At 36.5% G+C, this 288,358-nt stretch overlaps 4 protein-coding genes across 6 annotated transcripts in view; 3 read left to right on the top strand and 1 right to left on the bottom strand.

Annotated features, from left to right (window-relative positions):
• The window catches only part of SERPINI1 (serpin family I member 1), a 63,626-nt gene extending 18,071 nt beyond the window's left edge, over positions 1-45,555 (bottom strand). The window contains exons 1-4 of the mRNA XM_063077457.1: positions 45,472-45,555; positions 4,032-4,299; positions 2,730-2,960; positions 826-1,020 (exon numbers count right to left, since the gene is read on the bottom strand). Of these exons, the coding sequence (XP_062933527.1) occupies positions 826-1,020; positions 2,730-2,960; positions 4,032-4,281 (676 nt within the window). The 5' untranslated portion in view covers positions 4,282-4,299; positions 45,472-45,555. The remainder of the gene's footprint in view (positions 1-825; positions 1,021-2,729; positions 2,961-4,031; positions 4,300-45,471) is intronic.
• An 816-nt stretch (positions 45,556-46,371) lies between these two features.
• On the top strand, positions 46,372-94,166 carry PDCD10 (programmed cell death 10). 3 transcript variants are annotated; one of them, XM_063108112.1, is made up of 9 exons: positions 46,372-46,476; positions 57,860-57,936; positions 70,219-70,430; positions 78,533-78,586; positions 83,017-83,134; positions 84,517-84,643; positions 90,859-90,937; positions 91,246-91,328; positions 93,721-94,166. In XM_063108112.1, exons 3-9 carry the CDS (start codon positions 70,335-70,337, stop codon positions 93,800-93,802), a joined length of 639 nt encoding a protein of 212 aa, XP_062964182.1. In that variant the 5' UTR covers positions 46,372-46,476; positions 57,860-57,936; positions 70,219-70,334; the 3' UTR covers positions 93,803-94,166. The 3 variants fall into 3 exon arrangements, with proteins under 3 accessions (XP_062964182.1, XP_062964174.1, XP_062964164.1); XM_063108104.1 differs by having other exon boundaries at positions 57,860-58,046; XM_063108094.1 differs by lacking the exon at positions 57,860-57,936.
• Positions 94,167-116,711: 22,545 nt separating this feature from the next.
• On the top strand, positions 116,712-239,886 carry WDR49 (WD repeat domain 49). Its single transcript, XM_063103562.1, is given in 21 exon segments — positions 116,712-116,876; positions 141,091-141,531; positions 145,279-145,455; positions 146,345-146,522; positions 170,069-170,152; positions 170,345-170,425; positions 172,069-172,220; positions 185,473-185,578; positions 185,581-185,705; positions 204,698-204,862; positions 208,917-209,032; positions 218,110-218,240; positions 220,293-220,340; positions 220,343-220,387; positions 222,023-222,187; positions 224,165-224,352; positions 224,890-225,087; positions 228,887-229,068; positions 236,480-236,589; positions 238,919-239,060; positions 239,847-239,886. Coding segments are annotated over 21 exon segments (3,039 nt in total).
• Positions 239,887-263,257: 23,371 nt separating this feature from the next.
• SERPINI2 (serpin family I member 2) lies at positions 263,258-288,117 on the top strand. Its single transcript, XM_063097359.1, has 8 exons — positions 263,258-263,501; positions 268,165-268,395; positions 269,805-269,999; positions 270,075-270,267; positions 277,713-277,810; positions 281,422-281,508; positions 284,045-284,134; positions 288,041-288,117. Exons 1-8 carry the CDS (start codon positions 263,258-263,260, stop codon positions 288,115-288,117), a joined length of 1,215 nt encoding a protein of 404 aa, XP_062953429.1.
• The last annotated feature ends 241 nt before the right edge of the window (positions 288,118-288,358 follow it).

Genomic DNA, 288,358 nt, shown 5'->3' with positions numbered 1-288,358 from the left:
AAAATAAGTTTAATGTTTTTGTTATGAATATTTTTCTATAACTAATCTAGGTCCTTTAGACATCACACTAAACATTTTGGTTTTTATATGCATGAGTATTTTCTTTTTTTATTTTTGACTGTTAACCTCGTTAGCTGTGATTATAGCCTTTTACTACAACATACTTTTAAGTATAATAAACTATTAGTTCTAAAATACACTTGTCTTAAAATTACATTGCTGCTTACAATTTAACAAATTATTACAATACAATATAGTGCATAGGAAGGAATAATACCCTAAACTTCTGAAGAGACCAATGAAACATCTTTGAAAATAATGCCAAGGAGTTGTATTACAAATTACAGGCTCTCAATGAATGAACTATGAATGAACCATTATATTTGGCCATACATACGTAAGTCTGAAATCAAAATTTTAAAGTAAGGTGAAAAAAAAGTATTTGCATGAGAAGAAGTCTTGTAATTCAAAAAGTGGTGAGGAGCCCAAATCCAGTGGTTGGTGGAACATATGGTTCACTGAAAACCATCCCAAAGCCAGTGACTTTGGGGGGTAAACCAGAATGTTCTTGCACAATGCCAGGTATTTTCAGATGAATAAAAACATTCTTTAGGTGTGATCAGTTTTATAAATTAAAGAAACATGTTGGAAAACTATCAATGTACATAATATTCACTTGGTATCTTAATAGAGGCCATTGAAAACAAAAATTTAGGAAATTTAATTAGATTGACAAAGCATTTGAGTAACGAATATTTTTTGTTCTTTCTTAGCAGTTTGTTGATATATTACAAGAAGAGAGAAATAAAAGCCAAACTGTCTTACCATAATAAAATTCTCCTTGTTGATACATCATTGGAATTTGGACTTCACTTTCATCATCTTTAGTAAAAGAAAAGGTTCTAGTATTTTCAGGTCTAAACTGTGACTTCCAGTTCCCCTTGAAATAGACAGCATTGATGAGGGCCAGATGAGTGACAGTGTCAAAGTCCCTTGGGGATACCAAATCTTTCAACAGATCTATTTAGGAAAAAATGAACAGATGAAAATTCATATTAAATTGGAAGGTGAAGGGGGACCAAAAGATTATCAAACCACCTTCTGATAGAGTGATCCAAAAGAACTGTATACCAAATTTATAATAAAAATAAAAGAATCTTATTTTCAAAGAAAAAACACTACACACACACACGCCACATTTACATAATTAGCAACTAAGGGCATCTAAAACACCTACACTATTTAAAATAATCCTGGTAACATCTTGACACAAATTAGGGACCCACACACAATGGAATCTCAAACTTCACCACTTTCTAGTTGCAATGATGCACATAAAACTCAGCGCTGAGTAAGCACTCAATAAACGTTTCAAAGTCTATTCTTGAATAATGTACATGATTAAGTATCATCTAATTCAAATTTTCCCCCATGTGTATTGGACATATTTCTACTAATATAAGTGCTTTTGAGTAGTAGGTGGAAACAAATGAGTCAAAGCCAATTTAACTTATGATGGATTATTTTCTATCATTTGAAATGCTCCTTTTCAAATCTATTTTGACAGATATCAAGTCTTTGCTGTTTGTTAAAAGTGTCTAAATGAGTTTGAAAACAGATTTTAACAATTCAATCTATTTCAGGTGTATTATTATTCTTGATTTATTCTTTGAATGTTAAAAAACTAAATAGAAGTATCTTTTATCCTACATTTTAATTCCATAGTTGAAAAAACATAGGACCAAAATTTGCTCTGTAGTCTCTCATTTTATTAATCATAGCACTTCTTAAGGTAGAAGGTGCCTCAGCATTTGGGGAATTATTGGATATAGGGTGTCTGATCAGGTTTTTTGTTCCAACATAAAATTTTAGATTAACATTATTTTGGGAGTTTTGACAAAATGACTTTATTTAATGAACAGCTATAGGAATCTTCTTTGACTATGTTCTCATTTTTTAGAATCTAACATCAATTATTTTGCTGGCAGAATTGGAAAATAAAATGGTAAAATACGAAACACTTGGAAAACTGAAATACATTTAAAAATATGAATTAGAAATAAAATTTAAAATAAATGCATCTTGTTCTAATTCCTTCCCATTTATTTTGGGCTTAAATGGGATGGTCTTTTTAAATGAATCTCATACAAATTTTTTGATTACCAATTAAGTTTTGTGATTCAAAAGCTAACAAAGACACTAATTTTTAACTCTCTCATTCTATTTTAATTATACTGTTAAGAGAGCTACCAACTACCATTCTATCCAAAAACTAATTTATTAAATAGTTGCCTCAAGAGAAATTCCACTCAGTAGTTAAGATTACTATACAGAGGAAACCCATCAATCAGAGAGCACAGATTTCAGATTATCAGTGCTGAAATTCTATACATCCCCTAAATTTCACTTCTTTCTCAAATGTGCATTCATATGTCTTTTTCGTGACTGGCACTCAGCCAGTGAGTGCACCGGCCATTCCTATATAGGATCCAAACCCGCGGCGGTAGCGTTGCTGTGCTCCCAGCGCCGCACTCTCCCGAGTGCGCCACGGGCCGGCCCCATAAACAATTTTTTAATATAGACCATTATCTATACAAAATAATTATTAAATACCCAACTAAATGTTACCTAACATTCAAAATGGAAAAGGAGTAAAGGAACAAATATTTTCAGAAATAAAGATAGTTAAAACTAAGCTAGTAGAAAAAGAGAGGAACCAAATGACATACTATTTGTGTTATTCTCCACCCACTTATTGATGTGGTTGGCCACAGCTATATTTTGGCTGAAGTCCACATAATTTACTTCTGCATTAAAGTATTTTTTCATCATTTGCAAAAACTCATCATTGATATGAAATCCATTTTGCACAAAAAGGGAATTAGCAATTTTCATTACATATTGGCTCTCTTCAGCAGTTACCATGTTAGAAAAATCCTTCAAGAAAGAAAATTCTTCACCTGCAAGATAAAAATGGACAAGTTTATTAGTGGAACAGACATGGTAAAAGATTAAGAAGAGTGGAAAAACATTAAAACACAGCAAGGGAAATTAACAGAACAGGGGCCGAACAGAAAAACACCAGCCTTAATCCCACACTGACATGGTAAGGAGGCTCCAATACTCATGCTATCTCTAGATGTTCGAATTAACTTTTGCAGCTGAATATTATCAACTGATATTATTTTTCATTTCATTATTATCTTGCTGGAATCTACAAAGCAGAGATTTTTTTTTTAGTTGTGTTCTTTCAAAGTACTCAGATTATTTTCATTAAATTAGTCTTATATTTTATAATTATCAGGAAGAATTAAGTTTAATTATCTGAAATTCAAGGTATTTCTTTAAGTTCCACTCTTATTAGACTTTCAAAAGTCTTATAACTGGAAAATCCACTGGAAACTGTTTTAGTTGTTAGCTTTTTAATGAATTAATTCTCATGTACATTAGAAGCACTAAAATAGAAATAATACATCATGTCAAAGGGATTACAAAGTACCTCTTGGCTAAAACTTTCCCCCAATACATCTAATTTTTATGATAACAGAACATTTAATATAATAATAATATTTATTAATATAACATTTAACATTTCTAACAAATTCGTGGATACTATTTAAACAATGAGGATAAAGTTTATTTCAAGCAAAAATTTCTGATATTCTTAGAGAACCATGTTGCTTTTTTTATAGCACTCATCACAGTTGTAATTTTTCATTTATTTGTTTGATAATTGATAAATATATGCTTCTCCCTCTTCTGTTTATCATAATGGATAAACAAAAAATGGAGTTTATTTAAACAATAATAATTTTTTTTAAAAGATGTAATTTCCTTAGATTCACTTAGCCAGGGATGGTGGCAGAAATTAACACCTTTCTCAGGTTTCCTAATCATTGTCCTTGTCATCTCATCTTGATGAACTCGTTTCTTACTCTGTGTAAGTATTGCTGCCTCTAGCATAAGACAACATGACTGAGTTCAAAGTTATGGTTAAAGAGTCTTGAGAAATCAACCTTAAGCACACTTACCATTTTTCAGGCTGTCATATCCCATTGAATGGCGGATTTCTTTCAGGGTAGACCCTTGGGCCCCAAGTTCCATCATTCCCACTGCAAGGGCAATGCTCAATGGAGAAAAGAGAATATTTTCATCTTCCCCAGTGGCTCGAAGATGATTATACATATTCACTGACAACTTAGCAATGGCTTCATCAGGGAAAGAGGCCCCTAAAGCCATACTTTGCAGAACTAGCAAAGAGAAGAGTCCAATGAAAGCCATATTGGGATAGTTTCAAGCCTAGAAAACAATAATTTACATATTAATTATTAATTATCTCAGAGAAATAAAGTTAAACTTAAAAATAATTATTTCTTGGCAAAAGTTGTAAAGCAAATGAAAGGTTTTTAAACACATAGTCAATATGTGTTTAATATCTCTAGAACAAAAGCCCCATTAAAAATATGTTGGAAGGTACTACTTTTAAAAAATCAATTAACAGTCAAAATAACACTGATAAGTTGTGAAGATTCTCTCAGGAACAAGGTAAGAGATGGTCCTCACCTTCATGGGGTTAAGAATATGTATAGTTACATATATAACAAATAATTATGGTGGTTTGGTAAAGATAATTTATCAACTTTTCATAGCCTTGACACATACATTTTGTTCATAATTTTGAACCAACTTACTCTAGCTTCCACTAAACCACATAGGTCCAGGACAACTATAATGAAAACCGGAAGATATTTACAGGGCTTAGGAAGAACTAATAAAGTTAGGCTTTTGAAAACGCTGCTTTATCCATGGCTAAGGGTTAAATGTTTCCCCCCATTGTAACAGTGTTAAGAGGGTGGGAAATCCAATTATGGAATTTGAAAGGTGGGGCCTTTAAGAGGTGACTAGATTGTGAGGACTGTGCCCTTGTGAATGGACTGATCCATTCATGGAATAATGGTCATAGCTCTGATGGCTTTAAAAGGAGAGCAAGTGAGGAGGTTAGTTCTATCTTGCTCAGCCCATTCTTGCCATGTGATACCCTGAGTTGCTGTAAAAGAAGGCCCTTAACAGATGTGTTCCCTGGACCTTGAACTTCTTGGCCTCCAAACTGTAAGAAATAAGTTTCATTTCTTTATAAATTACCCAGTTTCAGGTATTCTGTTATAAGCAACAGTAACAGACTAATACATCCATTTCATACAATTTATAAAATTAATGCACCTTGCAGCTGGGTTACCAACTGGTGGGAAGAGATCTGACACACACCTGCTACAAGTCCCAGTTAATTCAGCCCGGGCAACAGAGCCCACAGGAAGTGGAAACCCAAAGAAGGAGCAGACGGAGAACCTTCTTGTGTGGTTGTTCCTTACACATTGGTTCCCTGTGTGACTGCTGCTCCCAGTGATAATCTCTGGGCAGGGAGGGGACCCCTTCCAAGGTTGAGAATGAAGCTGAATTCTTGCCACCACATTATCATTTCATACTCAGGTTTATGTTACCATCTCAGCTTATACCAATGAAGTGGTGATTCTATTTAAATGAATATTTCTAAATTTCAGGCTTACCTGGTTCTGAAACTAAATCGAAGGGCACCGAGGCTACATTTTCTCTTAGGAGGAGAAAGCAACATCAGTGATGGGATATTTGTGAATAATATTTCTGCCTCTCAGCATGGGAGTATTCCAGAAGCCATATCTCTCCACAAAGAACCTGACTTGAACACACTGGGGACAGGAGTCTCTCTTTTCTTTGTATTCTCCCACTTTGTTATTGTAAGCACTGCATGTTTATTCAAACAATTAAGTAATTTACTTGTTCTTGATTTTTTTTTAATACATCATTAAAAAAAACATGTAACGTGATATTGAGCTAATATATTTGGAAAATTGTATTTTAATTAGGGTCCAGCATTAATAGTCTTCATTACTCAATGAACAGAGTGCAGATACATAACTGAAGAGCAGTGTGTTTCCAACAGACTTTTGAGTCAGAAGATCCTGATCAGTCCTGTAATATTTGTCATTCCAGTTTCAGAGAACTGCCTGGTCACTTTGTAAGTCCTTCACATTTTAGGGTTAGAAATATCTTTTTTTGTGGGGGTGGGCAAAAAATTCCAATGTCCTCTCCCAGTCTCTCCCAAGCCTCTGCTTTTGTGTTAAGGTTCAAATAATTCTCCCCTGTTAAGGAAGGTATGACTCAGTCTGTATGTAAATGTGAACTCTCACAACCTGCTAATGGGAAATGAAGTACACTGGTGCAAGGAAGTCTCTGTTGCTCAGGCCACTTTGGGACAGAAACCAGGTGCCAAGAGCACAGCTGCTCTGCCAGTCTGCAACACATACCCCAGGACTTCCCTCTCCTGCTGTTGGCTTGTGTAGTTCCCTTCTGGGAACTACCCGCTACCAGTTCCATATGTTCAAATCCTAACCACTCCTCAAGGTTCTGTTCCTCTTTCATCTCCTTCATGAATACCCTCCTGGTTCTTCAGTTAAAACAGCAACCTCCCCCTCCTCTGAAATATTGGTGCATTTTTGTCTCTCCCTCTCCAGTAGTATATGCCACTGCTTTCTTCTATTACAGATAATTTCATACATGTATCATCTCCTTTCCTAGGCTTTATGAAGGCACAAATGAAGGGTATTCATCTTTGTATATCTTACGATATACTTAATGAGTACCTAATGTATACACATGGTAGGTGTCAAGTAAATATGTGCTGATTAATACAGCATTAGATGTAAAGTTCCACGATGCTGCATCAAAGAAACAGGAAGAGTAGCCGCCACTTCTAAGTTCTTGAGACTAATTTAATCTGAGCCCAGAGGTAGTAGATCATTTCTATTTTTTGTTCCCTTTGATAAAGTATTTCTTCATTGAGTCTGAGACCATCTTTTCAGCTAAACAAAGTGGCAGTGTCACCAATGCTGGCACAATGCAATGGCTGGACATGTGATGCATTAACAACAACTACATCACCTTGAACAATCACAAAAGGCGGTACCCAAATGTTACTGTATTAACATTAGTCTACAAAATGCCAGGACCCCACTATTAATCATAATAATCAACACATTCTCAACTGAGTTACTCTCGCATGGAGCATTACTTTGGAGATTTATTATTTTCAAGCTACTGAATAAAATGCCTTTAGATAAAAACAAGGGCTTGCAGTACCAGATAGTGCTGTGCTGGTAAAAAAATTACAAATAGTTGAGCAATAATTAAACTACCATTAATTCTTGCATCGCTCTTCCTTGTTGCCAGTGATATGGTAGTTTGTGTGCATATATTTATGTATATACTACTTTAGACAACACCTCGTTAAAACAGGTCAGGAAACCAAATCTTCTTGTGATCGAGGTATGAGAAATCACAAAACTAAAAGCCAGGTGTTATAAAAAAAAGATGCATTTTTATTTTTAACTTCTCTGGTAGTTAATTTTATTTATAAGTAAATTGATTATTCATAAATGCATCTTGTCACTTTTTGATAACTCAATTATATGAAATTTTAAAAACTGGTTTCATAACTGTAAGTTAAGAAAAAAAGGGAGGTGCTCTTTAGTAGCTGAGAAAAATGGCTGAAGGAGGTCCTTTCTTCCAGCAAAAAAAAAAAAAAAAAAAAAAAAAGCCATAGGAAATAACTGAGGAGAAATGCCTAATGCAAAGAACAATGTTTAGAAATCCTGTAGCCAGTTAATTCTCAGACTTTTGGATATAAAGGACTAGCAATTCTTTTAACTGAGGAAACAAACAGGTTGCTAAATTTTTATTTTACCAAGTAAATACATCAGGGTAGGGGCAAAACAATGAAGACAATGCCTCTTAAAACTGAAAAAAAGAATGAACACATCAATCACATAAAAGAATGGACACTTCAACATGAAAATACGACTGTCCTTTCAAGTGGATATATTTAAACTTATAAAATTTCATTACTTTTTTCCATTTGCTATAGATTGGTGAAAACTTTATCATGGGTGTTTGGAAACCACTGCTAACTTTGATTAGTACTAGTTTACTTGGTGAAATTTGGAACAAGTGAAAATCTCTAGGCCTTAGTTTTCTGATTTACTAACAGAAAGGCTTAAGTTAGATCAGCAACAATGATGCTGGAAAATCTGTCAATTTTGTCCAAAAAAAAAAAAAAAAAAAGTCACTACCTTGTGAAACAATTAATATTTTAACAATCTGTAATTTAGCAAATTTCCTCAATTGTAACATGCATGGTCTTTGTCTCCCCCAATTTTAACTTTTCTGAAATTTAAATAAGTCTTATAATCAATGTCCAAAGAAAGGGACTAGTCCTCAGGCAGAGAGGCAAGTTACGACATTGTCATCATTTCCTGTGTAAGTGTCATAGCCTGGGCAAGTGTGAACTTTATTCCATTTGTTGATCCTTGTTCCCTTACGTGACTATTTCTATTGGTGCTGCCTCTCTCAGTTGAGTTTCTCCTTCATCTTGGATCAAAAGAACAGATACTATGTATGCAGAAAAGAAGAGAAAGGGTCCCGAACAATGTAAATTTACTGTAAATAATGCAGGTATTCATCACTTGAGAAATGAGCCAATTGATTTTCTTGTCAAACAACAATCAAATGTTTTACAAAGCACCCAAGAATAGAAGATACATGCAAGTAGATAAATGTGTGCAAACAGAAAATTTTTGTCTTTGGGATATATGAAAAAATAAAAATAAAAATAAAAATAAACAAAATCCCTGTCTGTTGGATGTGTAAGCAGCACACGTAAAGGCAGAATTTGCCAAATCCCAGAATAAATCAGTGTTTTCAAAGCTAGGAAATGTGAATGACCCATATACAGGTATGCTATGCTAAGGACTATTGCTCAGGTGCTAAGCTTTCAAAAGCTTCCTGATAACTTTTAAAATTAGCTGTATAACCTCAGGTATGTAATTAAATTGGAGAGTGTGTGGAGGGTAGAGGTGTGGGGGTGAACTACTCAAATTATCAAATGGAAATGTAGATAATATCCCAGTGTTCTGTGAAATGCCTTAAGATTACACTTGCAATCACAAAGGCACTTGGAAGATTTCAGTCAGAAAATGCACTATGAAAGCATCTTGTCATACATATGATAAATGATGGCCAAAAGCAACTCAAAAGAATCTTAATGCTTAGATTTACACTTTTGCTTACTGAAAGGATAATATGCCATGATATGAATAAATATACGCATTGTTTTGTTTTTAAAAAGTGTATATTTTTTTCCTTTTTAAATTTTCTTTCAAAAAAGCTGTTATTAAAATTGAGTTGTCTCTTAAAACCAATGGAGTCAGAACCCAGGAAATACCAGATTACAAAGAAGTTTAATTCTGTAATCGCAACATCAATGACATTATGATATAAATGATGCAATCCTTCTTTTTCTCTTTCTTTTGCTTCTCCCTCCAGCTACCAGCCCACTGTGACCCTTTCCATACACTCACAACTTGCAGCTTTCCACAGGATATATATATGTATATATATATATATATATATACACACACACACATATATATATATATATATATATACACACACATATATATATATGTATGTATATTTATTCATATGTTCATTTTTCTGTGCTACTGAATCAAGCAAAAAGGAAAGTTCCTCAGGTACCTCTTATGGTGAACTTGAGGAAATGGTCAAGTAAAGCAAAAGGGCAGAACCATGGAGAAAGTAACCTATGAAGATTTAATTTATTAGAAAAAATTAGGAAAGACTTGGAAATGGGCCAAGATGATTACTGGGTGTCTTCAATGGAAAAGTATGCATTATCCAAAACACATACTTCTAGGTTAAGACTCTATGAGTTTGGGGCTTTTCTTTGAACAATTTTACAACTCTGTAAGTTGTAGAAAACTGATAGTGATGCACATGGTTCTTGTTCATAAAAAGGCACAGCACACATGTATAGTGGAATGACACTGATTATTGCCCTGTGGATACTGACCAGTTTTACATCTATTAAGCCCATCTATTTCAGCATTTCTGATAGGCTAATATATTTGTCTGCTTTTGGATTCTCTTTTGAATTGGCTGTAACATTTACTGATTCTCTCATTGATTAATGAGCTAAACAAAACTTTCAAATGTGTTCATTTTATATTTATGACAGTCATGATTATAACCTTTTTAAAAACAACTGTTCTTTAATGAATTTTTTAAATCTTAAAGACTTTTATTTAAAATAAAAAGCTAAAAAGCTAGAAATTTAAAAATTTCTTAAAGCTAGAATTTTTTCTTTCAAAAAATATTTGTTTTCATGGGATAATCCAATGATCAGAGTAGGGAGAAACTAGAATATTGGCCTTTTTAAAATCATTGAATATTAATTATTGGTTGAATTAATACTGTAGCAGTGATATTCCAAAAAGACTTTGTAGAATTCTGTAGCTTGAAAATACTGATCACATAGCAACTAACACTGACCTGCCTGTGCTACAGGTCTAAAGTTTTTGTGTATTTCGCATGCATCTGAGGAGAGTTGGGCCCAGTGGCCTGCTCATTTAGGAACTAATAAGTCCTGTTCTGCAAATGTTGGGAAACAACCAAGGGGATGTGAAACTCCCAAGAATCTCTAAAGTTCTCTGGTATATGTTCAATAGATTAAGTCTGATTAATATATTAATATGTTATATTTCTTAGCATCAAGGAATTAACTAGTATACTATTAATTAATATGAGGGTACTTCAAAAAGTCTTTGAAAAATTGAATTAAAAGATAAAACAAATCTTCCCATACACTTTTGAAGTACAGTCATTCTTCAGCATCAAGAGAAGGCTAATTTGAATGAAGATGTACTGTGACTTAGAAGATGCTTTCTCTGGCAGTCCCTGAGGCTTCCAAGAAGCTTTAGAGTTTTCCCACGAGCCTTCCTGGTTACAGCATCACCTGTCTAGAGGGAGACAGGAGCTCTAAATGTCCAAGAAAGAAGATTTCACAACTACAATAACCTCTTGGGAAATTGTTTTGACTCAATAAATAGATTTTGAAAAAATTAATCTCTGGTCAATTCTCTCCCCAATTTAGGTCATAAGAAATTTATAAAATTAAAAGCTAAAATACTTGATTATTTTAAATCCTTTAAATAGTTAGAATAATGCTGTTACAGAAAAAATTATTCATGACACTTGTTAAAGATGGTAAGGAATACTTTATTCTAGAGGGACTAATGCAATGGGGGTTTTGCAGTAGTGGAAAGAAATCAGGCATCACCTCCAGTACAGGGAAAAGTGGGGATTCATAGACAAGGAGCTGGGTAGGGTTAAGCAGATGGCCAAGTGCTAAGAAGAAACATCAGGAGTAGGGAGTTACTGCTGAACTGATTGGACAGGCTTCTTGGTGAAGGCAGGCCAGGTTGATACGATGCTCAAAGATGGATGAGGAATTTGATCAAATATCAAAGGTGGGGGATTCTTGCTAAACTAATGACAGAGGCCAAGGTCAGGGCCTACCTGAGATGAGGCTGAGAGGAGCCTGATTTACGTTTGGTCAAGTAGAGGGTCTTTGTCAATGCTGTCCAATAGAACTTTCTGCAATGATAGAAATATTACATAGTGTGCTTGTCCAACGAAGTGCCATTAGTCACTTGTGGCTATTGGTTACTCGCCATGTGGCTAGTGCAACTGAGAAACTGAATCATTTATTTTATTGAATTTTAATAATTTAAATAGCCACATGTGGCTAATGGCAACTGCATTAGACAGTGCAGAGCTAGAAGTAGGCTAAACAGATAAGCTTTTCATAACATTGGTTTTTGACCAGTAGCCTGTAATACAAGTGTTTAAAACAAAAGCAGAGAAAAATTAGTAGCATGAACCCCACAAAACATGTTTCCTTACCTAAGATGTTTTTATGTAAAAAACAAACTCCCATTCTTCAAGAGATCTCAAATAATAAAGAGGCTCCATTTGGAATTCCAAAGGTGTTTAGTTAAAGCAGATGATTACCGGGGAAAATAAAATCAATGCCAATAAAACCCAGTGAACTGGCAGGTCCCCAGCTATCCTAGAAATGTAATTTGGACCTTCCATAAGATGGTAATGAATAATTCTGAATAGTTCTCTTTGGCACAATTGGGGAGAATTTGTACTTGCCAATAAATGACTTCCTTTGGATTCATGTCAAGAGAGCTAAACAAGTGACACACAAGCCCTAAGACAAAATTCTGTGAGTAGTTTCAAAGAGGTGAGTAAAAAAGTCACCATCAATCAAGGCCACATGTGGCCCAGGGCCATTTCAGAACTAAGCCAGGCATGAATGGTCTTAACTTACCCATTAATACTTTAAGACATCCCTACTGTTTGCTCTCTTCCCTGGACAGTGCCAAGTTGGCTTTTTATAAGACTGCAATGTTCATGCTGAAAACACCTTGTTCAGCCCCTCATTTTGTAGGTGGGAAAACTAGGTCATTTTTGCCGAACAACTTCTTATAAATAAAAGAAATTTATTGAGCTAAAAAAAAAAAAAAAATGCTCAAATGTGAATGCAATACCTACAATTTCATTTACCTCATTCATTGATTTAATAAAATCTTATTCTTGCCAACTACACGACAGGCTTCGCACTAGATGTGAGAAATCCAGAAGAAAACGGGATGACACCAACAACCGCCTTTGTGGAATTTTCGTTCATGGGTTAGGTCTACATCGTTCAAAGAGGTATTCAACTTTTCGTTCAGAGTTTTAAAAATATAGAATTTTTCTAATTTTTCATTATTAACATGTTGTTTCTGGAATAAAGTTTTAAAAAGTTGATTGTGTTCCTAATAATCTAAAAATACCCAGATGGAAGGTAACTTCTTTATTATTTTGCTAATGGAGGGAGTTGTAGCCTGACTCATCCTTCAATCACTGACTGTCAAGGTGACACTTGAGAGTATCCTGAAAAACTGGGGACTGCGGTTAAATTTTCAGAGAAGTTATTTAGCATACAAACTTAAAGATAAAAAATTCTCATGGAAAGACTTTTAGACTACCCAAAGTAGTCAGTTTTAAACTTGTCTTAATAATGCACAGTTAGAACTGCAAATACACTGTTGTAACAGAATGAGATCCCAATAGACGACAGCAGTATGTAGGTCTGTCTCATACATACCAAAGTATCCCTTAACAAATTGTATGTGAGTTATATTTATAGAGTGCTTCTTTTTTTTTTTTTTCTTTTTCTTTTTTGGATTCTCTGTTTCTCTCACTACAATGTCAGCATCACAGACGTTACTTTCCTCCTTTAGCTTTTATCTCTTGCCTTATTTTATAAGATCATGTGTGAAGGATTGAGGACATCTCTAAACTCTCCTGAGGTGAAATGCATAAATTCACTTTGCCCCAGTGTCTATCAAGGCCATGCAAAGCTACTTCCTTTTCTTGGCTAGTAACGATAATGTTCCCAAGATCTGAGGGCTCTTTTCGTAAAATGGTTTAGGCTAATGGGATTCTGATACCAATGTAAATAAAAAGAATATTAATATTAGCTTGAATCTTGTGAAATTGCCATTTTTGTAAGTGAAAGTGGTCAAATAAGCTTCAGCCTACTGCTTACGGAGCATTTGCTGTGTGTCAAGCTGAAGATTAGGACTTTCATATGCTGTTTTGCTGCTTTATATTTCATACAGTTGTTTTGATGTTTTAAAAAATTCTTTATTATGATTTCCTCTAAGAACTCTTTTCTCTTCACCTTGTGCTAGAAATTCTAGAAATTGACAGAACTCTGATACAGAACACCAACCTAAATTGTCTCTTTCTTAATCACAAAAATACTTATGGCTCACACTTATTTTACCCTGGGGAAATTGGGTTATGTACATTACTTTTTAAATGGTCTTTTTCATAGCTACAGACTGTGGGGAAAGTGAAAGTAAGAGAGAAAGTGTAAAAAAATAATTTTACTACTTTGTTTTTTAAAGCTCCCATAAACTTAAAAATAAAAAAATTTCCCGACATTGACTGTTTTATTACTGCCACCTGAAAGTATACACCTCTTAACTCTATTATAAACCTGCCACACTCATTGTAATAGGAGGATTTCTAAAAGAAACTCTGTTTCCTCTTCCTGCTCATCACTGTGAATGACTGAAAAGGCAACTTGTAATTTTTATTGCAGAGTGTGGGCAAACAAGTAAAACGTTAGGAGAGATTAAAAGGTTCTATGAAAGTGTTCTGGTTACATTTTCCTGTAATTTTCAGAACAACATTTACAATATAGTAATAGCTTTAGGAAGTGTGTAGAAAGATGTGTCAAGGAAGTCAGCCCATGTTAATGCTGAGTAGGCAAAAAAAAAAAAAAAAAAAAAAGTTGGGGAGGTATTGGTATTGTACTTTCCACAAGGCACTTCAAATAGTATGCGACTACTCTTACCTTCAGAGAGCTGGAGAGAAATGCATTTAATTATTTTCTTCTGAATCGAATCCAAGTTTAACAGTCCTCACTGATGGGAAACTGTCACTTATCAAGCTCCTTCTACAGCAGTTTAAAGCTTTCACTGGACAGGTAGGATGGGAGGGATATTTTACGGATCTTCTATAGTGAGAACCTGCATTCACTGCCCCGGCAGACTGTTAAGATGAATCACTTTCCTTCTTAGTTAACTACTGTAGGATCTCAGAGGAGTCATGGTGAAGTGCAGGCAAGGATGTTGGCTTGTTTTTGTTGTTGTTTTTTTTTTAACTTTGGGGTTGTTTCTTACATGTCTTAAGCATTATCAAAAGTTAAAGCTAGTTGTGTCAGAGATATTTCACAGAACATTTTAATGATTCCAAGATATGTGTGAGAGCTTATCATGCAGATGAAACTTGCCTACAATATATTAGAATAAAATGAAAGTTCTTAACCTAACTTTTTAAAATATACAAGTATTCGTCCCTGCAGAGAATGACTGAGTGATGGGCATCAGGTTGCCATGAACATCATAGATTCTTACACTGTAACACATCTATAGATCTATAAATATACAGATTTTATAGTCCCAATAAGAAAAACAATGAACATCAAAGCTCAACTCAAGGTAAGTGCAAGGCAGGTGACCCAAGTAGGATGGAATATACTGCCATTATTTTCTCCAGTATTGCTTGTAGAGTCTGCATGTGAGTGGCTGGGAGCTAGAAGATCTAAGGAATTGTTAATGAAATTCAGGGATATAATAGGAATGTCTAAATTGCAAAATGAAGAGAAGTTCTTCCCATAAAATATATCCTTTGACCTCAATTTTCTCCCCAGGGACCAATTAATTCATGGAATACTGGTGTTGAAATAATAATATAATGGACCAGGCATCTAGATACAATACAAATTATTGCTAATCCTTATAACAAGCCTGTAGGTAGATGAAGGTAACCCCTTTTGTAGATTAAGAAACTGAAACCTAGTAACCTTAAGATATGTTATCATGTTCACTCAGGTTACTAAGGAGTGGAGAAGGAATCTAAACTTTCATCTGAAGGCTTCAAATGCCATGCTACTTTCCTATACTGTGCTGCTCCATTGGGTGGGACTTACAGGTCATCTGGTCTACTTCTGCTCATTTACTGCAGGATTTCTCTGTGCACAGCTAGATCTGCTAAATTCAAGTTGTGTGTGCATGGACACATTAACAATGAGTTTATCCATCTCAGTTTTATTTATCATTTTTGGTGGCTGAACAGTGTGGGGATCCAAACCCTTGACCTTGGTGTTACAAGGCTGTGCCTAACCAGCTGAGCTAACCAGCCAGCCCCAGCTCTTGCTGACAAGGTATCCCTTAATGTTCGAATGAAATCTCACTTCCTTTAACATATTGATCCTACTTATACCAAACACTGCTACAACGGGCTTTAAACATAAAATAATTAATTGAGATCTTAACCTGCCATTTAATTCATTACAGTACTTAAATTTTTTTACTAAAAAAAGTTAAATAGGTAAAACTTTCACAGAATATAACATTTAAAAGGTTTATAAAGGTTATAGTAAAGATTCTCTTTTCCACACTCTCTTGTCCCTTAGTCAGCCAGCTTCCCTCAGTGGAACCAACCAACGTCATCTTTCAGAGATATCTTAGTATATACAGTATATGTATTACTCCTTTTCTTACAGAAATTATAACATAATATACATTCTATACACATTGGTTTGCACCCTCATTTTTTTCATTTAACAACATATGTTGGGGACTATTTCCTATCATTACATATAGAACTTACTCATTTTCTTTATCAGCTTCACAGCATTTCACTGTACTGATGTGCCATAATTAATTAGTTTCCTACCAACAGAATTTAAATTATTGCAGTCTTTTGCTATTACAAATAATGCTGCAATGAGTAATTTCAGAAATACATCATTTCACAGGTATGCAATTATCTCTGCAGGATGTATTTCTGGAAGTTAAATTATTAGGTCAAAAGACACAAGTACTTGTAATTTGGATAAATATTGCCAAATTGCCTTCCACAGAGGTTATAGCATTAAAAACTCTAGGAATACACTCAGAAAGAAATAAGGAATATCTATACAGAAGGAAAGTTAAAATGCTGCTGAGGAATCAACAAATTGCAATGCACGGACTTTATTTAGAGCCTGGTTGAAACAAACCATAAAAGTTACTTATAGTAATTATGAGACAATTAAGGAACCAGGATAAGTGGAAATTGATACATTATTCTTAGAAATATTCAATCTCAGTAAAGATCTCAGTTGTCCCTAAATTATGCTGTACATTTAATGCAATTTTAATAAAAATAGCAACTTGTAAAAAATTAGACAAATAATTCTAAAGTTCATGAAGGAAAAAAATTAAGAAGCAAGAATGGCAAAAAAAATTCTGAGGAAAAAAGAACAATAATGAGATAATAAAATGCATCAAAAAGCTACACTAATTAAAGTGGGTGGTTTAAGATATAATTTTGTGTATGATAAAATTTGGCATTTCAGATCAGTGGGTTAAGAGAGATTATTCAGTAAGTGATAACTGGTGTTGGGAGAACAGGATATCTCTATATTTTAAAAATGAAGAAGATGCATACTCATACTCCAAATCAAAATAAATTACAGATGGGTCAGACTTTAAAAGTAAAAAATGCAACTTTAAAATTCCAAGGAGAAATCATGAACATTTTTTAACATATACATTTAAAACATATATTCACATGTAAATATAAACATATACATACTTACACATATTTTTCACATACATATATTCACATGACATGCATACATCTGTGTGCATATGTAATTTATGTATATTTTATATGTGTATATATACATACACACATATATATATGTAGTGTTGAATTGGAGAAGGCCTTAGTATGACAAAGACCCAGGAGCCACTAAGGAAAAGATTAATAAATATGACTATGCTAAAATAAAAATAAATATGCACAGCAAAAGTCATATGTCGAAAGACAAGTGACAAGCTGAAACATCTTAAATTACAGACAAATGAATGATTTCCCCACTCTACAAAGAACCTCTATAAATCAATAAAACCAACAAAAGTCCTATAGAAAAATAAGCAAAGGACATGAATAGACATGTCACCAAAAAGATATTACAAATGGCTCTTAAACACATAAAAATATGATCACAATTTCTGATAGTTATTAATTAAAACTACACCAAAGTACCATTTGTCACTTACAGATTAATAAAAATATTAAGGCTTAAACTCTTAGTATTAGAGAATGACCTTAAGGCCATTTGACTTGTGGAAAAAAATGGATGGGGACAAAAAAGCAGTCACCTCTTATAAGTTATAGAACATGCCTATAATCTTTAGGGTTGAAGTGTTATGATTCTCTCTCAATTATACAAAGTCACAGTTCAGATGATTTCTCTTATCCAGAATGCAACTGAAGAACTAGAATAAGCAAAAACTTTAAGATCTTTAAATGGGTAAAAATAAAAATCCATAAAGATACACATTTTGTATTAAAGTTTGAATGGTTAATCTAGAGAGGTAGAGTCCAAGGCCCAAATGTTTACTTTTATTTTATGTACAATCTTAATATACATGCTTGTTTTGTCCTTGTTTCCTATCTTTAGTAATTAAAAATTAAAAAAAAAAAAAAATAGAAGAAGGGGCTCCTGGAGACAGGCACACTGACTTTAGGAAGAAGTCATAAAAAGATGCTGGTCTGCAGCAAATGAAAAACTATGCAGACCTGACATAGAGCCTTAAAGTCTAGAACCATTACCATAAGCATATTTCCTATGAGGATCATGATATTAGTGTAGCACCCAGTGCTGGGTAGTTATGATGATACTCTTGAACCATCTCAAAAATACTAACTTACTCTACTCAGTAGGTTCTGGAGGGATGTTCATAATATATGTTATATTAACTCCATAAGCCATCTAAAACAAAATATTGAAATGTTTAATGGATAAATTTCAGTTGCCTAGAAAACTCAAATATATAGAGAAACAAATTTCTTTCTGGATGCAGCTAGCTATATTATCATGGTTTAAAAGACAAATGACACATCATCATTGATGTATTTTTGTTTTTAACCTACAAGTCAGATTTTCCAGTTTTCAATAATTCTGTATTGAGTAATATCTAACTTACTTGATGACCTGATGACTACTTACTAAGGAGTACTTTTGTGGATTAACGACCTTATTGCAGAACACGGCCACATGCCATGTTTCAAAATTGTTTGATTTAGTGTGATTAGGTTAAAAGAGTGAAATTATATACATATTTGCATCTGCATGGCTTAAAATCACAGCAGTCAGCACCATCTGTGGGTTACTGTCTTCAGTGTCTGTGGTAGGAAGGCTCTCTGTGGTCAATTTTGTTTTTGGTTGTAGCTCTCTTTGCTGTTCCTTAGTTTCTAGACACTAAAATTGATGTCATTTTTAAATTCTTCAAGTGTTTTTTGCAATCAAACTATCAGGCAACAAAAGGTGTCCTCAGGAGGGTGAGTTATTTTAAGATTTAAAACCTAGTGTGATTAGAGAGTGAGTGTGTGGTCTCTAAGGATCATTAATATCATTAATGTGAAGCAAAAGTCCTAGATTAAATGGCTTCTGGGAGAGCATAATTTATTCATAATGACATGACTTTAAAATATTTTTATAACCTATTGTTAAAAAGGAAGACAATAAAACCATTTCTCTAAATCAGCACTTCTCAGTGAGTGTGGTGACTTCAACATCAGAATTTCCTAGAAGGGGGTTGCAGTTTGGGGGCCACATCACCAAGCTCTTGAATCAAAAATTCCAGACACTGGCCTCAGTTGCCTGTGTTTTTAAGGGATATTTCAAGTGATTGTTAGACACACTCAAGTGCAAAAAGCAAGTTGGTAGGATACCAACCAGAATATGCCTGTCAGTAAAACCGTGGTTGAAATAAACCAGTGGTGGCGTGAGAGGAATGAGGAAGGAGAAAAGATCTGAGCCTAATAATAAGAAAGGCCCTTTATTCATTTATTCCTTTACAATCTAGTGACTGTGATTTTTACATTTTTTTTCTAGGATTATTGTTTAATATTCATTCCCTCCCTAGACTGCAAGCTCCATGAGAACAGGAACCACATCTGCCTCACTCCAGACCACCTGGGCTTAGCCCACTGCTTGGCCCAAGTCTGCACTTAATATATGCTGAGTAGTTGATTTAGGTATATTATACCTACTTACACTTGAGCCAACTGGGGCTTGGAGCGTTTGGGTGGGTTACCTAAGACCACACAGCTTATAAACAGTGAGCAGAGTCAATCAGGTCTGGCTCCTAAGCCCAGCCCCCTTTCCCCAAACATCCCTTCCTTGTCATGGGGCATTCCATTATTTTTGCAAAGGAGACTTCTAATCTACTTTGCCTGTTAAACATTCAAACCTTCAAAAACTCCTGAAATGGGGCTTATTTAGAAAATGTTATATACTTATAAAAGAATGTGATAACTATCCTGGTGGAGGGGGGAATCTCAGTGAAAGGGGGTAAGAGAGTGAGGGGGTGAGAAATACTGCAATTTTGAATAAAGAGATTAGGAAGTCTTTCCTGAATAGGTAATTTTTGAACAAAGGCTTCAAGGAGGAAGGTGAAGAAGCCAGCTCTGAATATCTGGGGTCAGAGGCTAGGGGTCAGCAAGGACAAATGCTGGGGAAGGAGCGTGTCTGATTAGTCCAAAGACGAGCAATAAGCCAGCACGGATGGAGTGGAGAGGGTGAGCAGGAGAGGGGATGAAAGTATAATTAGAGGGAGCTAAGGAGGTATGAGGGAGAGATTCACAAACGGAACAAACATAACTCTTTTGAAGAACAGAGAAAGAGGGTAATAACTGGATGGGGAAGGCGGTGTTCAAAGGGTTTTCTTTGTTTGCTTATTGTTTAAGATAGGAGAGAAAAAAGCACGTCTGCTTCCTTACTACTAGGACTCAGGAGAGGGGACAATTGATTATTTAGGAGAGAGGGGCATTGGAGGAGGGGTATCTTGAGGAGAGGAGAGGGGATGAGGTCTAGAAAACAGCTAGAGGGCACAGACAGTGCCTCTATAGAAATAGGAGAAAAGGCAAAGCACATGGGTAGAGATGCTTTTAGGTGGAAACGTGTTAGTCGGAGACTGGAAGTTTTCTGATGTGTTCTCTTTTCTCCATGAAAAAGGATGTAAGGTCCTTATCTGAAACCAAGGCTGGGAGGAGGTGCTGGAGAACCTGCCTTAACATTTTTCACTGCATTCTACTTGTACATAAGTACTGTACTAGGTATTTCTGCTTAAACATAAGGAAACATGTGAAGCATAGACTCTTGCCAAGACAGTGTTACTCATCTTTGGTTAGAATTAGCTTGGAAAGTAAATTGTACAAGTAATGCATTTTGAAAAATAAATTAATACAGATTGAAAACCTTCTCCTCTGTTCCCACTTGTATTGCAAATTTATTCCCTCAAAATTACTTCATGTTCTGAATGTCACTGAGAAATTTAGTAGATCGCTGAGCTGCATCCCAGAAGTGGGTTTCCAAAGGTAATTTAATTGGAAGGGTTGTAACTAGGTTTCACCATATGGTGCTGCCAGATGTAACCAAAGCAATATGTTTGAAGAAGAAAGACATTATTAAGTGTGTTGAAGCACATTTTATAAGAAATGAAAGCTGTCATTTACGCAACAGAAATCACTCTAATGTCTTATGAAATTAGGACATCAGTTGAATATACAAGTGTTAGAGGGTTAATGTAGAATGAGCAATTATGGTTAAAAGATAACATACTATATAAAGACATACATAAGTCAGATAATAAAGGTATTACTCACCAGTCCTCCACCCCATCACATCAATTAAATCTGTAAGGCTAACATGGCTTGAAATTTTTACACTAACACATTTGATGATACAATTGGAAACTGATACAATTGAGAATTTAGTTTTATTAACAGAGAATCTGGGCAAAGGCATTAGCCATAAAATAAAGGCCTACAAAGCTTTTAACCTGGGGACAATGAATGGTTTAACAAGCTGAAATTGCCATCGCTGAACTTTTAGCTTGTTATTTGGACCCTTCAAGAATCAAGGCTGTTGCAACCCAGTAGCTAGTATTGCAATGGATAAATGCCTAACAAAACCTATGATCCCAAATTGTCTATTGTCTATTATATTGTGTACTGTCTATTATTCTAATTTCTGAAGGCAGGCTCAGAGCAAAAGACCACACCTGAGTAAACCATCTAAGAGGCATTGATTTCTCTCCCTCCAGGTTATGTTGAAGAGGGTTCTTGTGCAAGTACAAGCAGAGAGTTCATCTGTCCTAACTGTGCATCAAGAACAGCTGTTGTACTAGTGTTAAATCATGTTCAAATACAGATGTATATATTCCATATGCCACCAAAGCAATAGCACTCTAAAACTAAAGATCCCAAACTACCCACCCTACAGAGAATAGGTCTGGTTCTACTCTCCCTGAACTTGGCTACACTGTTATTTGCAGAATTGTGATGAATGGATCTTAAATGCTGATGCCTTAAATCCCCATCATGTTGAACTCATCCCCTTTGCAGACTAATCTGAAGACATATGTTAACACCAGTGAAGGAAAGGAAATTCAGATCATTTGAACTGTGTAATCTCTGGCCAGATTAGATAGAGTCAGGAGAGATGTTCCACTTAAACAATCCATAACATTTACACAGATTAAGCGTTGTAAATGCAGTTAAGACACAAACATACATACACACTGAAGCCAGGCTCCCAGAATTGAGGAAACTCCTATCACCAGCTCACAAATCTGAACTGAAGCAGCCCATTCAACCCAGAGATATAGTATCAGGAACTGGAGGTTACACTTATTCTCTGCTCAGTTGCTTTGCACTGCCCTGGTTCCAGAACAGTGTGCGATGTTCAGAGTTTCAAAGCCAGGCAGGCACATTTTCTCTTGACAGTTTTCCAGCTGGCAGCAGGCCCTTCTCCTACCAGAATCATTGCAGCTTTGGTAAGAGCCAATTGATGGCACCACATGGAATAATTGATGAGACCAGCCAGCTGGACCACAGAGATCTATGGGCAGCAAGACTAATTTAAGCTTTTCAATGAAGCAGATTTTAAGTGGATTCTAAAACAATCCCTAAAGCAAAGTTTATTTGAAGAAAATAAAGTTTACTTTTAATCAGCAGTCTGTAAGTGGCCCTTCACTCGTGGAAGGGCACTAAATGTTTATAAAAAATTAATAAAAGAGACCATGAGGATGCTGGGCTTCAAGGCCAATTCTGATGCATACTTGCTGCCTTCTTTGGAGGCTAAGTTTGCAACTTTTATCCCTGCTTAGAATGATATTCCTTGCCCCTCACCAGGACAACTTCTTCTTTTCCTTCAAAACTCATCTCATTGAAGATGACTGCCAACAAATCACAGCCATTTTTGTACACATAGTGCTCAGTGCGGTGTCTTGACCAGCAGATTCTAAACAATTATTTGTCAAATGAAAGAGAGAAATAACTACATTTTTGGAATATGAATAAAAAGAAAACAGGATTAAGAATGACAAGACTTGAACTTGAATTCTAACTCACCACTCACTAATCTAAGTTACCTGTGGCAAATCTTTTACTCTTCCTAGAACTCACTTTCCAACTCCATAAAATGGGAATAATAATACTTTCCCCATCTTCTTTGTAAAGTAGTTATGAGAAAGAAATAGGAAAGCCCAGCAGTTTCTGCAGTGAGGAAATGGGATCTAACAAAACACCTGGCTCCCTAATGGAGCTTTGGGAGTCACTGGAGTGGTTGGCATCTATTTCCTATGTCAAGTGTGGATCATAAAGACTTCCTTACATCTTAAGATTCTTTTTATTTATTGAAAAACATTTTTAATTTTAATTTTTAAATTGTTTTAGACTTACAAAGCAGCTGATAAAATACAGTTCTCATGTACCCTTCACTTAGTTTCTACAAATGTTTACATCTTGCAATCAATGCACAGTTATCAAAACCAGAAAATTAGCATTGATAAAATACTATTAGCTAATCCATATAACTTGTTCAAACTTTTCCAATTATTTCATTAATGTCCTTTTATGGTCCTGGATTCTATCTAGGATTCCACATTGCATTTAGTTGTCATGTGTCCTTAATCTCCTCTAATCTGTGAAAAAGTATCTTGTGGGTGGATACTTTAAGATTATGCAAATATCCTGTTCCTTACCACACTTTTGGCCACTAATTTTAATATCTGTCGATGATTCTTATCTGCAACATTAACATGTTTTTTGCTTAATTGTGATTTTTCTACTTCCATCATTCTTCCTACAGTCATCAATTTGAATTCTACTGTAAAAAAAAACAGCTGTCCCTTCTCTCTTATTTATGTATTCAAATTATTTATTTGTACCAATATGGATTCATGGGTATTGTATTCTACAGGCTATAATACATTGCTATCATTATTTATTTTTCAAATTATCCCTTATTCGTTATGGCCTTTTTAGATGGCTCAGCTCACATAGATCAATGCCTTGCTAAAAATCAATCCATCCAAAGAAAAATCTGTCTGGAGATATGGCATAAAAGAAAAAAATTAAAATTTATGCTCAGAGAAGAAAAAATAAATGGGGTATCAGGGGACACAGGGCACTGGATCCAGACACTAGCAGGTCCAAGAATGAAGATAAGAGACTTATAACGAAATGAAAGCTCAGGAAGCTGAATACCTCTGACACATACACTCTGGCTGGAGATTTGGCCATCTGGCAACTGGTAAGAAGGGCAATTAAGGACATTTATATCCCTGGTTCATCTGAATATACAGAGGTCAGCAAGAAGTATGATTACAATTTCAAGGACTATATCTCATAATGTGTGTTCACGTGAGAGAGGTACCACCAATTCAAGCTACTTAAAAAAATGAGAGAACTTTTTGAAAACAGGATATTTGAGTATGATTTGTGTTAACACAAACCCCTATGCAACAGGTCATTATCACTTCCTTTACTCATGTTTGTACATAAAATCATCTGTTAACTCATCACACAGATACATATTTTAAATGTCTAATATGTTCCAAGTACTGTGCAAACACCACAGATATGAGTGACAATTGAACACTGTCTTCAGTGACCTTGCAGTTTAGAGGAACTGAGATCCTTGCAAAAAGCTGGTCTTAGAAAAAGCTCTGGTTTCCTCCATCAAATAAGAGGGTTGGCCTTAAATCTTTCAGATTCTTTCCAGCACTAAAATCATGTGATACTGTGATTAACTAACTCGATTATTTAAAGGTTGCTGTTCAATGTGCCTTTCTCTCAAAACATCCTAATCAGTAATACACACACTTCTCTTTAATAAATCCTTTGTAGCTGTTTAAATACTCACTGAATCTCACAGAACTGATTCCTTATGGATGGAAAACCTCATTTACCAACTCTTTTCACACTGGTGCCTTAGACTTGTGACATAATGAAGATTCAGTTGAGACTCAGAATACATTATTTTAAAAATCAGAGGCAGAAAGTTGGTTGCATATAGTAGGTACTCTGTTTTTCTTTTTCTTTTTGGTCTTGTTTTAATTAATGGAAATCAAATAGCTAATCTAAATGTAGCAGTGAATGAGAAATTGATTTCATGGCTATGATTGCCATATTAATTACAAGGAGCATATGCTTATTTACATCTTCTGAAATAAGAAAGATGCCTTATCTCATGATCGATGGTCAGACATATTTATTTGAAGGTTTAATTAAGAAATGAGTGTTAGGAAATTAGCAACACCTACTTGTTTTAGTAACTAATAATACAGGCTTTAGGTTTATTAACCTAAACCTAAACTATTACAGTAGTACTAGAATCTCAGAGATTGAAAAGAAGAAAATGAAAAACAAAAATTAAGATATTTAAAAAGGACTTTTTAATGACATAATATCACATTCACATTTTACAATTACTGCAATTCCAGGTATTCCAATATCATCAGCCAGTGATACTGGTCTGCACTGGACAAGGTTCCAGTACGAAACTCAGGCTTTTTATGGTTCCCTCTCTCTCAACCTTTTAACCTACAGATCTTTTCACCAATTATAGCTACATCACAATGAGCTCTTTTGAAGTAATCCATCATTTCACTTTTCTTTTTAAACAAGAAATGATTTTCACTTGTAAATTGGTTTGAAAATATTGAATCTACCAGTATCCTTGGTCACTTGCCTACTCTGAATAGGGGGTGGAGTGTTGCTAATAAAAACAATCTGAAATTACTCTAAAAGGAGGTGAAGTTAGAGTGAGCATCACAATGCCATGTGCTTTCTTTCAGTGTTTTAATTAGAAAGCACTTCCAAACCATCATACTAAAATATGGATTTTTAATCATGGATAAAAATGCACCATTTTTCATACAGATAAACTTATAAAAAATGTACATGTGGAATTATGAGTTAATGCTTAAATAGAAAGATATGACCTAGTAACCTGCTAGGACTGTTGAAAGACTACAATAAAAGTCAAAAAGAAATTGGATTTGTTGAATGAATATGTTTTGGAAATGTCAAATCAGACAACAGCGTAGCTCACTGGGCTGCCTGAGGCTGTAGGAAGGATTTATCAAAGACATGAGTGAACAATAGGAAAGGAAGAAAAGAAGTAACTTGGAAGGGCAACAAGGTGGTTGGTTAATAAGGAAAGAAAAAGTGCTGGTGGGAACCCAGGAAACAAGCAGCTACTCAGAGTTGGGGAGGATACTGACAAGGACAGATTAACCCTGAACCCCGCGGTAGGCACACAGACCAGCAAAGACTGAGAAATCCTGAAGTGGAAGGAAACTAAAGGATTTAACTGGTCAAATCTGGCAGCCCTATAGAATAGCAGCCTGAAAATGAGTTATGCTGTATCTAAACAAACAGTGAGGGTATGTTCAATTAATGTCTCTTCTTGAGTATAGTTCTGCCAGAAGTAGTTTTTCTTTTAATGGATTTATCTGATTAGTGACACTCCCGGTATGTCCCAGGGATGTGTAAATTCAATTTTGCACGGTGGATTTCTTCAGAGCCCAGTCATAAACCTTAATGTTATTCTACGCTGACATTTAAAATATTCAAATTTGAACAGCCTCCATATACTATAGAAAGCACAGTTTTATGAAAGAACTTATGATAATATATGCCCCATAGAAATAAGTAGGGCACTTACAATTGCTTAAATATTTCACTTGCATAAACAATCAAAATGCTTGTAAACATTTTACAATTATAAACCAGTAGAGGGCTTTAAGGGGCACTTTCATCTATTCCAATTGCTGAAGTCGCATCTGTGCAGTCCGGGGTCTGGCTGTAATGTGTGGTTCAATTGCTTAATGGATTCTCCCTTTCCCTATTGTTGGGATTTGTGACATCCTGTGTTCATTCTAACCCTCATTCCTTTCTCCCTCCTGGATATCGTGCCTAATTAACTGATATAAAAATGATTGTGGAGCTCACAAATTCTTAAACTGGATAAAACAAAGGTAAATGTGGCATAACTGAGTCTCTTCCAACCACAGTGATTGGGAATATAAATATTTCCCTTGGAAAAGGAGCTTGAAGTAAGGTTAATACATAATTTTAGGGAGTAAGAAATCTATTCTCTTCCTCTCTCTCTTTTTTTTAAATTATGGGCTAGCAACTGTCTAGAATTAAATCCAAAGTAATATACCTAGAGGAATACTCTATCAAGCACACATTCTGATATTTTTTACTAGAACGAAGACAATAACATCACTATATAATCATTCCACAGTTTTTTTTTATATATACACTTTAGCCTAACAACATTGAGAGACTTCTGATATACAGTCCTGACTTATTAGCTATTATTCCGGTGACAGTGGTTCTAGGCAAGATTTAGACATGTTTCTCACCCTTTGTCTTAGCACCTGAAAAATATGATATAATCCTCACCAAAAATAGCCAGTCTGTAGTAGGTAGTGGAGATGAGGTGCAAGTTTAAATAGTTTGAAAAGGTCACAAAGGTTACTCTAATGTACCACCTCACTGCCTTCCAACCCCCAATCTTCATTGGGGCCCAGGGCTTTTGGGAATCACTGCTGTTGTAACAAATGTGAGAATTATGTTTTGAAAAAGGCATTAGGGTTTTCTATAGTTTCTTCTGTTTATCACCTAACAGTGTCGTGAGAAAGGAGCTTTGCAAAAGAGAAAACAGAAGCTCACTTACTCAACAAATACTTATTAAGCATGTGCTTCTTTTTTTTTTTTTTTGTATTTTTCGTGACCGGCGCTCGCACCGGCCATTCCTATATGGGATCCGAACTCGCCGCGGGAGTGTCGCCGCGCTCCCAGCGCTGCACTCTCCCTAGTGCGCCATGGGCTCGGCCCTGAGCATGTGCTTCTTACCAAGCACTTTTCTAGGTGCTGGGGATACAGCAGTGAACAAACAGACGAAGTACCTACTTTCAAAAAGCTTATAATCTCGGGCCTCTGAAAAGTTAAGTCACCCCAAACAAAGATGGGATTTGAAACCAACTTCATGTTCCATGCACCAGGCCACACTTCCAAAGGCCCCTCATCATTACATCATGCTCTAGACAATCTGGCTTTCCTCAAGTACCAGCATCCAATATAGACAATGTTTTTCATTTTTAATTTTAAGTACATAGCATCTACTATGTGCTGGGCACTGGACACAATGCTGAACACGGCAGATTTAAGGGCCCTGCCCTTACAGAGCTTACAGTCAACAAAGGAAAATACATCTGAGTATCGAACTGCAAACTGTGTTAAGTGCAGTGAAGAAAAATTACTGTGCTATATGAAAGAAAAATTGGGACCTACTTTAGATTGGGGAGGGGAGTAGGGAAGGCCTCTCTGAGTCAGTGTCATTTAAGCTGAGAGTTGAAGGATAAATAAGAGTTAAGAAAGGAAGCAGTATTCCAGACAGAGGGAATAATATGAGGTCCCGAGGGCAGGAAAGAACTCTGTGACTGTGAGGAACTAAAAGAATTCAGTGAAGAAAAGGGAAGGAGGAGGCTGGCTTAAGTCGGCAGGGGCCAGGTCATATACACCCTTGGGATGCTGCATTTTCTCCTAAGTGCAGTACAGTTGAAGAACCTACTGTTTATAGGATGGAGTATAAGGAATCTAGAGCAGAAGCTTAAAGACAAATTGGGTGGTTTTTGCAACAATCAAGGTGAGAGGAGATGGTAGGCAGAGATGGTTGTAATGGAGATAGAAAAGGAGTAGCTAGATTCTGGATATACTTATTTCAGAGACAGACTGGACAGAATATAGGTAACAGAAAGGGTGAGTCAGGATGACTCCCAGATTTCTCCTGGACCAAATGGATGGTGGAAGTGCCCTTCACCGAGATGAAGAAGGCTGGACCAAGAACAGAGAGAGATGGAGAGGGAATCAAGAATTTTGTTTTGGATAGGTAAATCTGAGATGCCTCTGATACATTCACTTGGAGAGTTAAGTAAACAGTTAGATAAACAAAGTTAGAGTTCTGAGTACAGGTCTAGGGTAGATATACATTTGGGAGCTGTTTGTACGCTGAAGATTATCTGGACAGATAAGATTTTCTGGGAAGTGTGGAATTCCAACATATGCAAGACTTATGAGAATGAAAAAAGGATCTTCCACGTGAGCTCAGAACCTGCTGTCAGGATGCAAACGTGTTTATTACTAACCTAGAAATGAACCTGTATTTCAGTTTCTATTGAAAAACACTTTTCTAGTTTGGAATAATACTATCTAGGTTGGAATAGCTGCGAATTGCTTTTTTGGTAGAGCATAAATAGTCAAATACTAGCAATTTCATACAGTTCAACATCACAGACCACAATTTGGAACAAAATCCATTTACATCATGGGACAGTATCAGTTCAAAAATGTTGCCCTGTCACACACGAAGGGCAATCTTTTGCTAATATCAGAGGCTTCTTTATTACCTTACATACTGGAAAAGATATTAGAACAAATTATGCATGATAATGTTTCATACCACCAATTAGTTTATCCTGACAATCAGGCTGACAGCCTGAAAATGCCATTGACAACTCATCACCATGTTTTGACTGTTGATAACCTCAATATTATTCCCTGATAAATCTACATATTCAGCAGAGTAAGCACTTGCAATTTTAGACATCTCAAATTTTTCATCCAGCTTAAGAAAAATCTTTGATTTCCTACTCCTTTCTACAGGGAGAAAACATTTAAAGGAAATTAACAGAGATGGTTGACTGCTCTCTAATTTAATTTGAGCTTGTAGAGACTAAGCTTTGAAAAACTATTCTGACATAGCTTGAGATACTTTGTATAATTACAGGTCAATCATGTCTTACCAAACAGACATATTCCAAAACTTATGTTAACAATTCACTAGCATATTTTAAATTTACCAAAGGGCTCATGATTTAAAGTTCTGACAAACTCAAAAGTCTGCAGTGTCTTAGCAGATAAAATGAATATATAAATTGGGCCAGTGTAATAGAGAGTAGAAGGGTCTGTGGCAACCGAAAAGGGTATGCCTCACTTAAAGAAAGTATTCTTTTTTCCTAAAATATATCTGAAAAACACAATTCAGTTAAGAAAAGGTGAGGTAGCATGATTTCAGTCTGCCACCATGCCGTCAGTTTCAGACACATGATTTAATGTAATCTTGCAGTGGATTTTTTATTTTATCACAGGACATTCTCTAGTTTTGTCTGAAGTTAGAATTTTTATATATTGTTTTTATTATTGTTTAAGGGAGTCAGGCCTGTAATTGTAACTGTCCTAATATTTTAACTTTAAGAATGCACGAGAATTCATAGTTACAGAATGCAAGGTGCAATACACAAACACTGTGTAGTACCTACAAACCATTCTCGAGAAAAGGATTTTGGTAAATTCTGAAATAATGATTACATTTTAAAACCATGTTTAGTACAGAAACAAATGCAAACTTGGTAATACATGGTAATACATGGGGTAATCTATAGAATTTTCTATGTTTCACTTTCCTCATCTATAAAATGGGGATTAAAATAGTACTTGTCTTATAGGACTGTCATAAAAATTAAGGGAGATGTATGTATGTAAAACACAGTGTGTATATATATCTTGCATGTGTTATACATATATAGTGTGTAGTATAGAGTATGTACAGCACAGTGCTTAGGTCATAGTAAAAGTCCATTCTCAAAAAATAAAGTATCCTCAACTTCCTTCTATACAACACCCACTGCCTCCTTAAAACCTTTCATCTTCCTTACACATACTAATAATAGTCTTCATATGATATGCAAATGAGTATCAGGAATACATGACTGTAAAGCCAGTGCTCAATGTTGCCTTTTCTATTTCATTAATTTCTATGTGCAGTCATCTTGTTCTGATTTTCCCCTGCTAAACTGCATGGCTGAACTAATACTTCTTGTAGCGCTTCCTAAATTCAACCTGGAAAGGAGAAAGCTTACATAATGTATGATGAATCATTTCATATGCACATCACTAAAACAAAAATATCAACATTAACTGTTATTTTATATATTTGGGTAAAATACACCTGTAATTAATTGCACATAGAAAAAGCAAAGTTTTGGTTTTCTTAATTTCTCTGAAAATAAGTTATCCTGGCTGGGTGTTTTACCAATATCTGTGAATCTACTTCTTGAGCACCTAAAATTCTTTTTATTTTAACTATTTGCAAAAAACTTTAAAAAAATGTGGATCCGTTCTTTTTTCCCAGAAAACTGGAAATGTAACAATTTATCCTGTTGTCACGTCTGAAGGTCATCTTTCTGAACTTACTGGCTCCATCCTTCACTCCAGCTAATACCTACAAAGCACCACCCACTACTGTCCCATGGCTCCTGTTTCTCAGACTTATCAAAGGTATCAAGACATGCACCCTTTGGACAACTATGCTTTTTTAGTTTCATCGTTTTTTCCCCCTCTCATCTTTGGTTTATAGTGTTGAATCACTGCTAATTTGTCTAGACATACAAATTAAATAGCATTTAACAGTTTATCAAAAGTAAACAGACTCTGAATAAGGGCTTAAGGGGCTAACAGATAAATAAAGTGAATTTTACATCAAGGGATTTAGCTGGATTTGGAAGCTTACTTCCTGAGTTCTAAGGTACGTTTTGATGGGAATTCCAGATCCGCTTAATAAATGAAATCTTCCCGTTGAAGGTTTTTATTTACAAGTCATCCTAAAGGGGAGGAAAGAAGAAAAGATTACTTAAAATACCGACTGGTGCACTATATATTTAAAGTGCCTCTTCCTTATCTCATCCTGGGGTAGCAAACTCAAATGCCTGCAGAGGCTAGGGAGGCAAGGTAAATGACCAGAACTCAGTATGAGAAAACAGAGAATGGTGGTGATGGTGGAGAACTGGCATTAAAATACAGCAGACGGTACACACACTTACCTGCTGGCTGACTTCTGATCTGTTTTGTAATCCCCAGGCTGTAGCTAATTCAAATGGGACAAAGCTTGTTGACTCTGTATTTCAAATTTCCCTTGAATCTGCATCATCATTGCTACCACCTCTGGGCCACTGTCATCCCTGCTTTTTCCCAAGTCCATTTTTAGCTTTTGCTTATTCTTAACTTTGGGTGTTTATTTACTTCCCCCCCTGGAATCCAGATCTGACATTAATAACCATGTTTATACTTCTTTTTCAGATTGTTTTATGTATTTGAATTCTACATGACTAGTACAAATAGGCTCAGGGCTATTCAATCTTCACTGTGAATTACACCTTTACCAATATAAATTACCCTGTTTTACCAGATTAAATCTTTCTGCCTTAAATTCTGTCTTATATTATACAAATTTGACCACCTTCTATTTATTTTTGCCTATTATTTCTTTGCCATCTTTTTACTTTAAGCTGGCATTTTGCTTAACTTTGTCTCTCTTTTTTTTTTTTTTCTTAAAGATGACCAGTAAGGGGATCTTAACCCTTGACTTGGTGTTGTCAGCACCACACTCTCCAAAGTGAGTGAACCGGCCATCCCTATATGGGATCCGAACCCATGGCCTTGGTGTTATCAGCACCTCACTCTCCCGAGTGAGCCATGAGCCGGCCCAACTTTGTCTCTTAAACACTGAATAGTTTTCACCCAGTTTGACAGTTCTTATTTTTCGACAGGGGTTAAAGCTATGGATAACATAATATATTTGTTTAGCATTTTGTCATTCTATTTTAAAATTTCTTGTTTTTCTTTTTCTTTTTGATTCTATCACATTTCCTTTGCTATTAAATATTATATTTTCTATGAATGTGAAGAATAAAACATCTACTGAATCTACCATTCGTAAAATATCAAATTGGATATGCTTTTTAAAGTTTTTTTCAAATTTATTTCTTTAAATTGGCATATAAAATTGCATGCACTTATTGTGTACAACATAATGTTTTAAAGTATATATACACTGTGGCATGGCTAAATCTTGATAAAAGAATTATCTCACAGTTACTGTTTTGTGGTGAGAACTTTATACCCACTCAGTTAGCGTGTTTTTTTTTTTTTTTTTTAAACCGGTAAGGGGATCGCAACCCTCGGCATGGTGTGGTCTGCACCACGCTCATCCAATGAATGCACCGGCCATCCCTATGTAGGATCCGAACCCGCGGCCTCAGCGCTACCAGCGCTGCACTCTCCCAAGTGAGCCATGGGGCCGGCCCCACTCTGTTAGCATTTTTAAAGAATACAATATATTATTAACTATAGTAACCATGCTGTACAACAGATCTCTTGAACTTATTCCTCCTATCTAACTATAATTATGTATCCTTTGACCAGCATCTTCAATTTTCCTCCCCCCTAACCACCAAAGTCTTAAATAACCATCATTTTATTCTCTACTTCTATGAGATCAACTTTTTTTAGATCCCACTAGGAGAGAGATCATGTGGTATTTGATTCAGAACATTATTATAATTTTTTCTACAATGGGCATCTCATAAGATTTATTTTTACCATATGAATTGTTTTAAAACAAAATAGCAGTAACTATCTAAATCTTATCTATTAGCATTCCAATCTTGAATTCTTGATTCTGGTTAATTTGGTCAGCAAAGTGTGCATTTCTTGTTATTTGTTGTTGGTGGTGATGGTGGCGTATGTGTGTTTGCCCTTGTATGACTGAGAAGATTGTTCTTTAGTTCTTATGTATGCTGAATCATAGCTTGGCTGCATAAGAAGTTTTGAATCATAAACTTACTCCATTGCAGTTCTGTAAACATTTTTCCATTGCCTTCTATCATTAAGTGCTGCAGAAGAGAAGTCTTATGACAAGCTGATATTTCCACTCTCTTTATTCTTATTTGCTTGGAGTTGTTTAGGTTTTATTTTTTCCTTCATTTTAAAGTTTAAAAAAACAAAAAAAAAACTTTAACAAAGTGTGGCAGTGTGGCTCTTAGTCTCCCTTCATTAATTTTGCTAAATGATGTAAAATAAAAAATATTTTCTTCTACATTTCTTCTTTCTGCTAGTCTGGGTTACTTATAATTCAACTTTCCATAACTTTTCCCTATGTTTTCTTTTAAGTTTTTTTATATTATATTGACTTAAAAAATAACAGCTTTATTGGGATATAATTCACAGACCATAAAATTTACCCTTTTCAAGTATACAATTCAGTGGTTTTTAATATGTTCCTAAAGCTGTGCAACAACTACTACTATCTAATTTTAGAACATTTCATCACCCCAGAAAGAAATCTAATAATCATTATCAATCACTTTCTATTCCCCTCTGTTCCTTAGTTGTTATCTACTTTATTTTTTTGTGGATTTGCCTATTATAAATATTTCACATACAATGTGGCCTGTTGTGTCTGACATTTTTGCTAGTACGATATTTTCAAGTGTCATCCATTTTGTATCATCAGTACTGCATTCCTTTTAGTGGTGAAATGATATTCCACTGAACAGATCTACGATGACATTTTATCATCAGTGGATGGACATTGAGTTATTTCCACTTTTTGGCTACTACAAATAATGCTGCTAATAAATATGCATGTGTAAGTTTTTCTGTGGACATATTTTTTTGAAATTCTCTTGGGCATATTCCTACAGTGGAATTGGTGAGTCATATGTGAACTCTGTAGTTAACATTTTGAGGAATAATCAAACTGTTTTCTAAAGTGGCTGTGCCACTTTACAATCCCGTTAAGAATTTATGAGGGTTTCAATTTCTGCACATCCTCGCCAATACTTATTTTCTGTCTTGGGCATCCTAGTGAGTGTGAAATAGTGTCATTGTGAAGTTGATTTGCATTTCCATAGTGATTAATGATGCTGTGTATCTTTCCCTTACTTATCAGTCATTTGTATACCTTGTTTGGAGAAAGAAATACCTACTCAAATCCTTCGCCGATTTTTAATTGGTTTATTTGTCTTTTTATTGTTGAGTTGTAAGAGTTAGTGATGTGCTTTGAATACAAGTTCTTTTTTAGATATTTGATTTGCAAATATCTTCTCCCATTCTGTGGCTTGTCTTTTCACTTCTTGATTGTGTCCTTGGAAACACAAAAGTTTTAAATTTGATGAAGTAAAATTTATTTATATTTTGTCACTTGTGCTTTTGATGTAAATCTAAAAAACCATTACCTAATCCAAGGTGATGACAATGTATTCCTATGCTTTCCTCTAAGAGTTTTATAGTTTTAGCTCTTACATTTAGGCCTGTGGTCCATTTTGAGTTATATATTTGTATGTGGCGTGAGGTAGAGTCCAATTTCATTCTTTTGCATGTGGATATCCAGTTGTGGATATTATTTGTTGATGACTATACTTTCCCTATTACATTGTCTTGGCATCCTTGTCAAAAGTTAATTGACTAGAAATATAAGGGTTATTGACTCTCAATTCTATTCCACTGATATATTATGATGGGAGTCCTTGCATTTCCACATAAGTTTTAATATTAACTTGTCAATTTCTGCAAAAGAAGACTGCTAATATTTTGATGCACTTAAGCTATAATTTGGGAAATATTGCCATCTTAACAACGTTAAGTCTTCCAGTCTATGAACATGAGTATCTTTCAATTTATGTAGGTCTTTCTTAATTTATTTCAGTGATGTTTCATGTATCACTTGGTGTTTTTGGTGCAAAAGTCTTTCACTTTTTTTGCTAAATTTATTCCCACATATTTTATTCTTTTTGATGCTGTTGCAAGTGGACTTTTAAAAATTTCATTTCTGAATATTCACTGCAAGTATATAAAAATACAATTCATTTCTTTATATTGATCTTTTATTCTGTAACCTTGCTGAACTTGTTTATTAGTTCCGGTAGATTTTTTTTTCGTGTGTGTGGATTCCTTAGGATTTTCTATATACAAGATCATTTTATCTGTAAATATATATTTACTTCTTCCATTCCAATCTGGATACTATTTATTTACTTTTCTTGCCTAATTGGCTTGGCTACAGCATCCAATGCAATGTTGAATAGAAATGTAAGAGCAGACATACTTGTCCTATTCCTGATATTAAGGGGAAATATTTAGCCTTTCACCATTAAATATCATGATACCTGTGGGTTTCTGTAGATGTTCTTTAACATGTTGAGGATGTTTCTTTATATTCCTAGTTTGTTAAATGTTTTTATCATAAAAGTGTGTTGGACTTTGTCAAACATTTTTCTTCATCTACTAAGATGCTCATGTGTCCTTTATTCTACTGAAATGGTATATCACACTGATTGAGTTTCATGTTAAACCAACCTTGCATTCTTGGAATAAATCCAACTTGATCATGGTAGGTAATTCTTTTTATTGGTTGCCGGATTTGGGTTGTTAGTATTTTGTTTAGCATTTAAGAGCCTATATTCAGATTTTTTATTTCTTATACTGGTTTCAGTAGTTTGTCTTTCTAGCAATTTGTCCATTTCATCTAGGTTATCTAATTTGTTGCCATATAATTGTTCATAGTATTCCCTATTAATCCTTTTTATTTCTGTAAGGTTGATGGTGATGTCCCCTCCATATCACATTCAACTTTAAATATCATTTTCCTCTAAGTTCTAAGAAAGTATCTTAACTTTTTTTTTTTAATTGACTAGGATGGCTTCCTTCAATATTCAATATGCTGTTCAGTCTTAATTAACTGTATTTTAAAGTGTAGTTTCACCTTTCTATACACTTAGGTTGATTGTCTCTTATATGATCTCATTGTCCTTACACAAAATACTTTGTGCAGTTCTTGAAACTTTGCTACCATTAGATGATTTTACCCTTCCTAGTTTCCTGAACATTTACTTTATGGGTAGGATGAGTTAAATTTTGAGCTTCAAATCCCCATTGGAATCAAATGTTATAGTTCATTTAAAATAATAAATTATAATAAAAAAATCTAACATTTAATAAAATGACATTTAATGAGCATTTACTATATGCCAGGTATTATGCAACGTACTGTACATGAAATCTCATTATATCAACAGGAATAGCCTTTGAGTCCATTACATACCACAAGACCAAGGCTTAGAGAGATTAAGGAATATATCCAATGTCACATAGTAATTATGGAACAAAAACTTGAGCCCAGTTTTATCTGACTGCAGAGCCAACACTCTTAACCAGTGGTAGACAAACTTTTTAAAAGGGCCAGATAGGAAATATTTTAGTCTTGTGAGCCATATTGTCTTCATCACAATGCCTCAACACTGCTGTTGTAGTGAGAAAGCAGCCTTAGTGATATGTAAATGAATGGGCATAGTTGTGTTCTAATAAAACTTCATTTACAAAACAGGTAGTGAGCCTGCAAGCTGTACTTTGCCATTCCATTCAGTAAATCCAACACACCATCCTACTTTTATTCTTCCTGAAAGCCTTCCCTCATTACCACATAGATCAATGTCTTTTGCTTCTGGGCTTCTACCATAGTAACTGCTGTAACATCATAGCCTTAAGTTACATATACTTGCTTTTATATAAATGCATTTTCAATGTATTCTTTTAACTATATTGACAAAATATTATGCCAAACAGTAAGTGATTTGAATATCTTGTTATCACTCTCTACAGTATGCAACCCCATGCTACAGATTGACTGTAGAGGAGTTTAGATGTTTACATGTGACTATATCTGGAGTTTTGTCCCAGTAATGCCACTTACCGAAGGTAAAGTGATAGAAATGCAAAAACTTCACAATAAAGATTCTGATATGGAAATGCAAAGACAGCCGCAATATAGCCAAGTTCCCACAGTAAACATATTTGATTATGAGTTTTTTTTTTTATGCAGGGGAAAATAAAATCAATGTTCTTGTTTCTATTTTCTGTTTCAATTTTCTCTTCAGGCTTTCCTATCTCAAGGAATCATAATTTATCAAAAGTGTTAAGTCCAAGATGTGTTATTGTGAGTCATAACCTGCATAATAATCACTTTATAGATGCCAATAGTATTTTTCACATTTTAGAAATAGGTAATAACACCATTTTCCAGGATAACAAATTTTTAGAGTGAGTTCCCCTCTAGTGAACAACAGCTTATTTTGCTTTGCAAGTCAGTTAAGCAATTCTTCTTAAAAGGAATCCTAATATTCAATGGTTCTTTCATTTATATTATTCCCATACTCTTGAATGCAGTCTATATAAAAGAGATTCTTGAATCCTTTTAAAATAGTATCAAAGTTTTATGAAAAATGTTTGTAATGAAAAGTACAGGAAAAGTATTAGATACAGTCAGTACTGGCCAGATGGTCTTTTAACCAGAGATACCATCATCGCTGAGGAATGTCTTTGCCTAAAGACTTGAAATTTCATAATTATAAAAGTAAGAACTTCATGAGGGAAGGTTAGAGTTTGCTAATTTACCAAAAAAAAAAAAAAAAAAAAAAAAAAAGGGGGCACCAAGTTGACTAAAATGAGAAGAAATAAAATTATACAATTTAAAGTTAACATGGTTTTAATCATCAGATTATGGCTGAAACTATTGACAATTACCTGAAAGTCATTCTCAAACCTTTATTACCTTGCTCCAGCCAACACAGAGGCTGGGAGCTAAGGGCAGCCACATGACATGGGCCAGTAAGTGCACAGTGGATATTTGCTGGAGGATTTGGGGAAAGGTTTTATTTCCTGATTAAAAGAGAAAGATTCAACAGGCACAGCCCTTCCCCCTTCTTCCATCCTTGAAATGGAATGTGATATCTGGATCAGCAGAAGCATCTATATTATAGCAAGCAGGAGAGAAATTATGAGAACAAAACCCAGACAACACTAACACTCTAAACAACTGGGTATCTAAATTAAAAAAACCCAAAAACCAAAACTATTCTCCTCTAGACTTCTTGTTCTAGAAAAACAAATCACTATTATTTTATGTCACTGTGCATAAAATTTGGAGCTGAAAGCATTTCTAATTGATACACACTTTAAAACTACTTTTTTAATTGTTAATCACTTTTGGGTCACATAATGTGAGTAAAAATTTGCTTTTAAGATAATTCTGAGGGGCTGGCCGGTTAGCTCAGTTGGTTACAGTGTGGTGTTACAACACCAAGGTCAAGGATTCAGATCCTCATACCTGCCTGCTGACCAAAAAAAAAAAAGACAATCTTGGATAGTATCTCTTTCTACCACTTCCAAAATGTTTAACTTTATGTTATTATTAACTAATCTGTTGTTACATTTTTTTTAAAAAGAGCAATTATTAGGCCTTTATAATTTTAAGTTATGGCATTAAAAAAAATCAGAAACTTTGAAATACAGAAAAAATTACTTTTCTGACTTAGATTTAGTTAATGTACCTTGTGCTCAAGACCACATAATATAATTTTTAAAAACTTGCTTGACTTACCAAAACCAAAAATTATGACATTGGTATGTAGCTGTGAGAATAATAGCTTTGTACAAATTTCATCTGGTATTATATGCCAAAGGATTTATGATTTAAGATACTATTTAGATAAGGTACTATTTAAGATAGTATTTATAACCTACCTTAGACACAGAGTAAGTGATTTAATATCTGTAAAGAATTTTGGATACTGGGTAGAGTTCTCTTAACTGGAAGGTTGAATATATCTCAAAAACATTAATTACTTCAGTGATTAAACTGCTTTGTGAAGTATAGAACAACTAAATGCTTCAATAACTTAATTCAGGTGTAGCAAAAATTATACATCACAATACAATATTTATAGCATACTACTAAAAGTTGGAAAAACAATAAAATCAACTAACTTTTCAAGTTAAATAGTGCTAAAAGACCTCAAAAAAATAACAAAATTTATGTTATCAAAAAAAAAAAAATAATAGAAGCAATCCAGTGAAGGTAAAATTATCAGCAGTATTCCAGTGAGTTCTTTTCATTCCATTCAAAAAAAGCCAAGATACTGGAGGGAAATGGACTACAATTTGATAGGTATTCACTGAATTGCCAAGCTCTGCTACAGAAATCACTTTGTGACATCTGAGCTATTGTTACTGGGAACTGTGGCATGAGACGTATCTGGGAAAAACAATACTTAGGAAAATGAGGTTATTAAATCAAAGTAAATTCCATTTGCCTTCTGTTTTAGTGCGTTTTGTGTTGCTATAACAGAACTACCCGAGACTGGGTAATTTATAAAGAACAGAGGTTTATTTGGCTTATGATTCTGGGACAGTTGCATCTGGCATGGGCCTCAGGCTGCTTCTACTCATGGAGGAAAAGTAGCAGGGAGCTGGAGGCGGGTACAAGCAGATCACATGGTGAGAGAGGAAGCAAGAGAGAGAGAAAAGGTGCCAGGGTCTTTTTAAGCAACGAGCTCTCGTGGGAACTAATAAAGTCAGAACTCACTCATTAATCCCCCCTCCCCCAGGGAGAGCATTAATCCATTCATGAGGGATCTGCCCCCATGACTCAATCAGTTTCCAGCACTGCCACATTGGAGATCAAATTTCCATGTGAGTTTTGGAGGGGACAACACATCCAAACTCCATCACCTTCCTTCTCATACCAAGAGCTGTGAGGAGCTCAGAAGACTCCTTTTTTAGTAGAGACAGAAGGAGGCCTTGAAACAGTAGCTGGAGCTAAAGGTAGATACCATGCAAGCTTCAGCAACTAGGCTGTGCACTAGGCCAGCACTGAATGCTCTTAATGCCAAGTCTCAAAACTTAACCCTTTCCTATCATGGCTCAAAGATGACCAATACCTGTGTAATTCAGGTTGAATAAGCCTTAATAAGTTCTCCCAATGTAAACATTTCACTGAAAATTGAACTTTCAAGACCAGTTAAATTTTAGTTAAAATAAAGCCTCATATTACATTTATATGTTTTTCTCTCTATTTCTATGTGTTAAGAAAAAAAAAAAAGTCATAGAAAGTGTGTAAATTTGTGTGGGGGGTGGGGGGGATGCTACTTAAAAATATATCTTTAAATCAGCACTCTAGAAAAGTACCACATAAATTCCAAATGGCATCCATTGAGTAAATTCATATCTAAAGCACACACATACACAAGGTTGCAGTTAATGGTAATATTTGCTCTATTCATTCAGAAATCCACAAAAAGACAGCAATATTTATATAAGCAACTATGTGCGCAGAGGGCTAAATTTGGTGCTAAAACACTTGTCTAAGAAAATATCACTTTTCTAGTTGTACTCATTTATAAAATGATGCTTCAATATAGATTGCTAAGAACTATACTGTCACCATTTTCTGATTGTGGACTAGTTAGAAGGCTCTCAAGGTAAATATGCTGGTCAATTAAAGCTCAGTCTTACTTCTAAAGATACTAAGCATCTGGTGAGCAAGACAGTTACATTTAGTTTTAGCTTTCTTTTTTTCTTTTTTTTTTTTATGGCAGTTGGCCAGTGAGAAAATCTGAAATCTTGACCTTGGTGGTGTAACATGGCGCTCTAACCAACTGGGCTCATCAGCCAGCCCTCCAGAAAGACAGTTATAAATTCAGCTAACTCTACACAAGGCACAGTACTAAGCATTAAGAATAAGGCCAAAGGAACGTGAAGAAGGAAGATTAATCATCAGTTCTAAGCCAATTTATGTCCATCAGGATGCTGGTAAGAGTATGTTAAAATGCAAACAAAGGCAGTTAAATATCCGCTATTATTAATTTTGCTACTAAAGGACTATTTTCAATTAACTAGAATTGTTCAAATCTTATAATTATGAAACAAAAAACATTTCAAATTCTTAATTATAACACTAATCAGATTAATTTGTTTCTGGAAGGTCAAATGCAAAAACAATAAATGCCCAACGGCACAAGTGTTAAAATACATCAGTCTAACATCTTTGCTTCTTTCTTCTTTATGGGAGTGGGGAGTAAGGAGGGGGAGGGGACTAGAAATGATAAGACAAGTGGAAGAGCAAATTCAGTTTTTATGAAAGGAACTGTGGATTTTATAGATAAACTTCAACAAAGGTCTGTCTCCAGAGACTTGAGGTTAAATAGTGATGAGCCATGGGCTTCCCTGGCTATCAAATGTAGGCCTTGGGTACCACTGGTGGGAGAGTCCTTTCCCCTTGCCCTTATTGCCTGTCTCTGGGATGAATTTAGAAAAGCTGGCATCCGAATTTGTAGATGAGTCTTTGCAGCTCACACAGTTTGAATCAAATTGGGCTCAACTGACACTTTTACAAAGGTTAAGTAGCACAAAGACGTTCTCAGAAGGACTAATGTATTGTATGGTAATCATTCTGTGAATCTTTTCTATCAAAGTGAAAAATATCTCAAAGTGTACATTAAAAAAGCACCGGCCAATAGTTCTAATTCAGTAAATGGTTATAAGGCAACTTCTTTCTGCTGAGCATGACATACTGTGCTCAGGAACAGCAAGAGATAGAAAAGAAGCATATCTTCTCCAGGAGCTACTAATCTAGTCACTTAAAACACACTCTCCAAACTTTAAGGACTAAATTCTGAAAATATTATAGGTAAGATTGAAAAGACAAAAGAAAACAACACCTTTATGTATGGATAAGTTAATCCTGATCCACAAAGCAGGGTTTAACCTTAGGAATTTGCTAAAATAAACAAACAAACAAACAAACAAAAGGAACTCTTGCTCATCTTTATTGTTTGGTTCAAGTGCCTCTGTTATTAAAGAGGAAAACACCATTTTAGGTTTTTACTTCTTAATATTTTGTCCAAATAATGTTTCACTTAGAAGTGAACGTACACATGCAGGATCTTTTGTGCTTTAATAACCAATGATTATTCAAAATGTAATGAATTAATGCCAGTCTGACTGCATTTAAAACGACAATAAAGAAAAGTCAAGTCTCCCACTATGGATATAGGCCTCTAGAAATTAACGATTGGGGAAAAAAGGCCATGGAGTCACTTACAGGCATTTAATAAAAATTACCACTTTTTTTTTTTTCTCTCTTGCTAAGGGTATGTTTCTAAAGCAGCTTTCTTCATATCTGTCCCCGTTTCCCCTCCACACCAAAACCATTTGATGTTGAACCTTTAAGTCTTTCTCTTTTGTACTGCATGCATCAGTGAATCCTCCTGTTAGAGAGAAATCCATGCTATTCTATTATTTTCATTCAGTAGGCTCAGAATCCAAATTTTAAATTTAAAGAAAAGTCCAAAATATATTGTAACTTGAAATTAACCAAGTCTTTTAGCTAAAAACCAGTCATCCTCAGAGCAATTTCCATCCAAGACAGACACTATGCACTCTGTTGCTTTTCTTTCTCATCATATTATATATTCACTGATAGCCATACAGAAATAGTAAAAATCAAGAGCAGAATAAATATAATGCTTTTAACCTAGATAGTATTTTACATACAATTATAAACTGCCATATAATAAACCTTCTCAACAGCAATCAGGAAGTTTTCAGATGATCTGAGACTGAATATGAACATCTATTAAAATGAATAGAGTCCAAGGTAACATGAATGCCCAAGTACCATATATTGCCAATGATTTTCTCCCATATGAAAATGTGGTCTTCTTACTCTCAAACGATACAGCATCCTGGTCTCTTTCACTGACACACTAAAAAGGATCCCAATCTGGGAAATAGGTGAAAAATTCAGTACTTTAATACTACAATCTCATTCATTCCTAATGGATTCGGGTCTTTGTGATACTTTTGAGCAGAAGACCTACAGATAGTTCAGATTCAAAGCACATTTGAATTTCAACTGTTATGATATTTATTTTCTATCCATTTGCCTGGTTATTAACAGATTTTCAACAAAACTCTTTCCAAAAGATTTTTTAATAAAAGCTCTGAAAGAACTTTATTGCCAGTACAATTAATTATTATTATGACACAGGGGAAATAACCCAGTGACAGCAAGTATTCAATTTCACAAAACGAATCAGTAGTGCAGCCTGGGAGAGAATCTAAAATCTAGGACTCTGATTCAGGACAATCCACTTAATCACAGATAATAAGGGAAAGACTCACTACACCCTACTACCAAGTTTTTTCCTCCAAATATCATTTTCACAGGATCTTATCAGCAGATTGGATTAAGAGATTCTCCACTGATGTAACAAAGATAACATCTGACACTTACCATGGCTGCTAAGTTTAGTGGCTACTGTTGCTTTTTCTTTCTTCTAAGCTCTTTCCTACTTCTAATATTTACCTGATCTACTTGGGGACAATGTAAAAGCAGCTGTTTTTCTAAGATTTGTCTGTCTATACATTTATTTGGTGTGTGAGAGTGTGGTAGAGGAGTATATACAATGATAAATCACTTAGGCTTGTCAGTAGCAGCACTCAGTAGGACTGAACTTCAGGCTACGGAGAGAATTCCTCTGAGCTATTTCTTTTCAAAAAAGAATTTTGTGTGCATTACAAAAATAAAATTCAAAATCCTAAGTAAATCAGGAAAGCATGAAAATAGAAGAAAATAGAAGGCAATTACTCTATTTTATTGACCTTGGTTCAAAAAAATCTAGATTAAATTATCCAGGCAGACACTGAAATACACAACTGCCACAGTAAAGGAATTTCAGAGCAAAATATGCTGCAATATGCTATTATGATTAAAAGCCATGTAAAGTGGGAACCTCTGTAACAAGAAGAAAATGAAAATGAACTAGGCAAATAGCTTCTTACCACTTTCCTAAAACGAAAAGGTTCTAATTTTGTCATAGTTACACAAAGGTAGGTGCGACTTTCATCTTTACCTAGCATTACAACGTATTTCCATTGGCATTATAGTTACATTCAAAGGAATACGCACATAGTTTAATACCGGGAAGAAAATACTATTTATGACCTACATGTGTTTTAAGTCTGAACGCATCATATCACATACTAAGGGTAATCATTTAGCACATACTTTCTAAACAGAAAAAGGATCCTCACACAGCTTTCCCTGTACTCGTTTCTCAAAATGTACAAATATTACCAGGCACAAATGAGAGAATAAGGAATAGCAAGGAAGTACAACATATGTACCCATTGTAGGCTGAATCCAGGTCTTTGTTTCAATATTCCAGAGCCACTGGAAGGAAAACTAAGTACCCATCCATTAAAACGCATTTTTACATTCTTGCTGGCAAAAGTTATACTTCTGATAGGTTCAGTAAGAACCCATCCTATCCTGACTATTCTTGCCTGCATTTGCTTCTTCAATAGAGAGAGAGCTCTTGCAATTCTAGGAAACTGCAATACAACCACCTCGGATAACAGGTCGGTAGCAGGACAATCTGATAAACCAACGTAAAGGGTAGACATTGAAGAAGAACGCAAAGTTATTTTTCCTAGTGAAATAGTTCTAAAGTATATCTATATTAATGACAAAATTTTTGCTTTTCACCAGCTACGCACCTCTCCAGATATCATCCACCTTTCCTCAATTAGCAGAGTTTTCCTCAATCTTGAGACCTCCCAGAACAATTTTAATGGTGCAACTCCAACCCCCAAACACTAACCACGCCCTTTATACCCAGAGTCAAGCTTCCTTTTCCCTTTTTCTCCTCGAAGTCCAAAAATATGCATCTTTCACCCGAACGGTTTTGCACTGGTTTCCTAACCGAGGGCACACTCTTCAAGCTGTCCTTTGATGTAATTCTTATTGGAAGACGCCTTCTCCCGGGCAGTGCGGACGCCAGAAGAGGCACCCACGCTTACCTCCCACACACCTGCAACCCCGGGCTGGATGCTGAAGCTGATGCTTGCAGGACTGCGCTCCACTCCGCTCCTGCTCCAGCTCTCCTCTCCCCCGGGAAACTACAGTCCAGGCTGCGCCTTCGGCTTCTAAGGGGACCTAAGCTCCGCCTCTCCCTCCTCTAGTTGGCGAATTTGGCAGCTGTTGCTCCTCCCCCCGCTGTTCCTGCTGCCGCCGGGGCTGGGGGCGGCGGGAAGCTGCTGCTCGGGTACCTTCCGCTCCCTGCACTTTAGCAACTACTCTGCCGCTTTCCCTCCCCTGGGAGCCCTCTCGCCTTACTCCGTGGCCTCACACCTGAAGCTGCCTCCGACCCCCTGCCGTGCGCCTCTAGGGGAAGCTCAGGCTCAGCCTTTCTCTCCCCATCCCCCGGGTCTTGTTGCCCGGTGTGCCCGGGGCTTGGCTGCACCGCCTGCCGGGGCGCGTTCTCACACCGCGCCCTCCCCCTTCCCCGGCGATTCCCCTGAGGCTTCCCGTCTGCCAGCGCGGCGTACCCAGCCCAGCTGCCCCGCGTTCCCCGCTTCGGGGTCCCCACCCCCTTTCTTCCTTTGCCTCGCTAGCCCGCCCCCTCAATGGGTGAGGCGCCTGCGGGGCCGAGCCTGCACCCTGATTGGCGCAGGTGAGAGCCGGCCCCGCCCTTCCTCTCCTTTCCGTGCACCCTCTCGGTTCATTTAACCTCCTCCCGAAAAGGCAGGGTACTCTCCTGCTATTGGCTAGGAGTGTCCCCACCCATCGCCTTAGGCTCCGCCGCAAGGCCTCTCGGGTAGTGTAGTCTTACAAGTGCAGGAATTGCGGACCACGCCAGCGAGTGGGACTACGAGTCCCCATAGGCCCCCGCGCGACTCCGGCTGGGCAGGATTCCGGACAACGCCTGGTTCCTCTCGGGTCCTTCCGGCGTTGCCGGAGTGAATTGATCTGGGAGTTGGAGAGGGCTCCAAAGGTGGGAAGTGAAGTCAGTGCCTCAGTTGCCGGTAAGGTGTGGTTCTTACGTCCCAGTCCCTGTAGCTTCGCTCAGAGCAGAAGAGGTCTGGGGGTCACACAGGGGCCGTGGTTGAGGCACTCGGTCTTGGTTCTGGCAGGAGGAGCGGACGGGGCTGGGAGCGGGGCCCTATGGGCGTAAGCGAGGTTGCCCTACGCGAGTGGCGTAAAGCGGGTTTGTAAATACCGCCTGCCCGGCTCGGGCCTGAACGCCTCCAGGAAGTCTCCTCTAGGTGGGGGCGGGAGGGGAAGGGTGAGGTTGGCCTCTAGTGCCCCGGAGAGGGAGAGGGCGGATGTGCCTGCGGTGGGGTCCTCTGAAGGTGTGGCTTTGGGCGGAGAGGTGAGGCTGCCGTTTTCCCTTTGCTTTATAAGTAAGATAGTGGAGGGAGGAGGGAGGTGCTTGGGAGTCTGCTCTTGGAGGTGACTAGGGTTATGCCCTATGAGGCAAGAGAAACACTGGAGAAGGAAGACTCAAATGTTGACAGATCTACGGATTCAGTTCCAGCTTTATGATGTGGTCCCTTTGAGGAGGTATTTTTGCACTAAGCAGGAAGGCTTGACCGTCTTAGGTGTAATACCTTAAGATATGTTTACTCCTTGACAGTTTTCAAAGCGCTCTCACGTAGGGGTACTGCTGACGGTACTGAGGGAATAAATGACGTGCCCAAGGTCACACACGTAGGGACAGATCTTCTGAATGAAGTCCAATTCGAGTCCAGCTTCTGTACCAGAGTTGCTGCCCGAAAAAGAAAGAGTAGGAAGGTTGGTTGTGTTTTTTGAGGAGGTGGAGGAAGTTGCAAAGTAATGGTATTTTATGTATTTCTAGGAAGTCATTTGTGGGGTAAAGAGTTTTTTTTTTTTTTTTTTTTTTTTGAACTGGGGTGAAATTCACTAATAAAGGAAGGACCTTCTCTAACCTTCTGGAGAAAGAAGAAGAAAGGATCAGTTTCAACTTACCTATTTTTTCCTTTTATTAGAAGTGTATTAAATGATTACCTCTGCTCCCACGGTCCATTTTTAAAGCTAGATAATGAGGTAGGACAACGTCGGTTAAACAATATATCTCATCCTTACAGTTAAAAGACTATTCCTTTCTCTTCCCTAGTACTATTTTTACTCTTATTTTGTAAAATTGAGAACAATGAGATTGGAATTCGTTCGCAAAACTTATTTTACACTTTTTTCCCAAATAGTGCAGCATCAAGGAGAGAGAGTTTAGTGTGCTCATTACTAGAAAAGAAGATACGTTGCATTTCTTCGAGGTAACATTATGTTCTTTGCTTGAGATTTTTCTTTACTTTTCCCCTCATTTTCTTGACTCCAGGATGAATGTGTGTGCGTGTGTGAGAGTAATAAAATCAAGCTCTTGCATATTTTATTTTTCTTATCATCATCTATGAATTTTAATCATTCTTATTTTACACTAAATAAAAAACAGGACACATTTTGTACTGAGCAGAAAGCAGTGCACTTGTTCCAGTGTTATCATACGTAATTGTTATTATGACCAGTTATAGCTCATTAATACTGTTATTAGATAATTTAGTAGAATTGTAGAACTATGTTCATTGATGTCAGGATTTCGTTGTGATAAGTTTATATCCGTAAAGGTATCTACTTATAGTCAGCAAATAATCAATCGTAATTTGCTGTTATATAAATCAACCATCACGATTTGCTGAATTTTGAATTTACCCTACAGCTATTAATATTATCAATAATGTGTTTAACTTTTGAATGTAATAACACTTTCTATGATCAGAGATATTATGTTCCCCATCACTGAAGTTAAGATGGTCTGGAAATTAATATGACTTAAAGTAAAAGGAGAGGTATGATATTACAGGATGAAGTAAAATCAGGAATCATGTAGCCCCATGAGTAATGAAGTACACAGGCAAGGAAGAATCAACTAAACAAATTGAAATTATGTGGGGATAACTGGCTTTGTGATAGATTAGAAGGGTCTGATAGTTTAAATAGACCATAAACTGAACATGAGTCAGTGATGGTAAAGCAAGAATGTTAATATATTTTCTGGATGGCAATGTAGGCATTTGTCTTTTCTTGGGCGAGTTGTGAAATTAAGTTCCTCTGACTTTTGGTATGCAGCTATGAGGTTATAGAAAGGTTTTAAACTAAGAGGAAAATTTAGAAATAAGTAAGATTAATATAACGCACTTGTTCGCTGTGTATTAGTTTTTGTTATTGGTTCAGTTCTACCACTAACTTCTCTTTATTTCTGAGGCCCATTATAGTTTTGATATTTCATCTGTATTGGAATAGCAGAGTAATACTTCTATTACATTTATCATCTTTCAGTGACATGCTGGAGTATGCATGGGATCTCTGCACACTGGATAAGAATTCACAGAGTGATGTGTACACTTGTATTTTTATAGTAGTTTGTAGCTCACCGATGTTCACTTTTGTTATCATTTGGGGCTTTTCAGTTTGTAGACATCGCCCCTTATAGGATTTAGGATGTCTTCCATATACATCTCTTTCTCTTAAGGATGAAAAATCTGTAGGAACAGGGGCTGTATGTTATTTATCGTTGTAGTCTCAGTAGATAAAGTAACTGAGTACTTGTTTAGAAAGAGAATGAAGAGGCTCAGTTTGGTTAAATGACTTGTCCAGGGTCATGCAACTAGTAGCTGGAGGGACTAATGCATAATCCAGGTCTTCTGACTGCTGATTTTTAATATTGTAGATTAAAGGTTTAGTTCCCTTAGATTATTTATTTCACATGAGAAAAAGACTTAATGTGACTTAAATATTCAAATACTATTACCACCTTACTCTGTTTAATGCTGACAGTTTATCTTCTGTCTCCTATACATCTCTCCATCCTTATCCCTGGTCTTTCTTATTTACTGTGCCCTTCAGTTACTGTATACATAAGCTCCTTCCTGATGAGGGGGCCTTTGTACATGTTGTTTATCTGCCTGTACTGTTTCCCTCCCTTCCCAAATCTGGTCAGTCCTAGTCAATTTTCTAGTCTCAGTTTTAAATGCCCTTCCTCGGGGGAGCTCTCTCTGACCTTCTCTGACTTCTTCCCAAAACCAGAGTTGGTTCCATTATATCTTCATCATACTCTGGAGTCTTTTGTGGCATCATCACAATTGGAACTTTTATTTCTGTATTTATTTGAAAAGGGCTCTCTCATTTTTCATGTGTCTTACCCACTAATTCATGTTACCTGGCCCAAAGTAAGAGTTTAATAAATATTTGCTGAGTGAATGAATGAGTACACTCATGCACAGTACCTCCTACCACTCTGCTAGGGACAGAAATACAGAAATGAGTAAAACAGATATGCTTCCCTCCCTCATGGAGGATTGAAGGATATATAAGCTTTCAAATGAATTAAAGCTTAGGAAATTTAGGTTAGATACACAGGAGTTTTTGACAGAAGTTTAATATAAATTGAAGAAAGATGTTTGTTCTTTCTTAGAAGTCTCTAAAATCAGGATAGGTAGTTTTCCATGTGGAAATGACAAAGGAGTCATTTTCATTTACAGCAAAATTTCTGTTTAATAGCATTTTGGAGACCTTGCCACTCTCCTGCTTTTTGCAAGCAGCATGCATTTTAACAAAATATAGACATGGAAGAAACTTTTAACGGACTGTATTCTTCCCTAATGTTATTCCATTTTGTCCTCAAAACAATTATTTTATTTAGGTAATGTTAATACTATTTTATTGCTGAGGACACCAAGGAAATAAGTAACTTTCCTGCTCTTTTTTTTTTTTCTTGGCAACTGGCTGATAGAGGGATCTGAACCTTTGACCTTGGTGTTATCAACATTGTGCTATAACCAAGTGACCAAACCAGCCAGCCTGACTTTACTTATTAAACTCAGAGAGGTTAAATTGCTGGAGTTTCCAGGGAGTAAATGCTAGAGTAGAGGTTTGAATCTAGATCTGTCTGCATACTGTTTCCTTTATTTTGTTGTTTGTTTGTGTTTTTAACCATATTGTCTTCCTGTCAGTTTTACCTTTAATGACACTTTAGACAAGGTGACTTTGTAAAATTGAGTAGTTCTTTTTTCAAAGGAGCTTATATTTCGGGCTTCTTGAAAATTTTCATATTTGGTTTGGATAACTATTTTTTTTAACCACACAAAAGTGATTTGAACCTTTTCAATCTCATTCTTCTACAGTTGTCCAGAATCAAGTGTTGCCTCTAGGTTAAAAAAAATAGAGGATTTTATTAGCAAACTTATGAATTATTGGAGCATATTAAATGATAGTCATTACCATTTACTCAGGCCAGTTCTTGGAAATTAGTTTACCAGAGTTAAGTCTAAATTGCATAATAATGATCCTTTAGTTTATTCACTAGTATGTGCTACATGTGAAATTGCCTTCAATCTACTTTGGGATGAGATGGAATCTAATATGATAGCCAGCATTTATTGAGCAGCAACTAAGTACTAGGCCTCGTGTTAAGCATTTTATGTGATCTCATATAATCCTAATGACAACAATAGGAGGTCGAAGCACTATTATCCCCAATTATAAATGAGGAAACTAAAGTACAGAGAGATTAAGGAACTTGCCCAAGGTAACAGGACGAATAATTTCTTGGAATTAGGATTTGAATCCAAGCTGGCTGATTCAGGAGACCATGTTTTAATCATTGCAGTAAAAATGATACTAGTGATTGAACTCCATCAAAGGGCAGTTAGCATTAGAGTTGCAATTACTGAGTTTTATCTTAGAAGTTTTATCTTAGAAGCTAAGGTCAGTGTGGTAGGAAGAAAGTACTTAACATTCAAACTCATTTTTGAAAAACCTCCTAGCAAATTAACACATTGGAGACTAACAATTTGAACACAGCCAATTTTTCTCTAGTCAATTCTTCACAATTTTTCCTTTGAGTGCTAGATGAAGTGTTTGATTTGTTATTCAGAAACCATGTTGAAAAAGAAATATGTACAGGAAGGAGGATAACCTCCTTATCTATGATTTTGCTTTCTATGGTTTCAGTTACCTGAGGTTGACTGCAATCTGAAAATATTAAATGGGAAGTTTCAGAAATAAACAATTAAAAGTCTTAAATTGCATACCATTTCTGAAATTTCGCACTGTTCTGCTTTGTCCCACACGGGATGCGAATCATTCCTTTTTCCAGCGTATCCGTGCTTTGTTCACTACTTGCCCATTAGTCTCTTAGTAGTTGTTTGGGTTATCAGATCGACAGATCACAAGAGGAAGGGTAAGTACAGTACAGTGAGTTATTTTGAAAGAGAGAGATGACATTCACATTATTATAGTATGTTGTTATAACTGTTCAATTTTATTATTAGTTATTGTTCTTAATCTCTTACTGTGCCTAATTTATTAAACTTTACATAGGTATGTATGTATAGGCAAAAACAGTATATATAGTGTTTGGTACTATCTGCAGTTTCAGGCATCCATTGCGGGTCTTGGGACGTATCTCCTGTGGATAAGGGGGAACTACTGTACATTAAAATACAAGAATCACCCTCAGTGTGGCAGGCAAGCCAAGTGTGGCATTGTGGCTCTAAGGTCAGCATGGGAGAGTAGCAGATCCATGTCTCTTACCTCCCTCATTCTGGGGCTTATGCACACAGAATGGAATTATGATCACCTACATATTTCAGCAGTTATTTTTCTTTTTTGATTTTTTTAAAAAATGTTAAGCATTGAACTTGTGTAGAGTAAGTATCTAACATGATGCAGGTATGCTCCCTGAAGTGTTATGCAAAGTGGCTGCTTGACATGTCACTGTATTTCTTTACTGCCTCTCTTCCCTGTAAGACTGCACACCCTCAAGGGCATGGACCATATCATCACCACATGGACTTTCATCACCACATCTCCAAGTAACACTGTTGCTGACTTTGACTATGCAGAGTACTGCACTAGGTACTAGGAAATAGAGAAATGTATTAGGGAGTTTATACTTTAGTAGATGGAAGGGGATGGAAAGACCATTGTATGGGCATTTAGCCTTTCTACTGTATTAAGTACTTCCACATGCATCAATTCATTTGATAATTTTGGGTCAGAGCTGATAGGAAGGAAGGGAAAATTATAGTTTCTGTAACTTGCCATCTGGTCCCTGACGCTGTAACCTGTCTTCCTGCCTTATTCAGCCATCTTGTCTTCTGGATGAACTAGAATCCAACTGAGGTTGGAGTTAAGGAATGACAAAACCCTAAAATGTTACACACCTGCTGCCCTCTCAGATTTACCAGGTTACTACAACAGAAGCCAGTTGGGAATGTTAAATGAGTCAGACCTCATCTCTAGGCGGCAACTACTCCCTATACCAGTTCAGATTGTTGCAAGGCTTTCTTAACTCAAAAGGATTTTGAATAATGCTGTGGTCTTTTATTCAGAAATGCATGTGCTTTGTGGATGCATTTATCCATATTAAAATTAGCATTTATACAATATTCTTAAAACTTGAGAGATTTCCGAGAGTCTACTTTAATTTTGGTGTGCTTCCTTAAAAAGTGAATTATGGGTTTTCAAAATGAAGATTATGGGAGGAGTTGTAAATATAATATAAGCAGATACCATTTATTACCCTCGTTTCTTCTTGTGACTAGTAGCATTTGTATTTGAGATCAGTTAGGAACTAAAGGTGAAGCTAAGTGGCATCATCAAGATAGAACCTTGGCCTCATTAACAGCTAGTGTTAAACAAATAAGCCAGGGGCAATTTCTTATCTGGGGCTAATAATTTTATCAACACTTCAGTGTCTTGTGGCGGTATTTTTGGTGCAAAGCAGTTTTGTAGAGGACCTCAGGCAATTAAGAGTTATTATATTAAATGGTAGGTATCTAAGATTGTAAGTGATACAGAGCAAGTAGACATGACTCAGGGTGGTACAGGTTTTTTAAATTGTACTTTTAAGCATAGAGAATTTAAGAACACTCTGAGATCTTAAGTTTAGTTGAATTTCTAAGGAATTTTAAAGGAAAGTTTTAACATTATATTGGAGAAATTAAAACGAGATCACAAATATTAATGACAAAGATAATAGACATGTCTCAATTAAACATTAAATGACTGTTCAGTTCAGCATTATTTGATTCATGAAGCACTAGATTGAGAGCTTTGTGTGCAAAAGATGAGGTTGGAAAAACATAGGAAAATGGTCAGGGCATCTCAGATGTTCAGAATCTTGCCAAGCATTTGATGTAAATAGGCACATGCATCCAGGTGTTCCTTGGTTATTGTCTAATGTAATTATCCATGTGCACTCAGGTGTCCTGGATTATGACTTAAGTATAAAGGATGAGTGGCTCTAATCCACAGTGCCCCTTTCCCCCGGGATGCCCCTGGGGGCCACAGTGAGGCCTCTTCTGTTGTTGGAGTCTGTTGATGCTGCTGCCAGTGCCCCCCAGGATGCCCTGAAAGGCTGTTGTTGCTGGTGAGGACTGAGCTTGTATCATCTGCCAACGGCTCCTGGGATCTTTCCCAATTACCTAGCATGAACCTGCGTGTGAGGGGTCTGGTGAACCAGTCTGTACAATGGTTTTGAAGGGTCTGAGCCCTAGCCCTGACAATATAAATGGAAACTTAGTATAACTAAAATGACAGAACATTTTGGCTTTAGTTATGATTTGCCTTACTCTACAACTGGTGTAGTTGTGTAGCTTTACCAATGAACATATTCAAGGGGACAAATTTGTTTCCTGCTTTTCAATAAGTGTTTTCATTTAAATTTTGTTCAGATCAGGGTTTAACAAAAATTTAGACATTGGAATGGGAAAAAAATGTGAAGATTGTCACAACTAAAAAACTTTGTAACTTTTCATCTGAACTACTTGCTTCAAAATATTTTAGAAGCCAGTTGTTATTTCAGTTATTGTTGTTCCCATTTCCCATCAGCTAATTTAGAGATAATGAGCTCTGATTTCACTGTTGACTTTTGATTACCCGTATAGACTATCTGTTCCCTTTCATGAATTTTCTTGTGAAGGTCTTTGATCACATTTTGATTTCACTTTCCTATGCACCCTGCTTCTGTGGCACAGCTTCCTTTAAGTTGACCTATATACATGTAAAGCTAGGGCTTACAGACCCCTTGAGTCTGTTGGACAGACTGGGTTACAAACCCTCCACACGCAGGTCTCTGAGTGAGGTAATAGGAAAAAAAAGGTTCTGGGAGCTGTGGGTATAGAAAAATGAATGGGTTTTAATCAGATCTAGGAGCAACTGTCCTACTGGCTTCTCTGAGAGTTCTGAGAAGCACTGTGGATCAGAGCTGTTAGTCTTTTATACTTAAGTCCACAACCCTGGACACCCATACACAACTTATATTAAGCAGTAACAAGGAACACCTGAGGATATTTACAGCAAATGCTCGGCAAGACTCTGAACATCCGAGGGGCCCTGACATTTTCCTATTTTTCCCAACAATCCACCCACTCGGGGTCCCTTCCTGTACAATCTACATGTTCAGAATCTTCCACGATGTTCCCTTAGCAAGGATAAGTGACCCTTACATTCATACAACCTATCATCCGTCCAATATGCCTTAAGGCTTGTCCTTAAGGTTTGTCCCGTAGTTTTGTTCTTTCAAATATTAGCTGCACATGTCTGGTTAGTAGTCATCACTGGTATGAAGTTCAGTGTATATTCAATAAGCCAACACATTGGTCACATGAACGTATGTCTGTATCCAGTTTACTCTGATGCCTGCAGCCAGAACACTGTGGGCAAAAAGACAGAAGGGTTATTGGTACCAATAGAAGGAATTCTCACCCCTCTGGTAAGATACATGCAAGTTTGCCATCCTGGGAAATGATGGTTGCAGGAATAGGTATCTTACCTGGTTTATGATACCATACAATGTCTGCTAGTACTGTTGGATCTGTAGGTTCTACATGTCACAGTGTAGAGGAACTCATAATTGGCCGTAATGATAATACAAATGTGCCCTTTGGAATAGAGCGCTTGTCTGTTCCAGGCCATGTTACCTTTACTCAAGGAGGCCAAGTACTTGTCACCCAAGGTGAAATTGCAAGTCTTTTTATAATTCTTTCCCCCAAGGCCCTATTAGGCCTACCCAGCATATATGGGGGGCTTCTATTTTCCAAGGCCATTCCCACTGTACTGTCTGTCCCTGTTGTAAACAGGTTCGGGCCAGTAAGAGAATATTTCCATTCTTGCCATATCCTGGCTTCAAAAGCTCATCTCTAGTGGTGACTTGCAGTTGTATAGGTACTGTAGCCCTATGCAGCAGAGCTTCCACTGGAGAGGGTCTGCCCTTGTGGGGTCTCATTTAGAATCCTGACTGTCATCCATAACTGCTGTGTCTACCCCTACAGGGATGGGGGTTGGGCAGATAGCCTTAGCCCCTTTTTTAAAAGACTATTGTATTGCCCAATCATCCCTGCTGCCTGGAGATGATATGGCATATGTAACTTCCACTGAATAGAAAATTGGGAAGCCCACTTCTGAACCTCATGTCCAGTAAGATGAGTTCCATTGTCACTCTCTATCACTATAGGCCGGCTATACATGGCTGTAAGGCTATTCAGTGCCTTCACAGTGTTTACCTCGTCTGGAGCCTTACAAGTCCGTACAAACAGAAGACCAGTAGCCGTATCAACAGCAATGAAGATGTATCTGAAATTCTCTGACCTTGGCAGTGGTCTGACAAAGTCTACTTGCCATCGAGTCAGGGGCACCCTTCCTCAAGTTGTTTTCCTGTCTATATGGGGTACCCGCCAGGGGTGTGGACTCTCTTGAGCACATACTGGACAAACATGACAGGCATTTACTACATCTTCCCAATATATAGGCAAGGCCCATCTTTGAGCTGCCATCCACATGGTTTTGCTGCCAGCATGCTGCATTTGTCGATGTAACCATTGGGCTACATCAGTAGCTGGGGCTCTCTCCAGCCATCTTACCTTAGCCAAGGCATCAGCTTCATCATTTCTGGGACTGGCTAGGGGGAAATGTCCTGCGACATGAAAAAGGGTTACTTCTTTCTCATGCCTCAATTCCCATAACTCTTGCCACATGGCTTGTCCCCACAGGGGTCAGTGGCCTACCATCCACTGTTGATATTTCCAAGTAGAAATCCAAACGGTTAAACCTTTGTACACAGCCCAGTTGTCAGTACAGACGGTTAATGGCCCAGGCTCATTTTTTATTACCATCCAAACAGCTCTCAATTCTGCCTATTGACTGCTTTGCCCTGTGCCATTTTCATACCACATAGTATCTGTTAAGGGCTGGACAGCAACAACTGTCCATGATGCTGAGGGTCCCATGCTAGAGCCATCTGTACACCAAGCTTGTTCTGTGATAGGTCCCTGTTCCTCATGGAAAGGTGTAGCCTTCATCTCCATGGGTAAGGGTTGTGTCAAAGTTTCCTCCACAACCTCTACTGGGCCTAGCACAGTTTGCAACTCTTTGGACAGAGGACTCGTTGACACAGTGCTTCTTTGTTTTTTATATGCTCCCCATTTAGACAGAGTAGGAGTCTGAGCTACACCTGTTTAAGGGTTGGTTGCCCACGTGTGCAGCCACCCTAGTATGGGATATTTTGTCCTTACTAGGACTTTGGCAGTTCCTGTGATAGCTTCAATGGCCATCAAGGAAGAATATACAGCTGCTAGCTGTTTTTCTATTAGAGAATAGCATACTTCAGCACCTTCCAGAGCTGAGACCAGAATCCTACAGGTGTTCAGAATCGGTCTTGTGTCCTACGGCCATACCACCCTGAACGCGCCCAATCTCGTCTGATCTCGGAAGAATCGGTCTTGTGTCTGCCACAAACCCCATCCTAACCCCTCTTGGGTGATATTTACATCTAATTCAAGAGGTTTAGTGGGATCAGCCACTTGTAAAGCCTGTACTTGCTGTATTGCCCTTTTTGTAGCCCAGTAAGACTGTTGTACTTCCTCAGTCCAATCCCAGGGGGCTCCTTTCTTTGTTAATGCATACAGTGGGCATGCCATTTGAGCCGTATGGGGTATAAAAGCTTTCCAATACCCCTGAAGTCCCAAATATGTCTGTAGCTGGGCTACAGTTGTGGGTCGAGGGTATGCCTGCATCTTGTCTACAGTAGCTTCTGGGATGACCCTCGTCTTACTGAGCAGACCACTTCTAAGAATTTGACTGACAGCCCAGGTCTTTGTACTTTGGCTGTGCCCACATTGTTCTAAATGGCTTAGCAGCGTTGGAGCTGCCTGGGTTAAATCTGTAAGAGAATCAGAGGTTAACAATACATCATCAATGTAGTGAAACATCATAATCGTCCTGGGCTTTGTCCATTTGGCTAGGTCCCCAGCCACTAAGCAATGACAGATGGTTGGGCTATGCGGATAACCTTGGGGCAATACTTGAAAGGTCCACTGTCTCCCTTCCCAGGTGAAGGCAAACTGATCTTGGCTATCGGCTGAGATTGGAATAGAGAAGAAAGCATTTGCAAGGTCCAATACATAATGGTAAGTTCCCAGCTGAGTCGTCAGCTGATCCATCAAGTTGTGAACTGAAGGCACGGCTGCTTGCAAAGGAGGCACTACTTTGCTCTTGATAGTCTACAGTCATTCTACAGGTACCATCAGGTTTTTTCACTGGCTGTACCCGAGCATTAAATGGGCTATGAACTGGACGAATAATGCCAACTTTTTCTAATTCCAATGTAGTGGCACCTAGCTCTGCATGTCCTCCCGGTAGGCGATACTGCTTTACAGTAACTACACGTCTTGGCTTGGGTAACACCTGTGGGTCATGCTTAGCATATCCTTCTAACACAGGCTTTACCATCTGTATCCGCAGCCAAAACTCTCCAACTGTTGTTTGCAGGTGCAAACCATAAGATACATCCATACCTAAGATGTATTCAGCTAAAGGGGATGTATATACAGTGTATACACGAGGGGGTAATCTTCCTATACCCAATGGCAATGACACAGCTTTGACCTCAACAGTATGTTCTCCATAGCCATCTATATGAACTGTGGCCCCTGGAAACTTATCTGGATTGCCATATATCAGACTGCATTCTGCACCTGTATCCACCAATGCCAAAACATGCTGCACATTTGTCCCCGACCAATGTATTGCCAATTCAGCTTGAGGCCTCTGGTCCTTGTCTGCCTCCAGAGGACGAGTACCTTGGACTGTTCCCTATTTGAAATTGAACAGTTCTCCCACCTCCTTGGGAGCAACCAAAAACTCCTTTAAATCCACTGAGCACACCTTTCTACTTGTTGGATGTTTAGTGAAGAAACGCTGTTCAGGGTGCAATTGCTGCCACAAGGCAAACAGGACTGCATTTGGCTGCCTGTCAGTTTTCTTTTTATCAACCCCTGCTACAAGCAAGTCAAGCCACTTCTGCTTAAGGTTAGTCTTGCTTGGTCCCTTTGGGATAAAATCCTGAGTATTTCTTGGGGGTTTGGTCTTAGCCACCTTTTGGACCCTTTTTGCTTGTCTGCTATCCTCTACTTCACCCAATCTGGCTATCATGGTTGTTACCTCATGTATAGGATGACCAGTGTATGGGGCCAGTATGGCCATCAGTGACCCAAAGGATGTTGATAGGGCATTTTGCAGCACTATGTCTCTCATGCTGCATGTAAGATTTTCATCGAGTGGGCCACGGGTGTTCACATTAAACATGGACTGCTGCATCCCTAGCTCCCAAATGATTTGGACCAGCTCAGCATGTTTGCCATTTACTAACAATCTTGGGCTATTCTCCAGCATTTGCCCACATGGTTCGGGCAGCTGCACTCACCCAATCCATTAAGGAATGATTACCTGGCCCTTGTGCATACCCACAGCTATTCTGTAGCCACTGCCTCAGAGATAGATGCATGGTCATGGAGGCCAATTTTTCCATCTCCTCACCAGAGCGTATCACACTATCGACCCCTTGGTCCCATAACCGCAACAGCCAAGCAGCCAGGGGCTCCCCCTGTTTCTGCCGAAACTGTCTCCCCAAGTCAACTAACTCCACTTGGGTATATGGGACATAGGTGGTAAATTGGGTCATCTGTGGATTGCCCATTGGTTGTCTGTCCGGTCCCATAGGCTGTTCACATTTCACTTTGTGGTGCCCGACAGGTCATGCCTGGGGACGCACAGTCTCCCCCAACTCACCACTGGGTTTGTTGTTCTTCCAGTGAGAGGCAGGGGTGCCCAGTCGCAGCACATCATCCTCCAGACAGATTACCCATGTTTCCAACAGTTCTTTAAACCTCAGTCAGTTTGTATCGTAGTGATCAGTAGCCAGGCTCTGGTCAGCAGAAAAGTGGCAACTGGGCACCATATGCTCAAGGATAGCCATATTTCTTCCCCCTTCCAAGGCTGCACTGTTTCATGGAGTGCCTGGTCTATGCTGACTTGTAGTATAGTAAGTAGCAACCAGATCCTGGTCAACAGGAAAGTGGCCAGAGGGCACAACATATTCAGGAGTAGCCACATTTCCTCCCTCTCCAAGGGGCTTTTGGCTTCTGTATCTGCTCAAATATCCTGCCGGCTAAGCCAGTTGTAGTGGTAGGGCTTACAGACCCCTCAAGTCTGTTGCACAGATCGGGTTACAAACCCTCCACACACAGGTTTGTGAGCTAGGTAATAGAAAAAAATAGTTCTGGGAGTGGTGGGTATAGAAAAATGAATGGGTTTTAATCAGATCTAGGAGCAACTGTCCTACTGGCTTCTCTGAGAGTTCTGAGAAGCACTGTGGATCAGAGCTGTTAGTCTTTTATACTTAAGTCCACAACCCTGGACACCTGGGTGCCCATACACAACTTATGTTAAGCAGTAACAAGGAATACCTGAGGATATTTACAGCAAATGCTCAGCAAGACTCTGAACATCTGAAGGGCCCTGACATTTTCCTATTTTTCCCAACAGTACATTAAAAGAATAAAGAATAATAAACATTGGCTTGGCAAATAGTTTTAAAATAAAGCTGATGACCAAATTCTTTCATGTTATTCCAAGACTAAGTATGTAATTTGCTTTGGATGATATATGTAACTTTCTTCTGGTGGCCCAAATAATTTACTTATGCCTCCATTTTGGCAATTGGAAGAGAAAATGTTTTGAAGATATGCTATGTAAGAGGTCTTTATGACACTGTGATATCAGTGTTAGACTATCATTTTGTCTGCTGTGGGGCAGGACTAGGATGAGGCAAGAGCAGCACCTAAGGTACAAAATGTAAAGAGGCACTAACTTGCTGTGTCATGCAAGTCAGCAAAATTTTGTGCAACCCTAGTTGCAGCCCTGATGTCATGTCAGGTTCATAGAATGTTGGATAAAATATCCAACAAATGAATTAAATGTTTATTGAGTATCAGCCTTTGTATTAAGTGTTTTACATGCAGTTAGTACTCTTAACAACCCTGTGAGGTGAGTACTTCAGTAAATATTTATATTTCCATTAATTTCTCACTGAGTTTAGAAACAGATTCAATAATTTAAATATTGCCCAGCTGAGCAAAAATTCAAACTCAGGCCTTTCTGTTTCAAATCAGGAGCCCTTATCTCCTGCTCTATATCATCCATCTGTGTGTAGAATTACTTCTTTTCCACTTTATAGATTTCTATATTAAGAAATAGTATTCCTCAAGATATGTAAGCTCTTGCCATGATGCAGTTGACTTTAAGGAAAGTCAGAGGTCTCAGCAGCACCAGACTGAAGATCCACAAACGTGTGTTGCTTAGTATCTAGAGCGACCATTGAATTAGAGGCATATTCCTGCTTCAGTCTCCAGACACTTCTGGAGTCTGGGAACCTTGGCTGTGTGTTGATTGAGCCATTGATGGCACAGAGAGCAGGACAGGTTAACCAGAAGTATTTTAGTTCTGCAGACTAACATGTCTAATACTACAGGCTATAGTAGCACAGTAGCATATTTAGTTAAAATATTTGTCACCATTCTGCTTTGTTTCTTGATGTGGATTTCTTTTTTTCTAAATTGTGGAATTTGGAGATTAGATAATGTATAATGGATGTTTTCATTTTAAAATTTTAGGGTTTTAACATTTAAGTTTTTAAAATGCATTATTAGCATGTGTGACGACAAGAGTAAGGTAAATTTACTGATGAGAGATTGGGATCTGGAACTGAGTTATGGAAAAATCTGGATCCAGATAACTTTGCCAGCCCTTAACCTTATCATTAGGGCCAGTCACCTTTGTTCTTCATGATGCTTTGTTCATAATGCTTGTGTAGTGAATATTTTAGGGCAGTGGTTTTCAAATTGTGGAGGGGGAGGTGTTCAAGAGCTCCTGTGAGAGGGAGAGGCTGGTAAATTTTAGTTGCTTTAATACATTTATTGAGTGAATCAATTTATTGTGTTTTCTCTCTCATGTATAGAATTTGATAAAAGATGTTATTTGGGAAAAAAGTTCTGCTGTCTTAAAGAGATTTAAAATCACGTATCTTCTTCCATTAATCTGGCTTTGAAGAGTGATTCCCCTGGCTGGATGGTTGTAGAGGAGGCCTGACTTCCAGAGAGACTTCATCTTGTCATCCTAGATTAGATTGCATATACATTTTTCTGTTCTTAGTTGTAATAGCTAATGTTGAATAATTATTATGTGCCATGCATATGATAATTAAATTTAAACAGTATCTGCAATAATACGTTTAATCTTCATAACTTTAAGAGATAGATATTATTCCCATTTCATAGATGAGAAAAGTCTACTCACCTCTTTATTAACAGTGCTTTTATATGCTGGGTATAGTTGAAACACTCCCCTTTCTATTTTCCTCTAAAGTAACATTGTGGATTTTGAAGTGTTGTTGTTAGAACCTTAACTCTACGTAGAAAAATAAATTGCAAGTTTGAAATGACTGATATGTAAGCATATGTTTAGAACCAAGTCTGCTTGCCAGCTAAGGAACACCTATCTGTAACAGACATACTGGTATTAAAAATGAAGGGTAAAGTGAATGGAGTTAGATTTAGAGCACATTTACATTTAGGCATTTTTCCATCATGGTTCATTGTGCTCTAATTTGCCAGTGTTACGTTTTTAAAGCCATTTTAACTCAACTTTCAGGTGACATTTTAGTTAGAACTACTGTTCCTTCTTAATAGTTCAGCAAACACTTGTTTTGTCAGTCATATTTACAGAGATATTAAAGATAATATTTTTTTGATGTTGTTTAAAAAGAATAGCTGGAGTCCTTAAGCAGTTAGTGGTATCAAATACCTGAAAAATGGGGTTTAGCAAAGGGGTGCTTTTCCAAATTTGATTGAGAAGGTTAGACTTTCTAATGAAGTGAGAATTCATTGTGGAGTATGTACTTTATTTGGATAGTCATTTAAAAGTGCAAAAATACAGTGCTTAGTGATTTAAAGTCATTTAATATTGAGGCTTTATGGTTTGGTTTAAAGATAACATTATCTTTAACTACATCTCTTTCAAATATATAGCTCAGTTGTCATCCATCTTAAGAAACTAAAGCATAGAGAGGTGAAGTTGCTCAGAAACCAGATAGTTTATAAATGACATGACCAGAATTTGAACCCATGTTTTCAGACCTTAATTCCTATGCTTTTACCCATATCTCTGCACAAATTGTTCATTTGATATTTTGAAAAAGCCTAGAAAAAAGAATATATATAAATAATGCAGTGGCAAAGTGCTATATATCAGACTTACCATTGACAAGAGATTGTTTCTAGATGTTCCTAAATGCAAAATTCTGTAAATACTAAACTGACAGTAGTGCATGTTCAGGAAATTTGAGTTCCACATAACCTTATTAAAAAAGAAAACTAGAGAAATGGAAGGCAAGCTATAGAAAATAAAATTTTCAGGGGATGGAGAGAAATGTATGTATATCCTGAATTCTTCAAGCTCATTTTGGTCTAAGTAGGATCATCTATTTAACCCTATTTTTCTGCCTCCCATTTTCCTAGCTTCCTCTAAATCTTTTGTCTCTTGTTTGGAAGTGGCTATAACATTTCGACATGAGAAAGTCCTAAGAGTAATTAGGGTGTGGTAGCAAATGCCAGCCTTTCCACCTGTAAGGTGGCCATACCGAATTGTATAGTCTTGGAAAGGATCCAGTTTCTCAAGGAGTCTGATGGCTATGATTCTTGATACTATATTATTGAGAAAGCAAGGGGTTGTCAGTTATTAGAAAACCTGAATAACAACTTTTGGGGAGGACCTCCGTACTAGAATTTGTAAATAGTTTCTATGTTCTGATGAGAGTTGTTTTTTTCTTGTAATTTCCCATGAAATTACTTTTGAGCCTATAGGAGATACCAGTGATAAAATCTTAGCACTGAATTTTAGAGTACCAAGACCTTTCAGATGGTAAAATTTCACCCTCTTTTTGTTTCTGATGGAGAAATAAGGCCAGTGATTAAGTGAACCTTCCACAAAGTCAAAACCATAAACCCTGTTTTCAGGTGTTCAGTTGAACTAAATTTTATCTGTATCCCTAAGACTGGCCCTAGCAGCTATTTTTTCTGACTCTCTAACCACTGTTCTTTTCATACCAGTGCTTCTCAGCCCATCTGTTCATGAGGATCATCTGGGTTATTTGCTAAAAGGAAAGATTACTGGATCTTTCCTTGGAGATTCTGATTGAGTAGTGTTGAGAATACATACTTTTAATAGGCACCAAAATAATAGTGTTGGCTTAGATCTTCCAGTATTTGGGCACTGATGCACTTGTGCACCCCTTCTTATAGAGAAAGTTTTACTTTCTACTTAAAGCTCGATAACTTTTTGAATCTTGCTTATATGTAAAGCAAGATTAACCTATACGGGGAGTTTCTGCAGTTACAGAATCTTGTTAGCTATTAAATTCACACGAGTTGTGTACCCTGGATCTGAAAGACATATGGGCAGTCCTAATAAAAATGAGGCATTAGAATTTATAATATCTGTTTTGTCTTTAGTTTTATTTGGTTTTCATATAATTTTTTGTTGGAATTCTGATTTTATTTGTAATCATAGGATGGTTATATTCTCTTAGCTTACTATAGAATATAGAAGAACTTGGGATAGCTAAAAAAGAAAGTGAAAACTGGTAAATGTGACTGGATTCAGACTTTCTTAATAAAATTAATTGTATTTTATGTTTGTTTGTTTTTGTTAGGCTTGATATTTGTAAGATGTATGACTGATTCAGCTTATAAATTGTCCATCTCTTATCTCATTAATTTGTTTGTTCGACAAACATTGTCTGCTATGTGCCTGCTGTTCTAATGTCTCTACTGAGAAAAAGAAATATGTCCACTTATAAATGGGAACATAAACACATGGATTCTGCTCACTTAGCCAAATGAGAGGACTAAGTAATAGATTTAGCAATAGAGAGAAGACAAAAAGACCTGCCTATAAATGTTTTAAGTGTAGAATTTATTTAGGAAGTTTGTTTTTCTTTCCAAGAACTGCGTACACCAGTACCAAGGACTTCTTTTGTTCACTTTTATTTGGGAGTAAATAGCTTTAGCTCTAGAATGAATCTCATGCCCCAGATGGAGAAAGTGAGGCTGTTTCAAGAAATGCTGATGCTGAGCCCTGAGATACACCCAAGTTAGCTCTTCAAATTAGCAGACTCAAGTTGGTTGGGCAAGACAGAAACCCCGTGGACTGAGAGTTTGGTAGTATAATGGCCAACAGCCTATTTTTTTGCCTCTTTACTCTAAAAAAGTGATAATTGTCCTAAGCCCAGGAAGATATTTAAAGCAGGTTCATTTTGTGTTAGAAATTAGCAGTGCTATTTTTAATATTCAAGGAAATAAGGAGGAAAGTATAAATGAGAAGTGTGCTTATACTCTATTTGTACTGGTATCTCCATATCACAAAGGGTGTTTATGAAGAAAATTTGTTTAAAAGTATGCTTTTGGTCTAAGATCTTAACATCTACAGTTCTAGTTCTTTTTTTTTTTTTATTCTGTGAAATGCTAACAGTTTAGACACAAAGCTTATTTTGAACTGAAAAATTTTCCCCCAAAACAACACATTTGAAATTAAAGACATAAAGTAATTCTTGCTATGTTGCCACCATACTGACATTGTTTTTATTACAGGTTGAGCATTCCTAATCCAAAAACGCAAAATCCAAAGTGTTCCAAAATCTGGAATTTTTTGAGTGGTGACATGATGCCATAAGTGGAAAATTCCACATCTGACTTCATGTGATGGGTCATATGTTTCATGCACAGAGTTATTAAAAATATTGTGTAAAATTACCTGTGTGTACTAAAGTGCTTCAGAAAGTTTGTGGAGAAATGGAATTATTTTTATTTTATAATTACGTATATGAAACATAAATGAATTTTGGGTTTAGACTTGGGTTCTGTTCCCAAAGATATCTCATTATACATATGCAAATATTCCAAAATCTGAAAAAATCCGAAACACATTTCTGGTCTCAAGCATTTTGGATAAGGAATGCTCAGCCTGTGTTTATTTTATTATTAGCTAGAAATTCTGACCATGGGCAAGTACTACACCCTTTTTGGACTTTGGTTTCTACTGTAGATAGAGGATGGATAAGATTACTTTTTGAGGCCTTTGCAGATTTGGGATTTGGACTCAGTGATCTTTAGTTGTCTGTACATGCATGATCAGCACTCACCCCACAAACCAGTGTCCCTTAGAGGGCTGAAACTTTGTAAATGTTCTGCACACCTGCCAGGACCTGGCTGCATCTATACTGAAAGGAAGGAACCTTGTCAAGGGGTTGGGCCTCAGACATCACCCAGCTCAGCTGACCCTTGCTCTTATGGTAGCAGGCTCCTTTGTTGCTTAAAACAATTGCAGGTTGCCATTGAATCATTCAAATGAGGAAGCATGTGGAAGGAATGACAGAACACATTTTAACTTGAAGTTGAATTAAAATTAGCATAATAATTTGATATTTAAAAAGCCTTATTGGAATTGTTGATTTTTAAATGCTCCTAAAACTGTGAGTGGCCCCAATTTGTGAATGTATGCTCTAAAAAGTTCAGTTGTAAATTGGTTCTTTGGAGCATTTTTCATAGAAATAATATTAAAAAGTCGTTATGTATGGTGTAGGCCAGTCGCCTGTTTAGCCCGTAATGTTGCTAAAATACTGCTCCTTTTGATGACAAATAAGTGCTGATTGTACTGTAAAGTTAGTTTTAGAGGAGAGACTATTAAACACAAGTTTAAAAAAAAATTCAATGTAAGTATTTACAGAAGATAAAATATTAAGTATTTAGGCAGGTTTATTGGGGTAGATAAGTAGAAATGTCAGTGGGAATTCTGAAAGTGACTTTAGCCACTTACTTGATCCCTTTACCTCTGCCAGCCTTTATAGCTATGGTTATATGCACATTTGTTCAAAAGAGTAAAACCCGAAAATAGTCCATTGAGCCTACTTTCCCTATTAGTATTTTTTCTTCTCCCTATTAGTATTAATATTGCTTTCTTTTTACCGAGATTCTTGAAAACTTAGACTTCCTCTCACCAGTTCACTCCCTCAGCACTTGCAGGGAGTTTCCACTCCCAAAATTTAATTATACTTCTCTTTGAAGGTCACCTCTTAACCTCATCAAGAAATCATGTAAATATTTTTAAAGTTATTGTCCATGCTTGATAACATTTAAAACTTTTGGCCACCTTCTCTTTGAAACTCCTCATTTTTGTGATGTTGTTTCTCTCATTCAGTTCTCCCAGGGCAGTATAGCAGCCTGACTTTTCCCTTGTGTGCTACTCACAAGAGTTCATTTTCTTTTTTTCCATAGTATAAGCTCTATGGGGTCAGACTGTCTTGTCTGTTCACTGCTCTATGTTTAGTACCATGCCTATAGGTAATTAATAAAATATTTATTAAATAAATGATTTTTTTCCATCACTGAATGAGATAGCTCTTCGAGTTCTGTTGTTGGTCCTATTTTGCTATTTCTTACTTGCTTTTCCATTGATACCGTGCCTTTTACTAGTCTCCACTCCGCGCTCATTCCATCCTTTTCATTTTGACTAGCATCACTGCATTTCAGCCCCCCTTCTTTGTTCCAAGTTGATTTATTATAAAAAAGTATTTTCAATTTTTTTCTAAATGGAAAAGTAGATTACCAAGTGGCATATTAAGTAGTTAAATAGGAACAGTAGGGCCATCATTGGTATTTACTACTTCTTGCTTATTTCTTACATAGATGTACTTGGTCTCTTAAGTTTTCCCTGCTTTCAGCTTTTGTTCCTCCATTCTCTCCTTCATGCTGTGACCAAAGCAATCTACTTAAATCAGTTGTCTGATCAGGTAATAGTTTTCTCTTGCCATATAGAATAAAATTTAGGAATTGGCCTTTTGTTGTTGTTCTGTGAAGTCAAGGAGGTTTCACCTTTGAAAAGGAAACATTTTTCAACTTTAGAGCAATTAGAAATGGTACTAAACAGGTGTTTCACTAGGTGTTGAGCTTCCCTTCACTGGTAGGGATATATTAGAATACTGAGCAGCTCTCAAATGGGACAGGTTATTGGAGCTTTTTGAAGCACACTCCAGGCCTTTGATTGTATCTTTCAGACAACATAGATCTTCCACAGTCTGGCATAGATAAATTTTTAATAATTAGGTTTGGTGACCAGAAGTGAAGTGAAGTGTTGAGAGTATAGATAAAAACAGTTTTGTTTTGTTTTTGCTATACAGTACACTTTTTCCTATTGCTCCTGCTAAGTCCAACTGAGAACCCTGGACATTATATATAAACAAACATAAGAAAATTCTAAAAGGTGGAGAGAAGGCAGACTAGCTAGGAACCTTGAAATCCAAGGAATGACTTAATGTTAAGTCCCGTGGGTTTCCTTTTTGCCTCATATGTTCCAGACTTGGAGCTGAAAATGCTGGCAATCTGGAAACACCCAAAGAAAGTCCCAAGCCTGTTCTTTGTAGTCAAAAGATCAGGAAAGGAACAGCCCAGTTAGGCAGAAAAAATTTATATAAAATCCCCTCTACTTCAGCCAAACAGCACAGAAAAACTGTGCCTCCAGCATTCATGTGGAAAAGGCTGAATTGGAACCTTGACTTCCATCCTCACCAGACTTTAAAAGGGCACACCCAACTCCTCTGCCAGTGTGGTATTGAAGAATGCGAAGTAGGGAGTCTTGAGTTCCATCCCTATGAACTGATTGTGATCCCCCAACCCAGGAGGCTGTGGAGACCACATAGGGAGTCTGAACTTCCACTGACATTAGCTATGTGCCCTTTTCCTTACCCACCAGGGTGATGTCAGAGGAGGTTTAGTAGAGAGTCAGGACTTTTATCAGTGCCCAGCAGTAATGTGGCACTACTATCTAAGGTGTTAGTGGAGGCCACACGGGGAGTGGTAATGAGGCACTCCTACCCCTCTCAGCCAGGAGGTATCTGTGGAGGTTTGGTGGGTTGGTAGGTCTCCTATCTAGCAATAATGAGAAGCTTCCACCCCCCATCCCAATTGGGTATCAAATTTGAGTAACAAATTTGGTTTTCTACCACTACTTGTCACTAACAATGCAGCATACCCCATTCCTCTGCTTTTTAAAGGTAATTTGTATTATTTACATTGTGTAATTATAATGTAAATAATTATATATTAAAATTTATAGAAATTGTATATATGGTGTAAAACTTTTTTTAATGATTAGGGACTGCATCTTGCATATAGGAGGTGTTAAACACAAATTTGTTCAGTGAATATTTAACTTCTGAGCACTTTTTTGAGTAGTTTGGGGTTCTTTATTTCCACTTTAAACTTGGTTTTGTGATGTGGGGATATTGCTTTTAGATTCAGAGTCCTGGGATCAGGTCGTGGGCATCTGCATGTGTGATCTTGGACATGTTATTTATCATCTCTGATCTTACTTTTACATCTATAAAATTGGAATGGCAGTTACTGTAAAGTAAGTTATTGTAAGGACTAAATGCATGTGGAAAATGTTTTATAATAGAAAATGCTTTACAAGTAGTCGAAGTTATTCAAAATTAATGGCTTTTGTTTAACATAATACAGGTGTGTCACTATTATTATTTCACTTTGTGATTAGGGTCATTTTTTAGCTTAGCAAAGAAAAGAAATAGTTACTTTCTCTTAAAAAGCAACACATTTCCTCAACTCTGGGTATCTCTTCTATATTAGTTTTTGTGTCAGATTTGGACAAAGATTCCCAGAGTTCTTCTAAATACCAAAAGTACCACTGGAGAATTAAGTAATATGTATTTTCTCAAATGAATCACATTTGGTAGAATTTTTTTGATTTTAAGATTTGTCTTAAATCTCTGGTGCTTGTTTTGTTTTTGTTGTTTTCAGATGACAAAATTAGTGAACAGGTAGCAAAAAGATTTTAATGAAAATATTAAAAACCTTAATTTTTTATTCTTAAGTTTTAAGTTTGATTCTGTACACATGCTTACACGTCCTACATTTCATGATTGTAATTTTATGTTACATGTAAATGCTGGTATTGTGTATCTTGCTGATACTTTTTCCTGGATTTTATTTAATGGAATTAAATACATCATTATTCCGTGGTACTTCTTGGCAAGCTCTATGAGTTCAAGTTAAGTGGGTTCTTAAATCACTGCTTTGTGAAGTAGTACCTAACCAGGTTATCTGTAAGAAAGGTCAGTTCTTGAGTCGGTGGAGGAAAAGATAGATGTCTCCCTGACCAGTAAAGGATATTAACAAATCAGCTTTTCATAAGATAGGAACTCTGTAATTTGGAATGGAAAATTATTGCTACTTGTTATTTCCCCTTAATGTAGTAAATCTCTGTTCCTTCTTCCCTTTCACTAGGTCAGTGTATGTTTTGTGCCCTATTTTATCACACACAAAAAAGAGAAGAAATACTGCAGTGAATGAAGAGTCCTCTGCATTTTAGCGCTGCTTTTTCTGCTGTAGTTGGCTTTTGAATGAGGATGACAATGGAAGAGATGAAGAATGAAGCTGAGACCACTTCCATGGTTTCTATGCCCCTCTATGCAGTCATGTATCCTGTGTTTAATGAGGTAAATGGGTAAACATTTCCTCATATGATTTCTGCAATTTCTTAATGCCTGTTTCATTTATTCATCTGTATATTCTTTCATATAACAAATACTTGCATAAAAATCCTATGTGTTAGGCATTGTGTCAGGGCATAAAATAGTGAAAACAAAACCAAACAGATATGCATGCCTCTCCCTTTTGGTGGTTATACTATAGAGGGAGAGATAGTCATTGAATAAAAGGGTACAAATAATTATATAAATGAAAAATTGGGATAAGTGCTGTGAAGTTAAAAAAAAGTTCATTGAGAAAGAAAATAGCAAGTGGAACTCATTTTAGGGGTCAGAACAGGCTTTACTGAAGAAGAGACATATATCCTAAGATCTGAAAGAGATAAATAGAGTTAGACAGTTGAAAATTTAGAGGTTAGTGCATTCCAGGAGGCCAGAGTAGCAGGCACAAAGATCCTGATAAGGTACTGTCAGTAGTGACAAAACATTTTTTTTACTGATATTTGGAAGATACTTTTTTCTATATGGAGGAGACATGGTTGCTCTATATGGAGGAGACATGGTTGCTTTTTTATTTGAGGAATTATTTTAGACTTAATGTCAATATATTTTTGGATTTTCTTTTAAATTAATGATCTTTTAATTCAGCTGTAGAATTCTCTACATTCTTCCGTATATACATATATTAAATAATGATGTTAATATTAATATTGAATATACCAAAGTATGTAGAGAATTCCAGAGCTGTATGTCCCTTAGAGATCATTTAATTAATCCCCCTCCTTCTAATGGTGAACTGAGGCCCTGATTTGTGAATTTTTTTTCTAAAATTACCTAGGATTAAAATCAAATTTAGGTCTCCCGACTCCGGATTCAGTGGCTACATCCTTTTTTTAAATTTAATAATTACTTTTTTGCTATTAATTTAATTAGCCTTCAACACCATTAACCTTATTGTTTCTAATGTAGCCTGGAAATCCTCATCATTTCCTTTTTATACCTTTTTGTAAAATATTCTTATCAGAGTAAGATTCTGGGTTTCAAAACCATTTTCCCCACTTATTGAGTTTAACTGCAGTTGATATATTTTATGATCCCAAGTCTTGGGGGCAGTAGAGAGTGATACATTTATAGTCTGACATGAAAACCACAGACATAGTTGCTAGTTCAGACATAAATTTTGAAATTTCAGACACTGTCTAGTAATGTTCGGTTCAGTGATCATAAAAGAAAATTCAGAACAGTAGCTTAAGTAGAAGTTTATTTCTCTGTTACAAGATTCTACAGGCAAGCAGTGCAGGGCTAGTATTTTTATGACTCAGTATCATCTGGAACTCAAGTTCTTCTCTCCTGTTCCACTGTCCTAGTGCTTGGCTTCATTATCAAGGTCACCTCAGTAAGCAAGATAGCTGCTGAAGTTTCATTCATCATGTCCTGATTTGTCTGTAAGGGGAAAAAGTGGGGCAGAGCGTGGGATCCAGCTTCCAGCTGAGTTTGCTTCTTTAAAGTAGCCCTTAAGACTTCCATTTACATCTCATTGGCAAGAACTTAGTCTTGTGACCAAACATTAGTTTCAAAGGAGGTTGGGAAATTTAGGAGTTTTGTTACTAAGGAGGAAGCATCTTTTGAAAGACCTGTTTCTGTTGTACTGGTAACACGGTAGTATTGGAGGCACCTGTTAGAGTTGGTTATGCCCACCCGTGGCAGATATAGCCAGTTCTACAGTAATTAATTCCACCATTTTTGTTCTAATACTTTACCTGTTTATTGCAAGTAGCTATTGTTAGAAACTGGTACTTCAGTTTTGTTCAGTAAATGTTGCCTGAATGCCAGCCATTTCTTTGCTATGTACTCTGCTAGGGTCTGGAGGTGTGAAGAAGAAAAAGGCAACATGCCTGTTTTCAACAATCTATTAGGAGACACAGATATTTAAGCAGATATATTAATTGTCCTTGCACCAGTAATGAGGTGAGGAGACAGTCACTGAAAACTGGGTAATCCATCTTAGAATTTCTCAGATATTCCAAGAACCATTATTATCACAGTTCCACCCAGATGTGCTCCCTGTTTTCACGTCCATATACCTAACTTAGTAGGCTGGTGGGCAAAGTTGTTTGGGAGAAATATGAATTTATCTGGTATTTTGAGACTTGACTTGAAGGGAGGACATTTTACTTTGCAGAGCTTCAGTTTGATCGTCTAGTTAATGAAGGGAAATGAGAAAAGCTTTTATTCACAGTGGTTTTCCCCTACATATGAAAAATGGCTATTTGAATCTTAACTTTGAAAAAGAGTCACATAGATGTAGGATTCTGGTAAAATGAACTGTTAGGGTTAATATTGATATACCTTTTCTAATTTTATTCATATGTGAGGGAAATTAACTTGCAATAAAAAGAAGTGGCTGTGAATGAACTAGTAAATATCTTCCATAAGTAAAAGCAGTGATTCTCTCCAGAGGAAATCTGAAAACATATGTAGGTTAATGGGCCCAGAATTAGAATATGTTGCCAAATGACTCACAGTTGGTCCAAGAACTAATTGTTAGAAGGAAAGTTTGGTAATGAAATGGCTGAATGTGGCATGCTGAGAGATACTACAGCAAATTGGCAGAGTCTAATTCTCAAGTTGAATTTACAGATCTAGCGTTATGCTCTCATGCTTTTTAAAGACTTATCTCTGTCATGTATTCGAAAACATGTTCAGATCTACAGGGTTTTAGGAATAGTGATGGTAGTTAGCAGGTTTCCTCTTTGATAGAGATGAAATCTAGGGCTTGATTTAGGATTGGAGTAAAATAATTATTGTGCCTTCAGATGTGAAGTGTTTGGTTAAAAAGAATAAAATACTAGCATTGTTCTCTGGCACTGCAGTATGTAAGCCTAACATCTAAATAAGATAACCTCATCAGTTAAACATTAATATTTAATTGTAGTTCAACCATGAATTTTTCTATAAATCTACTAATGGGAAAATTATACTTTAGTTTGGGTCTGTTTTTCTGTGCTGTGAAGATTTAAAGATGAAAATGGTTGTCAAATTAACCTGGAAAATAGTACCAGGTTGGATGAATGTTTTACTCTGAAAATAAATGATTCACTGAATCTTGTTCACAATGAATTGTAAGAGTTGAAAAGCTTATTCATTCTCACCTTAACATTAGATTCATAATAGCTACAATGGTAGTCTAGAAATCATCCTTTAAAAGATTTTTAGATAGTAGGACATCCTTACACCTGGGGAAATTTTAGTATGGTTACTCCAGCTTACAAGGCAAAGTTATTTATGTCATTCTGGGAGCTTGATGCTGGCTAGACATAATAAAGCTATGCCAAGACAGCTGAGAAGGAGTACGTTTCTTGTTTAATCAGCTGCTGTGGATTACTGTGGAGTTCAGAGTCCAAGTATATCGCATGTGTTGTAAATGTACTGTGAAATGGAATAATGGGTTTCTAGAAACCTCATTCCAAGTCTTAGATCAGTTCTCATGTGACTGTATTATTTCTTAATGATTCTTTTTACATGGAAGAGAAGAGAATTATGGTTCAGTTCTTCATTTCAGGAAGAAATAAGCCATGTGTCCTCTTTTTCTTATGACTTTTTAGAGACATTATTTTAAGATGAAATATTTCTGAAGAAATATGTGTGTATTTTGAGAAATAAACTATTTTGAGACTAAATGTGAATTTTAGATTATACAGGGTTTGTATGTTTGTTTATTAATAAATCACACAAAAATGTATTTGTAAATAAATAACTAGTATTCCATTCAGAGGCATCTGATTCAGTTATTTCTGCCAACTCTTGGCAGATATGCAACTCTTAATTTTTTCCTAGTAAGCAAAAGTGACTTGGGAATACTTCTCTAAGTTTACCGACCTACTTCTTATTTTTTTCCCTCTTGGGAAGAAAAATTAGACTTTAAACTTTGAGCATTATAAACATACTTCTCCACAATGAAGGTAAGGATTTTACCTGCAGTCCCACCATTCAGAGGTGAATATAGTTAACATCTTGTATTTGAATTACTGCTCTGCAACTTACTAAGCTGCATAAATATTGTCTCAGTTTCCTTATCTGTAAAATGGGGATAAAAAATAGTATCCTTAATTGTCACAGCTCTGAAATAAATGAGTTAATGTGTTGTAAAGTATTTAGAATAGTACAGGGCATGTAGTAAGTGTTAGCTACTGTTATTAAGGAGTGTTTCACATATACTTTCTGACAAAATGGTGATCATACCCTAGAGTTTTATATACTTGCAGGCAGTGCTTTAGTGGAATATTTTTATACTAGTTAGCTGGCTCTGCTTACCGTTTTTGCCAGACAACTTGGCAACCCCAGGAGCTGATTCTTTTAGAAACATTTATCGAACTTAATATGTAGGAAACACAACTGATTACATTTGCTTTCTCTGTGGCAGCTCAATAGTTAAAAGGAGACTTCTTTATTCCATCTACTTCTGTTCTTCTGGCATGCTTATTTTTTGACTGGACTCACCCTCACTTTGATTTCAATCACAAGAGATGTACCTGGAGTTTTTACTCTTGTCACTTGGCCCAGTTTAATTCCATTTAAGAAGTAGGATCAATAATCTTTGCAGAGGGTGGGTAAAGAGATGTTGTCAACATGGAAAAATCAAAACTTGCCTGATTTTGAGGAAGCAAGTAGATTTATAGACAATTTGGAACCTGTTAACTTAAATCATTTTAGCCTTTAGAAAAACAGCTTTCGTAAGAGTTTATGTAAGAAGACTAAAATTTGAGCAACCGGAGGGCTAAATGGAATTTTTTCTTTTAATTATGAGTTTAGTAAACTAGCTTGATGCTAGAAAAGTGTGGGAATGAACTGATGCTTTTAGATGGAGCAGTGTAATAAATGAGCTCTGTACAGAGTCAAAATTATGTGTAAGCTTTTAATGTATTTTTATAAATGAACCAAAGAGTGTAAATTTGATGTTTGCAGTTGACAGTAAGTGTTCTGAAAAGCAATCAGGAATAAGTTGTAGAAGGACCTCACAAAACTGAGAGTAGGTTGGGAGAATGTGGGGTCGAGGTGAGACCCAATGTTATGCCTACCCATCCTGTCTGTTCCTCCAAATGTGCTTCACCAGGCACTTTTTCTTCTCTTTTATGTGAGATGAGGTGTTATGTACCCTTTTCTCTCACTCTGATTCTCTTTTCCCTCGCTATTTTACTGGTGACATGGAAGTCCTGTATGGCTGAGGCCCAAGCAGTACCTTTCCCGGTCCTGGTATCTGTTAATGCAAAGTGTAGTTGTGTGTTCCTTCTCTGTTGGACCCAAAATATGGTGTATGTGCTATCAGTCACTACTAAGAAAATTACTGCGCTGGTCCTTTAAAGACTTCTTTGCACATGATAGAAACTCAAAAATGTGTTGGTTCTTAAAGAACCAGCAGCTGAAGAGATTCAATGATAGGGTAGGCTCCAGTTTGGAAAGAGTGACTACAGGGTAGCATTAATGGCTTGTGTGCAGGTTTTGGAGCCAGACAGTTCTGGTATGAATCCTGTCTCTGTACCTACTAGCTATGTAGCAGGGTAAATTTATACAAACTGAGTTTCTTCTTCTGTAAAATAGAGATGGTGATAGCTGATTACAGATTTATTGTGAGGATTAGAGATATTCTATATAAGATACTTTATATAAAGTCCACAATAGATGCTTAGTAAATGGTAGCTGTTATTGGTATATTATCAGAACCTGCTACTGTCATGAAAGGTACTGATTTAGCAAATCATATATCACAAGTGTAGGGACTAAAAGAGAAGAGAAGCACTTTTAAATAGGGGAGATAACATATCTCGCTACCTAGGTAGTGCAGACTCAATTATAAATTTAAGAACGACTTAGATAAATTTATGGATGAGAGATTGACTTCAGTTCAAACAGTAGGTGTGTGCCTATGTGTCTAGTACTGTCCTGGACAGTGTGGATGTCATATTTATAAGGAAGACTGTTGGGTTTATTGTAAAATGTGTGGGTTATAATATATCCCAAAATGACTCGAAGCAGAGTTCTGGTGAGGTGCTTCATAGCTCACAGGTTTTTGATTTAGTATGGTATATCTGACCTTCTGTGACTTCCCCCTTTTTTGGTAAGGTACATGCATGTAAACTTAATCTAGAAATCTAGGTATGTGGATGTCTGTCTTGAATAATTTTATTAGCTCTTCACTAACTTTTCTGAGCCTCTTTTACTTGTCTCGACTCTTTCACATACCAGTGAGGGCAGTGCAGAATGAGTTAATAATGTTGATATTTGAAAAGGCCCACATCTGACTCAGACTTTTGACTGTTAAAAGAGGTCAGAGAGGTGATATAAACCCAAGTAAGGAAATGGGTTCCTATCAGGATCGAAACATTCATCCTGTCCCTGCTTTTCTTACTCAACAAGAACTTGAGATCTAATGAGCCGTATTGTCATTTTAATCTTAGGTAGCATTCATTATAATTACATGAATTACATGAAAGTACAAAACCTTTTTCAATGTTAGAAGCATACCTTTGTTAATTTTATACACTAGTTATATATTACTTCTTTGCTATATTTACTAACTAGGCCCCTTGTGCCTTCACTTTTACCTACTGAGCAATATTAGGTTTCACAAGATATGTAGAAGCCAAGTTAAATACTAAGCTAAATCGTTCATTGTTTTTTGGGAAATAAATTACTATCTTGGCAGATTTTGTTGCTTTTGCTTTGTGATTCAGGTGAATAATTTGTAGGGCATTTCTAACTGTCTTGTTTAGAAAATCGGTGGATTTAAAGTTTTGAAGATCGCGGGTGGGGTGGTGTGTGTGTGTGTGTGTGTGTGTGTGTGTGTGTGTGTGTGTGTGTGTGTGTGTGTGTGTGTGTGTGTGTGTGTGTGTGTGTGTGTGTGTGTGTGTGTGTGTGTACGTGTGTGTGTGTGTGTGTGTGTGTACGTGTGTGTGTGTGTGTGTGTGTGTGTTTTAAAAATAGAATTAAAAAATAATACAAATCTTTTCCATGAGCTTTTTAAAGTACCCTTATATGTGTCATTTATAAAGCAAAACTTTTATTGCCTTAAGGGATTGAAAGCATTATTTATTATATAATATGATTATATTCATAAGGTATTCATAGAAATATTCTGCTTGGATAAAAATCTATAAGGGTTAATTGTTTTCCAACATGTAATACTGTCCCAAATAAAATATATATATACAGTTGAGGTTTATTGAGTTCACTAGGGACTGAAAAAAATTGAATTTAACTGATTTTAGTTATTTTAAGCATGACAGTTAACTCTTGAAATGGAGTTATTTTTATGAAATTCTCTGCCTTCTGTGGTTCACTGAAAAATGAATTATATATAGTGTATAATAAGGAAATATATCTTTTGAAATTCGATTTAAAAAATTAAAAGCATTTGGATTGAACTTTCAGTTTGGTAGTTTAGGTAACCATTTCTTAATCCTGATGAAATAGAGGACAGCTATAAGCATCTCTGAAATCCAAATAATTGACAATCTTCAATTTGAGTATCAAACAAACCTTTTATCAGCACTATTTGCTGATTAATAGAATAGATTAATCTCAGTTTGATTCCTGGCTGAGAGATTGGAAAGCAATTAAAAAGGAGTAAGGTGGTAAATAGAATCTAAATAATAAATGTTTCCTTGTGTTGTTCGTTTTATGTTCATCACACACACACACTCACACATGCTGTCTATTTGCCCAGCAAAACTATAGTTGTGGCGACAGCACATTGAGAGTTTAACCTTGAACCCTCCCTATTTTCAATAATTCAAGTAAATGTGTTTATTTTTTCTATAAGGACTTATATTATTTTGCATTCTGTACTTATCTGAAATCTAATTTTAAGGTAGTATGTATCTTATTTGTTAAAAAAAGGAATAAAGAATGAATATGTAATTTTTCATGGTTTCCATTGAAAATTTTACATAGCCTATTTGAAGAATTATGGTGATTTAGAATTATTAACAAGTGTTTTTGTTAATTAAATGATGGGTATATCAATACGATTACTACAGAATGGAATAACAGAAATAAACTTTTCCCCCCAAAAATGGTATTAATAATGTTATTATTTTAAATTTTTATTGCAGCTAGAACGAGTAAATTTGTCTGCAGCTCAGACACTGAGAGCCGCTTTCATTAAGGTGAGGTACAAATAATTTATTATAATGATTAAAGTATATGTTATATTTAAATCTAGATACCATGTGATGGTTGCCAGTTTATTTTCTTTTAGTGTAAACCTTTTTAGCCATCTATTCCTGTTCTATAATACTCTAAAGGTTAAATAAAACACTTTCACAAGGTGAACAGGAACAAATTCTGTTTCCTTTAGTATTTATCTTTTTTGTCACTTCCTGCTTTTGAAACTGACTTCTTCAGTGTGTTTGTATTTAGCTTTGAAGTATATTTTTGAATTCTTTTTTCCTTCTGTTTGTTTTTCCCTCCTACTTTTGACTTGTTAAAAACTTAATTTGTAGAATTACAACTTGAAAAAAGGTATTATTCATATTGTTTAATTATAGAACATAAGTATTAGAAAAATAATGTTTTTGAATGAGAAAATAATACTATATGTGATGGACAGGGCTTTGGAGTATACAGGTAAGTCATGCAAAACGATTTTTTTATTGTCTTTAGACCAAAGCTATTCAGTTATCACTAGCCACATATTGCTGTTGAGCACTTAACAATAAGACTAGTTCAAGTTGACATGTGTTTCAAGCATAAAATACGCACAGGTTTTGAAGATTTCGTGTAAGAAAAAGAATGTAAAATATCTCAGTAATAAGTATTTTATTTTGATTACATGTTGAAATGATATTTTGGATGTACTATTGAAATAATTTCACCTTTTGTTTGCTTTTTACTTCTTATAATGTGGTCACTGGAAAACTTAAAGTTACGTAGGTGGCTCATATTTGTTGTTTACATTATATTTCTATTGGGCAGCCCCACTCTAGAGACTTACTGTACATTTTGGGTGCATTCTTTAGTATATGTGCTGCCGAAGCGAGCACATTGGGTGCATTCTTTAATATAAAACTTTATCCATCCCCTCCACCTCAAATATATATTAAGGTGCCCAAAACTTTAAATTTTATTTATTTGTGGATTTCAGGTAGAGTATTTTAATGTTTAAGTGTGGAATAAATTCATAGTTAAGTTTAATTGGAGTTGAAACTATAAAGCCATTCAGCTTAATTCCTTTTTATGGCACATAAGATTAGTTTATTGATACCATTCTTGAGGTAATGTCACTAGACATCTCTCTTACATCACCACAAGAATTTACACTATGTATGTTAGAATAGAGCTATTTTGGTGTATTTAATACTCTGTGATGCAGTGCATGTGTACATGTATGTACTAGCTTCATTAAAATACATCCTCTCAAATCATAGGTTAATGAGGAGAATTAATGAAATGAAGCAAGACCATAGTCAGTTTTTTGTTATTTTTTTCCTTTGAATATCAGTGTGGTTTTGTCATGGCATATTTGGTCATTAGGGAGGCATAATGGTGACTATTTAAAGCATCTTTGTGGCCAAAAAAAGGAAAAGTGGTTCTTTTGTACAGTATAGTATCTATAAGGCAAAAGTTAATTTTTCAGCTTTTCTGTTACCAAGAAAAGAGAAATTTATCTTGTGAATCCTTATAAAGAGGATCCTATCTGAAAGAGTAGGTTGTATCTTCAGTGACATTCATAAAATAGATTTAAACAAATGAGTTTCATGAGGCTTTTTTTTCAGTAACATCCTCATATATAAGCTGATAATTTAATACTGAAATATAGTAATGTGACTATGATAGATCTGATTTGACCCACAGATAAATTTTATTATCTATAGCACTGATTCTTACTTGTAGATAGTGGAAATTATTTTGGAAGAAAACAAATTAGCCAATTTTGTATTGATTTATTTTTAATTACATTTAATTTGTTAAATTTCAAATGAAATTAAGGGAGGGCATGTGTTAAAAAGATGAAAATTTTTGTGTATTTTAAACTACAACTTTTTTGAAAAAGATGAGAAAAACTTCACACTGCTGAAAAATCATTTTATATCCATATTTCTAGTTCTTGGTCCACAACAACAGTGATTTTTATCAAACTTTACTATTTTTATTATTTGGAGAAAAAGAGGATTGAAATATTTTTTTCAAGATAAAATAATACTGTTGAATATTATCTTTTGAGAGATACTATTTAATTCCCTGTCACCCTTATTCCCTCTGAGAGGTTCTGACGGGTTGTCCTGTCTCCCAGGTTAAGAATCACTGATCCATAAAAGAGTATATTATTGCCCTTTGAAATATTTTTCTCTCACAGCTGGATTGGACACCCACAGAATTCAAGGTTGTATTCTGAGGGAAAACCTGGAGGTGTAGTTAGAGTCCCTGATTTAAGAGCAGATCTGTTTGTTTTGTCAATCAGAGGCATTGGGTAAATTTAAACTTTTAAAATAAGAAGTAAGTATATTTAACCAGGACTTTAAGCCAGAAGATACTAATACTAATATTCCTTAACTATGTGCTAAGGCACCATGGGGCACCACAGCAAACTGAGAGGGGTGCCATGAAATATTTTAAAATTTTGAAGATACACTGTGGTACTCGATATCTAATTGACACTTCACAAACTACTAGCTTGAAGTGGTTTGTAATTGCAACATATTGGACTACATTGTTTTCAGTGATGTTATATCTTTGTGAAGCTGGACTTTTGGACCCTACTTTGAAACAAAGCAAGTAGCACAAGAAAATCAGTGTACAGTAAGAATGTGTGTGTGTGTGTGTGTGTTTTCCTCTTTAAGGCTATTAAGTTTTTAACAAGACATAGTACTTACTAAGTTGTTTGGACCTAACTACTTAGTTAACAACACTGCTGGGTATTTCTTTTGGCACTTAAGGGCACTGTGAACTGAGAAAATTGTGACCTCTGTGAGAATTTTGTAATGCTCCAGCTCTGGCATTTTGGGGCCCTAGACCAACTTGGAATTAAAAACTTTGTTCTCAGACTTCTGGTGTTTAATTCTTTCAGCACCTTATTATAACTTAATTGGAGAGATGATTTTCTGCTGGTATTTCCTGCAAGCCCATCAAAATTGTTCCCCCTCCTCAAATAATTCATTATGTCTGTAAATTTAATGATACTTAAAGAAGATAAAATACTGGTATCAAATACTGCATTATGTGTAATTTTGTGGCTGTTCACCAAATTTAATACTATAACAACACATCCTAAACCATTTTGGACAACTGTTCTTTTAAAGGCAACTTTAAAAAAAAAATTCTATCTTAAATGTACCTGTGGAAGGAAAAGTCAAAATAGGCTGTAAAAGAAATGGAATTCAGACACACTTTATTGTTATTAATCATCTATCAAAATGATTTCCCTGGATAGCATTTGACAGCAGTTAAAATGATACCAGGATTGAGAAAAATGTGTATATTTTCTCTTCCCATTTCACTGCACAGCCTTTCAGTTTTTGGTACTTGAGATCTAATGAGAAACAAGATGTTATAATGGAAAAAGCAATAGGAACAGAAGAAAGCTGTGTCTGCAGTGATATCAGAGTAGAATTGAAGAGTCAGAGGTTAAGTGTGCTTGATACATAAGGAAGCAAAAAGATTGCCATCTGATTAACATCATAAATTGTGTTTTCATTTGCTGTTTAATATCAGAGCAAAAAAAAAAAAAAAAAAAGGAAATCATCACCAACCATAATGATTAAAATTGGCAGGTATCTTAAAGGAAACAAACTTCAAATATAATTACAAAATTTTTTAAAAAATGGGACAAAATTACTGGGGAAAACTGAAATTTGAAAAATTAACTTTGGTAAAGTCAGAACTCTTTATGCTCAGTCTTGAAATGGCTAGATATCAGTGCCCTAGGGATTCTAAGTAACATAGAACCAATGCAAACTCATTACTGAAACAAGCTTAGAAGGTAGTAAAAGGATGAATGATGTTCTGAAAGCTAGTGAAGGAAATATTCTTGCTATAAAAATAAAATAGGAAATGAAAATCATTGGGAAAGTAGTTAAGGGATTATATAGCTTCAATAAAACCTGTAAAAGAAGTCCTGTTTTTTGTTTTGTTTCTGTTTTTCCTGGCATTCTGTTAATTTAAGTGCAAAGGATCTGCAAAATACTGGTAAGGTGAATTATTGTTTGATCCTCAAGTTGAGATATTAGCTAATAAAAAAAGCTAAAAATCTTCAATATGTTAAACTAATGAAGAGAGTAACTGATAGATTACCAAAATATATCCAACCTTTATTTTTATTTTTGTTATTAGTTCAATTGCAAGAGAGAATAAAGGAGAAGCAGGAAATATTAAATATGGTCAAATGGAAAATGGACCCATGGTTATAGTAAAAAGTTACTGATGCGCGACCTCTAAGAAAACATGAGTGAATGCCATCATGACATCTACTTTACAAAGATTTCTGCTCTTATAAGTTATCAGTCTGAGAAGTTCCCAAAAGGTTCTAAATAATTAAGTTTTGGCTTTCAGATGCTGATTGCATTTCTATATTTCAAAACTAACTTTCTCTTTCTTATAGGCTGAAAAAGAAAATCCGGGTCTTACACAAGATATCATTATGAAAATTTTAGAGAAAAAAAGTGTAGAAGTTAACTTCACAGAATCCCTTCTTCGTATGGCAGCTGATGATGTAGAAGGTATCAGGGGGAAAAGCCTTGTTTAGTTTTACAATTGTTGAAAAGTATTTCCTCCAAGTCATTATTAGTTGCCAAAAAGTCTTCCTCCCCTATCCTTCTCTCCTCCCTTCACTCTTCTTCTTGTGACGATAGCAGAAGCAAATCTGTATAGAATGGAAAAGTAATTTTTCTTGCTTTTTATTTTATATTTGTGAGATTTAATTACTTATAGTAAAGCAGTTGCTGATGTTGCAGGCATTACTTTTTTCTCTCATAAGATGTTTGGCAAATTCTAGTTTTATTAAAATATAAGCTTTGTGGAATGGCTATTTTATTTTATGTTGACTTTAAGGAAACAACAGTTTGGAAGTAAAGAGTTTTTAGTTTGTTTGTTTTTAACTTTAGCTTTTTTCCCCCCAAGAACAGATTTGGGAGAACAATATAATAACCATCCTTTTTGATTCTTTTCTTTTCTTTTTTTTCTTTGATTTTTTTTTTTTCCCCCCTTTGGCCTTTTTAAAAAAAGTAACTAGAAATAAGTTTAACTTAAGTTTAGTAGCCATTTTCCCATTAACTTAGAAAATTGTAGAAGTATAATTTCCCAATTTCCCCTGTCGGTTAATGGAGAACAAAAAGTAGGTATTTTAACTGATTCCATGACTTATAAGAAAGCCCTCATCATTATTTAGACTTGAGTATTTGCAAACTGTTTGGCCGTAATATATTGATGGATTGGTAGATGCTTCCAAGCCTACAGTGAATCTGGTGGTAAACTTATTTTGCCTCTTTCAACTCTGATTGAACCTTCTTTCCAAAATTGCTGTTCTGTGATCCCAGCCCTTATATTGGATTTGTGGTGATGTTTGGTTTTGATTTTAAGTGAGATTTCAAGAATGTGCTGAAGATTTTATTAGATTACTTGGGGTTTTGATATAATGAACCACTGTATATTCACTGTAGTAGTTTTAAATTATTAAACTTATTTTTCCCATTGGCAGGTATATTTTGCCTTTGCATTTGTTAAGGATATTATTACTTAATTTAAGATTTCCATGTGAAATGTAGTTTCAAGAGGACTGATAAACTTGATTAAGCCTTCATTTTTAATTTGTTTACTTATTTAGTTTTTAAGACTTCATGGGATTTCCATTTACCTGAAATTGAAAATATTCTTTCATCTTTCATGAAAGATGTCTTTCATCTTCTGATATTTTACCTCAAGGGAGCCCTAATGTTATTACTGGACTAAGTTAAACTCTAATGAATTCTGCTTCGCAGTCTCATCTTTCCTAATCATCTGGCCTTTCTCCTCCCCTCACCCACCTTTGGCCAACATTGGGAATTCTTAGACTTGAATTTGGCAGAGGTGCATGATGTTTTTTATTATGTATTTATTTTATCAGAGTATATGATTGAACGACCAGAGCCAGAATTTCAGGACCTAAATGAAAAGGCACGAGCACTTAAACAAATTCTCAGTAAGATCCCAGATGAGATCAATGATAGAGTGAGGTTTCTGCAGACAATCAAGTAAGTGATTGATTGTTTTGGTTCTTTTTTTCTTAAAAGTACTTCAAGGGTACTGCTCATTCTAGGTGTTTTTATTTTTGATATGACATTAGTATTAGGTTGAAATATTAATTTGAAATAAAATTAGAAAGTTTTTAATGCTACATTTTTATTATTATCTTCTAAGCTATGGCATTTGGCTTCAGAGTGCAATAATGTTTTTTAGAATGTTTAATTTTAAAATAATGAATGAAATATGAATAAACTGGAATATAGTTTGAACTACATAAATAATGGGAAAATGTCAATGTCAGATTAGAATGAATAGATTAGATAAATCATAGAGGTTGGTAATGAGATATTTCAGAAATGGCACAAGTCATTAAGATAAGTAATGTACTCTTAGGCATGATAAGTAATGTACTCTTACATTTTTTAATACTGACCAAATCATGAACCTTCAAATCCTTGCCTTTGGGATAGAAATTTAATAAGACTGAAAATATGCGTGTGGCCAGGAGACTGGCTGGTGAGCAGCAGCAGCAGCAGCAAGAAGGGTCATCCTAGAGTGGTGGTTCTTAGTCGTGGGGCATCTTCTTTTGGGTGCAGTGAGGGGTTAGAGGGTGGCAGAATGAAAGGCAAACACAATTCTAGATAAATATCTTTAACCTAGAGAGTCTAATAATTTTCTTCAGCCTCAGTGGACAAAAAATAAAGAAAGCTGAGGTAATTACAGTGTTACTATCAATGCAACATTTTGGTGAAACCACAGGTAGAAATTGCTAGAAAGGAAAGATTTAGCACATTCTTTTTCGGGAGGAGGCTGCATCGTATGTGGTAACCGAGGAACCCAAGGGGGCTCACTTGGAATACAAACATTCATCTTTTGGAAGTAGTTTTCTTTGTAATTCACATGAGAATTGCTATTTTAGCCAGGTGCTCTGAAGTCTATTACAAGCTGAAAGATTTTATGGGAAAGTTTGGAAAAGGGGGGGGGGACTCCCCATACTGGAGTTGTCTCATTTTCATTGGTGGGTAAAATACAGAAGTTACAACCATTGGTTACAGATTATAGCACATAAGCAAAAAGAGGAAAAAAATCTACGTGTGGGAAAGTGTCTACATGTAAGCCGATGATTTGGCTAATCTTAAAGATAACTTGGAACTTACATGAATTGTTTGTTTAAGAACAGGATGCCACACCCAAGTCAGGAGGCCCCCCCTTCAAGGCAATTGGTATTTTTTAGAGAACCGCTTGTGTAGCTAAGTCAGCTGGGAGTCCTCAGGTACTTATTTTGAGTGGTAGGAACATGTTCCATTTTAGAAAATAATAGTTTATGATGGGTATCCAACCCATCTATCGGGGACTGATCCTCCTCTTGACAATAATTGAGGACCAGGAGTATGAAAAATCTATGTCACAAGGGACAAATGCTAAGGGTTTTTATATTTTACCTCTATACAAAAGCCCTAGATTCTTTCACATATTTTTAATATGTGAAGAGGGAAGACAGTCAACTGTTAATGGAATTTTATTTTCAATCTGTTATAGTTAAACATGTTTGGTCCGTAAAAGGATAAATTGTCAATGATTCCAAATGTGGATGTTCAGACAGTTTATTTCTAGAGTTTTCAAATAATTTAATGTTTTCATTTGCTTTGATAATCCTATTTATTGATGAACCATGCTACATTGCTATGAAGATTTGACATTTAAAGTATTTTTAGCAGATTTTGCTTCAAATTATTGAGGTATCAGTTTATAGTATCAATGTCTTCTTAATAATAGCAATCACTTATATAAAACTTATAAAGTGCCAAGCACTGTTTTAAGTGTTTACGTGTATTAACTTATTACAACAACCCTGTAACAGATGAGGAAATTGAGGTACAGGAAATTAGGTAACTTTACCCAAGGTCACAGAGTCTCCTTCCCAATCGTATATATTCATACTGTTGATCTAATCTGGTGATTGAATAAAAAGTTTCTGTTTTTTGAAAGAAGTGTGATAAAGGATGTCTTATATAGAATGCCGGTATGTATCCTTTCTTGGATAACAGTATTGTGATTACAGCTGGGGTAGAAATGGTTGGCCCAGAGCCCTCATCTTGTGACTTTGACACCCTCTTTCCCTGAGGCATTTCTGCTAAACCCTCTATGACTGTAGGGAGATACGGTTTGAAAACCAAGTTATTAACTGATACGTTTTAGTCTTAAGGAAGTTGAACTCAAGAGCTTAAGAGTCTTGCTCATAGACATTGACAGAGGCTTTTTTAGGACAAAGTCCTATAGAGGAATAATAATATTTCATTTGTATTTTCTGGAGTGTACTCGGTACAACTGAATTAAGAGTAATGGCAATGAAAACTTATTTCCTAACTATTTTAGGAGAGATCATTTGTCCTGTAAGTTTGCTGATATACATATTATTTCAGAGACTAAAATTCAACCATGTATGAAAAGCATAGATGGCTAAGGTATAATTATTTGTATAACTGTGATATATATTGGTACATTTTGATACACGTTGTTACCATTGTTAAGTGGCAAATTAGTGGATAAAATTGTACTAAAATAGAAAATGGCTTATCCCTTCAGCACAACATATTGTACAATTATTATTACTCTTTAAATTATTTAACTTTCTCGTATTTAAGGTAGTTATCCTCTGACCTTTTATCAACATTTTCCAGTAAGCGTATATCAAAGACCTATTCCACCAAGTACTGTAGGTGATGGTATAGGTTGTACTGAAGAAGTGAAAAGATTCCTGACAGCTAATAAATATTCAGGCAATATTGAATATATTAGTAGACCTATGTTTGAATCTCCATTCCAACATTTGTGTGTCCTTGGATATAAGCTGCTTAGCTTCTGTCATGCTAGTTTTTGTCTCTGAAAATGAAGATAATTGTGAGAATTGAAAGACATGTATGTACATGAAGTGTCTAGCACAGAACCCAGCATACACTCAAAGCATGTGGTAACATTATGAAAAGAGTTTTCCACCCTTTTTTTCTGTGGAGTTGATTAGGAAAAATGATCCAACAAACAAATATTTATTTATTTATTATTTCTTTTATTTTTTGACCGTTAAGGGGATCGGCATGGTGTTGTCCGCACCACGCTCAGCCAGTGAGCGCATCACACTGACCATCCCTATATAGGATCCGAATGTGCAGCCTCGGCCCTCCCAGCGCCGTACTCTCCCGAGTGAGCCACGGGGCCGGCCCCAACAAACAAATATTTAAAAAGTTCTTTGATTAATGAATGTTTCTGTTTGACCACATATGAGTTTATGCAAATTTTTTATAAAATTATTAAATTATAAAATTTATTTGTGTTTTTCTCTAAGTTTGATACATTCCAATTAATGGATTGCTAGGGGCAGACTCGTGATTTAATAGATCAAAAAGCTGTGGATACTGTTTACTCTTTATAATCTGTATTTGCATATTCCTAGGAGGCTAAAATTCACCAGACTTTATTTGTTTCAAGTCAGGAGTTTTAATGATATCTTTAGAATAGATTTGTCTGAGTTGTCCAGTCCAGACCAAACTAAACATGTAGCACAGGGACTGCCTTCCTTTAGAGTGTTTGCATAAACATGTATCATATAGATTTGGGTTGGCATGATTAGAAACTGTACTTTTCTATAAGTTGTATGTTTATATTTCATCTGATGCCTTTGTCTTTCAGTGTGTTTCCCAAAGTTGCCCTACTAAAGAGCTGCAAATTGCTAAATTCCTTTCCATTCTACTCGTACTATCTGTTCATTATTACAGAATTTATCAGTTCCAAACTGCATAATTTCAAGGTAGTTGTTTTACACTCAGGTTTTCCCAGAGTTCTTTTTCTGGTTAATTGACTGAAGTATTTTTTTGGTGTTTTCTTTTAGAAAACAAATTCTCAGGTAGTTACTAATATAATTTAGTTTCCTGAGTGCAAACCTTGGTGGCATAAGTGAAAATGCTTTTCTGTACATACGGATACAAATGTTTGATATAAATTGCTGCAAATTGATTTTAGAGAACATTTTTCAACAACTTGGTAGATAGGTCATTAACAGTCTTTTGCCTAATGTCCAAGCACAAGTCCTGGTTAGGGATAAACAGCCTTGATAGATAGAGTTCTAGAGTACTTTATAAAGCTTCTTGCCATTAAGGCATCAAATCTTAGCTCCAGGTTCCTAAACAGCAGTTGTTTCTAAACCTAGTTTATCAGTGGAATCACCGGGGTGGGGGAGTTGTGTGTCTCACCATCCCTATGCCACCCTTCATTCCCCACCACCATTGAAGTACAGACAGATTTCTTATATTTATTAGCAGGTCTGTGGTAGAGTCCAGCAAAACCCTCCCTTCTCCTCCCCTTGCCTTTTTTAATTTTTTTTTCCTGCGCCAGGTGAGTTAAGCAACCTGTTTCAGAGCGACTCTTTTGACCTGTTAAATCCAGCTGTTATCACTATATGTTCATCTTGTGATTAGCCCTGAATGTACATTTTTTATTCCCTTTTAGACAGAATATTAAAATTCTACAAAAATGAGACTGTATATAAACAGCTGACTGATTGCTGTATGATTTGCTGTGTTAGATTCCATTTTAAATAGCCCCATTGTAGCTTTGGAGAACCTTACATATTCAGAGATTGGACATTTTTTATTTGTTGAAATTGTAGTTTTTCTCAGATAATAGGATGGTCATGTGACACCATTTTATTAAACAGTGGTGAATTTATGTTCACCACAGCAATACAGGATTCAGCTTGCTTGAAACCATAAATGAAAGGAACAGTTTTATAACTTACGACTGCTGTTACTAAACTACAGGCAAAAAAAAAAAAAAAAAAATGGACAGATGGCATATTTATGTAAAATTCATTGTCCTGCTTGAATATGTAATGTTTTAATATTTCAGCCTAATACCACTGTTTGACATATGGGAGATAATAAGTAAGTATTTATGGAAATATTTAACAAAAATGTCATTACTACCACAGAAGAGGCTAAAATACCTTTTTTGTACCAAAATACTGTATGCCTGTAATTCTTAGATTTCCACATGCTTATTTACTGAAAAATATGCTGGGAAACACACACATGCACACAGAAACCTGGACACTGAGCTTTTTTTTTTTTCCCCCCCCAGCTTGAAATAGTAAATCTGAAATATTTTAGGTATGAAATAACTACAGTCTGACATTTGTGGTTAAAAAAGTCAATAATAAAAGCTTATGTTTGGATTGGTCTAGGTTTATGTCTTATTAATTCATACCTTCAGTCATTGCATTTGAAGAGCAAAAGTTTTTGTAGTGACTAACAGCTAAGAGAATGGATGTGAAAAAGAGAAGACTTCCTTTACAGAATGTTAGGTTATTTGATAATGCAAAATTAAGTTCAATTTGACAGAAAAAAAAATTGCTATGAAATCAGAATGTGGAAATTGAAAAGGGCATAGATATAAAAGACAAAGGTTTGGAAAAAATGGTGCATGGATAGAAAGAATAGTCAGCTCAAATGAGAGTTATTGATTTCTTCTCTTTCTTTCTTTAGAAATGGGAGAAAGGTGTTGATGCATGTAGTCAAAGAATGATTGCTGGAAAGGTTAAGGTAGAAGAATATTCTGCTGTTGTCTCTCGCAGTAATTTAAATATGTTTTCTGAAGGAAATAGTGACAGCAAAGGTTTGGAAGGGGAGAATATTCAGTTGCTAGATGGAAGATAAATGTGTCTAAGAGAGAAGAGGAGGAGGAAGTATTTTAAACATTAAAACTACTGGTTATATAACAGGAAATGTTAAATACAGAAATGAGTTACGTGTAATGCAAAATTTCATAAAATTGTTTATTAACAAACTGTAATTGTTCAAATAACAAAAGTAAAGAATATGATAGCTTGGATTCAGCTAGCCAGAGAAAAGAAAAATTGAAAACTGGAAAAGAGAGACAGGCATAGGTATATTTACCTTCTTACAAATCTGAATAATCAATGCTGAATGAAATGTTACTGATTTCGGGAAGTTGTCATTAGTTGGCAGTGTTTGATCAGCAGTGCAAGAGAATCAGGATCACAGAAGGGTACAGGCTGAAACCCCTACTTCAACTACTTAGCCAAACGTTTGCCCTTAAAGTATACGTATGGTAATTAAGTGTACTGTGATTAGTAATTCTTAAAATGTATATGTGCAAATTTCTTTCAAATGTAGCTGATTTTAAAGATTCTTTTCTCTTTTCCCAACAGGGATATAGCTAGTGCAATAAAAGAACTTCTTGATACAGTGAATAATGTCTTTAAGAAATATCAATACCAGAACCGCAGGGTAAGTTTAGTGAAAGCCTTGCTAGTTACCACTCTAGATGTTGGTTAACACCTAGTTTTATTAAGATAAATACTGAGAGGGTTTGATTATTGGAAATAGTTTTGTGTCTTTAACCATTGGGTTTGTCCTTGAATTTAAATGTGGTATTTTATGCGTTTAAGTAAATACTCCTAAAAATACTTATCTGTAATATAAAGTGCATCCCATATTTTGCGTAATTTTCCATCTTTGACTTTGGCTTTTGTGTTATTTGTCTTAATGTTTTTTTTTTTTTTTTTTTTTTCTTATTTTTCTTTTTATGTCTGTAGGCACTTGAACATCAAAAGAAAGAATTTGTAAAGTACTCCAAAAGTTTCAGTGATACCCTGAAAACATATTTTAAAGATGGCAAGTAAGTACTGTTGTTTATCCTTTTCTTTTAATTTATATTGTTTTATATAATACTAAAATTTTATAAGTTAAACCCTTTTACTATATTGTTAATACTCAAGGCAACTGCTCATGAAGTCAGACTGCTACAAATAGAAAATGAACAGTTGTCAGTTCCACCATAATATTGTAGAGCAGGACTTGTCAGATCTTTTCTGAAAAGGGCCAGATGGTAAATATTTTAGATTTGGTGAGCCTGTGCAAACTATCTACCTCACCTCTGCTGTTATAGTGCATAAGCAGCCATAGACAATGTGGAAATGAGTGGTTGTGGCTGTGTTCTAATAAAACTTTATTTATAGATACTAATTTGAATTTTGTAAATTTTCACGTGTCACATAATACCCTTTTGATTTTTTTTTTTTTTTTTTTTTTTTTAACTACTTAAAAATGTGAAAGCATTTTTAGCTTACTGGTCCTCTTTACTGACCCCTGAATCAATGGTTCTTAAACTTAGGTAGCATCAGAATCACTTGAATGGCTTGTTAAAACACAAATTGCAAATTGTTTGAGGGGCCACATCCCCGGAATTTCTTATTCTGGAGGTTTTGTGTAGGGCCCAAGAATTTGCATTTCTAAGAAATTTTCAGGTGATACTGAAGCTACAGATCTGTTGAGAACTACTGCACTAAGTTTAAAGCAATGGTCTCAATCCTGTCTGCACATTTGAATCAGTTGGGGTCAGTTTTAAAAATCCCCATTGCTTAGGCTCCATCTTGAGAGATTCTGATTCCATTGACCTGTAGTGGGGCCAGGACTTAGAAGTTTTATAAAAGTGACCCACGTGATTTTAAAGTGCTACAAGGGTTTTGATCCACTGTCTTGGAAGAAGGGAGTCTTAAATTGTCTTTCAGTGTCATCATTCTATAAAATAGGAAGTATACTAAAAGTACAAATTGGACATTATTTTTAAGTTTACATATAATTGATTGTAGAGCACTATAGAAAACCAAGATATTTTGTTTTTACATACATACACACACATATAATGTATAAACTGATGCAGAAGCCATGTCTTTTGCAGTATTGTATCATCTGCATAGTTCTTTGTACTTCATGTAGAATGCCAAGAATTTGGGGGACAGGACCATTTTCTAACAATGCTTGAAGTCAGAAAAATAATCTATATAGAGGCCTCAAACATCCTGTCCTACCACTGAATTAAAGATATTGAGCAAAATTTTATTAATGGTTTTGTGTTGTTGCATACTACTATTCAGGTTGCTTAGGGAAGATGCTCGTTGATGACTTAGTTTAATAAGCTAGCAGTTGTGTTTTGAGAATAAACTTGTCTCTATTTCCTTGGTCCTCTGTGCTAAGCCCATATAACCAAAAACACATTAAAAGAATAATTTACATGATGGGATCATTATTTCTGGTTCTAACTAATTAAGAACCATTGTGGAATGATCACAATGAAAGGTAGAAATTAATTTAGAGCCTAAGTTTTATTAATCTGAAATTATTAACTCTGTGTATGGATTATTCAGCCTTCCTGCTGCTACTTTTTCATTTGGCAGCTTTTTAAAATTTCACCACTTTGTGTGTGAATAATGTGCCATGAGTTGCATTATCTGTTTCCTCAAAACGGAAAATTATTAATAGTGCCTGATCTTTAAGTCATCTTTCAGTAGAGGGATGAATTTTCATTCATTCAACTGGTCCCTCTTTTTTTTTGAGAAATGTCTAGGATGAAGATAGAAGCTCTAGCTGTGATACTAAGAATCTGATAAGGCCACACATGGACTTGGGGCATAAGCTCTGTGTTCCAGTCACATGAAGATAGCCATTAGGAGAACGTGGTGGAGCACAGAGCAATTTTTAAGAACGTATTTCTCTATACTGTCAGCTCCCAGATCTCGAAACTGCATGATTATTTTGTTTTAAAAGTAGATTAATTCTAAAAGTAGTTTAGAATTCTCACTTTTTAAAAGTTTTTATCATTCCCATTGATATGCATATTTTGAGACTGAGTATGATACTTTACCAGATTGTATTTGTTAACTTCTGTGAAACCACTGCTGGAAAGCACATTCGAATCCTCCTCTTTGGCCAGTTATTTGTTCAACCTATGAATGAACTGTGGTTGTTAAGGTGCCACCTATCCTGAGCAGCCCTCCAACACCTCTTTGCCATCCTGAACCACCAGGGGGCAGTATTCGTAGATAGTTTCAAATGATGCAGGGCCATTAAATCCCGAACTGGAATAAAAGTTATAATACCAACTTTTTTTTTTTTTTTTTTTTATAAATTGATTTTACTGCTACTGTTAATAGATAACATTAAGTATGAATATCTTAAAAAGAGTGATATTTTTGGATGAAATTAATGCTTATTCTTTTCTTTTTAAACAGGGCAATAAATGTGTTCATAAGTGCCAACCGACTAATTCATCAAACCAACTTGATACTTCAGACCTTCAAAACTGTGGCCTGAAAGTTGTATATGTTAAAAGATGTACTTCTCAGTGGCAGTACTGAACTGCCTTTATCTGTAAATTTTAAAGTTTGACTGTATAAATTATCAGTCCCTCCTGAAGGGATCTAATCCAGGATGTTGAATGGGATTATTGCCATCTTACACCATATTTTTGTAAAATGTAGCTTAATCATAATCTCACACTGAAGATTTTGCATCACTTTTGCTATTATCATTCTTTTAAGAATTATAAGCCAAAAGAATTTACGCCTTAATGTGTCATTATATAACATTCCTTAAAAGAATTGTAAATATTGGTGTTTGTTTCTGACATTTTAACTTGAAAGCGATATGCTGCAAGATAATGTATTTAACAATATTTGGTGGCAAATATTCAATAAATAGTTTACATCTGTTAAACATTTCTTTACTTGAAAAAATGCATATATATATATATATATCTGTGTATATATATGATCAGAAGACCAAGACAACTTGGTCTTGGTGTAACGACTGAAGAATTTCTAACGGGAGCTTACTAGCAGTTTATCAAATAATAAAACAACAAAGAATTCCTATTTTTGGTTCTTAATCACTTTGGGCAAAACGTAGCCAATGAAAATATTTTTCCTAGTTATTACATATAGGGTACTGAATATTTTTCCATTATTTCCAACCTGTTTTAAGAGACTTGTGAGAAAGAGATGGCAATTTATTGTGTCTTCACACTATATTGCCACTTTTTGAACTCTGTGTTAATGTAGATTTGAGTCTGTGAAATTAAGTCTTTTTGGTATGCTGAGCCCTAATAAGCTTTGCACATTTTTTCCAAAAATAGCCAAAATTAATAATAATTTGAAGCTATATGAATAGTTAGTTTTAAATTGTCATGAGTGTTAATATTCTATACACTCCTTAAATATGTACAGTTTTGTTTCACCATAGAGAAGTTTTAAGGAATTATGCATCAAGTATTCATGTTAAGTGATTTCATTTTTCAATTATGATAAAATAAAGGAAAACTAGAATTTGTTTATTTTTTATAAAGATTTTAAATGTTGAACTAAATTTCTGGTTAGCAATATGATTTTTTTTTTTTTGCTGTAATACAATTTATTTTTTTCCTCCATTTTTAAAAATAGATTTTTAAGGAATTAAACAGTTGACAGCATGTAAGTGAATCATCCTGTTAAATGTAAACAGGAAAATAATGTAGAAAGAAACAAAAAAACAGCGGACAATTGGATGAAATCTCATAACTCATGGACATTTACCAGTAAAACAACTAGAATTAGTGATCTTTACTATTTATTTTTAACATAAACTGTCATTCACTCTTGGAAGTAGGTGGATGATCATTTGTGGAATAGACTTGTGGATATATTAAGAAAAAAGATACTGTGTTATTTGCAGTGGACTTTTGTAACATAAACCAAATATTACCATCATCCCTCCTCTTGTCTTTACTCTCCTTAACAGAACTCACCAGTTACCAGGCATGCCCCAAATCACCTGTTTTTATAAGCCTTTTCTGTCTTTCCTTTCGCCTATCCAATATCTCTGGCTTCTGTTTTTATGAAATATACTTCCAGAAAGGAGGCTTGTTGTCAGAATACTTCAGTTTATTATATAATTTTTCTAGCAGAGCAGAGATTAAGTCAATGTGGAAAAGGCCAATGTGGCCCCATCAGATAAATCTCCAGAGAACAGAAAATGGGCTCTGGAGGAAAGGAAGAGGAGACATTTGTTGAGCACTTCTGTGTCAAGCACTATTCTAGATACATTTATTTAATTTAAATCTTAACACTCCTGTGATTCAGCTATCTCTCTGGCTTGCAAGTAAGGAAACTGAGCGTGCTTAGGTCACACAGCTGGTAACTGCTGGGCCAGGGTTTGAATTCATTTGTCTCCAGACTCCATCTTTTCACTGAGATGTACTCCCTCCATTGCTGAAAGTACACTTTGTTTAGAATACTAGTCTCAAAAACTGATGTGACAAACCTCTTCCTGGTCCACAGGAAAAAGAAAAATTAGAACAATGTGATGTTGTGTTCATAAATCTAAATTTTATTTTAAAGGATCATTATTAGAGGTTATTTGAATGTTTAAAATACCCCTTCCATGTGCTGTTGTATTTTTAAGAAAATGCAATAATAGTAAGTGGTAGTTTTTTTAAAAGTTGCATTTTAATATTATTAGGCAAAACGAGGTTGGCAACCCAATATCAGTCCCTTTTAATTGTTTTCTTAACTTTTTATATGGAAATAATTTCAAACTTACAGAAAATTTGCAAAAATAATACTACAAAGAACATCCCTATACCTTTTTACCCAGATTCATTTACTATTAAAATTTCACCCTCTGTTTTATCATTTGCTTGTTCATTTGCCCTCCCTTAAGTCTCCTCTACTCTGGATTATTTCCATGGCTACCTTTGTTTTTGACGGCATTGACGTGTTTTGGAAGAATACAGTCCTCTTCCCCTCTGCCTCCTTTAATGGAATGTTCCTTGTTTTGGGTCCCCTCATGAGTAGATTCATGTTGTGCATTCTTGCCAGAATACTATACCGGTGGTACTGTGTCATCAGGATGATATCTGGGGTTACACAGTGTCCATCTTCAGATTGGTGATGTTAATTTTGGTCAACTGGCTAAGGTGATGTTCAGTTTCTGCTATGTATAGTTACTATTTTTTACCTTGCAATGAACTATTAAGCAATCTGAGAGACTTTTAAGTCCATGCTAACAGCATTTCTTCATTTCCCCCCAGGATTTAGTATTCATGGATGATTCTTGTTTATGTAGTCTTTGCTTTGGTATTTGCAAGATGGTGGTTTTCCAACTCCAGCATTCCTTCCATATGTACCAATTGGCGATCAGCATTTTTCTGCAAGCAGAAGCTCTCCTTTCTCCCCAGTCCGCTGATCCATCCATCCATTCATCCATCCATCTATCCACCTAAATGTTTGTGTGTTGTTGTTGTTGAGACTCACGGTTTTCTTGTCTCCCCCACCCCCCGTCCCCAGCCCCGTGGTTCGTAATTCATTACTTACTTTGGTGTTCTCCCCTCATTAGTTACTTTGGTGTTTTCCCCTCTGTGTTTCTTTTTTATGAAAGGAAATAATAAATGTATGTTTTCTTTTTTCCCCTTCTTACTCAAAATGTAGCATACAGGTAGGGCTACCAACCATCCCGGTATGCCTAGAACTGAGAGGCGGACAGTCAGGCAAACTGAGATGGTTAGTCACCCTACATAAATGCTCTCTTTTAAAAACAGCTTTATTGATGCATATATTACATACCATAAATTTTACATATGTGTCCTTTTTAAAAAAAAATTTATTGAGGTGTAATTTAATGCCACAGGATTTACCCATTTTAAGTGTACTGTTCAGTGATTTTTAATAAGTTTACAGAGTTGTACAACCTGACCACAATTCAGTTTTAGGACATTTAATAAAATCACTTATGCCAAGTTAGAATTAATATTTGTTCCCATTTCCAGCTATAGGCAGTTACTAGCTACTTTCTGTCTCTATAGATTTTCCTTTTCTGGACATTTTATATGAAAGAATCATACAATATGTCGTCTTTTCAGTCTGGCTTTTTTTGCTTGGTATAATGTATTTGAAGTTCATCCATGTTGTAGCATATATTAGCATTTTCTCTCAGCATTCCTAATGCTGAGTAGTATTCCATTATATGCCTTATTTTGTTCATTCATTAAGTAGTTGACAGACTTTTGGGTTGCTTTCAGTTTTTTGGCTATGATGCCTAATGCTGCTGTGGACATTTGCGTGCAAGTCTTTTTATGGACATGGATTTTTTTTTTAGGGTAGATAGCTAGGAATGAAATTGCTGGACTGTATTAAGAAACTGACGAACTTCTCAGTGGCTGTGCCATTTTACATCTCCACCAGCAATGTAAGAGGGTTCTCCATTTCCCTACCCCATCATTTCTTAATGACTTTTTTTTTTTATTATAGAAATTCTAGTAAGGGTGAAGTGGCATCTCGTTGTGATTTTGCTGTTCATTTTCCTAAAATGACAGTGATGTTGAGCATCTTTCCATTTGCTTATTCACTATTTCACATACATGCTCTTATACACATTGCATTTTTCACTTAACATCTCCAGAAATAATTCCATGTAAGTTATATCCCATGGTGTGTAGGTACCATAGTTTATCTGATCAATATTGCTGTACATGGGTGTTTGGGTAGTTTTCAATAGTTTGCAAAATGCAAATACTGCAATGCTATAATTAATGACTTTATATGTGTATTTTTGTTTTGTTTAGGGTATATCTTCAGAGTAGATTCCTAGAATTGGGATTACTAAGTCAAAGTAATGTGCATATGCTGTTTTGTTAGATATTTCCTTTCCATAAAGGTTGTGAAATTTCTCATACCACCAGCAATGTATGAGACTGTTTTCCTCACAGCTTCACTAACAATATATAATCAAGCTTTTGAATTTTTGCCAATCTAATGGGTGAGAAGTGGTATATCACTGTAGCTCTAATTTTCATTTCTCTTATAAGTGACGTTTAAACATCTTTCATGTTTAAGGACCGTTTTCTTATCTTTTTGTGATTTTGACTTTATGTTTTTTTCGCCATACAAAAAGTTTTTTTCCTGATGTAGACAAATTTATCAACTCCTGTGAAACCATCTGGGGTTGGTGCTTTTTTGCAGAGTAGTTTCTTGATAACTTTATTTCTTCTATGCAAATTGGTTTCTTTAAGCTTTATCTCTACAGGGCTTAGTTTGCTAAACTATGTTTGTTTTATTTTGTTAAAGAAATTTGTCCATTTCCTCTTGGTTTTCAAACGTATTTCCACTGAACTAATCTTTCATGTGTTTTTTTTTTTTTTTAATTCTCCATATCAATAATTGTTTCTCCCTTGTTATTTATTATTCTCTATATTTGCACATTTTCTCTTTTTTCTTTATTAAATTAGCAAGTAATTCGTTATGCTGTTTTGGTTTTTTCAGGACTTTACTCATTAATTTGATGTACTGATTTTCTATTTTCTGCCTCTTAATTTCTGCTCCTATATTTATTGTTTTTTTCCTTGGACTTTCTTCTTTCTTTGTTGTTGTTCTTGTTCTTTTAGTTGGGAATTTATTTATTTTTTAATAGATAGCTATGTAGTGCTATGAATCTTTCTCTTGATTATGGTTTAGAATATATCTCATGGATATATTTATCATTATTTTTGAGATATTCTGTAATTTTTGTTTGTATTTTCTATTTTGTCCAAGGGTTAAGTTTAATAGAATATCTTTAATTTCCAAGTGGAAGGGCCTATTTGGTTTCGTTTTTAATTTCTATATTTGTTGCATTGTGATCACCAGGTATTGTTTGAAGTAATTTTACTTTCTGGTACCTGCTGATGTTTTCTTTGTGCCTTAAAATATATTAACCTTTTTTGAATGTATGCGTGAATGTTTCATGTATATGGGAGAAGATTACATATTCTTTATTATTAGGATGTAATATTCAATATATATTCAAAAAGACTACCTTATTGATTGTGTTTAGTTCTTATAAACCTTACTTATTTTTTTGTTCACTTGACTTGTCTTGTACTGTGTGTTAAAATCTCCTTTTAGTAGTTGTTTCTCTCTGTCTTGTGGCATCTTTTGTAGTTTTTGTTTGATATAGGTAGTTGCTGTGTTATTTGTTGTATAGATATTTATTACATCCTGAATTTTAAATGTGGATTTTAGTATTATAGTATGACCTCCTTTGTCTTGTTAATGATTTTTGAAGTTTGTCTTTTGACGTTGATTGATGTTTATTGATAGGACTGTTATGTTTGGGCTTAATTCTGTTATATTATTTGTCACAATTTCTGTGTGTATTATGTTATAGTTACTGTGTATTTCTCTATTTGGTATGTCCTTTTTGCTTTTTAAAAATATAGCTTTTGATATTTAGAAAAGTTTGTATTTTTATCCTAGTGGTTGCTTTGTATTAATATTTTACAGTATTTTAATCTCCTTTTCTTCTCTGGTATGCCAGTGTTAAAGCATATTCTTTAACTCTCATGTGTTACCTAAATGACAGTCAGTGTTTTCATTTATTCTACTTTTCCTCTTTTCTTTCCCCCTCTCATTTTTAATTGCACTTTCTACTTTATCAGAACATGGAATATTTATATATTATTCTTCTACCCATGTTCTTATCAATATTCCAGTCTCAATTCTACAGTTAAAAATATGAAATGCTCACTGTTAGTTCTTTTGCCAGAGTTTTCTTAATTATGTATTAATTATCTATTGATTGGATGAAATTCATCCTCTAGTAGATTTCTTGGGAGTTCTTGCATGTTCATTATTGTCCTATAGTCTTAATACTTAAAGGGTATCTTGGTTATTTATAATATCCATGGTTCATATTTTTCACCCTTAAGTTTTTTGAAAATGTGGCTATACTATGCCCTGTTTTGTATAGTGTTTTTGAGAAGCCTGCTATCAGTCTAATTCTTTTGCCTTTAAATTATTTCATTCTTTTGCCTAGAAGCCCTGAAGTTTTTGTTTGTTTTTGGTTTTGTTTTTGCTTTAATTTCAGAGTTTAATAGTTTTAGTAGGATATGTATCAAAGTAGATTATCCCAGGTCAATTTTCCTTGTACCTGATGGATTCTTCTCTGTGTAGACTGAGGTCTTCTTTTATTTCTGGAAAGTTTTCTTAGATTATAGTTTTAAATAATTAGCTCTATTCTATTATTTTTGTCCTTCTGGGGCATCAATTAAATAAATATATGTTGGATGCTCTTTGCCTGTCTTCCGTTTCAAACACTTTCTCTCTGACCTTTTGTCCTTCTTGCTTTATTTCACTGTTACTCTCTTGGTGGTTTTCCTGCTTTTCTTCAATATCCTTTGTTAATTTTGTATCCAGATCTCTTCTTTGGGAACCTTGTAATTTAATCTCTATTTCTGGTATAATTTTTCTTTTCTGTTTCTTTACTACGTTCAATCAACTCTCATTTTATTCTCTCCTATTTTTGTACATTTCTGCTCCTAATGCTTATACTTCGGATTCAGTCTAGTTTTTCATATACAATAGGCTTGCTTGAAAATATCTAAATTTAGTTGGAATGTGCTGGTACAGCTTTCTTCAGCTCCTTTATTTTTTGCTTTTTGTTTTGGATGAAGGGAGATTTTCATCAGCAGAAGTGAATTGTGTTGCTGATAATGGGGTAAGAGGAGGGACAGCATTCCTTGTTGCTTTCTTATATTGCTAGGTACTTTTCCCTTCTTATTTTGTTCTTTCCTTTTTTTTTTTTTTTTTTTTTTTGCCTCATTTGCCTCTGGAAGCAGTGCAAACCAAAGCTGCCACTTAACAGTCCTGCCTCTTCTGTGTAAGTAGTGCCATGACTGTCAAAGCAGCAGGGGAGCGGTAGGAACTCCATTGGAATTTTTCTTCAGTTGATTTGAAAGCTACAGTGTTCTCCTCTCCCTAAAACATATTCACACAGAAAAACATTCAGAGTCCGGAAGAGGAAAAGCATCTTATCATCTGGCCAAGCATCCTGTGCAGTGCTTAGCACTTAGTAGGCACTTCATAAGTACCCAAGAAATGACCCTTCAGACCTCTTTTGCTGCAGTAATATGAAATGTGTATTTCATGTAGAAAATTTGTAGAGAGGATTAAGAGATGATTAAAGGTGTTAAATGAAGACAGTTTTTTCTTACAGAGCAACAGAGAAATGGATAATCAAGAAAGAAAATGCTAGAAAAAACTAATGAACCTACAGATATTTTAAAGGAGACCTAATAGATGGTCTTGCTTGCTAAAATTAATACTGAAGAAAGGAGGGAGGAAGCCCATGAAAAGAACACACAAGAACACGAAAATGAATTTGTATACCATGCTTTTCAGCTATAAGACTTTAAAAAAGAAGAAATTAGGGGAAGAAGGAAAATGTTTTGAATACGATTTTAAATAATGTTACCTTATAAATGTACTGAAATGAATTCAGCCTGAAATAATTACGCTATTTGTTACTGTTTCATAAAGATGTTAAGAGAGCAAACAGTACTTCAGAAAAGATGTCTTTTCATCTGGGCACGTTGCCTAAAAAGCCAGGAATTATCAACAGGACATTATTCTAAATGGCATTTGAAAAAGAAGAAATATTACATAGATTAAATTCCAAATGAGATTAAGATTACTGTGGGGAGAAAAAATGGCTGAGTACTGGTCTATTTCACCTGCGCTCTTGATTGGCATTTGTATTTGACCTCTTTATCATGTGTATGCATTCCTCTTTCCTACTAAGCCTTTTCCAAAATTTGTTTTAGAGAGTTTTTGTGATTTTGACAGTTTGGCATTTATATTCCAAGCAAAAATGCTAAGCTTTTTCAAGTGTGTGTTGCTAATGTCTTAGAGGAAATAAACCTAGTCATTTGATACCACCGGAGGGAAATAATCATCTTTCTAAACCAAATCAGCTATTCACAAACTTACTTAATATCTCATTTTATTCTATAATTATCCTGTGTGTCTGGTTTTTCAAGTGTGGACAGGAAGTTATTCTGTGCATACCAGTATACTCATGAACGTATTTCTTAGCTTTCCCTTTTTTTGATGGTACTCACAGGAGCTAGATGATTTGCCTTGGTTTTTCCAAACTCCCCTTCTGAAGGAAACTTCTCCACCCATGGTAACTGCTGAAAGAAAGGTGTCTTGCCTATTCTTTTATGTGACCCTTCCCAGCTACAATGATTAGACTGGGGACAAAAACCTCATGCAAGGGCAAACATTGCTGACTCATGGCCTTTGAGAGCCAATCCTTGGTATAGCTCTGCTCAGACATGAGGAGCTGGGTCACTTCAGATTCTTGTTCCAGATTCTAAACTGGGTAATTCTAAGACTTGGTTGGCAGTGGGAGAGGAAGCTGAAAGAATTCAGTGAGGCTTAAAGCAGAAGGGAGTAGGTATGAGCCAACACTAAAAGGAAGCAGAAACCGTAAGGATGAGGTGGAGAAAACTGACCAAAGGGTAAGTTGTCAGTTGACAGTGAGAGAGAAGTGTGTAGAAACACAGACAGCGGGAGGGCTGGCCGGTTGGATCAGTTGGTTAGAGGACAGTGGTATAACACCCAGGTCAAGGCCAGCTGCCAAAATGAAACAAACAAAAAACAGCTGGACAGTTGCTCAAATTACATTCAGATGAAAATTCAATGGACTGCTATTGAGATTAAATAATCCAATTCCTAGCTCTAGTTTGATTCCAGAATAACCTCCCATTTCCAATCGAAACTGAATCAAAGTTGGCTGTGCTGTGATTCCTTACTTCTCCCGAACACTCTCTCTCTCTCTCTCTCTCTCCACACTCTCTTGCTTTTGCGCTCACTCTCTCTTTTTAATGACACATATGGCCACTATATTACAAATGGGCATTACTTGGCTACCAAGTGAGCCTGTTCTTTATAACCAAAATAGCCTGACCTACATTGCCTAATATCAGTGTTTGGGTAGCTCTCTGTAGAGCACTGACATTTAGGTACTCATATATTTATTTTCCTAATGCCAAAATACTTCATTTTCTTAATTTCTACATTTCCCCCAATAAATAATTTCCCACTCTTTTTTTTTTTTTAATGTAACACTAAAATGGAACAGAGGGTAGAAAAAAAAGGGTAGACAGTGTAATTATACATTGCTTTTCTTTCTTCTGGTCTACAAAATTATCAGCTATAAAACTCTCCCAGCTAATCAGATTTTCAAGAAATACAGGAGCTAACTATTTCCTTATAATTTAGAAAAGAATGATCCCTGAAATTCTACCGATAATTCACTAATAAAAAACAAGTAGAACTTTTTCGTTGCTTTGTTTTTCACTTTTTCTTTCCTATATAAGAGGAAAAGACAAAACAGAACACATACACAACAGATACTTCCCATATAACAGAAAAAGCACAAGTGAAAAATGACCCTTACCTGTTGCTTTGCCTCCTTGTGAGTTCAAAATACAAAAAGCAGAGAAATAAAGGAAAATTATTTCAGGTACAACTTGGCTATAAATAGTGGACAGAATGCTGGTCTGCACCGATCTTTCGATCTTGAACTCCCCCTTCTTCCCCCTCTTTGCTTCATCCTCCCAAAATACAGAACACTTAATAAAACACGCTTCAATACACATAGCCAGTTCTTGATTGGATACCCCACTTAGCTGGTTCTCAGAAACCTCATGTTGCTATCATATTCCTAATTGCCTTTATCTGTTAGGAATTTCTTAGGTTGCAGGTAAGAGAACATAAGTAATGTTTAAATAAATAGAAAAAATTTTAGCATAAATTTAGAAAAAGGTAGTTGCTGATGTTGGTAAATTGGCTCAAATATGGACTTACAAAGATTTTTGTAGTCTTTCCTTCAGCTACTCCAATAATAATGTCGGGTTGAGACCCTTTAAACCCATTGTACAGACTGGGTTACAGGCCCCTCACACACAGGTTACGAGCTAGGTAATTGGGAAAGATCCCAGAAGCTGTTGGCAGATGTCACAAGCTCAGTCCTCAGCTTTCTCAGCAGAAGCAGCGGCAGCAGCAGCAGCTTACAGCAGATCCCAGCAGATCCAGCAGCAGCGGCAGTGGCCTCCCAGAGCATCCCGGGGGCCCTGGCAGCAACAGCAGCAGCAATAGCTTCCAGCAGCAGTAGTGGCCTCCCTATGCCCTATCTCCCACACCCCAGGGCATCCTGCAAGCAGGAAGCACTGTGGATCAGAGCCACTCATCCTTTATACTTAAGTCCAATAACCCAGGAACACCTGAATGGAGTCAGACAACCAAAGAACACCTGGGTGCACATGCACAATTACATCAGACAATAACCAAGGAACACCTGGGCACATGAGCATATTTACATCAAATGCTCGGCAAGATTCTGAACATCTGAGGGGCCCTGACCTTCACTTTTCCTCACACTTCAGAAATGCTTTGGCATTTCTTACATCTTTTGCAGAATCATCTTTGCCACATTAACTCCAAGGAATTAAAGTTTGTGTATATTGGACCTAAGGAAGGTAAGAATTGGCTGAGGACTGTAACAATTCAAGCACCTGTACTTCAGTCACAAATGTTCATGGAGACGTGAATAACTGGTATTAATGGGATTCAGGCTGCACTGGAGAATGGGCACTGGCTGTGGACACCTGGATGGGAGCACAGGTTGCTATGCAACTCCCAGGTATAACAGCCAAAGTGAGCCCAGAGCCAGGGGCTTCCCTGAGTGAGGTTGTCCTTGCTCACTCAGCTGGGCCTCTGTCAGTGCTGTAACTGCAGAAGCCCAAATCCTCAAATAAACATTTCTCTTTTAACTTTTAACTTGAACAAATGTTAAAGCTACAGAAGAACTGCAAGAATGGTACAATAATATATGTATATGTATGTGTGTGTATTTATTGTTACTATATAATAGATGAGTACGCGAGTATTATCATTATTGTTGAACCAGTTGCAAACATTGCAGGCATCATGACCCCCAGCCTAAATACTTCACCATGTATCTCTTAAAAACAAATACAGTCTCTTACAAAACCACAGGGCAATGATTTAATTCAGAAAATCTAATATTGATTCAATACTATTATCTAACATACAGTCCATATTCAACATTTGCCTGTCCTCTCAACACTGTTCCCTCCCTCCCAATCCCCCCACCCCCAATTCAGGATCATTAATCACATTTAGTCACTATGTGCCTTTGGTCTTATCTTTTCTTTATCTTTTCATAACATTGGGATTTTTTGAAGAGGCAGCTGACTCTTCAAAATTTTTATGGAATTCCATCAATTTGGGTTTGACCGATTGCTGACATTGTTTGATTCAGTTGTGCATTTTGGCAGGGATACCACAGAGGTAATGTTGAGTTCTTAGTGCATCTACATCAGGATACACCTGATGTCAGTTTGTCCCATTACTGGTGATGTTAACATCAGTAACTTGCTCCACTGCAAAGTACCCATTTTCTTTCTGTAATTATAAGTAATCTGTGGGGAAGTGTTGGGCTGGATCACAGACCCCCAACCCCATCCTGTGCAGGTTGTGAGTCAGGTAGCTGGAAAAAGATTCTGGGAACTGTTGACAAGGTTGACATGCTTTATGTGGACATGAGCTCAGCTGGACAGCAGATCAAAGCCATTGTCTTTTATACTAAGTATACAACAGTGGCAACTAGCCAAGGAGTACATGGGAGCACATGTGTGGTTACATGACTCTTATATAACTTGTTTACAGTGGACATGCTGAGTCATGTCCAGCTGGATATGAGGTGAAGGAGCCTGACAATACTGTCTCCATTTTCTTCACAGGAAGATACTTTAAGATTGTATATTTACTTTTTAAGACACTTTCATCTATTGATGATCCTTTCCTGAATCAATTATTACTAAAGCTGGTTGTAAAATAATGTTTTTTTTAAATTCTATAAATATGTGTCTCCCTCCCTTCCTTTCTTCCTTGCTATTGTTTAGTATCAATATAGACTCATGAATCCTTTAAGAATAGATTCTCTGTGCTACCATTCCTATCATTATTTGTTTTGATACTCAAATTTAACCTGGTTTGGTCAGTGGGAGCCCCTTTATGCTTTCTTCTATTTCCTTTTGATGTGTCTATCAATTTAAAAGTGTTTCCTTTCTTTCTAGCCAACAAAATATTCCAGGTTAATCTTGTACTACTCCTGCTCAGGAAACATCCATTTCTACAAGAATGGAATTTAGAAATGAAGACCTGGGGTCTAGGTGTGTTCATTGCAACAGAGGTGTCTCAACAGTCAGAGCTGGGAAATAAATGTGTGTGTGTGGAGGCAGGGAGGGGGTGTAAATTTATACTGTTACTTCTAATTCCAATCCAATAGCACAGGGTTCTCTCTTGACTTCCCCCATTCCATATTGGTATCTTGCTTCTGCTACAGTGAAAACCCTGATTTCTAAAATAAAACAATATTTATTTATTTGTGTAATCCAAACACAAAATAGTTTTCAAATAGCTGCACCCATGCCACCTCAACCAAGAAACCTATAAGAGGTCATGACTTTGTAGATCTTTTTTTGCTAATTTGAGATTATATGAGGGTACTTCAAAACATTCATGGAAAAGTGGAATGAAAACATAATGCAATCTTTCCATGAACTTTTTAAACACCTCTGGTATAGTCAAGGTATTTTTTTTTCTTGTGATTATGTTATGCATTTGGTTAGGTTTACTTGTTTCTATTTGTATCCAATTTTAGTTTGTTCCCCATCCTTACTGAATTATTTTTATTTTTAATATTTAAAATATTAGCATAGTTTCTGAAGTCAAAAACTTTGCAAAGAGATATTTTAGAATTGTGCTGTTGCTCATTCTGAACTCTTCTCTACACTCATCTAGTACTCTCTCTCTCCAATCTCCTATATTTTCTGGGCTATGCCATCACCACCTGTCAACATTACTACTTTCAGTTGCCTCCAGCTGGTCTTGCCTCCTTTCAGTCCAGCGGTTCTGAACCTTGGCAGCACAATGGAATCATCTGAGGAACTTTAAGAAATACTGGTGCCTGGATTCAAACTCCAGAGATTTTAAATTGTTCTGGAATGGGGTTGATTACTGGATTTTTGAAAACTGCCTAGACCATTTATAAAACTACCTAGGTGAGAACCACTGGGCAGTAAATACTCTTTCATAAATGCACATCTCATTCTGTCACATCCCAGCTTAAACATTTTTCAACTCCCCAGTGATCTCAGTGTGAACACCCAGCTCTCCGCATGGCTGTTATGATCTAGGCCAGTTTACACTCCAGCCAGACCCTTGCCCCTTCTCCCTATCCCTCCTTCCCTATGCTGTAAGAGCCAACCTGACTAAACTACTTTTATTGCCAGGAATCCACCATGAACTCAGTCACCTCCAGGACCTTTGCACATACCATTCCCTTTCCTTAAACCCTCTTCTTCCTATTCTCTATCTGGCTAATGCCTAATCATCATTTGGGTGCCATCATAGGTATAACTTCTTTCAATCACTTCTTCGCTTCCTAATCTTCCAGCTCTGGGTTGGGAGTCCCTTTATGTTCTTCCTTGGACCCCCCACAGCCCTACCACTCTTCTTGAACAATGAATAGTAGTAATCCTTTACTTCTTTGCTTTTCTCACCCTAGTAAATTGTAGGCTCTGTGAGAGTAGGGGCCAGTCTGTCTTTGTCACTTTATGTCATCACTGCCTAATACCATGCTTGTCCATAGTGACTGTTCAATCAGTGTATGGGGAAATGAATAACTGGATGAGTGGACACGTACATGCAAATAGCATTCTTTTGAAAGAATCCATTTGCCATAATCAAGTGCTAAAATCCCCACTGGTAATCCAACAAGAGAAGCAGATTGTGCAGGGCTAGGTGTGTGGCAGGGATACAGATCCTTGACTTAAAGATCCACTAGTTAATCCATGTGATGATTTCATTCACCATCATTAAAAAAAGTATTTACAATGTTCATAGTCATGTTCTTAGTACTTCAAGTTCAAAGATAATAATATTGCCTAGGACATGGCACCTTTTCTTTTTCTGTGAAGTCCATGGTATTCTTATAAGAAGTATTAAAGTATACTTGCCCCCTCCACCTCTTTTTAAATTAAATACTGCAGAAGATTTTAAAGATTGTGTGATTTAATCTCTTAATTTTACAGATGAAGATTCTGAAACCAACCAGAGAAGTTAAGTAACTTCCCCAAAGTCATGCAGCTGGTTATTGTCATAGATCTGTATATATCATTTTCTGCTTAATTGAAAACTTGATTTGCATTCCTAAATTTAGGATCCCCCCCTTGGTAAATTTGCAAGCCACACCATTACCATCACTATATTTTCCCAAAAGGTGGAAGAGCTCTTTTTCCTGAGCTCACACCCAGCTCCTCCCCCCTCCCCGCATACACTTATCTGCAGTGGACATGAACCCAATAATTAGCACTCCTACCATCTGCTCTGAACATGCATAACTCCCTGATTCAAGAGTGCATTTTTAAAGCTTGCCTTTAAAGAAACTCATATTTTTTAAGACAGTGGCAAGAGTTAATCTTGAAAATTACAAAACCAAAATGTGTTGAGGAAATTGAGATCCATTTTCTCAGACAGAATTTGGCCTAGGCAATGATTGCAAAAGCTCCATCTGCATTTTGTAAGATGCCTTCTCTATGAATACACTCGCAAGAACTTGATTTAAGAGTGTACTTCCGATATTAATTTGACAATTGCTGCTCCTGCTGTGAAGAAATAGAGGCCTTTGGTCTTCGGGGCTTTTAATCAGAGGCACCATGTTCAGGAGCGCTTTGTTCTGTGAGAAGTATTTATTGTGGCGGTGTTCTCTCTCGGGACTACAGCTTTCAATCTTTTAAAGTGCAGTTTGTTTCAGAACTTTGATTTTTACAAGTTTTGGATTCCTTTTTATTGCCTTTTTTTCCGTGGCTTTCCTAGACAGAATTTCTCCGAGTAAACAAAGGTGAAATGGCAGCATTTTTCACAGGAGTGTGGACTTTACTAATTTTTTTTTTTTTTGTGGCCCGGGGGGAAAAAAAGAATATGAAACACATTCAGAAATGTATATTTGATGCTAATCCATTCCTCTTTCTTTGATCTCCATTTTATTAAAAGTTTATTTAATAAATATTTTTTTGGTGCCTGCTATGTACCAAACACTGTACTAGGTGCGTAATATACTAAGTATATTATTTTATTATAATGACTGTATTTTAAATATTTTATAGTAGTTTAATAATAATAATAAATGTATAACATGTATTTCTATTGATAAACTCTTTCCTGTATTTCCATATAATCAATAGTATTAGTTTTTAAGGGCTGCCATAACAAAGAACCACACACTCAGTGGCTTAAACAACAAATATGTATTGTCTCAGATCTGGGTGCTAGAAGTCCGGCATGAAGGCACTGGCAGAGCCATGCTCCCTTTGAAGACACTAGACAAGGGTCTTTTCCAGGGCTACTCCTAGCTTCTAATAATTCCTTGGCTTGTGGCAGCAAAATTCCAGTCTTCACGTGGCTTTTCCTGTGTGTGTGTGTGTGTGTGTGTGTGTGTATGTGTGTGTGTGTGTTTATGTGTGTGTGTGTGTGTGTGTGTGTGTGCGCGTGTGTACAAATATCCCTTCTTTTTAAGGACACCAGTCATACTGGATTAGAGACCACCCTACTCCAGTATGACCTCTTCTTAACTAATCACATCTGCAATGACCCTGTTCCAAATGAGATCACATTCTATGGTTCTGGTAGTTAGGGTTTCAACATTTGAGTTTTTGGGGCACACAATTCAAGCCATAACATCCACTTAAATGTCACCTTTTCCAAAGACATCTGTACTACATCCACCATGCTTCCTCAACTATATATAAAAGGGTACTTCAAAAAGTTCATGGAAAGACTCATATTGTCTTTTAATATTTAAGCAATCTTTTGCTTAACTGAACTCGCACAGTATTCCATCTATACCATTTTTTACATATATGATTCATGTACATGGCTTATGTCATTTTCTAGACTTTATGCCCCTTAATGTTAAGACTCATATCTGATAGCCATTGGTATCAGCAGGGTGATGCCCTGCACATGGAAAGTCACATAAAAATATTATAAAATGAATGAATAAACTAACCAACAAAATAAATATTTATGTAGCCCTTTCTGGTTAGCAAATGTTTTCATATACATAATCTAATTTAGCCTCTGAGAGATTATTTGAAGTGTGTATGTGGGAATTATTATCCTCACTTATGACTGGAAACTGGACACCAAGAAAGTAAATGTCCAGAGTAACATGGACATGGTGGAGACTGCACTAAAATGCAGTCTGCTGATTCTGAACTTAGAGCTCTTGTCCCATTGTATTTTATCTTTTTCAGAGATATTTTTGTCTCCATATTACACTTTTGCCACCCCAGTTAGTGGTCAGTGCTCACCTAAAGCACCATAACTGCCCAAATTCTCAGTTCTCCCTTGTGAGGCAACCTGCCTGAGAAGTTCCCAGACTTATACTCTTCCACATCTCTCCTTCTCTCTCTCTCTCTCTCTCTCCCTATCTCTCTCTATGCATGTATATATATGTCCATATTTTTAAGTGAGCCTAAGCCATTAAGTGAATTCATATTGAATTAAAATTTACTTTCCTTCTAGAATAGAGTTTTTAATGTTTTATACACAAAATATCTGATTCTGGGGATTCAGTGCTCAAATAGCCTAAGATGGTCATTTTATGACAGACAGTAGTTACGCTGTTTTGAGTACCATTTCTTTTGTTATTAAAAGTAGATTCAGACAGTACCAAGCAGACCAGGTCATCTTAGGGAAGATTTCTACAATTGCCATTAGCTCTGACTAATCCTAAGGAAGACAACGTTTTATTTTCAAGTGCTAAACCACACAAACACACTCACACATACAATCGTTGCATTTAATATTGATTGTTCTCTGGAATGGATTTAGTTATACGACATTCCTATGAGCAATGAAAATGATTACAGAATCTCAGCTTCAATGTGAAATGTTGTGATGTTGACAATTTTGCTTCATTATGTTTTACAATTACAGTATTCCAATCCCTCTGTGAACTCCTACCTGATTTCCCTGATGTTGCAAGGAATTTGCCTTCCTCTGACTGTGTACTAATGTTAATGTTAATTCAAGTGCATAATGTTTTTACAATTTACATAGAGCTTTCACTATATTTTCTTATTTTCACCTTACAACCACTCTGTGAGATAAATAATATTGGAATCTTCATTTTGAGAAATGAATCAACCAGCCAAATATCATAAGGCTGAAAATGAGAGAACCAAGACTGGAACCGGGTATTCAGACTCCAAATTCTAAGCCCCTTTGACTTTATTACCTGGTATGTGCTTTCTTATTTCCTTACTTTTTGCACATCTTAGACCCCAAACTGGATTAGAATTTTCTGTGGTGTTTAACAGGTTACCTTGCACAGGGCTTTATACTGTGGAGTACAAAGAAACAACTGGGGTTTGAATTCTAGCCACGCTACTTCTTTCTGGGTGATCTTAGCCAACTTATTTAACCCAAGCCTCAGTTTCTTCATCTACAAATGGTGACAACAAAAGTGCACATATCATAGGATTTCCAGGAGAATTCAATAAAATAATATATGTAACATTCTTAACAAAGTGCATAGCATAATTCTATTGACATTACTGTATTGAACAATTTGCAAGTTGTATGAAGTTGAATGAGATACTTAATTTTGCTTTAGTTCCCTCATTGGTTAAAAATATAAAGGATGATATTAAGTATCTTACAGGGATATCACGAGGTTTAGGTAAAATAATTGTGGATGTGTTTAACACAGTGTTTGGCACGTGCTAGGAACTCAATAATTATTCATTTCCAACCTACCTGCTTCTTACCTTCAAAGAGGCAATCAATAAATGCTTACTGGATTCTCAGTGACTTTCATGCAATGATTTTATGACTGTTTTCTAGTGGTTTTAAACATGAATGCAAGTGTTCAACATTACGGTGTCTTTGACAAACTGCTCTAAAGCTTTTAGTACAATAGAATGCACTGTTCTCTCAGAGAGGAGTTTGGTAAACTGGTTCAGAGTAATTGCCCAGGAAGTGTCCCCAGGAATTGTCCAGGAAGTGAAAGCCCACTTATGACTGAGAGGCCCACACGTGGCTGGGAGCAAGGACACTGGATTTCTAAGAGAAAGATGTGTTAAAGCAAAGAGGGGCTCAAAAGTGAGTTGCTTCTGGGCATGCCCACCAGAATTTGCAAAGATTGGACTCATGAATGCTTTTAAGCACTGGTTCTGAGTATTAATTCAGTGGATCCAAAGTGCCTAATGATAAAGTCACAGTGGCCTTTTCTCAGATTAAGTAGGAACACTTAAGTACATAATTAGGATTTTCTCAATTTTACATTCTACTTCCACATATTTTTAAAAAATTTGGCTACCACTGCTTGCTTAGACTAGAATTTAACATATGGTGACATGCGATTTATTGGAAAATTATACATTTAGTTATTTTAGTATATCATTATTTCATGAATTCTGCATTCAAATACTTGAAAAGTCTGGGAAGTGCTGTTATGAAAATAGTTTTGTTACTTTGATCAAAAGAAAAAAAGGCTAACATTATGTTGTCTCATGTTAACAAGGAACCTGCTTTCTTAAAAGATAAGATTGGTTTAAAACCATCATTTACTGTTATATGTCTCTCAGCTCTGAGCAATGGTGTGCACAGAGATGTATCTCATCATCTTTGCTTTTCTGCTGTCTAGAGCAGTGTCTGGGACAAAGTAGTCTTGACGTGCATTTCTATATTACACAAAAATTGTATGTATAAAAACCAATGCTTTGTTTCAAAAAGTGTGTGAGTAGTTCAAGTGGCTTGAAGGTGTAATCTCACATTTTGTTTCTCTCATTAATTTTCTTTTTTCACAGAATTCTGCCTGTCTTTCTGACTCAGTGCTCCCTATTCACAGGACGCTTCCCTGATAACTCAAGGTTATAAGTGAATGTCGCTTTTGCCAACCCTATTTGACAAGCGAGCATACTTTACTGCACTATTGTGTAGTTTGGGCAGAGCTCTGTGCTGTGCTATGCAAGGCTACAAGGCATTAGTGAGTATCATCCCTGTTCTTAGGGCTTAATCTAGTGGCAGAGAGAGACACACAAACAACTAATCACATTACAAGGCAGAAAAAAAATGCTGTGGTTGCAGACTGAAAGAAGTAATTAATTCTAACTGGGAAGATCGGGAACAGGGAAGGAAAGAAACTAATATTTATTGAAGGCTTAAAATGTGCCAAAGTCAGGTCTGGTGCTTTCCCCTAGGCTCTGACAGGCACCCGCCTTTGAGCTGAGCCATGGAGTGTTTGGTCACTGGGGTCATGTTGGGAAGGTATGGGTTCAAGAGACAAGAAGACTGTGTGAAGATCCCCTTCTCCTGGGCGGGAGAGATGGGGACACGGACAAGAAGCAGCGTCGACTTGAGAGGGGGTGGTTGGTAAGCGAAAAGTGGTTTCAGTTCAAGTGAGAAGGTGGCGGGAGAATTCTAGGCAAAGATTAAGAATGTCAGTACAAATAGGCTTTAGTGTGAATGAAGGGTAAGTGAAGGGAAGAGGAATTAGAAGAAAGGGGCAGTCTATATTTATGCTGGTGAGAATTAATTATGGGGGAGGAAAAGAGCAGGGATTTGAGTGTGAACTGGTGAGTCGTGACAAGGACACATGGATGAGAGTGTCTGTTCAGTGGGGACAATTATTTAGACCCAAAGTTCCAAAGGAAACAAAGGTCAGTGGATGTGTTAGCTTTCTCTGCCCTCTTGGGGGCTTAGTGCTCTACTATGCCAGCGAGGCTGGCCGGTCCCTACCGGAGAAGGGAGGAAGTATCGATTTGTTCATCAGCCCTCTCTGTCAACTAATCTATCAACACCTTGAGAGCAATAGACTGTCTTCAGCACCGCCACATTCCCCACAGAGCCTAGAATTGGACTGGGCATGTGGCAGATTCTCCCCAAATTGTAATTGATTCATGGCAAGCAAGAAGGTAAATTTCAGCAGTCCAGAGGCTAGTTATGGATTTTACAGTGCTGCAGAAACTTAACCTGAAAATTAGCCACACAGTTATAAAGAAGGCTAGAGCCATTCAAGACATTATGATCAAGAATTATTTCTAATGCCGTAATTTTACAGAAAGAAAGTTATGTCAGTTAATTACCTGCTACTGTAATTTGTTAGCTGCTCATTATACTTCCCTATTTTGACTAATGAAAATGTTTAGAACTGCTTCTTTATGGAAGCTAAGTAGGCCAGGCAGCTTGACCATCTTAAAATAATTAGAGAATTTTGCATTTTCAGCCAGAAGGATACCTACCTCTCACGGTGCAGCCTCACAGAATGTTTTTTCTATTTCCTCTTCCTCCCCTCATTAGTGTCTGTTACTAAACTAAGCTCGACTCTCCGGCATATCACTATAAAACATTTTACAGACATTTATAGGGCTGATCCAGCTGATCTCAACTGTTACTAACTTACTAACTAGAATGGTAAGACAAATTTTGTTCCCATGTGAGATAACTTAGGGGAATTTATATTAGGGTTTAAAAGCGTTTTCCTAATTTACATGAAGGGCTAAGCCAGAAAAAGCAAATTTGTAGTAAATATGCCCCCCTGTTCCCTTCTGTGCCTGTGATACACAATCTATAATGCCAGTCCTTTTCTCTGAGCCTATCTGTGACTGCAGAATCCTTCTCAGCGCAGCACTATAAAGAGCAAGAGGTTTGAATTGGTATGAAAGATGAACTAGTCAGATAATTGCTCCTACTAGACTGTAAACTTCTCAGGGGCAGACACCAGGTTCAAGACTTGACCTACAGTAGGCTCTTAATGAATGGTTCTTTGAACGTGTGATAGAAAGAGAGATGAATGAAGTAATGGATGCATGACGAAATTTTATTTTTTTCTAAAACTGGTGTAGGAGCGCCATTGGGATGTTCCCTTCTCTGTGCTGTAGGGAATATATTGAGAATCACCATTTACCTAGTGAACATCAACTTACAGAGTGTCAGAGCTGGAAGAGACCCTAGAGAACATCTAGTGCCAACTTTTCAGTTTATGGAGAAGAAAGCAAGATGCAAAGAGGCCATCTCTCTGTAGTGCAGGCTCCAAAGCTCAGGACCCAATCTGCCATATTCCATATCTTACTAACCATGTGACCCTTGGCCTTTTCTTTGCTTCTTTATCTGTAAAATAGGGATAATGATCATATCTGCCTTGTAAGGTTGTAGTGAAGCTGAAAAAAGATAAGGAATGTTAAGTGTTTAGTATAGTGCCTGGCACATGGTAAATATTTTTTTAAAAAGTGTTGATCTTTCTCCTTTTTCCTTCGTTCTTATTATTAGTGGAACCAGTGATGACACTGTAAGTAGTTTTATCCTTAGGTGTACCATGTTACGTTATGCTGTGTTTTTCCCCCACATTGTCAATGAGCTGAAAGCTTTTTTGCATCATTCCTATTTCATACACATGGAAACTAAGACAGAGAGAATCTAAGGAATGGATTCTTAGTAAATAAGAGTAAATCATTTTCTGCATGGAAAATATAAAATTCCAGAATGCAATGTTCGTTTCTTTGGCTAATCATATTGTTTTATAATACTTCATAGGAAATATATTTGTAAAAGTTGTCCTAAATAATATAGTACGCAGTTTAATTAAAAATGAGTGGGCTGAACTGTCCGTTAAAAAAACATACATTTTATATTCAAGCCTTCAGTTCAGTCATTAGTTGGGGAGGGAGAGAGAGGGAAAGGAAGAGTTTTGGTAGGCTTTCTGTTGGTTGCCAGGAAACATGCAAAGGCATCAGGAACAGATGAAACAAACAAGTCCACATTGCTGGGAAGGTGGCCTTCAGAGGCAAACACTTCACCTAGAGGAAAACTTTGTAGCTGCCTCATCTAACGCCTCCAGATGAGAAAATGGAGTTGGAAACCACAACGTGTTCATGGAAGAAAGGTCAGCCAAAGAGATTTTGAGAAGTTGCTTTTCTAATGCATTTAAAATGAGGATGAGAATCTGCTTCCTGTGTCAGTTGCTATAAACATGGGGAAGCTTTACACATTTTTAATCAAGCCAGGGTAAACTGTATAAAGAAGGGGTATTTTTAATCCGTTTAACTGTGGATTTTGAAAATAAACTGTGGAACCAAATAAGTGAGGGGTTCAGGGCTTTCATTTCCTGCCTCAGCTTGAACATTTTCCTGCCTCTTAATTGTATGCCTTGACAGGTTTGTACTTTCGTTATGGAATTCTATTGCTAAGTTGGGTTTCTTTTTAAAGGCACCTGTTGAAGGGGGGAAAATAAAACATATAGACATAGTCGAAGGCTGCTGGAAAGAGGTGAAGTCATTATGAGTTACCAGAAGGCTGCGCTTGAGTTAAACATGGGGTCACAGCCTGGGCCAAAGAGCCCTGAGAGAACAGAAGGTGTAACTGCTGATGAAGACTATGGCACAGGCCGGCTTGAAAACCGACTCAGCGTGGGCGACTTTGTAAAAGTACAGAGGGCCTTTGAGGTAAGTGTTAAGCTTATTGACGGGAGAGGTTGAGTTGTTCATGGAGACTAGCATGAAACAGAGAGAGATTTTACTTTAAAAAATTTTAAAATATATTTAACAGTTAAAGCAGAGAATTGAAAAGAAGTGGCCAGGCCTGGATTTAACATGATGTGCTTTGTAACACAGGCTAGGTAACTTTGTCCCTCAGTTTTTTGGGCCAAATAATAGTACTTAGTTTGAAATTGTTGTGCTTGAATATCATTACCATCAAGAAAGGATGATTTATTCTTGGACAAAAGTTTTCTTAGAGATCAACATATTTTGGGGAAGCCAAAAATTATGGTTGTTAGTGAGGAAAGCCAGATCTCTAAGGTGACCCCCAGTAATAACTGTTCTTGCATTTAATACGGATGTAGAACTCAGAAAATACAAATATGAACATTCAGTTTGTGAAAATTCTCTCCTGTCTTACCCTGAGTGGCACAGCTCCTTTTCAAAGATGGTTCTGGCACTTTGTTGTCCCAAGTTCCCATAGAAGGGGCTGGCTTCCCACTCTTTTTGTAAATCCTGGAGCAATGCCAATGAAAACAAAATTGAAGTTTTCATTTTAGTTCTACATAGAAAATAAACCATAGGAATTTAGCTATAAATGAATAATCTCTTCTCTATCTTAATTAGTTTGGAATTCTGCAGCTACACATAATGAGCAGCATACATCAAAGTGATTTTTAGTTTGGACTGTGGATAGGAAGAAGTGCTCTTCTGCGCTGTGGAATTTAGATTGACATAAGCTTCCATTTTTCCTACTTCATTATGTTTGCTAAAATGTGATCTCAGGGCTTCATAAAGGTCCTCTGGGGATGGATGGAGTATCCATATTAACTTGAAACAGACATACAATATTTTGTAATACCACCTGGAAATTAATAAAACATAATCAAATCGAACAATTATATTGGCCTGTAATCGGCACACATTTTAATCTTTAGCTATCCAAACAAAAAAGAGTTGCTAACCACTGAAACTCTGCTATATCCTGTTTTGTATAACAAGTTATATTCTACCTCTATTTATAAATTAATGTCCCAATAATATCAATCATTTTTTATAGTACAATCTATTATACTTAGTAGCAGATATGTTTTTTTCTACTGTTTCTCATTTTAATCTTCATATGTTTGCTATTCATCAAATCCCATATTCCTGAAAGTTTTTAGTGCTGCTCATTCCCAATGTCCCAAATAAATTTGGCATATTTTGATAGAGATAGCAAACATTTTGACAGCTTGAGGGCATTCAGAAAAACATAACAGCAGATTATGACAGCTTTGACTCCAGAATGAACAGAAATGTGGCAGTTTTGTTCTGGTGCTAAGAACACAAAGAATTTTAATCCTAGGGTCTATTAGGGGAGTCAAATTATAAAGTCAATGTGGTAGTGAAACTGCTACAGAAAGTTGGAGGTAGGTTTTCTTTTGAAACTACAGATTAGTCTTGAGTGAACCCAAGAGAAACTGAAAAATTCAATCTCAAGGTTTTTGTTTTTGCTTTTTTGTTTTTTTGTTTTTTAACTTTAAGCATTCAAAGGCCAGACCACTTATTTTGAAATTACCAGTTGGAAAAGTAGGTACTGATGGATCAAAGGGGAGAAGAAAATGCAATTCAGAGCTTGCATGAACATAGGGAATCTATTAGCAATTTCTTAAAAGGAAATTGAGCTTTGCAGGTGTATTTTCAAGAAAAAATGAAGTTCATCTACTTTTAACAGACTCAACAAACATAGAATGGACAATCCAAAAGTAAATGTGCAGCCAGTATTAAAAGTTAAGCCAACACTATTTCCAAACACTCTTTGGACACCTAGAGAAAAATGATACACTAGGCAATTTCAATGGAGTCCAGTCCATCTGTCATGAGCATTAGGCCTACAGGCCACAGGTATAGATTGCTGTGAAAGGAAAAACTGCCCTCAGCAGCTGTCCTGTAACACAGAACTCTAAAGGTAGTGATTTATGGTCCAATCACTAAAGACATGCTCTTGGTAATGCTCAGATTCTGGCACCAGATTTCTTTATCTTTTATTTTGTACACAAATTGCTTATTTGGGGGCTGGAGACTCATCAGATATTACTTGAAATCCAACTCCTTAGATAGCACTGGCAATGCTTAAGTGAAAAATGGAAAGTTGGATCTTTAAATTGTGCAGGGAACGTTTCACATATATTTCCAAATGAATGATCACATACCATATTAATCTTACTAGTAACATTTAGGAATAAAGCAAGTAATTCTTACATTCATTGCACATGTCATGAATGAGTCAGAATGACCTCGCGTTTGAGAGCCAGGAGTCAGACATCCTGGATGTGAATCCCAGCTTTGCTACTTACAATGTGAATTTGCAAATTACTTAACCTCTTTGGGCCTCGGTTTGCTTTATTTCTTACATGGGAATAACAGAGTTTTTGTGAGGATTAAATGAGGTATTAACTGAAAAGCACTTGGAAGAGTGCTTACCACATAGAGTAAGTGCTCAATGAACTTCAGATATTATATATTTAGTGAGTAGAGGTTGAATCACATGACCTCTACCATTGTCTTGGTTCTAATTCATACATTTCGTAAAGGAAATTAAACTTCCAGTTGAAATTAAACTTGCTCCTATGCTTCTACATTCCTTTTAGTTATGGTAGGAAGTGGTAGCAACAAGAGCTGCAAAGACAAAAATTCATGTGAAAACTCATCTTTCTGTCTACCATTTCACATCTTATTAGCAGGAAAAGATTCTAACTGATGTCTTTATCTTCTTCTTTGGAACAAAGAAGTTACATGCGTAGAAGAATTAGAAAATAACTTGTGGATTTCATTTTCTTTCAAGTGATGGTATCCAAAAAAGCCATATATCAGCCTGAACAGAGTGAAGTTTGTGTTATAAATAGAATTAGAAAATGATTGTTACTCAAACTTTCTTGTGGCATGTGCAATGCTTAGAGAAAGCACATGGTCTCTGGATATCCATATTATTTTGATCTCAGCCGTAGTTTACATTTTCTTAGAAATTTCAAAATCCAGCTATTTTGTGAGGAAGAGTTGCTGTTGCTAGTAATTTTATAGGGATGGTGAGGAGTAAAAATTACAGTCTAAGGGAATGGAATTTTGGGAAAGCCCTATTGAGGCTTGCTACATAGTGCTGAGATTTTCCTGAGAGTCTCGTCATGTAGGTGTCTGGGTATTTTTTTCTTTGCATTCTCCATTGTTGATCTCTGAGTGTCAGGACATTCTGCCTTTGGTCCTGGATACTCTGCTGCCTGTTTGGTCTGGGACAATAGTTTGCCCTACACGGCTGGAGTCTCTGGGTTGAGACCTGAACTGCCTGTATCAGCGACTGTGCCTGTCTCATCTCCTGGCATATCTGATCTGACCCAGTCTGTGGGCCCACAGCCAGGGGCTGGCCTTTCTCTGTCTGCTTTATGCTGCTATCTGCCCAAGCCCTGCTAAATCTTTAGTTTCAAATATAGCTAAAAATGAAACCTCCAAAGTCACGTATAAAACATGAGATATTTATGCTCAAAGTAGGAAGAGCCAAGACAGTTCAGAGTAAGAAAGGCATAGTAAAAAGTCCTAGCAGTAAGTCCCCAAAGACTGTCTGGTAAGAATATTTGGAATAAATTTGTTTTGGGGGTGAATGAAATCTGAACACATTCTCCCCATTTAAAAAAAAAAATTATTATTATTATTTTTACATTCTAAAGTATTGTTGCAGAGCAGTTGGGGAGACGGGAAGGGGGTGGGGTAGGAGGAGGAGGAAAGGAGGGGCGTGGTTGAGGCCCATGGCACCCCCCTCATTCCGGCAGGGGAGACCAGGGGGTTTCTGAAGGGCTGAGCTGGGCTGGATGTGAACGTAAAAGGATGTGTGGCTGAGGATGTTGGGCTCCCGAGCTTGGGCACTTCTGGTGGCAGCTCAGTGGTTGTCACTGGGCTGGTTGTGGATGCTGAGGGCACGTGGCTGAGGCTGTCAGCCAAAATACATTGCACTTGTGCTAACTTAATCTCAAAAGACCAGACAAGTTTAGAAAGCAATTTTGCAAGTTCCTAAAATTGTGCTTTAGGAGTAATAATATAATTACATTTACAGAATTTTTGATATCCTCCTCCTTGATTATCTTTACAAAATTCCTCAGATGCCTGTAGTCAGATTCTACAGCAGAGCCTATGACCTATGCTTCTTTGTTTCAATAAAACAAAGCCAAGGATTCTGATACTCTGCTGGGCAGGCTAGGCTCTAAGGGAATATAGAAAGCCAGATTAGGCCCTTTCCTACCTTCCCAATATTTGTCCCTCTTTCTAAACTGTCAAGCTTCCTCCCAATTTAATAAGGACCCAGTCTTCTCTTGGCCTTCTCGTTACCTATTGTACCTTCACTATTAAGGTACCCAAATGAATAGGCTTTCCTGGACTTGCCTCATGCTCCAGAATGATTCTATCTTTTGCTTCTTTGATTCTACCCCAGACACCACCATCCCAAACCCATGAATAAAATTACCCATTTTTGTTTCATTTCCTTTCCTCAGAACCTTTAGATTTTGCTTGTGTCTGATAAAATATGAGATGGACCATGAAGATCATTTAAAATTTTTTCTTAGATAAAACTCACAGTTAAAATGTAAAATTGGATATTATGTTATCCAACAATGTTCCACATTGAAAATCTTTATTTTTTATAGGGTATGCAAACTGGGTAAAATATATAATAGCTCAAACATGATAGAGGTTTATTTCTTGCTCATGTAAAGTAGAAAGCAGGTATTTCTAATTGACAAGCACCGCTCAGTAGGGATTCAGGTCTGAAGGCTTCTTTCATCTTCCGCCTTCTTAGCTCGCCATGCGTCAAGCTGGTAGCAGGGGGAAGAGCATAGAGGACCACACGGGGAAGGTTTTTGTGGGCTAGGCTCACATCCCATTGGCTAGAACTCAGTCATATCACTATGCTTAACTGTAAGGGAAACTGGGAAGTACAGACAGGTGGGTGCCCTGAAAACAATCTCACCCATGATCCTCACAGGGTTTAGTGGTAGGAAAGCTTCTGTCTCTCCTAATCAACCAGCAGGCTTCCGTTTGTATTATAAGGAGAGCCATGTGTTTTGCCTTAGCTGCCAGGAAGTTCAAAGCTAAATTTAGTGTTCAATGGAATTCAAACAACTATTGTTAAATTTAAATTTTCTGGGACAATTGTCTGCTATTTTCATTATGTGACTCTTGTTCCTTTATCCTTGCTTTAATGGTTCTACTGCCTATGTCCATTCTGTTATAACTGAGCTAAAACTCTTTCTGGAAATCAGTGGAGATAAAAATGATGAATAAAAATTTAATACCTTTGAAGTGTGGTAAGATTTTATAAAGCACCTCCATAGGTATCATGTCATTTGATCCTCTCACCAGCCTGAAATGTAGGCAGGGCAGACATTTTTATTTCCCATTTACACATAAGGAGATAGAGGCCCCAAAATATTTAATTGAATTCCCCCATGGGGCAGAGCCAGCCCTCAGAGGTATATTGTCAACTTTGTAGCCGATTTTGTGGCGTGACTTTCACCAGCCACATCACAACCTTCCTTTGGGATGTTGTTCTAAGGAACAGGAACCCGATAGGATAAAGACTTCATTAACAAAATGAGCATGTTAAGTTATTAGCACACAGGTTCTGTGCCCTGCTAACCTGGAGGTAATCGTAATCAGAAAATAAACAACTTCAGGATAAAATCAATATAAAGAAAGGGTTGAAGAATAAAAAAGAAAAGCATGACCTGTTGCTTTTTTATTATTTTTTTCCTTTCTCAGTGCATTCAGCAGCCTCAGTCAATTCAGTAGCCTCAGTCAACAAAGGCAGCAGGTCAGAGCATTTCTCACCACATCTTCCTCAGTGAAATCAAAACACCTATTTTTGATGGCTGCAGAAATCAGTGAAGCTCTGCAGGTCTCCCTCCTCTACATTAAAGCCATAGCGTGGAGACAAATCCAATACTGCAGATGGCACAATTGGAAACGACAGAGGAAGTCTTTGGTGGTTTTGCCTGACTTGTTAGAATTCATGGGTGATGATAAGCAAACGGTGTCATCACTCAAACTCCAGGAAGTGGAGTTGTGTGTCAATACCAATAAAAAATTTGTCTTCCCCAATTCTGCTGCCTTTGTGTTGAACTTTGTGACAAGTTCTAACAGCCTCATGCCTTTTCCAATTTCTCTGTGTACTTTTGCTGGGTGCTTATAAAAATTAATCTGGATCAGAGGGGGTGGTGAAGAGTGCTTTTGTTGAACAAATGTTTTAATGTTGCTTTGGCCGGGATTGGAGCCGAGAAGGCAACCAAGAAGCAGCTTGTTATAAGGGAGGGAGAAAAAAAGCAGATCCTATTGCTATTCATTAGCAGAGCACCAACTTAGCCAGACCTGTAGACCAAGGGCACAGCTAATTTTCCAAATTTCCTGAAAATTAAATAAGAAAAATGAAGAAAATAGACAGTGAAAGAACTGTGATTTATACCATTTTGACTTCACATTTGTCATGTTTTACCAAGAATAGCATGCCACTGATGAAACAAGACACCACCAGCTCCATTTGCTAGAAATAGGAAGCCTCCAAATTGTCCCCTTGTAATTTCTGACCTTTTCCCAAGGCTCTGCCTCATGCTTTCTTAGGCACAAGTCCCTTGGACTCTTCTCAGCCCTCATCATGTCTCACCACCATTATAGGAATATGAGACTCATAAATTCCTGATTCTTTGGACACTGACATTCTCTGCTGAGGACTTCTAGGGACACTGTTTTCCTCTGCTCCTTCACCTTCCATTCTTTCCCTAATTAATTCTCTTAACACACCTGAGGCCAAATTGTCACACTAGTTTTGCTACAGACCTGCACTGTCCAATCTAATGGCCATGAGCAACATGTGACTATTTAAATTACACAAAATAAAAATTTAATAAAATTAAAAAATTTGGTTCCTCACAGATACCAGCCCTATTTCAAGTATTCAGTAGCCACAAGTGGCTAGTAGCCACCATATTGGGCTGAAAAATATATAGAACATTTTTATCATTGTAGAAAGTTCTATTGGACAATGCTGCTTCAGACCCTTCTCACGGTTTTCTGCTAATTTGCTCTGCTCCCTCACTCTGACCACATTTATGTGGTCGAGGGGCTGCTGTCAGCTACTTAGTCTTCCTGGAACCACACTGGACATTCATGCCTTGGGGTCTGGAGGCCAAACTGATACTTGGCCCCCAAGATAGTAGGAAATATTCTCCTTCACTTAGTTTAAGACCTATTTTTTTCCACATTTCTTTCCTGGGATTGTAAAGAATGGAAATATCTATTCTTTTCAGAGGAATCCTTCCCTCTCACTCCGTTTCCACGCCCCCCTTCCCCAAGTGGTGTTTAGTCTGAATTCATCGTTCTAATGGCCAGCCATGAAATTATCTGACACTGGAGCATTAACCAAAGTATTTAAGTCACAGTGATTTACTTGAACCAATTCCCCTTTTAGGGCCTACCAGATGCTGGTGCCTCAGTTCGGAATATGCCTCCCTCACCCCCCCACAATTCCCAGCTAACTCCTACTCACACTCCACGCTGAACCACCACTGCCTCAGGAACGTCTTCTCCCACCATCCAGGCTGGATCAGCTCCTCACCATAACCCTGACCTCTCGTTGCACGGCTTCTCATATGTTCCTTCTGTTGCTCTTATCACATGTGCTCTGATGAAAAACATTATTTACATTAAGAATTATTTGTTTAAAGCCAAGCAGAAGGGCCAAGCAGGTATGAGAGAGAAGTCAGTGTGGGAGGATCTCATGGGTGCAAATGAGATGAGATACCTGGGGGAGGGAGCCAGGTGTCTAAGATCAGACCTTAGGGAAATCTGTCAAGGGGGTGGAGAAACAACTGGAGTTGGTACTAATAAAAAAGCAGGGTTGTATCTACAAAAACACTATCTACAACCTAAGGAACCAACAAACACAGAAAACAAACAGTAAATCAGAAAGCAAGGAACAAAAGACACCTAAGACAACTAAACAACCAATAAAATGCTAGGAATAAATCAACACCTTTCAATAACAACTCTTAATGTAAAAGGCTTAAATTCCCCAATTAAAAGACACAGACTGGCTGACTGGATCAAAAAGCAGGACCCAACTATATGCTGCCTACAAGAGACCCACCTCACCCATAAAGATTCACACAGACTAAGAGTGAAAGGATGGAAAAAGATTTACCATGCAAACAGAAAAGAAAAACGAGCTGGAGTAGCTATTCTTATATCTGACAAAATAGACTTTAAACTAAAAACCATAAAAAGAGACAATGAGGGACACTACTTAATGATAAAAGGACTGATCCATCAAGAAGACATAACAATCATAAATATGTATGCACCCAATGTTGGAGCAGCCAGATTTATAAAACAAACTCTATTAGACCTAAAGAAGGAAATAGACACTAATACCATAATAGCAGGGGACCTGAACACCCCACTGTCAATATTAGACAGATCATCTAGGCAAAGAATCAGTAGAGAAACACAAGATCTAAACAAGACTCTAGACCAATTGGAATTGGCAGATATCTACAGAACATTCCACCCAACAACCTCAGAATATTCATTTTTCTCATCAGCACATGGATCATTCTCCAGGATAGATCATATATTAGGTCACAAATCAAGTCTCAATAAATTCAAAAAAATTGGAATTATCCCATGTATCTTCTCAGACCACAATGGATTAAAACTAGAAATTAATAACAAACGAAACTCTGGAAACTATACAAACACATGGAAATTAAACAGCATTCTACTTAATGACATATGGGTCCAAGAAGAAATCAAGCAGGAAATCAAAAAATTTATTGAAACTAATGAAAACAATGATACATCATACCAAAACCTGTGGGATACTGCAAAAGCAGTATTGAGGGGAAAATTTATTGCATTAAATGCTCACTTCAGAAGAATGGAAAGATGGCAAGTGAACAACCTAACACTTCACCTTAAAGAACTAGAAAAACAAGAACAATCCAAACCTAAAGTTAGCAGACGGAAAGAAATCATTAAGATCAGAGCAGAACTGAATGAAATTGAAAACCAAAAAACAATTCAAAAGATCAACGAATCAAAAAGTTGGTTTTTTGAAAAGATAAATAAAATTGACAAACCATTAGCATGGCTAACAAAAAAAAGAAGAGAGAAGACTCAAATAACAAAAATTAGAAATGAAAAAGGCGATATTAAAACTGATTCATCTGAAATACAAGGAATCATTCGAGACTACTATAAACAACTATACGCCAACAAATTTGAAAATCTGGAGGAAATGGATAAATTTCTGGACACACACAAGCTCCCAAAACTGAACCGTGAAGACGCAGAAAATTTGAACAGACCAATAACAATAAAGGAGATTGAAGCTGTTATCAGAAGGCTCCCAACAAAGAAAAGCCCAGGACCAGATGGATTCACAGCAGAATTTTACCAAACATTCAAACAGGAATTGACACCGATTCTTTCCAAACTATTCCAAAAGATTGAAACGGACGCAAATCTCCCAAACTCATTCTATGAAGCAAACATCATCCTGATACCAAAACCAGGTAAAGATATAACCAAAAAAGAAAACTACAGGCCAATATCCTTGATGAATATAGATGCAAAAATCCTCACTAAAATACTAGCAAACAGAATACAGCAACACATACGTAAAATTATTTATCACGATCAAGTGGGATTCATCCCAGGGATGCAAGGTTGGTTCAACATACGCAAATCAATAAATGTGATACACCATATTAATAAACTCAAACACAAGGACCATATGATCATATCTATAGATGCTGAAAAAGCATTTGATAAAGTTCAGCACTCATTCATGACAAAGACCCTCTATAAGTTAGGTATAGAGGGAAAATATCTCAACATAATTAAAGCCATATATGCCAAACCCACTGCCAATATCATCCTGAATGGGGAAAAGCTGAAAGCTTTTCCTTTAAGAACAGGAACTAGACAAGGATGCCCACTCTCACCACTCCTATTCAACATAGTGTTGGAAGTACTAGCCAGAGCAATCAGAGAAGAGAAGGAAATAAAGGGCATCCAGATTGGAAAAGATGAAGTCAAACTGTCCCTGTTTGCAGATGACATGATCCTATATATCGAACAGCCTAAAACCTCTACAAAAAAACTGTTGGAATTGGTAAATGATTTCAGCACAGTAGCAGGATACAAAATCAACACACAAAAATCAGTAGCATTTCTTTTCTCCAATAGTGAACATGCAGAAAGGGAAATCAAGAAAGCCTGCCCATTTACAATAGCCACCAAAAAAATAAAATACTTAGGAATTGAGTTAACCAAGGAGGTGAAAAATCTCTATAATGAGAACTACAAACCACTGCTGAGAGAAATTAGAGAGGATACAAGAAGATGGAAAGATATCCCATGCTCTTGGATTGGAAGAATCAACATAGTGAAAATGTCCATACTACCCAAAGTGATATACAAATTCAATGCAATCCCCATCAAAATTCCAAAGACATTTTTCTCAGAAATGGAAAAAACTATCCAGACATTTATATGGAACAATAAAAGACCACACATAGCCAAAGCAATGCTGAGCAAAATAAATAAAGCTGGAGGCATAACACTACCTGACTTTAAGCTATACTACAAAGCTATAATAACCAAAACAGTATGGTACTGGCATAAAAACAGACACACTGACCAATGGAATAGAATAGAGAATCCAGAAATCAACCCACACACTTACTGTCAGCTGATCTTTGACAAAGGTACCAAGCCTATTCACTGGCGAAGGGACTGCCTATTCAGCAAGTGGTGCTGGGATAACTGGATATCCATATGCAGGAGAATGAAACTAGATCCATACCTCTCGCCGTATACTAAAATCAACTCAAAATGGATTAAGGATTTAAATATACACCCTGAAACAATAAAACTTCTTAAAGAAAACATAGGAGAAACACTTCAGGAAATAAGACTGGGCACAGACTTCATGAATACGACCCCAAAAGCACAGGCAACCAAAGGAAAAATAAACAAATGGGATTATATCAAACTAAAAAGCTTCTGCACAGCAAAAGAAACAATTAAAAGAGTTAAAAGACAACCAACAGAGTGGGAGAAAATATTTGCAAAATATATATCTGACAAAGGATTAATATCCAGAATATATAAGGAACTCAAACAACTGTACAAGAAGAAAACAAGCAACCCAATTATAAAATGGGCAAAAGAGCTAAATAGGCATTTCTCTAAGGAAGATATCCAAATGGCCAACAGACATATGAAAAAATGCTCAACATCACTCAGCATCTGGGAAATGCAAATCAAAACCACATTGAGATACCATCTAACTCCAGTTAGGATGGCTAAAATCCAAAAGACTGTGAACGATAAATGCTAGCGAGGCTGCGGAGGAAAAGGAACTCTCATACATTGTTGGTGGGACTGCAAAATGGTGCAGCCTCTATGGAAAATGGTATGGAGTTTCCTCAAACAATTGCAGATAGATCTACCATACGACCCAGCTATCCCACTGCTGGGAATATACCCAGAGGAATGGAAATCATCAAGTCGAAGGTATACCTGTTCCCCAATGTTCATCGCAGCACTCTTTACAATGGCCAAGAGTTGGAACCAGCCCAAATGCCCAGCATCAGATGAGTGGATACGGAAAATGTGGTACATCTACACAATGGAATACTACTCAGCTATAAAAACGAATGAAATACTGCCATTTGCAACAACATGGATGGACCTTGAGAGAATTATATTAAGTGAAACAAGTCAGGCACAGAAAGAGAAATACCACATGTTCTCACTTATTGGTGGGAGCCAAAAATTAATATATAAATTCACACACACACACACACACACACACACAAAAACTGGGGGGGGGGGGAAGAAGATATAACAACCACAATTATTTGAAGTTGATACGACAAGCAAACAGAAAGGACATTGTTGGGGGGGAGGGGGGGAGGGAGAAGGGAGGGAGGTTTTGGTGATGGGGAGCAATAATCAGCCACAATGTATATCGACAAAATAAAATTAAAAAAAAAAAAATAAAATAAAATAAAAAAGCAGGGTTATTTCCTGGAACTAGAGGGAGGAGAAGCAGACAGAACAGAAGGGTGTACCCAGCCATATAAAGTTTTGTTTATTTTTATGATTCCTACTTAATAATCCCTTTATTATTAAAAAAATTTAGTAGTGCATTACTCTCATTGTAAAAAATCCAAGTTAAATATGAAATTGCCCTCTTCCCATTACCTGCCTTAGCCACTGCACTTCCTTGGATAACTTCTCTTAATGTTGTGTCTTTCCAGTGTATTTTTTAATGTATTTTATCCATATATGTACACATATATATATCACATTAGCTTTATTTTACATATAACATATTTACATGTACTAGTATATTTTATGCATTCAAAGAACAGTATCTGCTAATGATGTGAAGAAGTACTCAAACTCACTTGGAATTTGATGTGAAACGCTGATCAAGAAAGAAGTTGTCTTTTTTATTCATCAGACTGGCAGAAATTTAAAAGATCAATAATATTCATTGCTAGCAGAGAATCAGGGAAATGGGCACTCTTACTAATATTATAAATTGGCAAAGCTTTTATGGAAGGCATTTGCCAGTATATATCAAATATAAAATGTTAAATTCATCACATGTATATTTTTTGAAGCAGTAATTTCAATCCTTCAAGCTACCCTAAATGAATTCTGATATCTGCAGAAATAAATACATGCACAAAGGTATTCACTGTAGTATTGTCCATAAACTGGAATATTTGCAAAGTCCAAATTTTCATCAGTAGATGAACAGATAAATAAATTATGGTATACTTCTATAAGTCAACTATTAAAAAAATAAGGAAGACTTACATAAGAATGCCAAGGTTTACTATTTGGTGAATACAAGAAAATCATAAAACAGTGCATAATCATATTCTAAAATAAAAAAAAAGTGTGTATTTGTGTGTGTATAGAGACCTCAATTATGGAAAAATAGGACTGTGCTTATAGTTGGATGAGTTATACAAAATGGCTTTGTGGACACCTTATCTATACAATAATTCAATATAAAAATAAATGTTATTAAAATGTCAGTATACCTTAATAACTTAAAAACTCCATGATACTCTTTCTAGATGTATATCTAACAAGGCTGAATTTTTTAAACACTGCTAGATGTTTAAGCAGCACCTTTGATAGATATTTTGTCCTTTTACAAAGTACTGTTTCTCTATCAACCTCCCTCCATTGAGTTGTAGCATTAAGAGACAGACCAAAGAGAGCAATTTTTACTGCCTTCATTTCACAGGTGAGAAAACAAAAATCCAAAAGTAACATCTAGGCTGCTATCTGAGGGTAAGGCATCACTCAGACAGGTGAATGGAAGTTGGGAGAGTAGTTTTCTAGAAAAGAGAAACAAAGTGCAAAGTCTGGCTGGGAAAAAGCAGTATGGTGCAATCAGGCCTCCATTGCAGAGTCAGAGAACTCACCTGCAAAGGGAAAAAAGAATAAAAAATGAGGCTGGATCACCAAGCCAGAAAAAAATGAGGTTTATCATATCAGGAGAGGCTTAAGGAGCCAAGTTAAAAAGATACATCTATTTTGGGGGTAACATTGACATATTTTAATCATGAAAGTGACATGAAAAGATTGGTATTTTGGAAATGATCACTAAGGTTATAATTTTTGAGGAATGGTTTAAGGGTGGAAATGGGTGGTGGGACCAGGGAGAGAGGAGGCAGGGAGGGCCCTTAGAAGGCTGGCACAATGGTCTGCCTGGGCAGAAAACACTGAGAAATTGAAGGGATACTTAAGAGCTATAACACACAGAATGTGCTGACTGATTGGGTATGTTGTTAGGTAGTAATATATTGAATTAGGGAACACAGGAGGAGGAATTGGCATTTCCCCCAAACTTTTTATTTTGAAAAATGTCAAACCTACAGAAGAGTTGAAAGTGGAAAGATGAGTACAGTGAAGACTCATACCCTCCATCTAGATTCAAAAATTGTTAACATTTTGCTATACTTAATCTCTTTCGCACTCTCTCTCTGCACACACATACACACACACACACACACCCAGTTTTATCTCGGTCATTTAAAATAAGTATCAGGTATCATGATAATTTACCCCTAATTAGCTCAATCTTTATCTCCTAAGAATAAGGATGTTCTTCTAGATACCATAATACCATTATCACACTCAGGAAATTAACTTCATTACCTGTCCCAGTAACGGCTTTTATAGTTTTTTTGTTTTGTTTTGTTTTGTTTTGTTTGTTTGTTTTAAATCACAGATCAAATTCAGAATCACATACTTTAATTGACATGTCACTTTAGTTTCCTTTAATCTTGAGGAGTTCCTATACTTTTTCTGATCTTTCATGACATAGACATTTTTGAAGTTTATGCTAGTTGTTTAGAACATTCCCAAATCTGGATTTTCTTATTGATTCTTCACTGCTAGATTTAGGTTCAACATTTTTGGCAAGGGTACTGCATAAGAGATGCATCTCTTGCCTAGCATCTGGAATCACATTATGTCAATTCGTTCCATTTTTGGTAATGCTATAACTTGGATCCCTTGATTGGACTGGATCCGCTAGAGCTCTCTATTGTTAAGGTACATGTGGAGTGATACTTTGATAGTGTGTTATGAGTGTTCTTTAACAAACTTTCAGCCACTGATTTGAGCATCGACTGATGATCTTTGCTGGAAACAGTGACTACTTTGGTGGTAGGAAAATGGTGATTTTTAGATTCTTTTGATTCCTATACATTTTTAATATGGCATTGCTGTGTAAGAAAGAGTCGTATTTTTTCTCACCCTTTTCTCTTTCTCTCTCTGTATCTTGAGTGTTGCTACAGATTCATGGATTCATGTACACTATTCAGAGTGTTACTATCTGTTACCATCATTATTTTTTCTGATACTCAAATTTGAGAATATCAGAGTATGTGAGCTCCTTCAAGCCAGCTCCTGTGTCCCTTCAACATATTTCCATCAATCTTTTATCACTTCCTTGCTTTCTGGCATGGGTGATATTCCGGGCCCAGACCTGGAATCAAACATTTCTCCAGGGAAGCAGCTGCTCTCATTCTTTCTTGATCTGTGTCTTGCACATACCTCAGGTTTCATTTTCCAACTAAATGGGAATCTCAAGATGTTTTCTCAAAGATATTCTTGCACCAAACATTAACTTGATACATTTTTACCTTATCAGATAAGAGCTGTAAAGAACCCATTGAAAGGCTTAGCCACAAGTTTTTTACTCTTCTTGGTAAGAATAGCTTCAGTGGAGGGGAAAGGAAAGAATGTGGATTGCAATGGCTTGAGTAAGTTAGAGATGAGGAAACAGAGACAATGTGTAAACATGACTTCTTCACGTTGGTTTTTTGAAAGGAGAAGAAGGATGCAATGTAGCTAAAAGCAGATGGCAATGTCAAAGGAAGATTTTTTTAATGATTTGAGTGACTTGATCATGTTCAAATGCTGATAAAAAGAAGTCAATAGAAAACAAGAGGATGATAGAAAAGATTGAGAAGATGGGAGAAGGACATATCTAGAACACAGAAGTTCTGTTGTCACAGGAGAGAAGGAGATGACGACAGATACAAGTCATATGCAGTATGCAGAACATTGAGGAAGTTGCCATCTGATTGTTTTTCTCCTTCCCCCTCCTTTTTATTCTCTTTTTTCTGCTCCTTTATTCATGTGAATTAGAAGTCAAACTTCTCTGTTAGAAATGGACAGGAAAATGATGGAGTAGGAGTTTGAAGAAAGTGGAGAATAGGAGTAAGAATTCAGCAAAGAAAAATAGAAGGATTCCTAGTGATAGATGGACCTCTGAGTTGGAGATCATGTATTTTATTATAGTGGCACCATTCTGCCCATTTGGGTGATTTTTATCCATCAGTGTTAACAGTTGTGGGTATAGGTGTGCAGAAGATGCTTTTGCATGGCTGGTGTTTTGCTAAATACCTGGGATGAAAGGATGACAGGTCAAAGAAATGAAGATAGTGACCAGAGATGGCTTGCAGTGTTGTGTCTTTGGTTTAGGAAGAATGTAAAAACAGGAAAGAGCTGATAATTTTGTGAAAAGGTTTTCCTGAGAAACTGGATTAGAATATTTTTGACTTTTTAGTCATTTTATACTTACTTTATTGATTCAAAGTTTGAATATAAAAATTGAGTATATCCTTATAAAGCTTTAGGCTTCTAAGTAGGTAGCTTTTATCAAAACAGTACAAGGTCATTTGAATGTACACACTCCAACCTCATATTTTTCTAGTTTGTTGATGACTGCGTTATCCTAGGGAGAACCAGTTTTTGTTGAGTTCAATATATTTGTGGTGTGGTGAAAGTGGTTAGGAATTGGAAATCTTTGGTTCTAGGCTTGCTTCTGTCAATAGCGAATAACTATGTGACCTCAGAGAGGTCTTTTTAACTCTCTGGGCCTCAGAGAGTTAAACAGTTTCTTCCTTTCAAATGAAGGATTTGGTGTAAATTCTCTAAACTTCCTTCCAGCTCCAACATTTCATTAATTTGTGATCCCTGGATGCTTGAAATTCTTTGCCACAATCTTATGGTTTCCAACAAAGGGACAGCAACTGTTTTTAAAGTACACATGTATTCGGTTATAGTAAGATTTTGCTTAGGCAAAAACAGAAGATAGTAATAAATATCATCTTAGATCTATAGCAGAGAATTGAAGACTTCCATAGACTTAGAGAAAAATTTTTAAAAATTACATTTTTCAGGGGTTATGATCATCTTTATTTAAAAGACAAAGATTTGTTGATTTTTTTCCCCCTGCAGCTGCAATTTACTTCTAATTCAATAGCTAGATAAGAAATCGAACTGTTTAATTTTTGTTCTAAACCTTAAATTCAGTATAGGAATTTCCAGGTTTGTGTCTGTTAGTCACAAAACTTTAACTTCATTTAAATTGATGAGCTTTTGAAATATTAATATCACAGTGTAAACGAAAATTAAAACCAACTAAAATCCATTGAATCAGGAAAAAACAGCACTATGAACCTTGGCTAGCACATTAGTCTCTCCTGTTCTGTTGTTTAATCTCTCATGAATGTTCATTGGTATGTGAAAATTGCAAAGGATGATATAAACTCATACATCTGTTTTTAAATAACATGTCTAATCTTCTGCTCCAGAAGATGTTCACAGGGTTTGACAGCAAACCCTAATGAATATTCATAACCAATACACTTGGTGAGTCAGGGAAATTGAGGCAAGTACCACAGAATGAAGTATGAGAAAGCAGCATGTTAGTTTTAAATTTAATTATAGAGGTGGGGAAAGGATGCATTTTGATAGTGTTTACTTGTTCAGCTGTCACGGAACATTACCCTAAAACCAGGCCAAATATTTGACAAATGAAACATTAATTTTGGTAAAGTGGTTGGTAAAACTAGCAGGTTCTGGAGAAAAAACCCAAGATTCTGAGATCCTATCATAAAGTATTTTTTCATGTAGAGAAAAAGAAGCATTGCAGAATTTCAATAATTTGAAGTAAAAGCAAAAATACTTACAAAATAAGGGAAAGTTTCTGGTCCATATAAGATTTCTGTTATGGAATGTGTCAGCATGCTTGAAAGCTCCTGTAATGGTTAGTTTTAAATGTCAACTTGACTAGATTAAGGAATACCTAGAAACCTGGTAAAGCATTTTGGGGGTGTGTGTCTATGAAGGTGTTTCCAGAAGAGATTAGCATGTAAGCCTGAAGGGACTAGGTGGGAAAGATTTCAATATAGATGGGCACCATCCAATCCACTGGGGACCCAGAGAGAACAAAAGCAGAGAAAAAGACAAATCTCTCACTCTGTCCTCTGGAGATGGGATACACTCTTCTCTCCTGTCTGTGAACATCCAAATTTGAAACTCTTCAAGCTTTGAGTTCTGGGACACACCAGCAGCACCCTCAGCTCTCAGGACTTTGGCCTTGGACTGAGAATAACAGCATTGGCTTCTCTGGTTCTGAGGCTTCCAGGCTTGGATTGAGTCACATTACTGGCATGCAGTTTGCAGACAGCCTATGGTGGGACTTCTCAGCCTTCACAATTGTGTGAGACAATTCCCCTAATAAATCCCCTCTCATGTATTTATATACACATGCTATTGGTTTTGTCTCTCTGGAGAACCTTGACTGATACAGCTACATTTAGTTTAAAAAAAGGAAAAATAGTGGTTAGTGTGATGCTTGTGCCCTTATTACTTTTGGTGACTTAGAACTATATGTCATTCATATGACCAGCACACCCAGGTTCTCCAATGAAGTGTAAATATATAAAGAGCATTGACCTTGTCCATCTTGCTTAAAGTTAGTGCTGAATACTTAGAATAATGTTTGGCAGGGCACAGGCACTTGATAAATATTTGTTAAATGAATGAATGAATAAACTTACCCCAAGCTGCCTTGCATAGTGTATACTCATATGTTTGTTAATGAGTAGATCAGTGGGTGGATGGATGGAAATATTTTTTTCAAGTGGCTTGCAACTCATCATTTGCCATTTATTTTCAGGATCTGAAAGCAAATATTCACCAATGGATGGACATGCTAACCCACTACCAGGCTGTAGCAGAGGAGAAAATACCCAGATTTCTGACCAACTAGGGCTGTGCTCACCCCATAGTTTTAAATTTTAAACTGGGACTTATATTCTTGTCTTGGGCAAGCCCTTATTTACAAAGTAGGAGAAAAGAAGAAAGTTTTTCTTTATTCATTTCATTATTGCTATAGGAGAGAGATAGGAAAAAATATATATAAACAACATTTCTAAAACTTGGCAGATTTTGAAAAACAAGTTGAACGTCTATTTTGGGAAGGTGTTGCTCTGTTTTTTGTTTTTTTTGCCAGAAAGCATGTAAATATTTAGGCTTACTAGAATTATTTTTTAGCAATCAATTGATGAGCCTTAAGAAGAGTAATACCCAGCGTGGCGAGGGTCTTGGGTATCGGCAACCTCATACTCTGCTGATGGAAATGTAAATTTATTCAACCATTTTGAGGAAAATTTGGCCAGATATATCAAAAACTTAAAAATGTGCAAATTCTTTGACTTCTAGGAAATTTCCTTCAGGAATTAACTGGACGACTGAGCAAAAATGTGTGTGTGGAGATATTTATTGCAGGGTTATTTGTATAAAACAAGAAAACATTGAGAGTAGTTGAAATTTTTAATAATGGGATTATAAATGTATGTCTTCTCCGTTGAATATTGTGCAGCCATTAAAAATGATGACAAAGGTCAGTAGATAATGTAAGATGCATAGTTTCATGCTGTGATGTAAATGGAAAAACTGATGTAGAAAGATAAGAATACCATGACACCATTTGGTAAATATTACACAGTCGTTTCTATGTTTGTTTAGAAAAAAATCTGAAAGTCTGGTGAATTATGGAGGATTTTAACTTTTAGCTTATCTGTATTTTCTATAACAAACATGGGTTATTTTTTGCAAAAAATAGTTTTTAAAATGTGTTGGTACATTCACATATTGCCAATTCAAAGCACATGATATCATCTTAATGACAAAAAGGCTGTCAAGTTTCTTACAAAGGATGTATTTTTACAGTTTTGCATTTAAGATTAGAGCTCAGTTTTCATATAAGTTACAGTGAAATCCAAATCTTACAAATCTCAGAGGCTGAAGGGAATTTTAGAGAGTTCATGCTTTTTCTAAAAAGACAGGCAGCTCACTAGATATGACTGGAGCTGCAGAAAATGCTTTCTAGGCAGAAGGGAATGATTTTTATAATATTCTTTGAAAGAGACTTAGTAAGACAGGAAGATTTTCTAAAGGTCTAAAGCTATGCCTAGTGAGATAATCAATCAGACCTTCTGAGTATATTAGCTTTTTCAGTTCTTGCAAAAACAATTGGAGACAATAAACTGGTTATTTTCTTACTCAATAGTTAAACAGTCATAGCAAAATAAACTTACAAATGTTATCTCAGGAAAAGCTGAGTGAGAATATGTTTTCTAATGGCTCATATACTTTCCACCTTTATTAGAAGAGGGGTTCTAAGAGAGGCAGAAGTATTAATTTTTTTTTACCTTAAAAAGACCAAACAGAGAATATTGATTAGTAGGAGTGAAAGGATATATCTTTAAAAACACTATTACTATTAGGTAGTTTTTATTTGAAAGGCTTACATTTGAATTGGAACAAATCGTCTATTGGGAAGAAGATTTTATTAAAGCCATAGTAATTAAACTTTCAATAGAAGGGAATGAGAATTTATTTTATGCTGTATGTTTTATAATGAAATCAAAATTTCTAAATTCCTAATATTTTCCTCTCTTTACTAAGTATATGCTTGTGAATTTAGCTTGATGTGGATGTGTATTCAACAACAATAACTAATGTCTGAATGGAGTCACTCAATGTAAAGATGGCCTTTTATACGGATTATCTTATTGGAGCCTCATACAAACCCTGACTGGCCTAAGGTCACACAAATATTATGTGGTAAATTCAGGCATAAGACTCACATGGTAACAAAATTAGTACTAATGTAAATATATGTATATGTATGCATGTGTGTGTATATGCATGCATGTGTATATGTGTGGTGGCTCAAAGATAAATTATTCTGCCACTCAGTTCTGAACCTAATACCAACTGAGAGTTTGTAGCAACTCAATCACGGTATGTACAGGTTCATTTTTAGATTGAAGGGTTATCTTAGCTTCCTTTCTGAGGAGTTAACCTTCTGCCAAGAAGTTCAGGATGGGCTCACCTAAAATCACAGAGCAGCACTACACAGGGATCAGGATAAGGCAGGAGCTAGGATTACTCACATTGACGAAATGTCCATCTTGTGTATGTAAAATAGTCATGGTTTCTGGGAACAGGTAAACTTTACTTTCACAAGACTCTCTTAGGACAATTTTCTATTTATGCCTCTGATGAAGAGAGGCTGAAACAGTGTGTGTAGTCATTTCATTTTAAGCTCAAAACTAGCATCTGATACTATAATGGTAATGGTCATAGAAGCAGAGGGCCTCAGCTAATTCTGTTAATAGTATCCTACACATATTTTGACCCCCTGAGGATCTCTTAGGACCTCCTGATTAGCAACTAGACACCCCAATAGAGAAGATTGATTTACTAAAATTAGCAATTATGTGCACCTGAAAGCTTTTTTTCTTTCTCTCTCACACACACACTCTCACATGAATTTAGTTAAATTCTCAGAGAACAGTCATTGTTGACATGATGACTCAATTTATAGTCCTCTATTCTTTAAACCCTTTAGAAGGGAATTAACATTTATTGGGTATAAATGTTCTGTACATATTAAATTTTCCCATGTGCTACACATACATTAAATTATCAATTAGTCCTGATGACAGCTCTAAGAGTAAGTGGTTATTATCCCTATTTAGAGGTACAATAACTGAGGCTGAGGCTTAAAGCTTCGCCTACACTGCTACACAGTCTCCCCACCACAGTGTGTGATATGTATAACATGATGGAATGAATGAGTGAATTCTAGTCCCAGAGGGCAAGTGGGAACCACTGAAAGAGCAAGAATTAATTGTGTGGTAAAAGTTAATGCATTTGTGCTTTTAAGCTCCAATAAAACTTCAAATAGTTTAATTGTATATTTAATTAATTTATTCAAGCTGACATATAATAGAATTAATGAACATAAACCACATATTCATTGAGGCATAATGCTTTTTGAAATAAGTTAGAATTTTTTAGTAAAGGAAAACTCCTAAATTTTAACCAAAAGCATGGCAATAACAGTTTTATTTTCAAACTTAAAACAAAAGAAGTTAATGGGTGAACAATCAGTAACAGAACTGTCAGAGATATCATAAAATTGCACTTTTCGGTGGGTCAAATTTCATGAACTGGGAATATTCCTCATCTCTTCTCCCAATGGATCTTGACATTATCAGTGTGCAAAAAACTGTGTAAGTTGATTGTTTATGTTACTTTGGGGAAGAAAATTTATTTACATTCTATTTGCAATTCCACATTCTTGAATGTAAAAAAGAAATTGTTTCAGTATTTGTCTGAGTGGTTTCTTGCTCCTAGAAATAAAAATGAATTACTAGTTCAGAAGAAGAAAATACACTAAGACTCTAAAATGTTTTATTAATGAGATGGTAAGATATATAGAAGAGGTTGAGGGATGTCATCGTGAAATAGTTTAAAATAAAAGATCAACATTGACTTAGTTTGCAGAAACAGTTTGCAGTTTTGGCCCAGAAGGAGTGTTTCCAGGACCAGATTTCTTTTTCTACACTTAAAATCTGGGTCACTAAAAAATGTCCATCTATCTAAACTTTTTAGACTAAAAATAATTTAACAGAGATAAGATTGATGGACTTATAACTGGTTCGAAGGGCTCAATACCAATTATTCCTCAGAAAGTTAAGTTAGTTCATTAAAAGCCTAGACTAACTTCTATTAAACACCTGATTACTGAGTTCTTATGTATATGATATCTCAGTTAATCTTTGTAACAATTTTCTTGTGATTGATACTGTTATACCCACTCTACAGATGGAGAAATTAAGGCTCAGCAGTGAAATAGCTTGCCAGTAGTTCTGACAACTGCTGGTGGAACCCACATTTGTTTGACCTGCTCTACAGTCTGCTGCCACCAGTGCTGACTGTCAATTCCGACTCTGACTCTGACAAAGTAGGAAAAGTTGATTCTCTCATCATAAATCTCACTGAACTAAACAGCAATATACTTACTCATATGAGGGGTCTTGAAAAAGTTCCTGGAAAGATTCATATTATCTTTTAACTCTATTTTTCCACAAACTTTTTGAAGTACCCTTGTGTTTGAAATACAGTCAGTCTTCAATATTTGTGGATTGTGTATTTGTAAATTTGCCTACTTCCTAAAAATTATTTGTAAATTCCCCAAATCTATACTCATAGCAGTTTTATGGTCCTTTGCAGACCTGTGCACAGTAGTGAAAAATTTTGTCTCCCAATGTGCACATTCCAAGCTGAAGTCTAGCAAGGCAACATACTCTGCCTTCTCGTTCCAGCTCTCACACTGTAAAAAAGTGTCCTTTTTGCTATTTAGTGCCACACTTTCCACACTTTTGTGATTTTTGTTGGTGATTCTGCTTTTAAAAATGGTCCCTGAGTGTGGTGGTGAACTGCTCCCTCATGTTGCCAAGCACTAGAAAGCTGGGATGTGCTTCACTGAGAAAATATGCTCTAGCTTCTTTTAGGCATGAGTTATAAGGTGATGAGTTGGCCATAACTTCAGCTGTGATAAGTTAATAATATATGTATTCAATCAGTTGTCTTTCAACAGAATACACATAAAGAAAAACTATGCATGGTTCAGTTGATGAAAATATTGGGACCAGAGGTTTGTTGAAACCAAACCTTGTGTTTCTACTAGGAGAAATGGTTCAGTATCCACTAATTTAGTGTTCACAGAGACTTTATAGCACATAACTACCATGGATGGCAAGAATCAACTGCATGTGGCTTCACTGTTCTTTGTTAATGGTGCATTTAGAAAAGTGGACTTCATGCCCTTGGATTAAAGTTTCACTATGAAGTAATTTTACTGGCTGTGCTAAACCCTGTTCAGGGATTCATCCATTTTCTTCTATAAACCACTGTTTTAGTTTCCTATTGCTGCCATAGCAAGTTAAAGTTACCACAAACTTAGTGGCTTAAAACATAAACATTCATTGATTTACACTTGTGGAGGACAGAAGTCCCAAATGTGTTTTATAGGGCTTTGGATTGCCCTCTTTCTGGAGGCTCTAGGGGACAATACTCCCCTGTTTTTCCAGCTTCCAGAGGCCACCTGCATTCCTTGGCTCATAGCCCACATCACTCTGACATCTGCTGCTGTTGTCACATCTCCTCTGCCTCTCCTGTCTCCATCTTCCAGTTATAAGGACATTTGTGATTGAGGATGTCAGCTTCTAGCCTGTCAGTTATTTGCTCCTGAGCCCAAATTTACTTCAGTATTATTATAAAGTAAAGGACATTTTTCTTTGTATCTTGGAAGAATTGCTGAATAAATCCCCTGTGGGGGGGTAGCACAATGCTCTTGTGCCTACGATGCTTTCACTGTTGTCTTATTTTTCATTCATGTTTCTAGTCCCCAGAGCCAAGAAAAACCATTTGTATGTCCAGAGAAGAGTTCATGCAGAGGATGACAGAGATTGTTAGTTGGGGCACAAAGGAAGAATATGGGGAGCTCTTTGACAAAGCAGATGTGGCCCAAGACGGCTTCATTAATTGGGACAAGCTGACTTCATTTCTACTGTTAGCACTTTATGAGAAAGATGAACGAGTGAAGGCAACTGTGTTTCCCCCGTGGAAAGACCTCGAACTCCTCCCAGTAAAACACAAGTACGCCATTCAAACAGTGATTTTTGTAAAAAGTTCAAGTCATTATCTGACTATCAGTAAAGAAGGTTTATTAGGAATCTGGGGAGAGAATCTGAAGCTTCAAGAGGCAATTCCCATCACTTCAGATGCCACCAAGCTCAAACACCTGTGGGTGACAAGTCTGGTTTCTCTGGAAAATGTAAACAAGGTACAAATCTTTATAAATAAATATCCTGCTTTATAAATAAAGGGGAAAATGATGGCACAGGGCTCCTGATCAATATAAAGTATAACACTAGCAGTGACAGAGAGCTGCATTAGTCTTTTGGTGCCTCTCGTCTGACCTGGAGGGAATAAAAGTAGAGCCAAGAGAGCTACTCAATTTCCCAAGATGTTCTCTTGCATGTTTTAAAATGACACTGCCAATAATGACTCAGATTCTTGGCTCTGTCCCAAATGTGGCTATGCTGCATTATTAGCTGATAAGACCTTTACTCCTCTATGGTTTACAGCAGGATCATGGATCTATATGCTGAGCTGAGAGGCTATTACAGTGCATGGCAGAGCTCAATGCAATTAAGGGGAACTGCTTATCTGATTTTGACTAGCACTAGTTAGCTTCTTAATTCTGATAGATAGGGCCCACTCAGTCCAACTGTCTTCATATAACTATACCTATGAGCAAGATACTGTAGGAAAAACACTTTGTGGGGAAAGGTCGCAGCTTAAAGAATCTATATTCTTAATATTTTGTATTAAGCCAATGGTAAATTTTACTATGAAAAATTTCAAACTCACACACTTTAGTATTAGGACCCTGATGTACCCAGTATCCATCCTTAATCATTTTCTATTCACAGCCATTCTTGTTTCATTCATACCTCTGCCTTGTTAAGATCCAAAACATGAAAACATCAAATTACTTCATCTGAAAATATTTCAGTATTTCTAAAAGATATCTCTTTTTTTTAGCATAACCAAAACACCACTGTCATAGTTAATAGCAATAATTCCTTAATGTCATTAAATATTCAGTAGCATGCATATTCCTCTGATTGTCTTAGAATTTTTTAAAATATATTTTTTGTATTTTATTTGTATTTTTCTTAAAGTGTACATTGTTTTAACATCAACAACCACAAAAATCCCCTGCTCGCTCTCTCCTCAGTTCCTAAATTTGCTCCTTAAAGGCATCCAATTTCAGCACTTTAACTTGTTCTTTACATTATTAATTTCCATTTTCTACATGCTTATATTGCAATTAAAAAATGTTTAATGGTATGCATTGTCTATATTGACTTCTGGTGCACCTCTGGTTGATTGACACGTGTTACTGATTCTTGATGGAGCTTACCCAGAGTGAGATATTACAGAATCAGAATCCAGGAAAGAATATTTAACTTTCAGGTTACTTTAGTAGACCTTAGGACTTACTTATTTATTTGTTTATGTTAAGAATGGATTAAATATTTATTATTTATTTTAATTTTTAACTTAAAAAAATTTATTATTATTATTATTATTATTATTATTATTATTATTATTATTATTACATTTAAGTTGTTGCAGAGCAGTTCGGGAGGATGGAGAGAGGGGAAGAGGGAGGGATCTAGGTTGGGAGAAGGAGGGAGGGGGTGTCGGTAAAGCCCATGGCACCCGCCTCATTTCAGCAGGGGAGCCCAGGGGGCTTCCAGTGGCAGCTTGGTGGTCATCGCTGGGCTGGATGCACACATCAGGGGGATGTGGCTGAGGCTCTTGATCTCCTACTGCCCCAGCTTGGGAGCCTGGGGCGCTTCTGGTGGCAGCTCAGTGGATGTCACTGGGCTGGATGAGGATGTCAGAGGGATGTGGCTGAGGACTTCAGCCTTCCACCCACACTAGCTTGGGAGCCCAGGGCACTTCTGGTCCTTCTAAGTTTTATAGGTGTTCTTTGGTGGTGTTAGACTATAACTGATTGTATCAGAACTTTGCCTCTGGTCTGTGGGCTTTTTGATTTTTTTTTCAGTTCTGTGTTGGATTATTCACTATTTTCACCACTTAAACTCTGCACTGGAACTGATTTGCTGTCCTTGGTTACTTCTAAAATGGGACAACTTCCTGTGGGAACCAGCACTTGAGCCCTGTGGTTGAGCTAAATTGTTCCTTTGCTGCTGATTCTTTGGGGAAGGCTTTTTGTGCAGCTCAGGGTTTAATTGTTGACCTTGTAATCACTTCCAGGTTTTGTGAGGTCTGATACACCTGGTTGTGTGGAAATTCTAGTCTGGGACTCATTCTTTTCAGCAAACTTCACCCCCTGAAGCTATATTCCTGACCAGTCTCCACTGAGTGGGCCTGTGCTGATTGGAGGACAGATCAACTGTCCATGATGTTCTCCAATGTTCCCCTGGTGGACCCATCCCCCCACCCCCTCACTCTAAAAACTTCCAATGGGACAGGCCATGCATGGTCCCTTGCAATGACTCACCAGCCTCTGTGTGGCTTCCTTTTTATATTTGTCTGTGGCGGCTTGCTTCCTATCTGGGTCCACAGGAACCCTGTTAGTGGTCTTGCTGGCCTGGGGGCCTCCAAGGCTCTCTTCTTTCCTGCAGCCTCCAAGCAAATTCATACAAAGGGCACAGCAGTGGCTTTTGTGAGCTCTTGCTCTACATGCTCATTGGTGTCAGCCTTGAAGTGGCCAGGGCTTGAAATGGTCAGAATAATCCTTTCTTTCTCTCACTGTGGCTTTTCCTACCTTCATGAACTCTGTAGGCCTCTCCTCTTCCCTTGAGCTCTAGCGATCCCAGATTGGCAGTCATTGCTTTTTTATAGTTGTAAATTGGTTGATTGGGGGAAAGGGTGACACTGGGTACTGTCTATTTTGCCATCTTGATTGGAAGATGGTTACAGAATTTTTAAGTTTATTGAGACTTGTTTTATCACCTAATGTATAGTCTATCTTGGAGAACGTTTCAAGAGCACTTGAGAAAAATGCGCATTCTGCTGTTTTTGGATAGAGTGTTCTAAAGACATTTGTTATATCTAGTTGATTTATTGTGTTTGTTAAGTCTTTGATTTTCTTGTTGATTGTCAGCCTTGTTGTTCTATCCATTATTGAAAGTGGGGTACTGACATCTCCAATGGTTATTGTTGAAATGTCTGTTTCTTTTTTCAATTCTTTGACTTTTTGCTTCATATTTTGGGGCTCTGTTGTCAGTAAAATGGCAGATGTAAATCCTACCATGTCAGTAGTTATATTAAATCTAAATGGATCAAACACTCCAATTAAACGGCAGAGATTGGCAGAATGGTTCTTTATTTTAGTAATTTGTACATGTTTATTGATATTCTCTCTTTGATGAGACATAATTCTCATAATTTCCTTTAATTCTTTAGACATTGCTTTCTTTAGTTCTTTGGACATATTTATAATAGCTGAATTAAAGCTTTGTCTCATTAATCCAATGTGTGGGATTTCACAGAGACAGTTTCTACTGACTGATTTTTATGTTGTTAAATCATTTACCCTTTTAAATTAAAATAGCCTTTAATATTTTACCTGACTTATGATCAGGCTACTTATAGAGTTTTAATTAATTGATTTCTGTGAAAGCCTTTGCTTTCTTCGTAAAACATGGTTTGTAAATGACTGTGTGATGCTATTGCTCTCTGTGTCTTGTCTTTACTATGTGATTAGTCATCTGGTCTCCCATAGATGGAGAATGTTGGTGGGTGTGTGGAGTGGAAATAGGAAAGAAAAGGATGTTCAAATGCCTTTAATGGGAAAAGTATTTTCCTGGCTAGAGTCCAAAGTTAGAATAAAATACATTTGTGCCATTATGCTATACTTCTGTAATATTGTTAAGGACTTTCAGGAAACAGTGTCTGATTTGGTGATTAGATTTGCATGCCTGCTTTGCATGTTGATTTTACTAAATCCATCAGAAATACTTTTTGATTTTCTATTCTTCTACTTTAGATAGCAGTGGCTTTTACAAGTAAAGAAATTTGTTTCTGTGATCCACTGTCCAAAGAAGAATTTCCTTGTCAGTACAAACTCTAAGCCCTGAAAGGAACACCAATTTGCATGGATTATTGGTATGATCCTCTTGATGCCAATGAATCAATTCTTTCTTTTGGGGCTATAACTGGAAAGGTAAGTGAGGAAAGAATAAGATTGAATACTATGGATTTATACATCAAAATGTAGCCCCAAATAGAAATTAAATTGCAATGATTTTCTGATTGAACTACATTATAGATTAAAAGGTCACACATATTGAGCATGGAAGAGATGGATTAGGTCACAATTCCTCTTTTTGCTTATAAAATGAAATTTTGTCGTGTTTTTCTTTCTTTATTCTTTTCTTTTCTTTCTTTTTTTTTTTTTTTTGCCTGTGTGTAGTCTCATTTTCCTCATTTAGAAAAAAATATTGCTAACTTTTTTCACAATGGGATGTTTGATCTATTAGATCTCAATAGTAATAAATGTTTAATATTAAATGTCTGAGTTTATCCCTCATAAGTCTTTCAACTTAATTATTCTGATTTTCATTCATAAGGTTTTGGGTTTCTCAGTACCAGCTTCCTAGGAAGAGCTCTTTTTCTGTATCATGTAACAAGAGGACAGATGCATTAGAAAGGGCAGCACTGAAATTTGTACATCAGATACAATGATTTCCATCTTCCTATCAAATTCCACCTAACCTGTGAAAAATTATTCCTTACTGAATGACACTAAGATATGCCTGTGACCTCTGAAGTAGTCTAATTTGGGAAATTTCCTTTCATAATTGTGAAAGCATTTTATTCTTACTGTTTTTTAATGACCAGTGTGTCTTAAAAGTAAGTAATAATCTGCCCTTGGTAATTTCTTTACCAACCTCATAGTCATTCTGTCTTTTAATGTAATTGCCTAAAACCTTTAAATGATATCAAAGAAATTCTTATCAATTCAATATTTCTTATCAATCTTAAAAAACACAGAATCTTTTTACAGCAATTACCTTGTCCATGTTTGTTTTTCTTTCAATGTCTCTCTCAAGGTTCAAACAATTGTTTTCACAGCGGCCTGAATTTCCCTGTTTGAATGACCTGCTGCTAGTGCATGTGAAGATGAAGAAACTACCATGACCATTAACTGGGCAGAACTGCTCTGTGGATGTCACAAATGTTGCCGTATATTACAGTATAAACTTCATCATGGAGATTGGGTCAGCCAAGGTACTGAATGTGAACAGTAATGAAAGAAAACTGTAATGAAAGAATTCCCTTTTGACTTCTACATTGATACTCTTTGATGAAAATGTTGCACACAAAACGTCTAAGTCTAGAAACCAATAATTGGTTCTCTGGAGGTTTTGGCCTGAACTCTGCTATCCCTTAAACACCGGAAGAGATTAGTTCTTTCTTTTCTTTCCTTCTAAAATTTATGCCTAATACAATTAATTCAGGTGAACTGTGTACTCAAAAAATTTCAAGAGAAAGGAGAGAATTGTCATAGAATCCATTTAGCTTCAACCCGACTCTGATCCTAACTAATCTCATCTAGTCACATTTAGGGCTGCTTAATAAAGGAATTTAATAAGCTCCCTCAAAACCACTTTTTTCTTTTCTTTGTGTTCTCATGGGAAGTACATTAGTGTGACTGCTTTCAAAATGGAATCATTTTAATTGTCTTTTCTTCTTATTTCTTTTTTTGATATTATGATGGAGTTTCTCTAATCTGAAGTACTCGAGCAGCAGTTTTCTGTATGGATTATGTTATAAATCAGCATCTATAGAAAACAAGAACTTTCTTAAAACCTAGTCACCAATGAGTTAATTAATTTCATAATATACCTTAATTTTACAAAATTTATATCTGATTGTTCAAGATCTAAATGTGCAATATCTGCACTGATAAATTACATTAAAGAATGCCCATTAAAAGAATGGACATTAACAATATCATTGAATTTAATGAGCTTTATTGAGATTAGTGTTCTTGGTCTATTCCTAATATAGTTTGAAAAAGAGATAGTCAAAATGTACCCAACTGTTGGCTTTTATGGTAGTTTTACCCTCTTTGGGTTTCAGGAAATTGAAACTAATTATTTAATGTATGCCCACAATAATGACATCATACATGAGGAACTATATGATCCGAATTTTTTTTCTTCAATAGAAATTGTACCATGTCTTTGGTACTTCCTATCCATCCTTTAATTCCAGCATGATATTAATTGTGGGAAAAACAAAAGGCATTTTTTGGTCATCTGCTAAGTGTGTCAGGCACAACATTATGTGTTAAGTTTTCATAACACTGAAAGAGGAATCACAGTATTAGAAATAAACTGAATGGAGCTATTGCAGCTGCTCCCAAAAAAGCATTATATTTTGATACATAAGCCAAAGACTAGACGATAATAATAAAGTAATAGTTCTTGAAACCTATTCCTCATGGGTGCTCTGAAGTTTAGTGTATTATTGAAGTTCCCTGATCTTAAATTAATATGAATAAATACAGAGAGGTAGTCCATGGAATGCTGTTTCTGAAAAGGTTGGGAATATAATGAGTAAGGTTTTAAAATTGAGATTTTTTTTTTCTGAAGTTGAGTAATATCTAAATATCCTCTTTATGCTCAGGGAGAGAATGAAAAGTTCTCACTGTAGACTCTGCCTCAACTTAACTTAAGCTTCTCAAAAAACAACTCTGCTGGCAAACCTGTCAACAGGCATTTGTCTCAGGTTGTGGAGAAGGATTGTTCTCTTGGTCAGTGTGAATTTGCTACTCATCATGTTTCCATCATTTCCTTCTGATCTTTAGTTCCTGCATCTATAGACAAAAGAATGTGGGAACTTAGTTTAGTATTAGCAGTAGAGATTCATGTTTATGACCTAAGAAATCCAACTTCAGAGTCTGGCCTGTAAATCACGGCAAATTAGGAACTGGCTACAGAAAAGTTGTATGAGTACATATATATCTATGTATCTATCTGTCTACATGTTTTTAAAATTAAGGATCTTTGCTATCTTATTTGGTTTATATATTTCTTATCTCTTTGGATCAAAACCCATTGTAATCAAGTGGATAATCTTTGGAAGATTTAAATATTTACTTTAGCCAGTTTATTTCAATTGTGGACCTCCTGTGTCAATCAACAATTATTTATTGATGTTTCTAATGTGCTTGAAAACTGTCTTAGGCATTTGAGACTGTAGAAAAAAGATTAATCATTGGCTCAATCCTCAAGAAATTTAGTATCTGAAAGAGAATTAAAGACTGTTCGAACATTGTACGGTGGTACTGAAAATTAATTACTAAACCATATAAACAAGATCTTTGATTCCTATGGTAGTTCTTAAGCAGAAAAAGCCATGAGGAGAAGGTTTAAGGGTGACTGGTGGTACTAGAAGGATGTGTGGGTGGAGGGAGAAGGAAAGAACATGGTGAGAATGAGTACAGGTAGGCAAACAGGCAGAGTCACGACAGAGGGAGAGGTGACGTGAATGGATGGCAGACTGAGTATTGAGCAAATAATAGTGATAGGTCAAATGGGGACATATATTGAAAGATCTTGACAATCAGGCCAAGTTTGTATCTGATACAAAGATAAATCAGTGAAACATTGAAGGTTTTTGAGAAAATGTGGACAGACCTGATGCAGATGGAATTTAGGGAAGGTTTATTTGGTATTTCTGTTGAGCATGGGTTGAAAGAGAAAGAAACTGCAATCTGACTGGCTAGTTAGAAGGTGGTTGTTTTTGAAAAAAAAATTTTTTTTGACCATAGTAATTGACACATAATATTTATGGTGTATAGTGCAGTGTTTTAATACATGTGATTGATTAGCAGAACTTTTAAAATCCTCTCTTCTTATATACCCAGAGGAATGGAAATCATCAAGTCGAAGGTATACCTGTTCCCCAATGTTCATCGCAGCACTCTTTACAATAGCCAAGAGTTGGAACCAGCCCAAATGTCCATCATCAGATGAGTGGATACGGAAAATGTGGCACATCTACACAATGGAATACTACTCAGCTATAAAAACGAATGAAATACTGCCATTTGCAACAACATGGATGGACCTCGAGAGAATTATATTAAGTGAAACAAGTCAGGCACAGAAAGAGAAATACCACATGTTCTCACTTATTGGACGGAGCTAAAAATTAATATATAAATACACACACACACACACACACACACACACACACACACACACAAAACCGGAGGGGGGGGGGAAGAAGATATAACAACCACAATTACTTGAAGTTGATATGACAAGCAAACAGAAAGGACATTGTTGGGGGAGAGGGAGGTTTTGGTGATGGGGAGCAATAATCAGCCACAATGTATATTGACAAAATAAAATTTTTAAAAAAAGAGAAGAAAATAAATAAATAAATAAACAAACAAACAAATAAATAAATAAATAAATTTTAAAAAAATAAAAAAATAAAATCCTCTCTTCTTGCTGATTTGAAATACACAATATATTATTGTTGACCATAGTCACCTCACTGTGTGCTGGATTGTTGGAGCTAATTCCTTCTATCTACTGTCTAGTCACAAGGTTTTTGATCATAAGAAAATAGAAATGATAGCATAAGGATAGAAACAAGCAAGCTTCTGAAGCAAGAATCTTCAATATTTGAGGTCTGAAAATGTGGACTAATGAACCATTTTAGAACTTCTTACAGAAATTTCAGTTTCCAGGTGGGGAATTCTCTATATGCAGGTCACAGATACCCACCTAGGCCAAGTACTCAGACTCTTCCCGACTCATCTTCTGATCTTTGACCAACTCTGGAGGGTTCTTTATTCTGAAATACTCCCAATCTTGCTACCAAAGAATTGTTCTTACCAGCGTTGTTCCTGAAACTTCCCTTCCTTTTAACTACTTTACCTCATATCAGGCTCCTTATTTTGCCTCTTCATCCATCTGAATCAGATGAAATCTTTATTACATAATTTTCAAAGTTGTCAATTTTGGCTTTGCTCCTGGATTCGTCTTTAAAATCTTGCTTTCAGATGCTGCTCAATCTGTGAATCAATTGTACCAATTTCTGTACCCACATTAGAATTTGGGTCCTGCCTATTACTCTCTCAACACCAGAAGGACATTTGGATGCCTCAAATGTAAATTACATTTACATATAAACAGACAATTAAAACATCTTTCTTGGGGCAGGAACTATGTCCTTTATTCTTCATAGTGTCCACCGTAACACATAAGGCAATGTTTTATAAGTTTTTCCCTTTATCACTGATTTTAAGCAATTAGATTATGATGTGCCTTAGTTTTTCTTGGGTGTGTGTGTATGTGTGTGGTTTATCCTGCTTAAAATTCATTGAGATTCTCAATATGTAGAATTATAGCTCTCATTAAACTTGGTAATTTTTCTACTGTTATTTTTTTCAAAGTTTTCTGCCCCCCCCCTTTTTTTCTGGGACTCAAATTATTTGCCTCTCCAGAAGTGTGCCCCACAACTTTAGTTGCTTTACCCTCTTCTACCTTCAGTCTTCATCTCTGTAACTCAGGAGTTTGCTGGGCTCTGTGTGGTTTTCTTCTCTCTGTGCCCATAGTTTTGAAATGTCTTTCAAGAAGGCTGGGGTAGCTGTAGGGTTCATCTCATTTGTTTCTCTTCTCTCAGGGTTCACAGTTCTCCACTGCCTATTGTCAAATGTCTGAAAATATTGTTACCAATATTTGTTCAGTTTCCTAGTTGTTTACAGTGGGTAATTAATCCTTCTTACTTCATCATGTTTGGAAGCAGAAATTCATCACAAAGCTTTTTAAATAGTGAGTATGCAATAAATATTTGTTGATCATTTAGCCCCTTTCTTTTGTTGAGATCTTTTAGTCATTTTAACAATCCTTTCCCTACTGCAAGTTTAAAAGCTTTTATGTGTCATTCACCCAGAAAACATTTAAGTAACTGTTCTATAACAGGCACAGTACTGAGCACTGGTATAGTTCAATTGAATTCTGTTGTCTAGATCAGTCCTAAGAAACTTCACTTCTGATATACTGACTAAGGAGACTTTTAACAGCAATTACTTTAGGTTTATTTATTATCATGTTCACTCTGAAGCTCTCAAAACTCAGCATCCAGTCAGTAACACTTACCGAGTGTCCATCTGCACAGAGCATTGTGTACTAGGAAGTCTGTGAAAATTATTGTACGGAGCAACGGGGGAATTATTTGCCAGAGGATGCTGGAGTGAGTGAGTGTCCTGTTGGGCTTGTTTCAGGGCAGAGGAGAGTTGGCAGCTTATCTATTTGATACTGAGAGACTGAGCTGTGTTATAAACACTGAGAGATGCCAACATAGTGAACTATCTGAAAGAGTTACATTACATTGATTTTCCTTTTAATTTTTAAAGAATTTTATTTGTCTCTAATTAATAATCCCCATTTATTTTTTCTCTATAGGATTTTATATTTTGATTGTGGGGGGGAAACCATTTTATAATTAGGCTTTGTAGGCTTTAGATAAATGATTGAGTACTTGTTGTTGAAAAATATTTTAAAAGAGAAGAGATACCAAAATAAATCATGCTTAATATTTGCAGGATTCCATTTTAAATAGGGGGTAAAATTCCTTTTAAAATTTATGGTTATGATAAAGTGGTTGGGGTAGGATAAATATATTTAAAAATAATGTTTAGTTCAGTACTGTATAAACGGATATTGAGGAAAATGCAGTAGGAGAGATTACTAAAAAATAAGAAATTTAAAAAGTATAGAAAGATGAGGTATCTATAAGATTTTCTCTTCTTTCAAGTTTTAGGTTTGAAGTGCAAGTACCTTTGAGAGGGGAAACTACTTCAGTCCTAACCGATGGATGAGTGTCTTTTCTTACATTTAGCAACAATGGTCGAAGCTTAATTATAACATTTTGTTGCTGTTGTTTGAAGCTCAGTTCTTTCAATATAATTAGAAGGCAGGAAGATTGAAATGCAGAGGAAGGAAGAACTAGGAAAGGCAGGATTGAGTGAAACATAGTATAGTGGGATTTGTGGAGGTTGTGTGTGATGCTCCTTGGTCTGCAGGACTCACTCTATCAGAAGCAAGCCACCAGCGGCTGCTGCAAGTTGATACTCTTTTAACCCCAACAACACAAATTGATCTTCTCAGAACTCCTCAAGAAATATTTTTCGTAATTTTGTTGTCAGTGTGAGAGGGGATTATACAATCAAGGAAAGAAATACATGAGTAAGAATGGGAAACTCAGTTTCAGACATATGAGTATATCAGCGTACTGCTTTAAGATAAGGTTCAGACTTATTTAAAACTTTGAGAGAGAAATGTTTTCATCTTGTCTGAGTGGTTCTGTGTCATATTTTAATAGAAAGAGAATTACATTCTGAAATGCGTGTAAAGTAAGTATAAAGATTTGGGGTAATAGTGGTGAGACATAAAAGTCTTGAATCTCAGAGAATTTTCCTTCTCATGTAGACAATATCACTGGAAACCAGAGACTGGGAATGCAGCTATGGAAAGAATGAGCATGAAACTGACAACATAACAAGCCATTGATTTTTTTATTACATTGAATGGTGTTTCCTTCGCTTCCTTTGACCAGGTTTAGGAGAAGATACAAAACAGTTTGAACCGATAACAAAATCACTGATTGCTACACTAATTAATGGAGCGGATGCCAGAGAATTTAGAATCCACACACCAGGTTGTGCTTCCTCAGGGAGCCTTCCTAATTGATAGGAACTAAGTTTGGAAGAGAAGCCAGATTGTGTCTTGCTCGTGTGTTGCTCCACTTCCCTGCATGTGTATCAGTCCTCCAGACAAAATGTTCCTGCACCACTGAGTAAGGTAGACCTCATTGCCTTTCCTGGCAGTTTCCACACTGTGTTTAAAGTAGTTAACGTTAGCTGGGAGCTGGTGGCCTTGCTTTGAAGAAAGGGGCTCTTCCTGCAGCTTGTTCTACAGCACGATGAAAGGGTAGGATACACTTGTGTCACGAACATGGGTCTACCTGGTGTTTTGGTGTTTGCATTAATTGCATTGTTATTTTAAAATATGTGGACCAGTGTTGAATTTTTATTTTTAAAAAATGCATTTTGATTTTTAAAGATGAACTAGATAGTTATTCTTTCTTATGATGTTTTCTCTTTGAAATAATGGTTGCTCAGAATACAGAGAGCCCTATGGTGGTCTCAAAGAATGGGACTTTGACTTCAAAATAAGAAATCAAACTGAAAATAAACTCCCTCAAACAAGAGAACATCAAAGAAACTTCAAAGTAGGCTGTTTTCTTAAGGCACATGACTTATAAAGTGAAAAGCCTGAAAAACGATAAGAAGAATTCCTAGTTAGAAATGCCCCAAATTTCTGCCCTGCTGCAGTTTTATCTGTTGGCAAATGTTACACAGTAGCCTTATTCTAATTTACTCTGAGTGCACTTAATAGCAGTACTTACTTAGTTTTTAGGTATCACTTTTCATGTTCAAATCACTTTTCCTGCATTAACTAACTGCTGTTACACAGGGTCATTTTGACAGCACACACAGGACAAGGATCGATGGCAGATTCCCTTAATGCCTTATTTTATGACTGTGTAGGAAGAGATTGGAAGAGTTGAAAGTTAGCATCTTAATGAACAAATATAATCAAGTTGTCTTTTTTTCCCTCTCAAAATGTTATATAAAAGTAATTTAAAAAGTATTTTCCTTTACCAATACCCAAACTCACTGAGAATATTAAAAACAAATCATTTATTTTAGTAGCTCATCTCATTCTCTAGCTTGATATTTTAAAAACTTTTCCATCATAACCTATCATTTCCTTACCTCAATTCAAGAAGTGAGGAAAGCATTTTTATTTATCAGATAATTTCATTTTAAGGAAATGGCTTTTCTCCTACCTTTTACTCAGGCATTCTCAGGAGCTCTGGCATTCTACAATTTAATGAGAAACAAGTTATATCTTGGTTTGGAAATAAAGTGTGAATTGTTGAGCATCAAATATGTAACAATGCAGGCCCATAAATGTCATTTGGTAACCTGCACATTCAAATCTTAAAGCAATACTTGAATGCCAGAGCAGAATGCACTCTTGTATATGTCTTTGTAGTCATTGAACTACAGATGATAGTTGGATAAAATGGGGGAACCCAGAACAAAGTAATTTTCTGTGGACAAATATTTTATTTTGATTGTACTGTAATTATATTATGGAATTTCCATGGATTTGAACATGTAATTATAGTGTTATGTTGCATTCTTTAGGTCTTATAATATTGTCTCTCTGAGTGTCAAGTTGTAATAACCCTTAGCATTTTCTATAAACAAAGGGAATATGAAGATTCCCTCACTGAAAAGTGAGGTTGCTTCGTGAATGAGAATACTTGCCATCGGATTTTATACTGTTGGTACTTCCAGTAAAGTAGCAGTAGTCGTACAGCAGGTGGTCAGGGGTTCTTTGTTGTCCCTGAAATTAAGTGCTCCCTAATGAAGCTCAAAGGACTTCCCTTTACAGGAAATGATACTTCCTAGGTCCTTGCCTTTCTTTCTCTCTTTCACTCATTGTTTCTACTCTTTCTCTCTCTTTCTTCTTCCTTCATTCCTTCCTTCCTTCCATCCATCCATCCATCTTTCATTTTCAAGAAGGAAAGACAGTATATGGAAGAAAGGATGGAGAGAGAGCACAGGGGACATAGTAATACTGTTTCTATGGGGATGTGGCAATAGAAAAGTGAAGAGATCAGGAAAGGGAAGGCTCAGGTTGAAGTGGGGCTTGGTCTGGGATTGAAGGTATGGGGAACAGAAATGTAGTTGGTTAAAGAATGAATCCCAGATCTGGACCTGTCATACACAACAGTGTGCTTTAATAGAAAAGAAGTATTCAGTAGTACAGAAAAGGAAAGCTCACAGACAAACAGGACTGGGTTCACTCTCATCTCCACCTTTAATTAGCTTCATGCCCTTGGGCAAGTTGGCTTTTGGACTGTCTCTTTCCTCATTAGTAAACTTGGGATAATTTACCCACTGAAGATTATTATAGGGTGAGAGCACCTAGCATGATGTCTGGTACATGGAAGGATTATCTCAATAATAAATTACCTCAATAATTAAAAATAGGGCTACCATATGACTCAGCAATCCTCTATTGGGTATTTATTCAAAGGAAAGGAAATCAGTATACCAAAGAGATACCTCTACTCCCATGTTTACTGAAGCACTATTTACAGTAGCCAAGATATGGAATCAACCTAAGTGTTCATCATCAGATGAATGGATGAGGAAAATGTGGCATATATACACAATGGAATACTACATAGCCATAAAAAAGAATAAAGTCATGTCATTTGTGGCACCGTGGCAACATGGATGAACCTGGAAGACATTATGTTAAGTAAGCCAAGCACAAAAAGATAAACACTGCATGTTCTCACTCACATGTGGGAGCTGAAAAAGTGAGCTCATAGAAGTAGACAGTATAATTGTGGTTATTAGAGTCTGGGGAGGGTAAGAGGGAACAGCGATAAAGAGAGGTTGGGTAATGCATACAAACATATAGCTAGATAGGAGGAATAAGTTCTAGTATTCTAGAGTAGTGCTAAGTGTTTATAATTAACAATAATTTATTGCATATTTTGAAATGGCAAGAAGAAAGGAGTTTAAATGTTCTCATCACAAAGAAATGATAAATGTTTGTAATGATGAATACACTAATTAGCCTGATTTGATCATCATATAGTGTACACACGTGTGATTTAAAAATTGAAATCATTTCAAGTATCTTCTCAGACCACAACAGATTAACAAATAACAGATGAAACGCCAGGCACCATACAAACACATAGAAATTAAACAACAAGCTCCTGAATGATATATGGGTCCAAGAAGAAATTAAACAAGAAATCAAAATATTTTTCAAAACTAATGAAAATAAAGACAGCATACCAAAACCTGTAGGATACTGCAAAAGCCGTAATAAAAGGCAAATTTATTGCAATAAATGCTTACATCAAGAGAATAGAAAGATTTCAAATAAACAACTTAACACCCCACTTCAAAGAACTAGAAAACAAGTACAGTCCATTCCCCAAATTAAAGACAGAAAGAAATAATTAAGATCAGAGTAAAACTAAATGAAATAGAAAACCAAAAAATAATACAAAAGATCAGTGAAACAAAAAGTTGGTTTTTAGAGTAGATAAACAAAACAGACAAATCATTAGGTAGGCTGACTAAAAAAAGAAGAGAGCAGACCCAAATAACAAAAGTTAGAAATGAAAAAGGAGACATTACAACTGATAATACAGATATACAAAGAATCATTAGCGACTATTATAAACATCTATATGCTAGCAAATTTGAAAACCTGGAGGAAATGGATACATTTCTGGACACATACAAACTACCAAGACTAAACCAAGAAGAAATAGAAAACCAGAATAGACCAAAAACTTACAACGACATTGTAGCAGTAATCAGCAGTCTACTAACAAAGAAAAACCTGAGACTGGATGGCTGTACTGCTGAATTCTACCAAACCTTTAAGGAGGAATTAATGCCAATTCTCTTCAAACTATTCCAAAAAATGGAAAAAGAGGCCATTCTCCTAAACTCATTCTATGAGGCCAGTATCACCCTCATTGAAAACCAGACAAAGATACAACAAAAACAACATCTTAAATAAAATATTAGCAAATTGAATACAGTAACACATAAAAAAATTATATGCCACAATCAAGTGGGATTCATCCCACGGATGCAACGATTATTCAACACATGCAAATCAATATATGTGATACATCACATCAACAGAAGGAAGGATAAAAACCAAATGATTATTTCAATAGGTGCAGAAAAAGTATTTGACAAAATTCAACATCTCTTCATGATAAAGACTGTCAGCAAATTAAGTACAAAAGGAAAGCATCTGAACACAATAAAAGCCATATGTGACAAACCCACTGCCAATATCATCCTGAATGAATGGGAACAAGGTATGGATGCCCACTCTCACCAATCCTGTTTAACACAGTTTTGGAAGTACTAGCCAGAAAAATCAGGCAAAAGAAAGAAATAAAGGTTATCCAGATTGGGAAAGATGAAATCAAATTATGCTGTTTGCAGGTGACATGATCCCGTATATAGAAAAGCCTAAAAACTACAAAAATAAACACCAAAACAAAACAAAACAAAACCCAAAAAACTTCTACAGTTGATAAATGATTTCAGTAAAATTTCAGGGTACAATAACTACATGCAATAATCAGTAGCATTTTAATATTCCAACAATGAACTAGCAGAAAAAGAAATAAAGAAAGCTAGCCCCTTTACAATAGTCCTCAAAGAAATAAAATACCTGGGAATCAGTTTAACTACAGAGATGAAAGATCTCTGCAACAATAACTACAAATCACTGCTGAAAGAAATTAAAGAAAACACAAAAAGATGGAAAAACATTCTATGCTCTTGGATTGGAATAATTAGCATTGTGGAAATGTCCATACTATCTAAAGCTATCTACAGATTCAATTCAGTCTCCATCAAAATACCATTGACCTTCTTCACAGAAATAGAAAAAAAACATCCTAACATTCACATGGAACAATAAAAGATCCCAAAGAGCCAGAGCTATCCTGAGCAAAAAATAAAGCTGAAAGCATAACACTATCTGACTTCAAATTATGCTACAAAGCTATAGTAACCCAAACAGAATGGTACTGGAATAAAAAAGACACTCAGACAAATGGAGCAGAATAGACAACACAGAAATCAACCCACAGTCTTATAGCCAACTGATCTTCAGCAATGGCAACAAGGAACATACATTAGGAAAAGGCTGCCTCTTCAATAAATGGTGCTGGGAAAACTGTACATCCATGGGGAGAAGAATGAAACTAAACTCATACCTCTCAACATTTAGCAAAATCCACTCAAAATGGATTAAAGACTTATATATATATAGATACATATATATACATACATATATATATATATATGTATATAAGACCTGAAACTATAAAACTCCTAAAAGAAAACATTGGGGAAACACTTCAGGAAGTAGGACTGAGTAAAGACTGTGAATATGACCCCCAAAGCACAGACAACAAAAGGAAAAATAAGCAAATGGGATTATATCAAACTAAAAGCCGGCACAGCAAAATAAATAATTAACAGAGCAAAAAGAAACTTAGAGGGTGAGAGAAAATATTTGCAAACTATGTATCTGACAAAAGATTAATAGCCAGAATATACAAGAAGCTTGAACAATTTAACAGTAAAAAAGAAAATAACCTGATTTAAAAAATTGGCAAAAGAGCTGAATAGGCCTTTCTCAAAGGAAGATATACAAATGGCCAAGAGATACATGAAAAAATGCTTAACATTACTAAGCATCAGAGAAAAGCAAATCAAAACCACATTGAGATATCATCTCACCCCATTTAAACTGGCTATTATCAAGAAGACAGAGAATAACAAATGCTGGTTAGGAAGCAGAGAAGAGAGAACCCTCCTAACACTGTTGGTGGGACTGTAAATTGGCACAATTATTATGGAAAACAGTATGGAGATTCCCCAAACAACTACAAGTAAAACTGCCATATGATCCTACAATCCTACTACTGGGTATATACGGAATGGAAATAATGATGTTGAAGGGATATCTCTACCTCCATGTTTATTGCAGTTCTATTTACAATATCCAAGAGTTGGAACCAACCTAAATGTCCATCATTGGATGACTGGATAAGGAAAATGTGGTATATATACAAAAAGGAATACTACTTTGCCAAAAGGAACAAAACACTGCCATTCACAGCAACATGGATGAACTTAGAGAAAATCATGTTATGTCAAACAAGCCAGGCACAGATAGAGAAATAATGTTAAGTCCTACTCACTCATAAGTGGGAGCTAAAAAATAAACAACTGAAAAGAGAGTGAAAGCTACAACAATTACAGTAATACGCTTAACTTTGAAAAGGAGAGAACAGAAGTGAAATTACTGGAGGTGGGAAAGGGGGAGGGGGGATAAGGGAGGCATTGGTAAAGGGCCATGATAAATGATTACATTGTGTAATATTGAATACACTAATTATCCAAATTTGGGCATCACGCATTGTACACAGGTATTGATATTCAACCCTGTATCACACAAATATGTACAAAGAACTATGTTAAATAAAAAATAATTATAATATAAAAAAATCAAAATAAAAAAAATTAAAAAGTAATCCATAGGTTGAAGGGAAATTGCATAATGGAGGGTGAGCAAGAAATTTGTCCAGGCAAATTCTAGGCAGAGAGGAGAAAGACCATTCCGGCTTTTGGCAGTATTTCCATGCTTGATGACACACTTCACAGTGAATTATTCTGTGAGCCCAATGCTCTGTGAAGCAGCTCTGCTTTTGGTCCCCTTTCTCAAAGTCTCCCTTGCATCCCAGCTCCTCCTATTGTTCCTTAGAAATTGTGTTATGGCATTAAGAGAACTCCAGCATCGAAGGCCAGGAAACTCATTTACATTAAAGATGTAGAAGGTAAAAAGAGGAGTCTGAAGTGGTTGTTGACTCACACAAACAGTGTACATTGTCAGTAATACAAATTTTAGGAAACACTCAAGAAATCAGGTAGTGAACTGTTTCCCAATCCAAAATTACCTTGCAGCTGGGGGTTCACCACCCATATTCCTCAGCTCTGTTATGGCTGGGCTTTATGAGTCGGGGTGGGGAAGTTCTTAAAATCCTGATATTTTATACAAAATTTTGTATGCATGCACGTCTTTCTGGTGGAGAGGGTTCATAGCTTTCATCAGATTCCCAAAGGCACATTTGGCCTTCCAAATTTTAAAAAGTACAATTTAATGCTTTAGAGTGAGAAATTATCACATTACTCCATAGAATGTGTTCTAGTGTGATCCTCAGACAGCATCAGCAGCAACACCTGGGAATGGGTGAGAAATGAAATCTTAGGTTTACCAAAGGAAAATATGTATTTTAACACTGATCTCCAGGTGATTTGTGTGCATATTAAGATTTGATAAGCCGTCTTTTGGTAATCAAGAGACCAGGTCCTGTGTTCTGAATCTGTACTTTGGCTCTGCCAAATACTAATGTTCTGATACTGGATTTATAATATTGTATGTTATGTAACATTGAACTACACCAAACTCAGTTAATCTCAGGATTCCAGACCTGAGTTTGGCAACAGTCAATTGCTGGCTTTGGCCAAATCATTGAACATGTGTAGGTGGGTCTCTGTTTCTTCACTGTCAGATAAAGAAGTAGAGAAACTCTCTTTCAGCTCTGAATTCTGCAGTTTACTTTTTGTTTCCCACACAGGTGTTTTGTGATACCCTCACATCTATTGAAACGCTCTCTTTTTGTCAGTGTTCACCAAATATCTGCCAAACCCTGAATCCCACACTGATTTCTTTCTTCTTCAAACTTCTATTATATTTTCTGTACCATTTAACTTACCAATTTATTATGTGCTAAAATATTCTCTGTGTGATTTACATGTCTTTAAAGCTTGGGGTCATGTGATTAAGGTCCAGGCTGTGTCTATTTCTTCTCTTATTATCTTTGTCATAGCACAGGGCACATAATAGCTGTCCAATATATCTTTCAGGATTGGATGCCATGTTTTGAGAGAAGATAACTATAGATGACACATTGAATATTCTTAGCCTCATGAATTTAGTATAAATTGGTCATGTTAAGCCACTTTTTCCCCCTAGGGAGGTAGATATGAAATATGTTAAATTAAGCTATTCATATTTAAATATCAGCACTTGAATGAATTGAATACCTTTCTATCCTTTTACTTCTCAGAATTTCCTTGCCTTTAGTAAGTATTTGGAAATTTATATATACATATGTGTGTGCACATACACACACATATGTATATATAAAACAAATTAAGTTGTTTTTTTTTTATTAAGTTACACGTACTTTTGGACAAAGATTCATTTCTTAGTTCATTTGGGCTGCTATTACAAAATGTCACAAACTGGGTGGCTTGTAAACAACAGAAATTTATTTTTGCAGTTCTGGAGGCTGGAAAGTCCAAAATTAAGGTGCCACAGATTTTGTGTCAGGTGATGACCTGCTTCCTGACTCATAGGTAGCACCATCTTGCCATGTCCTTACATAGTCAGGGGTGAGGGGCAAAAAAGCTCCTTTAGACCTGGCACTAATCCCATTCATGAGGGCAGAGCCCTCATGACCCAGTCACCTCCTAAAGTTTCCATCTTCTAAAACCATCACCTTGGGAGATGGGATTTCAACATATGAATTTGGGAAGGGACACAAATATTCAGACCATACCAGTGCCAGTTAAGAACTGTGAAGAGTCTAAGCTTTTATGCCGTTTTCAAGTTCGCCATTAACATGTTAGCTTGCCATTTCCAACACAACCAGCAGTGCAAATATTGTGCTGCTCACTTGGAGACAGAAATTTAAAAAATCTTACAATGACAAAGTACATAAGACTCCTGTGTCAAAGAAAAAGAATTTCATTATTCACAGAAGAGCGAGCAGCATAAGTGTCAGCATATTTGTTTCAGTTTCTCTTGCCACCAAGTCCACAGAGGCAAAGCAAGCAGGCCCAGTTGAATGCCTGTACATGCAATGTATTGCATTGCAGGAAAGGAACCTCAAACTTAGGGAACCTGGATCTTTTATGGTATGCAGGATGCATACCTGCCTTTTGTGCCAGAGGAAGACATTATCTTTATTATTCTGGGCAGTAAGCATGGCTGCCATTTGCTCCAAAGGGAGACTATCTGTACATTCCAAGTCTGTTTGCTATGCAAACATCTTTGAAAAGATAATTCAGAACAAAGAGCAGTCAGCACTAAGCTTCACAAAAAGTGCAGAAATGCAAGCCACCCATTGAGCATTGTCTCCCAAAAGTGGCACCTTTGAGCCTTTACAATAAGTAGATCAGAAATATTTTTAAGAGCCATTCTATTGAAACAACTTTCCTTAAGCTATACAAAGTAACATTCTTCTTTGCATGAGGCAAGAATTTGATCTTGTGGTCAAATCAGAAATCTTTCAAATTTGGGCACAAATCATTGCCTGACCAAATTGCAAAAGAGAACTTCCACCTAACCATGGAGGGAGTGGTTTGAAGTTGGTCAGAGAGAAGCTATAGCTATTAGCTTTAGGAGTCTGTGAGTCTGAGAGGAATGAAAAGGTCTTCCTGACAAAAGGCAGCAGGACCATTATCCTTGCTTGGGAAATGAGATTTTGCTTCTGGCATTGGGTCATTGGAAATGCAGGAACAGCCATTTTGACTCAAGCCTCCGGCCGTGTTTGTAAATCTTGTCAGGGAGTTGAGTCCTGGCCATTCCACTCTCAAATGTTCTTGACCAGTCAAAATTTAAATAAACCATTGCTTGGGCATGAGTTTGGGGAGCTGCAGATGGTTGGTAAGTGATAGGTTCTGGATGTAACTGGCACCATTTTACACACACTCAGCACAAAATGGCCAACAGCCTTTCCCTTATGAGAAACCTCGTGGTTTCTGAAAAATAGAAACTCCTCCACACCAGCATCAAACCCCTTCCTGATTACTTCAGCCTTCCTTGCAGTCTGTATAAGCTCTCCCACCTCCCACACCTGGTGCTGTCCTCCATTTTGAGGGCAGTCCAAGTAGCCCTTCATTTTGAGTGCAGCCTGGCAGATTTTTCCTTTTAATAAAGCTTGATCAGTACCTACCATTTTGGCACACTTTCTTTCATTTTGGAGTCGAAACCTGGGAAGAGTTCTGGCCTGCGTTCTTGGATGATCCTGACCTGAGTTGACTGGCCCTCGGCCACCCTTCCCAGACCTGCTGAGCTGGGTACCTCTGGGACTCTTTCCTTTTGCCATTTCAAACCAATGAATCCAACATTGGCCTCAATTCAGGGTGAGTCAGTGGGTCAGCACTCTCTTGTGATGGGTTCCCCTGACTCATTCTCTCTCACTACTTCTTGAAGCCCAAGCACCTCTCTCATGCCCCCCCAGATATTGGAAGGTGCTCCTCTAGGCAGTCAGAGGCTTTTCTCTCGAAAAGAAAGTGCACAGCAAAGAGGACGCTCTTTGTTGCCCTCTTCTTCTACTAGGACTGCCTATTTCCTTTCTCACTCTCTAAATGGGATCCTCACAATCCAAACCTCCATGCTTCATGCCCTTGGGCTGTCTCCTGGCTAGTTTATCCCTTGGCCTCTTGGGAGACATTAAACCTAAATGTCTTGTTTTCTATTGTAATCTATGCTCCATGCCTCCAGGCTGTCTCCTGGACAATCTTTTGGCCTCCAGAGAGACATTAAAACCTGAACACCTCATTTTACAAACTAGACAATGGATCCCAGTGGCCACAAGATGGCACTCTCGATTTAGATACTCTCAGAGATTTAGACAGCTTTTGTCACTGAAGCGGCAAAGCTGGAGAAATTCCTTATGCTCAAGCCTTCTTCTATCTCTGATTGTGTCCTTTTCTCTGTCAAAACTGTCCTATGTCTCAAATTCTCCTAGCTCATGCCTGACCTCCTCTTCCAGACTAGGATCAATCTTTTGATCTGTCAGACCACCTCCTTATGCTCCAGATCCTTCACCAGCCCCTTCACCTTTTCCCTCTCTTCCCCACACCTGCTCTTGAGATGCTCGTCCTCAGCCACCCAACCCCTCTACTTCTCCCCCTTCATCAGGTAACCACACTGCCTCAGCTCTGGCTCCTTTATATCTCCTTCATGAAGTGGCTGGGACAGAGGGAATTATCTGGGTACATATCCCCTTTTCTCTTTCAATCTCTCCCAAATTGAAAAACAACTGGAATCTTTCCAGTCTGACCCAGACACATATCTTAAGGAATTCAGATATCTCACCCAGTCTTATGATCTCACCTGGCATGATATTTTTATGATCCTCACTACTTCTTTGTCCCCTAAGGACAGGGAGCAGGTCTGGATAACGGCCCAACAACAGGCAGACAAGGTACGTGCTCAAATAATAGATGGCCAGTGGGAGCCATTGCCCTACGTTGCACGAACCCAAATTGGGACTACCAGGCTGGCCACGGGGATTGGGATCTCTGGGATAACATAACCACACACTTGATTTATGGCCTCCAAAAGGCTATTCACAAGTCGATCAATTATGACAAACTCAGAGAAATCACACAAAGATCCACTAAAAATCCCATCAAATTCCTAACCCACCTTTCTGAGGCTTTCCATAAATACACTTGTATAGATTCAAACTCCCCTGTAGGCATGGCCCTCTTACACTCTCATTTCATTACCCAATCAGCCCCTGATATTAAAAAAAAAAAAAAAAAAACTAAGAAAACTTGAGGATGGTCCAAATATGATCCAATGAGAACTCTTCAATGCAGCTTTCAAGGTTTTTAACAATAGGGAGGAGGAAGAGAAGAAGGATCATTACAAAAGATATCAGGTCAAATACCAACTCCTGGCTAATGCTATCTGTGGTTCACATACCCCAAAGCTGGTTGCCTCTAGGGGCAAGCCACCCAGGAACTGCTTCAAATGTGGTCAATTGGGCCACTGGGTATGGGCTTGTTCTGACCCCAGGCCTCCTTCTGGGCCCTGTCCTCACTGCAAACAGCCAGATCACTGGGGGGGGGGGTGACTGTTCCATTTGCCAGAGAGGGTATAGCCCAGTCCCCAACCCACAGCCTTTGGCTTCAGGGCCATCCTTACTGGAACTTCTTGGATTCACCCAAGAGGAGGACTGATGATGCCCAGGGACTGAGGCCCCCACAGAGATCACCATGTGTGAGCCCAGAGTAACTCTCCTCCTAGCAGGTAAGCTGATCTCTTTTGTCATTGATACAGGAGTCACTTACTCTACCCTTTCTAAATATACAGAGCAAACAACCCCATCCTCTATCACAAAAGTATAGGTCACAGGATCAGAATACTGCCCATAGATCACTCAGCCCCTTTCCTGCACCCTACATCATACCCAATTCACATACGAGTTTTTAATAATGCCTCAATGCCCAACCCCTTTACTGGGACAGGACATTCTTTTCAAATTCAAAGCTACTCTTAACCCAAACACTTTAACTCCAGGTACAAAACTCCTGTTGCAGTAGACCCCAGACCTGGCCCCTGAGGCTTCCACCTTCCCCTCCCCCTCGGACAAGGTTAATTCCATAGTATGGGATACTTCTCCCTCCATTGCTATGCACCATTCCCCTATCCTTTTTAAGTTGTGGAACACCTAATAGGCTTAAAACCCATCATACACAAACTCCTTTCTTCTCATCTCTTATGGCCTACACACTCGCCTTTTAATACCCCCTCTTTCTTGTTATAAAGCCTCATAGCTCATACTGTTTAGTTCAGAACCTCAGGGCCATTAATGTGGCCATTTTACCCATAACCCCAATCATTTCTTGACCTCAAAGATGCCCTTTTCCCTACCCCCTTACACCCATCTTATCAAAACCTGTCCACTTTCACTTGGAAGTGATCTTGATATGCGTTGTTCCCAACAACTCACCTGGACAGTACTACCTCAGGGGTTTCAAGATAGCCCCCAGTTCTTTGGCCAGGCCTTAGCTTAAGACTTACCTGAACTTCCTCCAACCTCGAGCACTTTAATAAAATATGTGGATGGCCTCCTCCTTTGTAGCCCCTTTTATGAAGATTCACAGGCCCACACTGTTGCTCTCCTTAATTTCCTGGCCTCCAGAGGATATCGAGTGTCCCCCAGCAAGTCCCAAATTTCTTCTCCTTCAGTCACCTATTTGGGAGTCCACCTCACCTCCAACACCAGAGAAATAATGGTGGATCACAAGAGTTTAATTTCTGAACTACCAACTCCTACCACAAAGAGTGAAATTCTCTCTTTCCTGGGGCTTGCAGGATATCTCTGCATGTGGATTCCCAACTTTGGCATGCTAGCAAAACCACTTTATGAGACAGCCAAAGGGGATTCCGTCATTCCCTTAGATCCCACAAAGCCCATTCATTCTCCATTCCAGCAATTAAAAGCTTCTCTCCTCGCAGCCCCAGCTCTATCCTTCCCAAACTTATCTCATCCTTTTATCCTATACATCACCAAAACCCAAGGATTGGCAGTTGGGGTATTGGGACCAGAGGCACGAGATATTTTCTTCCCAGTTGCATACCTCTGTAAACAATTGGACACCACAGCTTGAGGATGGGCACCCTGTTTACAGGCATTGGCAGTAGCCGCCCTTTAAAAAGAGAAAGCTCTAAACTAACCTTTAGACAACAAACAGTCATTTGTTCCCCCCATCATCTTCAAGACCTTCTCAGCCATAAGACCATGTCAATTCTCTCCCCTTCCGGCCTACCACTTATCCACCTTACCTTCATTGGAAATTCCCAATTCTCCTTTAAACCTTGCCATCCCTTAAATCCAGCCACTGTTATCCCAAAACACTGATGACCCTTAGAACATAATTGCATGGTGGATTTAGACCTCTTCCCCAATCCCTTTCCACACATGTTCCTGCATCCCATTATGCAGCCCCAACATACATGGTTCATAGATGGGAGCGCCACCCACATGCCTGCCCCCCAGGCAGGTTATGCTATAGTAAATTTAACACAAACTATTGAGGCTGCCCCCCTCTCCCCTAACACCACTTCCCAACAGGCAGAACTCATTGCCCTCACCTGTGCTCTTACTCTGGCAAGTGACAAATGAGTCAGTGTATACCTGACTCTAAGTATGCTTACCACATCCTACACTCCTGTGTGGCCATATGGAAGGAGAGAGGATACATGACCACTCAAGGAGGGCCCATAAAAAATGGACATTTTGTCAAGATACCTCTTGAGGCTGCACGACTCCCAAAAGAGGTTGGGGTTATACACTGCAGAGGACACCAAACCTCCAACAACCCCATAGCCCTGGGAAACAAACTGGTGGATCTATCCACAAAACAGGCTGCTCAATCAGCAGGCCCCCACTCTTCCTCTCCCACTCAGGTCCTTCTCATGGCTCCTACACACTTACCTCAATACACACCTCAAGAAATACAACACCTCCAACAATTGGGAGCACAGAGGAAGGACAACTGGTATACTCTCTCTGGTGGCTATGTCCTCCCTACCACACAAGCTGAGCAAATCCTCTTAGATTTCCATAATTTAGTTCATATAGGCTATGAACCCCTACTATGCTTTCTGCAGCCTTTATATCACTCTTCCTACATGGCCAAGTAACTTAAACAAATCACTCAAAATTGTCCTTTGTGTACTCATTGCTCCAATCAAGGTGGCCTCCAAGTTCAGTCCTTTCCCACCCGCCAGGCCAGAGGATACACTCCTGGCCAGCATTGGCAAATTGACTTTACTCACATGCCTCCCTACAAAAGGACATACTATCTTCTAGCCTTAGTAGATACATTTTCAGGTTGGGTTGAGGCCTTTCCCTGCACTTCAGAGGATGCTACAGCAGTAACACATGCTCTCACCTCAGAAATCATCCCTCATTTTGGCCTACCCACCAGCCTCCAGTCTAATAACAGCCTAGCATTCATTTCCCAGATTACACAACTCACAGCACAGGCATTACATATCAAATGGGACTTAAGTACACCATATTGGCCTCAGTCATCAGGCAAAGTAGAAAAATCCAATCACCTCATAAAAACATACCACATCAAGCTGTCCATGGAAATTCACCTCTGGACTCAACTTCTCCCTTTGGCACTCATTTGCCTGCGAGCTGCCCCCCACAAGCCCCAGGCCTCAGCCCCTTTGAGCTTACGTATGGTAGACCCTTCACTCTCACACATCTTCCTTCCAGCTCATTGCCTTTAGGCCAGCATCTCCCTACTCTTTTGCTCATTAGGGATCTTCTTACTTCATCCTTTCCCCACCAACCCCTCAGACTTTAAACTGAGCCTGGGACAACAAGTGTATATTATAACACAAGTCCAAAAGCCCCTCTCACCATGTTGGGAAGGGCCTTATACAGTACTTCTCACCACCCCCATGGCAGTAAAAGTACCAGGAAAGGCCCCTTGGTATCACTTATCCTTGGTAAAACTAGCACCTGAGACTTTACCCAAAGAAACACCAAGCCAGAGGGGTCCCTCTGCTCAATCCCCAAACCAACACCTCCTTACACTTTGTCCATTTTAGGATGCACAAAATTGAAAATCTCCAGGACCTCCACTCTTTCTCCAATCCCAGAAGAAGGATGATCTTTCCCCTGGCGATTATACTCTCACTCTTGCAAGGCCGCTTCACGTCCTTCACACAGGAGCTGCTCCAAGACTGGTCCTGACCTGCAACCTCCAGCATTGAAGACATCCTTGAGTGGGTAAGTGAATTAGCCTGGCAGGAGGCCCTCTCTGATTACACCCCCAATGAGATTACCCTCTACTCCTTTTTCCTACTATGCACCCTCTCAACCTCTCAGCCCCTGAACACTTGCCTTTTCTCTTCCTCTGCTTCTTTTCCTAACAGAGACATATGCACACCCTGTTCACAATGTATAACCAAGGTCTTGGTGGGTGGAAGGACACTTTCCAACCTCCCAGTCCTTCTACCCAGAATCTTTGGGGGAACCCTGCAGGACACATTCACATCCCTGACATACGTTCCCACAACATACTATGACCAGACAACCACCACATCATGTTCTTAAGGGGGTAAAAACTACTGGATAGCTCTTTCCAAAGGAGATTCTACTGGAGTCCAGTGCCTTCCCCAACAAAAACATTTCTGCTTCACCCAAACCACTCACCTAGACTATAGCAATGGGGGAGGACTTCAGGACAACACAGGTGGGTCCCTTGACCATGATGGGGCTTATCCTTCTTCTTGGTCCCCGCTTCTTTCAGTGTTTCTCTAGTTTCTTACAGGAATGTATGCAGGCCTTCACCAATCAAAAGGTTGCCAAATTCTTCATGGGAGGAGGATATCAGCCCCTCAGAATCAGTGACCCTTCCCCAGAAGAATACAGCCTCCCCACACAAAACCAATACCCTGCCACCTAATCGTTTTATTCGCCAACATAAATCTTTTATTTTTTTCATATATTTGCCCATCTCCAGCAAGAAGTAGCTTCAGAAGAATGAGACCTCCCCCCCTTTTCCCTTCTCCCTATACTTGAAAGGTGGGAATGATGAATCTTGGATATGACTGGTGCCATCTTGGACATGACCAGTGCCATTTTACACACACTCAGCACAAAATACCCACCAGCCTTTCCCTTATGGGAAACCTCATGGTTTCTGAGAAATAGAAACTTCTCCATACCAGCACCAAACCCCTCCCTCATTACATCAGCCTTCCTTACAGTCTATATAAGCTCTCCCACACCCACACCTGGTGCTGCCCTCCATTTTGAGCAGAGCCTGGCAGATTTTCTTCCTTTTAATAAAGCTAGATCAGTACCCAGCATTTTGGCTCACTTTCTTTCAGTAAGCTCCTGTTTGCATGCCCCAGGCCCAGGAGGAAGAACACAGGAATTTGGCCAATGTACTCATCTTACATTTCCAGAATCCCATATGATTATTTTGATTAATATTGCTTCCTGCTGTGTGTTTCAATTAAAAAAAAAATCAAGGTATCCCTAGAATGGGAGAAAAAGTCTGAATGCAGAATTTGCTGTAAAATCTCACTGTAAATTCTTTGATAGAAAGTCTAAGAATGGGTTAGTGAGGTATTTTTTAAGTATTGGGTTGAATCATCATAATCAGAGCTTAATTTTTAAACATGCATATTAAAACAGCTCTAGTTTTCTAATATCTTGCTAAAAATCAACTGAAGATTGTTTCTCTCTTTTTAATTCTTTATCAGTTACCTTCAATGCATCTTTAGATGCTATCATTTCCACTACAACCAGCAATACAAATACTATGGTGCTGGCATGGAGAAAAAAATCAAAAAAGCATCTTAAGGGCCGACCCCGTGGCTCACTCGGGAGAGTGCGGCACTGGGAGCGCAGCAGCACTTCCGCCGCGGGTTTGGATCCTATATAGGGCTGGCAGGTGCGCTCACTGGCTGAGCGCGGTGCGGGCGACACCAAGCCAAGGGTTGCGATCCCCTTACCGGTCACAAAAAAGGACACACACACAAAAAAGCATCTTAAAATGACATTCTTCAACATTGCCCAGGGAATTCATGCTTTTGATTACCACTCTTGGCTCAATTTAATTGATATGTAAAATAAATCATAATAACTGTGAGGGCCTCATAAATAGTCTGGGGTGCATATTTGTATTCATGGAACCTCAACAACCTTGTTTCTTTATTGCCAGAGAGACGAACTTGAACAGTTCACATTTTATTGCCTGAGAATGTCTGATAATAGTGCATTATGATGCACTGTGTATATGAATTACATTGGGGTGAAAATATGAGAAAGCTCCCCAATGCTTTAATGAGTCTTTTTATTAGAATTGGTGAAGGGTGTAAGTAATATAGAGAAGGAAGAAAGTTCCTGCGGCATCTGCCATTCTGCCATCTTCCTAACATCACCAGATGCTCCACCCAAAACACACATCATTTTCATTGCCAACATACACACACACTTGCACACGTGTGCTGCATACTACAGAATTGAAAAATGTAGAATGTTTTTCAGTTGCCTTTCAGAATATAATTTCTAATGATATTTAAAAATTTTCTGATTATCATAGCTTTAATTTACTGAAAGAGAGGTCTTTTAATGTAAACAGGTATATTTTAGTTGAGGAAATATAAAGGTTTTCAGGCATTAATTATTTAAATAAAACATTTAGACATTATGAAATCCAACAGTTGGATATATATGATATTAGTTCAAACATTATAAAAATGAGGTGTAGGTGTATAATTGAAAAATTAATAGGGTGATTACAGAGAATATACATGGCCTGCAGAATGGATCACATTAACCCTCATTCAATGGCTATCATTCATATGGAGAATAATGATATTAACTAAGGGGCTGGGTCCCTAAAATTCCCAACAATAATAATTGATAATCATGGTAAAAGATAGGTTGAATATGTAGTCAGGAGTATGCCAAACTTTCAAGGAGAACTATAGATATATTAGAGAAGGCTGAAGGAGTTGGTTAATTAATTTGGCAAATACTCAAACATCAACCATTTAATTGGTGGATTGATTAATTATTTCAATCCTTGTACACTGATCACTACTTTGCACCTACCATAGTACTGGAAAAATAAGCGTGAATAAGCTCAGCTCCATAGTCATGCTATATTGAGTTTCCACAGACCTGGATGAGACTATACTTTCTGCTCTTGAAGTGCTCCCTGAATATAACCAATTCATGTTCAAAACTACCTTATTCTATCAATCAAGTAGGTCAAAAGCATATTTGTGCTGCTTATTTGCTTGTACATGCTTGATTACTTACATGGAAATGAAAATAATTTGTTACACTTTTTAATTAATTTGAGGACTTTCAATATTGTTTTAGTTCTTTCTTACTCCTGGGATAACTTTAACACTGTCTACATTCCTACGCTGTGTTGGCTGGAGGAGGGAAACATTGGGACGAGGAAGGATTCTGACCCCTTCTGGTGGAGCTGCTGGTCAACTCTTCAATGGGACTATATTTTCCCCTTCATCTCATGCCCACTCCTTCTCGTGTAAGCCCCTTCCCCTCTGCTCCCTCCACTCAACTCTTTCTATTGGCAGAACTCATGTCCTATTAGCCTGGATAGCTGGGCAATGGCAAGATTTTCCTTCCTTCAAGACAGGGTCTATTAGTGTTCATCTCATTTCAAAAAGAAAATGCTGTGGGTTATTCATGCTATTAAAAACATTTTTTTTCTTTCGATTCTGATTAGCCACTGCTGGAATTAACAATAAAGTTTGCCTTTGGAATCCGTATGTTGTCTCTAAACCAGTGGGTGTCCTTTGGGATCACTCAGCCAGTGTAATAGCCATCCAATTCTTTGCTGAGAGAAAACAACTTTTCAGCTTCTCTAAAGATAAAGTAAGTCCCATTGTGCATTTAATTTATTTAATTCTGCCTCCCCAGTTTCTACCTAAATCTATGCTGAGTCCTGAATTTCTCTGAGAGATGCATTCATTTAAAAAATGTACTGGCTAACTACTATGTCTTTGGAAGTCTATATTCCGAAAAGGTGTTGACTGATAGTTACTTAACAATAATCTTGGGCAACTGGACAAAGTATTTCATTAACATTTTGTTCAAACCATGTACTCATAGATTTAATACTTACAATTGGGCTCTCAATATGCCACATCTTAAGAACTTTCGAAGTTCTCACTAGGCACAGCCAATTAGCTATTATTATTGTGTTATTGAAGAGACTCAGTAAATTAGAAATTGAAGTTAATCTGAAGAATATCAAGTACATTAAGAACATTTCAATTAAGTATATCAGTCCATTTCTATTTGATGTTATTAATGGAATGTTTTCAATATGGTGGAAAAAAATATGGCACTTGAGCCAGAAAGTCTAGGTTGAATACTGACCAGCCTACTTATTACTTAGGAAAATTTCTTAATCTCTAAGAAGTTTGTCTTTTGCTCCTCTGTAAAACTTCCATTTTATATAATGCCTGACTTAAAGATCGAGTTGACATATGATAGATCTCAAGATACTTGGTTATGAAGAGAAAGGCAGAATAGGGTATGACTAAGGGTATAAATAAGGGTAGCTGATTGGAGACAGTCTCTGAGTCTCTTTCAGTGAACCTGAATTTTTTTCTGTGCTAAAGCTAAAATGGAAATTAATCTTCAACTCCTTAGCCACACCCTACCCATAAATCCTACCCATAAATCCTACCAAACTTACTTATTTTACTATATTATCTACCATGTAAATATTTTCCTTTTCCCTTAAACTTCACCAATTCCTGTTGATTCTACCATCCAAATATGTTTATCAATCTCACTTGTATTAGTCAGGGTTCTCCAGAGAGACAGAATCTATAGGATACATTATAATTATATGAGAGGGATTTATTAGGGGAATAGCTCATGTGACTATGAAGAAAAGTCCTACGATAGCCCGTCTATAAACTGGATGCTGGTAGCGTGGCTCAGTCCAAGTCCAAAGGCCTCAAAACTAGGAGAGCTGATGGTATCCTTGGTGTAAGTTCTGGAACCCAAAAGCTGAAGAGTCTTGTGCTCTGATGTCCATGGACAGGAGAGAAGAGTGTATCCCAGCTCCAGCGGATTGAGAGAGAGCTTCACCTCTTTCCTCTGTCTTTTGTTCTCTTTGGACCCCCAGTGGATGGGATGGTTCCCACCCACACTGAGGGTGGGTCTTTTCCACCCAGGCCACTCAGACTCTCATACTAATCTCTGCTGGAAAGACCCTCATGGGCACACCTAAAACGATAGCTTTACCAGGTTTCTTACCATTCCTTCATCTAACCAATTTGACACCTAGAATTAACCTTCACATCATCTCTTAATCTCAGCTTTCCCCCCAAATACTGCAAAGGTCTCCTGACCAGTCTCTCTGCTTTTGGATTGTTCTGACTCCAATTTGCCCTCCATTCTGCCAGTCAAGTAGTTTGCCGGAAAATTGTTCAATCCCTCATTTCTGCTGTTCATCTCAATATCAACTCTAAAATTCTTAAACTTTTGTACAAAGCCCTCTCCCCTATCAGCCTTACTTCCCTTCCTGCTTTTCTCTCTCTCTCTTTTTTTTTTTTTCATTTACTGCTCCAGCCATGTCAAACTATTGGCTTTTCTTACCATGCAGTTTCATGGGTTTGCCACATGCTCTTCCTCTGCTTTCAATTCTTTCTTTCCATTAATTGGAAGATGCCTATTCATCCTCCAGGTCGCAGACTTTTTGGAGTCTCTCATGCAGACCTAGGTGTTTCTGTGCATTCTGGTTGCACCTGTGTGTATCTCATTAGAGCGTATGTCACGTCATACTGAAATTGTTAGTTTGCTTACTTAAGAAGGGTTAGTATCGTTTCAGCTTGTATTCTTGGTATCTATCATAGAGCTTGGCACTTTGTAGTGTTTATTCAATGTTTATTTGTTGACAGCTTGAAGTGAAGACACATTACTGTGAAGGTACCAAAGAAACTCAGTGTGAAACCTTTTATGATGTCCTAGTTAGATTTAGTTGTGCTATTTTTTGAGATCTTTTAGCACTTCCATTATCGAATTTAACACAATCTGACTTGTATACTAGAACGTTGTATATGTACTTTGTATCTTTCACTAGATTTTGATAGCTTGAAGCAAAATATTATTTGTTGAATTCATTTTTTTGTTTCCCAGGACCTAGCAAATATTACTGTATTAAACACTTGTTGAATATAATATTTGAAATACTATAAGTATCAACTAAATGATAGGATTCATGAGGTTAGGGACTATGTCTTTCCTGAATTATGTCATGTAGTTAGTTAGGTGAACGAATCTCTATCAAACATAAATATGAAACAAATACCAAATATTTTCTCATTATAGAGTTCCCTGAAATGTTTTAAAACTTTAAAAGCAAGTGAAAAAATGTCCTGTACACTCAGAATTGATTGTGGACAGCTATCATCAATGTCAAGACTGCCTGGCCTCTTCCAAAAGCAGTTTTGTGCTTCTATTTTTGTTTTACTTCTAAACCATTACAGTATAATAAAGCTTGTCATGCTGTCTTTCATGTTAATCAAAATTCATTTCACTTTGATAAATGCATGGTAATCTAAGTCTTTATGTTTTTACAACAAACAACAGGCTTTCTGTTACCAGGTTAAGCCTCTGCTTTACTGCTATAAAAATTTTTTGGATATTTTATAAGACTGGGGCTAAATTAGGGAACAGGAAAAATGAAAAGGCATTTTTTTTCCCAAGGAACCTTTGATTGAAAGATGTTTTGGTTAATGAGTTACTAAATTAAAGGATTTGTAGACCAAAGCAATTTAGATTTAAATAATTCCCTCCCAAAATTATCTGAGACTTCAGTTCTTTTTTGAATGACTGCTCTATTGCCGTTTGCCAGTAATGTTAAACAGTATGTTTATCCCTATAGAGTTTGATATCATACTAACAGTCCAATTACATTCTATATTGGACTCTGAAACTGTTTCACTTAAGATGACAGTCACCGGTGGCAAGGCCCTGCTGGCATCCAGTAATCTGGTCTTTGGGAGAAGGAATTACCATGGGGAATAAAAGGATTTTCAAAGCCTGGGGGATATCTCTCTGCTGGGGATTGGCATTCCAACCAGTGAGCCTACTTCAGCTTGTCCATTGTTCCTGACTATTCTTTCCTAGGCTGCTGACCCGATTTAGCCACTAGAATCAGATCAGTTTGCAATTTAATGTTCATTTGAGGTTCCAATTTTTCCCAGAGCCTGGTTTCTATATTGCAGAACTATGGTTGGTAAGGAAACTAAAAAGTAAGACTTTTGTGTTGGTAACTGCATCTTACCTGTTTGTCTTTTCTCCATATCGACCTCCCACCCCAACTTCCATCTACCGTTGGAAGCAAAAGTATTTTCATTTTGTTTAAGTTGCACAAATAATTACATAAAAATTACAAATGATAAAGAAGAATGTAGTGCAAAAAGTGAATATTCCTTTTGCTCATTTCCCCTTCAAATTAATTCCTCTCCCAAGAAATAACTATTATTATTAACACTTGATGTGTCTCTTCTCATTGTTTTGTTATATACTTAATATATTATGTATTATATTGTATTATTATAATATATGGTATTATTATACTATATGGTATTTTACAATATGTTGTTATATATATATTTTTCCATGTGTGTGTACAAATACAGGGTAGTACTTATTTTTAGTTTTTATGTAAATGGTATCACAAGAAGCATATTTCTCTGAAACTTCCTTTTCCCTAAACAATATATCTTGGAGATCTTTCTACGTAAGCAAACATGAACTTGATTTTTTAATCCTTTTTTCTTTTTGCTACATAGTAATTCATGGTATGGATGGCCATAATTTAATTATTCAATCACCTATTGATTAAAATAGATATTGTATCTAATTTTTTTCCTTTATTAACCATAACACACTTGTGCACGCATCATTAAGACCTCATAGGTAAATTTCCTTGTGATAAATTCCTAGCAGTAATGCTACTGGATTAACAACGAATGTTGCCTATTTCAATGCAGATATTTTGTACCAATTGGCATATTCATCAGAGGTGTATAAAAGTGCCTTTTTCTCCATACTTTTGTCAACAGTGGAAACCATCAATGTGTTCATTTTTTGTAAATTTGATGGAAAAAAAATGAGGTTGATTTTATCAAATATTTATTGGCCATTCATATTTCCTGACTTTTTTGTATTATCTGATCATGCTCTTTATTTTAATTTTTTAAAAACTCGACTGGCCTTTTTTATTCATTTCCAATAGCTTGAAAAAACTATTATCTTTTGTTTATTATATGTTACAAATATTTATCTCTTTCAAGCATACATTTTTAAGCTTTGTTTACATTATTTTTCTTATTCAAGTTTTTAATCTTTATGAAGGTGAGCTAAGAAATGGTTTGCTTTATGGCTCTGGATTGTGTGTCTAGCTTAGAAATGTCTTCCACCCCTTCTGTTTATAAAAAAAAATCCTCCTTTATTTTCTGCTAATACTTTTTCTATTTTTTTCTTTTTATTGCACTGCACTTTGCAATTTAGTTTTTTGTTAATTTTTTTCTCCAAAATGATATCCAAGATTATTTTTTGAATAATTTTTCTGTCCTATAAGTTTGAAATGCCATTGTTATCATCTGAATTACTTTACATCTATGAAATTGTTTCTATATATGTTATTCTTTGCTTTAATCTACTTGTCTTTTCCTACACTAATATACTATAGTTTAACCACCATAGGTTTATTGTATATTTTGATACCTGGTAGGGCAATTCCTACTTATCGTTTGTTTGATTTCAGTTTTAACTTTCCTCTGGCATTTTATCCCTCCAAGTAAATTTTAGATTCACTACTCACATTGCATGAAAAAGTCTATTAGTAATTGGATTGGAATTTTATTAAAATTGATGATGTTTTACATCTTTAACATATTGAGAAAGCACACTTTGTATTTCTTCATTTATTCGTTCTTTTTGTTATCTTTCAGAACAAGTGTATGCATTAATTTCCTAGCCATTCTTTGTTTAGGTGTTTCCTTGATATTTTAGGAGGTGTCCTTACCATATTCTTGACTTTAATGAGGGTGTTTCTAAGGGGTTATGACCACTTTCTATATTACGCATATATTGAGTATTTAATTTTAACTGTTTTTCTAAAAGATGTTTTGAACTATCTGGTTATTTTGGATAGTCTCTTGTTGCTTGTTAATTTGGGGGATTCTGAATTTTATCTCTTTGATTTCGTTCTTAATTATTTTATATTCTTGTCTCATAGTTCCAATATCTGAAGTCCTTGGTGATTTAAATCTAATATTTGCTATTCTGATGATTCTTTCTCATATGATTTGTTTCTTTTTATGCTTTGTTATCTTTTATTGTTACTTCATTTTCTGCTGCTGCTAATCTATAGGCATTCTGAAGAACTAAATTGAAGATTCTTTCATCCAGAGAAGATTGGTGTTTGCTTCTGCAGGGTGGAAATGTGGAAAACTACTGTCTTGAGGTGACTGCCTTGTCCTTCTCGGTTGTCCAGTTCATTGGCTTGCTTCAGTGCCTACACCTGGCTACCAGACTAACTAAGGCTTAGCCTTCCCTATGCAGTCACTTCACTTATGCCTGCTGTTCATTGTCCCCATTTTAAGTTTTCTTTTTTCTTTTGGACTCATGGAGATTGTCTCCACTCCCTGAAGGCCCAGCAAGGCAGCAGAAATTATGTTTTATTTAGAGTTGTGTTTCTTTGAACCATGAGGCCCTCTACAAAAACCTAGATTTCAATGATAATGGAATCAGAGTTCCCAGGTTCTAGCTGTTTTTGACTTTTTTTCAAAGTTGTTGGGAAAAAAAAAAAGAAATTTAACAGTGTTTACTTTGTAAATTAAGAGGAATATGATCTTTGAAATGTAAAGTTAGAACATCTTTTTAAAACTGGGAAAAATCTGTTAGGAGTTTTGATGGTATGTGAGTAATGATAATGACAAAGAATCAATTTAATTGAAGTTTTAAAATTCTCCAAATGAACTTTTGCTCTGAAAAAAAGGTATGTGAAATAAAATATTGATAGTAGTTAAATTTATTGCCAAATTTGACCTGGAAAAATCAAAGAGGTTTCTGTAGAACAATTCATAGCATTAGAAAATGTTTTGACTCTTTCATGGTCAATGATAGAATACATAAACAGATTCATAATAGAAGTCCAGGTCTTAGAGCTGTATGTCTTCTCCCATTTCAGTTGAAAAGAACTAAAAAAAAAAAAAAAAAAAAAAAAGAAGATAATAGTTATGGTAGCAATTAAAAGATAAATAGCAGAGGAAAAGATTTTGATTTCAGACTGGTATTTTAAGTTTGATGTCAGCTCTGGGGAAAAAATGGTAAAAATATTTCTCAAAGGAAGAACTATGATATGACTTTAAGATAAAAACATTAGTTGAGGTGTTCAGTAGAATTCTTCTGCCGGCATATGTCATGTTAAACAAAATTGCCTTTAAGCATCTACTGATTATGCTTTTGTGGATTATTGACAGGCTTAAATTCTAAATACAAAGACTTGATAATGCAGAAAAGTGTATTCAGGAGAGCCAATGCCCTCAGTTCCTGTTATCCTATCATCTGCAAGTGGGCTATCCATTGTTGTGCATTACTTTTGGAGAGCTGGACTGCTGCACCACTGTCCTCAAAATCCCTGAGAATACTCTCTCTCTTCCTCTTTCTTTCTCTCTCTTTTTTTTTTTTTTAAATTTTATTTTGTCGATATACATTGTGGCTGATTATTGCTCCCCATCACCAAAACCTCCCTCCCTTCTCCCTCCCCCCTCCCCCCCAACAATGTCCTTTCTGTTTGCTTGTCTATCAACTTCAAATAATTGTAGTTGTTATATCTTCTTCCCCATTTTTATGTTGATCTCCTACAGGACGGCAAATGTAAGTAGTAAATTTTTGATGAAACAAAGCTAGTCTCCTTTCAACAGTCATTTGAGTCTGTTTTCTACTTCCCCCTCACTTTTACATCATCTTTAGGAAATTATGAATCTTTTTGTTTTCTAAATACTTTGAATTAAATTGCTACAAGTTATCAGTATGTAAATAATGCTGATTTGGTTTTTAAAAGTGAACTGAAAACAGATTCTTTACCCACCCATACATCTATTCATGCACCTATCTGTCCATGAGGTCACCTATTTATAAATTTAATATTTGTAGCACAAAAGAAAAGATTCATTTATTTATTTAAAATGTTTTTATTATTCCTATGTGAATAATATTGATCCTGTCCATTGGCAGGGAGCAGGGGATTCTTCAGCAAAGCTAGACTGGAAATCTAAGCTGACAAACCTGAGTAATATTAAAACTAGAATCCCCATGTCTGGAGTCTCAATCCACTAGTTTCTAGTTCTAGTGTATGTAAATTATACAATATTTGCTTATAATTCTGCATTATTAAAAGGTCAACAGTTGAAACAAGATACAGATTATGCAGAAAAATATGTCATGATCATTATGTGAAAAGCTAAATTTTGCCTTAATCATAAGCTTAGGTACTTATTCGTGCTAAAATAAAAATGGAGATAAAATAGAGTGCCACAAATATGCCCCTTCAAGGACTTGACTTAGTAAGTCTAAGTTTGGAGAGACATTACCAGTTCTCAGGTATCACGATATAAATAGATACAGCAGTTTTGATGAAAATTTGTGGGAAATATAAACTAAACAATACCAGTCATTCAATTACAATTTTTAAGCTTAAGACTTTGCCAATTTATTGATTTTTTCCACTAAAGAAAACATGTTTAGGATACCTGGAATGAAAATTGATATTAAATATACTCCTTTTAAACTGTGGCCTAATTCTATTCCAGAAGTCTACTTGACTATAAAAGAAAGGGAAAATCCAGGATTCTCAAATAATAGCTAGATATTTAAGTGACATTTTGCCAAAGAACTCAATTAGTAAAACTGAATTGCTTTGAGTTTTTTTTATGATTAGAAGGATATAGACTGATTAGGAAAAAAGGGGAGTATAGTTATCTGGTTTAATGCCCAGCTATATGATACTAACTAAGCTGAAAGAATAAATTTTCATTCTAGAAGATTAGCATTGACCTTAAAACCAATTAGAGCAGTTAAAGTATAATATAAAGGAAATACCTGGAAAACATTTTTAAAAATACTAATGTCTGAGCCTTATCCTTAGAAATTTTGATTTAATTGGCCTGGAAAAAGGGCCCAAGTGATGTTGGAGGTAGGGTCCAGGGTGGGGGAGCCCAATAGTTGGCCTCGACCCACCCAGTCCTCTTACCAGATTCTTGGCTCCATGACAGGAGAGAATTCAAAGGCAGAGTCACAGCAGAAAGTGAGAACAAGTTTAATATAACAGATAAGAAATACAGATTTCACACTGTGGCATAGCTCCAGAGACTGAGCAAGTCCCACACCAACTTCAACACAAAAGTAGGCTCAGTACAGACATCAAGTCTAACACAAAAGCAAGAAATACATAAAGTTCAGTACAAAGTACAGGCTGGCTCAAGAGAATGAACAGCTGCTTGCTGAAAGAAAATCTGATACAAAGTAAAGCATACACACCTCAGCCAACCAAGTTCAGGTTGCCTCCAGGAAAGTGAGCAACAACCCCACCTTTGGCTGGGATTTGGCTTTTACAGTTTCTCTATCTAATGAATATTCAGTTAGGGGGGTGGTTCCTAGTTATATAATAATTAGTCTTGCACATGTTCAGTCAGTCTCTTCCTGGAGCATGTTCATTGGTCAGAACCTATCAGATGCACTAGGCATATTCAAGAATATTCTGTGCTCTGTATTGAGCATGCCCAGCACTGGATTTACATAAGTTGGCCCCCAGTATTCTCATTTTTCCTGTGTTGGTGCTGAAAATAAGTCTAACTGGCAACAGTAACTTTACTCCCCAAGAGAGCCCAGAGGAAGGGGCCTGAGAACCTTAGGGAGTAGCTGGAAACCCAGATGCATGTCCCAAAACCTGATATATACTTCCTATATCACAAGTATAGATGACTTCTAAAACACCATAGGTGTTTCTAATGTCAAGTTTAAGAACCACTGGTATAGAATGTGGTAGTATAGAAAAAATTTTAAAATGTGTGGGAGGTCACATATCATCACATAATTTCTAGGAGCATGCTAGAACAGTGTTTTATGCATTGATGGCAGTATATCGATGTTATTGCTTGATTCACAGCAGAGGAAAAAAATTACAGAATTGAAGGTGGACTTAGTGGGATTATTAATTAAGAGAGTTTAGGGTTCCCCAGAGGAAGAAGAACAATAAAAATTGATTTTAATAAAAAGTAATAAATGTACACATTCTGATAAAAATATTTCTAGTTTTAATTGCTAATAGCAAGAAGTAATCTATTGTAGACTAGAGAGATTTGGGCTCATTTAGTTTTAGTTTTAATTTTTCATTTAATTTATGTGACTAATGTCAATGAAATATAAAGCCAAAATAAATTACTTAAACAACACAATGGAAAATGATTCTGGGGAAATTATAGTCCATTAATATTGTTGAGTTATTGTTAATCTATATTCAACTATAACCCAGATTATTATTCTGACATGAATTTAGTTTCTATTTTTTAGAAGGGAGTTTATACCAAACAAGACAAGATTTTGAATAATGAGGACAAGACTATCATTAGTCATATGAGTGTTTGAGAATGATCTAGTTGTTTCTAATCTAATGCTGTAACATTCTAACAGCTTATCAATTCTATTTATACTTAGAACACACTAAAATATATTTGTCTTAGTTCTTACAGAATTTATGTTTTTGAGGATAAACATTTCCTGGACAGCTGCCAGAAAGTTTTAAATAAATTCTTTTTTGTAATGATTAAGAACCAGAATTAGTTCTTTAATTAAAAATTCTTGCCATGAAAACCCACTTTTCTTTATAAACATATATGGTCTTAGGGTTAGAGGGATTGGTAATGCTGTTTTTCTGGTAGGATCGGCTAGGTCAGTTCAGGCTTTGTTACAGGTGATAGGGGTTGGTAGACAGAGGGAGAGGTTACCCTATACATCAAGCATAATTATTTCTGCAAGATATTTTAAAAAGCCCCATAAAATTTCATTCTGGTTTGTACGACATCTGCAATTGGGTGAATAGCTGTGTAGAAGCGAGGCAGATTTTTTTGTGGGAGGGCTATATTCTTGGATCTGTTCTAGCTAATCTTTTCATCAATGAACTGGATGAATACATAGTTATTAGGTGAGGCAAAATATTTAACAAATTAAAAAAATGTTTATTGGACATTCACTATGTCCTATGAAATGTGTAGACAAATCAGGGAGGAATTGTTAATATAATTGAATTAGGATTCAAAAGAACATTGTCACATTGAAACTGGATCAAAACTAGAAAAAAATTCTAGTCCTAGCTTAAAGAATCAGATTTTTGAAGGCAGGATAGCATTCGACTTGACTATTTGTTCACAGGAATGTGATTTAGAGTTTTGCTCATTCAGGCTCAAGATAAGTGAAAACCATGATGGAATGGCTTAGTCAGCTAATGAAAAAACAGGCTGCTTTAAAGAAATGATAGTACCTGTGATAGAACATGCTGAAATAGTGGCTCTGGGCACCTTGCTTAAAACAGATCCTTGAGGGCCCTAAGGTGCTCAGAGATAGTGACAAATTAGTAATGCAATAATTAATGTGTAAGTATATTATTTAAAATAATAATGACCTGTAGTACTAAAAAAGCAAAACATTTAGCTTGCGACGAATAGAACAAGAAAGGGAAAAAGGAGTATAAGTAATTCCTCTTCTTTTTCAATGGAGAAATATACATATATTTATAAATTAATATACACGTTAATATATATATACACATATACATATATGATTGAAATTTACAATACACGTGTATGTGTGCGTTCACACACATACATGATCAATATATACAATGCACACGTATGTTTGTGCACATAAACACACAAAATATTAGTGTTATGGAGAAAACCATAGCCCAGGAAGAGTTAAAGGGTGAAGGAAGGCTGTCTCCAAGCAGAGGGACTTGGAATAGAGAGAGATGGGTTGGGGTGAAAGCCCTGTGGTGCTATTTGATTTACATGATGGACACACCCTACTAAAGTTTTTAAAAGTAAACAAAGTCTGGATGATTGTCCTCCTCTGGAGAGAAAGTAGAAACAAAGACAAAATGAGAGAGAATCAAGAGACTGCCTTGGTGGGTAGAGTGGGATCTGCAAACTGATATTAAGTTGGTTGAAGGAACTGGGATCATTCACCCTGGAGAAGCGGTATAAGAGGAGGGTTATGCAGATGTGAGAAAAGAGGGTAGGTTACAGTCAAAAGGTAGAAGAGGATGTCTTTGGCTGAACATATTTAGTAATTATTGTAGGAGTTCTTATCCTCTAGAGTCCCAAGACTTGGTGATATGCACATGAGGTGTGCGTATCCATGTACCCAAAGAAATTATATGCAAAATTGTATGCATATATGGGTATATGCATTTGGCGAGGAGGGACAGAACCATCATTTCAACAGAATTTTTTCCCCGAAGGAGTAAATGATTTAAAATAGGTTAAGAAATATGAGGTTGCCTGCCTTATGGGGTAATAAGCACTCATTTTAACAGAAACAATCTTTTATAAATAATTTAGAAATAATTCTCACATTAGATAAGGTAGACTACTTTATTTGAAAGAACCTTTTGTGCTTTTGGGTTCTAATTTTACACAATGAAAAGAATAATAAAATAAATTTAATAATAATGAGCATTCACTGAAAACATATTACAGGCTGGTTGTCATGCTAAGTGCTTGACAGAGGCTCTTACTGAATTCTCATAACATTGGATGAGGTAGGTACTGCATTAAACACTCAGAGAGAAAAAGAAACTTGCTGGAAGTCACCTTCCTAGTGAGGGACAGAGCCGAGATTAGAAGGCAAGAAGTCTGGCCCTGGAGCCTGCCTGCTAGGCCTTTCAGAGAGGTTTTCCACTGTCTCCATTTTGACTCTCCCTCACTGGCCTATGTTAATTCTGCACCACTACTGATAGTCCCAACACTCGCACCTGCAAAGCTGCTCTTTTTCTTTTCTTCCCAGGACACTTAGTGTGACTCACCCTCACTGGAATGAAAGGAGTCATGAGGGAATGGAAGAATGCGAAAAAGAGTTATTAAATATCTATTTAATCTAAAATAACCCTTCTCTTGAGCAAGGGTTCAGTTTGTCCTCTTCTGTGCGTTGATAAATGCATGTCATTTATGTCTTGATTGTGTTTGAATAAGAATATAATATCTGTGGTTTATTTGAGCCTGATTTCATTTAATGCCATTTTTATTTCACCAAAAATTCATACATACTATGTATATATAGAGAGAGGAGAGGAGAGGAGAGGAGAGGAGAGGAGAGGAGAGAATTGTATTAGTTTTCTATGGCTAGTATAACAAATGACCACAGCTTAGTGGCTTGCAATAACACTAATTTGTGTTCTGTAGTTTGGGTTAGAATTTCAACATGGGTCTCTCTGGGCTAGACTCGAGGGATTGGCAAGGCTGTATTCCTCTGTGAAAGCTCTGGGTGAAAATCCATTTCCTTGCCATTTCCCAGCTTCCTTGGGTCATGGCCCCCTTTCTCCAGCTTCAAAGCCAGCAACCCTAGGAAGAATCCTCACATTGCATCACTCTGATCTCTTTTTTTGCTTCCCTCTTCTACATTTAAAGACCTTGTGCTTACATTAGACTCATCCAAATAATCCAGGATAATCTCTCTATCTCAGAGTCCTTAATTTAATTACATCCATTTTGCCATGTAAGATAACATATTCTTGAGAGATTTGGATGTGGGCATCTTTAAGGGGCTATTATTCTGCCTACCACAAACACATACTAAATGCCAAGCCCTATTCCAGAGACTGAGATAAAACACAATCCCTTCCCTAGAGGAGCTTTCAATTTAGGAGATATTTAAATAGGTAACTGAAATAGAAAATATGTACTATGACAGAAGTGTAAACCAATTATATCACTGTGGAGGAAACAACTGTCTGCCTGGGGTCAAGGTGAGATAGAAAAAATTGGCTAAAAAATTAGAGTTATCTTTGACTTATTGACATGACTTATCACTTTTCTTCCAGGTTTTGAGACTCTGGGGTATTCGACACCAGCTGTCCATCCAGAGGATAGTTTGTTCTCTCCCCAAAAGTCAGGACTTCAGATGCCTCTTCCACTTTGATGAAGCCCACAGATGACTTTTATCTCATTTAATAACCAGCTGGCACTGCTGGCGATGAAAAGTGAAGCCAGCTAGAGTGTGAAAAGACACAAGAAAGCAGTCACTTGTGTTCTGTACAATTCGGTCCTGAAGCAGGTAATGATGCTTCCTTTTCTGTCACTCTCTTAAAAATCCCCAAGTCCAGAGGCTCATTTTCTTAATTCAATCTAAGGCAATACTGGAGGTAAATCTAGAAAAAACAAACATAAAGAAGAAATGATTTAATAGCTATGTATTGTTCCACAGTAAAGTTTAGGTGGATTTGAAGAGTGATTTTCATTTGCAGCCAGTGACTACTGATAGAGTTATAAGAAAGTACGACATTCCAGATGAAACAAACACTACATGTAATGTAATTGAACTTATATTTGTTACCCATAGTTTTGGGTCTTGAGCCAAATGTGAGTGAACTTGGTTGTAAAATCCCCTTTTATGAACACCGTCCTCCTGTATCCCTGTAGAAAGTTCTGAAATATGCCTGAAACATAATGAGCAGAGATACATTTTGCCAGCATATTTTACACCAGTGGCTCACAGTGGCAGCCCGGAATGTATTCATAATAAAATGATTCAGTTAAATGTGATGCCACTTGGTATGCATTGCCAGTGTTGTTTGTCTCCCCACTACGTTAATGACGCTAGCAGCCTTTGCTGATGGGACTGCTACCTGCATCTCAATGAAGGAGTACAGCTCCCCTGAAGCAGAGATGCTGCTCAGACCGCAGCCCTTCTTAGAGGACAGGGAGGGCAAGCCAGGAAGCTGTAAGAGCTGGGAGTGGGGCAGCCTGGGGGTATCATAGAGGGACAGAGCAGGGTTGGAGGTTAGTCTTGCAATGATCACCTCAGGCCTGATGGTATACCAGAGCACAGCAGGAGCCGAGCAGAAAGCAAGTCTGCAGCTTGCAGCCAATTAAACAATAACTCCAGCCCATTCTTTCTTTTCTCTTCTGTAAAAGCTTCTGCATTTGTGAAGAGTTCAGATTTTGTGCAAGGGGTGGAAAGCCTTTTGTTAGTAATGAGTAGTGTGTCATGTCACCACTTCAAACACTCTGTTTCCTCGTTATTCTAGGAGATAAAATCCTTTACAAAACAATCCATTTTTAATTCCATCTGCGGGGAAACATTCCTCCGTAAATGTTTTACTGAACTTTATGAAGGCAACCAGTTAATTTGGCTCCCTGGTGGCCACTGAGAGATGTATTTGTTTCCAAGAGAACATTCTGCTAATTGAGATCTGCAAAGTTAAAAAGCTAGGCTTATGCGTGGCCATAAGACAGGCAATATTCCATGAGGAATTCAGGAAATGGGACACAAAGAAGATCTGGAATCTTCCATCTGGGACAGGAAGATAAAGCCTAGGTAACACAAATATGTACAAGTTACAGGCGCCAATAGAATATGCACGTATGACATATGATGTAGGAAGTATCACTGTACAATTGAGTTGAACAGTCACACCTCTGCCTGTTACTGTTAATAGTTTAAATAATTAAAAAGCATCAATATATATGTAAAGCACATAGCTCTGTGTATGCCACACACATCAGTTTCCTATTAGATGCTAAGCTATAGAGAAACACTTTAACATTGTATTACGTTTATAATTATAAAATTTACTGCAGAAAAGTACAAAGAAAATAATATCACACTCGGTCTCATTAGCCAGTGATAACATCATTTTAGAGCAATTAGGCAAAGCAAATAAAACAATTTTGAATAAGTATCAGATGCCAGGAATGAAGAATTAAAGATTAATAAACGATAGTTTCTTCCCCTCGGTAGCTCAGGGAGACTCAGCTCTTTAAGGGCATGTCTGGGTGCTAGCTGCAGTGACCATTGCTGAGCAGGGGCTCATTAAAAAATTGTGGAAAGAAAGAAGGGGAGAAAGACACAGTACTAATCCACAAGGAAACAATGGAATGTGCTAAAATGAGATAGAGGTAAAAGCAAGAGTGTTCTATGAAAAGTGATCAGTTCTGCCTGGGGGTGGGGTAGGTGACATTTCAGCAGAACCCTCAGAGCTACAGTGGAAATCTCTAGAAGGAGAAGGAAGTAGTTCCTGGCAGAAGATACAGCATGAGCACCTGTGATCACGGTGTGTTTACAGGGAGAGGGTTTATTTTGGCGTGGCTAGTTAGGGAGTACTTAGCTAAGGTTGCTGGAGTTGAGGCAGTACAAGAAGCTTAGAGCCAGATTGTGAAGGTCGTCCACCGATTGTACCACGGGCTGGCCTTGGAATAATGAAGTACAGACTTGAGGTTAAAACAATTCCCACAGTGTGATCTTGGACCCCTGGGCAACTCTGATCTTCTTAGGGAATCTGAGAAGTCAAAACTATTTTCATCGTAATATTAATTCATTGTGTTCTTAACTCTCATTCTCTCATGAGTATACAGTAGAGTTTTTTAGAGGCCACATGATGTGTGATGACATCATTGTTCTTTTTTTTTTTTTTTTTTAATTTTATTTTGTCGATATACATTGTAGCTGATTATTGCTCCCCATCACCAAAACCTCCCTCCCTTCTCCCTCCCCCCTCCCCCCCAACAATGTCCTTTCTGTTTGCTTGTTGTATCAACTTCAAATAATTGTGGTTGTTATATCTTCTTCCCTCCCCCCCCCGGTTTGTGTGTGTGTGTGTGTGTGTATGTGTGTGTGTGAATTTATGTATTAATTTTTAGCTCCCTCCAATAAGTGAGAACATGTGGTATTTCTCTTTCTGTGCCTGACTTGTTTCACTTAATATAATTCTCTCAAGGTCCATCCATGTTGTTGCAAATGGCAGTATTTCATTCGTTTTTATAGCTGAGTAGTATTCCATTGTGTAGATGTACCACATTTTCCGTATCCACTCATCTGATGATGGGCATTTGGGCTGGTTCCAACTCTTGGCCATTGTAAAGAGTGCTGCGATGAACATTGGGGAACAGGTATACCTTCGACTTGATGATTTCCATTCCTCTGGGTATATTCCCAACAGTGGGATGGCTGGGTCGTATGGTAGATCTATTTGCAATTGTTTAAGGAACCTCCATACCATTTTCCATAGAGGCTGCACCATTTTGCAGTCCCACCAACAATGTATGAGAGTTCCTTTTTCTCCGCAGCCTCGCCAGCATTTATCGTTCATAGTCTTTTGGATTTTAGCCATCCTAACTGGGGTTAGATGGTATCTCAATGTGGTTTTGATTTGCATTTCCCGGATGCTGAGTGATGTTGAGCATTTTTTCATATGTCTGTTGGCCATTTGGATATCTTCCTTAGAGAAATGCCTACTTAGCTCTTTTGCCCATTTTTTAATTGGGTTGCTTGTTTTCTTCTTGTACAGTTGTTTGAGTTCCTTATATATTCTGGATATTAATCCTTTGTCAGATGTATATTTTGCAAATATTTTCTCCCACTCTGTTGGTTGTCTTTTAACTCTTTTAATTGTTTCTTTTGCTGTGCAGAAGCTTTTTAGTTTGATATAATCCCATTTGTTTATTTTTCCTTTGGTTGCCCGTGCTTTTGGGGTCGTATTCATGAAGTCTGTGCCCAGTCCTATTTCCTGAAGTGTTTCCCCTATGTTTTCTTTAAGAAGTTTTATTGTCTTAGGGTGTATATTTAAATCCTTAATCCATTTTGAGTTGATTTTAGTATACGGTGAGAGGTATGGATCTAGTTTCATTCTCCTGCATATCGATATCCAGTTATCCCAGCACCACTTGCTGAAGAGGCAGTCCCTTCCCCAGTGAATAGGCTTGGTGCCTTTGTCAAAGATCAGATGGCAGTAAGTGTGTGGGTTGATTTCTGGATTCTCTATTCTATTCCATTGGTCAGTGTGTCTGTTTTTATGCCAGTACCATACTGTTTTGGTTATTATAGCTTTGTAGTATAGCTTAAAGTCAGGTAGTGTTATGCCTCCAGCTTTATTTTTTTTGCTGAGCATTGCTTTGGCTATTCGTGGTCTTTTATTGTTCCATATAAATGTCTGAATAGTTTTTTCCATTTCTGAGAAGAATGTCTTTGGAATTTTGATGGGGATTGCATTGAATTTGTATATCACTTTGGGTAGTATGGACATTTTCACTATGTTGATTCTTCCAATCCAAGAGCATGGAATATCTTTCCATCTTCTTGTATACTCTCTAATTTCTCTCAGCAGTGGTTTGTAGTTCTCATTATAGAGATTTTTCACCTCCTTGGTTAACTCAGTTCCTAAGTATTTTATTTTTTTGGTGGCTATTGTAAATGGGCAGGCTTTCTTGATTTCTCCTTCTGCATGTTCACTATTGGAGAAAAGAAATGCTACTGATTTTTCTGTGTTGATTTTGTATCCTGCTACTGTGCTGAAATCATTTATCAATTCCAACAGTTTTTTTGTAGAGGTTTTAGGCTGTTCGATATATAGGATCATGTCATCTGCAAACAGGGACAGTTTGACTTCATCTTTTCCAATCTGGATGCCCTTTATTTCCTTCTCTTCTCTGATTGCTCTGGCTAGTACTTCCAACACTATGTTGAATAGGAGTGGTGAGAGTGGGCATCCTTGTCTAGTTCCTGTTCTTAAAGGAAAAGCTTTCAGCTTTTCCCCATTCAGGATGATATTGGCAGTGGGTTTGGCATATATGGCTTTAATTATGTTGAGATACTTTCCCTCTATACCTAACTTATAGAGGGTCTTTGTCATGAATGAGTGCTGAACTTTATCAAATGCTTTTTCAGCATCTATAGAGATGATCATATGGTCCTTGTGTTTGAGTTTATTAATATGGTGTATCACATTTATTGATTTGCGTATGTTGAATCAACCTTGCATCCCTGGGATGAATCCCACTTGATCGTGATGAATAATTTTTCGTATGTGTTGCTGTATTCTGTTTGCTAGTATTTTAGTGAGGATTTTTGCATCTATATTCATCAAGGATATTGGCCTGTAGTTTTCTTTTTTGGTTATATCTTTACCTGGTTTTGGTATCAGGATGATGTTTGCTTCATAGAATGAGTTTGGGAGATTTGCGTCCATTTCAATCTTTTGGAATAGTTTGTAAAGAATCGGTGTCAATTCTTCTTTGAATGTTTGGTAAAATTCTGCTGTGAATCCATCTGGTCCTGGGCTTTTCTTTGTTGGGAGCCTTCTGATAACAGCTTCAATCTCCTTTATTGTTATTGGTCTGTTCAAATTTTCTACGTCTTCACGGTTCAGTTTTGGGAGCTTGTGTGTGTCCAGAAATTTATCCATTTCCTCCAGATTTTCAAATTTGTTGGCGTATAGTTGTTTGTAGTAGTCTCGAATGATTCCTTGTATTTCAGATGAATCAGTTGTAATATCGCCTTTTTCATTTCTAATTTTTGTTATTTGAGTCTTCTCTCTTCTTTTTTTTGTTAGCCATGCTAATGGTTTGTCAATTTTATTTATCTTTTCAAAAAACCAACTTTTTGATTCGTTGATCTTTTGAATTGTTTTTTGGTTTTCAATTTCATTCAGTTCTGCTCTGATCTTAATGATTTCTTTCTGTCTGCTAACTTTAGGATTGGATTGTTCTTGTTTTTCTAGTTCTTTAAGGTGAAGTGTTAGGTTGTTCACTTGCCATCTTTCCATTCTTCTGAAGTGAGCATTTAATGCAATAAATTTTCCCCTCAATACTGCTTTTGCAGTATCCCACAGGTTTTGGTATGATGTATCATTGTTTTCATTAGTTTCAATAAACTTTTTGATTTCCTGCTTGATTTCTTCTTGGACCCATATGTCATTAAGTAGAATGCTGTTTAATTTCCATGTGTTTGTATAGTTTCCAGAGTTTCGTTTGTTATTAATTTCTAGTTTTAATCCATTGTGGTCTGAGAAGATACATGGGATAATTCCAATTTTTTTGAATTTATTGAGACTTGATTTGTGACCTAATATGTGATCTATCCTGGAGAATGATCCATGTGCTGATGAGAAGAATGAATATTCTGAGGTTGTTGGGTGGAATGTTCTGTAGATATCTGCCAATTCCAATTGGTCTAGAGTCTTGTTTAGATCTTGTGTTTCTCTACTGATTCTTTGCCTAGATGATCTGTCTAATATTGACAGTGGAGTGTTCAGGTCCCCTGCTATTATGGTATTAGTGTCTATTTCCTTCTTTAGGTCTAATAGAGTTTGTTTTATAAATCTGGCTGCTCCAACATTGGGTGCGTACATATTTATGATTGTTATGTCTTCTTGATGGATCAGTCCTTTTATCATTAAGTAGTGTCCCTCATTGTCTCTTTTTATGGTTTTTAGTTTAAAGTCTATTTTGTCAGATATAAGAATAGCCACTCCAGCTCGTTTTTCTTTTCTGTTTGCATGGTAAATCTTTTTCCATCCTTTCACTCTTAGTCTGTGTGAATCTTTATGGGTGAGGTGGGTCTCTTGTAGGCAGCATATAGTTGGGTCCTGCTTTTTGATCCAGTCAGCCAGTCTGTGTCTTTTAATTGGGGAATTTAAGCCTTTAACATTAAGAGTTGTTATTGAAAGGTGTTGATTTATTCTTAGCATTTTATTGGTTGTTTGGTTGTCTTAGGTGTCTTTTGTTCCTTGCTTTCTGATTTACTGTTTGGTTTCTTTGTTTGTTGGTTCCTTAGGTTGTAGATAGTGTTTTTGTTAGCTTGTTTTCTCTTCATGAATGCCATTTTTATTGTACTAGCGGGTTTAGATTTTTCTTAGGTTTTTATGGCAGTGGTAGTTATTTTTCAGGAACCAAACCCAGTACTCCCTTGAGGATTTCTGGTAAGGGTGGTCTTGTGGTAGTGAACTCCCGCAGTTTTTGTTTGTCTGAGAAATATACTATTTGCCCCTCATTTCGGAAGGATAGCCTTGCAGGGTAGAGTATTCTTGGCTGGCAATCTTTGTCTTTTAGTATTTTGAAAATATCATCCCATTCCTTTCTAGCTTTTAGGGTTTGTGATGAAAAGTCTGATGTTAACCTGATTGGGGCTCCCTTATAGGTGATTTGACGCTTCTCTCTTGCAGCTTTTAAGATTCTCTCTTTGTCTCTGAGTTTTGCCAATTTGACTATGACATGTCTTGGAGAAGGCCTTTTTGGGTTGAATACGTTTGGAGATCGTTGAGCTTCCTGGATCTGAAGATCTGTGATTTTTCCTATACCTGGGAAGTTTTCTGCCACTATTTTGTTGAATATGTTTTCAATGGAATCTCCATTTTCCTCCCCTTCTGGAATACCCATGACTCGGATATTTGAGCGCTTGAGGTTGTCTGATATCTCTCTCAGATTTTCTTCCATGTCCTTGATTCTTTTTTCTTTCTTTTTGTCTGCTTGTGTTATTTCAAACAGCCCATCTTCAAGTTCAGAGGTTCTCTCTTCAACTTCGACAAGCCTGCTGGTTAAACTCTCCGTTGTGTTTTTTATTTCGCTGAATAACTTCTTCAGTTCAGCAAGTTCTGCTACATTTTTTTTCAGGACATTGATTTCCTTGTATATTTCCTCTTTCAGATCCTGTATACTTTTCCTCATTTCATCATGATGTCTAGCTGAGTTTTCTTGTATCTCATTCAGTTTCCTTAGAATTATCACTCGAAATTCCTTGTCAGTTATTTCAAGGGCTTCTTGTTCTATAGGATCTAGAGTATGAGATTTATTAACTTTTGGTGGTGTACTTTCTTGATTTTTTGTATTTCTGGTGTCTTTTTTTTGGTGTTTATTCATTGTGGCAGGGGGTTTCACAGTCCACCGGTTTGAGACTAATGAATGACTAACTAGGATGTTGCTGTGGTTGCCAATTTGGTATGGCTTCCGCCGTGACTACTCCGTTGGCCTCTAGTGTCTTGTGTGTGTGGTTGCCTCGGGTCTTGGGCTTCTCCGGGGATCCACCTTTCTGGTCAGCTTGTACTCTGCTGGGCTGGTGGATCACGTACCACAGGGTGTGTGATCTCTGTTGAGCTTTCACTTTCTGTACAGGACTTCTCCCCGTTCCGTGTGCTCTGGCCCAGGCTGTTAGAACGTGCAGTGGCGACCCCACCGGGTGTGTGGTTTCTGTCGAGTCTCCGCCTCCCTGGCCGCACGTCTCCCCCCTCTGTGCACACTGTGCTGGGCTGGGGTGTGTCTTCTGCACCCCTCGTCTATCAGCTGGGCCTTCAAGACCCTGCTCAGCACCGCCTCGCCCAGGAAGTCTACCAGGTTTCTGCTAGGCACAGACGACCGGTCTCTCTGGGTGCCTTTGTAGCACTGTGTAGATCTTTCTCGGGTCTTGTTCACCTTTGTATCCCCCCGGTATAAACCAAGTCTAGTGCCCGCCTGCAGCCTGCTCTCCGGCAGGTTCAAGCGGACCTGGGAACTCTCCTACCACACTATTCCCAACCAGAAATTCGTTAGGCTTTTTTCCAAACTGGTGGTCGCAGAGATGGTATCTGCCTCCCAGTAACAGGAAGTTTACCGGGGCCGGAGTCCAGGGTGTGGTGGAGTGACAGTCCGCCCACCCGTACTTGCTAGCCCTCCCAACACTGGTCGGGACGCCCCACACCCCCAGCCCCGCCAGAGAACCGTGGAGGGAGTGGGAGAGGAGGCTGGCCGCAGGGTCCGGAAAGCCCCGCGCCAGGCCAAGCAAATGGGCTCAGTGATGGCCGAGCAGGGCGGAGCTGCCCACACCTGGGAAAATGGAGGCAGCACCGGGGCAGTGAGTGGCCTGGTGGTGCAGGCGGGAGCCGCGTGGGCATCCACCCCCCGAACAGAGCTGTGCCAGGGGTCACTCACAGTGCTGTGCCAGGTCGGGCGCTCGCTCTGTCTCTGGTTTGTTGCCTTCCGTGTTCTCGGCGCTGCCGCCTCGGGCTGTTCAGTCGCGGCGCCGCTCGGGCGCTCCCAGGAATCTTCTTTAATGCCGGCCTGAAACCTCGAATCCTGAATAGGGCAGCTGGCCGCCTTCAGTGCGGCCCCAGCCTCCGGGATCCTGGCTGCATCCACAGCAGCCCTGGCACCGTGTTCCCTGTTTCAAGACTCGCTTTTGCAGCTAAGAATCAGTTCTTTTCCTGCTCCACACTTCAAAGCTGTTGCCTGTAAATGAGGCAGCCTCTCCTGCCGGGGGCAAAGTGGCGTTGAGCCCCCACGACCGGCCAGCAGCAGCAGTCCTCCCTTAAGAGATGGCCAGAGGAAGGTCCACAAGTTTCCCGGCTGCCTGAGGCCCAGTGGCCACCTTTTCCACCTCAGCTACTCCGCGCCAGCCGCCGCAGCCGCCGCCATCTTGAAAAACCGACATCATTGTTCTTATTGCTAAGGGAATGTGTGCTCTTGTACTCTGTTTTAACAATTTCCCAGTTGAAATTTCTAATATGGTAAAAATATATATACATGTATATGTATACATATATATTTGTGTATATATATATTTTTGTGTGTATATGTGTGTATCCCTCATAAATGAAAGCTGTTTGGATTATTCAATAATTTTTAAGAGTGTAAAGGGATTCCAAGACCAAAAGTTTTGAGAGCTCCTGGCTTAGAGATATGAAGATTCAAACGCTGGGCAGACTACTTAACCTGTCTGAGCTTCACTCTACAGGCTTTTAACAACGTGTGTGTCTACGGGGGTGCAGGAACAGTAATGCCACCGGTAAGTGCCTGTCTGGCATTGCATTGCCAGGGCTGGCTTCCTGGAAGTCTCCTTCCTGCCTCCCACGCTGCAGTGCTGGAAAGGCTCCTCCAACTGCCCCATACCTCTTAGGGTGAATGTTGCTGCTTTATGACACCTCTTTTCCTTATTTTGGGGATTACTTAATCTTTATTTAACCACGTGTCATGTGATAGCAAATGTTAGGAAAAATTAGAAAGGAGAGTGGGGAACCCTGAATTGCAGTTTGTCCCTAGCTCTGCTCTCCCTCAGCAATGTCCCTCGAGGTGAGAAACTTCCTCCTTTTTCAGTCACTGCAGTTGCTTCTCGTACACATCCAGGCACAAGTGTCAGCTTTGATCTTCTCAGTTCCCTAAAGTCTCCAGGAACATCTCCAGCCCTGCTTACCTCTCGCCTTTCTGAGTTGTTTTCCTAAACACTTAACTGGACTCTTATTTTTCCCTCTCCCTATGTTTTTGGTATTAGGGAAAGATTCCTGTCTTCTACTTTTGTACTTTCCCACAGCTCTCAACACTGTTCTGAGCACAAAATGGATGCTCAACTGCTAGATTTGGTCAACTATTGCCATTTCTCATTCCAGGTTCATCAGGAACCCATGCTTTCTTAGCTCCTGGCTCTTGCTCTTTGGTTACCTGGTTTGGTGTCTTTTTTGAAGATTTTCCCTTTGTCTGAATTTAATGAAAACATTACCTTTGTTGTTCTCATTTCAGCATGTTGCCTTCCCTTCAGTATTATTTCATTGTATTTGAACTTCAGTGGGGACTAATATAATCTCTATGTAAAAGCAGCTTGGCACATTTCTGTGACTTTTCTATATGTTCATGCCTTTTGGTACCTTCGCATCCTGATCTAAGAAAGGGGTATTAAGCTACACAAAGCCTTTTTAAGGGAACCACACACTTTATTTCACCAGGCTAAGCTTGCCCTCACAGCTAGCAGCAGAACAAGTTGGAACTAGATGAGGGAGTCCTTGGAATGTACAATTTTGAAAGAGTTAAAGTACTTCAATATCCTGGAGGCAGTTCTAATGAATTCAAACTTTGTACTGAGTTCTTAAATGAAGCTTTTCTTAAAAGCCCATGCATGTTAGGAAACTTGTAAAAACGTATTTCTAGATATTATATAAACTGGAATAGATAAAATTTCTGTTAACACTGTGGTCCTCATCCTAATGACATAAGTTTCTGTGTTTTTGTAAAACAGACAATGTTTAAGGTTTTTTTGTATCTTGGACACATTTATAGTCAAGCTAGACATTTAGGTGTCATCAAATTTTGATAGACTAAATGATATTTACTCTTTTTATTACTGAAATAACCTTTTTGTAAAACATTACATGCTTATTGTAAGAAATTAAGACAACGCCCAAATAAGGAACTGAGTATTGCTGAAATAACACCAACATGTTCTAAACATCTCTGTGTGCATAGGATATTTTTCATAAATATAGTTCTGTAGCCTACTTTTTAATCCAATAATATAGTGGAATATATTTCCTTGCACCTAAACATGGGTCTACTTCCTAATTTTTAAAAGTCAGTGCAGTATCCCATTGTACCATAATTTACAGAACCATTTCCCTTGATGGAGATGTTGCTCTTATGAATTTTTTTTTTTTGTACATAAGTATATTCACACTCATGACTTTATTTCTTTAGTATAAATTCTTAGGAATGAATTTCTAGTTTAAAGGATATTCATATTAGAACATTTGATACACAAACTGCCTCCCAGAATTTAATCATTTGATCCAACCTCCAAGGGTAAACATATTAATCATGTACATGATTACCTAAAGAGACATGTCAGACAGTGGCCATCTGTCTTCCTCTAGCAGGACTCGTGAGATCCTTGGTGGGGTTGCCAAAATCTAGCACAGGATGTTGGTTTTGCAAATTCGAAGACTGAACCTTCTTCACTTTATCCAGAGTGGTGCTGTTTCTTGAGGACTGATTCTCACATTATCACAGGAAACCTACCTCCAAATCATTCATCAAAAATGGTGGCTGGGGTATAATTTTCTTATGACAGTGTATCACCTGTCCTCTTTTCTGCACACCGTGTTTTGGGAATTGAGGCATTTGAGAATCCAAACCATTCAATTGCTAGTTCCCATGCTAATGGTAAAATCTGAGGAAAGGCAAGAGGACAGGCTTGAGGGAAATTTATCTCCACCTTACAAGACAGTATACTTTTTCAATGCTTGTATTTAGGGAAAAATCGATGAGTTTCTCTTTTGAACAGAACTGGATGAACACTAATGAAAACCTCCCTTCCTGCCTTGTTGCTGGGCTCTGATGACCTCCTTTCTGTTAATACAGCTTTTCGTCATTGGCCTGCTTAAAGCTGTAAGTGCTTACATGTCAATCCTGAGGCTGTGAGCTATGCTCACATGATGGAGATATGGGAATTGCCCTTGTCTTATAGATTCCACTAAAACATACACACATGCATGTTTGTTTACTAAATGTGATTAGTTTTGGAGGAATAACACATTTACATGTTACAAAATTCAAAAGGATAGAAGGGTATACAGTGTACATTTCCTCTTATACCCCTGTCTCCACATGTTTAGTTTCCTTCCCCGGAGGCAGCCAGTTTTATGTGTTCCATGAGCATCCTGTAAGGGCTATTCTATTCTTATACAAGTGAATATATATATCATCTTATAGGTATTCCTGTAAATAGATATAAAATATTTAATATTTAAGAATATGTATTAAGTGCTTCTTATAAAAATGGTGGTATATGATATGTACAGACACACTGCTCTGTACATTTCTTTTACATCAAACAATACAGCCTAAAGAACACTGTATCTCATTACCTAAAGAGTATCCTTGTTCTTTTTACAGTTGCATAGTATTCCATTGTGTGGGTGTTCCAAACTTTATTTAACCAGTTTTTATGGGCATTAGGTTGATTCTAGTATTTTCTATTACAAAGAGTACAGCAGTTTTTAACTTTGCACACACAGGTTTTAGTACTAGTGAGAAAATATCTGTGGAATAAATTCTGAGAACTGAAATTATTGGTGTAGAGAGTTTTTATATTTGTAATCTTGATAGACACCATGAAATTCTCTCTGTGAAAGCTCCACTAAATCAATCAGCAGAGTAGGAGAGGACTCTTTCCTCAGGCTTTTTTATCACCACAGTATCAACTAGTTTTAGAAGTAGGTTTTTCTTAGACTTTTTTTTTTAGAATGAATCCTTTTTCTGTTACTTATAACAGAATACCTGAAACTAGGTAATTTATAAAGAAATAAAATTTATTTCTTACCGTTTTGGAGGCTGGAAAGTCCACAGTCCAGGTGTTACTAGAGGAGAGAGTCTGGGGAGCTCAGGTCACTGACCTTTCAACCCTATCCCCTACCAGGACCAGATTCTTGACTCCACCACAGGAAAGAATTCAAGGGCAGAATCAGAGTAGAAAGTGAAAGCAAATTCAATAGAAAGGGTAAGGAATATACTCTTCACAGGCAAAGTGCAGCTGACTCGAGAGTTAGCAACAGCCTCGCTTTGTCCTGGCTTCTGACATTTATAGCTGACTATACACATTCATGCTATTTATGCAAATTTTAACTAAGGTGGTGGTTCCTGGTTATGTAAATCTTATGTAACTCTAGCCCACACACACTCTGCTTTTTTTTTTTTTTTTGAGCATGCGCAATAGTCAAATTCCAGCATATATGCTGAGCTGAGTGTACTTAAAATATATTCAGTGCTCTTTAGCACCTCCAGTGGAAGGTCATTGAAAGATAAACTCCTTTTCACTGAGCATGCTCAACCACTGATATTGATCAAATTTGCTCCCTGCAGTCTCAATCTCCCCATGTTGGTGCTGAAAATAGGTGCAACAAACAACAATAACTCAGGACGCAGAGGAGGGGACTGAGAACTTGGGAGTGGTTTGAGACTCAGGGGAGTGGCCTGAAACTCAGGGAAACTGAGCACCTCTCATTTAACAGTGGGCAAGTCTGGTGAGGGTCTTCTTCTGGGTGGGACCTCTCTAGAGGATCCTATGGTGATGTAGGCAATCATATTGCAAAGATAGCCAGAGCTCTCCCACGTGCTCTCCTTATAAAGACACCAGTCCACACCCATGACAACCCATTAAACCATCAACCCATTACTCCATAAATGGATTAATCATTCACAAGGACATAGTCATCAGATCCAATCACTTCTTAAAGGCCTTACCTTTTAACATTGCCACAGTCTGATTTGCTACCCTCTTAACACTGTTAAAATGAGGATCAAGTTTCAATGAGTTTTGGGGGGACATCCAATCCACAGCAAGAGTGATGGTTAGGTTTTGGAGTCAGGTAGAGTTCCTAGTACTTTACATTGAACAAATTATTTAATTCCTCTAAGCTTCAGTTTAGTTATCTATAAAATAGAAATTGTAATACCTCCCTTGTAGAATGTTCATAAAGGGCAAAGGATATTGTATGTAAAGATACACAGAACAAAGCAGGGGTAAATGCTGAATGCATATTAGCCAGAAGGTGGGGATTTATATTGTTCTCTTTTGCCCCCTTGTTCTTGTGGGGGCCTGGTACTTTCTGGAGTGTTCTGAATCGTGTACCCTGACCATAGGCAGTCACAGCTGTGTCTCCCCCACTCCCCACACTGCCTGAGCCTTGCCAGCCTCTTTGCCTCTCCTCCAACATTTTGAGGACACTCTGCCTCAGGGTGTCTGCATTGCCGTTTCTTTTGCCTGGAACCCCTTCCACGTAGCTGTCTGTGTGGCTCACTCCTGCATCTCAAATGATCCCTCAGTGAGATCTTTCTAGAGCCCCCCAATATCCTCTGCTTCCTCAGCTATATTTTTCTCTATAGCTCTTATCACCACCAAACATTATATATATTTATACTCGTGTATATAATGTACACATATATTTTTTTCTTATCTGGTTGCATCTCTCCCTGTCTCCCTCACAAAATGTTAGAGCAGGAATTTTCTACTACTGTATCCCCAGTGCCTAAATCCAGTGCTTTGCATATTTTAGCTGTTCAATAAGTTCAAGAAATAGATTTAAAAGAGTAAATTATAAATTAATCTAAGAAGAAATGAAATCTAATAAACAAAATTTATAAATGGTGAGTGGCTGCCTTCAAATATTTCAATTCTTTGTCTCTACTTGTTCTCAGATATTAGCATTTTCCTCACCTTTCCACTTACTGAGATGTAACTTCTAAAGATTTGATACGAAATGGAAATAAAGGAAGTAACCTACTTTACATTATGGGACCATAAACAGCACCAACTCAAAACAATAAAATTATAAGCAGCAATTAAAGCAAATATCTTGATCCCCAGGTAGCCAACGACATCCGCTGCTGTCATTTTTTATTCCCATTCTTGCTTAGACTTAGGACTTGAGACGCATATAAAAGACAACTAAAATGCCTGCTGTTGTTAGAATAGCAAAAAGACAATTAGGTGACATGGATACAGCCTCACATCTCTTAGAATTGTCTGATTAGCTGTGACAGCTTCAGAGGAGCGAGACAAAAAGGATATTTATATTCCTAAACAGTTATTAACTCAGGTACATAAAATGGAGCGAGTTCCCGCCCCAACAACGATCTGCTCACGAGGGTCTTCTGCACCGGAGTGTAATTAATCGAGTGTCGTTTCTTCTCTGCAGACTGTCAGGGCTGGTCCTCAGCCCAGCTCAGGTCTAGTGTGATAAGAGAGACAACCAGGAATGAACTGCACACTTAAAGGGATTTGCTCTAATCAAAATGCAGCATATAAATGTGATGCCAATATTTATTCCTGGGCTTTATTACTGACAAAAACAGCCTGCTGAAAATAAGATCCCCACTGTGCTGTAGTCAAACCACTTCTTTCATCAGCCAAGCGATATTAAATGCACTTCCCTCTCACTAAACTTTGGAAGTCTTTTCACCTGCGTTGTTATTTTTATATTCCAATATTGTGATCGGGACAGTAGATTCTACTTGATACTGGGTGTCTCTTTGTGGCATAGTCAGTTGCAACACATGGCTTTCCTGAAGACTGCACCATAAGGCAGACTGCCGTAAAACGATGTCAGACTGGCTGTACTCTATTGTCACTATTAATTCAGATTTCATGAGAAATTGCTAAATGAGCAGAGGACGGTGATGAAAACTGATGAATAGTATGTCAGGGCTCAGCCAGGTGGGCAGGGAAGAAAGAGGGCAACGCAGCAAAAAGCTCCCCTTACTAATTCCTGATTGAATGTCTGTATTAGACAAAAGCGGTGGGGTGGATGGTTAGATGCTTTGTAATGTGGGTGATGCCAGCCTTTGAACAAGTAAGCAACTCTTTTATTTCAACATGGCCTTATTTTATTTTATTTTGCTCTTTTTTATTTCTGTTAGGGAAAGCCCATCTTCTAGTACTGAAATGTTCAGCACATAATAGTGACTGGATATATGCATTTTAAATAGAAAAAATGAAGTTCTTCACAACAGTTAACCTTTTTAAAATAGACCACTATCAAACTTTTCACACATGCTTAGAAACTTATATGTTTTTATGGCTTTGTCTTTAATGAATATAATAGAATTTCTTAAGGAATTTTGTGAGAAATAAGCAAATATGATATAATTTGAAATTTCAATGTACACCTGAAACCTGATTTCTAAAATTGTAATTGTCTTTATTTACTTACTTTCATGCTTGTAAGAAAGCACGATATTATTTTTCTTATAATTGATTTGGATATGCAAAGTGATAAGAGCTTAGAGGAGAGGGCAGGCAAACAAAGCTTATGTAGAATAGTAACACTAGCTAACTTTTATGGCTTTTTTTATGGCTATGCTACACACTGGGGTAAGTGCTCTACAAACATTAGCTTACTTAAACTGTGTAACGGTGGTTTGAGAAAGGTACTATGATTATCTATGGTTTACAGATAATGAAATGGAGGCTTAGAGAGGCTCAGTAATGTGCTTGACCTTAATGTCTGAGGCTGCAGACTCAATGCTCTTAATCACTGTATATATTGCACAAACAAAATCAAATAGTAACAGTCAGCCAGATGGAATGATAGTTAAAATGTTAGGTTACATAATTTCAAAGATGCAAGTCATTTGTCCTAAAAATTACACCTTGGTTTAACAATGGTAGTTATATATTTAAGGTACTTTTGATTTCATTGAGAGAAAATGTGTAGCATATGTACAGTTTTACATAAATAAAAAAATATCTCATCAGAGTTGTAATTTCAGGGAGAAAAAAAGGCTAACAGAAGTTTACATGCTCATGATAAATTCTTTGCTTAGACCTAAATGTTGCTAAATAGTGTCCCTTTTTTCAGTTTCTCCTCTGCTTTCTACCTCTGGAACTGCGATGTTAGGTGAGAATCTCTTACCTGGACTATTATAGCAGCCTGCAAATTGTCTTTCCGAAATCTTAGTTTGTTCTCCACACTGTTTCTACAGGTATCTTCACAAACCAACCAACGAAAAACACTATACTACATCACTCTTCTCCTTATTAAGAACAGTGACATTGTTTTTAATATTTTAGATTAATCACAGACCTCACTGATAATCAATGAAAGCTATGGACCCTTTTCCAGTAAAATTAACTTTATACATTGCTTATTATCCTCTGGAATTGCTTACTAGGGATTGCTAAAATTCCATCTCTAGTTTGCTTCCTCGTCTGATATCCCACAATATATGTCCCTTCAGATACTTTCTTCTAGAGCTCCAATAAACTTCTTATTGTTTCTCTTACTTGAAATGTCCTTTAAGTCCCCTTCTCTTTTGAGAGAACCCTTAATTATTTGAAATACCAAGCTGGAATAGAGGAGGACATTGTGATATGCCTGTCGTAGACAGCCCAGGATTTAAACCTAGTTATATAAGCTTGGGATCATTACTTCGCTGACTAGAATCTCAATTTCATCATTGGTAAAACAATGCTCGTAACATTATTTTCCAGAGTTTTTGTAAAGATGAAATGAGATAATGAGTGTGAAGGGCTTAGCACGTAATAAATACACGTTTCTATCTTCAATTCCGGATTGGTTATAACCTTCTCTGTGAATCCTGATTTGCCCTTTCTCTCTTACACTTCCCAACCCTCAACCCGATCCCAGTTAGTGGCTTTTGGGTTTTCCTCTTTGTGCTCCCACAACACCCAAAGGTGCTACCTCTAAACTTGTAGCATTGTTTGGCATTAATCTGTTACTAGTCTGTTTCTCCATCTAGACCAGTAGTTCTTAGCTCAGGGTGCACATTTAAATAAACTGTGGAGCTCTCTTAAAAAATACCTTTGCTTGGTCCAGTTACATTAGTCTCTGGTCTGGTATGCAGTGTTTTTTTTTTAAAGTTTCCCAGATGGTTTTAATGTAGAGGTATAGACTATAGACCCCCCCAACAGGAATTCATCAGTGAAGTGCAACTGCCATCATGGAGCTTGGCACAGAGTGGGTGTTCTCGAAGTGTCTTTAGAATGAATGAATGAATGAATGAATGAATGAATGCATACATGCATGACAGCCAGCTCTCCAGTCCTTCTAAATATGCATTTGATAAACATCAACCCATTTGATTATGAAAATACAGCATTCGAATTTAACATATTCTTGATAAATTTACATTTATGCAATGGTAATCAGTATCCAAGCAGAAAAATAAGTACTTTAAGTTTTCTCAAAATCTAGATATTGCTTCAGACAACTTCCTATCTATACATTTATGTGCTTATTATTTTTTCTTTCTTTATTTTGGTTTTCAAAGTCATATTAGCTAGATGGTTTTAAAGGGCGCCAAAATATCTAGAGCTTAAATTAGCTGTCTACTTGCCACTTTAAAACTTCTCATTTTTGTACTGCTATATATAATCCTATCCCTTCTGGCATTTGTTTTGTTGCCTTCCTCTTGAAGTTTATATGCAGATTTATATTTAACTTTTGTTCTTTGTTTTTAGAGACCGATCAATAATTGTGTTTAGTTGTAAAAATATACACAGTACCTTGAGAAAAAAGAAAGCAAGGGACTAATGGCATAAAAAACACAATAGCTCTAGTAATTTTTTTGAAATTAACTTTTTCCCATAATGGCTGGTAGTACTTCTTCTCTGAATGCTAATTTGAAGCTGCTATGTGATAAAATGTTTCTCTCCATGTAGTAAATAGTGTCAGAGCACCATGACTAGGAAAATCATCTTTTTTATCTAGATGTGAAAAATGTTTAAGTTTATTTTCAGAAGGATTAGATTTCAGGATGTCCTCTAGACACTCAGTTGAATGGTGGGTAAAGGAAGCAGATTCCCTTCTTCTCTCATAAAGAGGATCATGACTTCATTACCTAAGGTCTGGCCTAGAAATTGAAATGTTATCAGCTTAACAAAAGAAAAAAATTACAAAAATATCTCCAGCTGTTGGGGAATATTGATAGTGCAAATGCACAGGCTAGATCTATTTATTGAAATAAAACAGTTGATTTGGGGACTATATTTAATTTTCCTACAATGTCATTTTCTCTCAGGTAATCAGCTCTGATGTGGGGTCTACTGTTTCCTTCTGGCTGATAGACACTGGGCAGAAAATCAAACAGTTTACTGGTTGCCATGGCAATGCAGAAATAAGCACTATGGCCCTTGATGTAAATGAGACATGGCTTTTGACTGGCAGCACAGATGGAACTGTAAAGGTGAGAACACAATAATGTTTTTTTATCCAGATATGAGGGGCTAAAATATTGCAGGAAGAGACACAGCTATAGATAAAATTGTTCTTGCATTTTTAGTCTTGCAAGCAAGAAGAGAGTTGAGACAAGATAAGAGCTAAATAACTCAAATTATCTAATAACAAAGCTTCTAGAAAAATAAACCCCTGTGGAGAAATGAATAAATAATTTTTCTGAATAAATTATTTAGAATAAAAACATAACTTGGCTTACTTATTTCAGAAAGCCTTTTATAGTGTACTGGATAGTGAACTACTTTGGGGAATAAGAGGCTTGAATAATTTTGATGTGCCTCAGCTAATATCTCTAGTTTTCTTTTTCTATGTTTATAAAATAAGAAATCAGGGCCACTTAAATTAACCTTTTAAAATGACATACATGCAAATTTTTCAGAAAATGAATATTTAGAAGTAAACCTATTTTGTAATTTTCATTTTTGTTATGTGAAAGTAAGGAGAAGAATAGTAGAAAGAACAATCATAATCTTATCTATTATCCATCCTAAACTAACAGGATTTTATGCTTCTAGTTTTCTTATTTTGTAACTATTATTCATTTCTTCTGGGAGGAAGGTAGTCTTTTACTTTGCAAAATGATCACATTTTCATGCAAAGCTAGATGCTTGCTTTCTGATATCATGTCCACCAATGACTCTTCTCTGCTCCCCTCAGCCTTGAGAGTAATGACAGTCTTTGATTGGAGAAGGCTTGTGACACTTTGAGGCAAAAGAAGGCAGTTTCTTGAATAAACTTTGAATGGTTCTCAAACCCATCGTAACTGGGGTCAGAAAGGTAGTAAACTACCTTCCATGGTGGGCAGGTATGCTGCAGTGGTGGGGTAACAAGAAGCTACCTGGATAGGTAGTTAGAACATCCTGGGACTTGGTGACAAGTATTCAGGGGGGTTCCAGGCAGGCAACCATCAGCGCAAAGGAGGTGCTGTGGTGGTTTGAAGTGAGTATCTCTGGAAATTGGCAGAACTTGTCTTCTGGGATGGATTGGGAACTTGGATTTAAGTAAACTATTTCATAGGAGAGCTGGTAAGATATGTGAATGTACTAGGAAAACCCCAGTCCCAATAGTTGAGGTTAGATAAAAGAAGAATAAGTGGAACTGGAGTATTAGGCAATAGCTTAGGCAAAAGGAGCAAGCCAGTATCTCACTTACCAGCGCTGGGATATGCCACTCAACTAAACAATGAGGTAAGTGGATTAGTTCCATATACCCTTATCTTGGAAAGTAACTGGTTATAGAGTCCAGGGTAAGGCAAAACTGGTAGATGTTGCTAAAATGGTCCCAGCTGAGGGACTTAGTAGGATCTGGGGACAGTCAGATTTTACAAAACCTGTTTGTGAAAATTATTTTAGGTGTACTCGATAAGAGTACATGTTTAGAAATAAACAAAGTGACACGGGCAAAGTGTACGTGCGCCCCTCATGTCTCAACTTGAGAAGTTAGTATGGATTTAGTAGTGTAATCACTGCTTTTGAAGGTACATTTATCTTTATCATAGCAGCACAACAGAATTCTGAAATCTAGCAACCTCTGCACAGAACACATAAATACGAGTTGAGCTGCTTTGGCCATGTTCTTTGAAGAAACAGAATGAATGACATTTTCCAATATCATTTATAATTTAGAATCCAAAATCAGTACCTATGTAATCAAAGACTTATAATTATTGCCCTATTTATCATGATTTTGAAGGGTCTGTTTTTAAATGTATGAATATTTTAAATAATGTGTGCATACAATAAAAATTTTGAAATATTAAAGAGATATACAGTTTAAAGAAAGTCTCTTTCTCATCCCTGTTCCCAGCTTCTCCCACGGCTACCGCTGTTACTGGTTTCTTGTGCATCCTTCTAGACTATGAGCACCAATTGTTTTTTGATGGGAGCCCACTGGACGTGCTGCTCTGCATTTTGCATTCTTCTTACTTTGATATTTTTGATTCATATGAATAAATACAGTAATAATAATGTTAGCTAATTTTTATTGCATGCTTACTATTGGAAACAGGCACTGTTATAAGTACTTTACACATGCACACACACACACATATATAGCTGTATGGTTGGTACTATTATAATCCCAATTTTGCATATGAGGAAGCCCAAAGAGATAAAACAACTTGCTCATGCTTCCAATAGCTGGTTGAGTTTTAGCAGAAACATGGAGATGACTCATTCTTCTTAATGGCTACCTTATATGCTACTACATAGATATTCCATATTCTGATTGTTCAGTCTTTTACTAATGAGCAAATAGGTTGATTCGAATCTTTAGCTTTTGTAAACAGTGCTGAAAAAAATATGCTTGAAAATATGTCTTTTCTTACATATGCACGTATCTGTGAGATGATTTTTGAGAAGTTACATTTTTGAGTCAAAAGATATATACATTTTAATTTTGATAGATAGTGCCAACCTGCCCTCTGACCATGATGTGCCACCAATAGTAGGCCTTAGTTTTAACCATTAGTGATCTAATGATCCTCTCCCTTAAATCACACCCATTGGGCTAAGTCCTCACCCCACTGAGTAAGTAAACTAGAACTGCTTGTGCCCCCTGTAGGACTGGGTCTGGTACCCAACATCAACAGGGAGATTGTATCAGCAGAAGATGGGAAGCCTAGGACAGGACAACCATGTTTCAGGCTCTGTATCAGATGTTTAATCCTTTAAGCATTCTTGAGGAGTAAGGTTCCTGCGTCACAAATGAGGAGGCAGAAATTTAGAGAGACACTCACAGAAAAAACTAGGATTTCAAGACCCCAAAATATGGCTCTCTTGATTTTATGTGAGGGTACTTCAAAAAGTTCATGGAAAAATATAATTAAAAGATAATATAAATCTTTCCAGGAATGTTTTGATATTGTCTCTCCCGTAAAAACACACACTAATTTATAGCCTTTGAATCAACTATTATTAGCATAGACTGGTAGAGTTACAAGTAGAGTCTGATATGCATGTGTAGGATACACACAGTTTCTCCTACTGTCACACTCAACATAACACGCACCTCTCATCACCAAAATGTGTGTAAAGATTTTCCCCCACACACAACCAAATCTGCAGTGTGTTCTTCAGTGGCCAGTTGAGTGTTCTCTAATGCAATTCAATTCTAACACTATCTGCCTGGAGATAGTGTCAGATCCCACAGGTTGAGGGCTCAGTCTCACAAGACTATCCTGCACTTCAGATGCCAGGTGCAAGCCCATGTTGTGAACTTGTTTCTGGCTGCCTGGCTATAAATCAGGGTTCCCATAACCTCCTCCTTAGGTTTGATAAATTTGCTAGAGCAGCTCACAGAACTCAGATAAACACTTTACTTATGTTTACCCATTTATTTTAAAGGATATTACAAAAGATACAGATGAACACACAAATGGGTGAGATGCCTAAAGCAAGGCACATGGGAAAGGGTGTGCAGCTTCCATGACTTCTCTGGACTCACCCCCTCCAGAAATCTCCAGATGTTCAGCTATCCAGATGCTCTCTGATCCCTGTCCTTTTTGGATTTTTAATGGAGGCTTCAGTACGTAAGCATCATTGATTATATCATTGTCCATTGGTAAGCAACTCATCTTTGAGCCCCTCTCTCCTCCCCAGAGATTGGGGTGTGAGCCTGAAAGTCCCAACTCTCTAGTGATGCTTTCATTTTTTTCTGTGACCAGCCCTCTTCCTGAAGCTACCTAAGCTTCCCAGCCACCAGTCATCTCATTAGCATGCAAAAGACACTCTCATCACTCTAGAGTTTCCAAGGGTTTTAAGAGCTGTGTGCCAGGAAAGGGGGATGAAGACCGATTATATATTTTACAATATAGTAATAAGTATAATGGCTAAATTCAAATTGTGAGAGGATTTCATTAATTATTGCATCCTAAGTGAATCAACCCTTGTTCAGAATGTAAACACGAAATTTTAAAATAATCCTACGACAAAATGCTGTTTTACTCATTGAGCAAGACATTCTCTTTTCCTATCTCAAAGGTGGTTTTAATTTTTCTCTTAAAGATATGGGACTTCAATGGATATTGTCACCACACACTAAACATTGGGCAAGATGGAGCTGTAGATATTTCACAAATCTTGGTTCTTAAGAAGACAATATTGGTTACATGCTGGGAGAGGTATGATATGCTTCGTGCAAAACTGGAGGAAGGTAAAAGGAGAATGTTTTTATTTGAATCAAAATCTAAAAGAAAAAAGAACATAGAAATCTTGACTGATTCTGAGTCACTAACTTGCTGGTGACCTAGGTGAGTGGAACTGTGGTTGGATTTGACCCAGTGCTTAGTGGATAAAACATTATAAGATCATAATTTGAGTGGCTTTGAGAAGTGTTAAAGGGCTTTCTTCTGGCTTTGGAAATTTGACTGTCTTTTTCTTTAAACATTCCACATAGGGATATAACACCACTTCCTGAGTTCCAGAAATTTCCCAGACGTTATAGTCCATAAATTCTTAACGTGTAAATTACATTCCTCCATCTGTAAAGGAAACTCATTCCTCCTTCTCCTGTTACTTATTTTCAGTTGCAGCACAAGAGGGAAATAACCCACTGAGTTCTGAGTTAGCACTTCCTTCACATCAGTGCTGAAAAGGGCCTTTCACAGCCCACTTTGTCTTCCATTTCGTTATAAGAAAAATTACTTTTCTTTCCTCTTTTTTCTTGAGAGAACTAAGAGATCATAAACAGGGTTTTTTCTATGACATTGTGCAAGTACTAGGAAAATTAAAGTGTGATGTGTTTTGAAAACATATTGTCCATAAATTCAACAGTTCACAAAATATTGCTCTAATAGGTAATTTGCTCAACATTATTTACTATAGAATCATGATCTTAATGGTTTGAAACTAGGATTAAATCAGATTTTATACCTAGAAAACCAGCAGTATTTATTTGGGGATTTTTATCCATCACAGGAAAGACTTTTCTTCTAGTGCAAACATGCATGCACAGACTAGCAAACATAGTGCACACACTGCTTCATTTTCAAGGATAGTTTGACAACAAGGAAAGAAAGTATAGTTCAGATTATTCTACTTGATATTAAGAATTAATTCAATCATCCTGCCCTTTGAAGGACAAGACTTTTTCACATCTCTGGGAGCACTCATGATCCATTATTAACTCACAACAACTCCAACAGTCTATGGATTAATGATCTCTATAATTAGACAGCGCCAATTTAATAAATTTAATTCTCTAGTACCACGGCAGGATAGATGTGTGCTATCCAGCTGTTCCAATTTAAGTTTTCAAAATAACAAAAAGGAATTTAAGTTTAAGTCAAAACTTGGAGATACTATTTTCTTTTTTTTTTTAAATATCCATAGTTAGAACTTCATATCAAAATATAAACATTTTCTGATTGCTTACAAGGGATACTTTTAAAGATTAGATGTATAGAGTCACCTAAAAGTGGTTTAAAGCAACGTCTGATATTCTGATCTATGTTGGTGGATGGCCAATTTCTTAGGGAAGAAGTTTTGGAAAGAATGGAATGAGAGTAGGAAAAGTTAAAACTCCTCCCTTCTTCCTCCGTCTTTTCTCTCTTCCTCAACATTGTTAGGGCTTGGATTCCTTAGTTGAAATTGAAAATTGAATTAATGCTTTCTCAGTTATATTATTTCACTCCTATATTGGTGAATTTAAAAATTACATTAGAACGGATTTTGCAGGAATTTTTTTTTTTTTTCCCCAAAAATCATTTAGCAAAAGAGACGAGAGAGAGGGCAGACAACTGTTTGGTTATAGTTGGGGAAGGTTGGACCCTTAAGCCAACTTCTTAACAGTTATAGTGATTACAGAAGAAGTAGTGGAAGATTGACAGTCAGCTCATTAAGCTTTCTTTAAAACCCAGAGAGATCCTGTTAGGTTAAGCTATAGCTTCAACTTTACGCTCTATCAAAATACATAGACTGGTTTGATAATTTAGCGCAGGATGGAATAGAAATTACAATTATTGAGTGAGGTACCTAAATACACCATCCATTTAATTTTACTTATAGTGCTTTGTAGCATTAGGCACTTTGCACACAGTGTCTAATTTCATCCTAAAGTTGATCTTGGAAGGTAGGCAATAGTTTATAGGTACCTCAAATCTCTGTCATCAGCTCTTATCACTCTAAGCTCACTTATCCATTTGCTTGCTGGACCTGTATGACTGCAATCCCAAATTCAACGTGTTCTAAACTGAAATCATTATTTGCTCTCCTCTCCAAAACTTGCTTCTTTTCTCAGATTCAGAGTTTCAGTTAATTGCCAGAGACCCGAACATCCACCTTAGTTTTCCCTTTTCACTCAACTTCACAATCAATTAGTCACTGTTTTCTTAAACTCGCTCCCATGAGCTATAATAGAATGTATTTTTTCAGAGCATTGTTTCTACTTGGACCAATGCCACAATCTTCTAATTTGTGCTCTCGTCCAGTCATGCCCATCTGTCCCCACTTAAGTAGATTCTGTATACTTTAGATGCAATGATTTCTGTCTACAATGAATTCTGTCTATGTTACTTCCTTCTTTAAAATCTTTTAGAGTGTCTACAAAATAAATCTTCCTCTGGCCTGGACCAGAGGAAGTTCTCTAGTTTCATTTTTATCTGTTCTTGTGTATACTCTAAACTCTATCAAGTAGCAATCTGCTGTCAGGGTGTTCCTATACGGACCATACTGTTTAACACCCCCAAACCTTTATTTTCTCCCCTTATCTAGAAATCCCTCTCCAAACTTAGTTCTCATGTGGCTAATGTTTATTTCTATTTCAAGACTTTTTCAGGTATGTTCTCCACGATGACATGTCTCTTAACTCTCAGGATGAAAATATGTCCCTTTTGTCTTTGTTCTTTCCAGCTTCTTGCATTTTATTTAACATATATATTTCAAAAAGTTCATGAAAAATAGAATTAAAAGATAATATGAATCTTTCCATGAACTTTTTGAAGTAACTTAATACTAATGTTTTTACCCTAACACTAACTTTTTGAAGTACACTAATGCATGGTGCTTATTAGAGGCTCAATGATATTTGTTGAATGACTTAATTAATGTTTGTTCAATAGATGGGGAAACAGGATTAGAGAGCTAAATTACCCACAGTCACACTCCTAGCAAGAGGCAAGCAGTGAAGATAGTCAAACCTATTCTCTCTTCACAATAAACCGGAAGGCTAAGTATTATTACAGGAGAAGAAATTGAGGCTTGAAGAGGCTGGGTAGCCTGGCCAAGCTCACTAAGCTGAGATAGAATTCTGTGCCAGTCATATGCTCGTTCCACCACTTCTGAATGGACTGGTTGCAAATGGAGTCATTCACTCATGGGAAAGCAACTGTATTTTTTTAAACAAATAATTGATTGAGTGAGTAGTTTGGTCATTTCAATCAAAGCTAATTAATCAGGTTTGTGCATATGAAGAAACATACAAAAAACACGTTATCAACTTAACAATACATTGAAGATTTCACTTACTATATTTTTTTCCCCTTTGCTTCCCACAATATTTTAAAGCAGCACCTAAGTAAGATGTGCTGAGTTAGCAACTATGGCAGAATGAATGTGAAGAATCATGATTCCTGCTATTAAGGGCATCACTGTTTATTTGGAGAGTCAACACATACAAGGCAGGATATGGTAAATACCTCTGTAAAATTGTTCTAAGCAAAATGAATTAGAGAGCCCATGTTGATTATTTAGGAATATGGTCATTCATATCTATAGAGTTTTTCTGTCAGAATAAAGAAGACCTAAATTCAAAACTGCTTGAAATGTGTTTATTATTTTAAGTAAAATATACTTAGAGACAGAGTTCTGAATTGACATAGGGTCAATTCAAAAACACCTGCTTGAATCCCTGGCCATAACTATGTTGGTAAAATTAAACGAACAGATGAAATTATCTTTGCATTTTTTCAAAATAGGCATGCACTATGTACAGTTTCAGTAAAATCAAATAAATATTCATAATGGTTTAAGATTTTATCCTGCCCTAAAATTTCATGATGCTATACTTACAACTCCCCAAAGAAATGGGCAGTTAATTTTTCCCACTTCATTTCTCTTCTTTTCATAAAAGATAAATCTCTGTGTTTTTTGCCCTGCTTTACCAAGGTATAATTGACAAATAAAAATTCTATATATATATGGTGTACATATATATACATATAAGATGATGTTTGGTATATGTATACATTGTGAAATAATTAAATCAAACTAATTAACATATCATCACCTTGCATACTTATCTTTTTTCGTGAGAAAGTTCTGTTCATGAAAGTTTTAACTCTTTAAAAAATCTAGACATATACAAATACCAAAAAGAGAATCTTTCATATAATTAAAAATAATTCTGAAAATATAATTGATAGTAACATTCTTCATAGAGCTCTGTAAAAAGGAGACGCTCAACAAAAACTGTTGGTATAATTTGATTTTTAAAAGTATTTTTAAGTGAAATGAAATAAAGGGTTTGAAGCAACTCAGTAATAAAACTTATCTATCACAAGACATTAAATTTTTAATAACCTTACTAAGGAACTATAGCCCTGTATAATTCAATTGGTTTCTATCATTAGGAGAAGAATCACAATGGTAATTTCCAAAGTTGTGATTTATTCTAGAATAACTATATTGGAGGTAAAGAGGAAGAAGGTATGTTTGGAATTCACAAATAATTTCAAACCTAGTTTTGTGATTATTTGTGTCCAAAATTTGACTGCACAAATTTTAGTAAAAAGGAAATAGAAAAAAAAAAAAAAAAAAAACAGCAAAATTAACTGATTTATATTGAACTTATTCTCTACCTCTGCGGTACTCTTTTTAAGTCTAAAAAGCAATGAATTGAAGGATAGGTATTAACTCAACTTGTGATAATTGAGCTAACAACAATGAACAGTTAACCTCCAAGGGAACAAATTGTGTTCTGTGTTCTGTCCATGACAATTTCTTCATAATAAGATTTGTCAAAAAGTGATTTTCTTAGCCCATTCATCCTAGAAAAGAGGTTGGTTTAAATTTTTTTTTTCGTTTTTGTATTTTTTTGCACTTAACAGGAACACCAATTTTGTTCTTACAGAATTGGCCATCATTTCTAAATTCTGAATTAGAGATGTGATAATCTTAGCAACATGACTCAGTGACTGAGTAGCAGTACTCTCAGGATTTCAAATGTGAGCTATAGAAAAGAACCAGCAAACTCCTTTGATGTCAGGAAGGATTCTCTTAAACTCTGAAAATGGCCTTCAAATTAGCTCATTCTAAACTTTAATTTTACCCTTGGCTAAAGTACAAAGTTAAAAAAGTTGTCTTTGAAACAAATAAAGTAAGAACTACAGTGTGGATTCCTAAGGTATTTCATTTGAAACTGTCATTTCAAATGAAAGTTTCAGATTAGGTTTTAAGGGAAAGGTAGCAGCTAATTAGTTTCTCAACATGTTGTCATAAAAGGTCAAATATTGGAAGGACTACTTTTTATACCATCTTGTGAAAAGCGTTTTGCACCTTTGAATGGTATTCCCTTAGAATATCCGGTATACCTATTTAATATGAGTATCTTGGCAAAAAGACATTTGTCATTGAATTTTGCCTGAAAGGTAATAGAAGAGGTGGGTGATTGACCTCTTCCTTCCCATTTCTACCCTATACTATCCATCTTCAAAGGGTAATCTCTTCAATCAAACTTACCAGTAGATAAAGAGAAAATTAAAAATATATACCTATGAAGCTATCATGAGATTAAACTGAAATTTCGGAACTCCAAATTACCTTATTTATATTATTTTCTAGCCTTGTTTAAGTTATTAAAGTAATATTAATATTAAAATCATTATTTAACAAATAGGATAATTCATACATTAATTCAGCAAATATTTATTACATGCCTGTTATGTGCTAAGTATTATTCTAGACATTTCTGATGCAGAAGGGAAAAAACAAAGTCCTTGCTTTCCTAGAGCTTACTTTATGGTAGGAGAGACAGAAAATAGATAAACAAGTAAATATAGAACATGATGTCATGCAATGGTAAGTGTTACGAAGAAAAATGAGGTAGTGTGATGTGATGAGGGACTCAAGGGACAGTCTTGAGATAGGGTGGTCTGGGAAGACTTACCTAAGCTGATGATATTTAAGCAGATAATTATTTATTTATTTATTTGGCAGATATTTATTGAATACTCAGTATGTGTAGGTCACTATGCTTGCTACTGTGGGGTCACAGAATAAGACAAGGCCCCTGGTTTCCAAGAACTTAGAATCTAGCCAAAGTGCTGAAACTATATAACATGAAACATCATAAGTAAAAGGTGAGTGACATAAGAGGTCAGAAGAGGGAACTATTTCTTTCAATCCTAGTCATTAAGTAAGCCTACCAGCCCAAGATGGGCCTTAGGTAAATGTGATGGAGGCCTGTGGCACCCCCACATTCCCACAGGGGAGACTGGGGGGTTTCCAGTGGTGGCTTGGTTATTGCCACGCTGGGTGCAGATGTCAAGGGCGTGTGGCAATAGCTCTTGCTCCCCACCCTCCCAGCTCAGGAACCTGGGGCCCTTCTTGCTGAGGCGGGCTGGTTAAGTGTGTGTGGGGGGGGGATGATGGCTGAGACCCTTGGCCCCCCACACTCCAGCTTGGGAGAGCCTGGGGCACCTCCTGCATGGCTTGGTGGTCGCTGCTGGGCTGGTTGCCTCAATTCCACCCGTCCTCCTTCCTCCTTCTTCCATCCCATTTCTTTCCTCTCTCGCTCTCCCTCCCAACTGCTCTACAACAACATCATAGAATATAAAAAATAATATTAATAAAATTTTAAAAAAAAGAATAGGAAGTAGATGTGGGTCTGGTGTGAAAGGAATTCCATAGAGTGAGAGAAGAGTACACCATGAGTGAAAAGAAAGAGTCAGAAATGTAAGGGGTGCTTAGAGGACAGTAAGAATATTGTTTGGGTTGGACAAGAAGGTGAGCTTCTGAAACTCAGCCCCCAAATACCCTTAACAGTTCAAAATAGCTCCTGTAGCAAGACATTTATTTGAAACTTTGTATTCAGGTGAACTTTGGGTTCTATTTCATTAATTCATCTATCTTTATTTTAATAAAAAAAAAATTTCCCCTAAACTCTTTGAGTAAAATTCATACTTCATATTTACTCTGTGACTCTCCAGAGTCCCTGTCAGATATTTAGTTGGACATTCACATATAACTTTGAAAAGCAAGGATAGAAGAAGAGAGAGAAATAATTCTAAAAAAGTAGACTGGACCCATATATTATTGGGTTTTGCATAACGAGCCAACGTATTTGAAATTTTCATGTAGAAAATAGAAAACTAATACATGTTTTAAAATAGGGCATTTTAAAGCACACAGAGTGCTTTTATTTTCTGAATCCTACCCATCTTTTCTGGTCCAGGCCAAATATCAGCTCTCCCCTCAGCCTCCGTGAGCTCAGCCCTGGACTTTCTTGGCAGCCGATCAGTGCTTCCTCAGCACTCACCACATTTCACCTTTCATTTTACTCATTATGCTCATGGATGTGCACTGTGCAGCACCATGCACAGGGACTTCCAAATAGAAAACAAGAGATGCTTGTAGATGAATGGATACAAAGAGCCCCAGGATGGAATGATTAATCTAGTAGCAGGCTGAAGAATGTACCAGAGGTGGGTAGATTACAGGCAGTGAAATTGGTTAGGAGGCTGTTACAATTGTCCTACCATAAGGTAGTGAGCACTGAACTTGGAAGCTGTCCCCGGCTTTTTAAAATTAAAAGGAAGGATGAATATGTAACATATTGTAGAGGGAGAATCTTCAGTATAGGATTAGACTGAGGAAGAGAAAGACATCCAGGAGGGTGGAATGCTGATCTATTAACCAAATTTGAGAATTCAGGATAGAGGGCTAGCGTGGAGGGAAGGTGACAAGTTTAGATTTTTGCACGTTAAGATCTGTTGCTGATGGAAGCATTATATGAAACTGTTAACTGGCAAGTGGAAACTATTCAATACTGGAAAAGATTATGAGTGAAGATAAAGTTAAGAGCCATGTGTATGGACGTGAGATTGGAACTCATGGTGGTCTGTGGGATCTCAGGTTAAGACAGTGTGAGTGGACAGAGACGAGTGGAGGAATGACATTGAGGAATGTTCATGTTAAAAGGAATGAGAGGAAGAAGGGAAGGGAAAATAGAGACAAGGGAATGAAAGATTAGGGAGGTAGGAAGAGAAGGAAGACCGACTAGAAACAAAAGAGTTTCAGGGAGGAGCAGAAAGCCACCTCTGTCAGAGGCTGAGGTAGGACACTTAGGAGATCTTTAGAATGGTGGGAAAAGAAGCAAGATTTCAGGGAGCTGAAGAGAGAATGAGAAGACAAGCCTATGGTTACAAACGTCATTTGAGATGTGGGTGGCTCTAGAAGGAGGGAAAGGCTGCATACTAGCTGGTAGTCAGAGCGCAAACGGAGCAGAAGCAGTGGTATTGATGCCCCCACAATTTAATCTTTACACTCCTCCTTTCCCCACCAGGCACCGGGCATTTCATTCTCTGTCCATCCTGCCCTTTCCTCAAGTTCATCAGCAGTGTCCCAAGATATTAACCTCTCTAAAACTATTCTTTCTGTTCAAAACACATCTGTCCTATGTCCCATTTCTTTGGAGTGGCATTTTCCAAGTGTGTTCCACAAATGGTAGTTCCTGATGCTGTGGACTCCAAGAGAATGGACTCTGTGGTCAAGTAAGTCTGGGGAATGCCACAGGGAATGTTGACATGTTAAATGTCCTGAGAAGCTTCGATGAAAGGAAAACCTTACTGATTTTGTTTAAACTACTCAACATTATTTGTTCATAGACTGCCCCCCCCTCCCTTTACTGTTACTGCCACAAAACTCAGTGGTTACATGGTACCCATATGGGGAAGCTTTTCTTTAGGGTCTTGGTGATGGATAATTAATGTGATAAATGGATACATGTTTGATGTCAATGGTTGTGAAAGTATAATTAACCTTCTGCTGTTAAATATGCATATTTTACTAGAGAATTCAATGAAAGAATCTAAAAGAAAGTTCAGGGTGGGAATTTCATTACTATGGATGACAAGTGGGGATAAAATTTTGAGCAGCATAGTCTTTTAGACCTCTCAAATCATGCCACCCAAGTGGATAATGGCTACTCAATATCCATATCAATTTTAGATCCACAGCTAAATTGCCATATCCTTTTTACTAGGGCTATTACTGTGTTTCGACCCCAGAACTTCAATCAATTTTTCATCCAGCCTGAAGAGTGGAAAGGAGGAGCTCAGCACCATGATAACATCTTGTGTGCTGCATTTTTACCTCCGCAAACTCTAGTTACAGGTGAATAGAATCTTCACTGAACAATCAGTGGTGACAGCTTGGTTTTGATTCACTCACTTTAAAAATAAAGCCTTTTCTCAGCTGAAAACTGAATAGAGATCTTGAAAAAGCAGCCCTTTCACTTAAAGTTTTTCTTGTTCCTTATTCCTTGGGCAATACATTAGTGGTTATGACCATCAGCTCCTAGACCTGGCTCTCTGGCTTCACGTCCTGGTGTCACCACTTGTGGTGTCATGATATTGAGCACGTTATTTAAACTCTGAATTACAGTTTTCTCTGAGTAGTAATCATATATCTATACTTTGGTTTATAGTACATATTATCTGTGTAAGTGTTTAACACAATGCTTGGCACACAGTTAGCGCCTAAATGAATATTAGTTTTTGTTTTTATTGTCCATTTTCCAGGAGTAGCATTAGGGCTGTTAGGTATGAGTCACATCTTGATGGCACTCAGATGTTTCATAATGGGAACATATTAGCTCTTTGGCATAATTTAGCCCAGATAATGTTGGTTAAAGACGGTCCTTACAAAATGTCAACAAATCGAGCTCTTAAAATGATCTCCATGGGCATACTGTGATGTGGCATATTAAAGAGGATAAAAAAGTTGTTGTGTCATTCCTGGCCAAAGAAAGCAACTTATAAAGATTGCACCATGAAATTTTGAAGTCCATATTTTGACAGCCTAAATTTTTTTTATAGTACCAAAAGTGTCATCAATTAAGAGGAATGGAAATTTACAGGAAAGGAGCCAGGATATCTAAGAACTGTTACAATACGAGGTTTACTGATCTATCTACATTTAAAGTTACAGTTTTTCAGGACTTACCTGGTTGCCTTTTGGTAGGGCTAACTCTGTAGCTTAATATGCTTTGTAGCCACTGGAAATCCACCTCTGCAGGGAGAATCTCATCCTGAAACGTGGTGGAGGCAGTGAACTATGAAGCTGTGTGATTGTTATTGTGAAATGTCATAAAATACCGTTGCGTTGGTGGATAGATAATTTCTTCATTCATTCTCATCCCATCGGTCTTATGTGAAAAAGTTTGGTTAAGCACTTTGCAGGTAAACATTTCAAAATCATAGAAGAAGATGGATACTCCCATGGACAGCTGAAATCCATCCCCTTTGGCCAATTTGTGAGTTACACAGGTTGTTCTTTCAAGGAAAATACAGAGTTTAGTATGATTTTCACTATCCTCTCCCCAAATCCCAAGACAGCTACCACCTGTCCATTCCACCCAACCTTGACTCTTCTCCTCTGCCATCTGCTTGCACTGACAGTGTTCAGGAGGGAGCTGTCCTCGCTGGGCCATGGAGAGCCAGGTCTGGGCATTGCTGTGTTGCTCCTCCACAGGACAGGCTTGGTCAGACTGAGCCTCACTATTTGGGTTTCTCTCTCTTCTCTGCAAAGAGCAGTAGCAAAGGACTTTCTGTAGGGAAAATTTTAGGATTGGAGAAAGCAGTATTCAATAAAGAATATAGGAGGAAGAAAGGATGAGAAGACATAGACACAGAAACATGAAGAGATGTGGGGAAGAGAAACCTAGAAGGACATTATTTGCTTGCACTTAATGATAAAAAGTATGATAATTAACACTCTTTTCAGTACTTATGATATGCTCAGCACTGTCCTAAATACTTTTCATTCTTCACAACAAATACAATTATTAACCTGGTTTTACAGATGAGGAAATAGTGGCATCAAGTAGAATTTAATAATTTGCTCAAGGTTACGCAGCTAACAACTCAAACTCAAGTTGTTTAACTGCAAAGCCCTTATTCTGAATGCTTTATTACTGTAAAATAAAAGGATATAACAGTAATTTCTACCACATCTACTGCACAGGTTATGCTGTGAGGATTGTAAGCTCGAAAGTTAATAAGAATACTAGTTATTACTTTTCATGTCTTCAAAAATATATAGAGAGTGTCTACTTTGTGCCAGATTCTGTGTAAGAAATATTGGCAATGACTTCTCTGAGCTGCTGTTGCTCATATTTTCTATCTAGCCTTTTGGTGATTTATGTTCTCATCCTGTTTCATGTAGGGAGTTATGATGGAGAAATTCTTCTGTGGAACAACAGCACAGAAAATGCTGTGTGGTTCAACCTGATTACCAGAGGCCACTAAAATCAAAATCAGGTGAGTGCAAGTTTGAAACTAAAATAACGTGGCTGAGTCGAACTACAGCATGCCTGGCTTTTAGTGCATTACCTGATGCAGCTTGCTCCTAAATTATAGATGATTGTTTGTAAGCACGAAGGATTAGTGATATTGTTGCCTTGTCAAAGTGACTAAAAAGGACCTTGAGATTTACTTGGCTTAGCAAATTCTCCACGGCCTGCCATGTCTTCTCTTTATGCTATGTCAGCGTTTCTGAATTACTGACAACAGCGAGCAGGCCTCTCATTTTTATCTAGTTTAGTTTTTGCCAATAAAACTCACCAAATTGCCTTTGAGTGAACCTTGGGTACTCCTTGGTAGGAAAATAGGAACTTGTGTTCTCTTGATAAGCTGTTCAGGCTCAATCTGGAGATTGTATCAAATATTATGCCACCTGGAAATCTTAAATTATTCCTTGCTTTAGAAACCTGTGAGGAGCATGAGATGGAGTAGATTGTATTTTATGGGAGTTTAGCAGAGCACATGAATATTTTATATTAAGCAAAATGTCTTGACAATTGCCTTTCACATTTTATTTTAGTTTCTGTAGATACTAAAAGTTTTTCCTTAGATTAATTTATTTTGGTAATGAAAATGTCATTTCTCATGGCCCAGCGAGGCTCTGTTGTCTCAATTGGATAAACTTACTAAGGCTGAATTGGGCCTTAGGAAAGAAGTGGCCATTAGATGCAGTTGGTTGTGGAAAGCTGAGAAGGTAATATATTAAGAGTAAGAAAACCAATTTAAAAGCTTCAGGAGTTATTTGGCTGCAGACACAAAGCTCTGACCTGCTTTATGTACAAAGAGCTAACCATTAGGTTTCGTATGAAGCTTCCATGCAGAGGATGCGGTTCTGCCTGTTCCTCTTTACTGGCCTTCGAGAGAGCACCATCTCGCTCTTACAGCAATCTAATTGAGGTTACCATTAAATACAAGAGAAAAAAAATGAGAAAAAAGTAAATAATATCATATTTCTAAAAGACACAAATGGCATTGCTATAGATTTCCTGTTTGAAATTTTGAAATTTCCTCTGTATAGATTTTTCGTAACAATCATAGATTCTGAGATGAACATCTCCAGTTTTCATTAATTACTGTTGTCTGGAGATGATGTCATGAGATAATTGAAGTACGATTAAGGAACGTCCCGGCCAGGGTAACTCACTAAAAAATAGTATTTATAAAATATGATCATTTAAATATATTTGAATAGTCATTAAACCTCATGTTCATTACAATATTTGCAAGATTAATATTAGTGATTAATAAACTGAAATGCAATGATGTTAGAGTCACATTTGCCTTGAGCATATCAGGATCTTTAAGATATTAGCCGTGATTGTAATATGAAGTCCTTATTAATTCACATCAAGGAAAAACACAGTCAGCATGTAAGGAATATGCAAAACAAAAATGAAATCAAACAATCCTTCAAGTTTGGGTTGAGGAAGTTAACAGCGGAAGGCTTAATGGCTGTTGACCAGAAGTCTATTGTGAGATTTGATGGAGTCATCCAAGACAGTGATGTAGGTGGGCCTGTTGTTTTTCATAGGCACTAGTTAGATAAGCAAATGTTTCTCTTCATTAAGACACCTGGCTTTGTCTCCATCACAGATACACAACCTCAAAAGCTTCTCAGTGCTAGGAGGAGTTACTTCATCCACCCCATGGCAGACCAGGAGACTCTAGGAGCCCTCACCTTTGAGACTGACACCAAGGGAAATAATGCTGTTATGAGACTTTGCTTCCTTGAAGCAAGAAAAAGTATTGCAGTGACAGGTAAAATATATATTTATATTTTTCTATAGACTGCTTTGATACAATGTTGAAAAAGAGAGAAGTAAAGAAAGTTCAATCTATTTCTATCTAGATCTTGTAGAGTTTGACTGCATGGAGCTAACAAGTTAGTACTGGGTCCGGGGAGACCACAGGCCGAGGTAAACAAGGTTGGAATTGAGGAGGATGGGCCAGGAGCAGGAGCCAGACTAGATCCCACGACCAATATATCTAGTGCTGGCTATGTCAAGATCAGGGTGGGAAAAATTCTGGCAAACTGTTTGGTATGTGCAACAATTAGAATTTGTGTTCTAGTTATGGCATAAAGAGATTTTAGAAGGGTAGGGGGGCACAGCAAGATATATGACCCAAATACATGAATCAAAACTTAGGTCCACATATAGCAGAAAAATAGAGTCTGAGAGTGACTGTACAGGCACCTGTTATCAAAATGAGCTGGGAGAAAATAATGAAGAGGTTGGAGATTGGGGCAATAGCAAAATTTGAAATAACTGCTGACCCCAAGACAAGAGCTGTCTGTTCTCTGCATTGATTATTTCAGTAGTGCTTTGAGTATCTTTACCAGCTGAGCATACTTTCCAGAATAAGTCAGCGTCCTGGTTAGATCTTCTGTTGAAATGTATACTGATACTTGTGCTACTATGTGATTTAATGTAGTTATTTGTTGTTACATAGATGAAATAACCATTTGCTTAATTTTCTCTCTGTTTCCAATGGTGATAATTAGTGTGACATTGATACAGCTTTCATCTTCCCAGAATAAAAATCTGCTTTTGAGAGTAATACGTATTCTTTGAACTTGCATCTAAAATAAGAATTGTATTTTTGAAGTATTTTTTCTTAACATTAAGAATCTAGACACATATGTGTTATATGTTTGAAGAAGGAAATAAATATATCTGAACCATGTTTTCTATATTCACTGTCCCATATTTAATTTGCAAATGCAAAAGCTGCATGATACTCATGTAAAAATTTTTATCATTAAGAATCAATGACATTAAGAATCAAAGACATACCCCCACAATTTTAGAAACAGTGTGGAATATTTAGAATAGACTTTTAGACAGATTCTAAGGCTTTCTATTTTCTAGGACTCACTCATACTCAAAATATGAACTATTATCCTGAAATTACTCTCATTTCTTCAACACTAATTCTTCTTAATGTTATCAGTACTCCCAAATTGTTTTCACTGAAGCACCTATATGCCATTATTTCTACCTTAAACAGATATGATTGTTAATCGCCAGTACATTTGTGAAGCAAATTGAAAGTCATCTACAGATTTATTAAATAATAGTAATTTTGCCACAGTAGAATAATTTAGGTAAAGTGCTTTTACAAAGCATATAAAAATGGAAAATGGAAAGGTTAGTTCTAGGCCTATTAACTGAGAAAAGTTTCCAAAAGGGCTTACAATGAATTCTTGATGAAAAAATGTAAAAAAAAGCTCAAAAATAGAATTCTAAGCAGGTTGCTAAATAGAGAAATCAATAGCTATCCTGCTATAACTACATATATGCATCCAAATCCGTGCATGAGGACTTTTACTTCTTTGGTGTATGTGTCCAGTGGGTTATTAGGGAAGATTGGGATTTCATATAATCATGATATTATCATAATGTTGAAATTAATTATTTTATAAGAATATTTGGAGAAATAAATTCCATCTAACTTAAAAACCTCTAATAACGTCTGAATAATGAATAAATGAGAGAGAGCTAAATTTCATGGAATATTGTATATATCCTATCTCATTTAATACTCAGCACAAACTAGTTAGGTTATCACAAGGTTATCTCCATTTTATATTTGAGAAAGTTAAAGTGGTGCTGGGCATTTATCTTAGGGCTACTCACCTTTCCAACATCATATGCTTCCACAGAGCAAGCCACTGAAGGAGTTGTTTCTGGTATTTGTTGTTTGTTTCCTAATTAGGTTTTCTCTTCATGCTAGGAGGAGCTAACCTGGTATCATGTGGAGGATCTGGTTATGTCAGATTCTGGAATACATTTAAAAAGCAACTTTTGGCAGAATTTTTGGCTCACAGTGAAGTTGGATCCATGATTATGTCTACTGATAAGTTGAATTGATACCTCACCATGGGCAATCTTGATAGATGGTTGAAAATCTGGAATATAGAGGTAAATCGAAAAAGATCTCACATCTTTATTATTTTTGGGTGCGTTTTGTTGCAGCGTTGTTTGAACATAAATAATTAGGATATATCTTAATTGAAATGAGATTGTAAATGTAATTTAAATAGAGTACTGTCCTTTCCTCTAACACTATTGCCATCCTGAGTTAGTTTGGGATTTTTGTATCACTGATTAAACAACTTTCTAATAATAATATAAAATTGTATAATACATGGTAAAGTTTATCTCTATCAAATAACTGATCTTACTCTTAATTCTTTTTCTCTCCTCTTCTCTCCTCCCTTTCTTTCTACTTCCCAAGTCAGTCAAATCAGCTAGAAAACTTTGTTTTTTAATGTTAATACCATTTTTCTAACCTCTGGTATCACAAACTTTTCTTTTGCATTTGGATCACAGATTTTTGTTCCCACATGTACCTTTTTCTATTTCCATAGCAAGCTTTTTAATTTTTTTAAAGTATGATGTTACTGTAATCATTTAACATTTGGATTTTTTAGAGTTTGGGCATTTCTTTTTATTCAGGAGTACTGTCTTAATTCCAGTAAGGACAAAATCACACAGGCCCCAACTCTGGTAATATCACTCCAACCTCATGAGGACTGGATAACTTCATTAGAGATGTGTGAGCCCGGTGGCCACTTACTGATTATCTCCTACTCTGCAGACTGCAGCGTTTGTGTGACTGGTGTCTGCAATGCTCCTGTATGGATCTTTGGTCAGGTAGAAATATTGCTTCTTTGTTATTCTAGTATTTACTTGACTTTTAGTATAAATTTGGGCTGACTTCCATTTGAATCTCAGTGGTGTTTAGTGATCATTAGTCATGAAAGAACTGACTTACATTTCTGAACTGTAGCTACAGGCATCACTTGTTATGTTTACCATGAACCATGACAGTTCCGTCAAGTGGAGGACACCAGAGACATGGAAAGATGGTGGCTCTGTGCAGCTCAAATCATTTCAGGATTTCTGAGATCAATTTCTCTAAAATAAATGAATTTATTCAGTGTCAAAATTTAGTAAAAATACAATGTGGACAAAATTAACATGTTATTAAACAGACAGGTGACTGACTGTCAAATAAGAATCAAGATGATAATTAAATATAGAAAATTTTAGAATGAACAAATTGTCTGATTTACTCCTGCCAAATAACGAAAAACAGCTAACATTTGCTGAGTTTTTCCTGTGCACTCTGTGCCCTGTTCTAAGATCTTTACATAAATTAACTAATTTAATCGTTACAATTGCCCACTCCATGAGGGAAGAACTCTCATTATTTCCATTTTACAGATGAGAAAACACAGGCACAAAGTTTGAGTAAATTGCCTGAGCTTACAAGAGCTAATAATTGGTGGAATTCGGCTTTTTAAGTCAAACCAGGTCACTTCAGAGCTCATGCTTTTAACCCCTTCCTCTCATGAAACTAAGCTCTGACTTGAACCTGCCCATGAAATAAAATGAAGTGGGTGCATGGAAGAAATGTAGCATACGTTGTCTCACATTTTCTGGTTTTCTTTTTTTCTCATTTTTATGGGGACTCTCCTCCTGTTCCCTTTGTGCTTTGTGGGACCAAATATATCTGATTGGCTTCCACCAGCACTGTCCAAACACAGGTGTGAGTTTAAGCCTCAATTTCTGTTTGGCGAGTTGACTTGGTTCTTTTCAGTAATGTCAGGTGCCAGTCTCATGCCATGAGAGTACGGTGATTTTCCTTAGTGTTGAAAACAAAGTTTGTTTTTGCTATATTTGTGAAGACAACCATGCTGAAAGAATTTTATGAAATCCTTTAGGACATAGAGGGTGATGGTAAATCACAAAATAATCTGGGGAAGAGGACCCATGTTTGGCTGGGCGAGGTGGGAGTCTCAATATGACACACAAGAGCTGTATAAGTCTCTTCCGCTCTGTAAAGAGGCAGATGCTAGACTTTTCCCAGTAAGAAAAAAACACAGCTGAGTGGGGACTCAAACAAGTGTGTGGGTAGGTACGTGGTAGATGACACAGGATGGAGAATCCCTGGCAGTCTGAATGGGAGAGAAGTTGGAAGCCTGCTTCTGGCAATTGAAGAAGCCAGTGCAATATTGACATTGCTCTGGGGCCACATGGACTCTGCTTAGAAGAGGCAGAAATTGAATGACAAGTGAAAAAACAAAGTGTCATCAAGGGGGTGACATCTGGAGTATAAGTCCCTTGGATGAGGATAAAGCAATAAATAAGACCATTCTACATATGTGTGCCATATTAACTGTGCCTGCCAAACACAATCTGTAGCTAAATTTCATTTTGATTGAGAAGTGTGTGCTAGTAAAACTATTCATTTCTATAACTTTGATATTTTTCATCAATTGTTTTTGTGAAGTTTTTTTTTTTTTTCTGAAGGACTTCAGCCCCCCAAAGCCTGCATGAGGATAGTTTTATTTTTTTCTCCTTCCGTTAAGAGAGAAAAAGAGTGACTGGAGCTAGGTCAGTTTTAGAAACTAAAGATTGGCAAAGCTGAGGACAGCTGGGTTTTCTAGTCCCTTCTGGTTGATTTTTCTTTTTCTTTTTTTTTTTTTTAAGGATTCACTTTTATCAAGCCATTTTGAATATGGATGCTGCTAGTCCCAAGGAGCATAGGAAAGAGAGCAGAAGGGGAGGAAAGGAAAGGAAATGGAATGAAATAAAGGGAAGAGAAGGGAAGGGAGAGAATGAATGAGCAGATACTCGAAAATAGCAACAGTGAATGTCCTGCTATGGTGTGTAAGAAGAGAACTCCTCTTACAGAAGGAATAGAAAGTTATGGAAGGCAGATGAAAATACAGAGTTAACAAGGGGGAGGGGCCCAATTAGTAAGTATAACTAGGATCAGAACAATTTTTCTGAACAAATTTAACTTGTACAACATAGTCACTTTTGCCCCGCATTTGAATGATGCATTTGTCTTTTAGTTGAATTAATACCGGTCTAGCAGTTACAAAAACATGAGGAGAAGCAGTAATGTATTTTAATTTCTGACATTAACACTTAATTTTCTTTTCTTTTTTTTTTTTTTTTGTCCTTTTTGTGACTGGCCGCACCGCGCTCAGCCAGTGAGCGCACCGGCCATCCTTATATAGGATCCGAAACTGTGGCGGCCCTAACACTTAATTTTCTAATCACGTGAAGTGTAATTAAAGTATTTAACATTTAGTGCAATACAATTCCATTCACTTAATGAAAGAAGTTTTTAAAGTAACTTCAAATCCCTTTTATAATATAGCTATTGATCTCAGGCTGGCTTTCAAGTTAAATGTTTAGAAGTAAGTGGTGTGGTATGTCTATTTGTAGAGTTGCAGAAATAGAGATGAGGATGATTTATTCTTTGATATTCATTTATCCCAGAAAACTGTTGTATGATTGTGGGATAAGAAGAAATTAGATGATGCCTGAGATTCTTTAGTGCCCCTCTTAGAGCACTAACTACTGTTGTGCTGAGCAGACTTCATGCACTGGTACTCACCTCATCCAACTGATTTAGTGGCCAGTGACTTTGATTGTACCTATTCACCAAATGTTTAAAATTTTATTTAGTTTCCCATATTTAAACATTAAAAGATTTCATATAAAAATCAATATTTGTTTCTTCTCTTGAAAAAGAACATTGTCATTCTCTAAGAATAACTACTGCCCCCTTTATGTAAATTGGGTTCTCTCTAATTTAGTGTTAATACCCACCTTTCCCTATTGCCTATGAACACTGAGGCTGAATTTTGTTTGCTATTTATTATCCACTTATTATCATATATGACATTCAAAGCATTTATTGACACTATCTGCCTGGCCTCTGTAGGCACTTCACCTTGCAAACCCTTAGAACAAGGCTGATCAGTTTCAGGCCAGTCAAATATACTTGGGATGCCTAATGTTCCCCTCATATTGCACAGTCTGTGTTCTCTGTTACATTCCTGTGTGTAGGATGTAAATTGAAATAAGACAAGGAAATCAATTCTTTATTTAAAATGTAAAATAGAATATCAATGGGGAGCTTTTGCTAGATGGATGTATATTAAGAATTATAGCCAAAATCTGTGAAAACTATCATATAACACATATGTTTTCTGGGAAACAAGTTTAGTAATTGACTGGCTTTTGAGGACTTTTTTTAGTAAAGATGTAAAAAAAGTAGTTGTAGGAAAAATTAATTCTGGCAATTCTTCAATAAAGGTTTGGCTTTGTTTTTAGTAAATATACATTTGTTATTGAGGATTTTAAAGTGGAAATGACAGTTTTCATTTGTAGTTCATTATGATCTCTTCAGGGAATTTTTGTCTCTTCCTTATGACACTTCTCATTTTCTACCTTTATTAAAGTTACATGAATATGTTTCATCTTCCCTATAGATTATAAGCTCCTTGTAGACAAGAACCATGTCTTAATCAATGTTTTATGTGTGTCCTCAGGACTTCAGATAGTAATCTAGCACAGGGAAAACACATGGTAAAGCACATATTTGATGAACATAAGTTTTATAAAAATAAAATAGACTTTGTTTTTTCAGGCAAAGCATTGGCATATTGAAAACTGTCTTTCTCCTCCCAAAAGAGATACTAATTTAATCGAAAGTGAGATTCAAGTGGGAAGCTTGAGAGTAATTCCTTTATTTTCTAAGGAAGAATCACAAGTAGACCCAATGAAACATTCTCTACTTAATATGAAAAACAAAGATGATTCAACATGCAAGTAAGTAATTTTAAATATTATCTAGATGTCAACTGGAGTCTAGATAAGACATAGATAAGATTGGCCCAAACTTCTTTCTGTGCTCTGTGAAATGTCCAATGGCTACCTCTAAAAAAATGGATATCTCTAAAATTTGGGGGTTTGGTAGATATGTGGGTCGGGTGGGGCTTATGTTCTCAAAGTCATATCTGGTTCTTATTTCTTGTCCTCACTGAATTCTTGATTTCTACTCAGTGTCATCTAGTCTTTTATTTCTACTCCATCAACCTAATTGTGGAAATTAACTCCTTTCCTCAAAGACAATGTATGTATGTATGCATGTGTGTATGTATGTATCTATCTGTCTCAAAGTGTGTGTCAGATTTTACTCCTGGTTTTGGTAAAATGCGCGGGAGTTTATATGATAGAAGTTCAAAGAGCTTAGTTTTGAATGTTAGACATCACTCTCCTTAAGGCTTCCAGCCTTTCCATGTTGTTCAGCGTTTCTTCTCTTCTTGTCAATCTACTAGATCCCGTTGGTACATTCCACTTACTCTCTAATACCAGGCAGTTTAGTTATTTCTTTTGTTTCAAATACTCTTGCTAACCCATGCTCTCATAATTTTACCTTCCCTGCTAAACACGTATTTTATTTTCAGAGGGTAATTTTATTTATTGTATTTTCTGCTTTAATTGGGATTTTTTTTACCATGTGCATATATTACTTTTTTTAGGTTTACAGAAAAATTGCACAGAAAGTACAGAGTTTCTGTATACCCCCCACCCCCACTGCACACATGTTGTCTTGCATTAGTTGGTGCATTTATTACAATTGATGAACCAATGTCTATACTTTGCTATTAACTAAAGTCCATAGTTCACATGAGGTTCACTTTTCGTGTTGTACAGTTCTATGGGTTTTGAAAAAGCATAATGTTGTGTATCCATCATTACAGTATCATAACAGAATAGTTCCACTGCTCTAAAATGGCCTGTGCTCCACTTTTTCTTCTTTTGCCACCTCCCCCTGAATCCAGGCAACCACTGATATTTTCACAGTCTTCATAGTTTTGCGTGTTTCAGAATGTCATATAATTGGAATCAAACAGCCTTCTCAGATTAGCTGCTTTCACTTAGCAATGTGGATTTATGGTTCCTCAGTCTTTCCATGACTTGATAGCTCATTCCTTTTTATCACTGAATATATTCCATTGTATGGATGTACTGTAATTTGTTTATCCATTTACCATTGAAGGACATCTTGACTGCTTTGAATGATGCAATTGTGAATAATCATTGACTATATTTGTGTGGGCCTATTACTGGGATTTCTATTCTCTTTCATTAATCTGTCTATTCTTTCACCACTGCCACACTTTCTTGATTACTGTAGCTTTATAGTAAGTCTTGAAGACAGGTAGTGTCAGTCCTCCAACTTTGCTCTTTTTCAATATTCTTTTGGCTCTTCTTGGTCTTAGTTATTTCTTTTCACCTAAACTTTAGCCAGTTTGTTCATAGCCACAAATTAACTTGCTGGAATTATGGTTGGGATTGTGTGGAATCTACACATCAGGTTGGGAAAAACTGACATCTTAAGAATGTTGAGTCTTCCTACCCATGTATATAAATTATCTCTTCAATTATTTAGATCTTCTTTGATTTCTTTCATCAGAGTCTTCTAGTTTTCTTTGTATAGATCTTGTATATATTTTGTAAGTTATACCTGTCTGTTTCAATTTTTGGTGCAAATGTAAATGGTGTATTTTAAATTTCAAATTCCAGTTGCTTATTGCTGGAATATTAGAACGAAATTGATATTTATTTGTTAGCCCTGTATTCTGAAACCTTGCTATAATTGCTTATTAGTTCCATGAGGATTTTTTTTGTTGTTGATTCTTTGGGATTTTCTACATAGACAATCATGTCATCTTCAAGCAAAGACAGTTTTATTTCTTCCTTCCCAATCTACGTACCTTTTCTTTCTTTCTTTTCTTTCTTTCTTTCTTTCTTTCTTTCTTTCTTTCTTTCTTTCTTTCTTTCTTTCTTTCTTTCTTTCTTTCTTTCTTTCTTTCTTTCTCTCTCTCTCTCTCTCTCTCTCTCTCTCTCTCTCTCTCTCTCTCTCTCTCTCTCTCTTTCTTTCTTTTTCTTTCTTCTTTTACATCAGCTAAGACTTCTAGTATGATGTTGAACCAGAGAGGGAACATCCTTTCCATGTTCCTGATTATGGGTAACACATTAGTTTTTCATCATTAAGTATAATGTTAGTTGTAGGTCTTCTGTAGCCATTCTTTATGGTTTTCTGAGGTATCATAAATGGGTGCTATATTTTGTCAAATGCCTTTTCTGTACCTATTGATTTGATCATGTGATGTTTCCCCCTTAGATTGAGAAAGCTAAAGAAGCGGTTGGCCTTTAACTTGTTGATGTGATGAATTATATTAATTAATTTTAAAATGTTGAACCAGTCTTGCATACCTGAATGTTCCACTTGGTCATGGTGTATAATTTTTTTATACATTGTTGGGGTTGATTTGCTAATATTTTGTTGTAGAATTTTGCATCTATGCTCATGAGAGATATTGCTCTATAGTTTTCTCTTTGTGAAATATCTTCGTCTGATTTTGGTATAAGAGTAATACTGGCCTTATACAATGAGTTACAAAGCATTACCCTGCTTCTATTTTCTGGAACAGATTGTAGGGAATTGGTATCATTTGTTCCTTAAATTTTTGGTAGAATTCATCAGTGAAACTATCTGGGTCTAACGTTTTCTGTTTTGAAAGTTTATTAATTATTAATTTAGTAAAGAACTTCTAAATGTTTGTAAAACGAACCACTCCTCCCAATATGCATATACAATTCCAAAGCAGATTTTTTTTTTTTTTAAAGATGACCAGTAAGGGGATCTTAACCCTTGCCTTGATGCTGTCAGCACCGTGGTAAGGGGATCTTAACCCTTGACTTGATGCTGTCAGCACCGTGCTCTCCCAAGTGAGCCAACCAGCCATCCCTATGTAGGGATCCAAACCCTTGGCCTTGGTGTTATCAGCACCACAGTCTCCCAAGTGAGCCATGGGCTGGTCCCCAAAGCAGAATTTTTGTGGACATAGATCTTAGAATCTACTACTTAAAGTATAATAAAAATAATTTTTTACTTTCAACTTATTATCTATTCCAAGTAAGGAAAGAAATAGGGTTTACTTAGAACAGACAAGAAAATAATTCTTTTATAAAATTCCCACCATGCTTTAATCGGTGCTTCTGTAAAATATATGTTGAACAGGTGGAACATTACAGAGAGAACTGTCTTTTCTTCCCTTTAAATCACTAGTCATAGTTTCCCATTCCTAGAGGATGTGAAGGGAAGATGGAAAAGGAGAAGGAAAATTCTGGTGGTGTTGTTCTCTAGGCTTGGCAGATGTGCAAAGCTTACTCTTTTTTCTGGGGGTACAGTTGAAGGTTCTTTGATGGCCCCACTCTGGGACCTCTGCATTGCCCATTTCTGAACGAATGAACTCTTTGGCTGGTCTCTTGTGGCTCACCTCCACTTAGCTCATGCTTCTGGGAATGCACACCACGGTGTTTTTCTGTTATAGTCCCCTCACACTGCCAGGCCTCTGCTCTTGCACAACTCCTGGGTTAACTTCTGCTTGTCTCATAGGGAACGCACACATCTTTGCTGCTCTACTGTTGCCTCCTTGTTCTCTGCCCAATTGGCTTGTTGCTTGCAGACTTTTTAGTTATTAATGAGATTCTTGTCATGCTGTGTCTCGCTAATGGTTACCCCAGGGAATATACATTAAGCTCATTAACTGGTTCATGTAAGTGGAGGCTAGAAGTAGGGGGAGGATGATTCAGTGCGCACCTACAGCTCGTTCTGATGCAATCCTCTGAATTTTTTGTTTATACCCTTGAGTGATGGTTGGCCTCAATATCACAAGATCAGTTTTAGAGCTACCTCCTCAGCAAAGTGGGCCTGTACATCTAGCTCCTTCCTTTGTAATGTCTGAATACTTTCTTACCTCTCAATTAATTAATTATTTTACTTTCAGGCTTTTTTGACCTCTTCTGACAGGGAGATAGAAGAAAAACAAATCCTCCTTTAACGTACTGTTACTCTAAATTACTTTAGTATTTGTTCTTCTGTTTCCTTGAATTATGGCTTGCGGAAATGTCAAGTGGCATTTTACTTTCAGGCAGAAGGATCTTTTCAATTTAGAAATACAGCATGACCGATCCTGTACAATCATAGAACGTTGGGCATGGAAAGACTTTACACAGGTTAAATTGACCCCAACCACCCACCCAACTCAATTTTTATAGATGAGGAAATCAAGTTATCTCAGGGTAACACAGATAGATCATTGTTTCTCTTTATCTCACACTGCTAGAAGACCAAAGGCAAGTGCCACAGATTCTTGTTTAACAGTATTTCACCCAATACACTAATTTCCCATTCCTCACGACAAACTCAGTTATCCTTTTTAAATTTTCTTTTCAGCCTTTCCTTAGATTCAAAAATTGGCAATTTGAACTGTTTGCTTCTTTCACAGCTTCTTTACTTCTTTCTACCTCATTTCATTTCATTTCCTATTGTTCCTTGACACTTTTTGTATTAGAAAAATTCATGCTGAAATGTAGGTTTTTAAATCACAGATTTCTTCTTAAACTGGAGCTTTGTTCTCTATCAAATTAAATAGGAATACAGCAGAGCGATCTTCTCATTTTGCCTATAAGTTTCTGTAGGCTTTGGCACATTTCCAGGGTTGAGAAGTAAAGTCATTTTTGTTGTACAGTATTTTTTTAAATGATAAATAATACATCAAAAACTATTTGTGATCTTTAAAATTTCTGCTTTTATCTAATTGAGATGACTGGATTGAAAGATTTTGTAATAATCACATAGTACAGAATAATATTTAGGAATTATTGAGCTAATTGAAAGAAAATGGTTTAAAATGTATCCTTAGAATTGACTTGTCAAGTACATCCCTCACTTCTCCCGGGAATGTGGCCAGGAATCTTCCATGGAAAACATACAAGCTTAATAATGTTGTCAGCTGTAAAATGTCTTTTGTGCTTTCTATCTAATACCAAAAAGATTATAGACCATTTTCTCCTTAGGAAAATATTGTTCTGAAGAATGTGCCTTTTTACTTAATCAGATTAGTAGATTCAAGGAGAGAATCACTTTAACTCTTGTCCTTATGCAAATATATAAAAGAAAAGTAAATGTGTGAAAGAATTTAGAGAGACTGAAGAGGAAAAAGCACATTTGGTATGTGTATGCAGATAGGGGTCAGTTTAGACAGAAGGGGAAACACAGTAAGAAAGATGGAAAAAGAAAAAGAAAGAAAAAAATGAAGGAAAAAAATAAATGATTTAAAGCTATGATCTCATCTTAGTACCTAATGTTCTCTTCCCAGGTTAAAAATTTTGGCATATATTATCTTCTGGCTTATACATAAATACCTAGTTTCCATAGTGCTTAAAATATTTTATAACATTGTTTGTGAGAATAGGTAGGTGATGAAGAGTTTCTTTAAGTCTTGGGAAGATGAGGATGAATATAGAATTTAAGAGACTAATAGAAAGTCCTAATGTTAACAATTGATATGGAGAAGTAGATTTTTCCTTTTCTTAAATTCTGAAAAAATTATACTACCATTAGAAAATGACCCCCCCCCCAAAAAAAAACAACAAAAAAGAAGAAAATAAGTGAAGGGATAAAATAGGAAACAAAAAACATAGAACACATGCATTTGTTTTAATTTATAGCAATATTTAGTTTCTGGACTCACAAAATTATTCTAATCTAGAAAAATTATAGCTAAGATGAATAATTTAGACAATACCACCTTAGAATTTCTTTATTACAAAAGTAATACATGCTCATTATGGGAAAATTTGGAAGTACAAATAAGCAAGAAGAAAAAGATGAAAAGAAATCACCTGTAGCAAAACCGTTGCTAAAATTTAGGTATTTCATGTTCCAGACCTTGTTCCTGGCAGACTTACAAAAATAAACACATGAACATTGTATAAAAACGGGGGCGTATTAGATTAGATTTTGGAATGCAAAAAGGGTATTAGTGAAAAATACTGGTGAATCCAAATAAAGTCTGCAATTTAGTTAATAGAAAAAAAAAGGGGCTTAGTAAGCACAGTTTATCATCTGTGTTATCACTCAACACTTATATGTGATGTAAAACACTTGAGTCCTTCAAGTGAGAATGGCCATTCACATTGGCTGTCTTTCTCCCCATAACCCACTATTCCAGTCTAACCATGAGAAAATATCAGACAAACCCAAATTGAGGGACATTCTACAAAAAAATCTAACAAGTATTCTTCAGAACTATCAAGGTCATGATAAAGAGAAGGCTAAAGAATCAGACAACTAAATACAATGTTGACATTACCGAGTGGAGTAAAAGGAAGGAGAGAAATGAACATTTACTGAGCACTAGTCTTTGTTAGGCACCGCACTGAACTTTCGTTCATCATATCTCCTTTAAAACCACAGCAAGAATCCATTATATAGAGGGGGAAATTGAGGCTGAGAGCACAGGAAACATCTCAAAGTCCTCACAGCTATGAAATATGTAGTGGAATAAACATTAGGGGGTGGGAGAGTGGTAATAATGAAGGGCTTTAAAGGAAAAAAGGAAGGGAGGTGGAAGGAGACGGCAGCTCAAGATCCCCACAGCTCTTCACAATTTGGGGAAGAGGGGCATATTTGCTGGCGTGGTGATCCCAAGACACTAACAATTTTTGGCAACACAACTTGTAGCTGTTAAGGTTAAAGTCTATGACAGTGAATGATAAATGTATTTGAGATCACTTTCTATTTCTGACAGAATAATATACACCTACATCATCATTATACTCCATGTGTTTTATTGATAACAAATCTTTTCTGTGGATTTAAATTAATCTAAAGTGTTTTTTAAAATATATTTTTATGACAAGGCTTAAAAATATGGAATTTTTTTTCATTTGGATACCATAAATGAAGATGCATTTCTAACATTGGATAAATAGGCTTTGACATATACCAATGATGCTTACTTGTCATTAACCATATACTTTCACACAGGGCAAGGATAGTGTGTATGTGTTTCTGTGAAATTTTATTCTGCACAGTTTTTTTTTTTTCATCAGACCTTCCAGTTGTTATGGAGACAGTTTCCTTGCTTAACTAGACTCTTGGGCTCTCTGGCTTTCACCCGTTTATATCATCACCTGGCTAGCAGGCATTTCATTCAAAGATATGGCTTAATTAGTATAAGCAAATGTCGCTACTTAGGTACACAGGAATAGAATTTTTTTTTTTTTTTTTTGTCTAAGTAAGATATGGACTTATAGCTAGAAAGAATCTGTTTATCCTTGTGCTTAATATTTTATTTTATCACAAATTATTTTCTTCCAGCGTCTGACCATCAGAAGACATAAATTTAGATATGAAATATAAGAAAAGAAATACCTGTAAGAAAAAAACACATAAACTTTACAGTGGTGAAGTTATAGAAAAATCATCCAGTAAGTAATCACTGTTGATATATTTTTATAGTGGTATTATTTCATAGATTAGCATGAATAAGACAAATAGCTTCTCAGTGTGCCAGGAATGCTCACTTTCTTTAATAAACATGCATGTAAGGTCCTGTGATCTCCATTTAACAAAGGAGAAAAGTGAGGCTCAGGAACCTCAAGCGACTTGTCCAAGGCTGCACAGCATCCAAGTGGCAGAAGTGTGAGGTCTAAATCAGAAAACGTGCAAAGTGCCTACTGCGGTTCCCAAAACAGAGATGGCACCACAATGTTAATTCTTTTCCTTAAGTGCTTAAGAAATGAAGATGAATAAAGACTACTTTTGCTCTCAGGAATCCGAAAGTCACACAGAACAGTGCATTAGTTTAATTTTTGGATGACCAGAAAATAATTATTTTAAAAGTAGTTAAAACAAATAAATCTTTATTATTCTGAAGCATATTATAGGTGAGAATCATTCAGCTCCATCATATAATGAGAATATGTTACTCACTACAAATATTTTTTCAACTTATATGCAAGGTGATGCTTCACTTTTATTGAGCAGATATGTTGATTTGAGAATTTCTGGTGAACTTTGTTGTCAAAATGTACATAATTATTTGTTAACATTTATAAATTAATCTACTCCTATATTGCTAGGGCTAGGGCTCACAGACCCTACAAACGTGTTGCACAGACTGGGTCACCAGACCCCTCACATGCAGGTCCATGCTAGGTAGTTGGGAAAGATCCTGGGAGTCATTGGCAGACCACATGAGCTCAGTCCTCAGCAGCAGCAGCAGCAGCAGCAGCAGAGGTGGCCTCTCAGGGTATCTGGGGGGCCCTGGCAGCAACAGCCTCCTGCAGCAGACGCAGCCTCTCTGTGGTCCCCCTGGGGGCATCCTGGGAGTGGGGGGGCACTGTGGATCAGAGCCACTTGTCCTTTATACTTAAGTCCATAACCCAGGACACCTGGGTGCACATGCGCAATTACGTTAGACAATAGCCAAGGAACACCTGGGCGCACGTGCATATTTACATCAAATGCTTGGCAAGATTCTGAACATCTGAGGGGACCTGACCATTTATTTTTCATTTTCCCTACAACTCCATAGAGTTTTTGTCAGGATTACATGAAATAATCTATGTAAAGAACTTTGACCAGTGCCTGGCATATTATAGAAACAAGGCAATTTTATTAGTAATGTTATTGTTACTCTTACTTACTGTTATACCGTGGTTCACTACCTTTGGAGTTAAACATACTTGAACTTAAGTTCACTGTCTACCATTTACCTATGTAACTTTAGTTACGGAAACTCAGGCAAGTTATTAAAGTATCTTGAGCCTAAATATCCTCATCTGTCTTAAGGGCATACTGATACCTTACAAGTTGTGAAGATTTCTTCTTTAACTTGACATAGCACATGGGTTCTCAGAGAGTGGTGCCTGGCCTAGCACCATCAGTATCAACTGGAACTTAATAGAAATGTAAGTTCTGGGACCCTCATCCCCACCCTGCCCCTATTAAATGAGAAGCCAGGGATAGTACATAGCAGTCTATAGTTTGATAAACCCTCCAGATGATTCTGATGCCTGCTGAAGTTTGAGAACCACTAAAAGCAGAGGACTTGTTCTATAGCAGGTGTAGAAGATGGATTAGTTTTCTTTTCCTAGGTACTGAGCTACCATAATTTCAAAAGCACAGTTCCTACCTTCACAAAACTAACAATTAAACAAACATAAAATCATATCTTGATTAAATGTTGTAGATTTTTGTTCCATTATCCACTTTTCACATAGAACAAAAAGAAAACTTCACTTTGTCCAAGACTTCCTTTTAAGGGTATGATTAAAACAGATTACCATCCTCTCATTGTATGCATAATAAATACAATAACACAACTCTGGTTTACATTACAATGGAATGAAAAAGTACCTGCAAATTCAAAATTTTGGATGTTTTGTTAAGCATTGAAAAAGAATAGATTCCATTTCACAAAAGATACAATTTTCTTGTAGATAAAAGAGAAACTGAAGCTTTTCCAAAACTACGGAATATTCATTTTCAAGGGAAAATGGCAAAAAATGCACAATACAAAATAAATGAATGGGAAGCCTTGAGTTCCTCTTGGTCTCTTTGAATAAAAAGGACCATGGATTTATTTTGAACAGCTGTGTTTATAGGGTTTGCTGATCACTGCAGCTGTACCAGCTGAGTAACAGGAAGGTTAAATACAAAAAAGTTAACTTGGAAATGTGCTAGCTTCTTCCAAAGAATTACTGATATTGTACTTTTTTTCCTATCCTCCCCCAAAACCCGCTGTTGTGAAAGGTGCATTTAGGTCATTAAGCATTGGCCCCCTGAAAGAGGTGCCTGAAGTGAATAAACCTACTTTTTTTCTAGACCCCGAGAAATACTTTAAGGAAGAGCCGGGGGAGGAGAATCCTCAAATTCCAGAGCATCCATTGCTTAAGTAAGTCCTCAGCCATCATACACCTCCATAACCTCTCTCCACGGAACTCAATCAATTAAAAAAATAAAGCAGAATAGCATGAAAAGAACACATGTTTGCCCTAGGATGCAGTGAAATGAAGTGTAGTTTGACTGTTGAGATTTATAGCTCAGCTGCTGATCTGTACTCTCAGGAAGGACAGCCAACAAACTGGAATACATAAAAGAAACATCTTTGTTTTGTCACTTTTCTGAAGTCAGAATGTCATGAACATGTATCATGAATCTGCGATGGATGAGAACTTGCTCCCCAAATAACCTTAATTTTCCAAACTAATACCAGACAAAGAGCTATCCTAAGACTGCTTTAGAACAGTCTCTGGCAGTCTGGCTTTGTTCTTTTCATGTGAAACACTATAAATAGAGGCCACTTAAAGTGTATTGTCTTAGAAGCTTCCAGCTGCAATGCTAGGCTAGCATGATGAGAGGACAAGAAAGCTTAACTTAGAAAATATAAGTGAGTGATCTCTGAAGATTTGTAAACAAGATGTGCAAAAGAATACTGTTTTTCAGACTATTCTATTCTTCTGAGTTTCTAAGAATTTGAAGAATGATTTCTGTACAGAAATCCTTCCCACAAAGAGGGGCCCTGTGGAAGCACTCAGTGAAGCACTCAGAAAGCATATGGACACTGCAGGGGAGCTCATTTAAAATAATTAATGAAAAGTGCAAGTTTTCAACTTGTAACAATCAAAAGATCAGAGCTATACTCAGACCATCTGAGATCTGTGTTTTCTAAACTTTTCAGATCCTCCGAGATGGGGTTCAACATCATCCTCGAGAAATAATAACCTTTGGAGTAGGAAAGCACCTCCTTATGTCCACACTCGTGGAAGTTAAAGCCTCTTTTCTTGGCTTAGCCCCCTATGGAAAGTGAGAACAGCTGGTCAACATCGTGTTTTGAAATTCCACTTATAAGCAAGGTGCAGCTGTCATTCCTCATTGCCCTAGTTTCCGGTCTAATTATTATCAGCTTCCTTTATCTTTTCTTAGGTTTTCTCTTTGCTAAATTTATAATCATTTGCTTTCTTTTGTGAGAGTCATCTATGTTTTCTGCTCATTTCTCTTAAAAGCATTGTAGGGGAGTTTGAAACTTTCCCCCCACATTTCTGAGGTTTGATAATTTAGTCTGAAATAGACAGTAGATTAACAGGAGAAAAGATACACACATCTATTAGATGCATGGGAGCATCCCAGGAAAGTGGGTATTCAATAACTCAATGAAATTTAGAAGCTACATATCCTTCTTCTAGGGGAGAGGGACGTGGAAACTGTAGGCACTTTTAGAGAGAGTAAATGATTTTTAGGGTAGATGAATGGCCCTGAAGAACAGACAATAGTGTGGGACAAAGTCCATCTGGGCTTTGGGTCTGGTGTCAACCCTAGTCTTCTTTCCAGTGATATGCCTCAGTCTCTCTCCTGTTGATGAGACGTCTGGGGAAGGGATTCACACAATTGAATATCTTCTGGAGGACCAGGTCTTTGTGGTAGATAGAGAAACTTCAGAGAAAGCTCTCCCATGCAGTTGCTGCTCCTCAGGTGCTCTCAGTTCAAAGTCCAAAGTGGCATATCTTGGGGCATCCTTTTCTGAGCCCCCAAAACATGAATCCATAAGCTTCAGGGCTCTAAATAGCCTCTAGTGTATCTGATAAGACTTTCAATTGATTGTCCTATAATCTTCACCAGGATGATTCACCTTTAAAAATGAATATGGGGAATACTTATCTTGTCCTAGTGGGCCACAGACAGAAGAGAAGATGAGTAATAAACAACAACAACAACAACAACAACAACAAAAGATCCAGACAGCCAGGAAAAAGTTGTAAGGATAGTCTACACACAGGACATGACCACGGGAGGAAACCATGGAGCAAGGAGTCAGACTTGAGGCAAGATAAATGGGTGACAGGGAGTGTGCGGAAGCTGGAGAGCAAGAGGAAGGAGATAGACAGGTATCCAGTGAGAGCAGTGAACACCTCTCTTAGCTGCGAGAGCCTCTGCTCATCAGGGGAGCCATTCGTGTTCTGAAGCAGGAGGAAGACGCAGACAGGTGAATTCTCCTTATGGGGACGGGGGTGATGGCTGGGTGAAAATACCTAAAATACCTCCAAGGATAATACATTTTCAAGGAGAATTGTTTTCCTGGATTACCTCATGTTAAATGTCCTTGTAATTTCCCCACAGTTTTAAAAAAATGCTTTTTTGTGTTTTTTAAATTTTCTTTCTTCAGCTTTTCTTCCTTTGCTTTCTCTCCCTTAAAAAAAAAAAAAATATTTCCACCCACCTGCCTTCTCTGCAAGTGAAAATAGTTTCATCTTTTAAAATTTTCACCACCTGGTGAGAGAGACAGATGCAAACCATTGATGACAACAGAATATGTGACATATGACACCACAGATGAGGTTCTGTGAATGCACCGAGGAAGAAGTCAGATTCATTCTGGCTGGAGGGAGGAATCTGGAGTGAGAGTCACGCTGGAGCTGGGATGAAAGGATGTGCAGGAGGTCAAAGGGTGAGGGAGGAGGCAAGAAGTCAAGACCAAGGAAATAATGTGAGGAAAGACACATCAGAAATGAAGGAGCAGACGTCAAAATGAATCCAAGTTGGCTGCAATAGGTGACTTCAGATGTTGAGACATTAATTGAATTCGACACACATGAGTAGAAGTACAATGAAATGAACTGAGTTTGGAATGTGTTGAGTTTGAGGTACAGGTGAGCCATTTAGAAATAAAGGTCTGGAGGACGGGAGCAGATTGTAACATGCTTGGCGTAATATCACAAAGTCTTCGACCAGCAGATACTGAAATAACATTTGCTCATTTATGTATTTAGGCTTCCCTAAGGTAGATTTTGAATGTGCTAGTATCTGTACTGGGTGCTAGAGACACAGAGATAACAAGTAGAGAACCAGCCTTCGAAGATCTTGAAGTCTAGTTGGGAAAACAGATATGTAAACAAATAATTATGTTGTACAACAAGGGCTGTGATAAGAACAGCACTGGGTATTATGGGAGCATACAGAAATTCAGAGATGGTTTTCAGCAAAACCAGATTATGCTTGAGCTAAATATTAAGAGTTAAATTGCTATTAGCCAGGTAAGAAAATAAGGGGATTCTATTTCTAATAAAAGAACAGCATATGTCAGTATAGGGTGGTATGAGTGACGTGGTGTGCTAACAGAGCTGCATGCAGCTCCGGGTGGCTGAGTTCTAGGAAGGTCATGATGAAAATTACGCTCCATATGTAGATGGGGACAAGACCATGGAGCACCTAGTGCACTATACTAAGGATCTTGGCATTTATTTTATCAGAAATGGGGAGCCATTGAAATGTTTTAGCCAATTATTCCGAGTTATTCCATTGTATCTCCTCTATTGCCTGTTCAGTTTTTATATCTCGTTGTATTATTCTTTTAGCAATTGTCCTAGAGGTTATACTACTCTTTCTTGAAATTTTTATTCTTTCTTGAGGTACTTGGCTTTTATCTGAGATAATTTTCCTTCAGTCTAAAGAACTTGCTGTAGTGTATCTTAAAGTATGGGTCTGCTGGCAAATCATTTTCCCAGCTTTCAGGTATGTGAAAAATGTGTTTATTTCATTTTGCCTTTGGAAGGATATTTTCAATGGGTTTAAAACTCTAGATGACAGGTTTCTTTTTTTCCTCTCCAACTCTTTAAAAAAAATAACATGTTTCTGGGCCGACCCCGTGGCATACTCGGGAGAGTGTGGCGCTGGGAGCCCGCCGCGGGTTCGGATCCTATATAGGAATGGCTGGTGCGCTCACTGGCTGAGTGCCGGTCACGAAAAAGACAAAAATAATAATAATAAAAATAAAATAAAAAAATGACATGTTTCTTTGCTTCCATACTCCCTGTTTAAAATTCTGTTCTTAATATTATTGATGCTTCTTATTCTGGCTGTTTTTTGAAGTCTTTCTCTTTATTCTTGGTTTTCAGAAGTTTTACTGTGATGAGTCTAACTACAGTTTTCTGTGTATTCGTACTGCTTGAGGTTCATAGAAATTCTTGAATGCATCCTTCTTCAATTTTGGAAAATTCTTAGCCATTATCTTTTCAAATATTGTTTCTTTCCTATTTCTGCTCTCACCTGCCCTTTTGGAACTGCAATTACATATATTTTAGTCTGGTTAATTCTGTCACAAATGACTCCTATGCTCTTCTCTTCTTTGCATTTTATTTTCCTCCCTGGGCTTCATTTGGATATTTTATATTGACTTGACTTTGAGTTCACTAATCCTGCCTTTTGCCAGTCTGCTTTTAAATCCATCTAATCAGTCCCCATTTTTGGATTATACAAGGGTTCTTCAAAAAATTCATGGAAAATGAAATTAAAAGATGATATGAATCTTACATGAACTTTTTGAAGACCCCTTGTATATATTTCTGAAATTATTTGTATATATACTTTCAGTTCTAGAATGCCACTTGAGTCTCTTTTGTGCAGATTCTAGTTCTCAGTGGAAGTTACTCATGTTTTCATCCATTTTGTCCGTCTTTTCATACATTTTCTTAACATGTTTATAATAGTAATTTTATTTATTCATTTTTTGTGGCTGGCCAGTTTGGGAATCCAAACTTGTGACCTGGGTGTTACAAGGCTATCCTCTAACCAAATGAGCTAACCAGCCAGCCCTGTAGTAATAATTTTAAAGTCCTAATTTTCTAATACCAATATCTGCATGATTCTTGGATCTGCTTCTAACATCTGTTTTTTTCTTCTTGGTTATTGGTCACATTTTACTGCTTCTCGGTAAGTCCTGTAACTTTTTTATTGTGTGATAGGAAGTATAAAAGATCTATAGATACTGAAATTAACATTAGTTTTCCCCAGAGACAGTTCACTCTTTCTCTAGTTTGGCAGAGAGGGTTAGGGGTTATCACCTTAATCCAATTAGTTATTGAGCTGAGTCAATGCTCAAGTACTGCTTTAGTCAGGCTTCATTCGCTTCTGATTTCAGATGTCTATTTGAGGCCTCTCCCTCTAGTGGGATATTGTCTCCTAAGACCATATCTCTCCCAAGACTGCAGGAAATATTACTTTGCATTTCCTGTCCAATCCACAGTCTCCCATACCACCCCAGCACTCTGAGAAAATGTTCTGTGGGGAACACTGGACAAAGATATGCAATTGCTAGAGCAATTCACACCAACTACCTAGCCATTAAAACTCTTCCGAATTTACTTTCCATGGAAGAGTCTCTCAGTCTATTGCAAGTCTCTTTCTTAGCAATGCCAGAACATGGTAAATTCCCAGAGAGGGGAAAAAAAAAAAAAAAAAAAAAAAAAATTTGGTAATCTCAGCTCATTTAGGAGGGGCTCTGCCATCTCTGGAATTTTAACTAATTTGGTTGTTTTTGCTTCCACAGCCCTCTGATGGCTTTAAAAATATTATTTGTGGGCCGACTGCGTGGCGCACTCGGGAGAGTGCGGCGCTGGGAGCGCAGCTGCGCTCCCACCGCGCGCGGTGCGGGCGCCACCAAGCCAAGGGTTGCGATCCCCTTACCGGTTGCAAAAAGGACAAAAAAAAAAAATTATTTGTAATGTACCTGTGTGTTTTTCTTTCTCACTTTTCTAGCTGGTGCAGTGAGAATAATGAGCTGCCACTACCTATTAAATCCTAACCAGAAATAAAATTCTCGTTGAAATGTTTAAGGCAGGAAAGTGACATGACGAGATTTGCATTTTAGAAAGCTTTCTGGAAATTGTGTGGTGGATGCACGATAATGGGGCTAGACCGAAGGCAGCATATTCTAGCAGTGGGAACTTGTGTGCAGTCAGCTATCTGCTTTTGAATTGTCACTTTGCCTTCTATTAGTAGTTTATGTCTGGATAAATTACTTAACCTGTTAAGTTTCAGTTTTCTCATCTGTGAAATTGGGATAATAATACCTGCCTCTTGAGTTTGGGTTAATTATAGCACAATGACTAGCACATACTAACCACTCACTAAATGAGATCTTTTATTTTGAAGACATGGAGACTCTAGAAAGAAAGTAAGTAATTTGAGAAATATTAAGTGTTAGGTTTGAATCTTGCAGGTTTTAGTCTCAAACCCGGAACAAAGAAAACCAGGAGCCAGGCAGTAAATTTAGGGTAGGCTTTAATGGGGGCTCTCCGGGGTGAGGTTCCACGGCCCTGCAAGGGAGCGAGGCCAGGGAAGTCATGCCCAGGCAAAGGCAGGCGGGGTTTTTATAAGGGTGGGCCACTGTTGGCCAGCAGCCCATATATGGTGCATAGCTGTGCAAAGTTAAGTTTCGGTTTCCTGCATAGGTTCTGTTTTCCCCAATGTGACGTGGCCCTGAGCCGTTGCTCTGATGGCGGAAGATCTCTTGGAAGGTGACCTTCAGGTCAGGCATGAAAGTCTCAGGGGCGGGCCCAACAAGATGGAGGCTCTGGTGCCATTTTGCTGACATTCCCCTATTCCGCCGGCCCAACATTAGGTAGGTTGAATTTAAAGGATTGTGTGCCCTGATGAGAGAGAGATAAATATATGATTATCAGGTTTCCAGCTTGGATAACTATGTCCAAGAAAAAGACTATCATTGAAAGAGGAAATACAGGAGAAGATGGTTTAGAGTTAGAAAATGAGGTCAGTTTTCAGCATATGTTGAGATGGAGGTGCCCATGGGACATCTACCAAGAAAGGCTTACACTTTTCCAAGAAACTGGCTATAGTAGGAAGGAAAGAGGAACATGATAACTGAAGAGCAACTACAATCGAGATACGCATGTTTTAGAATTAATTTTAAGTTCTTTTTTTCTTCTAATATTAGATATAATATAGGGCATTATAGAAAATTGACTAGTAAGATGTGAACAGAACTCTAAAGAATATAAGAAATCTAAAGATCAGCCACTATTCCAAGGCCTGAGAAAGAGTGACTCAAGGAAGAGGCGCACCTGCCCTGGGGCTGAGATCCAGACCTTGTTGGAGAAAGTTTATCCAAGCTTCACTGGATGGCACCGCCACACACAGAGCTGCTGCAGGTGGAACTTGCTAGAAATCCACCATCAGGGTGCCAGGGGTAACCGTCTATATAGGCAGGTGCTATATCTCAGAACTCATTGCAAAGCCATTGAGGGAATGTAGGGGAGGCTGTTCACGGGGAGAGGTCACGCAGGTGGTCCTTAACTTGCCTTTTGGCATATTCCGGAAAGCCATTCATGGGGTGGTGCCAGACAGGTGGCACACTGCTGACAGGGGCAACTGCTGGCTCTGGGCTCTGGAGAAACCCTACCTGCACTGCAGGAGTCTGGAGCTGGAGAAGCCACTGCAGGAGCTTGATACTTAGATGGTAGAAGCCTAGTGCTGGGGAAACTACTGCAGGAGCCTGGGGAGAGGGGGAAATCCAGTTTTCCTCCAGTGTCCCTCTAGTGCCCTCTAGTGACAGAACCCAACGCCAGCTGGCAAAGGAGAAATATTTATAGGGCTCCCATCCATTATCACAGAGCAGGCATTGAAGAGTGGATTTTGGGCTGAGAGGCAATACATTTATAACTAGAATATTCTCATCTCTGCCTCTTCATTCTTTTTTCTCCTCTCTTGGTCCTTTTACGTGATTTTTTCACCTTTGAAATCATGGTCATTATCCTGACTAAGTTATAATGTGGTAATGGTCTTTTGGGGGAATTGCCATTTATAAAGGGAATAAAACATGGAAGCAATAAAGTATAAAGGTAAAATTTTAAGCAGAAGACTTACTTCAAATCAGAGCTCTATTATTGCTAGTTGTGTGGCCTTAAGCAGGTCCATTAAATGTTCTGTGCCTCAGTTTCTTCAACTGGAAACGGGCTTCATATTACTGAAGTTACCATTGTCCTAACATTGCTGTGACCATTAAGTGAGATAACCAAACCCACGGGAAGCCATTAGTACCATGTCTGATACCTAGTAAGAGTTTGATACATTTCATTTACTAATCATTTTATATTATTTCACTAAACAGCTCTATGATATAGAAATTATTATTGTCCCAATTTTCTATATGAAGAATTTGTGGCATAAGGAGTTTAAATAACTGACATAGGCTCACAGAAATAGTAAAAGTGGAGCTTAGATGAGAATGCTGGAATACTAACCCAGGTGTCTATACTGGTAATATTTCTAGATGTGGCCTCCCCTGTTCAATTAGTGTTCAAATCATATTCCCTAAGCAGCCTATTCTGGTGCTTATTTCTAAAACCAGCCATTTTACTATAATGTTACCTATTTTTATCACTTTCATTTAAAATAGTTCATCTTTTCAGAAAGGTGCTGCTGAATTTAAAAATTGTTATTATAAAAGAGCACTTATAAAAAGTCTCATCTACCAATATATTTCTCCTCCATGCTATCATTACAGAGTCTACCTTAAGTCTTTTCACTGCATTTACCCACATTCTTTCAATCTCCATAATTGCAGCGTGCAGAAGGTTATTTGGCAATTGTACAATAAGAGGCATTTTGCCAGACTTACTTTCTATGTTCTAAACTATCACTTTGGAACTTGAGACAGTTTTCAAACACTTCAAAGTCCCTGGGTGACTTTTTAGTCTTACCTACTGGGTTTTTAATGTCCTTTTGTACTCTCTTTTTTTTTCCCTTTCAACTTGAAACATCTTTCTTAGCACTCTCTCTTTAGCTTCCAAGTTGTTCCCAGTGGGTTCTGAAACAGCTTGAAACCCCTCTTTGATATGCCTTATTCAAAAACCTGGAAACTACTTAGAACTGGCTCTGTGTCAGTTTTGCCAATAAATTCCCAGAACCCATTCACATTATATCTGTAAAATCTTTAAAACTTTCAGTGTAGAGAAAATGGTGTATCTTCTCTACACCTCAGCTGAACTGTTTTTTTATTGTTCTATCAAAGACAAAATGCATGAGACAATTAAAGACATGATTTTATTCAGGCGATTGCAATAGGGAGAGCATTCATTAAAGAGAAACATCTCAAAGGAGAGGAAGGAGCATCTGTGGAAGCAGGTAAACGAAGAAGTCATCTGTGAGTCTTATGGGAATCATGAGGAAGGATAAGGAGGGTCTTATCTTGGAATATGTGAGGGCAGATGGGTCCTTTGCGGGTAGCTGTTTCTGGAATGCAAAAGGGTGCGGGAATTTCTGGGAATTTTTAACTATCTCATCTCTGCTTTCCAGGAGCACAGGACTCAGGTGAATTTCAACAGTGTCCGTTTGTTAAAGGTGAATAAATATCACTCATTGCTGAACAACCCAGAAGTGATCATAAACCTCCTGGGTGGGGTGAAGCAGGGTCTCAGAAATATTCTCTTAGGGATTCTAGTTGGTGTTGCTCTTGCAAAACCAGTTGAACCATCTGTTATGAGGTGGTGGCAAAGGTCAGCTGTTTTGGAATCCAGAAGATCCTGGAAGAAAGGGACAGCTGCCAGGCAACCTGTCTCTGGATAAAGGTCTGGGCTGTCAGGTTTTAGTTCTTGATAAGGTCATCAGGCGGTAGGAAGAAAAATTGGAAAAGTTAATCTGGAGGGTTGTAGCCAGATACTGAAAGAAACTGGAAGAATTGAAAATTTGGAAAGGGTTGACAATTTGTGCAATGTAACAGGCTCCAGTCCAATTTGCAGGTAGATACCAAAACCAGTATTTCCAAGGAGGGGAGGGAGTCAATTAAATCTCTACCAGGCAAGACAGAGTTTGCATATCCATCAGTAACCTGCAGTTTACAACAAGGGACAAAATAGTTCAAAACAGAGAACTCAGCCAGAATCTGATAACTCACAAGGTTGTGTTAGAGACAATACACAGTTTTCCATTGAAACACAAAATTTCTCAATTACTACAGGTAAAAAATATGAACATAGGCTTTTAGTAAAATCTAGTTTGTTATATCTTTGCTTTAGAATATAATCTTAAGTCTAATACCAGTAAAGAAAAATAATCTTTGATATTATGTAAAAGTTCTTACTTGCACAAATAATTAAAATGCAGAGAGAAAGCATTTGTAGATATATTCACCTTAAATAAAAATTGAGATTGCTACACATGGCTCACCCCAGAAAATTTTAGATACTAAAGATTCAGAATGAACACAAAACTCAGAGACATTTTAGAAGTAGAAATCCTTCCTATTCTCTATCCTTGTTTAGGTAACACCAAATCATTGAAATTCACAAATACACACACATAAACACCAAAATTTGGGGAATCTGAAACAGAAATAATTAATATGTGAAAAACATGTTTTAAAAGGTTCAACAGGTACCAAGCAATCAATATTTAAAAGTCATATGAAGACTGTTAAAGTACTTTGATCAATCCTTACTACTCCTTGCAACCTACCTGCTGCTTTGTTGTCTGATTATTACCTGATGGTGGCTGAAATTGAATGGCAGCTTGACAGTACTGATCTAGAGCTTAGATTTAGAAATTAGAACCTTGATATCAAAACATGGGCAGAGGATAATAGCATGCCATCACCCGAGAGGTGGTTGGGAATGCAGCATGTTGGGCCCCACCCCAGATCAATTGAATCAGAATCTACATTTTAATGAGATCCTCTTATGCACATAAAAGTTTTATAGATTGGACTTATCTATACGACTCAGGATAGGATGGAGAATGTGAGTAGGGAGAAGGTTTTCAGAATACTGTACACTCAGAGACTGACAACAACTGGTGACTGAATGCTATATTTACATAGCTGCAGAGTCCCATATTGCCAGGGTATCTCTGTTGAGTTTTACCACTGTTGTTCATCTGGTATAGTTAGTTGCCAATTAGCTGGCAAGCAAAAGACCAGAAAACAACAGATAACCTAACTCTGCTATGTTAAAAATCACTAAATCACTTTATTTTAGTGAAAGTGTTTTGGATAACTTCATGACCACCACATTTTTCATTTTCATTGCTTTAAAACATTTTTTGGTTATCATTATAAAAAAGCTTGTCAGGCAGCCAACTATAAAATGAAGTGATGAGTTTATAAATGCTATGTTTTCCCTGACAGGCAATAGTGAATATAAGTGGTTACCAATAACAGATGTTGATTTTTAAGAGCTAGGGCTGTGGTTAAATGGATGGATATGTGGATATATGACCTGGAGAACCACCTTTTATCATTACTATGGAGCCCTCAGGACTCCAGCATGCAGGAATTCCACAGTGTGAGAAGTGAGCAGCCCCTTTGTCTGCCTGGAGGTTCCTTCATTCATTTGTTCATTCATTCAACAAATATATTTTTTGAGCCTCTTTTCATGAACCAGACACGATGCTGGGTGCTTGGAATATATGGTGTGCAAAGGCAGACAAGGTCTTTATTCCTATTGAATTTGTCACATAGACGGAGAGATAGGCAATAAGTAAGTAAATAAAAGAAGATAAGTCTGGATACTGATATTGATAAGAGTGATGAAGAAAATAAAGCAAGGTCATGCAACAGGGTGTGATGAAGGGGAGCATCAGGGAAGGTCTCTTTGACATTTAAGCTGAATCCTGAGAGAAAAAGTCCCAGAGATTTGGGGTCAGAATATCCCAACCACAGAGAACAATGTAAAGCCATTGAGGTGGAAACAAAGTTGACACGTTCCAGGGACAGAAAGAGGGTCACTGTTGCTGGAGTGGAGTGAGGAGACTGTTAAGAGATGTGATGGGTGGGGAACCAGGGGTCGTGTCATGTGTGACCACATTTGCCCGGGCAAGGAATTTGGTTTATTTTAATACTGAAGAGAAGCCTTTAGAGGATTTAGAGGGATGTGACCCAATGAATCCATATACAGTGGCTGTTGCTAATGCTTCTGAGCAAACTCCTCTCCAATATTCCAAGTAAGCAGTGTGGCCCGGAAGGCAAGAAGCAGGGGGCTTGAGGTTCCTAAGCTAGTGCCTGTGTGGGACTGGAAGGTGCTTTAAGAGAAGCTGTGTATTTAAATAAACATACATTTTCTTTGCAAGAAGTATCCAACAGACTCCAGCCACAAGCCATGGGGACCTTGACAAATCAGTCTCTTTGTCCTGATAAGAACACACCCCCCCCCTCTGCAATCATTCTGTGGTAAACAGTGTACTTCATGGCAAGTGTATCAGTCAGGGTTGAAGCAGGGAAGTAGAACCAGCTGGACCTTACATTGAGATATATTACAAGTAACTGGTTTATGGGATTGCAGAGGCTGGCTGAGCAAGCATGTGTAGGGAGCACTGAGTCAGGAAGGGAAGATCACGGGCAGGCTGGGCACAGAAGCAGTTGTCCAGTGGTGGAATTTCTTTCCTCTTTCAGAAAAGCCTCAGCCTTGCTTTTAAGGCATTGAGACTGATGTAAGACTGGCTCACCCAGATTATCCAGGATAAGCTCCCTTACCTAAAATCCATTTGTGAGAGATTTTTATTCCATCTGCAAAATCCTTTTAGAGCAACACCTAATGTTTGAACAACTGGGGACTTTAGCCTCGCCAACTTAATACATGAAGAAAGTAAGGCATCACAGAAAGGTTAAAGATACTCTTTTATAATCTTAAACAAGTTCAATAGATGGTCAAGGGTTTCTTGCATGTATCATAATCCATTGCAGACTCACTCACATCAACATATGAAAACATTATGCCATTAATCTAGCAGATATTGTTACCATGAATAATGAGGAATTGATTACCATCATCCATTTAGAAGGTGTTGGGTTAATGATATCATTTTTGCCACATAAAGGAGATTTACGAATGAAGCCAATGAAGGCTAAATTTTATGGGCCTCATCTACAAAGACTCTTCTAAGTATTCGGAGTTGTTAAGGGTTTGAGAGTGAGAGTTTGAGGTGAAGAGCAGAAGCCAATTGCAAGCAGAAATCACTTCCAGGTAAGCATTTCAAGTACATTTCCCAAGAGAGATTTCAGAATAAAAGGACCTAGCTCTACAAATCTTCAGTAATTTGTTGAGATTTATTTTCTCGTACTAAATAAATAGCCACTTTTATGAATAATCTTATATTTGTAATTTTATATTCCTTTTCTTAAAGAGAGCTCCCAAAAGTATAAACTTCAGGTCTAAGAAAAAGGGTTGCACTTTTGAATATGAACTTACCATATATTTTTTAGCTAAAAACAAACAAAAAACAAGCTGTCCAAGAGAGATTGTCTCTCTCAAAATCTTACAAGGGCCTATCAGTTAATTATGGGCTTAATTGTCCTGAAACCCAGTCAATTACAGTAAAAATTCCTTGTTTAATTGAGAGATAAATCTTAGCAAAACAGCTAGAGTTTATTTCAAATGTAACATTCTGACTTCTATCATGTATTTCAAGAAAGTTCTAAGGCATTCAGAGTTTCTTGTGATTCCGAGTGCTAATCTGCAGTCATACAGGACAGGATCAACTGCTAATGTACAGAAATCCACATTATCTCATATTGCTCGTATTAGGCAAATGGAAAGTTGTCTTTCATTTGTAGGTCTGCTTTGAGCTAGTTCCAGGTTTATTTATTTTTGTCTTACTGCTAAAAAGCAGAACATTTGCACATAGTTCAAATACTAGAACATATAAAAAATTATTCAGTGACAAGTTTCACTCCCTCCCATGAGGATGTTCTATCCAATACCCATTGTCATTCATTTGTGGCAAACATGATTACAAGTTTCTATGTATTCTTTTAGGGTTTCTGTATGAATTTATGATTTTAGATTTTTGACCCCTGCTTTCTTTGGTTTTCATTTGCCTGGTATACTTTTCCCATCCTTTTATTAAAATCTCCTCAATCACTTTATTGTAGATATGTGTTGGGTTTTGTTTTTGATCCAATTAAAAATGCTTCTTCTAAAATTCAGAAATTCAGCACATTTGAACTTATTGATATGTTAGATATTTTGGTTTTGTACTTCTCAGACTCTTTTATTCCATTTATTGATTATATGTTTTTTAAGTCTTCACTGCATCTGTAATTTTTTCTTTGTTTTTATTTGGGGTTGTGTGTATACGTAAGTATTCTAGTGGTTACCTTTGTAATCATAGGTTCATATAATTCTTCTAGTTCTTTGTTTCTGAGGACAGTGACTATTAGATCCATACTAAATGATGAGAGAATAAGCATGTTTCCTTATCCCCTCCCCTACTTGTTTCACAGTATTTTATGCAACAATATGATCTTTCTTTGTGCTTGCTTTCATTTTCTTAAAATTTATTTATACTTGTCAGTTTAGTCTCTGATTTATCATAAATGAGGTTTCCTTCTCTCTTATCCTCCCAATTTTTGCCAGTTGTATCATATGTACATTATCTGGCATGTGGCATTTACCTTCTACTTTGTCATCCTAAACCCTACATTGTTTTAATTTCACTTCTACATTTAAATATATTCAGTGATCACCACCAAGTTATTTTAAAAAATTTTCTTCAGTCCTTTCTCTGTTTAACTTTTAGTAATTTTTTTCAGAAAGGACTCTTGAGAACAATAGTCCCTGAATTGAATATTGAAACAATTTATAGTTTTTGGATTTGAAGAACAGCTTGGATGTATATTACATTCTTAGCTCACACATTCGTTCCTTTATTATCTTGTAGGTGTTGTTCTACTGTCCTCTGGCATTGATCATTCCTGTGAAGACATCTAATGCAAGACAAATATTTTTCTCCTTTGAAGTGACTTGGTTATTTTGTCTGGCTGCCAAATAATTCTCTTTATCTTTAAAGTCTACTAACTTTACTAGAATTTGACTTGGTTTTGAGTATTCCGAGTCAATTATCCCTGTGTAATTTTATATATATATATATATATATAAATTATCACTGTATTTTATATAAATATATATAGATATACACAGTGTGTCTTTTTATATATGTCAGATTGTCTTTTATTTGAGGAATGTTTTATTAAATGATGCCTATAAATTCTATTTTATTTATATTTTGATTTTCTTTCTTAAGGACCTACTACAATTATGTATTTGTTGTTACCTATTTTTTGTCTATCTTCAATACCTAATATTTTTCTATCCAATTCATTCTCTTCCCAATTTTATTAATTAATTTTGATTTTGATTTTTTCTCCTGAGTTCTGCCACCTCACAGTTCATCACTTCCTCTTGTTTCTTTATCCCTTCCCTGAGTTCTTTCACTTCTGTTGTGATCTTCCTTCATAGAGGCAATTGGCTTTTCAAGTTTTTAAATTCAATTTTTGTCAACATGCTTGGTAACAATATTTTTCTGTGCAGCGGCAACATTTTTCTGATGGTGGTTCATGTATTGATTAATTTTGTTACACTTTCTTCAATTTGATTTGTTTTTGTTTGTTTGCTTATAAAACCTTCTGTTTGTGCCATACTAGTTTTAGAATTCCCTATTTCAATTAATTAGCTTAAATGAATTGGATATTTTTAGACTTAAGTTATGTCTCTAAATGAGAGGTTGAGTTGTGGGATCAGGGTGGTCTTCAATTTTTTGAACATATCAGGGCAGACTAATTTTAGCAAAAAATGACTCGTGTGATACTTTAGGTAGCTCTGCTTCATCTGTTTCTCTGAACCAAACCAAATCGGGGTGAGCTCTGCTTCCAGCCTTGTTCACCTCTGTTTAGTATACGTAGATATAAGCGAAAGATAAAGCATTTGTACTGAGGTGTTGCTGCTGACCTTTTTACACTCTCAATACTCTTCACGTTTTCCTGTGTAACTTTTGCCCAATCTCGGCTGTTTGGCTGCCCGACTTCATATGTCGTAGGCTGCAGATGACATCTCTCTTTGAGTTTTGCCAAAAGTGTGATTTGTTTGCTGAGTTAGTTTCCCTTGTTTTTCCTGATTTTGCTTGTATAATTTCCAGGAGAAAAAGGGAAAGATACTGACTCATACAGCCCTACAGTTTGTCCTGGAAGTGAACAGTTTTTGTTTTCTTTTGTTTTTAATCCAAATATATGTTTTTAATCCAACTAGGCTATGAAGTTGTTGACGTTTACTTTTCTTTTTTCGTATTCCTTGCTTGGTATCCTTTATTCCACTTGACTCTCTTTCATATATTTTATGCTTCTTTTAAATTGTACTGAATTATTGAGTTCCCTCAATCGTAGCTCTTGTTTCTCCATGTTTTTATTCACTTTTTTACTTTGGTTGACATTTCCTTTTCCCCTTTGCCAATCCTTCTCCACCTTCATGTTTCTTATTATTAATTAAAATCCTATCTGGATATTAAGAACTATCTCTAATAAACCTAGTTCTTAAGCTTTTTCTGTAATCTCTACATACTGCTATGAACTCTTTATAAATTTAGGCACAATTTATGTTGCTTATATGTATGTTGTCAGAACTGTATCCTATTGTATGTGATGGTTTTGTTATTTGGGTACTACTTCTACTTGCTAACATTTGGAAGAAGGCCTGTGACTAAGTCATATTTGTGCTCCATTTATTTCTGAGCACAGAACATTGTACATCATATACATTCAATAAGCATTTATTGAAATGAGAAAATTACGCAAAAGGCCAAAATTATTTTCTTGAGTGCATGGCACAATTTCCTTCTGCTTCTTGCTGATGCACAATATAACCACTCATTGAGATAATTTGGCTTTTTTTTTTCCTGAAGCCACAGATCCCTGCAGATTAAAGTATCTTATAAAGATGTGATTGCAGATGTACTTGTTTAGTCATGCAGACAGTCAAACTGTGTTTTGATTATTCTAATTGTCTTATTTCAATACAGAATAATTTGTTCTTGGCTTTTTATGAGTTCTTATAGCTGTTAAGTAGATTAAAAAACAAAAATTGGAAACACAAGCTTTTTTATTCTTCTACCCGTAAATGGCGGATTTCTATCATGATATAAATGCATTACTAGAACGAACTCTGTAAAAATTTACCAGTTAAATTTAAAATGAGATGAAAAGAATAACAAAAACTTAGAAAAAATTTTCCCAAACATGTTGTTCGTCCTAGAAACATACAAGGTTTTAGATAAAGTACAGTTTGAGAATTTTCTCCTCATTATTCCATTTAATTGGGTCTCTTACCAAATGTAATTTACATGTCATTTTCTTCATTTTGTAGCTTTGAAAGCTGTATTTGACGAGAAAAACCTGTTTTCCAAAGAAAATTCTGGATTCTGAATGAAAAGCCAAACAATTACATCAAGAAACAAAGTTGTGAAGTGAAGATAAAAAGAAATAAGAAGCAATTATAACTGAAAGAAAAATAATTGTTTATTATTACAGAAAATACATATATAAAATGCAGAGAAAGAAATAAAAATTCCGCTTTCTTTAATTTTATGTATAAACTTCAGGAAGTTTCATCCTCAGATGTTTTGCTGTTGCTTTTATCCAGCATTTTTTACTTTTTCTATATTCTTAATAAGAGAAAGATTGGACTAACAAGGGGGCAATATCAATTGGTATTACCTACCCTCTGTTTTTATATAAAAAATTCACAATTCTGGAACAAAGTATTCTAACTAGTTGCCCTTCTGTTTGCTTCTATAGACAAACATTTTTCATCAATTTTCATTGTAAAACTTGCATTTAAATATATAAAAAGTACTGACACTGAATATCTACAAATTTTAATATCTAGCAAACTGTTCCCACTGTTTTACACTTTCCAATTTTTAAAAATAATTCTGATAATGGAAATTAGACGTTGTCCGTAGCAGCCTTTTCTATTAATTCTCATTGACTCATATCCATTTCTCTATATACTTATTGGAAAATTATAGCATATGATCTACTTTTATACTTTGTTATACTATATTTTAAAATTGAGTGGCATAGCGCAACCAAAGAGGTAATAGTCTTCCAAAAAAAAATCAAATGGCCTTGGGACTATATAAAGGACTCACTTTACGTGGAAGGTCAAATAGGAAATGTTTGGTTCTGAAACTTACTGTCTCTGTTTTTGACCCATTTTTCTTTATAAATATCATCATCTTCCAGGCAACCAATATTTTAATGCTGCTTTATTTATTGTGTCCTGTAGAAAGAATTAGTAAATTCATTTACATAAATTTAGTTACTTACTAGATATTTACATTTTAAAGAGTCTTTTCAAAAATGTCAGTATTTTAAGAAGAATTTTGCAATAACACATGCTAGTAAAGAAAATCATTAAGAAAACATAGGGGCCCTGCTCTGTGCAGCTACTGCAAAAAGTTCATCGTGTTTAAGCCTCACAATAAGCATATAAGGTATATTTCATTTAAAGTTAAAATCTGAGATTTGACCCATTAGGGAAGTACCCAATTATCAATGGCAAAGTTGGGATTGGAGCCCAGGTCTGTTTTACTCCAAAGACCATGGTATTTGTCCTTCATCATTCTGTTCACTTCTGAAAAGTATAAAGTCAATGGAATGAATTCTAACAATTTCCAGCATCAGTGGAGCAAATGTTTTGGTTTGGTGGAGGGGGTGGTGGCAAAAATGTTTTCAGAAGACAGCTGCCTGTTCTGTCTACATTTAAGTGCATTCTGAGTCAGGCATTGTGATTTCTGTGCACAATGCTTTTCTTACTCACTGATTGACAATCACATATGGGAAAGATGTGGGAGAAATTATATTTGTGTATGTGTGTGTGTGTATATGTGTCTTGTGTATGTTCTGTGGTGGTTAAGTAGGACGCTGTCCTTGTTTTGGGGAAATACATACACCTATGGGAATATTTAGGTGTGATCGAAAATTATGTTATGCATTTGCTATCAAATGATTCAGAAAATACAAATTATTATGTGTAAAAATGTATATATATATACACACACACACAAAAGACATCTATATCTATGTATCTACTAGAGGACAGATACATAATCGTAGATGCAGCACACAAATGTGCATGGTAACAATTGGGGAAACAGAGTGGAGGAGAGGTGGAGATAGTTCTTTGTACTATACCTACAATTTTTATGTAAATTTGAAAGTATTTCAAACTAAATTATTTTTTAAAATACAAGGAGTTGCCAAAGGGACAAAGGATTTCTGTAGATGTTTAAGCAGAAACTTGGTAACTCTCTTATAGGGATATTGCAGAGAATTCTTGCACTAGGTGCGAGGTTTGATTGGATAATCTGTCATTTCAAACTCAGAGCATATGATTTATGAATCATAGGTTGGAGACAGTACAGTGGAATGAAATCTGAGTCACATTCTCAGAAATTTAAAGGAATGTTATGATGTTAAAGAGATGTAGTATGGGTACCAAGCACCTTGTGAAGGCTCTTTTCCCCATCGTTCATCCATCTATTATCCATTTGTTGAAGTCATAAGCAAGGGATGGTTTTAGAAACCAGGTATTCACATATAAATAGCATACACTTCTGTTCTCAGCTTTCTGGAGTGAAGTCGCATAAAATGTAGTGGTTTATTAAGCAAAAATTAAGTGAGCCCACTACTTTTTCAGGTACAATTTGGAAATTCTTCTACTAGACATGTTTCACATTTTACCTCTGGAGACGACTTGAGGCGATTAGTCTTGAATAGTCTGGTTCATATAGACAGACCTCTTTATAGCAAGGCTGTGCTGTGAGTAGCTAATTCCATCCTTAATTAACTTCAGGACTTACTCTGTGAAAGGAATTAAGAGGAGCTGTCCCACAGATATATTTAATGAGAGTAGAACTTTTAAAGATATGAGAGTCTCTTTCAATGTTATTGTTTCTAATAATTTGGAACAAAAACACACAAAAAAGAAGAAAAGACGTTTAGTTATTAAGTCTTAATCTTCTTTTGTATCTTACAGCCTCTAGTCATGTTAGATAGGCAGCAGGGTCTCATCTATCAACTGTTAATAAAACTGAAGATATTATAAACTGTTTCTGAAATTAACATTTACATTCAATTATGTAGGATCCATTTTTCTACGGTGAAAGGAAATTGTCACATTAAAATAGGATGTGTCATAATTTTCAATAGGCTACCTTGTTTGCGGTATGTAGATTTACGCTAAATATGATTTAACTTTTTCTCTTTTCATAACATTTTCCTCTTATTGCTGCAAATATATGGAGCAAACTGACAGAGAAAAATTGCCTGAAATTAATACATGCTCAAATGGAAGAATTAACTTTTAAGTTTTTTATTGATGAGAGCATTTGTTTGTATGTTTTTAAAGTTTGAAATTACATGGATTTTTACTTTTTAAAATGTTAAGAAAGGTGATGAAATTATAACTGTAACCCCTTGCTATTGTTTTTATATAAATTCTCAGGTTTCTATATATTCTCAGTGGGGTAATGATGGTAGTCAAATTCGTGCCAAACCACTTTTGCTCTTATTAGTGAATAATATTTTTCCTGATTGTCTAGGGGGCAAAATAAAGTTGTAGAACAAACAGATTTGTGAAAATATTTAAAAAGTTTGCAGTAATATTTTATGGACAATTATTGTATCTTTATTGTTTATTATTAATTGTTATATCTTTATTAATTATATCTTTATTATTAATTATTGTATTTTATTAATAAAGAGTTTAAACCAGGAAGGGGAAATTCATGGCTGTCACTTTTTACTCCCTAAGAGACAGGAAAATGAACATTCTGCTTGAACTGCTCCAATATAAGGTCCTTACAGAACAACTTCATTAAATGATCTTAATAAGACAGAGTGGCTGTCTCTGCCACTGGGAGGAAAAGCAATGCTTGGTTCCTGGATAAATTACATTATGATCTGAGTAGTATACAGACATAATAATTTGGTAGCTGAGAGTATTAGTGATGGATGTTTGCTGGTGTCACTACACAGGTAGAAGAGCATTGATTGAATGGTAGTCTTGGGCACTCAGACTTATTATTTATATGTCACAGTGTAGAACAAGTAGGATAATAGTGTTTTGTGTTGTACAACTCTTTTTTTCAGAAAGTTATCTCTATTAGTGTTAAGTTAAAGCTAGAATACAGTTTGCTTATGTTAGATTAAGTAATATTAGAATATAACTCAACATTTAGAAAACATTTGAGGATGCCTAAATGGACTGTTAAGAATTTTAGTTAATTAGGAGACTATGGCCTATAATGGTCATCAGGCGTCTCAGACTCATCATTAAGTTATAATCCTATTAGGACACTGAAAGGCATTAACATGGTCCTTACAAAGTTTTTAAAAATGAATTCCTTTTAAAGCTATAGACACTCATTTTATTTATTTCTCATGGTTTACCATAAATAATGTTAAATCTGGTCATCAATTTGTTAAATTATGACATAAAAGTGACATATTTGTTAAATACTTGTTAAAGTGACATATTGGTTAAATTGAAACTAGACTAAATTTTCCATTTCTTTCTTCAGAGGCCACTGGTGAATAACACAACATATTTAATATCTAATTGCCATTGAGGTGATTGATTTGAACTACAAAAATGAGATAAAATTATGTATCCATTTGTATTATATATCCATTACAATGAATGTATCCATTCAATTATGTATCCATTGTTTTAAATGACCTGTTTGTAGAGAAAATCATGTATAATTTTAAAAGCACATAAAAGTATCACAAACATTGATTATCAAATTACCTATGGTTAATAGTATTATCTAAATATAATTTAGTAAGTCAATAATTTTAATCTGGTCTTTTTGCTCAATATAAAGACTATATTTCTTCAATATTTAGTCTTTTTTCCTGAGGACTCAAATGTGCCTTATATTCACAGGAAATTCCTTTGACTAGTGTATAATTTGATGAATTGTTGAGAACTCTGCAAATGCTGCAGTAATTTGTCTCTGCATTCTGAACTTGATTTAGCTTTATTCTTTTTCTCATAGGCATCCTGAAATATTTATGATGGGGTACCTTGTAATCTGATGTGAGAGTCCTGTGAGAAACAAAAAGGACCAATTACCAGCAAATTTACAACCACTGGCACGTTTTTCAAATTCCGTTTCTACTTTAAAAAGAAGTAAAATAATGGATGAAACAATAATATAAACTTGATGATTAAAAAATCCTATAATTGTTTTCTCTCTCAATTCTTGCATATTTCTTCATTGATCATTAACTGGATCATGTTAGTCCTTTTATACAAATGTGGTGAACACCTGCTCTGGTTCTAGAGGAATTAATCAAGCAATGTTCAAGATAAATAGAGTTGGCCTTGACTGATCAGGTGTTCTATGTACAAGTGTTTTCCATCAAGTACATTTTAGTCGTACCATTCCGGAGAATAACCAGAGAAGGCAATTTGGGGTAAGAACCTAAAATTATCTTTTGAATTAAGTATGTACACAATGGCATTGACTATGACTGTTCAGTAAAGTAAAGAAATGACATTTTAACTCACTTTGATGGAGAAATCATTTGAATTTATCAAATTAACACATTACATTTATTCTTCTTAAAAGATTTCGCTGTAAATTAGAAGGTCACATTTTTATGGGACTATTCATCAGCTTGTTTAGTTCACCAGTCCTTTGTGCTTTCTGATGAGATGTGATACAAACTCAATGTGGTAACTGAATTTTTGAAACCAATTATTTGTCTAAGGTTGTAATTTATTAAGTGCCTAGAAATATTCTGGGAGAAATGGATGCTCAAATAATGTAAATTTTAATTATTAAGATTGTTAATAATAATGAGAGGATAACTCTAATGCTAAGATTCTACTACAAGGGAAAAATTGCATCCTTCATAATATTGTTTGTTATTCTAATATAAACCAAATACATAAAGATGTAACTAATAAATTGCCACTCGATAACTTAAAAATACTAATACCATTTTGACTACTTATATATCTACAAACATATTTTGATGTGAAATTTTCTGAAAAATTGAATATATCAGAACATAATGCTACATAGATGTTTATTTTGCATGTAAAACTTCTCTTATTGTTTTTTTTACTGTTTCACTCACAACCTATGTACTAATTTAATCCTTATTAAACATTTACTTGATAGTATATATCTATATTTACAGTTTACTAACACATTATTTTCTAAAAATTGCTTTGGATTGCATTTTGAGGTTTTTGTCCTTTACAAGATGTATATCTAAACAAATAGAGTTTACCTATATGTCTTAAAAAAGAATTTGAAATATCTAAATAATGACTCCATAGCTTACTTTTGGAGAATATTTGACTATTAAGAATCTTTATATATAAAAGTGGTTCTTAGTGACTCAATCCATTTATGGGTCATGGAAGCTTTCCTAATGTGCTGCAAAACAGTATAGAAATGCAATTCTTCATTTCTTTAAGGCTTACAACACAGTGTTCTGAAGGCTTTCATCTTTACCCCCAATAAAGGGTTACTTCAAAATGCATTGTTAAGGGTTACTACATGTACTATTTGTAAGGTAAAATTAGTGTTACTAAAATTTATGAGGCCTCAGAGCCAGTATTCTACTGAGTAATGTGGTAATATTGCAAAACAAATTCTGCCCCAGAAATAATCAGATGGTTGGATTTCCTGCAATTTTAGTGGAAAGCACTTTAATAGGGTATCATTAGTATTGTAAATTGGTTATAGTTTTCAATTGCTGCTATTCTTCTATTTGTTAATTTTTTGTCAAATTATCTTTGATTTTCTAAATTTCTTTCTTCCTTCTTTATTATTTTACCACCTGTATTTGATTGTCATTCTGTTTCTTTACAATTTTTTCTGCAGTTCTTTTCCTTCCTTTGGAAAAGTACAAGGTGACCTTTGGGACATTTTGTCATAAGAAAATAAAGTGTGAAGACAACTGTTATAAAAAGTTAGTCAGATTATTCAGATGATCTAGAATACATTATTAACTTTCTAATATTATAGGTCCAAAAATACAATGAAATGTGTTCACTCTTACTCAGTTTTTCTTCTTGATTTATAAACCATTTTAGAGTTGTCTGGACAGAAGTTTCCCTTGATATCAAAGTTATAGGTATTCCATTTAAACCATGGGAAAAGATAGGAAAAAGTATCATATAGCTATTTGGTGACAGTATTGCCATTGATAACATTTCATAATTATAGTTTCTCCTTTGACTTTGTTTGAGAAGCTACAACTCTATTTTGTACTAGTTCTTGAAGAAACATAAAAAAATACCATTAGCACATGGACTATTTTTTCCAAATATATTATGCTTAGCCAGAAAAGTGACATTGCATACAATCTTCTTGTATATTCTAGAATAGAAGTCTATTCTAATAAGATAGAAAGTTCGAATAGGCAGAAAGTTCTCTGTTAAGTTTAGTATGCTACATTCTATTTTGAAAACTAATAAATTTTGAATTAAATAATGTGCAGAAGTCAACATGGATAAGATCTGGTTGTGGTGTCTCCTATTGATTTTTTCTGGAAGTCAAGCCTCAACATTGGCTCAAAAAAATACAGAATTTGTAGTGGATCTTTATAAAGCTGTTTGCTTATCTCACAAGAACAACATTATATTTTCCCCTCTTGGAACAACTTCGCTTCTTGGAATGATACAACTGGGAGCAAAAGGAAAAGCACTACAGCAGATAAGACAAACTTTAAAACTTCAGGAAACCTCAGCTGGTGAGTCTTACACATCAGTTTGTTTATACAGGATAAGATATGGCCAAATTTATTTTTAAAGTATTAGAGAGAGGATCAAGGTTATAGAGCTTGAAAAAGTGAAAAATTTTATGAAAAGTACAAAATTATAATAAAATGGAGAATTATAAATGTAAGTAATTTTCATTCATTTTATAATTGTCTAATGAAAATTTTACAAAAATAATTTATGAAGAAATTAACATCTATGCAGATATAAAATTACATGTGTGTTTATATATTTTCTTCTGGTATGTTTGTTTTATTTAGTTTTAATTAACTGAGAGTATGTTGTGTGTGTATATATACATGCATACATATATAATATATGCATATATATTCTTCCCCCATCATTATGTTGTAATTACTTTCCTATATCATGCAACTGATTCAAAACACAAATTTTAATCATTGTATTTTATTACCTCTAATGGAATTACCATTACTTAACCTTTCTTCAATAAGTTGTTTCCAGTCCTTCTCTTGTAAAAATGCACTTGTATCCACAATGTGACCAAAATAAACATTAATTTATGACTTTTAAGAGTTTATTTATTAATAGTTTTAAAAGGAATTTGAAAAAATAAAACCATTTAAGTAATCCATTAGAGGCCTTTTTGCTTGTGGGTGGTAGTTGTTTTGGAATCTCCCAATGGCCTGTCTGGGATACTGCGCTTTTGTGTTGGCATCTCACTTGAAAGTATTGTTGGCCTTCTCTTGCTCTCAATTTCTACAGTAGCTTTAATTTTAAACTTTTACATCACTGTCAGATAATGTGTCCTAAACCTCAGAAGAGACATCTGGATTTTTGATTTGGGAATTAAATCACTATAACCAATTTCAGAATTTTGCTTCAGTACAGAGTAGCTATATTTAGGAAGTTGTTTTTCTGAGAATCCTATTTATATGGTTTTGTTTGCTTCATTTTAGATAAAGGCAATTCTATACAAAAAGAATTTGATGGTAGTGAAGTTAATTGCCAGAGTTTTCCTTTGTGAATAATATATAATGAAGCCGCTGTGTTCCAGATTTAGTTTTGATTAATTTCAGCAAATCCCACTACACCACTCCCAGAAACATTTAAATCACATGATACTGCTTTGAAAAGTAATAGAACATTTATAAAGATATGTCAAGTTGATTTCACAATAAACTAGCAAAATTAGAGCCTCTGAAATCTAAATTACTTTAGATGGATATCTCTTATAAAGAAACAACTCAGAAGTCTTAACAATCTTAGTAGTAATAATGATGACACTATCAAACATATGTGCAGTGTATCAACCACTGTTTTATGTGCTTGACATATATTACCTCATTAAATACTCAGAATTACTCTGTGAGGTAAACATATTCCTGCTATACAAATGAGAAAACTGAGGCAAAGATAGGTTAAGTAATTTTCCCAGGGCTAATTCCAAAAATGATTCAGTGAGGGTTATAAATAATAAGAGCAATAATGAAAAATTTTATACTTTCCCTTGAAGAGTATATAAACATGAACATATTAGTACCCACCACAAAAGTGAGGGTAAGTGCTAAAGGAAGGAAAGACAGCTAAAAAGGGAGAAAATATGAAAAATAAAATGTGGAAAATAAGGAGGGAAAATGAAGAAATAAAGGAGAGACAGAGTTAAGAAGGGAAACAGAGGGAATAAATGAATGGCAAAGAGAGGGAGAAAAGGCCTGGGGAGTCTGGAGAAAGAAGAGCAGGGAGTGTAAGGATGGAACAAAGGGTTTTTCAGATCAGAAGGCAGAGCCTGCAGAGCCGTGTTGAAACCTGAGACTAAAGGAAACCAAGGGATACCAATGCTGTCCTTATTTAAAATGTTTATATTTTGTTCAGCATAATTTGTTCGCATTAATTTTTTTTAAATAATGCATTGATACATTATTTATCTTGATTACTGAGTTTTTTTTGGTATCTCCTTAAATTTTATGCCTGATGTGACTGTCTCACTGACTCACCTTAGTTCTGGCCCTGCTTTCAATCCCCCAAAGTACTATCTGTTGAATCAGTCTCCTTTTTATTTTTCCTAATACCAATCCCTGATCCCTGCCCTACTGTTCTGTGTTAACACCTGGGGGTCTACAGATGGGCCCACAACTGCTGGCACTCTAACACCACTAGGGCTGTGAGTGTCCTCTGTTCTCCTTTACCTCATAGTCAAACATCTGCTCAGAATTTACCTTCTCTATTTTGCTTACCATCTGGTAGTGCTCCATTTTGCTTTGCCGCTGATAATTCCGCTGACTAATCAACGGCTAAATAGAAGATGCTTCTTTGTTCCAAGAGAGTTATGAAAAGAGAACCAGGCATAAATTCCTATCTCAGCTCTGCAAGTAAATGACCTTGTGATTTGTCACAAGTCATGTCAGTCAAGTTTCTTCATCTCTCTTTATCTCAGATTCCTCACTACAAAAAGTTTAGATTAGGTCATTTATATGGAGCTTTTGGCTGAGATAATCTATAGTTCTGTGACTCCCTTTGTTTTTATCTTTGGATTTCTCAAATGCACACGAAATTGACCTTTGAACTCTTAGCAGCAGGAGAAGAGAACACGTACTGAATTTTAGAACATCTGCTGGAGGTCTGGTACAATTGAACCAAGCGTCACATTCACCTCATGATCTATATGTTCTCTATGGCTCTATTTTAGGAAATGAAATAAACTTGTTCTCACTGATCATTAGGAGCCATGCATATGTATTCTTTTTGATCTGTGCTAAAAGAGATCATTAATCTGTAAATTAAAGCAAATTTATCAGGCAGATAACTTTATATTCTCCTCCAAACTTGTGCTACTCGGTGAAATTTTTTCATTGACTTCTGAGTCCAGTGATTTATCAAAGGGCAGCTGTTTGTCACAGTCTTAGACTTTAAGTACATGACATAAATCTGTTTGCTCTGACAAATGAATTGGAACTACATTTTTTCCTCCTCCTTTTCCCCCATTCCTTTAAAGCTGCTCATAAATTACAAATTCCTGAAAATTCATTTTGAATTCTGTCACTTTATATCTGACCTTAATTAATTCTTTTGGAGAAGTTCTCATGTCTTTCTTCGAGAAGTCTTCTCTGCTGCTTCCCAGCTATTGAGATATTTCTTTCAGGCTTCAAATAGCAGTAAATAATGGCACCTGAAGTCATTGCATAAATGAGTAAAATATCTTTTACTTATGTCTTTCCCTCCTTATGTAAAGAATTCCGAGTTTGTAAAGAATTACTGAAATTCTTCAGATCTAATCATATAGAAGTAAGTTTTGTATCTAAAATCTTTTATGTCTGCATCTATGTCTCTGTGAATGGAGAATCCTGACATTTGAAATATAATGCAAGATACCTTGCAGAACCTCCTATTAAGTTGTGCAGGTTGTACCTGCAGAAGAACATCAGGCCAAGGAGGCAAGTAGGAACTGAGATGCAGCCTCTACTAAGCTGAACAAACCGTAAGGCCATGTAGTTGCATCCCCCGCAGTGAGGACATTATTCTTATTTGCACAAAGATGCCCTATGGGCTGCTAGCTCTCTGACAAAAAAAAAAAAAATGCATTTACATGCACACACACACACACACACACACAGAGTTTATTTCCAATTGATACTTAGTGGCAAGTTCCTCTCAGTAATACTTTTTCAAACTCCCTATTCAATGGGCATCTTCCAATGTTGAACATTTATGTTTTCTTCAATAAAGGTTAATGGAATATAATAAAAATTTAAGCTATGAAAGTGATATCTTCAGTATTTAACTGAATATATAACAAAGGTCATGAATGAAACTGTTACTTGAAATAGAGTTCCCAGACTTAACAATTGAGGTCTAGAATTAAGCCAGAAGGGAATGAGAAATGTTATGCTTCGGTAGTGAGTAGGAAGTTACTGTGCCATGTATCAGCTTAGACATATGTCATAGGCATATACAGCTTCCTGACAACACCGTGTCAGAGCAATCGAACAGTAAATAATAGGCCAACGGTGATTCTTTTAGTTGACTCTGACGGACTAGTGGTTACAGATGGAATGGTTAAAGATTTCTACTGTTCATGTAGACAGCCAGTGTATATGGATTCATGAACCTGAAGAAATAGGCAATTCTGATTCTTACGCATCTCTAGAGATGATTATAGGGGTTGTAAATTTCAAAACCTGGACAGGTGCAGTTGCTCATAAGAGAGCTATTTTTTCCTAAGCTGAAATAAAAGTAATATTGAAAAAGATTGCTCATCACTGTCATACCCCCACCAGCATTCATTAGCATCTCTCTTTTATATGTATCATATGCTTGTATTATGGAAAGAAAGAAATTTTACACATAAATTTCCAACAACTAAAAATGAGCTAAATGTGACTATAAAAAGGGACTTTGCTTCAGCCTGTATAAATGCATATTCTTGTTTTTGACAATTTCAAATTTACATGGACATTCTTTTTCTTATATAAAAGTTGATTTCTCTGCAAAATGCATGTTCTGCAGGAGATAAATGCTTAAAATATTTACACTAACTTAGAAAGGATCTAACATTAGCTATACCTAAGGGTACAAAAAACGGTGATATGAATCAGAATGCTTAGATAGTAAAGCTGAAAAGCTGTTGTTTTTATGTTGTTCAATGTGTCAGTATACATTATAATTATTTTTCAGGAGAAGAATTTTCTGTACTGAAGTCATTTTTCTCTACCATCTCAAAGAAAAAACAAGAATTTACATTTAATCTTGCCAATGCCCTCTACCTTCAAGAAGGATTCACTGTGAAAGAACAGTATCTCCATAGCAACAAGAAATTTTTTCAGAGTGCTGTAAAACTGGTGGATTTTCAGGATGCAAAGGCTTGTGCAGAAACAATAAGTACCTGGGTAGAAAGTGAAACAGATGGTAAAGTTTCCCATTTTCATAAAATCATTATTTGCTATTATATTCATTTTTTTAAATATCCTAGAGTAAAGATAGCTGAATATTTTCTTACAACACTATGGATCAGAGGGACCAAAACTTCTATTTTATTTCAATGTTATTTAAATTAATACTCATTTGTAAAACAGAAAGAAATTGTAAGCTGCTTTGAATAGTATACTCATTATTTTGTTATTATATTTCTGAGAGACACTTGTTTGTAGAGTTCTTAACGGAAGATTTTAATAATAATTTTTGTTTGAGCATAGATTTTTCAAATATGAAAGCAAGAATAATACCTTTGGCCAGTTAGAACTTAGCTCTGGAAATCCCAAATGCCTTCTTTCCCACACATACTGTAAATAATTAACACATTCTGGTTGAATGTCTAGTAATAAATGTTAACTGTCCTATCATAAACATGATAGTCTAAACTTTAATTTAAATATGAGTTAGCTAAAATTCCTAATTCTGACTACAGAAGGACATAGTAGAATGAACATAAGCTTAAAGTCATACAGATCTGAGTTCAAATCCTAGAAAGTTCTAAGCTGTGCCCCATGTAAAATGAGGATAATAGTAAAACATTTCAGGATTATTTGAAGTTTTAATAATAATGTATGTGAAGTGGCGGCATATACCTGGACCTCCATTAACAGTAGTTAAACAAACTACTCCGTTCATTCATTCAGTGACAGAAAATTGTGATGGTGTAGGATGCTACTGTATTCCTTATGGGAAGTCTCATATAGGGAAGAATAAGTTGAAATGTGAAAAGGGTGTGGTGAACAGTATCCGTAGTGATACAAAATGAGGATATCACTGGACAGCTCCAGACACCTAATCATGCTTATTCCTCATAACTTGGGAATACTCATTGGACATAAAATAGGAGACTGGTGGTTTAGAAGAGGAAAATCATACTAGCACCCTCCATTGTAGATGCTTTCCAATGGTCAGTGGCTGCAGCTGCAGGAGTTGCAGGTTTGAGTGTGCCATTAACCTCCTTATTATGATTGACCTGCTAGAGAACCTTGAAAGAAAGTCTGAATAATACCAATACATATGAAAGAATAATAGTTTGGTTTGGTTCTTTCTCTGTGAAAGACAATTGGTGCAAATAAGCTCACTGAAGAGAGTCCATTACAAGATATGTCCAAGTCTGCCTAAAATGATCTACCTCCTGTTTCCTAGTAAAATTCTATTTGCACCTGTCTTTGTGAAATATTTAATAGTATTCCTATTTCCTCTCAAAATTGTCAAGTTTAGATGATAACACATCCTGTCCACAACTTATCTGCCAAACATTTTTGCTTTAATCCTTTTTAAAGCAGTTCCACTGAATCACTATTGTGTATTTCTTCCTGGCTTCTCTTCCACCCGCTTCATAGGAAAAATTAAAGACATGTTTTCAGAGGAAGAATTTGGCCCTCTGACTAGGGTTATCCTGGTGAATGCTATTTATTTCAAGGGGGACTGGAAACAGAAATTCAGAAAAGAGGACACAGAGCTGATGAATTTTACTAAGAAAGATGGTTCAACAGTCAAAATTCCAATGATGAAGGCTCATCTGAGAACAAAATATGGTATGAGAAAACACATTTTCTAGATCATGACTTTGGGGATTGCCAAATATATTTATACTTTATTTTCTGTTACAGGTTACTTTTCTGAATCGTCCATGAATTACCAGGTTTTGGAATTGCCTTATAAAGATGATGAGTTTAGTTTAATCATCATACTTCCTGCAGAAGATGTGAACATAGAAGAAGTGGAAAAACTAATTACCGCTCATAAAATCCTGAAATGGTTCTCTGAGATACATGAAGAGGAAGTGGAAATAAGCCTCCCTAGGTTGGTAATGTCATTTTATTACACTGGTTCTTATGTTTCCACTTACGGAGGAATTTGAATAACCAGCTGAAAGATAGCAAATGCTCGAGAAGGCTGTTGACACAAATGAAAAGAAAAACACACTTGGAAATGCTACTTCACTTTATGGACACAAAGGCAAGTCTTGCCTATGCCAGTATTGCTTCATCGTGAGGAGGACTGAATTTAAGTCCTCAGTTTCCTCTGGAAGAGATGAGAATATCTTAAAACTAGAATACTGGGAGCAAAATAAGTTATTATCTTTTTATTATATAAACTTAATCTTTCTCTAGGTTTTTTCCTGATTGGAATTAAAAACATTTATCTTCTATTATGTTTAAGAAACACAACTCCCACCCCCAAAACTTAGGATAATGTATATTATACAATTAAAAGACATGTTAAATCAACTTTGACAGTGAGTGCTCTAACAGTCATTGAATTATAAACAGAATCCGATGGTCAATTTTAGGTAGTGAATACAAAATAGAAATTGCAAAGACTTATCTGAGGAAGCAATAACTACAAACAATAGTTTTTAATATCATGCTTCTAAGAGACAGCAGAAACTTTACAGAGAAAAGTGTGCCCAAATGACTCCATTTACACTCTGCCTGAACTTATAGGAAGGGAGCGATATCTAACAGATTATATGTTGTCCTTTCATTTCTAAGTTTCTCTTCAAACTCATCAACGCCTACACAATTTTTGCTTCCTTGTTCCTGGCCCTTGGCTTTGATTTCCTTTCCTCCTTAGCCAGGACTCAGTCATTAGCCATTTCAATCACACTCTGGCCATTTTTCATGTTTTTGTCTCCTTGTCCTTTTTCTAATTCTCTCTCTAGCCATCCTCAATCCTGAGTCAGCTCAAAAAGCCACTCCTGCTTTTCAACTTCTGATTTTGTTGGAGCAAAAACCTAGAAAGCAGTTTCTTCCGGCTTCACCAAGGCTGGAGTCTGGACTCTCCGTTTATCTCTAGAGAACTTAGACTATGGTCACTGTTTAATAACACTCTTCTTCCCTTCTTTGATGTATGACTAGTTTAGAATCAAGGCCACTAAGATACAGTCTAAAAATATTAGGGTGCTTTCTAGTGTTTATTGTCAGTAACATACTAGATACATACTTTGAACATTATCCTGCAGTTAGATATCAGCTAAAATAATCATATTACTTTGTCTAAAGGTAATATGAGATCTTATAAATATCTTAGTAGTCAAACTTCCTTAAATTGAATTCTAACACATACTGGCTTTATATCAGATTCTTCACTGTATAAGAAACATCCTGAGAACATACTTTTATGATTATGTATATGGGCAAATGTGATCATTTACTACATGTAGATAAGGTAAATAAATAATTTTTAACTTTGTAAATCATGTAGTATTTATATTTTTACATTAGATGCTGTGGGTTCATGGTCTGACTTGGTTCTTTCTCCCATTTCACAGATAAACAAACTGAGGCATTGAAAAAATATATCCGTTGCCATTCAACTAATGGTGGGAGACATGGGATTAGCTCTCATGCCTCAGCCTTACAGTTTTATTAGTTTGCTACTTATTAGAAAATGTATTTTCTGTTCAAGAGCACAGTTTGATTGGGACCCGACTATGGGCAAGGGGCTGGGACAGATGCAGTGAAGGACAGGCTGCCTACTGATAAAATGGTTACCACCTACTGATAAGATGGAGTAGCGCAAGATTTGCACAAGAAATTTACTAAGACTACATGGCAATCCAGTAAGCACTAGAAGATTTATGAAAAAGAGAGGGGAGAGTGGAGAGGAGAGAGGGAATTCCAGAAATTGGAATTACAAAGTCTTCATGAAAGAAATATTTGATCTGGATTTTAAAAGAATCAGGAGAAATAAGTCCCATATACAATGGAGAATTGTTGTAAATGTCTAAGTAGGACCACGGAATGATTAAAGTGTGTTTTAGAAAAACATATTTGGTAGACACAATGCCTTTGTTTGTGCTGGATAACTTGTCTAAAAATGTTTGCCACCCCCAAACCCCTGTTTTTTCTGGATAACTTGTATCAGTCCTTAAAAACAAACATTGGGTTTCAGAAAGACTTTCTGGTCTTTCCATGAAAGATCACACAAACATCTTCTCTTCTCTCTGTTGGAAAAAATTCTCCTAGTACTTTGTGTTTATTTCTGCATAGCAGTTATATGAAAATGATTTGTTTGTCTTTCTCTCTGGCCTGTAAACTACTTGAAGTCGAAAGCAAAGTTGGCTGGTTAGCTCAGTTGGTTAGAGCACAGTGTTATAACACCAACGTCAAGGGTTTGGATCCCCGTACCCTCCCCTCCAAAAGGGCTATCCATATTTCCTCTTTGTGACCCCAGCACAAAGCATAGCATGCATCCAAAAAATAGCAGCTATTCAATAAATATCTGTTGCTTTAAACTGAGTAGTATGATGTTCAGGATGTGTGAAAGAGGGAAAGTCCAAAGCCCAAAAGATCAATTAAGAAACCACTGCAACAATTCAGGCATGAGGTAATGAGTGTTTAAAGGGAACAGCTTCACTGGGAATAGTAGGAAACTGGTAAAGTAGAAAAACATTCATTGGAGTGCATGACTAATTAGATATGGGTTAAAAAGAAATAGATTGTTTTGAGGTTCTAAGCTTGATTTACTAGGAAAACCAGAGGGCTGTGAACTCTTGTTCTTTTGTAGCAGTCCTTCCCTGGGCACCATGCACTTCTAGAGAGCTTTGGGGTGTACGTTAGGAGTCCTTGAAGCCCTGAAATTATTTGCAAGTTTATGCATGTAAGGTCATATACTTATTTTCCTTGGGAGAGGCTTTATAGCTGTCATTAAATTTTTGGAGGTCAGGGTTTTCAACTTATTAATCGCTACAGTTTTATTCAATAGTAATATCTATATAATAGCCATAGTCTTCCTTGGAGGTATCATCCTTTAATGATATTGACTGATGTTGCACCTCACAGTATCTTTTATGAACTGTAGAAGCCACATCATGGAAAATAAAACATAATATTGAAGACCAAAAGTTTTGCCACCTTCTGACTATGTAACTTTAAGTAAATTACCTTGCATGTCTAAATTTTTTATTTTATTGTTAAATGAAACAATGATAATACATGCCTCTTAGGGTTGTTATGAGGAATCCATGAAATAATGTGTATAAGATAGTGTGTACTCAATACTAACTCTTATTATTTGTATTATTATCATTCAATTCTATCATTTATTGAACATTCATTGTAGTGCCAACACTGTATTTGATGCTCCTCTGCTTGCCGTATCTCGTTTAATCATCACAATAAATTTAATCGAGAGCCATTTTTATATTCAGGCTACAAATGAGGTAAAGATAGGTAAATGCCTGGCCTGTGGTCACACAGTTAACAAATGACAGGCCCAAAATTTCAAAGGACAGCTGGGTGTCTGAAAACAGGTGGGGTGTGGGACCAGCATGATGTGGAGGAGAGCACAGAACAGAGCAAAAGTTCAGTGATGGAGTGAGCAGCAGGATAAGATCTGGAGACTTTTCAAAAGAGATCACACCCACCATAAGACATGAAGTGTCATGTGCTTGCTGGGCTAGAAACCAATCCTAGGGTTTGGCCAGCCTTGGATCTGTAAGTGGTTGAATGTGAATTGTGGGTGGGTGAGAGAAAGGCATGCAGGGAAAACGGGACTAGATATAAGAAGACATGTCATGATCAGCTGCAGTAGTGACTACAGAATGTTCATTTTCTTTAAAAATTTGAATACCAAATGTATATTTAAAATTGTCCTGGTGTGTTTCATATGTGACAGAAAGTTTTTAATCAACCCATGAGGCTAATAGGGCATTTTTCACACACATCTACATACACACACACAGACACACACACAGACACACACACATACACGACACACACACACACACACACACACACACACACACACACACACACACACACGCCATGAGGTAATTGGGTGGAAAGTGACCAGAGCTACTATGTATCCACATAACAGTCCAGATCCACCATTGTCAAATATTGTGTTATATTTTTATCCTTGTGGGAAACCCTAAGATTTGGTTTGGTTGGTTCCAGCTCTGAATAGTCCAAGATGACTCAAGCCCACTGTAGCAAAACTGGGATTTCAAAGGGACCCAGAGGAAGATTCATCAAAGACTTTTTTTTTTTTAAATTAAACAAGAACTCTGGGTGTAAAGGAATAGAAAGGAACACCACCAATGCACAGTAGGGTCTGGAGACCAGGAGTGGGACCATCTTAAAAGAGAAATTTGGCTTATTTTATTTTCTGCAGCTTTTACCTGTATGAGACTAGTTTAAGTATAATGATTACATTTGGGAGTAAATTGCTGTCTTTTAAGAAAATAGATGATGTTTACATATGCTAAAATATTCATTTCATGATTATTTAGTTGCTAATTGTCTATCCAGTATTTTTGCTGCTCATTCTTTTACCTTTGGCTGCCATTTTTTTGACGATTTTAGAGGGGGATCATGGAAAAGGGGAAATGAACCACATCTAGGAAAAATATTACTGAGACAGGAAGTGCTGAGTCCCCCTGAGGTCAGGTTTCAAACCACTCCCCTAGGACGTGAGCTCCTCCTCTGAGTCCTGAGCTGCTGTTGCTTGTAGCACTATTTTTGGTACCAGCATGTAGAGATTGAGACTGCAGGAGGCAGATTTGTGTAATCTCAGTGGCCAAGCATGCTCAGTAAAAAGGAGTTTATCCCTTGAATGACCTCTCACTTGAGGCACTAGAGAGCACCTAGAATATTCTAAATATATTTGGTGCATGTGATGAAATTTGACTAATGAGCATACTCCAAACAGACCAACTGAGCATGTGCAAGGCTATGTTACATAACTGTTACATAACTGGGAACCACTCCCTTAGTTGAATATTCATTAGGAAGTATGAATATGTATAGATAGCCAAGCTGTAAAAGTTGAACCAAATCAAGAAAGAAGATGAGGCTATTGCTCACTGTCTCTGGAGCCAGCTTACACTTCTCCTATGAGGTGTGTTTATCTTACTTTTTGTGTTAAACTTGCCTTTAGCAGACTGCTGTTCATTCTGGAACCAGTCTGCACTTTGTAAAGTGTGTATTTCTTACTTTTGTATTAAACTTGCTTGTGGCTGGTGCTTGTTCTACGGAGCTAGGTCACACCGTCCCTGTGAAGTCTGTATTTCTTATTCCTTACACTAAGCCTGTTTTTATTTCCTACTGTGACTCTGTTCTTGTATTCTTTCCTGTGGCAGAGCCAAGAACCTGGTAGAGGATGGGGTGGGTAAAGGTTGTCTATCAGACTTCCCCAGACCCTCTCCTCTGGTATTATTTAAGACTCACAAACTTTGGAAGAGAGACATTATATATATATATTGATTAAGATAGTGGTTTTGAATTATATTCTGATAGAAAGTGGTGGGAGTTAGCACATTAGCTTTGACTTCAAATGGACTTGAATTTAAATCATAGCTCTGGCACCTGTCTTGACCTTGAGCCTGGAAATCAACCTCTTTTCTGGAAATCAAGTCTCTATTTTCTTATATTTTAATGGCAATAACAATGCTGACTTTCTAGGGTTTTTATGAAGATTAAAAACTATAATCTATATTAAATACTTAACACATGGAAGTGCTACTTCACACCTGGCTATTCATGGCTCTAATAATTATGGATAATTAGAAATATTTTAATTAAAAGGCTAAATGGGTTTCTATAGCTGTAGGTATCATTGGTGTAGATTATGAAAAGGACTTTTACTTCAATGACTCTCCAGTGATAATTAGGCATTATTAGAAGTTGTAATAAGTCTTGCAGTATTCTTGTCAGTATCCTAAAATTATGGGACTATTAATCTAAAAATAGCCAACTTGTGGGAGGATTAGAACATATAGTCTTCACCTTTTTGAAGCCCACACTCCAGTTTAAATACTGTGGTAATAAAAACAGGGAAAAAAAGCAGCCCTTAAAACCATCATGCTACATGTTATCTTTCATAGTGGAAAGTTACAAGGATGAAGTTGAAAACGGTTGGTATTAAATAAACTATTTTTATCATCAGATTTTAATGTGCATCTTGCACCCACTCCCAGTTAACTAGGATTCTGAATGGGTTAACATCTTCCAAAAGTACATATTATTTTACCAAAAAAATATTTTAGGCCCAATAATGTTCTGCCACAGCATGTTCACTGTTTTGAAGAATTATAATTAAGAAGATTGCTCAGTATTTGGCAATTAAAACACTGATCTAGTTAGACTGATTGCCCAAGCTAATTTCCAGCCCCTGATGTGGGCCTACCTGTTGGATAAGCAAGGATCCTTGAGCAGTCCTCTGTGTATCCAAACTGGGGAGCCCAGAGCAAATGCTCATTTGGACACAGACAAAGCTCTTCAGGCAGGAGTTTCTGGGAATTTTGCTGATGTAGGAAATAAAGATAGCTACCTGTTCAAGGGTGTTACTCTTGTCTTTCCTTTCATAAACAAAGTTTCCCACCTGGTTTTAAAATGCAGATTGATGCTTCAAGCATCTATGAAGTCAATAAGTACTAGCCTCTTTGTTTAATTTTTTTTAAAGTTCTCTTTTATTTAAATGGGAAAGAGATTCCATGATCACTGTTGACTTAGAATCATAGAAGATTAGTGCCTGAGAGAATCTTTGAACTCCTCTGTTAACTTCTCTTGGCAAACTGAGGCACAGAGAGACAAGCCAGACACTAGAGTCCTAATTTATGGCCCCACATTGGAAGCACCGGCCAGCTCCTTTTGTCCTCTTCTATATTTTTTATCTTTTATTTCCTTTGAAAAGAATCCAGTTCCCTTTCAATCTTCTACCCTTTTATAGGGTCTATTGGGAAGATATTAGGTATGTTCATAAACTGAAGACAGTCACATCAACGGTGACAATCTGTTGGATGGATGATAGGTTATAAATGCCTCTCTGTATCTCAGTAGGCAACAGTCTTCTCCAAGGACTGTTGGCTCCTGTTCCCTGCTCAGACTGTCGTAGACATCTGTCAGGAACCATCTCCAATGGTGCAGAAAATTTGAGTATATAGAGTTGCTGGAGGAAAACTTTACACTTCTTAGCAAGTAGCCAAGCAGTCTAAAACTTCGAACTCTCACTTCGTTTTGTTGGGTAATTGTTGCTTCGAAAAATAGAGTCTTCTCTTCCTCCTTCCCACCAACCTCCTTGTTACCTGGGAAGCAGGTTAGCAGCAACCCAGAATTGATTGGTAGAGCTGGGAGAAAATGGTGTGAAATGTGAGAAAATGTAATTTGGATAATAAAAACAAAAGATTTCACAATATAATCTCTGCCAAGTCATATCCATTTTATTAAAAAAAACTTTGGTAGTAAATGTGGACAGTGTTTCAAGACTTTTCCTTTTCTTCTTTATCTTTTTTTTTTAAACAGATTTAAAGTAGAACAAAAATTAGACTTCAAAGACGCTTTATATGCTTTGAATATAACCGAGATATTTAGTGGTGGCTGTGACCTTTCTGGAATAACAGGTATTATGATAAATAAGTTTTATATTAGCATGTTAATTTGTTGTCTTAGTACTATCTCAACTGACTGATCTTAAAACTGAAAGAGCATTTGGCCACAGGAAACATATACACAGTGAATAAATGGTACAGTACCTATACTGTGTATATGTTACAGTCTGTAAACAAGTACTCTATTTCACATTAAAGTAGTTTTCCTTAATGAAATTTAAAAAGCATTCTAGAATGTTAGAGAAGCATTCTAACTATACTTCTAATAAAACTATGTAGGTAAAGGTATTATATGAGGTTTTATGTCTACCTGTTTGAATTGTTTTATGTTGATAATACAAATTACATCTTTGAGTTTCTCATCTAAGCAGAGTTAATAAAACTCTTATAAACCAATTTGCAAATGTTAATTCAGTAATATGAGAGCCCATGAAATAGGCATCCACAGGCTGCTTGATGATGAACACAATGAAGAAAATGCAGTGCTACAGCTTGCAGGTTTAGCAACAGAGTAGTCCTTTGAGAAGATGGGGCTCTTATGTTGACTTAAACCTGGGGTAGGGTGCTCATTTGCACAACAAAGCCAAGGCAGTCTTTTGATTCTTCTGGTCCCAGCAGTACTCACTAGTTCAAAAATAACTAATTAAAGAGCAAAAAAAAAAAAAAAAAAAAAACAATGGATGAAGAGGACCAATTTGTCCCACATTACTTAGCCTCTTTTAAATTCAGTTTTCTGTTTTATAAAAAGGAGACTAATGATACAAGCTTGTCTGTCTGATGGATTTTTGTACCATAACATGAACTATTATGAAAATGTTTTGTGTATCCTATGTAAATATTTGGGATTTGGAAAGATATTTATTAATTTATTCACTCATCAATTATGTGGGTAAATAAACAGAATGAATGAGCTTTCCTGGGGGAGGAGGTGAGTGGGGATCACAGGTGTCATAAATGTTCGTTATCACCTTCACACAGGAAATAGCTTACTTGTTCTCACACTGACAGTTAAGTATGACTGACAATTTCATCAGCACCAGGTATGAGACAGTCAGCATTAAATACTGCAACAGGATGCTGTATAAATATGCCATGGAACACAGCCACCTCACCAGCCTGCAATAAACCAAATCATTTTTCAAGCACTTCTTAAACTTCTTTCTGGCCTTAGGAAGCTCATTCAGTATGCCTCAGACATTTTAAACAGCCACTCACTCTGCAAATTCCCAGCAAGTTATGACTTCTCCAAAATCTCCTTTTACAAGCTGATTTTTCAAGAAAATACCTCCAAAATGCTCCATAAAAGAATTTGTGCTAGTGTATTAGTCCATTTGTGTTGCATAGAACAACATACCTGAAGCTGGGTGATTTATAAAGAAAACAAAATTTATTGCTTGCAGTTTTGGAGGCTGGGAAGTCCAAAGTTCAGGGAACACAGCTGATGAAGGTCTTGGTGGTGGTGAAAGTGACCCAGGGGACTCACATGGCAGAAATGGCAGAGCAGAGACAGGCTAACTTCTCATTCACTCTCCTTTTAAAGCACTCAGAACCACACCCCTGACCACCATTATTGATCCAATCACTATAGCATGGTCCTACAATCTAATCCCCTCTTCAAGACCCAACCTTTCAATTACCATAGTAGGATTTCCCTCCCTCAATAGTTATAATGGGGATTAAGCCTCAGTGAGGTTGGAAGGTGCATCCAATCTACAGCACCTAAGGAATAACCCTGAGCCAAGAAGAATAAATGTTCAGTATTTTCTGCTCTTTTTCTCTTGAGTTACCTATTTGAGTTGTTTTAACTACATTGGTTCTGTCTCATTGCCTGGAGTAGAACAGCAACAGCCAGTGCTGACACTACCGCTGGGTTAGGAGCAGAGAGAATTCCCTGCTATTCCTGATTATCATTTTTGCAATAAACTTTGACTAAAGGCTACTGTGAACCAGTCTAACACTAGTGCCTTGGGACATCTATAGGAAAGAGACACTACCTTACACTCATGTAGTTCAGAAATTTTGAATGAACTGTTTTTATAAAGTTACTTAGAAAACTTTGAGATGAATATTTGACTTTTCATTCTATGATTACTGCTTGTGTTACTTGTAGTAAAATGCTTAACCATTTTGAACCTCAACTTTCTAATGTCAAGTGAGATAATATATTGTAGTGACTTTTGGGGAAACAAGTAAAAGAAAGTATATAAATCACCAAGTTCAACACTTGCCACATAGCAGATGCCCAGTAAATGTTAAATACAGAAAATCAAAGGGGAAAGAGACACATTAATACTTACTTGCACATTTTCTATCAAAGCTATAGAGTTTTTTTTTTTGCCTCTTAATTTAAGGGACATACTTGGAATTTTTGTAGAAAATTAAGTGAAAGAATTGTTAAAAGGTGTAGAAACCAGTGAATTTGTGGAGTCCAGATTTCTTGTTCTAACCTCTCATCTCTCGGGTTCTGTTCTTTTCTTAAGACCAGGCCCTGTCTGCAGTGAGATGGAATACACAAGACCAAGTAGCTCAGTCCAATAACCAGTGAATCGTTGGGCTGTTGCTGAACTGGGGGGACTTCTCCACTCCTCCCCAACCTGCTTTTTGGTCTTTGCTCTTGGTGTGGGCCCCAAGGTCATTTGCTCTGTGCTTTATTTGTAAATCCTGTCTTATTCCAGGCAATCTGGGGGAAGGAGGTGCTTGTTTGCCTGACTTTAAGAGACTGTCTCCTGCATTTCAGTCAGTGCAGACTAATGGTGCAGTGCCTCCTTTCTCCATTTGACAGGTTTCTATCACTGGACATATTCAGGTCTACTGATTTATTTTTGGGGGAAGTATTTATTGTAAGCCAATTATGTACCAGACAGTTTTCTAGAGGGTGTTTCCATTCTCTCTCTGAGGAACATTATCAGATCTATTTGGTCTTGAGAAGCCAGCTTGACATGACTTCTGAACTCATGGTTTTGCTTCCCTCTTCTCAAGGAGCCTATCCCTGCAGGTCACTATACCAGAAACACTTCACACATACATTGATTCTACCAAGGGGAGAAGGGTTGCATTCTCTCTCAGTGTGTACCCACAACAGAACAAAAGGATGTAAGACACTATTTTACAGTGGAAAATTCAACAGGTTTTAAAGGATAGCTCTGAAGGGACTTTTTAACAAATGACACAAGACTTGAAAGGTAGTAAATTTTGTTTTAAACTCAGATCAAAACTGAATAAAGAATTTAAAAGGCAAGTTGTCTTTGAGGTTGAATGCATAGGGTGGGATTAATTCAAATGTGGAAAGCCTCTTTTATCCTGTGTGTAGACCATGGCTAAGGGGGACAAAACTCTCTGTCCATTCAAATATTTCACTTAGTGGGATACCTGATTTGAGGCTTGCATGCTTCTATCTTTACCTTTTATATCAGGGTAGAACTTGATCTCTCTTTCTCTATATCTTTATTGTCTCTGCAAGAGCTAAACCTAAACCACCTTTATCTTTAGCAAATCGACTGAGTAGGAAAGTTTGTTTCTCTGTTTCTTTTTCTTTGTTCACTTGAAAAGGTAATTAATCTGAGACCTAATAGGTAATGGCTCTTGATTACAGCCCTTAAATACATTTTCATATTTTTTACCAGATTCATCTGAAATATATGTTTCTCATGTGATGCAAAAAGTTTTCTTTGAGATAAATGAAGATGGCAGTGAAGCTGCAACATCAACTGGTAGGAGAAATAATTTCTCAACAAACTGGGAGAAATGAGGGGGGACAGGGAATGGGCATAAGGATGTTGACTCTTGGGCAGTATTCTGATCTCCTTTTACTCTGCTGCTGTCTAGTACACTACAGGAATAAAAAAAAAAAGAAAATGGTCATATAAGTTTTATACATCTCTTCAGTCACAGCATTATGCAAAAGGAAAGGGAAAGAATTTGATTAGGAATTGAGGCCCACATACTGATATTTGCTCATGTGCAATTGGATTACCTGTCAATTAGATGATAGGATATGTGTAGAAAACTTTAGGGTACAAATATGAAATCATTATTATTTAGGGATGTTCATTCTTAAGTAATTGAATTTAATTTCATTTTTCTATTACACCAAATTAGTCTTCACTTTTCTAATTTGAATCTTGTTATTATCTCCGTGACAGTGGCTCTCAAACTTAGCTGCACATTAGAATCACCTGGGAAGCTTTAAAATCTCCTATGCTGAGTTCACACTCCAAAGTAATTAAGTTGGTATCTCTGGAGGTGAGATCCAGGCTCCAATACTTTCTTAAGTTTCCCTAAGTGATTCAAATGTGCATCCAATGTTGAGAACCAGTACTGCATAGTGGTTTGCAGCCTGGCCTTGCTACTACCAATGTAGTGCATAGACCGGCAGCAATAGCATCACCTGGGAACTTGTTAGAAATGCAGACTCTCAGGCCCAATTCCAGACCTACTGAATTAGAATCTGCATTTTCCAAGATCTCTAGGTGATTTGTGTATACATTTCTACTTGAGGATCACTCCTCTATGCTGCATTTACTTCAACCAATGACATTGTGAATAGTATCTATGCTACATATAAGTGATAACTTGGAAAATAATTGGAGAAAGGCCTTAAAATCAATTAGAAATGGACAAGCAATTTTAAGGAATCCCTCATAAGTCTATTTTCATTTCTCATACAATCTGGATTTTCATCAATATTTAAAAGAGATGTATTATTTAAAATGTCTTATTGATAAATATCCTACAATTTATATCCACTTACCAATTTCTGGATTAATTTGTAAATGCTACATAGTGCCAAAGGATTTTGACCTTTGGTTGGGACGCACTGGACTCCACTACCTTTTTGTTATCCCCGGAAGGACTTTTCAATGCTGTGCTCAAGGAACTTAGATTGTAGGGGACAGGCTATATCAATCCTTGAAGAAATCAAAGAGTTGCATTTGGATGAGGTTGCTGGCTCATGCAGACAAACTTTCCAGCTGCTTTTACACAGAGGTGGAAGAGCCCTTATAGATCGTTATCTGATCCTCTCATTACATTTATGAAGAAACAGGCTCACCAACAAGTGAAGTGGCTCTCCCAATGTTGCACTATTAATTGACAGCAGAGTTTGAACTAAAATCAGGTTCCCTGACTTTAAGCTGAGAACTTTTTCTGCTATTGCCCACTGCCTCTTGTAAGTCTAGAATTCTCTAGGTGGATGTAAGAATTAAGGGAAGGAAGGATGAGTGGCAGTGATCCTGATGTATTACCTCAGAATAGTCAGCCTGTGTATCTTGACTTTCAAGGATCTGCTCAAAGGTTGCTCAAGAACAAAAACGTTCAAGTACAGTATTCACTGCAAATGGGAATGGGAGTAAAACTGAATTTGCTTTTCTAATGTATCTCAATAATTCAGACATAGCACTATATTCACTGGTAATTTGGGCAGCATTGCCCTGGTATTCTGGACAGGAGTGTGCCACTCATGTTATATTACTAAGATAATATTCAATTGTTTTTTAATTCTCATTTTATTTTTCCTTGGGTCTGAAAAAAATTAGAGGGGCATTGCATTATTAATAAAGAAAACATCTGAATTAAATGTAGAAATATTTAGTCTAGAAAAAAAAAATCCAACCATTAAAATTTTCCCTCCCTAAATAGTGACATATGCCATAATGGAGCAGTATGATATTTATTATCATAGTAAATCATTTTTAAGACAGCAAATATCTGCTTCTAATCTCATAATAAACATCCCATATACATTCACTGCACAAATCCTCAAAGCTCTGAGTTCACAGAATGATTTTGGGAAAGTAAGTACAAAATAAAAAATTCAAACTCAGACGTGATCACCATAAGCCTGAAGTATAGAAAAGAAGTGTAAACATATCTGAATTGGAATTAAAAATTGAAAACATTATAAGAATAATAAATCATGTAAATAAAAAGTGAATAGAAAATTACTGTTTAAAAGATGAAAATTTTCAACTGCTTCTACTAAATTGAATTTAGTGTATGGCTTTCTTCTTCATTAAGCATAAATGTGAAGTTAGAATTATTCCGTGAATCATCTAATATTTATTCTTCTGCACTTTGGTTTTTAAATTTATTGCAAATTTCTCTGTATTTAGAATATGGTTCTTTTTCCACATATTAACTCCTTACCCCCAACATGACCTTTCCTGTGTATAAGAAGTATTACAGATATATTTTCTTCACTGATATTTTAATGTGAATATATAAATAACTGTTGTTTCTGTTTCATAGGCATGCATGTCCCTGTGATCATGAGTCTGGCTCGAAATCAATTTATAGCAAATCATCCATTTCTGTTCATTATGAAGGATAACCCAACAGGTACCTTTTTTGAGAATTCTGTGGGGAAACTGCGTAAGCAGACCTAGTCCTAGCTGCTAATTGCAATCTACATATTTGAAATCATTTGTTCTTTCAATGGATATTTGTTAAGTGCCTGTTATGCATCAGATATTGTATTCTAAGGGATGACAGGGACCTACAATTGGGCAGTGGTAATAATAGCTGTCACCATAGCTATTATAAGTGGCAGCCATTTTATATACCTATATGTAAACCTAACACCATTCCACCAATAGGTTAGATATTTGACTAATAAAGAAATAGAAGCTCAGAGAGAGAGAGAGAGAGAGAGAAATTATGTAGCTTGTCAGAGATCATATGACTAGAAAGTGGCAGAGTGGGAATCAAGATCGATTCTGTGATGCCATACTGAAATTGGAAATTGAGAGTTGTTGAGTTGTGAAAAATTTCAAAGGTAAATTTAAAAAGAATAAGTGACTAGAGGGGTCAAACATAATTTCAAATCTCCAATTTGGGAAATGGTAAAAGATGATGCAGTTAGCTACAAAAGGGAATGTAGAAGAAGGAGTGGGTTGGATTGGCATTTGTCATGATGTCAACACATGGAAATCCAGATTGTCTGAATAGATATTTCATGCTTCCTCTTATAAAAAAGTGAGGCCAGAAACATGATTACAGCTGGGAAGTTGTCTTTAAGTTGGTATTTAGGACTCTTCAGCAGTTATAATGCCCATGTGAGGGTTATAAACCATAGGAGAACAGAAATGATATTTTATTCATATCTGCATCAGCCCAGTATTTGGCAACAAGCCTTGCACATAATATCATATCTCTAGAGGCTGAGAGTGTGGACTTGGGTGTCAGGCTTGTGCTCAGGTTTCAAATCAATTAACTACTAGTTTTAAGGCAAGTTGCTTCTTCTTTCTAAGTGACATTTTTCTTATCTTTTATTTGAACATAATATTAGTACTTGTCTCAAATAGTTAAATAAAAGAATATATGAAGCCTGTAACACTGTCCCTGACACATACTGTGTTCATTATGAGTAAATTAATAAGTATAAATGAATGAGTGACTGAATAAACAAAGGAAGAGTTAGAAAACAAAATGGAAAAGTTTCTCTATATAAACTGGTTTACATGGAAAAGAGACACGTTTACTCTCAGAATCTGAGTCTGTTAGATTAACTTGGGATACTGATAATATCGACCTGCTAAGGGATACATCATCAGTCTCTTTTTTTGAGGATCCATGAACCTAATACTTGATGCCTCTACTGAAAGTTATATCTTGGAACAATGGAACAGTTTTAGAATTACTGAGATTGCGTTAACACGGCTTCAATTTCAGTAGTGGATGTGTCAGTGTTAAAATATATTCTGAGTATGTCATTTGATCTATATACATCTTTAACCTTTAAATAACTCTAATTTCTTACAATTAGTATATAATTATTGACTAAGGAAAACAGAAAGAAATGACGCTGTATTGGGCATCAATGCACAAGTAAATAACGGCATTTGAAATAATTATGTTTGTCTCTATTTACCAAGTTGGTGACTTGTAATATTCTAAAGCCATGTAATAGCTATCAGTAAAACAGCAGTGAAAATTCAAAACCCCAAATAATCTACTTATTTGTTTATTTGTGATAATGCTTAACTATCAGGTCTTAATAATGATTTACATTATTTTGTGATCTTTATCATAGTAATTTTCTAAACTAGTGTTCCTCCTTTAATGTATTGTTTAGAATGAATGGTTGTCCATTTATCAGAGGTTGTAAATTGTTGCCATATAAAATGTAGAATGGCTATTATCTTAAGACAATACACATTCACTGATTTATCTATATTTCTCTCACAAATGAACTCAAGAAATCACTGAGACTGACAGAGATGGTGATTTAGCACTGCCATATTGGACTATTAAATGGCTTCATGCTTTACATAAAATATATTCAGTTAACAATTTCTGAAGTATAAAGATGAATGATTTTATGTTTAGTACAAACAATTTTTATCTAGGTTTAAAATTTTCTTTTTGCCAAACAGTCCTCTTGTGAAAAGTCTATACGTTATTTGGATTTTCTTATCAGGTGAATTTTCCATTGCAGCACATTCATCCAAAGCTCTTACTAAGCTAAACTTTCAAGACAATGAATTGTTTTCTCATTTTTTAGGCTGAGGGTGTAGGCCAGCTTTATAGACGTTGAGAAGAAAATTGTGAAAGATGCCACATGAAATGTATCATTTCTAAGAAAGCAGTGAATCATGATTTTGAAACTGAGGGTACTCTACACGTATAAAAATAATTGCATTTAGAACGCTTTCAGGTCTTTGGTAGAGGGCAGAAGCAGACTGCAAGGTACGCATTAGGAAATCTCTTTTTCTAGCCATTACCTTTGGCTATACTATTGTATTTTAATATTAAGAAGTAAAAATTGTTTTCAACTGATGCAGATATATAAATATATTGTTTATATATGAGGAGCTCCTATTCAGGGAGGCATAAAGAGAAAAATGGAAACTAGTGATTTCTGCTTAGCTTGCTTCTAAATTCATTGCTATTATGTCAAGGGAGATTTCACTAATCTGCTCAGTTTAGTAGAGAGTAGATTGATGACTGCACGAAGACAATTCAAAATATGTTTCTCCTTGCTGAAAGAAACATTGAAAGGGCTGGGACAAATGGTTTCTACGTAAAGTCCTACACTTCCGAGTGTTTAAAATTTTAAACTGCTGTCTTTAATTATAAAGTTAGTGTCTACAAATATCACTTTAAAGATTTCCCAAACAAACGATTCTGATAAGCATTTTAATGCTATAGCACTATGAAGGTACAGGAGTCACTGCTGATTACTATCATGACTTAAATGTAGTATTCATCCTGGGAACAGTATTTATGTATCCCTACCTGAAAAACAAGAGTATTTGCTTTCTTTCTTTTTCCCAGAATTATTTTGAGATTTTGAAGTAAGGCATTATTGATTATAATTATTCATACAAAAGAAAAAAATAAAATCTAGTGGAGATTATGTCTATACTTCTGTGTTATTGGCTCTTCTAAGAGTGTGTCTGTCTTTGGACTGAACAGTAAAATGTTAATGAAAAAGGGCTCTCCCACTGTTATTAAAAATGCATTGAAAGGTCATTTTCGTTAGCTTTAAAGTTATGCAAAATTTATTTGATCACTTTTGAAATTAACCTTTATTACATGTAGGAAACTTAAGGCAACAATTGATATTGCTCCGTTCAAGCCACTTCCCTTAACCTAGTTGAAAAGAAAGGTGAATAGACTTTGACACATCACTTATTTCTGTTTTGTCTTCTAGTTCTTAATTCGTTTTCACTTGCAAGCACAGAATGGCTGGAAACAGTTTTTGCATTTTTGCTGTGTAATATATCACTTTGGTGAGGATTTGAAAGTACTAGCAATATGAAAATATTGTCTTTAGCAGTAAAGTAAGCTTTGATTCAAAGCTGAAGGAGGAGATCTGTGAAGCTGCACTTTTAACCCTGAGGGCTTACATTACATGCATAAAAAGATGACTGCTAATGCCTTAAACTTAAAACTTTACCATGCTCATCACCATTTTATTATGCTATGTTTGCCTGACTGGGTCTCTATATTTAGAAGAACATCTCTTACTTTATTTTTTTTTTTCCTATGTGAAAAACAGGACTAATGTATTTTTCATGACAGGCTGTTGTGGGTTAATTAATTTAATAAATTATCAAAAAGTAATTAATAATGATACATTCATGTATTTGAGACAAAGAAGAAGGCTTTGCTATTAGGTTTTGCCTATTTCTCTTATGGAGAATAAAGATCAAATGATTTGTTAAAATATTAAGAAAAACTAATTATTGTCAGTGTTTTTTCTAGATATTCTTAAAATATGTTTTTTTTTTTTCCTCTTAGAATCAATTTTGTTTATGGGAAGGGTGACAAATCTTGACAGCCAAAAGAGAAACGGAAGAGATTTAAATTCCCTGTGAATGAAAAGCACGGCCTCAAAATATAAGATGATTCTTGGAAAATAGTCGATTAGCAAAATATCATCTTGAAAAATATTTCTATATGTCTTGTCTCTTCTTTCTTTTAAACTGTGCCTGTACTAATCAGTAATAGTAGATGCCTGTATTAATAAATAAGTGAAATTAGATATGTGTTTGTTTTTGTTCTTTGTGCATGTTTTAGAAAATCTATATGAATCAAGAGCAGTGAGTTTATATAAAA

Source organism: Cynocephalus volans, chromosome 1 (genome assembly GCF_027409185.1).
Source record: "Cynocephalus volans isolate mCynVol1 chromosome 1, mCynVol1.pri, whole genome shotgun sequence".
Lineage (NCBI taxonomy): Eukaryota > Metazoa > Chordata > Mammalia > Dermoptera > Cynocephalidae > Cynocephalus > Cynocephalus volans.
Note: the sequence above shows the minus strand (reverse complement) of the source record. Positions and strands in the feature narration are given on the sequence as shown.

Coding starts and splice junctions, on each gene's coding strand:
- PDCD10 (XM_063108094.1), top strand. CDS start 70,335: ATGAGGATGACAATGGAAGAGATGAAGAATGAAGCTGAGACCACTTCC. Junction 70,431..78,532: donor TGTATCCTGTGTTTAATGAG/GTAAATGGGTAA, acceptor TTTTTATTGCAG/CTAGAACGAGTAAATTTGTC. Junction 84,644..90,858: donor AGGTTTCTGCAGACAATCAA/GTAAGTGATTGA, acceptor TTTTCCCAACAG/GGATATAGCTAGTGCAATAA.
- SERPINI2 (XM_063097359.1), top strand. CDS start 263,258: ATGGATAAGATCTGGTTGTGGTGTCTCCTATTGATTTTTTCTGGAAGT. Junction 263,502..268,164: donor ACTTCAGGAAACCTCAGCTG/GTGAGTCTTACA, acceptor ATTATTTTTCAG/GAGAAGAATTTTCTGTACTG. Junction 270,268..277,712: donor GTGGAAATAAGCCTCCCTAG/GTTGGTAATGTC, acceptor TTTTTTAAACAG/ATTTAAAGTAGAACAAAAAT.